We start from the raw sequence: 258,324 nt of genomic DNA on the forward strand, positions 1-258,324 counted from the left end.
AGAAAATGACGTGGGATCATAGGTCCCAGAAACTCACAGAGGCAAACAAGTTAAAAAACTAAAGGCCGAAACGAAACCCAGAACTATGATGACGATTAGGCAAAGAAATTGGAAAAACGAGGAAGAAAATGAATTATCAGATATAATGCAAAAAACATACAAAAATAAAACAGATTATTGGCAAAATGAAGAGGACAATCAGGAAACAGAAGAAGAAACGGACTCTCGGGTGCAGAGAGCTGATTACTCACTCACCTTAAACTCTAAAATCAATGAAACTGAAGCGAAGCAAAACAAACCCAATAATACCTTTTATCTCAAAAAACGTTACAGAATCGGAGCTTGGAACGTCAGGACCATGTATGAAGCGTCAAGACTAGCGCAAGTAGTAAAAGAAATGGAAGAATTAAGGATACACATTATGGGGCTATCTGAAATAAGATGGCCTGGGCAAGGTGAGACAACAATATCAAACGAAGGAGTGCTGTTACACTCAGGAAACGATATAAAAGAAGACAGGAGGAATGGAGTTGGGATCGTTCTAAGTAAAGAGGCAAAAAGAGGGCTAATAAAATGGCATCCTATATCAGACAGACTAATAGTAGCACAATTCAATTCTCAAAAAAGAAAGATAACCATTATTCAATGTTACGCACCGACAGAGGTAAGCGCAGAAGATGAGAAAGAAAATTTCTACCAACAATTAACAGATACTATCGGAAAGGTGAACAAAGGAGATATACTAGTAGTCATGGGACATCTGAACGCGAAAGTTGGCAAAGACAACAAGGGAGTGGAAACATGCATGGGAACACATGGACTAGGGAATAGAAACAACAATGGAGAGAAACTCATAGAACTTAGCCTAGAAAACAATCTTGTCATTGGAGGAACGATTTTTCCACACAAAGACTGCCACAAAATAACCTGGATATCACCAGATAATAAAACGCAAAATCAAATAGACCACATTTTGATTAATAAAAAATGGAGAAGTAGCCTTCTAGATGTACGAAATAAAAGATCAGCAGATGTAGGAAGTGATCACCACCTACTAATAGCAGAAATAAAAGTAAAAATTAAAGCAAAACGCGGGAGTAAACAATATAACAAACGAAGAAGATACAATATACAACGACTGAAAGACAGTGAAACCCAAAAAATGTGGAGTAACAAAATAAAGTTGAACACAGAAACTGTAAACAACACACAGACAAATATAGCAAACAAATAGGAGATGATCAAAGAGACTGTACACCAAACCGCACAAGAAGTGTTGGGCTACAACGAAGAAAAGAAATCAGAGTGGCTAAGTGATAACACATGGCAACTGATAAAAAAGAGGAAAGACTTAAAAGCCGAACTAAATAGAATACAAAAATTAGAAGATAGAATCAGAATAACCCAAGATTATGCAGATACAAATAAACAAGTAAAAAAGAGCGCTAGAAATGACAAAAGAAAATGGACAGAGAAGATGGCGCGCTTAGCAGAAGAGGCAGCCGAAACAAATAATCAGAGAGAGCTATATAGAACCACTAAACGTCTTGCAAACAAGAACTTCAACAGTGACAAACCACTAAAAGACAAACAAGGACAACTGCTTACAACAACTGAAGAGCAAACACGAAGATGGCATGAGTACTATAGCGAGCTTATGACAGAACAAGAAAATGAGCCGCCGTTCCAAGAGGGTAACGACGTAGAGCCAAATGAAAATTATCTAAGGATAAACGAGGAAATTCCAACGAAAAAAGAAATAGCTGAAGCAATCCGGCACCTGAGGAACAACAAAGCAGCGGGAATGGACGATATCCCAGCAGAACTGTGGAAAGCGGACACTGAGAGAACCATGGACCTAATAGCACCATTATTAGCAGATGTATGGACTGAAGAAATCCTACCTAAGGAATGGAATAATAGAATTATAGTCAAGCTTCCAAAAAAAGGGGACGTACAGCTATGCGAAAACTGGAGAGGAATAACGCTGTTATGTTCCATAAATAAAATATTAGCATTTATTGTTCATCAAAGAATCAACAATATAATAGACAAAACTCTCAGAAAAGAACAAGCGGGTTTCAGAAGGGGAAGATCCTGTATAGACCAAATCTCGACGGCAAGAATCATCATAGACGAAACTATAGAGAAGAACGCAGCCTTGATAATGGCCTTTATAGACTTTGCTAAAGCCTTCGACAGCATAAAACATACAGCCCTGTGGAAAATCTTAAGACTAAATAGATTACCTCCAAAGATCATTGGAATAATCAAAATGATGTATAGCAAACAACATGTCAGGTATTGCATAAAGGGCAAATGACAGATAAAATACCAATTGAAGTAGGTTTAAAACAAGGTTGCATACTGTCACCTTTGCTCTTCAATATATGTCTTAATCATATACTGGAAAAAACAATTGAAAGAAAAAATGGGATCCCTTGGAACTACCTTCAGAACAAGAAACTAGCAGATATGGAATACGCAGATGATATCTGTTTCGTAGCGAACACAATAGATGATATGAAGAACATGTTAAGGAAGCTAGAGGTGAAATCGGCAGAAGTGGGTCTTAAAATCAACACGAACAAGACAGTAGAGATGAGAATAGGAGTAACTAACTGTGACAAACTATACATCAACCAACAAGAAATAAAACAGGTTCAAGAATTTTGCTACCTAGGCAGTATAATCAGTGCAAAAGGTGGAGCTCAAGCAGATATTAAACAGAGAATACGAAAAGCACAACAAGCCTTTGGAACCCTCGCAAATATATGGAGATCAACACAGATCAGCCAAAATACTAAAATAAGGCTATTTAATAGTAACGTGAAAACTGTGCTACTTTATGGGAGTGAAACATGGGCAATAACTGACGGAAATGTAAATAAAATCCAAGTTTTTGTAAATAGATGTCTACGTAAAATTCTAAAGGTATACTGGCCCAATATCATAACAAATGTAGCACTATGGAAAAAAACCAAACAAGAACCCATCAGAACAACAATAAAGAGGAAAAGATGGAACTGGCTGGGACACACACTGAGGAAAGAAAATGCAGACATAACAAAACAGGCACTCAAATGGAATGCAGTAGGACGAAGAAGCAGAGGACGCCCGACCAAAACATGGAGGAGTACCGTTGAAGAAGACCACAAAAGTATGAAGAAAACCTGAGGAGAAATAGCAACCATGGCCAGAAATAGAGGAGAATGGAGAAGCTTCGTGGATGCCCTATGCTCCTTCACGGAGTAACAGGATTGGATATATATAACAAATTTTCCTTAAAATTTGTCCCTCCCTCGATTTGTGGGGTTATTTTTAATAAAGTAATTTTCACCTCCGAGAAGGGGTGACATATACCCCAGGCTAAAACCGCAAGTTGTTATTGTCAATTCGTGAAAATGAATGGAGATTTACCGAAATCGAAGGTCATAGTTGATTTTTACCTTCAGTGACTGCACTATAGAAAGAAAATGGCAATTCAATAATTGAGATGCGTATATTTTCCGAGCTCATAAATTACTAAACGATATGTAGTCGCCAAATAATTAATTTCAATTATTTTAAGTACAACTCTCTCTTAAGCCGGGAATATGGGATGGTTTTCTTGCGAAGAGGTTGTAGCTCTATAATCGAAAGGCGCGTGATTTAAGAGTTTATTTTTAGAATATAAGCTATACGGTTTAAACTACTATTAACTTTTTTGTAAAAACTTACAGTCTTTCAGTGATTTACGAAAAACCGCTTCAAAACGTGCATTTTTTTCACGAATAATTAAAATCTTTGATCTTTAATAACTTAAAAAGTATTGACTTATTTTAATAACTTTATATATTAAATTTTGCTTTTAATTTGTTCTTTTATTGATTTGTGCAGTTATTTTTTATAAAATAATTTTCACCCCCGAGAAGGGGCGGTATCCACCCTCAGGGTAAAGGCGCAAGGTGGTACCATGTCACCTTTGTTTCTTGAGGTATCCTCTAACCACTGACCAATTTTCGTGAAAATCGATGAAGGTTCACCGAAATTGAAGGTAATCGTTGATTTTTACCTTCAGTGACTGCACTATACAAAATAAATTGCAATTTACTGATCTAAATGCGCGTAATTTGGGAGCTTATAAATTATTAAATGATATGTAGTCGCCAAATAATTAATTTAATGCATTTTAAGTACAACTTTCTCTTAAGCCGGGAAGATAGGGTGGTTTTCTTGCAAAGGGGTTGTAGCTCAATAATATAAATGCACGTGATTTAATAGTTTATTCTTAGAGTATATATAAGCTATAGGAATTATATCCGCAATACCATATATTTTAAGTTTTCTCAGCATTTTTCTCTTAAGTTAAATCAATTAAAGGGTTGTTTGGGGGTGAAGGGGATGAGCTCAAAAATTGAAACTATATAATTTCAAGAGCTCATAAATAGCTCGTAATTCTGCCGCAAAAACCGATTCAATATTCCTATTTTTAAGTAGTGGGCCCTGACTCAGACCCCCCCCCCCCCACTAAAGTATTAAATTACTGCTCAGTGGAACGAGCTCAAAACTTTTAGTTTGCGGAATATGAAAGCTCATAAATCAGGGCTATTTGTTTTTTAATTTTTGCAAGTGGGGGGGGGGCAGCTCAACACAGGTCAATAATGATTCTTTTTTTATTTTTAAAACGGTACCTACATAAATTGAGGTAATTTAAATTGCCATTGATTGTAAGATTTAATTAATTATACAAAAAGTATTTGATCGTGAGCAAAATATACTTATATACTTCTTGTTATACAGGATGGTGCAAATGAATAAGGAACACATTCGTTATTTCGTAAGCCGGCGCCTTTAAGAAAAAATCTCGAGACTGGTCGATTTTTATTTGTAAATTATGGTTTCTTGGCATATAAATGTATCATACTAGTGATGTCATCCATCCAGGCTTGATGACGTAATCAATGATTTTTTTAAATGAGAATAGGGGTTGTGTGTTAGCTCATTTGAAGGGTTATTCAATTCTCTAGTCAGTAATAGATACATTAATATAATTATTTATGCAAGAGGGTGTCTAAATTTTTTTTAATTAAATTAATTGACATAAAAAAAAGAATGTATGTAATTTATTTAATTCAAAATACATTTTACCTCTGTATAAAGATAAAAACAATGTTTATTTTACAATAAACATTGCTTTTTGCTCAAATTCAATGTTCATAAGCTGCCACCCATCTGCATCCTGGTAGTTTAAACATTTAATTTAGGCGAAAAGTAATGTTCGTTAATCAAATATAAACATTTTTTCTTGTTTTCTCATAGATGCAAAACGTATTTGAAAATAAATAAATTACATACATTCTTCTTATTTTGTGTCAATTTATTTAATTAAAAAAAAATTGGACATCCTATATGAATAATTATGTAAATATTTATATTACTGAATAGAGAATTGAATCACTTCAATTGAGCTAGCACACGACCCCTATTCTTATATAATATTAAAAATTCATCTATTATGTCATCACGTCCAAACGGATGACGTCACTATAGTATGATATATTTGCCCACCATATTGTATAATTGTATACCTATTTTTATCTTGTATACTTATTTTTAGCTCATTATTTTTATAACGTATGAATTATTTTTTTTATTATGTAATGTTCTTTTCATATATGTATTCTTTTCTCTGAATAATTCCAAATCATTTTACTTTATATATTAAAATAAGAATGTGTTGTCATGGAATTTAACTAGCACCGTTGCTTGACTCTAGCCTAGCACATTAAATAGAATATGAGTGAACGTTCCTTAAATGCCATCTTTATTAAACTTGAAAGCTTTCTCTTCAAGCGCGAGCGCATTACCATCTATTATGAAGATGCGTCACTATAAACATAAAATTTTATGAGGCATGACTATGGAAGTTATCCATTTTTAGGGATATAAATTTATAGTTATTATCTATTTTTATTTTAGAAATTATATGCTGACTTCTAAATATAAATCTCAGTATGTTTTTATTTTATATTACAGAATTTGTAGCTTTTATTTTAAAATTTTCTGCATCACTCAATTGTCAATTGAGTCGGTAATGAGTAACTCTACATTACCGATTATGTAGTGAATGAAATATCTTGAGTTTGTCGTTTGCCTCCCCAATCAACTGTCTGTTTAGAAAGAAAGTCGCCATTCGTTTGCATTAATTAGAAGAATAAAATGATTGTTATAAACATGTGAAACAGATACAATGGGTTAATCACTAAACAGTTAATTAATACATTAATTTCTTATACGAAGTGCAACACAAATCTCAAGAGATATTTATAATCCTAGCAAACGCTTCCAAAACAAACTCGGCCACTTTAATAATGCAACCAAGTTTAGGACATATTTATAAGAAGAGTTGATTATTTATATATGGAATTAGCTGCCAAATACACCTAAAATGCAGAAAAAGTGCAATTTATTTGTTTTTTAAGTTCTTTATTGTCAATTGTCAGCTACAATGTTGTTGACAGTTATGTCACTTACAATTGTTTTCCTACAGAAAAGAGGGTTTATTTTGTTTATTTCTTCAGTTTAAAAGCTTAAAACATACATTATATTGGTGTACATTCATTTATGGTGTAAGAGTTGTGTTTTAGGTAGCCCAAGACCATTGAATTTCAGGTATTATGAACTCTACAAGAAGCAAATTTAGCTTTACTTGAGTGACATCAATTTCTATTTAATATGAATAATATCAATACTTAAATATGGTTTTTGGGTAAAGTCAATAAATTGTGGAGATGGATCCAGGAGTCCCAAGTGTACCCATCACCACATTGGCCGGTGTAGCAAGTCTCACGGACTGTAAGTATTCGCTTTTTTGTTGTATTGTTAAGTATCAGTGTAGTTTCGTAGTATATTAATGTAAGCAAATAGGGCACATAAAAGAAACAGGAAAGATACAAGAAACAAAACTAAATTAGGTTTTACATGTTATAGGTACATAAAATTTACAAAAACCAAATACCAAACAACCACTGGATACAAGTTATTTATTTGTCAACGAGCAGTTACTCTATTTAAATACAATAATATAATATGAAAATATAAAATTTTAAAATTGAAAACCCTAATTAAGTAATTACGTATCATAAAATTAAAACTAACAGACAAAAAAGAAACAAAATAAAAACCAGGTCACGATTTAAAATCGAATAAACTAAATTACACAGCTAGTAGCTTCAAAGAATCATCTACGAGATGTTAAGTACACTTTAAAAATACTTGGATTTTCAAAGCAAATTGATTTTCAAACCTAGTAAACTTATGGCCGATTTCACAAATGACGTATAGTAGTCTATTGTATGAATAAAGTTATTCAACCATTAAAACTGACACATCTACAGTTTACCAATGTTAAATAAGACTTATAACCTGGTCTATATAGACATTTCAAATAACAAAAATTGCCGGAGAGCCAAATTTTGGTGGAGAGCTAGGGTATACCATAACAAATAAAGTTTAAAAAGTCCCCAATAAAGTTTAAAAAATCCCCATCGATCCCATATGTGTGCGTCAAAAGTTATTCAGGGTCAAAGGTCAAAATTGGAGATTTTTTGGATTTTTTTCGAAAACAGTAAGTTTTATCAAAAAAAAAACCTTAAACCAAAGTTGTAGGTCTTAAAATTCTCTACAAAAATAGTCCTTACTATTTTTTTCCTAAGAGTTGCCATTCCTGAGATATTGAGATTCAAAGAGTCACATTATACATGATATGCACACTTTTCCACACCACCTGTGAGGTAGCGTACTCGGCACGTTTTTTTAACCGTGGTTTCCCCTGTAGGCCTACTCCACTAACTGTTTTGACAATTTTAGGATAATTTAAGGAAACAATACCGGTCAAGTTCTAGATATTACCTTATTATTGATATTGATTATTGATATTGCTATTTTATTAGGTTAACTATTGTTTTGATTTCTTTAGATATTTTAATCAGATTCATATTCTTGAAAGTCTACTTCAACAGTCAAGTCTTCTTCAATTTCATCTTCTTTCTCTTCCTCTTGCTGGATGTTCAAAAATTGTTCAAATGTGACTGAGTCATTGGTCTGTTCATTAAAATCACAGGAGTCTTCCTCTGTTGTACTAAACTGGACATTTGAGCAAGACTGACCTTGGCAGTTGGTACACACTAGAGAACACAGCAACCCGACTTTTTTACATCCACATTTGGCACTACAACCTTTTTTGCAATTGCAAAATATTTTCACTGCAGCGATTGAAGTTTTCCGAATGTATGATTTTCTGCAATTCACGTGTATTGTAACGGATTTTTGAGTTCTTAAATACTCAATAAACTCATCACCTCTCTCGACACTAGCCTCGATTAAATTTGGCATTCCACGATCATCCACAACTGTTTTAGTTTCACTTAAAAGTTTATTGCAAATAAATCAAAACTGAGACATTTTTAAAACTATAAAATTGTACAAATAACGGTAACGGTACTAAATGGTAGACACTTGTAATAAGTACTTATATTCACTTGAACTGAACCTTTAGCACTAAAAGAAGCAGATAATATTATGAACCAGACCTACGGACAATACTGTAGCCATTGCCTATAATAGACAATTTGTTCTTTTTTAAACAATGGTGTAGCCAAATGTTTTTCAAGGCCACGTGGATAGAGGAAATTCAGTTTGGGACTGATTACCTTCTGAAGAAATATTTTCAGAATAGTATAATATACTATATAAAAGAGACACAAATAGGCATTTAAACTTGTCTTAAGGGCTACATATGTATATACGTGGCTTATATGTGCATATAATGTATAAAGTAACTTTTAAAATCGTGATATCTCAGGAATGTTAACTCTTAGGAAAAAAATTGTAAGGACAATTTTTGTAGAGAATGTTAAGATCTACAACTTTGGTTTGAGGTTTTTTTTTTGATAAAACTTACTGTTTTCGAAAAAATCTAAAAAATCTCAAATTTTGACCTTTGACCCCGAATAACTTTTGATGCACACATGGGATCGATGGGGACTTTTTAAACTTTATTTGTTATGGTATACCCTAGCTCTCCACCAAAATTTGGCTCTTCGGCAATTTTTGTTATTTGCCAAGCATTTTGATGTCGTAAGTTGACCGGATTATTACTTTATTTATCAAATAAATATTTATTATTCAAATAAGCTGACAAGTTAACCTCACTTTAAGGCCCGATACTTTATGTTTCGATTAACAGCCGGTTAGTTAACCGGGGTTTAATCGGGACCTCTTAAGGCCGATGCCACATTATGCGTTTTGAACGGATGCGGTGAAAACGCATCCGTTTCCAACGCAACCGGACCGACCTGTCACACTATGCGTTTAGTCTGGTGCAGGTAGTAAGCGCGTACTGATGACTCAAAACGCATCCGCTTCCAACGCAACCGGACCGATCTGTCACACTATGCGTTTTCACCGGATGCGTCGGAAACGCATCCTGTCAAAACGCATAATGTGGCATCGGCCTTAGGGTCTCTTGCGTTGTAATAAATGCAATTATAATTATTATTATACTTATTTATAATTATAATAATACTTGTAATTGCATTTATTAAAAGACAAGAGACCGTAAAGAGGTCCCGATTAAACCTCGGTTAACTAACCGGCTGTTAATTGAGACATAAAGTACCTGGCCTAAATGTCAATAATAAAGAAAATTCGTCAGTTTAACTTCAAATTATCAAAATTGTATTGAAACAATAAAAGGTGCTACTATAGTATGTAGTCTACATAAACAAATAAATGAAAATAATTATTATTTTAATTTACAAATAATCCTTTGTTATATCTCGTATTTACTATTTTAGTTGGGAGTAAGCCAATTTTGGGACTTATTCCCAATTAAAATAATAAATGGATATGACAAAGTATTAGTTTGTAGAATTAAAATGGTAATTCTTCTGATTTATGCATTTTATTCACTTTGTAAAGATTTTCATTATAGTGTGCAAACCCTTCTGAGAATAGAATAAAAACATTATGGTATTGTTTAGCCACATAGGAAGGTATACAGTGCCAGCAAAAAAGAAATCTTTACAAAGTGAATAATGCGCATAAATCAGAAGAATTATTGTTTTAATATTGATACTTTGTCATATCAATTTACTACACTTGAGAGCAAAATAATTGACTCACTTGCTGAATTGTACATGTTAGATGTCTAGAATTTCCTAAACCTGTTGTCCGATTTGAGTGATGTTTTTAGTATGTTATAGCCTTATTTGTTAAGAAAATCATTGTTGCTAGACAAGTAAATGTCATTTTATACCGGGTGTAACAATCATACTGTTTTTTTCTTAAAGTTCGGAACACCCTGTAGGTAGAATATTCTAGCATATATAAAATATTTAAATTAAAACTAAATTGTAGCCTTAGGCTTTCTCAACATTTTGTTTTTGTCCATTGTACATACATGTAGTCTTCTGCCAATTGGACGGAGTTATGCATAACTCGACCAAGCGCCATTTGTCTAAAATCGAGATAACAGCGGATTCTGGTGACACATAGCTAAAACTATCTTGGAAAAAATCCCTGTTATTGTCACATTAACAGTTACTAAGAAAAACAAAATTAAACCAAGCGACATTCTGTCTATTAAGGGTTTTTAGTTTTGCATAACAAGACTACATCCATAACGACCATTTTTAGTTTCGCAATAGTAGACTAAGCACCGAATAAGCGTCGTTGGTCTGGTTATGCTAAACTAAGCGTTTGGCCAGAATAACATTTTTGTACCCCTTACAGTACGGCTTCATGGGCGAGAAATTGACGCTAGCAGTAGCCGTAAAATGAACTTAAGGTTCTGTGGAACGGAATAGGAATAGCCGAACTGTACCGACTACAGGACTTGTGCGTAGTCGGTTCAGTTCGGCTATTCCTATTCTGTTCCGTGGAACCTTAAGTTCGTTTTACGGCTACTGCTAGCGTCAATTTCTCGCCCGTGGAGCCGTTTGCTTAATGTACACATTAATTTTGAAGTTTTAGTCCAAAAATGATCTAATTTTTTTAAAGTGAAAATGTATTTTTTTATAATTAAATTGAAAAATACAAATAATCTATATAAAATCTCTATATTTAAGGCTTAAAATAGTTCTAAGAATAAAAAAACACAATTCACTTCAGACTGTTTCAAATACCCTAACGCTTTGTATAAAAACCAAATACTGAAAATTCTACAAAATTCAATTCGTATCGATTGTCAATGGTTCTGACTGCAAGTTGTTAAAAAATAAATCTCATTTTACAATGTCTTAACACTGGCTGAGCAATAAAAAAGGTATCTATGTACCGCTGTTTAGTACACTAACACTTCGAATAACAACAGATTTTTAACAATTCAACAAAATTCAATTTATGAATTGTCAATGGTCCCTACTGCAAGTTAATAGATAAATAAATATCGTTTTACAATGACAACACAGTCTTGGCAATAAAAAAAGGTATAGATGTAAAATTAGAAGAAGAAAAAATGTACAAAACATTTTACTGCTATTTAGATATTTATACGCTTTTATACAAATACCAACCTTAGGAGTGCTTGAAAAATTTTGAAAGATTAAAATTTAATGGTCGCTCGTGTCAGAGACAACATGTACATTAAGGGGTTAATGTGCAAGCAAGTATTGCATTGTATATGCAAATAAAGGTAACTGTATTGGTATTCGTTATTGTGTATTATTTGTTATTAAACTTCTAAGTTGAGGAATTATCTTCAAATATGAGCAGGTTTCAGTCAAGAACAGAAAAAACTCTGTATACTCCAATTTTTTATTGATATTATTTTAACTGCATTGGAATTAACGCTATTGAATGGTAAAATAAATTTAGAGCAATAAAATTCAAATAATATATTTAATGATAATTGAATTGATTATGTCGTAGCAATACACGTTTAACATATAAATTAAAAAAATACTAGTTTATTTATTTAGTGATTACAAGAGACATATCGCAATATTTTGTTTTGCATTAATAGACCAAATGACATAAATGGTAGTTGGTCTAGTAATGTATAACAGCTAAACTTCCTAAAATATATTTAAAGCATAAGTAGACCAAGCGACATTTTATTTATTTTCTAGAATATGGCAGGTGCGATTATATTAAAACTTTGCAACCAAAAAGAGTTATAGGAGATCATTCCTCTGTTAAAATTTAGTGCAAATATGTTAATAAAAATGCATTTTTAAGAAACGAAAAACTTTGAAGCCATTTATCCCAAAACTATGTTTTGGCGCTTGGTTGAGTTATGCATAACGCCGTCCAATTATGTTCTCAAATGTTCGATCCAGTTAAGATCTGGACTATGCGATGGCCAATTGAAAGTTCGAAGATTTACCTGTTGTAAATATTCAGTTACAGTTCATGAACTTGAGGTCTTGCATCATCGTGCATTAGCAAAAAAATTTGTTACCAATATAAGGAGCCGATAGCATGGTAGATAAGTCCTTCGCTATGTAAAATCACTCCTTGAACACACTCATCGCGGGTCAAATTCCCGCCAGCGTGTTCCATTTCCACCAAACAACAAAAAAAATATGGACTGAATATTTATTAAGCTCAACATGCCTTGTAGGCCTAGGGCTAAAATGTTTACATTTTCGATTACATGTTATTTTAGTCTTATAAATTTTATTTAATTACACCACAGTCTTTTTATACACTCCTTCACCACCTCCCTCCATCTCTCAAATTTACTTTTCTTTAGGTCTTCATACACACTGTCCTTCTATCTTTTCCTTGGCCGGCATTTCCTTCTCTTTTGTATTGGTGTTCGTGAGAGTAACATTTTTGGCATTCTTTTACTTTCCATTCTCTCGATGTGTCCCAAATATCGTATTCTCTGTGCTCTGATCGTCATCGTGATCGTTTTTTTTTTATATATATAATTGGCTTTGGCATGAACCAATTAGCCAGACTTATTTTTTATTTATGAAATATAAAGGGAGCATTTTTTTTGATCCAATATAAATAAATTGATTTTTCAAATTCTCACACCCTAGGATAAATGTTATTATGTTAGTAAAATGTGTGTGTTTCTGTTTAGTGCATTTTTTTATATGTATATTTTTTTTTAATTATATTTTTTGTTTTTTTTTAATGCTTTATTTATGTAGTCTTCTGTTTAGTTTTATTTCCTTTTTTTCATTGTTTTTTTTTTATTTATCATTATTTTACTTTTTTTTAACTTTTTTTTTATTTTTTTTAATTATTTTTTTTTGTTAATTTTTTCGTGAACACACAATAATATTTTGTATCGCAGAATTGCTTACAATGGTGTTAGTTTTTACAATTTCATTTTGCAACGAATTAAATGATTATACAAACATTGATATAAGTTAATATTATTACTAAAAATTATACAATTTAGACTGGTTGGCAAACAGAATTTGAGATTTACCATTTCTTCGAAAAATGATTCAATGCTCTTCTTATTTCTTGAACATTCTAGGATTACATGGTTCATATCACCAACTTCTCCACATGGACAATATGGGTTTTCATCCAGTCCTATTTTATATTTGTACAAAGGAGTCATAGCATGATTAGATCTTATTCTGTTTATTGTAACAATGAAGTTTCGTTTTGTTAATTCATGAAACCAGCTTTTCAATGGTATGTTATTTTGGTGGCCGACATAGTTAAGCCCTGTGACTGATGAATTATATTCTTGCTGCCACAATTGTTTTAAATGTGAAGTAAACTTGGAGGTAAGATCTGTATATGGAACAATATTGGTGGTTAGATGGTAGCCTGTGTCAGTGGCTGATTTGGCTAGTGTATCTGCTACATCATTACCTTTTATTCCTGAGTGCCCTTTAATCCACACTACAGTTATTGTTTTCCTTTGTTTTGTTGCTTCAAAGTTCAGTTTTAACATTTCTGCCTCTATGTTATTAAGGTTTTTCGATGATTTCAAGTTTGTTATTCAGTCAACTGCACTTTTACTGTCAGTGAATATAACATGATTCTGTGTGTTTCTCGACTGGACGTATCTAAATGCATTTGCTATGGCAATTGTTTCAGCGGTATATATGGAACACTCATCTGGTAGCTTGAACTTGTAATATTGGGAAGAGTTTGCATCATAAAAAGCACAGCCTACTTTTCCACTCAACTTGGATCCGTCAGTATATATGTATTGGTGTTCAGGCCATCTTCCATTAGTGGTTTCTAGAAAGTTTTCTTTTGGGTCCAGGTAGTATGTTTTTATATGTTTTGAAAAGAAAACATGGGGAGGTTCGGTGTAGATAGGTATAGTTTTGTTGATAGACAGGGAGTTAGAGATTTGTGCCATTGTGGTATAGCTGTTTACTAGGAGTGGAGTAGCTTTTGAGTGCCAATATGGATGGGTGAGTACTAGGACAGTGAGGTCGTGAATGTTCCGAAGATAGCTGACTTCTTTGGATATGGCTTTAGCCATAAATTTATGACTAATTAGCTGCCTTCTGAAAGATAGTGGAGGTTCTACAGATTCGACTTCTATAATATTTATTGGGGTAGATTTAAGATAACCAAGACATATTCTCAAACTTGTGTTTTTCTGGGTCTCTATTTTGTTTAGGTGAGTATGTGCTGCTGTTCCATATAGGTTCCTAACCATTGTTTTATAGAACAGTAAAGCGGTATTTGGATCTGCTCCCCATTTGGTATGGCAGAATGCTCTCAAAATATTCATAGCTTTCTCGGTTTTTTTTATTGCATGGTGGATGGTATCTTTCCACAGTAATTTTCTGTCTAAATAGAGTCCAAGGTATTTAACACAATTTTTTATTGGAAGAAGATATGGTCCCAGTTGTAACTGTACTTGAGTTATGTCCCTTTTTTTAGTAAAAATACACACTTCAGATTTTTTTTCAGAAAGAATTAAGTTGTTTGAATCTAACCAGTGCTTAACTGACCATAGGTTTGTGTTTAAAATGTTCTGACAATTTGAAATAGTAGTACCGTTGGTGTAGATAACTATATCATCAGCAAACTGTATCATATTCACGTTATTCAAATTTACTTCGAAGTCCATTGTATATAGTATAAAAAGTAGCGGGCTGAGTATGCTGCCTTGAGGGAGTCCTAAATTCGATGTTCGGGATCCTTGAAGATTTTGGTTTAATTTTAGTGAAAGTCGTCTATCGGAGTATAGTGAAATTAAAAATGAACATATTTCATGAGGTATTCCTATTGATGTCAGCTTATGGTACAAAATGTTTAAATTTACGTTATCAAAAGCCGAGGAAAGGTCAATAAAAACTGCAGCTGTATGTTTCTTTATTGTATATCCTGTCAGTATATCTGTAACGAGAACAGTAATAGCTTCGAGAGTGGACCTACATTTCCGGAAACCATATTGTGAGTTTGGTAGGATGTGTTCAAATTCTAGCCATTGTTCTAATCGATTCTTTATTATTCTTTCCAGAGTTTTAAGAATACAAGATGCCAGGGATATAGGTCTGTACGAACTTGAGAGGTCTAGCGGTTTGTCTTTCTTTTTAATAGGTAATATTATATAGTTCTTCCAGCTATCCGGAATAGGACTTGCACCAGTCCAGATACTATTATAGATTTCTAACAGCGACTTTTTATGTTTAAATGGGAGGTGAAACAGCATGGAGTAAGTTATATTGTCCTCGCCTGGTGAAGTATTATTAGATAGTTTCAACGATCTTTCTAATTCCCACATCTCAAAACGTTCAATTACAAGTTGTTTCAGGGAACAGTTTTTAAAGATAACTGATTGTATTCTATGCATTCTTTTGCCCAGTCTGATGAGATTGTGGCATGGAATTCTTCTATCCAATTCGCTTCCAGATCAATAGGTAACTTATTCTGCTGCTTACGATTCTTAAAACTATTTACCTTTTTCCATACTTCAGTGATGGGAGTTGTCTGATTTAGGCTCTCAACATATTTCCTCCACTGAATTCTTTTTGTTTCTTTGAATGTTTTTTTTTGCGATGGCATCAACTCGTTTGAATTCAAGTAAATTTTGTATGTTTGGATTTTCTTTCCATAATCTGAAAGCTTCTTTTCTCCTATAAGCAATGTTGTTGCAGGTCTCATTCCACCATTGTTTTGGTTTGTGCTTCCAGTACTTATTTCTATTTATTGTTCTTTTCGGGATACAAATGTTTGCAGCTGAGTTTATCGTGTATATGAAATTGTTGTAGTTGCATACGGTGCTCATTTCCTCTAGTGTTGTCGTGTACAGATTCCAGTTGGCTTTTTTAAGAACCCATATGTTGTGAACTGGACCAGAGGTTTGTAAGCCTGAGTCAGAGTTATTAAACTTCATATATATAGGAAGGTGATTGGATCCATGAGGATCCTGTATGACTGACCAAGATATTAAATGTACTATGTCTTGCGTACAAATAGACAGATCAATGGCACTTTTCCTACCTGACGTAACAAGTGTGGGTGCACCATCATTGAGATACACAAGATTGCAGTGATTAATAGCATTGAGCAAAGAAACACCATAGACATCATTAAACTCACAACCCCAAGAAAGATGATGAGCGTTGAAATCTCCAGCAATTATAAAAGGTTGTGGTAAGTTTTCGAAAAATTGTATTCATTCTCTTACTTCTATCCGAGTCTTTGGTTTAATGTATATTGACAATATGTACACTGCTTTGTTATTAGGTAGAAGTTTCACTTCGATGCATGTACACATCATTCTTGCTGGTTTCTGTACTACGACTTTTGAAAATAATCTATTGGATTTTACTAGTATGGCTACCCCACCGTAACCATCCATACGATCTGACCAAACAATATTATAACCTTGGAAGTTATAAAACCTTTCCTGTTTGAACCAGGTCTCTGACAAAGCTGCTATGGTAGTTTCTGTTGTATTTAAGAGATATTCTAAGTTTTCTTTATTGCCAACTGCAGATCTGCAGTTCCACTGTAAAATGTTGAGTTTGTTTATAGCTGAGAAGACGACGAAGTAGTTGGTATATTGTGCACGTTTAATAATTGTTTACTAATTAATATTTGTTGCAAGTCTTGTTTAGTAACATTGGGATTATTAGTTTCCCTAAAATTTTTAAAAGTTCGGTAACAATAGTAAAAATTATATCTAAAATATCAGAGTTTGACTCTGTAGCGTGTGAGAATTTGAATTTAAATTATTTTTATATGAAGGACTATTTATAATTGGAATATTAGTTCCTGATTGTCTAAAGTTAAATGTGTATTCTGGATCTGATTGTGTTAAGACAGTACTATTTGGTCTCTGCCTTTTGCTACCTTTAGAAGATTTGACGACTGTATATTTATTATGATTACTATTGGCCGAAAATGTGAATGGACGAGTAACAGAAGAGCTATTTAAACTTTGGTTAACAAGAGGGTAATTAGAAGAAGGGAAATTTTGTTGATGAGAATCTTTAATAATGTTATTTGATGTTACGTCTGCATAAGATTTGCGGGGAATTTGTTTGTTGGCATCATGGTAATTAATATTACTATTAGTCATGCATTCTTTAATTAATTTCTGTCTTTAATTATTTTCTGTATTTCGATAAGGTAATTAGCGTTTTTAGAATCCGTAAATTTAATTCTTAATTTATTTCTGCCAATTGTATCGATACTAATTATTTTATTATCTAATTCTGGGAATTTTGTAAGAATAATGTCACCAATTTTTAATGCATTAAGTTTACCTTTAAAATCGCTATCTTTATTTTCAACATATATTATATGGAACGGTCCACGGTCATTTATGGTATACTTAAAAATTTCTTTTTGTTTATCATCGTTAGATTTAATAGGATCGGAAGTACTTACAGTTTGGTTGAGTTCAGCCTTACTAAAACCTTTAAAATTGCTAGGGGATTCCATTTCAACATCTGGACTACTAAGGATGGTATTGGGAGGTCCATCAGGTTCAGGGGGCGGTTTACCGCCCGTGTCCGCACTCATTTAATTAAAAATAGAAACTAAAACGCGAGTTATTAGTCTATATATTATTTGAATAATTATCGATACTTATTATTCGTATTAGTAAAGCGTTTAGATTACTCGTCAGCACCGGCTATTGACACGTCCGACTCACACGAGAACTAAAACTAGAATGCATCGTGATCGTTGGCTCTTTATATAGTTCTTCCAATTCTTTATTGGTTCTTCTTCTCCACTGACCTTCTATTTTCACACCTCCATATATTGCTCTTTGCATTTTTCTCTCCCATCTTTCTAAAAGGTCTGTTTCTGACTTTTCAGCACCCATGTTTTGCGTGCGTATGTTACTATAGGTCTGATAAGTCTTATAAATTCTGATTTTTATTTTTCTTGACACATATTTGGATTTCATTAATGTGCGTAATACTCCATACTTTTTATTTCGTTTAGTTATTCTTGCCTTTATCTCCCCTTCCTCATGACCATTTTCATCTGTTTTGGCTCCCAGGTAATTAATTTCTTTGGCTCTTTTGAACGAGCCTGTTTTTTCTTGATCTATTTGTACACTGAGTTTTAATTTCAATATGTTATATTTGCTAGAATATTCCACAGGCTGTTCCGAACTTTAAGAAAAAAGTATGATTATTACACCCAGTATAAAATGACATTTACCTGTCTAGCAACATTATTATTACATCGATATTCTTAAATAATAAGGCTATAACATACTAAAAAATTCACTCAAATCTGACAGGTTTAGGAAGTTTGAGACATCTAAAGTGTACAATTCAGAGAGTGAGTAAATTATTTTACTCTCAAATGTAATTTAGTTGGGAATAATCCACAACATTGGCTTATTTTGCACACTATAATAGATAGGTACAGGTAGACTGCATACTATAGTAACATCCAATAACAATATAATTGACTAATAAATTTTATTCGACCATTAACTATTCACCCATTTATTTGTTGTTGGTGAAACCGGCCCTTAGAGAGATAATAATTATATCCATGGTTTGTTTGATGATGGGTAATTTGGAAAGGTTTGATAAGCCTGGTTTGTCTAGAAAGTTGAAATATTTTTTGATTAAAAGTTATTATAATCTTTGTAGTAGCAAACAAACAAGTGTAGATTAGTAATCAGCTAGTAATAGAACTCGGTGAGCGAATCACATCAGTGATTGTAATTTTTAAATACCAGTGTTTTTAACCCCTTTAGGATGGTACCTATCTCCCCTTACAGTGCCACACAGGCGGAAGTTTTTATCCTGCTTTACAAAAGGACAGAACATTTATCAGTTAGATTAAAAAAATTATGGACTTGTTTTAGGTCTGTGATCTGTGTGGAAGATTAGCAAGTCGTGATATACCTGCCAGTTTCATTTTTAAACTTTGGTTGATTAATCATCCTCTGGTCTGTAGAGACTGATAAACATAGTGGCAGATACATTGGTCTATAGTCTGTGTGGCAATTTTTCTTGTATCAGATATATTTTAGATGGCATCCTGAAAGGGTTAAAGGTTATCGGAATCACCCTTCTTTTCACCCTCTAGTAACCATAGTCTAAATCTAAAGACACAATTGTGTTTGCTGTGAGAAACAGTAGATAGTACTATAAAAATGTACTTGCTTCCTGTATTCTATTTATTTGTTTGTTTTATTTAAATATTAACAGGATAACCCCAATATAAGTAAAATACAATAAAGAAGATTTTAGGCCCCATGAATCATTAATCTAGTCATAAATAATAAACCTGTGAATGTACCACCAAATGTATAATAGTAAATACAAAACAATTAACAGTCATTTCAACAACATGAATCATAAATCTAGTCAGAAATATTAAAATTATGAATGTACCACTAAACATAGAATTGCAAACTTAAAACATTACCAGACATTTAAGTAAAATACATACAAACAATTATTAACCAATACGAATATCAAAAAGAGGCATATTTAAGAGGTTGCTCATCAATGAGATAACTTTTACCAGCCCTGTTCTCCTTTTGGGTAAGACTGATATAACAATACTTATTAACATTTAAATGAAGACCATTCCTACTACTCTAAATGTATTAATGATCAAGATCAGCTTGTAAAGATAATTGATCTCTAAAATCATCAATAACCATCTAGAACTTCAAGACATCAGCAAACATTAAAATACTCACTCAAATATTCAAAAAGCCGCTCACAATATCATTAACGAATATGTTGAAAAAATAGGTGATGTGTGTCCTCCCTGGGGAACATCTGACTATGGAAACCTTATTTAACTAAAAAAAATCAAATTTTTGAGTTATGTCACTTTTCTTTTAAAATATTGGTAACTTTTTTAAAAAGTAACCAAAAATACCTACGACACTTCTCGAAATACAACGGTTTTCGTGATCAATAACGATATCTTCACTTTGAATGCCAGATCATAATTCAAAAGTGTCATTGTTCTGGATTAAAAATATTCATTTTACTGCCGCACTAATATGAATAGTGATACAACTGCCATCTTACAAAGTTGGTAGTGAACATCTATGTGATACTTTTCTTGGTAAAAGTATAGGATTTTTGGAGGCAATGTAACAAGATAACTGGAATTATGTATTTTTTGAGTTGTGTCACTTTTATTCCAGACGAGCGACATGATAATGATTAGAATCTTTTATAATATGCATAATAACATAAAACTAAATACCCTATTCTATTGTAGTGCTTCCCGAAATGCCCCTGCCAACACCGTCACCACAGACACTAAGTAATAAGTCATTACTGTTTCATCCTCGAGTTGCAGAGGAAGCTCAGAATTTACTTGGTGTCCGGGATGAAGTATTGGTACCCCAATTGGTTCAGTCTTTAGAAAAGACCTCAGCTGAACATATGTAAGTGTATTGTTGATTAGTAAGTAAATGTTTTTGATAGTTTTTGATTTTATAATTTATTTTCTAGTGAAGTAAAAGACATGTATGCTGGAGCTGATTCTAGACTGGAACAACAAAAATCAATGCCAGAGTTGCTAAGAGCTCTTCTAGATGCAAATCCCAACATTTTCAGTGGAAAATGTGAGTATTATACAGGGTGTTTCATTGGGAAACGGAAATATTTTAACGGTGAATAGAGGTCACCGAGCCGGTTCTAGATATACTACATTTTTTTGCCCTACCGACTTTTATAACCGAGTTACAGGGTGTTTTATCGATTTTGCCCATTTCTTTTCTAAGCCATAACTTTAGAACCACCCTGTATATTTTTTTGATATTTGGTACACATATGTCTCATTTAAAACCCAAACGACCGACATACTAACCATAAGAAAAATCCAGGTCCGGATTAACAAAAAATTATAAAGTAATTGTGACCTTAAAACAACACCCTGTATATTCAAATTTTGAAAATATGTTTGCATATTTGAAAAGAGCATATAAAAGTAAGTTTAATGGACTGCTTCAATTTTTCGGCCAGACAATTTTATGACTTTAATTTTGAAATTATATTGAATTTTTTAGGAACTCTGACATTAAAAAGCAGATATTATTAACTTTTAGTTATAAATTATTAAAGTTAATGAATAAATTCTCACTTTAAAAATAATTAAAACTTATTTACCACATTGGAACGGCCCAATTACTAATGACAAGAAAAATCCAGGTCCGGATTAACAAAAAAATATATAAAGTCATTGTGACCTTGAAGCAACACCCTGTATATTGAAATTTTGAAAATTCGTTTGCGTATTTTAAGAGAGTATAAAAACTGCGTTAAAAGGCAGGTAACTGCGCAGATAATTTAAGGGGGGGGGGTGTTTAGTATTTTTGATTGTTTATTTCGATTTTTTTATTGGCTTATTCGATTGTAAATATTTTCAAGAGTATACCATTAAATTTTCAAGTTAATCCGAGCGAAATTGACGAAGATATGGATATATACAAAAATTTTCTTAGTATTATTGACAAAACTACATTTTTTTTAAACGCGTTTTCTGAAAAACATGTTTTTTTGAAGCGGTGTACATCTTAACTCAAAAAGTAATGCACCGATCTTTCTGAAATTGTGCACACTTCTTTTCTAGATATTTTACTAGGTAGTGACGTCGAGTTTTTGCTTATTTTAACAATTTTTTTGTTTTTTTTTTTCGATTTTTTCACTTTAAATATCATGAATTTAAAAATCAATATAATCATAAAAACTCGACGTCACTACCTCAAGAAACTCTTAAACTAAAATAATCTTTTTGGTGTATATGTTTCAAATGATTCTGTCCGAAGATATAGTGTACACCGCAAATCATCTTCTTTTTTGGATCGTCTACTTAAAAATGACGCCACTGCTTCATTTTTTAATAATTTTCAATAAAAATTTAACTGAATAATCTTCAAGTGTTGTTCTTTAAGATATCCTTTTACCCATTTAATTTAACCCCACCACTTTCAAGGGAAAACGTTTTAAAATTATCCAAAAAAAACACGCAGAATTAACTATACCCCCCTCCCCTTAATTACGGCAATTTTGAAATCATATTGATTAATGTCGCAAGAAACTGCCAGAAAAATGAAGAACAATCCCAATGTAATTAGAAAATCGATTCGAAAAACGAACTCTTTTAAAACGAACAAGGAAATGCATCGAACAAAATGGCGAACATTTTGAGCAACTGTTATATTTCAAATATTTTTAATTTATGTTAAATTGTTGAATAAACGATTTTTTTTATTAGATATAGCTTTAGTTTAGTTTATTAGATAAAGTTTTTTTAATTCTTTACTAAATCATTAAAATATCCCAATTCTCGCAATTCTAATTTGTAATTATGTGCATACAGCTACAAATCGAGAGAACCATGAAGCCAACGTAGTAAATACGTATTGTGAAGTATTTTTAAAATAAGTATTGATTCATTAACATTAAAGTATTAAAATTTAATAATATCTACCTGGTTTTTAACCTCAGAGTTCTTTAAAATTTCAATATAATTTCAAAATTGATGTAATTAAATCTACGGCGAAAAAAATAAAATGAACCTTTAATTACAGTTTTTTATGCTCTTTTAAAATGCGCAGAAAATTTTTCAAAATTTCAGTATACAGGGTGTTGGTTCAAGGTCACAATTACTTTATATTATTTTGTTAATCCGGACCTGGATTTTTCTTGTCATTAGTAATTGGGTCGTTTCAATGTGGTAAATAAGTATTGATTATTTTTAAAACGAATATTTATTCATTAACTTTAATAATTTATAACTAAAAGTTAATAATACCTGCTTTTGAGTTCTTGAAAAATTCAATATAATTTCAAAATTAAAGTCATAAAATTATCTGGCCGAAAAATTAAAGCGAACCATTAGACTTACTTTTTTGTGCTCTTTTCAAATATGCAAACATTTTCAAAATTTGAATATACAGGGTGTTGTTTTAAGGTCACAATTATTTTATAATTTTTTGTTACTCCGGACCTGGATTTTTCTTATGGTTGGTATGTCGGTCGTTTGGGTTTTAAATGAGACATATGTGTACCAAATATCAAAAAAGTATACAGGGTGGTTTTAAAGTTATGGCTTAGAAAAGAAATTGGCAAAATCGATAAAACACCCTGTAACTCAGTTATAAAAGTCGGTAGGGCAAAAAATTTAGTATGTCTAGAACCGGCTCGGTGACCTCTATTCACCGTTAAAATATTTCCGTTTCCCAATGAAACACCCTGCATATGGGCGATTCCATTTCAAACCACTCAATTTTGGATCCAAAAAATTCTTGGGTCTCTGATTTGTCTGAAACTTGGTGTATAGCTTGTGCGTAACATAAAAATAATACATTTAAGCCCGAACAGTCGTTTTTCCCTTGAGTGTTAAACATTATATCCGCTATACCATATCCGCTATATCCAATATCCGCTAACTCCACACGCAACATATTTTGAGTAAAAGCAAAAAACTGTATTTATTATTTCAGAGCACCTGTCTAAATGAATTGAAATTATTCCATTAGGGAATTTAATTCTAATTTGTTGATAGCCCTGATTTACGTAACTTGGTTAATAAAACAAAAGATAAAAATTGATTTAAATATAAAAAAGTGGATTTAGTCGGTTTTGAAACTAACCAGTGGAGATAACTCACTTTTTTTTCTTCAATTTGTTCTTTTTCCTTAAATCATACTGACTTTCTTTTTCTACCTTTATTAGGACATGCTTTTTCAACTTGTACAGTTATTTCTTCCATTATTTTAATTAATAATGCAAATTACAGGCAACAATATTCACACAGTTTTGCACTGTAACGCCATATTGAAATCTTCAGAATAGAGTGTTGTGATTGGTCGAAACGGATTTAACACGATTTGAAAGTGAGTATGAAAGAGGCTGACAGATTTTGGAAAAAATTCGTAACATTACTGTGAAACTTAGTCGGGAGCTGGCGGCTTTAGATACAAAACGAACATAATGACATCTAAAATATTGCACAGACTATCTAAAAGCAAAGATAGTTCAAAATATGCAAAAAGTGGAGTTGGCGGATATTGTAATTATACGACTCATTTTACAGTGACTTGGTATTTGGTATCAATGGAAAAAATAATGTCTCAACAGAGGGGACTGAAAAATGTCATTATAATAGTCAAAAATATATAGTCCAGCCGGGATAGCATTTGATCTTGCATGGCGAGCTGCCCAAAATTTTATTTTTCTAATCTAGGGGAGTCAATAGTAGTGTAAAGGGCCTAGCCGGGTAAGATGATGAAAACTGCCGCCAACTCGATTCGAATTCTATATAGGTCACCGTTTAGCATATATAGTGAAACTCACTTTCTAAAATTTTTAGCCCCCTAGGTGGTTATGTGACCCACCTAGAGCCTAATTAGGGTTTTTATGTTTTTATTTTTTTATCTCAGCCGCATGGAGAACTAGCGAAAACTTTAAATAAAAAAAATTGTATCTTTAAAAAGTTCTGTCCGAATTTTTTTTTTAATTTTTGGCAGAAAATTGAAATTGTAGAACGATTTTAAAATTTTAAATGAGTATAAAAACATAACTAAGACCTTCGTTTTCACGAAAAAAATATATAACGTGTATTTTTACATGTTTCACCATGAATTTTTTCAAATTTTTAAAATTGGTAAAACGCACCTTTAAAAATATGTAATAAAAAAAAATATGAAAAAAAAATTTTTATGAAACGTTTTTTTTTTTTTTAGTTATGAGTGACAAATTAAAAATATAAAAAAAAAATCAACTAAAAAGCAAAACAAAAAAAATTTAAAAAATCTAACACATTCGTCAAAGAAAAGCGTGGCGCGTCTTCATCGAATAAACGGTTTTCGCCCCACGCTTTTCTTTAGCGAATGTGTTAGATTTTTTCAATTTTTTTTTATATTTTGCTTTTTAGTTGATTTTTTTTATATTTTTAATTTTAGTCACTCGTAACTAAAGAAAAGCGTTTCTTAAAATTTTTTTTTTTTTCATATTTTTTTATTTTTTACTTTTTAGTCTTACACTTTTCAAACATTAAAATATATCGTCATGTTTCTTAAAATATGTATAAAACATATGATGTACTAACATGAAAAGTAGTCGGAATCGGCAAAAAATTTGAAACTTTATCGTTTATTTATGAAGCATAACATAAACAATTAACGTAAAAAGTGAAATTATGTATACTTCATATCATTAGCTACAATCCGTAAAGTTTCAAGTTTTTACATTGTAAAAAACAAGAGAATTTAAGCATTTTCCATTAAAATCGTTTTTTTTTATTTAAACAATTAATAAACATAAAATTTTTTTTTATTGATTATTCGTGTATTGTTCTCGCGAATGCATATGTCTGCAAATTTTCATTCATTTGCATTGGAGAAAAGGCACTCAAATTAACGTCTAAAGATTTGACGCAAACTATCGAACTAAATAAAAGCGTTTAAAAAACCGCGTTTTTTTTTCGTTTTTTGATACAATTTTATACATTATTTTCGAAAAAGGTAACACCGTCACTAGAATAGGTAAAAAACTGAAAAATAATTGGGGTTTGCTCAATAAAAATTTTTTGTAACACCATCCATTTTCAAGATACAGGGCGTTGAAGAAAACAAAATTTTACACATTTTTTACGATTTTGCCGAAACTACTGGCAATATTGTAATAAAACTTGGCGGGTTTTAAGAGGTAGTTATTGTGCATGTTTTGACATACAATTAAGGATTTGATATTCATCATTGGCGCATAGGGGTAATGGTCTGAACTTTTCAAAGAAAAAGAGATAGTACGCCACTGACATATTTCAAATTAACAATCATTTTTGAATTCCTCGTTCAATTTGCGATAAAAAAACTATCTTCTCATTTTTTCATACGACGCGCCGTTTTGCTGCAAAAAATAAAATATCTTAACGCTTCCAAAGTATTGGAATTAGTTTTTATAATGGATGTACGAGTTTATGTAGATGTAGAAACTACTAGAAGTTCGAATACTTTGTAAGGGTTAAGATGTTTTATTTTTTGAATAAAAATGGCGCGTCGTATGAAAAAATAGGAAGACAGATTTTTTGTCACAAATAGAACGAGGAATTCAAAAACGATTGTTAATTTGAAATATGTCAGTGGCGTACTATCTTTTTTCTTTAAAAAGTTCAGACCATTACCCCTATGTGCGCCAATGATAAATATAAAATTCTTAATTGTAAGTCAAAAAATGTACAAAAACTACCTCTTAAAACTCGCCAAATTTTATTACAATGTTGCCAGTAGTTTCGGCAAAATCGTAAAAAATGTGTAAAATTTTGTTTTCTTCAACGCCCTGTATCTTGAAAATAGATGGCATTACAAAAATTTTTATTAAGCAAACCCCAATTATTTTTCAGTTTTTTACATATTCTAGTGACGGTGTTACCTTTTTTGAAAAATACGTATAAAATTGTATCAAAAAACGAAAAAAAAACCGAAAAAATGCGGTTTTTTACTTGTAAAGGTGCGTTTCACCAATTTAAAAATTTGAAAAAATTCAGGGTATAATAGTATGCAAAAATATACGTTATATATTTTTTTCGTGAAAACGAATGTCTTAGTTATTTTTTTGTACTCATTTAAAATTTTAAAATCGTTATAAAATTTAAATTTCCCGCCAAAAATTAAAAAAATAATTTCGGACAGAACTATTTAAAGCTTACAACTTTTGTATTTAAAGTTTTTCGCTAGTTCTCGATGCGGCTGAGATAAAAAATAAAAACACAAAAAGCCTAATTAGGCTCTAGGTGGGTCACGTGACCACCTAGGGGGCTAAAAATTTCAGAAAGTTAGTTTCACTATATATGCTAAACGGTGACATATGGAATTCGAATCGAGTTGTGGGCAGTTTTCATCATCTTACCCGGCTAGGCCCTTTAAAATCGCGAATGAATTCCGCCGTTGCGTTAGCCGCCATTTGATTTTAAAGCTGAACCGTTTTTGCTCAATATCTCTGCATTTTCAAATTTTCGACAAAAAGTCTGTGGACTGAAATTGTTGAAAATGCGATTTCCTATAATTTCTATTTGTGCAGTCAATATTTTCCGATCTACGCAGGAAAATAGTAACAGTTAGAGCATAATAATTGCATTATCTCGTTTATTATTAGTTTTATGACAAAAATGAAGTCACTTAAATTTTATACAATTTAGATCTGTTTCAATTTTTTTGCCAAAATCAATATTTAAGGTAGTATGTATGCAGTAAAAGCACGAGCGTAAGACCTGGTTGGTATTATAGCAGTTGTTTTTGTTGAATATCTCCACCATTTTCAACTTTTCGACAAAAATGGTAGAAACTGAAATGAATCAAACTGAAATCCAAATAAATCGCATTTACAATTATTACAATTTATTTATAACAATTTCTTTCATATGGTCGATATTTTCAGAGTTAATTGTACTTACAGTAGACGCCTATATTTTTGACTCTGATATTATTGCATGTAATTTTTTTTATCATAAAGATATAAAAAAAATTTTAACCACTTCTGCATTTTGGCTATCTGTGGACAAATTTTTAGCCAAATCGAAAGATATACAGAGTGTCCCCGAAAATAGTGCGTTCCTTAAAGGTATAGGTAGAAGGCACCATGTAGATCAAAAAAGTCTTACATATAACATTTTTTTCTAAATTCACCCGTTTGTCCAAAAAACGAAAATACATTTTGGCATGCAAATTGAAATATGGCAACTCTGCAATATAAAACGTTAAAGGTACATGGTCACAATTAGAGAAAATAGTGGGTTCCTGTTTATTACTGTTATATCTGTAAAGTAATAAAATGTAAATATCAATGAAACCCTTGTCCATATCGGAATACCCCTAAGTGTTAAAGAAGAATTTGTTTCGTGACATCTGGATATTTTGGTTAATTTATTAGTTTTATTCTGTAGCAAAAGTAGGAGTCTTCTCGAGGAACAAGTGATTATCAAAACAACGAGGAATCGGTAGGTAATTCAAATAGTATATCAGTTACTTTGTAAAGGGTAGGTACTGTTTTCATCGTTACAAGATAGATTGGAACATTTTTTGTGTTTAGTGTAAACGCGATTGTGTTTAGTGTCACCGTGAAAATGTTTTCCACTCGAGAATATCATGATATGTTGATTGTTTATGGAGAAGCGCAATGCAACGGTAATTTAGCTGTCCAAATTTATGTGCATCGGTATCCCGAAAAGCGAGCTCCTAATCCTCGAACTTTTGTGAATGTTTCTCAGATTATTAGAAACGGGTTCTGTTGTACCGAAAAAAAATAACGGAAGAACAAGAAGTATCCATCGATTGAATGTAGAAGACGATATTTTAGATGCTGTGGAGAATAATCAAAATGTAAGCACACGAGATGTGGTTAATTGGTTGGCATATCGAAAAATGTTGTTCATAGAACATTTCGGGAACAACTTCTACATCCATATCACTATCAGAGAGTACAAGATTTGCACCAACGTGATCTTCCTCGACGATTAACATTTTGCAGGTGGTTTCAAGATAAACTCGTCAGAGAACCTGAATTTCCATCTAAAGTGTTATGCGCGGATGACGCATGTTTCAGGAGAAATGGTGTGTATAATTTTCATAATTGCCACGTATGGAGTGACGAAAACCCTAATTTAATACGTAGGACAAATTTTCAACGAAAATTTAGCATAAATTTATGGGCAGGAATAATCAACAATCGTTTGATAGAACCATATGAATTACCCAGAACTCTAAATGGAGAGGCCTATCATAATTTCTTGCAAAATGTTTTGCCGGTTCAGCTTGAAGACCTGCCATTGCAAACACGCCGTGAAATGTGGTTTCTTCATGACGGAGCTCCAGCACATTTTACCAGAGTTGTGAAAAATCTTTTGGATACCACGTATCCTCGTCGTTGGATTGGTAGGAATGGGCCCATTCTTTGGCCTCCCCGAATTCAATGTAATGGATTTTTATTTTTGGGGACATCTGAAATCGTTAGTTTATGATAACCGAGATGAAATCCAATCAGAAGCTGAATTACGGGAACGAATTTTTGATGCTGCAGAAAACATTCGACATAATTTAGATAACTATGGCATTACCAACAACTGAATTCGTCGTATCGATGCATGTGTTCGCGCAGCTGGAGCTCACTTTGAACATCTATTATAAAAAATATTGTCAAGTAAATATAAACATCTAATTTAATATTAGTTCACAAGTAAACAAATCACTGATAGTCCGAGAATTAATTTAGAATTATTAAAGGTTGTCTGTTGTATTTAATTTCCACTGTAAACGATGTAATTCAGTTAAAGCCCTTAAACACCTTAATAGAGCTTTATAAATAAATAATACAATGTAGCTTAGTTAAAAGATAAAGTGTTTCTTATTGTTAATAATTAACATTTTATCAATTCGTTTAAAATTATTCCATATTCCACTACATTTCAGAAAAACATTACAAATAATTTTTCTTAGTTGCAATAATAATTGCATTTTGGGAATTAAACCATAGTTACTTACGGAGGTTGGCGCAAAATTTTGGTCCAATGCTATTTAAATCCATTCACTTTTTTAGAATCTTGAGAAAACTAATAAGTATTTTTGAAAACTTTAGACGCAGAATAAAATATTGCATTATTGCCGAGGGCTGAAAGTCCCTTAGAATAAACAAAAAGTTTTTTTAATGAGATTTGAAATTAAAAATCACACTAAATTTTTTTTTACCCCTGTAACTTATTAAAATAAACATTATAAAAGTTTTCAGGGACCTTCGGCCCCGGCAATAACGTCATTCTGCGTTTAAATTTTTCCAAAATATTTGTTAGTTTTTTTCAGGATTCGAAAAAATGAATGAATTTAAAATGCATTAGAGGCGATATTTTGCGCTTATGCCCTTAAGTAAAAGTAATAATTTTCGAAAAATAGAATTTCGAGCCTCCAAATTCAAAACCTCAATTAATTCCGATAATAGCAAATGAACCATTATTAAAGCAACAATTATGTTGAAAGTAGATAACAAGGTAACCCATATTTCAGATGTCAACACCTCCCAAACAGAGTAAATAAACATGGGGTTGTGCATGGGGTTCCATTATGTTAAATTTCGTAAGTCACAATTGTAGGTGTTGCCAGATTATTCAATTGTCTGAAAATGAAAATTTGGCTATATGGAGAACAATGTAATTTTTTTTTGAAACGGTTAACTGTAGAGAAAAATGTTATAGGACTTTTTTGTTCTAAATTGTGTAATATATCCATACTTTAAAGGAACGCACTATTTTCGGGGACACCCTGTATATTTTGGGAATTAAGGAAAATGTTCAAACATTATTTTTTTTCTATCGATACTTTATGATAAGATATACCAATTTAGTTAACTAAATACCAAATTACTGTAAAATCGCTAAAAATGATTTTTAAAACGCTCGAGGAAAAAATCGACTTTTCGGGCTTAAATGTCTTATTTTTATGTTACTCAGAAGCTATACTCCAAGTTTCAGAGAAATCAGAGATCCTCAAGTTTTTGTCTGAGTGATTGGACATGGGATGTACCATATAATAAGTTTGAAAAATGTCATTAAAACCTATTACCTTTTAGCACAACCTTCCCAAGTGCTGCATCAAATGCAACTGACCATGATTCAGAATCAGCATCATTTACAACAACCACAACATCATCAACAACAGGTTCAGCCTCAAAATCAACCTCAGCAGCAGCAACAACAAAAAGTAGAACAAACAATAAACCAAACCCAAGTGCAACCGCAATGGAATCATACAGGCCAACCTACTATCCAGGTTAGTATTACAAGTATTTTACAGTCATATTAGACGGAGAGGCAGCGCTGAAAAATATCTTTGAATTTACTAAAGCTAAATTTTTCACAGTTGATTACTGTGATTGTGTAGAGAAATATACTGCGGTCGGTCAAGTGAAACATAGAACAGGGGTTACTGAGAGGGTATTAAAGTTGCTTTCCTACTAAGGTAATTAAATCCATTTACTAAGGCTGAAAATCAGTACACACATTCTAAATTGAATATAAATAAAAGTTATTATAGTCGGTCAGCTGTATGACAGGACAGAGCCGGTCGGTCGGCCCCAATGACTGTACAGGGTTATTCACTATACAGTGAGCACGTAAAGGTTGGAATAAGTTCATTTTCTCGAGACTGGACGATTTTGGAAAAAAATCCCGAAACAGGTCAATTTTTATTTTTAAATTACGACTTTTTCTCATATACATCATACGAGTGACGTCATCCATCTGGGCGTGATGACGTCATCGATGATTTTTTTTTAAATGAGAATAGGGGTCGTGTGATAGCTCATTTGAAAGGTAATACAATTCTCTGTTCAGTAGTATAAACATTAACATAATTATTTATACAGGGCGTCCAAGAAAAATTTTTTTTGAATTAAATTTATTGACATAAAAAGAAGAATGTATGTAATTTATGTAATTTAAAATACATTTTACCGCTCTCAGAAAACAGAAAAAATGTTTAATTAACAAATAATTATTGTTTTTTGCTTAAATTCAATATTAATGCAGCCACCCACCTGTCTCTTGACAGTTTGAACATTTAATTTAAGCGAAAAGCGATGATTATTTTTCAAAGAAACATTTTTTTCTGTTTTCTGAGAGCAGTAAAATGTATTTTGAATTAAATAAATTACATACATTCTTCTTTTTATGTCAATAAATTGAATTTTTTTTTGGACACCCTGTATAAATATTTATGTTAATGTTTATACCACTGAATAGATAATTAAATTACCTTTCAAATGAGCTATCACACGACCCCTATTCTCATTTAAAAAAATCATCGATGACGTCATCACGCCCAGATGGGTGAAGTCACTAGTATAATATATATGCCAAAAAGTCTTAATTTAAAAATAAAAATTGAGCTGTTTCGGTATTTTTTTCCAAAGTCGTCCATTCTCGAGAAAATGAATTAATTCCAACCTTTACGTGCTCACTGTATTTTGACACCCCTGTAAACTGCTTTATTTACAGAATTAGAAAAAAATGTAAAATGCAAAAGTTATTCGATTTTTTAATTATGATTTTTTGACATGTATATCGTACTAGTGACGTCATCCATCTGGGCGTGATGACGTAATCGACTATGCTTTTAAATGAGAATAGGGGTCGTGTGCTAGCTCATTTGAGAAAGGTTATTCAATTCTCTATACAGTACTATAAACATTAAGATCATTATTTGTACAGGGTGTCCAAAAAAATTTTTGAATTATTAATTAACTAATTAATTTAATTAAAAAAATTTTTTTGGGCACCCTTTATAATTAATCATATTAATGTTTATACTACTGAATAAGGAATTCAATAACCTTTCAAATGAGCTAGCAGTCGACCCCTATTCCCATTTAAAAAATAGTCGATTACATCATCACGCCCAAATGGATGACGTCACTAGTACGATATATATGTCAAAAAATCATAATTTAAAAATCGAATAACTTTTGTATTTTACATTTTTTTCTAATTCTGTAAATAAAGCAGTTTACAAGGGGGTCAAAATATTGTGAATAACCCTGTACATTCACTGGGGCCGACCGACCGGCTCTGTCCCGTCATACAGCTGACCAACTATAATAACTTTTATTTATATTTAATTTAGAATGTGTGTACTGATTTTCAGCCTTAGTAAATGGATTTAATTACCTTCGTAGGAAAGCAACTTTGATACCCTCTCAGTAACCCCTGTTCTACGTTTCGCTTGACCTACCGCAGTATGTTTCTCTACACAATCACAGTAATCAACTGTGAAAAATCTAGCTTTAGTAAATTCAAAGAGATTTTTCAGCGCTGCCTCTTGGACTATATTATATTATCGTGAGCAATTACAACACCTGACTGATCTCGTTTACTTAATATTCTCTTTTAGGTTCGAGGAAAAGAGCCTGACAAGAAAAGTACATCTCAGATGACCAAGGTATTAGACCAAGAACATCCAGTAATAAATTCAGCAATAACTACTCAGGGCGTTAATCCACAAACTACAAATGTATTAAATTCTACGAGTTCATCAAGTTCTACAAATGTGGTGAACTCGAATAATGCATTGACAACTATACTGAGCTCAAATTCACAAAGTTCTAATCAAAGTACAACTTCTTTGGGCAGTTCAGATTCTAGTAATAGTTCTAGTTTGACTGCATTATCAGCATCAAGTACATCTCAACAAAGTAAGCAAAGTATATAATATTATTGATATTTATTAACCATTTGTGGACACAAAACTGCGTATGTAGACACTTCAAAGAGAAATTATTATCTGCATATGAAGATGTGTCCACGAATGTGTTAAGTTTTGATATGATAAAAACTAGAAGGATTTATTTCATATGTCTTGTAGATATACTACCATGTAATGCTTAGTGCCAAATCTGCACAATAACCATGCCGACATTAGAGTAAATACAGAACTGACAGTTTCAGGGTCATTAAGGGTGTGAGACAAGGCTATATACTGAGTTCCATTTTGTTTAAAATATATAGTGAATGGATAATGGCGAATTGAGATATGCAGATTGTATATTATGCTACTGAAATGAATTAGGAAAAGATAGGATTGAAAGAATCAGTACAATAACAGGTTTTAAAATAAATAGAGAAAAAACAAGGATCATAATAATATATAGATTTAGATCAAGTTTGTCTATCAGAAATCAAGAATATCACCATGACCAACCAATTTATCTACTTAAAATACTCAATAACTAATTTCATATAGTGTACTGAATAAACTGGAGATCATCAATTGCAAAAATACTATGGCTACAAAATAAGCCATGAAATAACCATTGACACCAAAAACATCATTAGTCTGACGAATACTTAGCTTTCAAGGGAAAAGTTGAAAGCCTCATAGATACATTAAAAATGTTCTGTTCAAGATGGTATGGGTGATCTGAAGAAAAGTGAGTTAATGTTTTTCCCAAGGGTGGTCTCAAGGACCTTATTATACAGAGGAAATAGATTCCTCCAACTCCACATCACACTGTCGCAACCATAGATTCTACTGTCCGCTGTTGAAATGTGCAAAAAGGATACAAGATAGAGAATAGAGTTCAGGAAAATAGGAAGGATCAACTCCTGAAGTCAGGATATCATGATACCTGCAATAAGTTAATTGTACATATACATTGTACATAATCCATTGTGAAGTGAACAGATTTAACATTTGATTGAATGCTGTACTGCCAAATGTGACAGAATGCTTGTTAAATCAGCAACAGTGTTACTTTTACTTAACGTCTTTAGAAAACAGGTATGCCTGGTCATTGACTTTGTTCTAAGGTGTTCTATTTGTTCTATCAGTGGCGCTATGCAATCATATTTTTTTACATTTACATTTTTACAGGATTTATTTATTTAGCCTATAAGCTGCAAAGAAAAAACTTGTTTAGCTTGCTATCTTTGCCATATTTTAAGCACTACCCTCAGATCATGTTGAATCTCTGAAATAAAACTATATCAATTTTTTTGGCTGAAATAAACTCTACCAATGGATTGGCAAAAAGTGGTAATTGAGAGTTTATTTCATCCAAAAAATATTTGAAATTGATGTAGTTTTATTTTGGAAATTCAAAATGATCTGAGGGTAGTAGTTTATATATGTGTGTGTGTGTGTGTTTTTCGTGGTATTGTAGTTTTTGGTGCCATTTTATTAATTTTACCTGCTTCTATATTGTCAAATTTCTTAATATATTTTGATAAAATTTATTTTTAATTTTCGACCACTTGTGTGGAGGGTGGTCCGTGGATTTTTACCAAATTTAAGTACATTATTTCACCTTAAAAAAGTAGCCTATTATAGCTATTTTTTAGCTCTCTCGGTGACCTTGGGTCTGAAATATGCCCATCGAAATGGTCAAAAATAGCACTTTTCACGCTATATTTGAAAAGCTATATCTCTGAACCTAGTGGACCTATTTTATCAGACAAGGTCTCATTTTTCTTGTTATAATGTCAACTTTTTGATGAAATAATTTGCAAATCCGTAAAAGATACGTTGTATTTTATAGGTTAAGAAGAACAAGAAGAAAACTTACAATCCATAAGGAAAAAATTCCTGTAACTGGCTGTATACCATTAATTACAAAAATTGAAGAAAATCTTCTGTGTAAAAGGATGTGATAAAAACCTTTTACACAGAAGATTTTCTTCAATTTTTGTAAAACTTACATTTCATGATTTTCAAGTAATTGTCAAAATTTAACTAAACGAGGAACAAAATGTAGCAACCGGCAAATGAAAGGGTTTTGAAATACCTTTTAAATAAGCATTTATAAATTAAAACTTTCTAATTATTCAAAGATACAGATGTTTAAAAAAAGCCAATTTTTCATCCAAAAAATATTTGAAGTTGATGTAGTTTTATTTTAGAGATTCAAAATTATCTGTGGGTGGTAGTATATATTATGTGTGTGTGTTTTTCGTGGTATTACTTGTAGTTTTTGGTGCCATTTTATTAATTTTACCTGCTTCTATATTGTCAATTTTTATAAAATTTATTTTTAATTTTCGACCACTTGTGTGGAGGGTGGTCCGCGGATTTTTACCAAATTTTAGTATGTACCATTATTTTACCTTAAAAAAGTAGCCTATAGCTATTTTTTTTAACCCTCTAGGTGACCTTGGGCCTGAAATATGCCCATCGAAATGGTCAATAATAGCCCTTTTTACGCTATATTTGAAGAGCTGTATCCCTGAACCTTGTGGACCGATTTTATCGCACAAGGTCTCATTTTTCTTGTTATAAAGTCAACTTTTTGATGAAATCCGTAAAAGATACTTTGTATTTTATAGGTTACGAAGAACAAGAAGAAAACATTTTATGATTTTCAAGTAATTGTCAAAATTTAACTAAACGAGTAAAAAATGTAGAAACCGGCAAATGAAAGGGTTTTGAAATGCCTTTTAAAAAAGCATTTGTAAATTAAAACTTTCTAATATATTCAAAGATACTGCTGTTTATTGTACTGGTACACTTTAGAATTTAGAAGACCAAAAATAATGATTTTTTTCTCAGAACCTTTATTAAAAATGAACATAAAACTTTTTTTTTGTATCCCGAATAAAGTATGTGCCTCCTAGTGGCGGGATACGGGCAACAATACATTGGCTTATAGGGCAGTCCTTACAGTAGGGATCCTGGCCTATACAGAAAAATGCAGGCGGGTGTGGGGTAATACTGCACTTTGGTTGCATTGGTGGTGTATTGGCTAAACGTGCAGGGTAGGGTATGATGCTGATAGAAAAGGCATTCAGGCATCGAATATCCAAACAAAATCTTTTCAGGCCATAATAATGAAAAGACCTTCTCCAATGATATAAAAACTTATACTGAAATGATGGCATCTCCTGAGGTAAAATATGCCGGAAGTAAAATGAGCCTCCGTTCGGATCTCCGGGTGAGGACTATGTCAGGGGGAACACCATTGCAGGTTAGAAAAATCAGCATAGGGTCGTGGAATCTTGGTAGTCTTACAGGTAAGAGTCTGGAGTTAGTGGATGCGCTCAAGTGAAGGAGTGTTCAAATTGCTTGTATTCAAGAAACTAGGTGGAAAGGACAAAGGGCGAAAGAACTAACTGAAGGTTACAAATTGTGGTATGCAGGGAGTAGTAACACTAGAAATGGAGTTGGTGTAATGGCTGATAGTGAAATGAAAGATAACGTAGTGGAAGTTGTAAGAATGAGTGATAGAATGTTGTCAGTGAAATTTGTAATTGATAAAGAGGTATTGAATGTTGTGTGTGTATGCTCCTCAAACAGGTCTGGGTGAGAATGAAAGAAAAGCTTTCTATGAACAATTAGGAGACGTCCTGAGTGATATTCCGTCAGAGGAGAAAGTTATAATAGGCGGTGATTTCAATGCACATGTGGGCCAAGGCAGGATACGAAGCAATACATGGGGGATTAGGCTTTGGAACTAGAAATGAAGCTGGAGATGACATGCTTGAATTAGCAACAGCATTGGATATGGCGATTGTTAACACATTCTTTAAAAAGAGAGAAACTCAACGTATTACCTACAAAAGTGGACAACATCAATCCCAAATAGACTACTTCATGATAAGGAAAGAAGACATACGTGAATGCAAGAACTGCAAGGTAATAGTTAGTGAGACAGTAAGCCAACAACATAAGCTGCTTGTTCTGGACATCGAAGTAAAAAGCGAAACTAAAAAAAATATCGGAGAGGACCACAAAAAATCAAGTGGTGGATGCTAAAAGATGAGAAAGAAGGTCTATTCAGGAGAAGAATAGTAGAAAAAATATGTTGGAACATAAAAGGAAGCCCTAATACAATTTGGAGAAAAATGGCCAGTAGTATTAGACAGATTGCTACTGAAATACTTGGGAAAACGTCAGGAAAAAAGTTTGAGGATAAAGAGACTTGGTGGTGGTCAAACGAAGTACAAGGAAAAATAAAAGAGAAGGGAAAATTATACAAAAAGTGGCAAGAAACCAGATCGGACACAGATCTTCAAAACTATATGGTGGCGAAAGAGGAAGCGAAAGTAGCAGTAGCAAAAGCCAAAGCAGAAGCGTATTCAAACCTATACGATCAACTTGATACCAGGGAAAGCGAAACGAAGTAATATAAAATAGCCAAACAGAGCAAAGAAAGCAAAAGATTTTAATCAGATTAGATGTATCCGAGATGAAAATAATAAAATACTAGTTCACAAAAGGGATGTCAAAAAGAGATGGATAAAGTACTTTGACAGCTTATTAAATGAAGAATTTGACAGACAGCCTGTAGAGTCAACGGAGACAGTAGCAGCAATGGTCACCAAAATAACAAACGGGGAAGTGGCTCAAGCGCTTCAAAAAATAAAGAAAGGAAAAGCGGTAGGACCAGATGATATTCCTGGGGAAGTATGCCAGACGAATGGAGAAGCAGTATACTAGTACCTGTTTACAAAAACAAGGGAGATATACAACAATGTACAAACTACAGGGCTATAAAACTGCTTAGCCACACCATAAAAATATGGGAAAGAGTAATTGATAGACGGATACGTGAAGAGACCGAAATATCCGAGAATCAATTTGGCTTCATGCAGGGTAGACCAACAACAGATGCAATTTTCATTATAAGGCAGTTGATGGAAAAATACAGGAGTAAAGAAACAAACGCTCATATGGTATTCATTGATCTTGAGAAAGCATATGATAGAGTTTCTCGAGAGATTCTGTGGTGGGCACTCAATAAGAAAGGAGTCCCTGGTGCATATGTAAAGATTATGAGGGAGTAACGACTAGTGTTAGGACAGGTGTGGGAGAGACTGATAAATTTAATGTGAAAGTAGGATTGCACCAAGGCTCGGTACTTAGTCCGTATTTATTCTCATTAGTTTTGGACCAGATAACAGCGAAACTACAGGGTAACATTCCATGGTGCTTAATGTATGCTGATGATGTCGTGTTAGTAGGAAATAATGAAAGAGACAGAACAAAAACTGGAACAGTGGAGGCAAGCTCTGGAGGAAAAAGGTTTAAAACTTAGTAGGACAAAAACAGAGTATTTGGAGTGTTCATTTAAAGATGGAGTTACTACAAATAGAATGGTATCTTTGGATGGTGAACTGATTGTAAAAAGCAATAGTTTTAAGTACCTGGGATCGGTAGTACAAAGTAATGGAGAAATAGATGGAGATGCATGCAGTAGAATTATGGCTGGATGGATGAAGTGGAAAGAAGCGAGTGGTGTGTTGTGTGACAGAAAAATTCCAATGAAGCTGAAGGGAAAATTCTATAAAACAGCCATAAGACCGGCTATGATGTACGGAACTGAATGTTGGGCAGTGAAAAAGAAAGAGGAACAACGAATGCATGTGGCGGAAATGAGAATGCTTATATGGATGAGTGGAGTGACAAAGAAGGATCAAATTAGAAATGAGTATATTAGGGGAAGTCTAGGTGTGAGACCAATTGATGCCAAAATGAGAGAGCATAGGTTAAGATGGTTTGGTCATGTTCAACGTCGAGACGTTAATCACCGAATACGAAGAATAGCTGAAGTGCAGATTCTAGGAAGGAGTAGGAGAGGAAGACCAAAGAAGACCTGGGGGGAGACGATAAGGCAGGACATGTTGGTAAAGGGGATTAACATTGATATGACCCAAGATAGAATTGTGTGGAGAAATGCAATTAGGGAAGCCGACCCCGCATAGGGATAAGGCAAAGAGAATGATGATGAACATAAAACTTTTTACATAATAATACTAAATAACTCTTAATGAATACAAAAAATATATCTTTTTTCATTTATGCACGTACACTAATATTGTAGAGGCCGCAAAAGTCGAGCCCTCGTTGATGGTGGACAGTTAATCTCAGGATTCGGATGAAACAAAAAATCGTACTGCATTTGAAAAAGAAAGGTTTCTTACGTGACAATTTACCACAATTTGACGAAAAAATAAATATTTTTAACCATGAAAAACTGAAGAAAAACGGGCGATTTTTTCACAATTTTTTTTCAAATTTCCGTAAAATCTTTTTTTTGTGGAATTTTTCACTAACGGTGGTAAATTGTCACGTAAGAAACCTTCCTTTTTCAAATGCCGTACGAATTTTTTGTTTCAGAGATCCCAATCCTGAGATTAACTGTCCGCCATCGGAACTACTTTTTTTCGAGGCCTCGACTTTGGCGCCCTCTACAATATTAGTGTACGTGCATAAATGAAAGAAGATATATTTTTTATATTCTGTAAGAGTTAGATATTAATATGTAAAAAGTTTTATGTTCATTTTTAATAAAGGTTCTGAGAAATTTTTTTTTTGAAAAAATGCTTATTTTTGGTCTTCTAAAGTGTGCTAGTACCTTAAAAAAGCCAATTTTTCAAAAATCACACTATCATCTGTAAACTGATGAGTACTTTTGCCTGACCAAATTAAATTGCCTAAAAATTTAGGTGAATGTAGTTTTATATGCATATAACAATTCTGAATCTTCTTAATCAGTAGGTCGTTTTTACTTCTCTCTACAGGGTGATTGATTAGTAGGGTAAAGCTCAATAGCTCCGCTATAGTAATAGATAGCAATAAAAGTTAATAACAAAAATTTTAGCCACCTTTGAGCTTCACATTACAAAATTAGTTAGAATGTTACAGGGTGTTCGATAACACAGTGGCAGACCTAACTTATGTTTTTTTAACATTAGAAAGCCGGAGGGGCCAATTTGGCCCCTGTTGCGATTTAAAGTTATTGTAGTTTTTTATTTGAGGCAATAATATTTTCATATTTTATGACTTTTAATATTTTGATACAAAGCCTTATTTAAAACAAAAAAATATTGTTTACTAAATTTATTTAATGGTTTTTTTAACAAATCTACCATAGAAGTCTAAACGGGCCAAATTGGCCCTGTGTAAGTTATTATCGTTTTCTGGTAAATTCGACGATCCTTTCTTTCAAATTCCTGTCGAATGGGTAAAATTATATTTATGTATGTTTATTGTAAATGGTTACCCTTATACTGGTACTGATCATCTACGTAATAAAGATACAATTGTTGGCGAACACAAGTGAACACAAAGATGCAATTGTTGGTGTAGAGGACCAAATGACGCGTCTTTATACTACAAAAGCAACTTCAAGACGATGGCCTATGTACGTGTTTTATCATACTCTTGACTTGGAAGCAATAAATGCATGGATTATTTATAAAGAAATAACTGGAAGTAGAATCAGTTTCCGTAAGTTTATTCTTCGGCTGTGTGAAGAATTATGGGCCCCATACCTTGTCTTCCGAAATCTGGAACTACGTCTAGCAACACCAGGTCTACCAACAACTATCACTGTTACTATCCAAAGACGAAAAAAATATCAGTTGAAAATATTTTGAAAAGGAAATCATACTTCAAATCATTGCCACGGTTGTAACAAGGCAATGTGTGGCAAATATCAAAAACTGCAAATTGTGTGGTGTTCCGAATGTTTTTGATGAGCAGCGAATGTGTTAAACAATAAAAGTAAAAAATAAAATTAGATTCTACCGTCTAGAGTTGATTTAATTTCTTTTAACTGAGTTTTAATTGATTAAAGAACGTGGGGCCAAAATGATCCCTTCCGGCTTTCTAGGTAGGTATGCTAAGCCAGACATTCTAGTGTTAAATGGAACACCCTATATTTTATTTTATATTCGAAATCCTGTTAACTTCTGCATCACAAAAATATAAAGGTTTGTAATGTTATACAGGGTATTTACAAAGTTATAACCAATTTTGTATGAAAATCGTAACAAGTTCAACTCCCTGTATAAATAAATATAAGCACAACAGCAATGGTTTATTAATGCCATATTTTTTATTTATTGTCAAAATTTTTGAGAATTATTGATATTGCTAATTTTCTTTATATCAAATACAGGGTGAGTCAAAACGCAAGTACATTATTTTCTCAGTAATGTTAAATGGAACACCCTTTATTTTGTATCATTATTGAAAAGTAACATTAACGTACTTTAATTTTTATATAAAATTCCCTATGCCCAAATTTATTAGTTTTCGAGATATTTTCATTTTTCAGAGCAAATTATTTTAGGTGTTTAAATTTATCTAAATTTTAAGTAAGCCATGACTGAATTGAAGATTACCGATTATCAATCCGGTAATCATTGTAACACTAGCAAATAAAGAAATAAAAATAATTTATTAGTAATACATTTTACAAACAAAAACACAACCACTACATGCAACATTTTTGAAACAATTAAAAACTATCTTTTTATGTAAATTCAACAAATAAACAAAGAAAATTAGTAATAAATTTTACAAAAAAACACAAACACAAAATACAATATTTTGTGAAGACAATTAAACAGTACTTTTGTATGTAAATGTAACAATGTAACAAATAAAGAACGAAACATAATTTATCAGTAATACATTTTGAAAAAAAACATGTTTGAAAAAATTAGAAGCTACTTTTAATAAAATATTTTTAATATTTAATTACATAAGGTGTTCAAAATTATCTCCTAACACATTTATGTACGCCTTAAAACGATCATTGAATGAGCTACTTACTCTACTGAGCATTTGTAAATTAACACGTCGAAATACACTTTGTATTCTATTTTTCATCTCATACCTTGTTGTTGGAGGTATTTTATAAACTTCATTATTAACGTAACCCCAAAAAAATCAGTCCAGTTTATTAAATTCTGGTGATTTGGGTGGCCACGCTACTGGTCCATTGAAAAATGAAAATATCTCGAAAACTAATAAATTTAGACATAGGGAATGTTATCTAAAAATTAAAGTACGGTAATGGTACTTTTCAATAGTGATATAAAATACAGGGTGTTCCATTTAAAATTACTGAGAAAATATTAACTCATTTGTATTTTGACTTTGCGTTTGTATTTTAACAGTACTTGCGTTTTGACTCACCCTGTATTTGATATAAAGAAAATTAGCAATATCGACCATTCTTGAAAATTTTGACAATACGTTAAAAAATATGGCATTAATAAACCATTTTGTTTTGCTTATTTTTATTTATACAGGGAGTTAAACTTGTTACGATTTTCATATAAAATTGGTTATAACTTTGTAAATACCCTGTATAACATAACAAACCTTTATATTTTTGTGATGGAGAAGTTAACAGGATTTCGAATTTAAAATAAAATATAGGGTGTTCCATTTAAAAAAACAAAAGTTTGGTCTGCCACTGTGTTATCGAACACCCTGTAATATTCTAACTAATTTTGTAATGTGAAGCTCAAAGGTGGCTAAAATTTTTGTTATTAACTTTTATTGCTATATATTACTATAGCGGAGCTATTGAGCTTTACCCTACTAATCAATCACCCTGTATGTGTCCTAGCCATCTCAGTGTGCGGTTTAATAAATCTAACTATATCTTCTCCCTTCATTATGTTTCTTAGTTCATGGTTCATTATTCTTCTCATTTCTCCGTGTTTCATTCTTATAGGATCCATAATTCTTCTTAGGATTTTCCTTTCGAATATTATTAATTTTCCTTTATCTTTATCTGTGAGGAACATTGTCTCAGCTGCGTATGTGACTACTGGTCTGATTGCAACTCTGTATACTTTCAGTTTTGTATTTCTGGATAAGTTCTTGTCCTTTATTAGCCTGTGATATCTCCAGTATGTTTTGTTGCCTGCTAGTCTTCACTGTAAGGGATGGTGACGCGCAACATACAGCCTCTCCTATCCAAATGTCAACCTCACCTGCCCGTGTGATGATTTTGATCTTGATCATCCGGTGCACCCTGCTAGATAACTGACGAGGCTCTGGCGACCGAGTGACTGCCGGAATAAGCAGTTCCCACTTGTTGACCAACTTCAGTTGGTATGCAAGTGAAAGGGCACTCTTTTGTCCAGGGGTCAAGAAATTAGCACTAAAGGCGGAGGAACTATTTACTAGTCAACGGCATAAGGATGTAGAAGGCAAGGAGAAACCACTACATTAAAGATCCATCATGGATATCTCTAGTACGATCATCATGACTGTACAACAAAAAGCCAACTCAACCACTGATCATGGGAATCGGAGACCAGGATCCGGCATGGCAGGTATCTCACAAGAAGACCACAGGGCCTCCCGGGTCGTCAACCAGCAAAATCCCTGTGAAGTAATAAATACCACTCTTAAAGAAAATAGAAAAACACCCAAGAGAATATTAAAAATTGGTACGTGGAATGTTAGGAGTATGTATGATCCAGGCAAAATGCATAATATAATACAAGAAATGCAGAGATTAAATGTTGACATTCTAGACATTAGTGAGGCAAGGTAGCCAAATTCTGGCAGTTTTTCGACAACAAATGGCATAGCATATTACTCCGGAAACAGTAGTACTCAACACAGACATGTCGTAGCAGTTTTCGTATCTAAGTCTATGATGCAGTCGGTCATTAATTTTACTCCAGTATCAGATCGGCTCTTATTTTTCCAACTACAAACAAACACAAGTAAACTAAATATCATACAGATCTATGCACCTTCTTCTTCTTTATGTGCCGTCTTCTACCGAAGGTTGGCGACCATCAAACGATAGGTTTCTCTGTTTTGTGCCGCATGTATTATGTTCACAGCTTCTGGTATTTGAAACCATTCTCTCAAGTTTCTCAGCCAGGATTTCTTCTTTCTGCCCAAACCTCTTCTACCTTCAATCTTGCCTTCCACGATAAGCTGTAGCAGACTGTACTTATCATTACGGAACACATGGCCCAGGTATGACGCTTTCCTCCTTTTAACAGTTGTTAACAATTCCACCTCTTTACCCATTCGTCTCAATACCTCTGTGTTGGTCACTCTGTCATGTCCAAGGTATTCTCAGTATGCGTCGATACAGCCACATTTCTAGAGCCGCTAACTTCTTTATAGTTGCTGCTGTTAACGTCCACCCTTCTACTCCGTAAAGTAGCGTAGAGAGTACGTAGCATTTCGTGGCGCGCCATCGAAGGTTAACGCTTAGGTTGCGGTTGCTTAAGAGCTTTCTCATTTTTATGAATTTGGATCTTGCTATTTCAATTCGGATCCTAATCTCTACGTCTGGGTCCCACTTATCATTTACTGTGTATCCCAGATATTTAAATCGGTGTACTCTTTCAATACGTTCGGCTTCAATATTCAGGTCGATATGTTGAATGTTCTTTTTACTGATCACCATAAATTTAGTTTTCTTTCTATTGATCTTCAGTCCAAATCGGTTGCCAGTTGTATTTACTCTATTTAGCATCATCTGTAAATCTTCGATGTTATCGGCCAGTATAACAGTATCATCTGCATATCGAAAATTACTTATTGGTACGCCATTAATCTTGATGCCCTCATTGTACTCTTCCAGTGCCTCTAGAAATATTTGTTCCGTGTACAGGTTGAAAAGCAGTGGCGAAAGAATACAGCCCTGTCTAACCCCTCTAGAAATGGTTATGTTTTCACTCACCATATGTCCATTCTTTATGTGGGCTGTTTGATTCCAATATAGATTTTTTATAATCTGGATGTCCTTAGTGTCAAGTCCTGAAAGATGTAATAGTTCTATGAGTTTGTCATGTTTGATAGTATCGAATGCTTTCTCATAGTCTATGCACCTATTGCAGATAAATCCGAGGACGAAATTGAACAATTCTACGAAGAAATCAATCAAGTATTAAAATCGACGAAACCACGAGACATCACCATAATTCTAGGTGATTTTAACTCAAAAATTGGTAAAGGAAAAAGTGGCAAACATGTAGGAGAATACGGACTCGCTAAAAGAAATGAACGAGGTGACAGACTGCTTCAATTCTGTCAGGAGAATAACATGATTGTATCTAATACATTCTTCAACTTACCAAAGAGAAGACTTTATACGTGGAAATCACCCCAGGACAATGGCCAAATAATAATTCGAAACCAGATTGATTTTTTACTGATAAACGAACGATACAGAAACTCCTTAAAATCCGTTAAGGCTTACCCAGGCGCAGATGTCTATTCAGACCATAACCCTCTAATAGCGCAAATGAGTATTAAACTAAAAAGATTGGAACAGAAAAGAAGAGCAAACCAGATATACGTCAGTCATTTATGTAACCTGGAGGTAAAGGAGGAACTGCAAAGATGTATTAATAATAATTTGAAAATACTTCATGAAAAAGAAACATCTTAGCCAACGAACAACATAGACAAAAAATGGCAAAACGTAAAAATGGCGATAACAAGTCCTGCGAAGAAAATTCTGACTAAAGAAAAACCAAATATAAAGCAAAGATGGATGACTAATAAAATCCTTCTTCTCATGGACAATAGGAGAATAATGAAAGGAAAAAACGAACAAAGGTATAAACAAATACAGAAAGAAATCAAAAAGGAAATCAGAATAGCAAAGGAAGATTTTTATAAAAGAAAATGTGAAGAAATAGAGCAATTGCAGGCAAAACATGATATTTTTAATGTACATAAAAAAGTGAAAGAACTTGCAGGTACACAAAAACGTAAGCAGCCAAATACCCTGTATAATGTCAACGGAAACATAATAACAGAACTAGAAGAACAGTTGAAGACATGGAAAAACTATGTTGAAGAACTCTTTGCAGATGATAGACAACAATCTGAACTAAGTAACATACAAGGAGACGAAGGTCCAGAAATAACGGAAGAGGAAGTAATGTACGCACTAAAAAGAATGAAAAACGGTAAAGCCCCAGGTCCAGATGAAATACCAACGGAAATCCTTAAACTGATAGAAGAAGACTCGATCCACATTTTAGTTGAACTTTTCAATAGCATTTATACATCAGGAAAAATACCACAAGAATGGCTTTTATCCACCTTTGTTATTATACCAAAAAAGATGAATGCCAAACAATGTAGTGATTACCGTACAATCAGTTTGATGAGCCACGTACTGAAAATATTCCTGAGAATTATACACACTAGAGTACACAGAAAACTGGAAATGGACATCAATGATACCCAGTTTGGATTCCGAAATGGACTCGGAACAAGACAGACGTTGTTTGCACTGAACGTTATGTCTCAAAGATGTCTTGACATAAATCAAGATGTATTCATGTGTTTCATAGATTATAACAAGGCCTTTGATAAAGTGCGGCATGATCATCTAATCAGACTCCTGACAGAAAAGAATTTAGATAAACGAGACATCCGACTAATAGCAAATATGTACTACAATCAGAAAGCAGTAGTGAGAGTAGAGAATAATACCACTGAAGAAATTGAAATAAAGCGAGGTGTGAGACAAGGGTGTATACTGTCACCAACCCTGTTTAATCTCTATTCCGAAGACGTAATGAATAGAACACTCTCTGAGCAATCCATAGGTATTAAAATAAATGGTGTTAGATTACACAATCTGAGATTTGCCGACTACACCGTTCTAATCGCAGAAACACTTGAAGAGCTACAGACATTGGTGAATAAGATTGCAGACTGCAGCGAAGAATATGGACTATCTTTGAACATAAAGAAAACTAAATTTATGGTAATATCGAAATCAACACGAAATGTCCAAAATCTATATTTACACAATGAAATTATCGATCGAGTTAGCAAATACAAATATTTAGGCACTTTTGTAAATGAAGACAACGATAGCTCAGCAGAAATCAAAATAAGAATAGAAAAAGCCAGATCCATATTCACTAAAATGAAGAGAGTGTTCTGTGGAAGAGATTTGAGCCTTGAAATGAAACTTCGCCTGATGAGATGTTACGTACTTTCTGTGCTGTTCTACGGAATGGAGTCATGGACGCTGAAAAAGATTGATATCAAAAACTTTGGGAGGCATTTGAACTGTGGATGTATCGCAGAATCTTGAGAATATCATGGACGGAGAGAGTCACAAACGTCGAGGTCTTGAGAAGAATGAATAAAGAAAAGGAAGTCATATTTACGATCAAAAAACGAAAACTGCAATATTTGGGACACATTACAAGAGGCGAAAGATATGAACTGCTTCGAATAATTATGCAGGGGAAGATAGCAGGAAAAAGGTCCATAGGAAGAAGACGAGACTCCTGGCTAAAGAATCTACGGGAATGGTATAGCTGCAGCAACAACGAATTGTTTCGGTCAGCAGTTTCGAAAATACGTATAGCCCTGATGATCGCCAACCTTCGGAATGAAGATGGCACTTGAAGAAGAAGTCTTCACTCCTTTATTTCTTGGCTTCTCTTATTTTTGCCATTTACAATTACTCCTAAATATTTAAATTGTTGAACTCTTTCAATAGTGTAGTTTCCTTTCGTGATTTCTCTCGTCTTGTTATCTTCTCTTCTAGAGCAGAGTAGATATTTTATTTTTCATTCGTTAATTTGTAGACCTCTTTTCCGTGCTTCATTTTCCAGGAATGTTACTGCATCTTTCAATCTTTCCTTGTCTCTTCCCATAAGAACTGTGTCATCTGCATATATGCTACTATTTGTGTTAAGGAGTGGAATATAGTTCCTTTAATTCCGCTAGCCTTGACTGTTCCTTCTACTGCTGCGTTGAATAGTGTATTGGACAGGGAACCACCTTGTCACACCCCTGCCTCTATTGCAATTGATTTTGTGCTACATTCTTCTGTTGTTACTTTAGCTCGAGATCCACTCATAGTCGTTTTTGTTAATCTGATTATTTTTGCCGGTATATCTTGATTTTTCATTTCAATAAATAAGTTATTTCTTCCAATACAGTAAAAGGCTTGTCTAAAGTCTGTTAAGAGGGTGTGGAGTTCTACAGGGTGTAACAAAAATGTAGGTCATAAATTAAACCACATATTCTGGGACCAAAAATAGTTCGTTTGGACCTAACTTACAGTCCATACAATATAGATACCGTTTCACGTCTTAGCACGTGACGTCACATGATACCGACACGAAATAAAGTCGTAGGTTTGTTCCTTTTTAGAATCATTTAGCCGAGTACACTGGAATTACAGTCACTACAGTTTATTCGCATGAGACATGCATTGGATGTAAACAGTTGACAGCGATGTCGTCATCGGCAACATAAGAGATGGCTATGTCCGTTCAGGTTTTGAATATTTTTGGATAACAGTTACTTGTATAATCGCGTAAATTATTCAATTATTTAATTAATATCATTATTTTTTTCACTAACTATTAACTATGTATTCGGTAACTCCAGTAATTTATATACTATACAAGACAATCTAATAATCGAGAAAAGAGACAAAGTGATAATGTGATGTTAATAATATACTGTTATTATGGAACGAGTAGATACGTTTTGAATAGCTTTAACAACTGTAATCTTTGTTTACATGCACTGCATGTCTTATTTGAATTTAGTGTAGACATATTTTATTATATACGCGTAGAAACAATATTTGAAGATTTCTATTAATGTAAATTTAAAGAAACATACCCTACTTGTTTCATTTAATTTGTATAAGTGGAATATAAAGCATTTTTATAAAGCACACTTGTTCACACACTCTAACTGCAATCAGAGGCGGCTCTAGCCCATGTAGTGCCCGTGTGCAGTCGATGCCCTGGCGCCCTTTGGTAGACGCGCAGTCAAAATGGAATAGTAGAATAAGAACCTACCTAGTACATACTAGTACCTATATAGGGTATTACGGGATATTAGGTAAGCGCATAACATAAACAAAAATCCATATGCAAATAGTACAATATTAAATAATATCGGGAGCCAATAGATATTCACGGCGTCAGAACAACCTACCCAAATCTGTTAAAAATATTTAATTAAAATTGAACTTTTTTATCTATGAGGTAAAGGTTGAAAATTGGTTGAGGAAATTTGACAGGTTTGAGTACACGAGTAAATAGTACTTTTAGGCTACGGCTCCACGGGCGACAAATTTACGCTAGCAGTAGACGTAAAACGAACTTAAGGTTCCGCGGAACGGAATAGGAATAGCCGAACTGAACCGACTACAGGACTTGTGCGTAGTCGGTTCAGTTCGGCTATTCCTATTCCGTTCCGCGGAACCTAAAGTTCGTTTTACGGCTACTGCTAGCGTAAATTTGTCGCCCGTGGAGCCGTAGCCTTAGGAAGGAACATTGTTAATATGGAAAATTTTTAGGAGCTCTGACTCCGCTGAAAGGCGCAATAATTGTGGTAGTAATAATAGAAAATATTCCTTTTAAATAATTTTAATTAAAAGAAAAGCTGCTTTACTTTATATTTACATGTTAACTTAAATATAATATGTACTTAATCCATTCCGTCAAAGCTTATTTCGGAAAATTACCCCGCGACACGAGTACAAACGCTTTTGAAAATGCCCGGCAAGTCCCAAACAATTTGACCTTTATAGGTTCCACAACCGATTTCGTAATCACTGCCTGTATGTCTTCAAACGAATCAAAATATTCCCGCCCGTCCGTTGGACGGACAGCCGGGCGGGCGGCAATCTATAAATCGTGCTTAAGTGCCAATGTAATTTTTCATTAATCATGTTAAAGCATATTTTATGTTAAAACAAAGTAAAGGACCCGCTCTTTGGCGCCCCCAAAATCCCGGCGCCCGTGTGCACCGCACACCCTGCACAATAGGCAATGCCGCCTTTGACTGCAATGGAACAAACGTGACATTTTGGCATAAGGTAACATTTATTTGACAGTTGCGGTATTGACACTTCAGATTTGTTTTTATTCTTTACTTTAACGTAAGATTATGACTTAATTCTAGTTTACTATTTCTAATGTTTTTATTTATATTGAATATTAATTTGTTTTGTTGTATAATCCACTTCGCAATAATTATGTGATACATTTGATTTAAAATGAATTCAAGAATTTTTTGTAATTGGGCACAATGTCAACTTAGATCTCTGACATAGATAATGACGTGCAACAGTATCTATATTGCACGAACTATACCTTAGTACAAATGTACACATAAAAAAAGTTATAGCCCTTTGAAGTTACAAAATAAAAATCGATTTTTTTTAATATATCGAATACTATTAGAGATTTTTTTATTGAAAATGGACATGTCGCATTCTTATGGTTTAAAAAAAATAACAGTGAAATTTGTACACCCCATAAAAATTTTATGGAATTTTATGGGGTTTTGTTCCCTTAAGCTTTTGTGTACCTTCCAATTAAATTATTATTGTGGTACCATTAATTAAACACAGTATTCTTAAAAGTTTTTTGCCTCTTCGTATTTTTTCGATAAGCAAGTTTTTATCGAGATGCGATTTCTTTTTTAATATTTGCACATAAAAATTTTATGGGGGTTTTGTTCCTTCAAACCCCCCAAATATTTGTGTATGTTGCAATTAAACTATAATTGTCGTACCATTAGTTAAACACAGTGTTTTTAAAACTTTTTTGCCTCCTAGTATTTTTCGATAATCAACCTTTTATCGAGATTTGGCTTCTTTTTTAATATGTTTCAAAATATACCTAAAAATGTAAATTATAAATAAATTTTCAGATTATTAACAGGTCTCTATAATCGTACTTAACCATATACAAATATGTGGTGGATTCGATAAATATTCAAAATATCTTGATCAACACTGGCTTATCGAAAAACTACTAAGAGGCAAAAAGTTTTAAAAACATTTTGTTTAGCTAATGGTACCACAATCATAATTTAATTGAAACGTACCCAAAAGTTTGGGAGGTTTAAGGGAACAAAACCCCCATAAAATTTTTATGGGGCGCACAAATTTCACTATATATTTTTTTAATATGTTCCTGCCTTAAGAAGAATGCCACATATCCATTTTCGATATATATATTGGAAAAAATTGATTTTCATTTTGTAAGTTCAAAGGGCTGTAACTTTTTTATGTGCACACTTGTACTAAGGTAAGTTAGGTTCAATCAAACTATTTTTGGTCCCAGAATATGTGTCTTATACTTGCCTTTTTGTTACACCCTGTATATTGTGTTCGCGGCAGTTCTCGATTGTTTGTGTGGATCGCATCTGTAGTGAATCTGCCTTCTCTGAATTCTTGCTGGTAGTCCCCAATTTTTTTTACTCTTTATGAATTGACCTTCTTTATATGCAGGGTTTTTATTTTATAGCAATATCGTAATAAAATTGTCATAACTTATTAAATACCCTTCAGGTAGTGTGAAACTTCATATTGTTAGAAACGGAAATATAAGAGGAATCTAACTATAAGAAAATATACAGGGTGTCCTATTTAAAAAATTGTATGTTTGCTTTACTATGTAGTTATTAATCACCTTGTAGAATTCGGTAAATTTTCCAAGCCTTGAGAATATCAATTACATTTTTTCTAAATAACTTTATTTTGTTACGTTTTTTCAGCCTCTCAATTATCTTATGAAAATAAAGGACCAAAAGTATATAATTTCTCAAAAGTCTGTAAAATTTTCTTCAATTTTTTATATCTTTTTTTTAAGTTATTATTTTCTTGTTTTGCTCATTATGTTTTCGTAATTATTCCTTAATTGAAAATTGATTGTCAGCAGAGCTTTGTCTACAGATTGTCTTAATTGTTTCCCATATAATCTAATGTACTACTATTTGCAGGTGTACCCAATGTTCAACCGCTCGCGTCTGCAGCGCCAAGTGACACGAACACAGGTACAGTTACTGTGAAAACCAAACCCATGCCAGACCAAAAAGATGTTAGTATCCCGTCCCTTCCAGAACAAACTGCAGATTCTGTATCACTCCAAACAACACCCTCTGTTAACAATTGTAATAACAGTCGATTGACAGAAAGCAAACCTTCAACCCAAACATCAACTAGTGAGCTTAGACAATTAAGGAGAAATCCTGCAAGGGGTGAGTTTGTAAATTGTACTCATTTAAATACATTCCCATAATAGCAATAAGATATTTAGTATATACACACATCGGAAAAGTCTAGGGCTATTTCTAAAGTGAGACGTAATTTCTTCTTTAACTATTTTTAATAAATAATAATCGACCTGTAGTGATTAGTAGTATTTAATATACAACAAAATTTGTTGAAATGTCAAAAATATCGAGAAGTACAATTTAAAAAAAAACACAAAATATGGTCATCATAAGAAAAACCAGAATGAATACAAAGTATCGCGTCCACCCTAGTTTATTAAGGCTCTACATCTGTCGTTTATAGACAAAATGAGATTGTTGATACTCTGTTGAGGTACGTTTGCCCATTCTTCTATCAAACGTTCTCGGAAACGAAACGGCGTGTATATGTTACCCATATGTGGAGTAATTCTTCGTTGGAGCATGTCCCACACATGCCCGATGGGATTCAGGTCAGAGGATTGTACTGGCAATCAATACTTTCGTCGGTCAGCGAGTATGTCACGGGGCGCGTGACATGTGAACGAGAATTATCATGCACGAGGTGGAAGTTTTGACCAACCGCATCAGCAAACGGATGAACGATAGGTTGTAGAATGGTGTCGAGATACTGCTGAGCTGTAAGGAAGCGGTTTGGAAGAACGAGGTCCTTTCTGCTACCGACTATTATCCCACTCCATACCATTACTGCACCAACTTTGTGTGTGTAAACGTCCTGAACATGTTTTAAGCGTTCTACATTTCCAGATCGTTTCCACACTCTAAGGCAGGCCGCACATCAAAGAAACATGAAACGTAAATTACGTTTCATGGAAATAAACCACTGCTAAACAAATATACCTCCGGCCATTTATGAGACTCTCCGAAAATAAAAATGTGTCATGAGCATGAATCACACTCGTTTCATTGATAGGCGGACTTTGAGATTTGTTTAGCAGTGTTTTCTTTTCATGAAACATGTTTTTCGTTTCATGTTTCTTTGGTGTGCGGCTTGCTTAAGGCACATCAAAGAAACATGAAACGTAAATCACGTTTCATGGAAATAAAACACTGCTAAACAAATAGACGTCCGGCTATTTATGAAACTTTCCGAAAATAAAAATGTGTTATGAGCATGAATCACACTCGTTTCATTGGTAGGCGGACTTCAAGATTTGTTTAGCCTGTTTTTGTTTAGATGATTTGTTTAGATGTTTCGATGGTGTGCGGCTTGCCTTAGGCAGGCCGCACATCAAAGAAACATGAAACTGAAACATTAAACAAGAAACAAATAAATTGTAAAAAAAGTAACTGTTTCATGTGATATGCTAATCGATGAAACAAAAATAAAATTTGTATAGTCGGCAATGGATAGTGACGTGTCGTTGCTGTCGGCGCCGCTCTTTATTTGCTTTTTAATATCGAAGAAACGTGAAACATGAAACAACTAAATTGTGAAGAACGAAACCGTTTCATGTTATATAGTGTAGGAAACAGAGGTTGAATTTCGCAAACTCGACACAAGTCCGGTTTTATTTTTTTTTCTAGTACATCAAGGGGTGCTTTTGATGAGACTAACTTTTTCTTAAAAGATTTCGCCCCGGAACACCCATTTTCGTCCCTTTAAAGGGGGTAGTTTGTGGTTTTTGCGAAACGTAGCCCTTCCTGTACGTTATTGCAAAAAATTCCTTAATAGAAATATGAAGAGGACTATATTTCCTCCAATTTATTCCGCGACAGCATATATCTATCACACACCGTTTAGCGGAGGTGGCGCCCCAAAGTTGACAAGTTTTTAAAATAGATGTTTTTTAAAAAAATTATTATTCCCTAACCGTAATGGGAATCAAGAAGCAACCCAGCGGCAATTAATCACAAATAAATGTCTAATTTTTTGGTATATGTTTAATTTAAGGGCAATTGTCCATTTTTTAATTACAGGGTGTTAAATTTTAAAAAGCCCCTTTTTATACCATCTGAACCGCTTATGCTAGCGTAAAAACAACTTTCAGCAATTACCCATGTACAAGTGTTATTTAAAAATTTGTATAATTCACCCCCATATTTTCCCCGAAACCACCCAAAAAAAAAGGAAAATGAATAAAGAAAATATGCAAAAATTGACTCTGGGCCACGTGGCTTTAGGGTGCAAAGAAAGTAAAATATGTATAGCTCATAATATGTAGCAGACAGTGAATTCTTTTATTTGTCATAAGTATGTTATTAATAAAATGAATAGGTGACGAAAAAAAAAAACAAAAACTGGAGCCCGCGAAAGCATTTCTGAGGTTTGCGGCGCCACTGTGCCGTAACGGTTGCTTATACGAAAAAAATGCATAGGACCTTATTTGTAGAGCAAATAGTGGTCTTTAATTCTGTATAGAATTAAAATATGTAGGCCTTATAGAATTAAAATAAATATATAGAATTAAAATATATTGTAGGTCTTTCAAAAAAATACATAGACAATGAGAAAATCGTAAAAACATGCTCGTAAAACTTTTTTTCCCTATCCCCCCTTTAAAGGAATGAAAATGGGTGTTCCGGGGCAAATCGTTTAAGAAAAAGTTATTCTCATAATAAGCACCCCTTGATGTACCAGAAAAAAAAATAAATCCAAACTTGTCTCGAGTTTGCCAAGTTTAACCTCTGTTTCCTACACTAATATACTAATCAAAGAAACAAAAATAAAATTTGTATAGTAAGTAATGGAAAGTGATGATGACGAGGTCGTTGCTGTTGTGGCAACTCTTTTATTACTGTCCAAAAATCGTAACCATAGCATGTACATAATATTTGGTTGCAAACGAATTAAATCTTGCTAAATTTCAATCATTTTATAGAATGAGTATTCAAACATTTACACGGTTTTATTGTGGGTCCTGGTTTAAAAAAAACGATATTTTCTTGTTATTGTCTATTCGAGTACCACTCCAGGTTATATTTGTACAACTCTTCGTTCTGCTCCACCACAGAAATCAATGCAATATTAAATTCTTCGTCGGAATTCATTTTACGCACGTAATTAATTATTCAAAACAATGAAACTGATATCGAAAAATAGAACACGTCCTATTTGATGAAACACGTTTCAAGAAGATAAAAATGTTTCATGGGCATGAATCACACTCGTTTCATAGATATGCGGACGTCTATTTGTTTAGCAGTGTTTTATTTCCATGAAACGTGTTCCACGTTTCATGTTTCTTTGGTGTGCGCCTTCCGAAGATAAAAATGTTTCACACGCGTGAATCACACTCGTTTCATTGGTATGCGGACTTCTATTTGTTTAGCATTGTTTTATATTCATGAAACGTGTTTCTATGTTTCATGTTTCACGTTTCATGTTTCTTTGATGTGGGCCTGCAGGCCCTATGAAACGTGAAACATTAAACATGAAACAAATAAATTGTAAAAAAAGTAACCGTTTCATGTGATATGCTAATCGATGAAACAAAAATAAAATTTGTATACATTAAACATGAAACAAATAAATTGTAAAGAAAGTAACCGTTTCATGTGATATGCTAATCGATGAAACAAAAATAAAATTTGTATAGTCGGCAATGGATAGTGACGTGTCGTTGCTGTCGGCGCCGCTCTTTAAGGCGAGCCGCTCACCAAAGAAACATGAAACGAAAAACATGAAACGTGAAACATGTTTCATGAAAATAAAACATTGCTAAATAAATCTTAAAGTCCGCCTACCAATGAAACGAATGTGATTCATGCTCATGACACATTTCTATTTTCGGAGAGTTTCATAAATGGCCGGACGTATATTTGTTTAGCAGTGTTTTATTTCCATGAAACGTAAAACATGAAACATAAAACGTGAAACACATTTTATGAAAATAACACAATGCTAAACAAATAGAAGTCCGCATACCAATGAAACGAGTCACATTCGTTTCATTGGTAGGCGGACTTTAAGATTTATTTAGCAGTGTTTTATTTTCATGAAACATGTTTCACGTTTCATGTTTCATGTTTTTCGTTTCATGTTTCTTTGGTGAGCGGCTCGCCTTAAGAGCGGCGCCGACAGCAACGACACGTCACTATCCATTGCCGACTATACAAATTTTATTTTTGTTTCATCGATTAGCATATCACATGAAACGGTTACTTTCTTTACAGTTTATTTGTTTCATGTTTAATGTATACAAATTTTATTTTTGTTTCATCGATTAGCATATCACATGAAACGGTTACTTTTTTTACAATTTATTTGTTTCATGTTTAATGTTTCACGTTTCATAGGGCCTGCAGGCCCACATCAATGAAACATGAAACGTGAAACATGAAACATAGAAACACGTTTCATGAATATAAAACAATGCTAAACAAATAGAAGTCCGCATACCAATGAAACGAGTGTGATTCATGCGTGTGAAACATTTTTATCTTCCGGAGGCGCACACCAAAGAAACATGAAACGTGAAACACGGAAATAAAACACTGCTAAACAAATAGACGTCCGCGTATCTAAGAAACGAGTGTGATTCATGCACATGAAACATTTTTATCTTCTTGAAACGTGTTTCATGAATTAGGACGTGTTCTATTTTTCGATATCAGTTTCATTGTTTTAACTAATTTTACATGCGTAAAATGAACGCCGACCAAGAATTTAATATTGTATTCGATTCTGTGGTGGAGCAGAACGAAGAGTTGTACAATAATTATAACCTGAAGTGGTATTCGAATAGATAATAACAAGAAAATATCTTTTTTTTAAACCAGGACCCACAATAAAACAATGTAAATGTTTGAATACTCATTCTATAAAATTATTGAAATTTAGCAAGATGATTATTTAATTCGTTTGCAACCAAATATTATGTACTATGGTTATGATTTTTGAACGGTAATAAAAGAGTTGCCACAACAGCAACGACCTCGCCATCATCACTTTCCATTATTTACTATACAAATTTTATTTTTGTTCCTTTGATTAGTATATTAGTGTAGGAAAGAGAGATTAAACTTCGCAAACTCGACACAAGTCAAAATTATTTTTTTTTCTGGTATATCAAGGTGTGCTTATTATGAGACTAACTTTTTTTAAAAGATTTGCCCCGGAACACCCATTTTCATTCCTTTAACTGGGGTATGGAAAAATCCTACTCCATCAGTAGAGTTTTTTATAAATACATTTATATATTATGGTTATTGCAATATCCCTACGGAAACTACCCCTATCCCTGAAAATAAGTTTGGCGAGCATGTTTTTATGATTTTCTCATTACCTATATATTTTTTTAAACAACGCTTATACAGAATTAAAGACCACTATTTGCTCTACAAATAAGGTCCTATGCATTTTTTTCGTATAAGCAACCGTTACGGCACATTGGCGCCGCAAATCTCAGAAATGCTATGGCAGGCTCCAGTTTTTGTTTTTTTTTTTTTTTTCGTCACCTATTCATTTTATTAATAATATACTCATGACAAATAAAAGAACACACTGTCTGCTACATATTATGACCTATATATATTTAACTTTCTTTGCGCCTTAAAGCCACAGTGGTGGCCCAGAGTCAATTTTTGCATATTTTCTTTATTCATTTTCCTTTTTTTTTGGTGGTTTCGGGGAAAATATGGGGGTGAATTATACAAATTTGTAAATAATACTTGTACATGAATAATCGCTGAAAGTTTTTTTACGCTAGCATAAGCGGTTTAGATGGTATATATAAAAAGGGGCTTTTTAAAATGTAACACCCTGTAATTAAAAAATGGACAATTGCCCTTACATGAAACCTACACCAAAAAATCAGACATTTATTTGTGATTAATTGCCGCTGGGTTGCGTCTTGATTCCCATTACGGTTAGGGAATAATAATTTTTTTAAAAAACATCTATTTTAAAAACTTGTCAACTTTGGGGCGCCACCTCCGCTAAACGGTGTGTGATAGATATATGCTGTCGCGGAATAAATTGGAGGAAATATAGTCCTCTTCATATTTCTATTAAGGAATTTTTTGCAATAACGTACAAGAAGGGCTACGTTTCGCAAAAACCACAAACTACCCCCTTTAAAGGGATGAAAATGGGTGTTCCGGGGCGAAATCTTTTAAGAAAAAGTTAGTATTATTAAAAGCACCCCTTGATATACTGAAAAAAAATATAACCTTACTTATTTGCGAAGTTCAGCCTTTGTTTCCTACACTATATAACATGAAACGGTTTCTTCTTCACAATTTATTTGTTTCATGTTTCACGTTTCTTTGATATTAAAAAGCAATTAAAGAGCGGCACCAACAGCAACGACCACGTCACTATCCATTGCCGACTATACAAATTTTATTTTTGTTTTATCGATTAGCTTATCACATGAAACGGTTACTTTTTTTACAATTTATTTGTTTCATGTTTCACGTTTCATGTTTCTTTGATCTGCGGCCTGCCTAATTGCTTTTTAATATCGAAGAAACGTGAAACATGAAACAACTAAATTGTGAAGAACAAAACCGTTTCATGTTATATAGTGTAGGAAACAGAGGTTGAACTTCGCAAACTAGACACAAGTTCTTTTTTATTTATTTTTTCTAGTACATCAAGGGGTGCTTTTAATGAAACTAACATTTTCTTAAAATATTTCGCCCCTGAACACCCATTTTCATCCATTTAAAGGGGGTAGTTTGTGGTTTTTGCGAAACGTAGCCCTTCTTGTACGTTATTGCAAAAAATTCCTTAATAGAAATATGAAGAGGACTATATTTCCTCCAATTTATTCCGCGACAGCGTATGTCTATCACACACCGTTTAGCGGGTCTTTAGCTCCCCAAAGTTGACAAGTTTTTAAAAAAGATGTTTAAAAAAAATTATTTTTCCCTAACCTTAATGGGAATCAAGAAGCAACCCAGCGGCAATTAATCACAAATAAATGTCTAATTTTTTGGTATAGGTTTCATTTAAGGGCAATTGTCCATTTTTTAATTACAGGGTGTTAAATTTTAAAAAGCCCCTTTTTATGCCATCTGAACCGCTTATGCTAGCGTAAAAAACTTTCAGCGATTATCCATGTACAAGTGTTATTTAAAAATTTGTATAATTCACCCCCATATTTTCCCCGAAACCACCCCAAAAAAAAGGAAAATGAATAAAGAAAATATGCAAAAATTGACTCTGGACCACCACTGTGGATTTAGGGTGCAAAGAAAGTAAAATATGTATAGGTCATAATTTGTAGCAAACAGTGTGCTCTTTTATTTGTCATAAGTATGTTATTAATAAAATGAATAGGTGACAAAAAAAAACAAAAACTGGAGCCCGCCGAAGCATTTCTGAGGTTTGCGGCGCCACTGTGCTGTAACGGTTGCTTATACGAAAAAAATGCATAGGACCTTATTTGTAGAGCAAATAGTGGTCTTTAATTCTGTATAGGCGTTGTTTCAAAAACATGTATAGGCAATGCTTTACTAAATCGTTTAAGAAAAAGTTATTCTCATAATAAGCACCCCTTAATATACCAGAAAAAAAAATAAAACCGAACTTGTGTCGAGTTTGCCAAGTTTAACCTCTGTTTCCTACACTAATATACTAATCAAAGAAACAAAAATAAAATTTGTATAGTAAGTAATGGAAAGTGATGATGATAAGGTCGTTGCTGTTGTGGCAACTCTTTTGTTACTGTCCAAAAATCATAACCATAGTATGTACATAATATTTAGTTGCAAACGAATTAAATAATCATCTTGCTAAATTTCAATGATTTTATAGAATGAGTATTCAAACATTTACACTGTTTTATTGTGGGTCCTGGTTTAAAAAAACGATATTTTCTTGTTATTGGCTGTTCGAGTACCACTCCAGGTTATATTTGTACAACAATGCAACAGAAACCAATGCAATATTAAATTCGTGGTCGGAATTCATTTTATACACGTAATTAATTATTCAAAACAATGAAATTGATATTGAAAAATAGAACACGTCCTATTTCATGAAACAGGTTTCAAGAAGATAAAAATGTTTCATGGGCATGAATCACACTCGTTTCATAGATATGCAGACGTCTATTTGTTTAGCAGTGTTTTATTTCTATGAAACGTATTTCACGTTTTATGTTTCTTTGGTGTGCGCCTTCCGAAGATAAAAATGTTTCACACGCGTGAATCACACGCGTTTCATTGGTCTGCGGACTTCTATTTCTTTGGCATTGTTTTATTTTCATGAAACGTGTTTCACGTTTTATGTTTCATGTTTTACGTTTCATGTTTCTTTGGTGTGCGGCTCCCCTTACAGAATCTAGATGAAATCCAAATCTAGATTCGTCGGAGAATAAAACTGTAGTCCAATCATTTGCATCCCAGTTTTGATATTCTTAACACCACTCTAATCTTGCAGCGCGATTGCCTCTAGAGGTAGGTGGACATCTCAATGGCCTTAGATTGTGGAGATTGGCTTCATGGAGACGATTTCCTACAGTATCACAGCCTATGGTTACCTGGTCTGCCTTCTATAAGTCGCTAACCAATTCAGGTGCTGTAATTGTTGGTTGTCTTCTAGCGGTTAACACTAAAAATCGGTCTTCAGCTGCAGTTGTAGCGCGCTCACGTCGTAAATGACGTTAGGCTGGACTTCCAGTGTCACAAAAATTCCGCCACAATTGACTTGTAACTTGTAACACTTTGGAAGACTACTATGCGCTCAAATATATTAGTTTGCCGCATGCCACATTGAAGAAAACCTACAGCCCTATTTATGTCATCCAAAGTAAAATGACGTCATTCCATGATAAAAAAACTATATTTTCAATGCACTAAGTAAACAAGAACTTTATAGCATGAACAACATCGAAACTTGCAGAATATTTACTGCAGTGTAAAAACCTATAGTTTGTTCCTCTCCTGTAAACAGCTTTGTCAAATATTCGTTATCACTTTGCCGTTATGTTTTCCTCACAAAAATCTACAGGATGAGCCACTGTATAAATTCAATTGATGATCACGTCAATTTATTTTTATTAATTTTATTATGTTATAAAAATATTCCTAGACTTTTCCGATGTTTGTATTTTGTTAATGTGTATATTAAGTCTGCTGGAACATATTAAACATATTGGGGGGAAATGTAAATAATATTTACATTTCAGACCAAAACTAACATTGAACTATAGTAGCTAATTTTATTATGTTATAAAAATATTCCTAGACTTTTCCGATGTTTGTATTTTGTTAATGTGTATATTAAGTCTGCTGGAACATATTAAACATATTGGGGGGAAATGTAAATAATATTTACATTTCAGACCAAAACTAACATTGAACTATAGTGGCTAATTTTATTATGTTATAAAAATATTCCTAGACTTTTCCTATGTTTGTATTTTGTTAATGTGTATATTAAGTCTGCTGGAACATATTAAACATATTGGGGGGAAATGTAAATAATATTTACATTTCAGACCAAAACTAACATTGAACTATAGTAGCTAATTTACTCACAACTAACCTTAGACAAGAATACAATTAATAACGAATTAGAAATGAAATTATGACATAGGCATTTCATGGATTAAATTTGTGGCCAAGTTTCACAAAGGATTCAAATTATGATGAAATTTGTGTCCAATTCAGTCAAGAGACAGATATGGTTGTAAGAAATACATTTGTTAAATTACATCCAAGAAGGCTTTGTACATGGAAAGCACCTGGTGATATCCCAGGGAATATAAGAAACCAAATTGAATTTATCAATATAAACAAAAGGTCTCGAAATTCTATCACCTCAACAAAAACATATTCAGGTGCAGGTGTCTTCTAGGATCATAGTCTATTAGTTGCAAATATTAACATACGACTCAAAGTAATTCATAGGAAAATGAGGCCCAAAATGGATATAAAACTACTGAAAGAAACACACAACAACTTCAACTCAACAAATATTTCAACAGCATCCAAGGCATTGAACATAACCTACCCTCTACCGTATAACTGAATATTTGGTTGCGCGTAAGTGTTGCCATATTTTTTTGTATAATGTATACTTTTATGTTTTAAAATGTAGACTTTTACGAAATTATATTTTTAATACACTAAGCATCAAAATTAACGCACCACCTTAAAAATGGGACATTTTTGATATCTTGTATTTCCTAAACCTGTTGTCCGATTTTAGTGATTTTAATATGTTATAGCTTTATTCTTCAAGAATATCGACGTAATAATCTTGCTGCTAAACAGATAAGTGTCATTGTATACCGGGTGTAACAATGATAGTATGTTTTTTCCTCAAAGTTTAGAACACCCTGTGGAATATTCTGGAGTATATAAAATATTAAAATTAAAACTCAACTATAGCCTTAGGCTTTCTTAAAATTATTCTTTTTGATTCATTCGCTTATGTTGGATAATAAAAAAGTTAGGTACTTTAACAACTAGCAACGTTCTTCATCAACACAGGGTGTTTCTAAATAAGTGCGACAAACTTTAAGGAATAATTCTGCATGAAAAAATAATTACCGTTTGCTTTATAAACATATGTCCGCAAATGCTTCGTTTCCGAGATACGGGATGTTGAATTTTTTCTTACAAACTGACGATTTATTTATTGATCTAAAACCAGTTGAGATACGCAAATGAAATTTGGTAGGTTTTAAGAGGTAGTTATTGCGCATTTTTTGGCATACAATTAAGAATTTTATATTCACCATTGGCGTGCATACGGGTTATATGACCCGTATGCACGCCAATGGTGAATATAAAATTCTTAATTGTATATCAAAAAATGCGCAATAGCTACCTCTTAAAACCTACTAAATTTTATTGGCATATCTTCAACCGGTTTTAGAGCAATAAATAAATCGTCAGTTTGTAAGAAAAAATTCAACATCCCGTATCTCGGAAACGAAGCATTTGCGGACATATGTTTATAAAACAAATGATCATTATTTTTCATGCAGAATTACCCCTTAAAGTATGTTGCACTTATTTAGAAACACCCTGTATTGATGAATAACATGGCTAGTTGTTAAAGTACCTAACTTTTTTATTATCCCACATAAGCGAATAAATCGAAAAGCAAAATGTTAAGAAAGCCTAAGGCTACAGTTGAATTTTAATTTCATAATTTTATAAACGCTAGAATATTCCACAGTGTGTTCCAAACTTTGAGGAAAAACACACTATCATTGCTACACCCGGTATACAATGACACTTACCTGTTTAGCAATAACATTATTACATCGATATTTTTGAAGAATAAAGCTATAATATACTAAAAAAATCACTCAAATCGGACAACAGGTTTAGGAAATACGAGACATAAAAAATGTTCCATTTTTAAGGTGGTGCGTTAATTTTGATGCTTAGTGTATTTTCTGTTATGAGAAGCTACAATTTTTGAAATCGTATAAATTAATAAATTATTTTTTTTACATCAAATGCTGCTAAATATTGTATTATCTCTATCTTAATTAGCCACAATTCTCTATATTCTTTTTGACGATTCAACGTCCAAATCGGCAGTCATTATTAAGAAAATTCCAAATTTCTAAAATTTACAATATTACATCTAAATCTAATGACAGCTTTGGTCTTTGGTGACAGCTGCCGATTAGGGATGGCGGTTTTTGACAAAACACCGGTTTTCGGTTATGCCGGTTCAACCTGGCGGTTATAACCGGTCAAAAAAAAACCGGTTTTTGCAAAAATCGGTTTTTGGTTTTTTTAATCCAATAGGTTACAATGTTACATTTACAATGCCTTTAGTTTGCGACACTCCACTCGACTCGATACTCGATATGATCAAAATTAGTACTGTCGAAAGAACATCAATATCAATATAAATACAACACAATTTTTAATAAAACCATTCTATTCTATTAATTATTATATTTATTTATTATTTTATTATTATTATATATTTATTGATTATTATTAAATATAATATATAGGGTGAGACAGATAAAGGGCCTATTAGAAATATCTCGAGAACTAAAGGTAAGAGAATCATGAAAATTGGAATACAGGGGTTTTGAGGTATGAACTATTTAATGAAAATATTTTGGTCTCTTTGCTACTTCCGGTTATACCGGAAGTTGATTGTAACTTCGTTTTTTCAAATGTGACACCCTGTATATTTTTACATTTTTGGATTCTGCTCGATGTCTTCTTTCTTAAAATATGAGCTTTTGTAATATTATACAGGGTAGTTTAAAAGATAATTACGGTTTTTTATAAATTTTGTAGCAAACTTCACACCCTGTAGAATTGTCCTGATTTGATATCAAAAACTCCATTTATGTTCAAGTGATTTTTAATATAGTCTATTATTATTAAAAATTATTAATATAGCGAAATGTTTAATTTTAGTATACAGGGTTGGTCGAAACTCGGAATGAGTATTATTTGAGTTTTCTTAAATGGAACACCCTGTATTTTATTATTGTAATGAAATGATATTTTATAGTACTTTTTTATTTCTTAAGCATTCCCTATACCTAACTGCGTTAATTTGTATGGTATTCGTAGTTCTTTAAGCCAAACATTAATTATTGCAACAAAAATTACGTGAAATTTTATTAAGTTTGTCGTGAAAATAAATCAATCATAAATAATTTTTTGAAAATAAGTACATGTTAATCTAGAATGATCCTTAATTTATTAATATTGGATATGATACCAAAAAGCCTACGTTGTTAAGATGTTGGTGCATAAAATATTAAATAAACCATACCATTAAACCATTTAAATAAAAACAAACCATATTCTACCCAGTTTGGCTATGGCTTTGACACTAAACTTGATTAAATAGACATTATATTATTTTTATAGTTCCAGTTGCTTTGTTACCATTACTAATATAAATTGTTGTAATGGGGAACTGATTAGTAAAGTTTTTGTTTTAGGAGAGTATAACAAAAATGTACTACTAGCAATAAGAATTTATCATCTGCATCTCCCTGATAGATGACAGCCAAGAAGAGAAACTTTTCAAAGTTTAGAAGAGAAACTTTTCAGTTTACTAGAATAGTTTCGACGTACTAGACACTTAGGTTACGAGAACGTTCATACTAATATGCAGATTCTCAGTGACACTAACATTTAATTCATTTTAATCATTTAAAATAGTTTTTGTTCGATCAGATTGCTCGTAATCTAAACTTCCAGTTCGTCGAAACGGCTCTAGTAAATTTTGAAAAAGTTTCTCTTTTTGGTTGTCATCTATCATGGAATTGCTGATCATAAATTCTTATTGCTAGTAGCACATTTTTATTTGTTATGCTCTCCTAGAACAAAAAACATCTGAATCAGTTCCTCATTAGAAAAATTCATATTAGCAATGGTAGCAAAGCAACCGTAACTTCAAAAATAGTAGAATGTTTAAGCAAAGCAAATGTTTAAGCATATTTAGTGTCAAAGTCATAGCCAACTAGATAGAATATTGTATGTTTTTATTAATATTAAACACACCAACAATCTTAACTGCGTAGTTATTTTGATATATCAACGAGGAATAAAAAATTAAGGGTAAGTCGAGATTAATATGTATTTATTTTCGAAAAATTATTTATGATTGAATATTTTCACGGCAAACCTAATAAAATTTCACGTAATTTTTGTTGCAATTAATGTTTGGCTTAAAGAACTACGAATAACTTACAAATTAACGCATTAAGGTATAGGGAATGCTTAAGAAATAAAAAAGTACTATAAAATATCATTTCATTACAATACTAAAATACAGGGTGTTCCATTTAAGAAAACTCAGATAATACTCATTCCGAGTTTCGACCAACCCTGTATACTAAAATTAAACATTTCGTTATATTAATAAATTTTAATAATAATAGACTATATCAAAAATCACTTGAACATAAATGGAGTTTTTGATATCAAACCAGTACAATTCTACAGGGTGTGAAGTTTGCTACAAAATTTATAAAAAACCGTAATTATCTTTTAAACTACCCTGTATAATATTACAAAATCTCATATTTTAAGAAAGAAGACATCGACCAGAATCCAAAAATGTAAAAATATACAGGGCGTCCCATTTGAAAAAACGAAGTTACAAACAACTTCCGGTATAACCGGAAGTAGCAAAGAGACCAAAATATTTTCATTAAATAGTTCATACCTCAAAACCCCTGTATTCCAATTTTCATGATTCTCTTACCTTTAGTTCTCAAGATATTTCTAATAGGCCCTTTATCTGCCTCACCCTGTATAGCATAAGATTAATATATACATATTGCAATAATATACAATTTAACCAAACCATTTCAACTTATAAAAAATTTCCCAGACTCTTTCAAATTGGATTTAAAAAAATAATATCAACATAAATATTTTACTTAAAAATAAATTGGATAATGCAATTTATCTTCTGTATTTATCATGTATTTCTTTTAACACGTTTGTATATTTGTATAATAGGTACCTACATTTTAACTCATTTAATACTTCCTGTATGGGTGTATCGTTTTGAAAACGTAGGGAAATCCTTGGAGATTCGTATTCGTAATCGATAATTCGATATTCATAGTCAGAACATTATTTTTGGTAATCAGAAAAAGTCATTCACCCACTTTCAATGTCAAGAGTCAAGTGTGAAAAATAGATGATGTTTGCGTCTACTTCAACCAGATCACTTCTTATGTAAATATTATGATTACAAATACCTTTTCAACGAAATATTATAATAAAATAATAAATATTATAATAAAATAATTGTTTCTGGCTGATGTGAGTTTACACTTTCAGTTTGCTTCTGTATTTATAAAATAAAATTTGAATTATGATTTTGTTTGGAATAATTACTTGAGAATAATAATTATGATTGGGATCCAAAATAATACCTAACCTAATCCTAATCACCGTAAAAACCTAATCACCGGTTTTTACTTTAAAACGAAAAAACCTGTTATAACCGGGACAAAAAAACAATCGGTAAAACCGGTTATTGCGAAGTAAAAAAACCGGTTTTAGGTTAAAACCAGTAGGTTTTTCCCATCCCTACTGCCGATGTGCTGGTTGAACGGTTAAACTAAATAATATTGTTAAGATTTGTGGCTTATTCGAATATAGATAATAACAAAAATCGTTTATTTTGATTTTTTAACAATTTTATGAAACTTTGATTTAAAAACCATTAGGATTTATCTTCTTTTGCGCTTTTTGTATCCATTATTTATACTTATATTTTATTACTCTTTTCTTTTTCTTCTTCTCCCGGTTCACTCGCGAATGTTTTTCAGCCAGGATATTTGTCATCTACCAGGACTCCCTTTTCTTTTGATTTTACCCTTCATAATCTGTTGTTACAACTCATACTTATCATTTCTAGAAATGGTCCCCAAGTATGCTGTTTTTCTCCTTTTAATGGTGGTCAAAAGTTCTCATGTCTCTTCCAATTCTGTGCAATATCATTTCGTTCCTAATATAATCGGTCCATGGTATTTTCAAAACTCTCCTAAAAAGCCACATCTCAAAAGCTTCCAGCTTTCTCATTAAATATTAAGAGTCCAAGCTTTGACACTATAAAGAAGAATATAGTGGATATAACATTTTATCATCCGATATCGGATTTGCAGATTGAGTCTTTGGTTACTCAGAAATTTCCTCATCTTTAAAAAAGCTGCTCTTGATTGCTCTATTCTTTATCAAATTTCTAATTTCGGATTTAGATTTTCCGTAATTCAGACTCATAAGTGTTTAATTTTGTCCACTTGTTCAATATCTTCATCTTTTATTCCTTTTATGTTTTTTGGTTTATGGTTTTTGTTTTCTTTATGTTTATTGTTAAACCAAACTATTTCCCAGTATCACAAATTGTGTTTAGTAGCATTTGCAGGTCTTTCTCACTTTCAAAGATAATGACTGTATCGTTAACTGTTTACTTTTTTGGTGAGTTTAGACTATTAATTTTCATACAATTTTAATGCTTCTTTATTATATATGTATCTTTTTTAAATGCAAATCCATGCATTTTTTACGGTACTGATATGTTTTAGTTTGTTTTCGATTTTTAATTGATATATTATGTGCTCTTGTCCAATTTTTACTTTTAGATGGGAAAGTAAGGAAATAATTGACGATATGGCAACACTGTCAAACGTTAAACTTACATCGAGTGTACATTATAGGTTATGTTCAGTGCGTTTAAATAATCGTTGCCTGACTTACTGTACGTGTAACAACAAATAAAACATGTATCTCTCATTTCAAAAAATATAACTCCGTTATAGTAATAATAAGTTAGCTTAAAACCGTGACCATTGGAAATTGGGATGTTCAAAACTTCATGAACCTTCGACATACGCATGCCCGAAAACAAAATTAATCTTTAAAACAATAACTTTAAATTTCATACTCATTCAATATAAAGTATTAAAAACGACTGTTTTAAGAAAAAACAATAAAAATTTCAACTATTTTATTAATGCAAAAACTAATTTGACTCTGTCTTGCTATGAAAATAAACTGCAGACAATTAAATGTTTTCAATAACGTCTGATTTCATAGTTTTGTTTGTAGATTGATGTTACCAAATGAGGGAGTAAGGTTCATGAAATTTTGTAAGATCAATAATGGGTCAATACAAGCCAAGTGGTCCAAAGGTGGTTGCTTGACTATTTTTATGTCTTTTTTATTTTTCTACCTTTTAAACTTCAGTCCATAGAGAGTACAAAATTGCATTCCTTTTATTTTTAAAAAATTTCTAAAAGCGTATCGATAATTTTCAACATGGCTTCGTTCTTTAGCCAATATTTTCACTGAGGTTTGTCCTAGAACAATAAGTCAAAAACCAAACTTTTTAGAAAAGTGTGCTCTAAAAAAAGGTCCATAGCATTATTTAATTACAAACTACCCTTAAGGCCTTAAATGAACCTGAAAATTTGAAAAGATAATCTGATAAAATTCCATTTTCAGCATTTTTTTAATAGCATAAGGCAAGCAGCCTAATGGTTTGTAATTTTTTTTTCTGGAAAAGACATCCATACATACTTTAAATGAAAAAAGTTTGAGCTTTGAGACTAAAGTAAATTTTTTCAAAAAAAATCTCAAAAATGTAATTTTTTGAAAAATCTCAAAGTTTGACCCCTTATATCTCTGATGGCCACGGATGAAAAAATTTGGAAATTTGGCTGAATGTTAGCCCCTGACAAGTAGAATAAGGCGTAAAAAGTTGGGAGTTGTAGACTTACGGCATATAGGAGTTACAGGCCTGAGGAAATGGGCAAACATTATTAATTTGAGAGCGTTTGCGGGAAGGGTAAATAAAATTTAAATTAACTGTCTAATGAAATAAAAATAATGTATTTTCACCAGATTTCACAATGAATACAAATTTATACAGGGTGGGTCAAATAAAAGCTATATTTGGCAGTAGTTATTACTGACGTCAAAAACACCTTAAACAGGGTAAGGAAGAGAGCTTGTCTCCTGGGAGCACTTTCTGGAAGGTTTGGAGGTACGTCCAGCAAAACACTTATACACACATATAAAACTTCTATAAGACCAATAATCGACTACAGATCGTGCCTCTATACACTGCTAAAACCACGCGTCAGCAACAGAATTGCCTGTACGGAACGCAGGGTTCTGAGGAGGTGCCTGAAGAAGGGAATGTGGTATCCGTCTGTACTAGTACATCCACTCGCTAACGTCCCCAAAATAGTCGACAGAATCCGTTCTCTCGGCAGCAAATACACAATGCGCACTATCAACGGCTCTAACATCAGAGCCAAAAGTATACTCAAAATACCTTGCAATAGGCTCGGTTTTAGACTCACCGGGATTCCCAAAAATAAAGTTCCGTTCCCTCCGGCTAAACTTCTACAATTAGCTAGAAACGAACTTCCCGATGAGTTCCACGAAATACTAGAAAATACTGCCCTACTATATCGCAGATAACCAAGCTGCATCCTAAAAGCTGAATCCAAGAGCCGTTCCTACTAGTAACAGCTGCCTTCGCTGTTTGGCGGGTTGTCTAACGCAGAGATTAGCAAAGTATAGTGCATAGCATTTCTCACTTCTCATTCCCATTTCTCCTCGCTCCGTCCAGTCCAGCACTTTAGCAAAAACCACCGTCCTAACCCACACTTCATCGTCCAACCCACAATACTCTACTCCACTTGGATACAACCAATGTTCCACACACTCCCGCAAAAAAAAAGGGAGTTCCAGTACCCTGAAGAGGCCAAGGCCTAAACGGGGGTAAAATGACATGTCTTCATTCAGTAGTTATTAGATTGTAAAGAAATGCCGGAACAGGTCGATTTTTATTTTTACGTTGCACTTTTTTGGCATATATTTCATTCTAGTGAAGTCATCCATCAGAGCTTGATGACGTAATAGATGATTTTTTAAATAAAAATAGGGGTCGTGTGGTAGCTCATTTGAAAAATTATTTTTTGACCACCCTGTATAAATAATATTACTGTTTATATTACTGAATAGAGAGTTGAACACCCTTTCAAATGAGCTACCAGACGACCCCTATTACCATTTAAAAAATCATCGGTTACGTCATCAAGCCCAGATGGATGACGTCACTAGTATGAAATATATATCAAAAAATTAAAAATAAATATCGACCTGTTTCAGCATTTCCTTACAATCTAATAACTACTGCCAAATAGCGATGAGGACTCTTTTATTTGGCCCACCCTGTATAAATTGTTATTCATTGTGAAATATGGCGAAATTACATTAATTTTTATTTCATTAGACATTCAATTTGAATTTAAATTACCCTTCCCACAAATGCTCAACGCTCTCAAATGAATGATTTTTGACCATTTTCTCAGGCCTGTAACTCCTATATGCCGTAAGTCTACAACTCCAAATTTTTACGCCTTATTCTACTTGGAAGTAGCCAAATTTCAATTTTTTTCATCCGTGCCCATCAGAGATATAAGGGGTCAAACTTTTAGATTTTTCAAAAAAATTACATTTTTGAGATTTTTTTTTTGAAAAAATTTACAAAGTCTTCGTTGAGACGAAGTCTCAAAGCTCAAACTTTTTTCATTTAAAGTATGTACGGATGTCTTTTACAGAAAAAAATTACAAACCATTAGCTGCTTGCTTTATGCTATTAAAAAATGCTGAAAATTGAATTTTATCAGATTACCTTTTCAAAATTTCAGGTTCATTTAAGGCCTTAAGGGTAGTTTGTAATTAAATAATGCTATGGACCTTTTTTAGAGCACACTTTTCTAAAAAGTTTGGTTTTTGATTTATTGTTCTAGGACAAACCTCAGTGAAAATATTGGCTAAAGAGCGACCATGTTGAAAATTATCGATACGCTTTATTAAAAATGGCCATCATCGGCAAAATAATTTTTTTAAAAATAAAAGGAATGCAATTTTGTACTCTGTATAGACTGAAGTTTAAAAGGTAGAAAAATAAAAAATATTAAAAATAGTCAAGCAACCAACTTAATTTATATTGGACCACTTGGCATGGATTGACCCTAATCTGTTATTATTAATAATAATTTTTGCATATTGTGCTTCTTTTTGAGTAGTTGTATTTTTGTTTGACACTGATCATCCATTTTAACAATATAGTTAGACTGTTAGTGAAGGCAGTTCTGTCTTCAAATTGTAGGCCAACAAACAGATGCAAAAAATTCAACAAAGACTGATATACCTCAAAAAATTCCAGTAACGCTGCTAAAGCAAAATTCCACTATAGCTACCGAAACAAAAGTGCAAACAGATCCAATAGACAGTGTAAAAGACGTACCACAGGAGGTAACTGACGATAAAGTAATAAAGGAGGAAAATAAACCTAAAATTGAAACTAAAGTGGAAGTAGAAGAGCCACCAAAAAGCTTACCCAGTGATATAACCATTAAACAACCAGTTATAAAATTGAGTAGGCTATCCGAAGAAGATCAAATGCTTTTACAGAAAAGTCTTAGGGAATTTATAGAAGTTAAACCCAAATTAGCCAAAGATCTGGGTATTGAACTCAGTGACATCAAAGATAACTCCGAATCTGACGAGGATTTGGATAGTAGGTAAGTAAGAATTCGATATATTCTGTTCTTTCTAGGTTGATAGCACAGCATCTCATTATAAATTCAAAAATGTGTCCGGAACACTATAGGTTCGTTAAAAAAAAAAGCTACTCGTAAGCATTTCTTCATTAAATGTGTCTTTACTTGTTATCTTTCGTTGTATCCTCCCTGTATTGTGAAATGTAGGTAGTTGATACAATATATTCTAAAGTTACCATTAAAAGGAAAACGAAGGATCTGCCTACTCAGTGTCGGGAAATTGGGTATAAATATTTGGAAAATGAAATTTTATTATAATCTAAATTTATTATACTTAGTATAAATATGTACAATATTTAAAATATATACTTATTAAATGCCTGTTAAGGGGGAGGGGTATGGTTTGAAATATTTAATTTTTTTTATTATTTCAAATAAAAGTGCATACTTTCAAGAATACTCTCTGAAAATTTCAAAATAATCGGAGTAAAATTACCAGAGATACAGGGTGTTGAATATCCCTACCTTCGACTCGCTTTGCCGCGGCTTCGCGCCAGCACGCTTGAGCGTAGTGAGAAACGTTAAAAAACTGTTCGCCTTCTCTTTTGTAGATTACTCCGCAATTCAAAAAACATATTCCAATGTTCATCACTTTACGATTTGGCAGAGAAATAAGAAGATGAAGATGCAGTTGTCAAAACTTAAAACGCATTTTTCTCAAAACTGCTTTTTCAAATGCGGTGGACATTGTAACTGAAAAACTACTTGACCGATCTACCTGAAATTTTGCATAGATTTTCTTTAGACATTTCGTGAGGTAACAACGTCGAGATATTTTTCGTTTTGTGCTTATTTTTTGTTCAACAATATTAAATCTGTTGGTTTTCACAAAATGTTTATCAAAAATTTCGTATTTTTGACTTCTGAGTGATACCAAAAATTCAAAAATCATTAAAAATAAAAAAACTCGACGTTGTTACCTCGTGAAACTCATAAGCTAATTAAATCTTTTTGAATTTTTTGTTTCGTATGATCCAGTGATGAGTTCTGATGTCCACCGCAAAATCAATTTTTTTTGAGCTGCCGGCCAAAATTTGTCGCCAATGGCTTATTTTTCAATATTTTGGATTGAATTTTTTCCTAAATATTCTTTGAATTGTACTTAATATGTTTATTTAATTTAAAAATAAAATAATTCTACCATAGCGTCGAAAAAAATTCACAAAAATGTGCTTGATATGTTGATTTCAAACCTTACCCCCCCTTAAAGCAATTTCTCGCTATACAATAACTAAAGAACATAATAGATAAGCACAAATAAATAAATGTCACAGTTCAGTTATTATATCATATCGTGTTTATGATCATCATCTGAATCTGAAGTTGTGTTGTTTGGTGCAATGATAATTGGTTATAATAAACATTTGTAAACCAAGAGTTATATCTAAGTTCCATAACTTTTTGAAGTTATACTTCTTTAGGCGCGCTTGGGAATAAATGTATATGTGCGCGAATTCATCAAAATTTTTGGTGCTACGCGCAGATGAAACGTTAAACGTTTACTCTGATTGGGTATTACCATGACCTGTCAAAAATTGTTCAATATGGCGGCTAAGGGTAAACAAATGTTGTGTATTAGTTTTTATTGTTGTGAGGAAAGAGACAAAAGTAAGTTTATAATTGTAGTGACTTTTTAAATAGTTTTTAAAAGCAACAGGTACTTAATTGTAAATGTCTTAGTATTGCAATAAAAAATTACATACCTATTGGGAAAATCTAAAATGTACCTAGTAGGTAATGCTTCGATTTATATAATTTGATTACCAACAAAATTTCTATCAATCTTCATCTAATATATTGTTTTCTTAAGCCGGATTTATGTTACGACGGGGACGTGGACGGCACGGGTCACGTTGAAGAATCGTCTGATATGAAAAACATTGGGTAGTTTATTCTATAACGGAACGGGGCGACACCGGGAACTGCCGAGGACGTGCGCTTTCTATTATTCCACGCGCCGTGCTGTCCACGTCCCGGTGTAAGATAAATCAGCCTTTACTCTATGTTTTGTTGTATTTTAATATTTTAATTCCACAAAAATCAAACTAATTTGATTAACTTCAGACAATAAGCAACTGTCAAAAAGTTTAAAACGTTCAGTTGGTGTGTCTTCCCACATCACTGGTGTGTCTAAATGGCTGAATTTTAACTTGTCAAATTTTTATTTTTTATTTTTTTATACATTTTATGATTGTAAGTATATTTATCATACAGTATGTCCCTGTAAGTTGTATCCATATGGAAAACTTTTTTATTATTAATTTTACGAAAAAAAGTTATTCTTCATAAAAAGCTCTGCATGATCCAAAACCTAAGATTCAACCATCAGATATAAAATTTTATGAATGCTATACGAGGTATGTCAAAAAATTTGAATTTCACTCAAGAGTAAAGTAGCTTTATTTTTCACAATATTGAAAATTGCGATTATGAAAAGTTGCTTGGAATTAAAAACTATATTCTAATATGCAATTACATCCTTCTAATTGAAAAAAAAACAATTTTTTTTTGAAAAATTACATTATTTTCAGTTATTTCAATTCTGATAACTCTGTTATTATTAATTTTACGAAAAAAAGTGATTCTGAATAAAAAGTTCTGGATAGTCTAAAACCTAAAATACAACCATCTTATATCAAATTTTATCAATTTCATACGAGGTATGTCAAAAAAGATAAATTTAGATCAAAAGTAAAGTACCTTTATAGTTCAGAATATTTCAATTAGAAGGATGTAATTACATACTGAAACATAGTTTTTAATTCTAAATAACTTTTCATAATAACAATTTTCGATATTGTGAAAAATAAACGTATTTTACTCTTGAGCGAAATTCATATTTTTTGACATACCTCGTATAAAATTGATAAAATTTGACATATGATGGTTGTATTTTAGGGTTTAGACCATAACTTTTTATTAAGAATCACTTTTTTTCGTAAAATTAATAATAAAAGAGTTATCTGAATTAAAATAACTGAAAATAATGTTAGTTATCCATAATTTTTCAAAAAAAAATTTTTTTCAATTAGAAGGATGTAATTGCATACTAGAACATAGTTTTTAATTCCAAACAACTTTTCATAATAGCAAATTTCCATATTGTGAGAAATAAAGCTACTTTACTCTTGAGTGAAATTCAAACTTTTTGACATATCTCGTATAATATTCAAAAAATTTGATATTTGATAGTTAAATCGTAGGTTTTGGACCATGCAGAGCTTTTTATGAAGAATAACTTTTTTTCGTAAAATTAATAATAAAAAAGTTTTCCATATGGATACAACTTAGGGACATACTGTATAAATATTTTTTCAGAAAATACTTATTTAGTTAAATTTTTGCCAACAATTGTTCAGAAATAATTTCTTTGTGGCATTTTTCAATGTGTTTGTGTGTGTTTTATTCTTTTATTTTTTAATTTTTGGTATTGTTTTAATAACAATTTTTGGAAAGTAGTAGTAAGTATTAAAATTAGTTTAATATTTAAATAAAATATAAATAAGCTATTTAAAGTATATTGATTTCGTTGAAATCATATTATAGAAGTATAACTTCTTACCTGCGTACAAAGTACACACACATTCGTTTTTCCTCCTTTTTTGCATGCTGTATATGTACATTGTTTCCAATTTTCTGCAGCGACTTTCGATAAAGCTTCCTATAAATACGCCAGGGAAATAAGACAAAAATATACCATGTTCGGGACACTTGACCAGCCAGGTTGCAAATGGGTTTTTTGGGTACTATATACCTAAAATACATTATAAATACAAAAATGCCCGTCACAGTTTGGAAGAGAAATTTAGTTATTAACAAATAAGGGTCAAAAATGGCAGTTTTTTCGTTTAAATCGCTGCAGGTAAAAATATGATAATTAAATATCTTATTTATAATATTTTTCTTTTGGTAGATGAGCCAAAGTTTAAAATAGCACTTTTTGAATTTTGGTCCGATCATTTGTTGCTTCGGATATTGCAAAATAAAACTAAAGGTAGAATTCCGCACCAAGCGACCGAGACAGGAGACCGCGACAGGCGACAGATAGGCGAGGTCTTCCCACGACTGCTCTCAATTCAATTATATCAGGGTAGTTCTGCAGCCCGCGACCGAGACCAGCGACCAACTATAGCCTATCGCGACCTATCTGTCGCCTGTCGCGGTCTCCTGTCTCGGTCGCTTGGTGCGGAATTCTACCTTAAAATTTCGAAAATAAAAAATTTGCTTTAACTTTTGCGAAAATGAATTTAAGACTTTCATATTTCATGAAAAGTTGAGTCAAACAGTCCACACAATGCACAAAAATTTTTAAGACGATGCGTCAATTAGTTTAAATTTTATTCAATTTGTTTATCCCAAAGAGCTTTTTTTCGCAATGTTATTGTTCAGAAAATAATAATGATACAGCAATTCTGTGAAAACAACATGAAAGAAGAATAGTCATATTTTCAACGCATTTAAAAAAATTATTAAAAAGTCATTTTTATCACTCCGAAAACATTTTACTGAAATAGAGTCATTTTTGGCTTATAAACAATTTGAATAACTTTGTTAATAATGACTGTAGGCTAAAACTACAATGGGATTTGAAAAACTGGTATTTTTGTACGAATTTTTAAAGAAAAACTTTTCGTCTAGGTTAAAATTACGGTCAAAGTTAGCCACTTTTTTTATTTAATTAACGGCTACCTTGTTTATAACAAGCAACCTAACTAGAGCCATTTTGAAGTTGAAGGTATATAGTTTATGTGTAAAAGTTTGAGTAAACTTTGAAACTCAACAGAGTGGTTAATAAAGTTTTAAAAATGGCGTCCTAACGGAATGGATTCGTGGTCGGTGGAGGGGAATTATTAAAATCCGTGCACTCAAAAAATTAAACTGATTCTTTAAACATATGCTGCGATTAATATCGCCGGAGCTTGTTGATGGATTTTGATCATAATTTTTTTAATTTGTATGTACTCTTAGCCTTATAGAGTAGGTACGTTATGTACACACATCCCCACCTAACATTACAAAATGTTAGGGGGAACTCCGCTTCTCACTCAGGGATATGAAAAATAGATTACGACCGATTCTAAGACTTACCAAATATACATATATTATAATTTCATAAAAATCGGTCAAGTGGTCTCGGAGGAGTATGGAAACTAACACTGTGACAGGAGAATTTTATAGATGTAAATATATAGATGGCTATTAACAAATAGGGGTTGGTGATAGAAGGGTGAAAATTAAGGGTTGTATGTATTTTTTAATTCTACATCATATAAAATTAAGGTAGATAATTTTGTTTAAAAAAATAAAAAAAAATGTCAGGAGGGCAACCCCCTTATAACTTATGGGTATAAAAAATAGATTAAAACCTATTCTCCGTCCTATAGGATATACGTATAAAATTTCATAAATATCGGCCAAGTCGTTTCGGAGTAGTATGGTGACGAACACTGTTACAGGAGAATTTGATGTATATAGAAGTAACTGTGAATTAAATAATAAAAGTGGCTAACTTTGGCCCCAATTAACCTAGGCAAAAAGTTTTTTCTGAAAATTCGTGTAAAAATACCAGCTTTTAAAATCCTAAAGTAGATTTACTCTATAGTCAATATTAACAGAGCTACTCAAATTGTTTATAAGCCAAAAATGACTCTATTTTACTAAACTGTTTTCGGAGTGATAAAAACGACTTAATGATTTTTTTCAATACCTTGAAAATATAACTATTCTTCTTGCGTGCGGTTTCCACAGAATTGCTATATCATTATAATTTTCTGAACAATTACATTGGGAATAAAAGCTCTTTGCGATAAACAAATTGAATAAAATTTAAACTAATTGACGAATCGTCTTAAAATTTTTTGTGCATTATATGGAATGTTTGACTTAACTTTTCATGCAATATGAAAGTCTTAAGGCCATTTACGCAAAAGTTATAGCACATTTTTTATTTTTAAATTTTTAGTTTTATTTTGGAATTTCCGAAGCAAAAAATAATAATCAGACCAAAATTCAAAAAGTGCATTTTAAACCTAGGCTCATCTACTAAAAGAAGAATATTATAAATAAGATATTTAATTACCCTATTTTTACCTGTAGCGATTTAAACGAAAAAACTGCCATTTTCGAGCCTTTTTTGTTAATAACTAAGTTTCTCGTCCGAACTGTGACGGGCATTTTTGTATTTATAATGTATTAGGTATATAGTACCCAAAAATCCATTTGAAACCTGGCTGCTCAAGTGTCCCGGCAAAAACCTTATTTCTCTGGACTAAAAAGTCTTTTCACATCAACTACTTTGAATGTATTGTTGTTTTCGCTACGTCACTCTTTAGTCGTGCCCATATTAGCTATATAGGGTTAAGTTGACAGTTATATGGGGGTAAACGAAGTACTACAACTACAAGTAGGTAATGCTCCAATCGAGCAAATGAAAACATTAAAATACTTGGGAATGAAGGTGAATGACCAATGGGATCCTCAACAATAAATAAAATGCCGTGCCGAACAAACAAGACAAGCCTTTATTAAAGTTAAACCGCTACTTTGTAACCGCAATCTTTCATTCAATCTTCGCTACAGAATGGTTAATTGCTATGTATGGTCCATATTGTTATACGGCATGGAGACATGGACGTTAAAAATATCTTCCATTAATAAGTTATAGGCCTTCAAAATGTGGAGACTGTTAAGAATGGTCCGCATACCATGGACAGATAGGGTGAGAAACGTGGAAGTCTTAGAAGAGCAAATACTGAGAGAGAATTGCTCAACTTGATCAAGGCACGAAAAATTGGATACCTGGGCCATATCTCGGGAGGGGAAAAATACGCAATCCCCCAACTAATCATCTAAGGAAATATTGAGGGCAAGAGAGGAGTAGGTCTCAAACAAATATAAAGAACTGGACAGGCATAAGCAACACTGGCGAACTTTTGTATGCTGCAAAAACAGACGTCTGACTTTAAGATAATTCGCCAACGCACTATTGGGACCGTGCAAGTTGGGACGAGCGACACCTGGTTTCACAGCTCAGCAACATTTTTAGCACTTTTAATTATATTGGCCAATTATATTAATCCTGGTTACTAGATAATTGTCAAGGCCATAGTCCAAAAAAATAATAAAGAAAAAGTAAGATTCAGGTTATGTTATTAAAACGTAAACATTGTAGGTATGTAGTAAATAAAATTAATTATTAAAATGCAGTACTACAAGCAAAATACAATTAATGAAATTCGCTTTAATAATTGCATATCATATCAATATTGTCGAGCAACATATAATTTTTACAATTTATATCTTTCTCTCTCTCTCTCTCTCTCTCTCTCTCTCTCTCTCTCTCTCTCTCTCTCTCTCTTGTCGTTTCCCCATTACTGAGGACCGTGATTTCTTCCAATATTCCTAACAATGTTTCTCCATTGGTCTCTATCTTCAGCTGCTCTAAGAGCTTCGCAGAATGAGTTTCCAGCTGAATGCTTTATTTGGTCAGACCATCTAGTTGGTGATCGTCCTCTTGATCTTCTCCCCGGAACGTTTCCAGAAACAATTAATCTCTCCGAACTCTCGTCACCTCTGCGAACCACGTGACCAAAGAATTGCAGAATTCGTTGCAGACATATTGTGGACAGCCTTTTTTTAATATTGAGTTGGTTTAGAATGGAAACGTTTGTCCTATGAGCTGTCCAAGGTATGCGCAGCATTCTTCTCCAGCACCACATCTCAAAGGCATAAATTTTTTGGCGCTCGCATGCGCGAAGAGTCCAAGTCTCTGCTTCGTATAGAAATATTGAGAATACAAGGGCATTCACCAGTCTCATCTTGATATTTTGAGATATAGATATGTCTTTCCAAACTTTAGTTAGGCGACTCATCGCATTTTTTGTCATGCCAATACGTCTCCGAACTTCTGCTTCACAGTTACCATCGTTAGTTGTACTAGACCCGAGGTAGACAAAGGTGTTTACTATCTGGTATTCATGTAACATGTTAGTCAGTTGAATAGTGTCGAATCTGTCAACCACCATTATTTTTGTCTTAGCTTTATTGATTTTCAGACCAACTTTATTGCTTTCGTACTCAACTCTTCGCAGAAGATCAAAACATTTCTTGCTCATTTGCTGCTATAAGTGTAGTGTCATCAGCAAATCTTAAATTGGAGATTTTCCTACTAGCTACTGTTACTCCACCGGCCCATTCTTCTAAAACCATCCTCATGACATGTTCACCATAAATGTTAAATAAGTCAGGTGACAACACGCATCCTTGTCTAACACCTGTGATGTTGGGGGTTGCTGGACGAAGACACTCCCGAACAAACAAACTTAAACTTTCTACATATCTTTATTCTTACAAGGTTAAAGGTACAGTTACAACTACGTCGACCGACATTATAGTTAGGATAGGTCAAGGTGACCCATATCTCGGTAACTATATCCCCTGACCACGCGCCAGCAGAGTTCAGCGAACACACTGATACAACAATGAATGTCTCAGGTACTCGACCTTCCCACTTATATCTTATTATATTAAAAACAATGCCCATATGTATTACCATATATGGTTATGCTATACGTATTTCAATAATGACGTGTGCTGTGTTTGCAGTCTTGCGAATGAGTTGAATACTTTGAACTTTGCTACTATCGTAATAAATTATACAAATTGCAACTATAATATTGACCTTATTCTTATAACAAATAAATTAGGAAAATTCCGTGAGGGTTGTCGTGTACCATCACATCTCTCTGGGCGGGGAAAAGATGAAAGGGAATTTCAGTAACAATTTCCTTTCATCTCTATTTTATATTATTTATGCTGACTGACGTCTCTCCTTTATAAGAAAATTAAACAAACATATTAAAGAAAATGAGAAAAGAAAAAAAATGAGATATATAAATATTTACACTGAACCTTAAGTACTAGTAAAAGTCTTATGGTGGACTATTATTACACTTTTACACTATAACACTTTTCAGTACTTATTCTTTTTATATATTATACAGCTTAACGTTATTCTTATGTATGACTACTTGTTTACCCTTTTTCTCAATAATTACGTTAGGCGTTTCATCTTTAATTACGGTATATGGACCCGAAAACAAACAGTTAAGTTTTGTGTTTGGCTCCTTTTTTATTAATACCTTATCTCCTGGTTTATAAGTTATTTTACTCGTTTTGGCATCATATATTTTTTTTTTGCTGTGTTTTGTATGTGTTAGTGTTTCTCTGGCCTCCTTTGCGGCTACTTGTAGTCTGTATTTCAGTTCCATGGGATAGTCGTCAAAATTATACAGGGGTTCTATTTCGTTTTGAACATTTGTCGGCAGTCTACATATTTTTCCGAACACTAATTCGAACGGAGTATAACCCGTTGCTGAGTGTACTGAAATGTTATACGAAAAACAGAAATATTGCACCCATGTACTCCAATTTGTAGGGAATTTTGATAGTTGTATCCTAAGGTACGCATTTAAATGTTTGTGAGTATTTTCTAAAGCTCCTATTGTTTCGTGGTGATATGCTGTTGAGTTTAGTTTCTCTATTTGCAATAATGAGCATGTTTCCTTAAATGTTCTTGCCATAAACTCTGAGCCTTGGTCTGTGACTATTTTTCTGGGTACTCCATACCTCAGAATAAAATTTTCTACCAATGCCTTGGCTACTGTTTCGGCTTCTTTGTTCTTTATTACATATCCTTCTATGTATTTACTTAGCTCACATTGCAGTGTCAATATATATCTATTCCCACTGTCATCCATCTCAAATGGTCCTACTAGATCTATAAATATTGTGTCGAATGCGCAGGTGGCAGTCGATGTGATAGTTAGAGGTTGTTTGGTTATGATAGAATGCTTATGTCTTTGACAATCGTCGCATCTCTTCACAAATTCCTCGATATCTTTTCGTAAACTATTCCAAAAATAATATTTCCTTATATTTTTGTACATTCTATTTATTCCGGCATGCCCTCCTGTTGGTAACATGTGAAAATCATTAATTATAATTCTTCTTAATTTTTCATCTGCTATATTCTGTTTGTCTTGTACTATACATATTTTGATATCTCTTTCTTTAAATATTTTAGGATCCTTTCTTATCTCTTCAATAATTGGCTGATTCTTATTATTCTTTACTAGTACTAGTTCCTTTATATTCTTTTGTGCGCACATTTGAATCAAGGCTCTCAACGATGCTCGTAGCGCAGACGTTGATCGAGGTTCTTGATATGTCGAGTTTCTCAACGACGCTCGTAGTGCAGACGTTGATCGAAAATCTCGAATCAGATAAATAATATCGTCTTCTTCATTGTACAATATACTACTATTTGTATTTTCTTCAGCCGAATCTAGCTTCATTGTTTTGCAATCGTCCTTGTCTATCAGTTTTACCTCTACCGCACTTTTCGGGAATTTCAACAATTCGACTACGTCTGGTTGATCAGTCCATTCGTTCTTCGAATCGGTGATTTCCTCCTGCTTTTTCGTTTGTGCTCTCGTCATCACTAATATACTTTTCTCTGAGTCCTTATTTAGTTGCTTTAGTTCTTCTGATGTAACTTCTATTCGTGATAAGGCGTCAGCTGTTACATTTTCAGCTCCTTTCACGTATTTAATTGTAAAGTCGTATTCTTCTAACTTCAATCTAAATTTGGTTAATCTGCTGGAAGGGTTTGTCATACCAAATAGGTACACCAATGGTCGGTGGTCTGTCAAAATAATAAATTCTTTCTGTAGAAGGTAATGTCTCCATTTAGCAATGCTCCATACTATTGCCAGTAATTCTTTTTCTATCGTAGGATAATTCATTTCCGCTTTATTAAGTGTTCTACTGGCATATGCTACCGGTTTGTCATTCCCGTTTGACAAAGTTGCTCCTAGTGCGATGCCAGATGCATCTGTCCGTAGAATAAACGTGTTCTCCTCCGATAAATCTGGGAATTCCATTACGGGGGGGTTTGATAATGACGTCTTGAGGCTTTCAAAAGCTTTTTGGCATTCTGTTGTCCACTCAAATTTTACATTTTTCCTTGATAGTCTATTTAGAGGTGCGGCTATTTCTGCAAAATGATTGATATGTTTTCTGTAATAATTTGCAAAGGCTACGAATCTTTTTGCTTCTTTTGCATTTTGTGGTATTGGATATTGTTCCAATGCGGTGATCTTTTCCGGATCTGGTGCTACACCTTTATTCGAAATCTTGTGTCCTAAATATAATAGTTCTTTTTTCATAAACTCGCATTTAATTGGATTTAATTTCAGATTTACTTTCCTTAGTCTCTCTAATACCTTCACTAAATTCTGATTATGCTGTTGTAGACTGTTGCCAAAGACTATCAAATCATCAAGATATATAAACATGTTTTCATAATTTAAACCTGACATTGCCATAGTCATGGCTCGTGAGAAACATCCTGGGCTTGTCTTTAACCCCATCGGAAGTCGTGTCATTTGATATTGACCTCTATCGGTTGCGAATGCTGTGTACGGTCTGGACTTAGAATCGAGTTCTATTTGGTAATATCCTTGGTATAAATCTAAATGTGAAAAATATGTTGCTCCTGATAAAGCGTCTAGGATTTCTTCTATGCATGGTAATGGAAATCTGTCATTCTCAATTTTGTTGTTTAGTTGTCTGTAATCTATCACAACTCTCCATTTCTTGTTTCCATTTTCATCGTTTTTCTTTGGCACTATAAGTAGTGGAGATGAGAATTCTGATATTGCATTTTCAATAATCCCGTCTTTTAACATTTTGTCTACTTGTCTATTTATTTCCGTTTTTTGTCCGTGTGGTAATCTATACGGTTTTGTATAAGCAGGTGATACTCCTTTTTGCAATTTTATTTTTGCTTTGTATACGTCCGTCGTTGTGCATGGATCGTTTTCTAAGAAAAACACATCGGAATATTTTACACATATTTTTTCTATTGCTCTTTTTTCCTCTAGCGATAAATTTTTTGTGTTTATTATATTCAAAAGTCTTTCGGCACGACTCACCGATTGTTTTGATTCTCCCATGTGGAAAACGTCGAACTTGTCTAATCTTTCGACCTTCGGTCTAAAATTCTTAACAATTATTTCTCTATCATTGATATTTAATATCCTTATTGGTATTTTTCCGTCGACTGGTTTTGAGACTGTTCCTGCCGAGAAAATTCCTTCCGCTATCTCCTGTGGTATAGTTACAAAATCTCCGTAGTGTGTCCCGATCTCGAAAAAAAATAATTTTTCACATCTCCTAGGTATTATTATCGTATAAATTTCTCCCATAGATAGCATTTTAAAATCTCTTCTCATTCCTTCTACATGTAACGATAATTTTAAGGATTCGTAATCTATTGTAGCAAAATATTGGTATAAAAAATCGCTACCAATAACCCCATCGACTTTATTTGTGAAACTCTTCATAACTGCAAATTCCTGTGTCAACGTTATCTTCTCTGAGTTATCTAATATTTCAAGGTCACACAATAAGGTTCCCCTTGTATATATAGTTTTTCCGGTAACACCTCGCAAGCTAATACGTCGGGTTTTGTTTATGTCGGTGTAGTTTTTATCTAAACATTCTTCAAATAAAACGCTGACTGTTGCGCCAGTGTCAATTAATAGTTTTTTGCGTTTTCCTCTGTAATAAACATTAATATAATTTAATCCACTTGCTGTGGAATTATCTGCCTCCATTTGATGGGCCACGAAAAAAATCTACTTCTTGTATTGTGCTTGTGTGTGGTTGCTCTTGGCGGGGCTGCTCCTCTGTTGCGAAATATGCTCCTGGTGAATTTCTGTTGCTGGGGTTTCTACCTTGCGACCAATTATTATTTCTCCCTCGATGACCATGTCCTGCTCCTCTGTTTCTTTGAGACCTACCTCTGTTATGATATTGTCTTACTTCGTTTCCATTTGTATTTCTATTATTATATGTCTTGTTACCTTCTTTTCTCCTGTCAAAACTATTTTTGTATCCGTTTGTTGTATTTCTTCTTCCGCCTCTATATGTTTTATTCATGTGGTACATTCCTGCAGTTTCCGTTCGAGTTAGCGATTCTTCGTTCTTTGCGCTTGTTATCGCTTCCGCTAAAGTGCTAAAGTTCTTGGCTTTCAAAATTGTCTTTATCTTGTCATTTTTTAAACCGTTAGTAAACACGCTTATTGCAATTTTTTCGTTTACTTTGGCCAGCACTTCTTCTGCATCTCTGTTTCCCTCTGCTTGTGCTATTGTTAATTTAGCCATGAGCTCCTCTAAACTTCTTCCAAATTTTTCTATTGACCTATTCTCTTGTTTCGCTGAGTTGATCTCCGCTGACAGAACAGGGATAGATTGTTTTACTAGAAACTTTTCTTTAATATCGGTTATTAGTGCCGCGTTTGAGTTGTAAGTGGTCTTCAGTCGTAATTTTGCTGCTTGCGTTAGTTTCACCTTCAACAGGTACTTTGTTAGTTGCGGTTTTCCTTCATCATCTAAAAATTCATCGTACAGTTCAATTGCGTCTATGAATGCTCTAATTGATTCTTCGGTGTTTCCTATGTGAGGGATCAGGTTCCCTGCTGTTTTCAGTTCGAATTTCTCTCCCATCTTGTCGTTGTTATGTTCAACTTGTCTTTTCCGTAGTTCTGTTTGGACTTTTCCGATCTTTTCTCCAATTTTTGCAATAATATCTGCAATGAATTTGTCTTCTGCTGCCTTACAGCTGTCACCTTTGTATATTTTATGCACCGTCCTAAACTGTTCCGTGATAGTCCTGAGTTTTTCCACCCATTTATCTGTGATTAGCTTATTTTTCCTTCGTTCTATAGTGTCTTTTGTGAGATTCCTATTTAATATAGTTATATCTTCCAGAATACGTTGAAATCTTTCCTCGAACATAAATTCGGCTTGGCCTGACTACGTTACTCAATAGTATATGGCCTAGTGTCTCGAAGTCTCAATTACTTCGTAAAGCTTATCATTGCCGTTAAGTTTATCAAATATAACAAAATGTAACATATAAAATAATATAATAAAACATAAATGTAAGTAAAATAAAAGGATCAATAATATTGGATAACCGTCAATATTTAAAGTGTCAGTAAATAAGTAAGTGAGTAATTATATAATAAAAAAAAAATCAAAATTTCAATATGAAAATAAAAAAAATAGTCATCAAACTTACTTCATAAGCAGTTAAACTGTATTGTATTAAAAAGAAAAATTACTCACGAATATGGGTTCATGTGTCTATGCATTTGGTCCTGGATTCTGGGCGTCTAACCTCAGCATCTCCATTGATTTAGATACTTCCTGTCGGATGTGGCGTCGAAGCTGCTTCTTCCATCGTCGATACAGTAGTCATCCGACGATGATTATGGCCAGGCTGAACGATACAATTCCCAAAACTCCCGGGATTGATAGCTTCTCGTTTTCGCCGGTTTCAGCTGTCACACCTCCGCTGTTGCCTGCTTGGTTTATGAAGATCTGTTCCTCTTTTTCTTTATTCTGGTTGTTTCCCATCTTACGTGTAGAGCTGCATACCTCAATCTATATGCGAACCAGAAAACTCCATTCTTTAACTTAAGGCACGGGTCGCCATGTGATGTTGGGGGTTGCTGGACGAAGACACTCCCGAACAAACAAACTTAAACTTTCTACATATCTTTATTCTTACAAGGTTAAAGGTACAGTTACAACTACGTCGACCGACATTATAGTTAGGATAGGTCAAGGTGACCCATATCTCGGTAACTATATCCCCTGACCACGCGCCAGCAGAGTTCAGCGAACACACTGATACAACAATGAATGTCTCAGGTACTCGACCTTCCCACTTATATCTTATTATATTAAAAACAATGCCCATATGTATTACCATATATGGTTATGCTATACGTATTTCAATAATGACGTGTGCTGTGTTTGCAGTCTTGCGAATGAGTTGAATACTTTGAACTTTGCTACTATCGTAATAAATTATACAAATTGCAACTATAATATTGACCTTATTCTTATAACAAATAAATTAGGAAAATTCCGTGAGGGTTGTCGTGTACCATCACACACCTCTCTCGGTCTTGAATTGGTTTGAGAACTTCTGATCTAGTCGTACTGTCGCTATTTCTATTAAAATTGACCACAGATTTATCCAGATTATACAATCAAATGCCTTTTGGCGAATTTATAACACAGCATTTGCGAAATCCCATTTTCTTCAATGACAGAAATATACGTCAATTTGACAATATTAAATATTTAAGAAATATGTTAGAAAGTTGCAAGGTTTCTCCTCGACTCGCGCACGATTGTTTCTCGTATCCCCTCTAAGTACTTGCACACAGCGAATAGGTGCACGGCACCATAAGAAGAGAGAAACGAAGTACAGTTATTCTGCGATCTTTAGCTTTTTCATCGATTACATATTCTTTATATTTCTGTTTGTGTTGTTGAATGAATATTCATGAGTTTTTTTATCAAATGTGATCTCTTTTCCTTTTAACCAATTAAGTATCTAATGCTTTTTCCAAGCCAAAGTTGATAATTTTTCAATTAAACGAGAATTGTAACTAGCATTATCCATTACCCTGACAGAATTTTGTGGTATATTACTAACCATCTGAAAGAAATGTTCTTTAAATACCCAGTGGCGTAGCTGAAGATTGGGGGCCCCCTATTATAAACATAACGACAACTAATAACAGTATAATTACTAAAATATGTGTAAATCACAATATTTGGCGTTTCTTCTACATCAGTTGGTGTAAATAGATTTTTTGGGAATAGACATGAAAACCTATTGTATTGAAAACCTACATGTCTCTTAATCTGACAAACCTATTAGTAATTTGTTGCAATATTATATATAATTTTACATTAAAAACATTAACTTAAAAACTTTTTTTGTTATAAGTTATTTTTTCGTAATAAAATTTTATACGTTTTATCCGTTTATTTTTAAATTCCGGTATAATATCCCACTATTCTGCTATTCCTGCTGCTTCTGCTAAAGTTTCGGAAAACAAATTTCTCATTTCTCGAATATTATCACGAGTTTTTTTCAAAAAGTTGAAGGGCGACCGTTAACTCTGCTGTTTCAGATTGAAAAAAAAATAGTAATGTTAACGACAAATTCAAAATTCATATGCTCTAATAATGCATTAGCTTCTAATTTTTCATCTTTTTTTTAGATAGCAATGAAATTTTCATTACTTGTCGGAAAGCTCGATGCAAAGCCATAACAGCATCATGTCTGGATGACCACCGGGTTTCACATAACCTTTTAAATGTTGGCAAACGCGATGAATCAAAAGTCATAATAGTACATAGTACATCCCATCGTTTAGGTAATACTTGCACTAAAAAAACATATAATCTTTTAATTATATCCTAAAAAACCAACTCCTGTACACCAGCAACGACATCATCCAATACTAGGTTCAGAATATGGGATACACAATAGGTCACAATTAGGGCACATAGAAAGCTGTTTTTTCAATGTCAGTTATGCGCTTTTCTACGCCTGAATATACACCAGTCATAACGCTTGCCCCATCATACCCCTTTCCTCTGCAGTTGTGTACGGAAAGTTGCTTTGATTGTATAAATTTAAAAATTTCATTAAGCGAAAGAAATGCTTCGAGAATATTTGCAAAACATGTTCCATTAATTAAGAATTTTAAAGACGATTGAAATGTACTATACAATCTCCAGAATAACCTAATCGCTTTGTTTTGAAAAACCCTCGTGAGTAATAGTACTTATGCGTTTTAAACCCTTTAGAAAGTAGCAATTTCTAAAGATTTATAAATTTCACTTTGCAACTAAATAAACTGATTGTAGAACTATACAAGAATACAAATACTACCTGGTAATTTCCAATTATATACGATTAAAATGTAATATACAATTCCCGTAATACTCTAATCGCGTTTTTGTCGACTCGTAGCCCACTTACTCGTGGTTCGTGATGTCAGACCAATAGAAGAACGTTCAAGCGCCTCCTAAGAAATTTGAATTTCATAGCATTTTCAAAGCCTCGTAATAAACGTATGGGTTAAAAATATTTGTTTTTTTTTGCATGCAAGCGTTGTAAGATTATGTTACCTTATGTTTTTTAATATTTAAAAATTTATGCAAGTTCCCTATTTACGACCTATGACAGTTTTCACGAAGTCATCAGTTTCCATTAGTGTCTTTCCAATAGGCTTTTTTGACTACATACTTCCTCCAGCTTTCTTTTCTTTTAAAAATCGATAAATTGTTGCTTCCCTAACTCCTGTCATAACTGAACAACAACCAACGATTTCCTGAACAATGTTTGGACTTTTGTGAACTAACGCATCATGCACATTGAATATAATAGTTTTTTCTTAAATCAATGAGTTTCTCAGAATTTTTGCTTTCAAATAAAAAAAAAACATCAGTTCCAATTATCGCATTCGTGAGATTGCTGAGAGTGTGATAGCTCATGGAGGATAATGATATACGTTACAGAATTCGTGCTATCAGTCTAACGAGGATAGGGTATAGTTAAAATTGTGCGTGTGTATATTCTTGTTAATTTTAGACGGAAACGGCATAATAGAAAACGTCCAGCATCAGGGAATCTCAGTGATGATGATTATCAACCGGATACATTTACTGCTTTAGTAGGAAAACGACGAAAAGTAGTAAAAGAAGAAGCACCGGAACCTGTTCTTGTTAAACCAAAACTTCGAAGAGTCGAGAAGAAATTTGTTCCAGTTTTAGAAAAGTTATCTCAGGAAGAATTGATGGAAACCAACACATACCATAAATTTAATAAATCGATAGAACATGTTTTGAGATCAGGGGAAGATATTGATGTTGCTGATATAGGTAATTGAAATCTTATTATAACTTATTTTCTAAGAATTTCTATTAATACATATTTCAGTTTTTTACTTCTGGATCTTTTCTTTGGTCCTCCAATTGTATCAAACGAGGATATTATAAACACAAGAAAATTTAGAATTGAATCGGTCATTTCGAAAACAACATATAAACTTACGTGCATAGAAATCGGCCCACCTAAAAATTTGGTCATTTTTGAAGTCTCGTATTTCCTAAACTTGTTGGCCGATTTAAGTGATTTTTTAATATGTTATAGACTTATTCTTCAACAATATCGCTGTAATAATATTATTGCTAAACAGGTAAGTGTTATTTTATACCGGGTGTAACAATGATAGTGTGTTTTTTCCTCAAAGTTCGGAACACCCTGTGGAATATTCTAGCGTATATAAAATATTGAAATTAAAACTAAACTGTAGCCTTAGGCTTTCTTAACATTTTTCTTTTTGATTCATTCGCTTATGTTGGATAATAAAAAAGTTAGGTATTTTAACAACTAGCAACGTTCTTCATCAATACAGGGTGTTTCTAAATAAGTGCGACAAACTTTAAGCGGTAATTCTGCATGAAAAAATAATGACCGTTAGGTTTATAATCATATGTTCGCAAATGCTTCGTTTCAGAAATACGGGATGTTGAATTTGTTCGTACAATCTGACGATTTATTTATTGCTCTAAAACCGCACGAGATATACAAATGAAATTGGGTAGGTTTTAATAGGTAATTATTGCGCATTTTTTGGCATACAGTTAAGAATTGTATATTCACCATTGGCGTGCATACGGGTAATATGACCAAATTTTTAGGTGGGCCGATTTCTATGCACGTAAGTTTATTTGGGGTAAAATGACTTTTCCATGTCAGGATGATTTCAACATTGAAATCAACCATTTCGCGTTAAAACAACGCAAGTTACGCTTGTTTCTCACACTAAGAATTTTGAACGTGCGAAGGTTGAAATGTACGATGACATTCCTATAGTGGCTCGAGAACCTGTCTCCCTTCACCAAAGGTTTCAAGCTATCGCACGTTCAAAATTCTTAGTGTGTGAAACGAGCGTCACTGTTTAAAATACTGTATGGCAGGTCGGTATGCTTTTCGGTCAGTTCGAAAACGACATATATAAGGTGTTTGGTAAAGAATGGGCCATAGCTTAACCTTAGATTCCTGAGGTTAAAATAGGTCGATTTAAGCTAACTTACCTTAGTACGAAAGTTGATAATAACCGAAATACAGGGTGTCAAAGTTAAACTTTTATAGAAGTTATACGTCTTTAGGCACGAGGGTGAATTTTTACATTCCCTGGCGCATGCGCACACCGACAGTATGTTGTTAGTTGCTAAATCATCCAAGTTATGTATGTGTCAGCGCAACTAAGTTTTGAAAATAATATATTAGTGTTTTTAGTAAATATACTTATAATTTTTGTGTCTTTGGATTTGTCTTCCTTGGGAGTAAGATAATAAGTATTTTAAACATTTTTATATATTTAATACTTCACTTGATCTATTTGTCACCGTCGTTTGTAATTTTCGTCTGTACGTCCCAGAAGCCGTAAAAACAAAACCCTGATGGGTTATTGGTAGAGCATTCGACTACATAACGCGAAGGTCCCGGGTTTAAATCCTGACACAGACGATTGTTATCCTTTTTTTTTATTTTTGGTGTTTTTTAATAAAAAATTTTTGAAAGTGGTAATATCAAAATTAATTTATTAATTAAATACAAATAAACTTTTAAGTATATTTATTTCGTTGAAATCATATAATAGAAGTATAACTTCTTACGTGCGTACAAAGTACACACACATTCTTTTGTTTTATTTATTTTTGAATCTTTCCTGACAGGCATGGGACAACAACACGAAATTTGGTAAGTGGTGCTGGTATTGTACAATCTACTAAATTATGTTAAACAAACGTTTCTGGCTACTACCAGAGGCGTACGACGAGGGAACATGAATGGTTGACCCTTCCCAAATTCTACGCCACTGGCGGAATTGCTATTTTAGTGCAATTTTTTGATTCTCCAATACTTTTTATGTAAAAAATATTGTCTTCATTCGTAACGATAAAGCCATTAGTTTTCGAGATATTTGAAGCTAAAAACGAAGAAGCATAATACATTAATCAAAATAAGTGTGCCTTTTCATTTTTAACTTCAAATATCTCGAAAACTAATGACTTTATCTTTACGAATGAAGAGTATATTATTTGCATAAAAAGTATTGGAGAACCTAAAATTATGCTAAAATAGCAGTTTCATCAGTGACGTAGAATTTGGGAAGGGTCAACCATTCACTTTCCCCTGTCGTACGCCTCTGATATTAACCAGAAACGATTGTTTAACATAATTTAGTAGGGTGTACAGTACCTACACTTTCTGTCAAGTATCATAAGGATATGTCAAATAGTTTTATAGTACCGGGCATACATATTTCTTAAAGTTTTAAATAAAGAATAAATTATTAAAAAAAGAATACTTTAAAATAATTTGACATATCCATGTCATACTTGGCAGAAAGTGTAGGCACTGTACACCCTACTAAATTATGTTAAATAATCGTTTCAGGCTACTACCAGAGTCGTACGACAGGGGAAGTGAATGGTTGACCCTTCGAAAATTCTAAGCCACTGATGAAACTGCTATTTTAGCATAATTTTTTGGTTCTCCAATACTTTCTATGCAAATAATATACTCTTCATTCGTAAAGATAAAGTCATTAGTTTTCGAGATATTTGAAATTAAAAATGAAAAGGCACACTTATTTTGATTAATGTATTATGCTCCTTCGTTTTTAGCTTCAAATATCTCGAAAAATAATGGCTTTATCGTTACGAATGAAGAGTATGTTATTTACATAGAAAGTATTGGAGAATCAAAAAATTGCACTAAAATAGCAATTCCGCCAGAGGCGTAGAATTTGGGAAGGGTCAACCATTCACGTTCCCCGTCGTACGCCTCTGGTAGTAACCAGAAATGTTTGTTTAACATAATTTAGTAGAGTGTACAGTATCAGCACCACTTACCAAATTTCGTGTTGTTATCCCATGCCTGTCAGGAAATAATCAAGAATAAATAAAATAAAAGTTTAACTTTGACACCCTGTATTTCGGTTATTAGCAACTTTCGTACTAAGGTAAGTTAGCTTAAATCGACCTATTTTAACCTCAGAAATCTACGGTTAAACTATGGCCCATTCTTTACCAAACACCCTGTACAGGGTGTTCAGAAACTCTACCGACAAACGAAGACAGGAGATTCTTCAGATAATTTTAAGACAATTTAGCTCAATAGGGATGTTCACTAATTTTTAAATATAGTTAAATTCAATAGATTACAAGGTATATAAAAACGTAACAATCATAAAACTGTTTAAAAATGTATATTTTTAAGATAAATGAGTTCATAATGTTGATTTTCTTGGAGGCTAGAAAAACGGTACCCTGCAGCGAGGCTACGGTCTGTGACGTCAGCAGTCGTAACGTCTTTGATCGACGACTAGTTTTGTATACTTATTTACTCAGTGTATTTGAATGTGCGCAGTTTTTTACTTATTTAATTATTAAAAATAAAGCCAAATAAGTGGTGTTTTGTTCCTGGGTGTGTAAATACATCAAAAAACAGTTCTGACAAGATTTTTATTACCGTTCCAGCCAATTTAAAACACAAAAAGAAATAGTTTGTTGCAGCTAGAACTTAAAATAACTAACTTAAAGAACTAACTTAATAAAATAAACATTATAGAAGTTTTCCAGAGACTTTCGGCCCTTGGTAATAATGTAATTGTTCTTTCTGCATTTACATTTTTCAAAAATACTTATTAGTTTTCTCAGGATTCGAAAAAAATGAATGAATTTAAATAGCATTGGACCAAGATTTTGCACCTACCCCCTTAAAGAGTAAATGAAAAAGTTTCGGGACCTCAAATTTGTATTCCTTAAACTGGGATATTCCTAAAAACGGGATTCTAATAATACATACAGTAAAAGTAAACCTTGAAATAACTACATGTGGATGTAGGTATGACTTTATATTATATTAAAATCATTAATAATTTAGTGAAAAGATTGGTTGAAATGAAAATGTATAATAACCAAGTTCAAAAATATTTTTTACATTGGAACAGTTGTCAACTCGAAATACGAAACAACCGAAATAAGATCTAGGGTTGAAAAGGACATAGCAACATTTAACAACATGCATGAGAAATATTTTCACCCATTGCGACATAATATCTCTCCCACTAAAAATGCGGCTGCTAAAATGTTATTATTTCCGGTCTTGCTATATGGCGCAGAGGCCTGGACAATAATGGAAACATTAATGAAAAAGCTAGAGGCATTCGAGATGTGGGTGTACCCACGTATCCTCAAAATATCCTGGGCGACCCACACCAACGTACAGGTATTGCGTCGAATGGGAAAACAAAAAGAAATCTCTTTTACAATTAAGAAACGAAATCTTAAATATTTCGGTCATATCATGAGGCATGATAAATATCGTATACTCCAACTGATAACCCAAGGTAAAATAGAGAGCAAACGCGGACCCGGAAGAAAAGACACTCATGACTTAAAAACTTACGACAATGATTTGGACAAAAATCGATCGAGTTATTCAGAAACGCCTCAAATGAAATTAAAATTGCCATGATGATAGCCAACGTCCACAACGGACAAGGCACATGAAGAAGAATAAAAATATTTTTAATACACCTAACTAAGGTAAAGTAATAACCAGCCAATGTATGTATACAATATGCATGCGTACAATGCATGCATACAACTTTCTCTATTTTTTTTTGTGGAGTATTAAGCATTTATTTTTTTAGCTTAAAGAAGACATGGAAAATTATATGGAATATACACTCAATAAAGCTGTGGTAGATTTATTTTTTTACAAGATGCCAATAAATCATACACCATTGTTACATCTACACTACAGTCGGTAGTTTATACGAATCGGCTTTCTGAAAACCTTCTTCCATTTTATTTGTTTATTTTTGTAAAACCCAAAATATGTCCTTACAAACAGTCTATCCACTTTAAACTAAACAAATTCACTATAAAACTCCACTTTAACCCTGATAAAACAAGAAGAGAACAAAATAAAATGACTTGAAACGTCAAACAGGTAAACAGTAACACTATGAGAATGGCGCGCGCTTGGGGTATGCAACTAGTGACGTCAGGCCAATAGAGAAGCGTTCTTAAAATTTAAAATAATGCTAGATTTCTAATAAAGATTTTTTATAGAAAGGCTTTTTCAATTTTGTTGACATTTTGGACAATTATTCCTAGGGTGTTTCTTAATCGTTTTACATGTTTGAAATGACTTTTTAATTTTTTGTGAACATCCCTATTCAGCTAGTCCGAAAATGCTTCCTAAGGGAGCTAGAGCTCTTTGAAAATGGCGTTTTGTAATTGGTTTTTGTTAAATACCTCCAGAACGCTTCAATTTAGAAAAACGAAAATCAGTACGTATCTTTCAGAGATAAATCGATTCCATCCATTGCGAATTTCTAGTACCAGTCATAGGCGTCCGTTTTGGGTAGGGCAACGGTTATTTTATCACATAACGTTTTTGTCTTTAACTTGTAAGCATTTTTTACACTGGATTATTAAATTGTGGGGTATTCTAGTACTAAAAGCTACTTTTGCTTTAAGTCGGTACGACACACTGTTTTCTAGAAAAATCGATTCGAAAATTTTTCGTTTTTTCAATTTAAAAAAAAATAAAAATATTTTCAAAAAAAATGGTGTATTTTACCAACTTAAAGCAAGAGTAACTTTTAGTAATAGAATACCTCATAACTTAATAATCTAGAGTCAAAAATGCTTAAAAATTTAACACAAAAATGTTATGCGATAATATAACCGTTGACCTACCCAAAACGGACGCATATGACCCGTACTATAAATTCGAAATTAATGAAATCGATTCATCTCTGAAATATAAATAAACGTACCAGTTTTCGGATTTCTAAATAGTTTTTTTTTTGAATTTTTTTTTTGGAAATTAAAAAAGAAAATTTTCAAATCGATTTTTTTAGAGAGCGGTGTATCCTATCGACTTAAAACAAGAGTACCTTTTAGTTGTAGAATATCTCACAATTTAATAATCAAGAGTTAAAAATGCTCAAGAATTAAAGATAAGTTATGCGATAAAATAACTGTTGCCCTACTCAAAACGGACGCCTATGACCGGTACTAGAAATTCGCAATGCATGAAATCGATTTATCTCTGGAAGATAAATATGTATACCAATTTTCGTTTTTCTCAATAGAAGCATTCTGGAGGTATTTAAGAAAAACTAATTACAAGACGCCATCTTCAAAGAGCTCTAGCTCCATCAGGAAGCATTTTCGGACTAGGTGAATTGGGTTAAAATATCTTAAAATTATCTGAGGAATCTCCTGTCTTCGTTTGTCGGTTTATTTATTTAGCGTATGGCTCCATCACAGTTTTTATACATAAATAAAAAGAACAATACATATTAAATAATAATTTTTACATACAAAAATTTAGTTGACATATTCAATCAATTCAATTCAATTTAGTTGACATATTCATATACCGAACCGAAAACCCACAAATTTTAATAGATAAACTGGACCAAATACTCTGTGACCTAGTTGACAAGGACTCCATCATTTTTCTGGCTGGCGATTTTAATTTGCTGCTTGATGGTGTAGGTTGGCCAGGTACATTAAAAACGTTTTTGAGCTCCTTTGATATTAAACCCTCCATCAAAGACTATACACGCATACAAGGTAACAAAAAATCCTGTATAGACAATATTTTTACAAATCTAGACATTTTGATTCTGTTATATTCAATCCCCATACATCTGATCATACTGCTCAAAAGGTAAAATTTGAATTAAATAATATTGACTCAAATATAACAAAAAAAAACGAATATTTAACAATGAGAATAAAGATTATTTTAAACTTATGTTGAGTAATGTTGACTGGGTATCTGTTATCGAGACATTAGAAGTAGATGATCAGTGGGATACTTTCATGAATATAGTTCAAAAAATTTTTGTAAACTGTTTTCCACTTAAAGAGATAAATACAACAAATAAAAAAAATCTCAACAGTGCTTGCAAAATGATGATATAAAAAACTGTAAATCTAGGCTTGATGTTTTGTTTACACTATCTAGTAATAATGATGAATATAAAGATATTTACAGGGCAGAAAAACGTAAGTATAATGCTTTACTCACTCAATATCAAAAAAATTGTTATAAGGAACGAATTGAAAATAGTGAAAATAAAACTAAAATGGCTTGGCAGTTGGTAAAAGAGATTAAGGGCAATTCAAAAAATCAAGGTAATTTTTGTTTAGAGGGTGATCCTTAGGTGCTTTCTGATGAAATAAATCAATTTATGGCAAATGCTGCGGCTGAAGCTGTAAAGAAAATAAAGCCTGTAAAAATTTTTTAAATTAATATCGAACAAAATAATCATTGCATGTTTTTAACTCCTGTTTCAGAAAAAGAAATAAGCCATATAATAAATAACTTAAAAAACAAGCATAGCTCTGGTTATGATGAAATATCAACCAGTTTAATTAAATTTGTTTCATCAGAGATTTGTCTTCATCTATCTTTTATAGTCAACGCTTCTTTCAGGCAAGGTAAATTTCCTCAAAGTCTAAAACTAGCAATTGTCAAGTCACTGCATAAAAAAGGTGATGCTACTAAGATGGAGAACTATAGACCAATAAGCCTTCTTCCATCATTCTCAAAAATATTCGAAAAAGCAATATATTACAGACTACAAAACTTTTTTACTACAAACAACTTATTTAGTAATTCGCAGCACGGTTTTCTTGTAGGGAGGTCAGTTGAGACAGCTACCTATGATTTTATATCAAAAATTTTAGAAAAACTAGAGTCAAAAATGAAAACACTAGGTGCTTTTTTAGACCTATCTAAGGCTTTTGATAGCCTAGATCATGCTCTCCTATTGCAAAAATTATATTGTTATGGAATACAGGGACCAGCATTGAAATGGATAAAATCATTTCTTACAGATAGGTCACAAAAAGTATGCTTGGAGAAACAGGGATGTAAGGTTTACTCTGAACCGATAAACTTAAAATTAGGTATACCACAGGGGAGCGTTTTAGGGCCTTTTCTCTTTTTGGTCTATATAAATGACCTGCCAAATGCAGTGATTAGTGGTTCCTCAAACCTGGTAAACTTTGCTGATGACTCAAACATACTATTTTGGGAAGAAACATTAGAAACACTCCTCACAGTGGCAGAACAAATTCTGGACAAGGCTGAACAGTGGTTCTGTGGAAATAGGCTGGTGCTTAATACTGATAAGACAGTATTTGTTTACTTTAGAACCAGCCAATCACGAGAAGAGTTCCCAGATACAGTCAATCTTTTATCCCAAAACACAGAACCTTCTAGATCAGTTAAGTTTCTTGGTCTTCATATTGACCAGAACTTGAATTAAGGAGAACAAATAAAAAATGCGACAAAAAAACTAAATAGAGCCTGCTACTCATTAAGAGTTTTGAAAAACTATCTAGACCAGGGAATCTTACTATCGGTATATTATGCAAACTTTTATTCTCTTATGCGATATGGAATAGTCTTCTGGGGTGCTTCGGTGGATAGCTCAACTGTCTTCATAGTCCAAAAAAAGGCAGTCAGGTTGATCCTAGGACTAAAGGCGAGAGAATCCTGTAGAGGCCGATTCAAATCACTCAATATACTCACTTTCTCAGCTATCTATATATATGAATGTATTATGTTTCTCTTTAAAAATTTTACTTTATTTTATCACCTACAACCAAATCATGAATATAACACAAGAAGCCTTAATTTGAATATTCCACTTCACAGATTGTCCCTAACAGAGAGAAGTCCTTTGTATGCGTGCGTTAAATTTTACAATAGTCTACGATCTGACATTCAACGGGAAACAAGCTATAAAGCTTTAAAAAAACGGTTTTTCAACATCTGGTTAACATTGAGCCGTATACTGTGGTGGAGTACCTGGCCTATCAGCCTTGATCAGCATATATGTAATTTGTATTGTTTGTATATTTTAGTGTATTGTTAATATATCTTTTTAATATGTGATTATTAGTAACATTTTTTAATATGTGATTGTTAATGTGACGTTATTTGCTCAATTATGTTAAAAATTTATGCAAATAAAATTTACTCTACTCAATCGACTGCCATCGTTGGATATGATCGGACAGTTTCTCCACTAAATGTTTGCTCTTCTCATACCTTCAATATTAAATTGGCACGCTCGTACAGTCCATTTATTAGTAGTTGTCTCATCTTTAATTACTTAAAAAACTGTGATATCTTTCTGCCAGGAGATCTTGGGTTTGTCGTTTGTCGGTAGAGTTTCTGGACACCCTGTATGTCCTTATCCATAGCAACGTTTATGAGTTTAAAACATATAAAATATTGTTTAGTTTTTTGATAATGTAAAATACATACATAATAATATATCTAAGGCTCGATGCACAGTTGCGTGTTTTCAAGCTGCGTGCCCGCTGCGAGCAAGCTGCGGGCGATCGCTGGCGGGTCAGCAGTACATGAGTTGATGTTATTCACTACACACTTGCGTACACGCCGCGGGACAGCTCCAGTGTGCAGGGAATAAATTCAACTCATGTACTGCTGAACCGCCGCTGCTTGACAACACGCAAATGTGCATCAAGCCTTAGTTTCTATGTATTTTGGCTGTTTCTTGCTGAGAATAAAGTTTTAGCAACATTAAAAATTATGGTTCATTTCGAAAACAACGTAAGTCCACGAAATTAAAAACTGCTATCAGAGACATTAAGTAACATTTAACTTTTTTTGTGTTTCAGAAAGATTCATTGATAACCCATAATACTTATATAAAATATAGTTAGTACCTCAAAATACCCAACTACACTCTGGGCCATAATTAACCGGCCACCTTAAAAATGGGTAATTTTTGATGTCTTGTATCTCCTAAACCTGTTGTCCGATTTAAGTGATTTTTTAATATGTTATAGCCTTATTCCTTGACAATATCGGTATAATAATATTGTTGCTAAACAGGTAAATTTTCATTGTATACCGGGTGTACGAATCAAACTGTGTTTTTTCCTTGAAAGTTTGCACCACCCTGTGGAATGTTCTAGCATCGTAGAATACTGAATTTTAAACCTAACTATAGCCTCATGCTTTCTCAATATTTTGTTGTTTTATTGATTATGTTGGATAATAAAAAAGTTAGGTGCTTTAACAGCTAGACATGTTTTTTATCAATACAGGGTGTTTTTAAAAAATTTTGGCAAAGTTTAAGGGGTAATTCTGCATGAAAAAATAATGACAGTTTGCTTTAGAAACTTATGTCCGCAAATGCTTCGTTTCCGAGATGGGTCTGTTGAAATTTTTGTGACAAACTGACGATTTGTTTATTACTTTAAAATCGGTTAAGACATTCACATGAAATTTGGTGGGTTTTAATACGTAGTTATTGCACATTTTTTGGCATACAATTAAGCATTTAATATTCACCATTGGCGCGCATACGTATGCGCGCTAATGGTGAATATTAAATGGCAGCTATGTAAGCCGTTGCTCCCACTTGGCGGCGCTAGTGTAGTTGGGGGGTCAACGTTTTGGCAATTCGTGAAGTTTGTGTTTGTGTTTACGATTTAATAAATAATAAATGATGGCAGAAAAATACGGATCTTTGACTGTTTGTTCGTTGAAAAACGAATTGAAGAGAAGGAATGTGAGAGTTACTGGAAAAAAGAAGAACTTATCGAATGATAAACACAGCGAAAATTTTTTATTTGGTATTGACTCACTCCTCCCACGAGTCTGACAACTGTGTATATGATATCTGCCTTACTTTTTTATCAATTTAAAATTCACAAATGAGTGCGCTCAGCATTAATTTTTGTGTTTATCTCATTTAAAAATGTGATATTTTCACATATTTTTAAAATATGGCCGCCATGACAGTTGCGCATTTGGTGTAAATTTGGTTTAAGTATGGGTTGAGTGCAGTTGATTCTGCAATGTTGACTTATTTAAAAAAAATTATAATTCTTTATGGAAATATAGAATGTGTTAATCTAATTAAGTATAATTATTTGGGTGTTTGTCTAGGTGAAAGGCGACCTTAAATTTAAGTTAAAATTAGAAAAATTTAGGGTTAGGTTTAATCAGGTTATGTTTTAGTCACTAAAGAATATTTGAATGGTACTAGGTCACTTTAATTTTCAGTTATTAACTTGTTTATATTATTTTCGATTACGCTAGGTTAGGTTTGGTCAGGTATGTTTTAATCACTAAAGTCCACTTTACATCAACAATAAATTGAACAAGAAATTGACAAAGTTATTCAAGGCCAAATTTGACGTGTACAAAATGTATGGCTTGTAAAAGAAAATGAAGGAATTTGATGAAATAGAACAATTGGATATGTTTTATTTTGTCAAATTTCTTTATTTTCTTTTTATTCACGGCAAAATTGGATGTAGAATTGTGTTTTGTATATAAGTCAAATGTGACCTTGAAGAAGTTGGTCAATTTCTTGTTCAATTTATTGTTGATGTAAAGCGGGTATAAAAAATATTGTGAACTTGAGAATTATTTCAAATTATTATTTCACATTTTTCTATAATATTATTTCAAATATAATTTTTTTTTATATTTTCGCTACATAAAAAGCGATTGTAGATGTGGCAACAGTGTGAATGTATATAAAATTGCATCTTAATTCGTGCGTCTATAATAAATTTTGATCTGAGTTTTATAGTGAAGTATTCTATTTTTTACAGTCGTATCTAGGGGCAATACGTAATCTGCTTCAACAAAATGTTTATTGCAGATACGTGCATTTATTGTCGGCACATTTTTATCCCTTCTTATTGTTACAATCCACTTTTTTTTCATCAGAATATCTTTGGAAAACCTGTGTCCTGATGTTCTCGATAAGCACAAATGCACAGCACAACATTGAGGCATTTTATTTTCTCAAATTTGATTTGAATCTAGAAATAGATTGATTTGAATGTTGACGTAAGTTGACGTGACCTCCAACTACACGAGCGCCACCTACGTTGAGCTTTCCAGATTGGCTGCCATTCTTAATTGTATGTCAAAAAATATGCAATAACTATGTCATAAAACCCACCAAATTGCATTTGTATATCTCAAGTGGTTTTAAAGCAATGAATAAATCGTCAGTTTGTCAGAAAAATTTTAACACCCCCTATCTCGGAAACGAAGCATTTGCGGACATAAGTTTATAAAGCAAACTGTCATTATTTTTTCATGTAGAATTACCCCATAAACTTTGCCAAATTTTTTTAAAAACATCCTGCATTGATAAAAAACATGTCTAGTTGTTAAGGCACCTAACTTTTTTATTATCCAACATAAGCGAATCAATCAAACAAAATATTGAGAAAGCATGAGGCTATAGTTAGGTTTTAATTTCAGTATTCTACAAATGCTAGAATATTCCACAGGGTGATCAAATTTTAAGAAAAAACACAGTTTGATTCGTACACCCGGTATACAATGAAAATTTACCTAAGATGAAGTTTTTCAATCCTAATGGCAACATTAATAATATTGAAAATATTAAGAATATTACTAAAAGATTTTTAAATTGAAAAACTTATTGGTACACTTTTCTGGTGACACCGCCAAGGCTTCTACAATTTGCAAGCCAAATGGATGCTGCAGTGAAGACAAAGGAAGGAATTCTACACTATGCAATTCACATCCCCCGTCTGCAGCTTGGTAAAATTCCAACGGAAAATGCACCTAGTTACTCTACGGAGTAATACGACTATAAAATAAAAATGTATACCATTTTTATTCAGTTGCAATGCGAAGGCAAAACAATCTTACTTTTCAATTAGAATACGGAGTGCAATCCAGCTCTCTGAATCGCGATTTTCGATTCTTATTGGAATCTCATCGGAGAGAACGCAGGCTTGTTTTCCGTATCCTAACTTACCAGCACCGAGAGCTTTTCCCACACATTGCAACTGAAACAAATAGGGTAGGTGAAAATTTACCTGTTTCGTAACAATATTATTATAACGATATTCAGCCCTATTCTGTAACTTTTAACAAATCGAATAGAAATAACCAAGTCGAATCGTAATTACCCGAAATCGGAATGTTTGATATATATCGCGTCATTTTCGTGTTTGGTTTGGCATTCTGTAACTCACATCGAAATCAAAGTAAATCGAAAACGACAATTTCTATTTCACGTAGTCAAGAGGGGGTGCCACCCCGCATTGTCAAACGAAATTAGTGTTCTGTGGCCTGCTTGTTACTGGTTCTAAATTTGAAATACGACACCGTTGCCATATCTTCAATTTTTCATACTATCACATTACGTACAGTTGCATTTAAAAAAATAGTTTTCAAATAACAAAAAAGGAAAGTTTTGAAAAGTAAACAACAAAATATTAGTGTAAATATTCTACACAAAAAGCTCAAAATATGATAAATGGTTTTAAATCAAAGTTAATTAAAATCGTTATAAAAAAGTAGATCAGCTGATAAATAAAAAAGATAAATGATGATAAGATGTATGATGTAAAATATTACTAATAATATACAATCTTAAGATTTGATTCCAGCTAACGAAATGAGTTACAGAATAGGCATGAATGTCAAGGAATAAGGCTATAACATATTAAAAAAATCACTTAAATCGGACAACAAGCTTAGGAGATATGAGACATCAAAAATGACCCATTTTTTAGGTGGCCGGTTAATTTTGGCCCAGAGTGTATTAATGGAAAGATTTTTACGTTTCCTGAAAAATGTATAGTAACATGTGTTGTTTTCGAAATGACCGATTCAATTTTAGTCCGGGGAAATAAGATTTTTGTCGGGACACTTGAGCAGCCAGGTTGAAAATATGGTTTTTGGATAGTATATACCTAATACATTATAAATACAAAAATGCCCGTCACAGTTCAGAGGCATACAAAAGTTATTAACAAATAAGGGTCAAAAATAGCAGAAATAGTCAAAAATTCTCCTTTAACCCGTAGTCTCCCATCACTTTTAGATTTTTGAAGTTATAATGCTTTAGGCACGAGGGTGAATTTTTACATTCCCTGGCGCATGCGCACACCGACAGTATAGTATTAGTCGCTACATCTTTTAAGTTATGTAGCGCAAATAAGGTGTGCGTGAAAAGAATATATTATTAGTGTTTTTAGTAAATATATTTATTATAATTTTTATGTCTGTGGATTTGTCTTCCTCCTAATAAGTATTATTGAAAATGTTTATTTTCAATTAATGTATCTGTCACCGTGATTGTAATTATGTCCGCGAAATGATCGACTGAATACAAAAGCGGTGGTAGCTGATCGGTAGAGCATTCGCCTAGGGATCGAGAGGTCCCCTGTTCAAATCCGGACAAAAGCATATCCCTTTTTTATTTTTGGTATTCTTTTTGTTCTTTCTAAAATTTATTAAAATACAATACAAAAAAAACTGTTTAAAGTAGATAGGTATATTGATTTCGTTGAAATCATAATATGAAGTTAGATTATATTATAGAAGTATAACTTCTTACGTGCGTACAAAGTACACACACATTCTTTTTTTTTTGACAATTACTTTCCTACGGTACTTTTAAGTCTGTCTTATTTTTTCGGTCATAACTTTTTAAAATAAGCCAAAAGCATAGTTTTTTTCTACGATCCTTTAGAGTACCTATAAATCTTATTGTGCGTACACGAAATCGTTTGAATTACATTTGAAATATTAAACATCAGCTGATAATTAATAAATGATATTTAACAGAATATTCTTAAAAAATCTGCTTCAACACTTGGGATATAAGGGTACCCGAATTTGGTGGTACTTAAAAGTACCGTCGCGTCGGGAGACTAACGGCCGGTTTCACAAAGTAAAGTTAACTTGTGGTTAAGAGATAACCAGAAGTTACGTCAAAATGTTTTAGTTTCAGGTCAACGGCGAAGTATGGTTAACTCACAGAATTTTTAACCAGAGGTTGGAGTGGGTAACAATTATGAAACTGAAACGCATATTTCGGGGTAATTTTGAGGTTATCTCTTAACCACAAGTTAACTTTACTTTGTGAAACCGGCCGTAAGGGTTAAGTCACTACAGGTAAAAAATATAATTAAATATATTGTTTAAAATATTCATCTTTTAATAGATGGACAAAGGTTTAAATGGCAGTTTTTGAATTTTGGTCAGATTATTTGTTGCTTTGTAAATTTCAAAATAAAGCTAAAATTTTGAAAATCAAAAATTGGCTATAACTTTTTTTAAAGATAAACTTACGACTTTGATATTGCATTAAAAGTTGAGTCAAGTAGTCCTTATAATGTACAAAACATTTCAAGACGATTCTTTAATTAGTTTAAATTTTATTCAATTTGTTTATACCACAGAGCTTTTATTTGCAAAGTTATTGCTCAGAAAATAATGATACAGCGATTTTGCCGGAACCACATGAAAAAGAAGACTTAAATTTTCACCATATTTAAACAAAAATCAATAAAAGTAATTTTTATCATTGCAAAAATATTTTACTAGTCATTTTTTGGCCTATAAATAATTTGAATAAGTTTGTTAATATTGATTGTAGACTAAAGCCACTTTAGTATTTGAAAAGCTGGCTTTTTACACGAATTTACAAAAATGTTTTTCGCCTAGATCAGTTGGGGTCAAAATTAGCCACTTTTTTATTTAGTTCACAGCTTACTTATTCCTTTTCACTCCATGCGGAGCATATGGCGTCAACTGTCTGCCTCCATTCTGTCCTATCCTTTGTACTGATCTTTATTTCTGTCCAGGATTTCCCAATAGCATTAATTTCTTTCTCAACACTTCTTTTCCACGTTTCTACGGGTCTTCCTGGTCTTCTCTTTCCATGTAGTGTGTATTCTAGGGCTTGCCTCGCTATGTCTGTGTCAGGTCTCCTTAGTGTGTGCCCCATCCAACTCAATTTCCTTTTGCATATTGTCTTGATATAGGTTCCTGGTTAGTTCTTGTCCATAACTCTTGGTTTGATATGCGGTTTGGCCAGTAAATGTTAAGAATCTTCGTTAGTTCACAGCTACTTCTCTCTATAAATGAAATTCTCCTGTCACAATGTTAGTTACCATACTCCTCCGAAACGGCTTGACCGATTTTTATCAAATTTTACACGTATATTCTGTAGGACTGAGAATAGCTTGTAATCTATTTTTTATGACCATAAGTGATAAGGGGGTTGCCCTCCTACGTTATTTTTTATTTTTTTGGACAAAATTGTCTACCTTAATTTTATTTGATGCAGCATTAAAAACACATACAACCCTTAATTTTCATACTCTATTTTTTAATAGCCATCTACACTCCGTTTCAAATGTTAGAATTAGTGTGGTTGTACTTGTATGTATATTGCAAGCGAGTTTGCAATTCTGTAAATTATCATAAATAAATCCTCCTTTAGTATTCCACAGCAGTTAAGAGCGATAATCCTCACAAGTACCTGCCTAATACTAAATTTCACGGCCGCTGCCGTGAAGAGCGGCAACGTTGTCAAGAAAATTCTCATTTAGTTTGCATGGGGCTATCCTTACTGCATCGCGTGTTTGAAATAAGCTGTATATATTATGTATTTATGTACATCTATAAAATTGTCCTGTCATAATGTTAGTTGCCATACTTTTCCGAGACGGCGTAACCGATTTTCATGAAATTATATATGTATATTCGGTAGGTCTGAGAATCGGACCTAATGTATTTTCCATATCCCTGAGTGATAAGGAGGTTCCCCTGAACATTTTGTAATATTACATAGGTGGGGATATATGTACCGGGTGTCCCAATAAGAATGGCTCTCGGCCATATCTCAGGAACCGTTTATAGTAGAGCTTTGAAATAAAAAATTTTATAACAAAAGTTGCCTCAGGAAAAGCCTGGAAATTATTTTCATAATTGTGGGACCACCGCTAGAGGGCGTAATTGAATATCAAAAATTAAAAAATCTAAATTTTACAAAATTTTCCTAATGAAGGGGCACTGGAAATCCGATCGTCGTATTCTCCATAAAATTCTACGCATATTTGATTTCACAAGTTTAGGTCTACCTTTGGAAACAAGAGGTGGGGGTGAGTGGGAACCTTGTTATAAAAAACTGGCTGTGAGTCCGGTTCTGCTTAATCAAATTTTGCAAACTAGGTCTTGTTGAAGACAGATCTTTTTCGTCAATGTAAAAGTTATGATTTCGAACCAACTTACTGAGTAATATGCCAGCTAGAAGGCGTTATTTAATTTTTTTCAGAAATCTAGTTTTCTTTAGAAAATATTAAATACAAACATGCATTTTTAATACCATATTACAAAATTAGACAAAATTAGCAACAGAATAGCGAAAACCGCATGTTAATACCTTTTTTCTATCTCGAGATATCTTACAAGACGTGTAAATTTAAAAACATAACTATTACTGTTGTTCTGAAACTATTTTCTTGTGGCATTTTTATAATCAAGTATATTCAAATTATTTAATTATTTATCCTCGTGATTTACTATGGAATCTCTAACGCGAGAATTTCAGTGCCACCGTTGCATTTGGTTGTCTTTTTAAAGACAGATCACATGCTATGATTTTTTGTGGCGGATATTCTTGAGTTGGGATTGATTTCATGTAATCGAATGAACTATCTTTTAGTAAAGTCGTCCCAGGAACGCAACTCATCAATATTGGCAATATCATTTTAAAGTCGTCTACTTTAAAATGTATAATACGTGTCTGAATTGCCGATATAAATGAGTCAGATTAAATAAATTATTAGAAGAATTTTTTACTAAGCAACAACATTTTTATTTATTTAGTATTATTTTGTATTTTGACAACGACACCCGACTTGGGCGTCGAAACGTTAATAAAATCATTTTTAGGTAAAATTGTGGCTTATTTCCCATTTGAATATACTTGATTATAACTATTACTGTCACTGGTAAACGAAGTTTAGGAAAAGTAGTGTGCTATGGAAACAACAAAGAAGCATTTTCCAGCTGTCAACGTATATTAGGTCTTTTCAACGCTTTTCATTTGTTTCGAGCCTCGTTCATATCTCGTATATTAATATTATACACGGATTATACGGCATATGACAGAGGCTCGAAACAAATGAGAAGCGTTGAAAAGGCCTATTACAAAGAAATAAAAACAACTATTTAGTAATGACATAAATGTTCAAATTTTTGCCCATCATTTTCGTTGCAAACATTTACTCTTTCAAGAGTAGATTGAACAGCAGTCTCAATTTCTGCTCTCGATATGCTTTGAATGGCGTTTAGTATTCTCTGTTTAATGTATTCTAGAGTAGTGTATGATGGGCAACAATTTGAATATTTAGGTCGTCACTAAGTAGTTCTTTTTGTTCTTTGTTATATTTAATTTTAATAGTATCGTTTCTCTTTATATTGTTGTTTTAATTAATTATATTTTTATTCGCTGACATCTGGAAAATGTTATTTTGTTTTTTTTTTCACAGCACACTACTTTTCATTAACTTAGTTTACCGGTGATAGTAACAGTTATGTATAAAATTTACACGTTTCTCGAGATATCTTGAGATATAAAAAAGGTATCGACATGCGGTTTTCGCTATTCTATTGCTAATTTAGTCTAATTTTATAAATTATGATTAAAAATGCATACTTGTATTTAATATTTTCCAAAGAAAACTAGATTTCTGAAAAACATTAAATAACGCCTCCCAGCTGGCTTATTACTTATTAGGATGGTTCAAAATTATCACGCTTACATTGAAGAAAAAGATCTGTCTTCAACAAGACCCAGTTTTCAAAATTTGATTTAGCAGAACCGGACTTACAGCCATTTTTTCATAACAAGGTTCCCACTCACCCCCACCTCTTATTTGCAAAAGTAGAGTTAAACTTGTTAAATTAAATATGCGCAGAATTTTATGAAGAATACAATATTCGGATTTCCAGTGCCCCTTCATTAGGAAAATTTTGTAAAATTTAGATTTTTTAATTTTTGATATTCAATTACGCCCTCTAGCGGTGGACCCACAATTATGAAAATAATTTCCAGGCTTTTCCTGAGGCAACTTTTGTTATAAATTTTTTTACTTCAAAGCTCTACTATAAACGGTTCCTGAGATATGGCCGAGAGCCATTCTTATTGGGACACCCGGTACGTAATGTACTCTACGAGACTACGAGTACATACATATTCAAAAAATAACGATCAATATCTCATCAAAATTTTATTTTTTGAATTCAAGGATTTTATAATTCCCCTTCACCGGCCCCGGGTCGATTTCGTTAGGACTTCATTTTAAAGCTTTATTAACCGCTCAGTTGAAGTTCAAAGTTCACTCAAACTTTTGCACATATATACCTTAAACTTCAAAATGGTGCTCGTTAGGTTGCTTAATTGTTTAAACAAAGCTGTGAATTAAATAAAAAAGTGGCTAACTTTGACCCTAATTGATCTAGGCGATTTTTTTTTGTGAAAATTTATGTAAAAATATCGACTTACAAAAATATCAAAGTGTATTTAGTCTACAGTCAATATTAACACAGTTAAATTAAATTTAAATTCATATTATTTATAAGCCAAAAATTACTCTACTTTAGTAAAATGTTTTTGCAATGGTAAAAATGACTTATTAATTGTTTTTTTTTTAATTATATTGAAAATATAAGTATTCTTCTGTCATGTGGTACCCGCAGAATCGCTGTATTGTTATTATTTTCTGAGCAAAAAAAGCTCTGTAGGATAAACATATTGAATAAAATTTAAACTAATTGACGAATTACCTTGAAATTTTTTGTGGATTATAAGGACTACTTGATGCAACTTTTCATGGAATATCAAAGTCCCAAATTCATTTTTGCAAAAGTTATAGCAGATTTTTTATTTTCAAAATTTTAGCGTTATTTTACAATTTCCGAAGCAACAAATGATTAGAAAAAATTCAAAAACTGCCATTTAAAACCTTTGTTCATCTTATAAAAGATGAATACTCTAAATAATATACAGTGCGCTGGAATAAGTGACCCCCTCCTTATTAACTTATTTATTTTTAGCACATAAGCAAAACGCTCGGACAGGTCGATTTTTAAAATAATCTTAGTGTATTATTGCATCAATGTTTTGAACTTTACGCGATCCCTCTCCAGGTTACACACAACATTGATTTTTTTAAATAGGATGTAAATTAATTTTAAATGTACATCATGTGACACCTCATTTAAAGGCATTTGAAATACTGATTGCAAAAATGTATAATACATTAATCCTGTTTGGGAGCGTATGCGCAAAATTTCGGCCGAATTCTTTTTAAACGCATTCATTTTTTTCGAATCTTGAGAAAACTAATAAGCATTTTTGAAAAATTTAAACGCGTAATGAAAGATTACATTATTACCGAGGGCTAAAAGTCCTTTAGAATAAACAAAAATGTTCTTTGAATGATATTTTCTCTTTTTTCACCCCTGTGACTTATTAAAATAATCATTATAGAAGTTCTCAGCGACCTTCAACCCTCGATAATACTGTAGTATTTCATTCTTCTTTTAAATTTTTCAAAAATAATTAGTTTTCTCATGATTCGAAAAAATGAACACTTTTAAAAAGAATTCGACCGAAATTTTGCTTCTACGCTCTCAAAAACGATTAAAGTATTATACATTTTTGTAACCAGTATTTCAAAAGCTTTTAAATGAGGCGTCACATGATGTACTTTCCCATTAAAAAAAAATCAAAGTTATGCCTGCCACCTGAAGAGGGATAGTGTAAAGTTCAAAACATTGATGCTATAATATACTATGATTATTTTAAACATCGACCTGTCCAAGTGTTCTGCTTATGTGCTAAGAATAAATAAGTTAGTAACGGGGGTGGGGGTAACGCTTTTTCCTGTGCACTGTATTTACCCTATTTTTACCTGTAGCGATTTAAACAAAAAAAACTGCCTTTTTTGATGCTTATTTATTAATAACTATTAATATGTCTCCGAACTGACACGGGCATTTTTGTATTTATAATGTATTAAATTATACAGGGTGAGTCATAACTATAGGGACATAGACTAAAGACAGGTTATTTGGACCAAAATATGGCTATTGGGCCAAATATGCCTTAATAAAATGTTGCTGAGAAAAAGATACAGGGTGTTAAAGTTAATTTTTGTTTTTCGTTTTTTGCTAATAGTTTCCCTGTATATTTATAAATTGCTATCAAAATTGGCACAGGGGCATAATCTTAGACAAGACATAGTATTTTATCTGCAATTTTACGTTTTGTCATAGAGGGCGCCACGTGGATCATTCCTGATGATCAAATTGAGTCTAAACTTTTTCTGATGAAACTTTTTAGTAATTTTTATTAGAAAATATGACGTAAACATCATTTTTACGTCAAATTGGTACTCTTGTTTAAACATGATAATTTCAACCGTTTTCGATAAAAACGCAGTCGAACTGCTTAGAGTCTTAAAAAAGGATTTCAAATATTATTTCATTTATGAAAAGTATGCTTTGGACTGTCAGATAATTGTTGTTGGTAAATGTCATTTGTTCAGAGTAAATTATTTTTGATGTGACAGTGTAGTGTAGTGTTGCATTTTTTTAAAGTAATCATTACTTTTTTGATTGAAATGCCTCGTCACCATCATTTCAGTTGCAACTTTGTTTATTAGTTTGGTATTTGATATCCCCTTCTGAGTTCCTGAAATTTTCAATTGCGTTTTTATCGAAAACGGTTGAAATTATCATGTTTAAACAAGAGTACCAATTTTACGTAAAAATGATGTTTACGTCATATTTTCTAATAAAAATTACTAAAAAGTTTCATCAGAAAAAGTTTAGACTCAGTTTGATCATCAGGAATGATCCACGTGGCGCCCTCTATGACAAAACGTAAAATTGTAGATAAAATACTATTTCTTGTCTAAGATTATGCCCCTGTGCCAATTTTAATAGCAATTTATAAATATACAGGGAAACTATTAGCAAAAAACGAAAAACAAAAATTAACTTTAACACCCTGTATCTTTTTTCTCAGCAACATTTTATTAAGGCATATTTGGCCCAATAGCCATATTTTGGTCCAAATAACCTGTCCTTAGTCTATGTCCCTATAGTTATGACTCACCCTGTATAGTACCCAAAAACACATTTGCAACCTGGCTGGATCAGTGACCCGAACATGGTATACAGGTTGTCCCGAAAAATAGTGCGTTCCTTAAATGTATGGGCTGAGTGCATCATTTTAAACATAAAAGTCTTTAATATTTTTTTGTAAAGTCAACCTTTTAAAAAAAAAATATTAATTTTAGCCCATTTGATTATTGTCCACGGCAAAACAAATACAACCGACAACGTTGCACTCCTCACGTTAAAAGTACTATGAATCAGCGATCGTAAGGCATATTGATAATGATAACAGCGCATTTGTTTTTATTAAATATCGATTGTAATAACTAAGGTATGCATACTGTCTTAGCTAACATGAAAAATTATTATTACAATGAATGTTCGTTTTACCGCCGTAAATGTCTTATTTATGAACAATGTTTTAGAAATGCCAGCCATTCTAGCTACATATCGGGTACTTACTGTTGTATTATCACTGATTATATCCAAAATAGCATCTTCTTCATTTAGCCTATCATTATTTCGTGTTCTACCACTAGTTTTTTAGGTACCACACACACAACCCGTCTCTAATAACCTTTGCGACACATTCACAAAACTTCGGGCATTAGGATGTCGTCGTTCCCGATAGCGTTTAACATAAAGTCTAACATCCCTATTCTATTAAAGTCACAGTGAGTTCCACCCTATGTAATTAAAATCCCGTGATATGTACTCGCAAATGTACCTTCTCTGTATCAAAATAACTTAAACTGCCTGGTTGCCAAATGTAAGTTTAACTAAAATGTTTAATTAATTTTTAATTTCTTGAGTCTTTAATTTTTTGAGGCAACAGATGACTTTACAAAAAAATTATAAGAAAGTTTTCTTTTAAATTGTGCATTCTACCCGTACCTTTAAGGAACGCACTATTTTCCGGGACACCCTGTATTTTTGCCTTATTTCCCTGGAGTATTACTAACTAACGCAGAATCAATATCCTCATATTTTATGTTGTCAAAACACAGTTGCTCAGCAGAAATACTTGTTAAACAATTGAGGGGGTCAGACATAAAAGATGAGATAATCAGCTTCAAAATTGTTTATACAAAGAGTTTTATAAATTCCAGGAGTCATTACACTAAAATATGTCTAGTGTACAATGTTCTATAAAATGATAAAAATATAAGGGTATATTATTACTTTTACTATATCCTTCCTTTTTTTCAATTATTAAAAAAATGTACTTGAATCGTTACATGGTGTTGATAAAAATGTTACTGGTAAAAAAGGTTCAAGTGCATATTTTAACTATTACTAATCATTTTTATCTCAGCTGTTGTCCACACTGTAACTACAACTGGCACGTTGCATAATCATAATACTTTTACATAATTATTAGTCTTCAAAATTCGGTACAAATCTAATATTTATTTACTTGAAAAGAATCCTGCATTAACATGAGGTTTTTACTGAACACTAAAAATAGTTTTGTGATAAAATTATTCAAGCGCACTTAAACCCGTTAAGTTTACAGAATACTAAAAATAGTTTTGTGGTAAAACGGTTCAAGCGCACTTAAACCCGTTTACTACCAATGCAAAATGCAATTGTTTTCATTAAAATAAATGTAATGGCGATAGATAACGACTGTAGGGCAAAATATGCTTGAATCCTTTTACCACAAAGTTGTAATACCATTTCATCATCATCATCATCCAGCCCTTTGCGTCCACTGCTGGACATAGGCCTCCCTCATTTTGTCCATTGTGCTCTATTTTGAGCACTTTGCATCCAATTTCTAGACATTTTCTTGAGATCGTCAGTCCAACGAGTAGGTGGTCTTCCTCTACTTCTTTTGTCTAATCTCGGCCTCCACTCAAGTAATCTCTTCGTCCATCTCCCATCACTGATTCGGGCGACGTGTCCGGCCCAGTTCAATTTCAGGGTGGCAATTCGGGAAATTACATCGGTAACTCCTGTTTTTCGTCTTAAGGCTTCATTTCTAACTCGGTTACGAAACGATATACTCAGCATTGACCTTTCCATTTTCCTCTGAGCTATTTGCAGCCTTTTAGAAGTTGTAGCTGTCAATGTCAAAGTTTCGGCACCATAAGTCATCACAGGCAACACACACTGGTCAAATGTTTTACGTTTTAAAGAAATTGGTATATCGCTTTTAAATATGTTTTCGAGTTTTCCATAGGCTGCCCATGCTAGGTAATAATACCATTATAATAAGCGAATATACCATTTAAGTAAGCGAATCTGTACTTCGAGCATATTTTTACAAAAGTGCACTTAAACCCTTTTACTTCTAACCCCCTCAATTATCAGTTTTAATATGATATTTGTTTTAGGTGAAGACGGTATGATCCAGGAGGAATATCTTTTAGGTAGAAGTATAATGCAAGAGTTGTGTACTGAAGCAGCTAAATTAAAAATACTTGGTGCAATGGAAATGATACCAACGGAAAAGCTGACTAGACTGCTAAATATATTGGAATTAAATATTAGAGGAGGGGACAGGGTATCACCAATATCTGATGTAAGTTCATAATATATCTGTTTTAGTCTGCGTTCTTAAGGGGAGGGTATGGTTTAAAATCAACATTTCAATCACATTTTTGTGAAACTATGGTACAATTATTTTATTTTTAAATTAAATAGGTATATTGTACAATTCAATGAATATTAAAAAAAATCAAGGAAAAATATTGAACAATAAGCCAGCAGTGGCAAATGTTTAGACACCTCAAAAAAATTGATTTTGCGGTGGACATCAGAACTCGTCACTGGATTATGTAAAACAAAAAATTAAAAAATATGTTATTAGCTTATGAGTTTCTCGAGGTAGCGCTGTCAAGTTTTTTTATTTTTAACGATTTTTTAGTTCTTGGTATCACTCGGAAGTCAAAGAACGAAATTTTTTGTAAGAAAAGGGTGAAAATCAACATATTTATTATTTCTAAACCAAAAATAAGCATAAAAATGTCTAAAGAAAATCTATGCAACATTTCAGGTGGATCGGTGAAGTAGTTTTTGAGTTAAAATGTCCACCGCCTTTGAAAAAGCAGTTTTGAGGAAGTTTTGAGAACTTCGTATTCTTATTTGTCTGCCTGTAAAGTAATGCACATCGGAATATGTTTTTGAATTGCGGAGTAATCTACAAAAGAGAAGGAGAACAGTTGTTGAACGTTTCTCACTACGCTCAAGTTGAACGTTAGTACTACGCTCAAGCGTGCTGGCGCGAAACCGCGGCGAAGCGAGTCGAAGGTAGGGATATTCAACATGTTGTATCTCTGGTAATCTTACTCCGATAAATCTGAAATTTTCAGAAAGTTTTATTGAAGTTATGCACTTTCATTTAAAATAATAAAAACTAAAAATTTCAAACCATACCTCCTTAAATACAATCAAATGTTATACTATATCAATTTACGTGATTAACTAATTTTCGTTTTGAAATTTTAGGAAGACAATGAAAGTATTCGGCAGTTATGGCTTGAGACAGCAATGGAACGGGTAATGGGTGCAGCAGACGCTTGCTTGGTGTGTATGTATATAATGACATCAAGAAATATGTCAAAACGTGTTTACCTCGAAGAAGTTATAGACAGGGTAGTACTTTACATTAAATACCAACTTCACAATACGATATTTCCTTCATTCGATTCAACATATAGATTAGACAACAAAAAGAAGGATGGCCGCCGAAAGAAAAACACCCAGGTTTCGGAAAAGGGCATCCTAGTGTTGTATACAAAGATTTCAGAACTGGTAAATCTATTAGCAGAACTATTAAATATACAAATTTTGACCGATACTTCTGTGCTTCATGCTTCCTCCATGGGTGTTTCACCATTTTTTGCTGAAAATGTTAGTGAGCTTCAATTAGCTTGTCTGAAACTTGTCACAACGGTAAGTACAAATGATCTCTCAGTAAAAAAATCGAAAAAACGTTGTTCTTAACATATTATAATATATTTATATTCTTAATACAGGGTGTTTCATTAATAATTGTCCATATAGTAACTGGAGAAACCTTAGCACAAAATACGAAGATTTAACCTTAAACACTTAAATAAAATGTGGTTCCTTACTGAATTACAGGGTGTTTAATCTAAAAATTTAAAAACTATTTTTGCTCAGCATTTTAAAACTATTCGACGTATCCTTTTCATACTTGGCAGGAAGTATAGGTACTGTACAAACTACTAAATTGTGTTAAACAAACGTTTCTGGCTATTACCAGAGGCGTACGACGGGGGAAAGTGAATGGTTGACCCTTTCCAAATTCTACGCCACTGGCGGAATTGCTATTTTAGTTCAATTTTTAGATTCTCCAATACTTTCTTTGAAAATAATATACTATTCATTCGTAACGATAAAGTCATTAGTTTTCGAGATCTTTGATAAAAATGAAACGATACGGTTATTTTGATTAATGTATTGTGTCGCTTTAATTTCAAATATCTCGAAAACTAATCATTTTATCGTTACGAATGAAGAGAACATTATTTACATAAAAAGTATTGGAAAATCAAAAAATTACACTAAAATAGCAATTTCGTCAGTGGCTTAGAATTTGGGAAGGGTCAGCCAGGCACTATCCCCTGTCGTACGCCTCTGGTAGTAGCTAGAAACGTATATTTATCTTAATTTAGTAGGGTGTACAGTACCTACACTTTCTGCCAAGTATGATAAGGATACGCCAAATAGTTTTAAAGTACTGGATACAAATAATTTTTAAATTTTAATCATATGAATCATATAAATTAATCAAAATAACTGTGCCGTTTTATATTTAACTTCAAATATCTCGAAAACTAATGACTTTATCGTTACCAGTGAAGAGTATATTACTTACGTAGAAAATATTGGAGAATATAAAAATGGCACTAAAATAGTAATTCCTCCAGTGGCGTAGAATTTGAGAAGGGTCAACCATTCACTATCCCCTGTCGTACGCCTCTGGTAGTAGCTAGAAACGTTTGTTTATAATAATTTAGTAGGATGTATAGTAGTCACACTTTCTGACAAGTATGAAAAGGATACGTAGAATAGTTTTAAAATGCTGAGCAAAAATAGTTTTTCAATTTTTAGATAAAACACCCTGTAACTCATTAAGGGACACATTTTATTTAAGTGTTTTAGGTTAAATCTTCGTATTTTGTGCTAAGGTTTCTCCAGTTACTATATGGACAATTATTAATGAAACACCCTGTATACACACAATCAAACTAATATGGAATCATCTGATATTTCTTATTATTTTAAACTAATTTAAAAAAACCAACATACGAAGTCAAACAATATAATATGTATTATAAAGCAATTTGATCACCAATACATAATAATTAAAGAAAACAATAAGGTCTTGAAATAACAAATTGAAACTATAAAATTAGTTGTTTTAAAATCAATATTATAAAAAATTTCAATGTAAAACGAATAATGTTTAAGTTGTTTTTTTAATTTATGTTTTTCTTAGTAGTCATTGTTACCACCTCTAGCCCTTAGGCAAGCTTTAGTTGGGCATGTTCCTAATCCAATTGTCAACACTTTGTTGTGGTAGGTTGTTACATTCTTCAAGAGCAGCTTGTACTAGCCGTGCGGTATTTTGTGGATTCATTCCAAAACAGTGATGTCTTCTACTTCAAGGAAGTCTGTAGTCACTCCGCTGGTATGTGGAGGTGTATTATAATGCAGGAAAATGAAATTTTCTTCCATTGCACCTATGCCGAGACTATCTACAGGTTTTAGAACCAAGTCAACACACCTGCGAGCTGTTCAAAGTTGATGGAAATTAAAAGAATTTTTTACCGATCATAATTCCTCCTCAAAACACTTCCTTTTTTATACCTCTGAACAGATCTGGTAGTTTCCGTTCTTGCTTGACTTCCTTGCCCTCTAAGTACACGAATTCGTGTACATTCGAGTATCTGATTTTACACAAATCCTGATTCCCTCTGAAAATGTAGGCGATCAATCTTGTGTTGCCTGGGTAAGGGTAAGAACAGAACAAGTGGGTCGCGGTGGAGGTGGAGGTCGCGGTCGATGTCGATATCCATGTGAAACAAACACATTGTAGTGAATGGAAGAGAACAGAGCAGGTAAGTCGAGGTGGAGGTTTAGCGCGATGCCATCTAGGAGGTTTACATCGATACTTTTGAAAATAAAAAGAGTTTGTTTTACATGGATGTCTACTGCGCGGCCTACAAGGATGCTTCCCTGTGATTGGTCCGTTCGAAGCCAAGTTGTCATTACCTGCGCTATCTGAGTTGATACTTTTTATATAATCCCTTTTTTGTATTCAGTTTATTTTTGAATTTCTAAAGTAATTAAATTCAGTAAAATTTTGAAATATGAAGGAGGATCTGATTATTTACAGCTGACATTTCATCACTATCATCACTTGACTGACACAACATCGCAAAAGCACAGTCTTTTTGTCATTCAAATTTCATTAAACTACTTCACTTGATAGTGGTTCTAGCTCGACTGACAGCGCAGGTGACCTCCTTGCTATGTGCTGTCGACATCGACCGCGACTTAACTAGTAGCATCCACCGCGACCTACACCTCCACCTCGACCCACTTGTTCTGTTCTTACCCTAACTCGAGAACCCGTAACTGTCTTCTGCTGTATTGCCCTTGGACAGGAACCCTTTTTCTTATCGTTCCAACTGAAACGCTCACATTTGTAGCTTCCAACAGCTGCCTTTGAAGCTGCAGGTGAGAAATTGTTGGGTCTCTTCTAGCTACTTGGACTATCGATTGGACTCATCCAATGATAGTAGTTACTTTTTGACGACTTTGTGTGAGTCTATTTTGAAGCTTTCCTAATTCCTGATACCTAACATAGGTTTTTGACACAACGCCCTGGCCATAAATTCAATCGACTGGCGCATGACGTCACTGCGAGAGTAAACCAGGGAACTTGTGTGTATCCTATTTTGACGATGAATCATATGGCAACGCTGTTTCATTACTATAAATGAATAACTTGAAACTTGAACTGTTAACGGTGAGTGGCCCTTGATGTAATATGTTGCACTAAGAATTTATAACTAGTTACTTTATGTGAATACGTGGTTTGAAAATGCATATTTAATTTGTAAAATTAATTATAGAAATATATGAATCTACGATTTGATTGTGTACATTACAAAGAAAATAAATAAAGCTGTAAGACATAAATTAAATATTATACAAAGCCGGTAAAACGTAAATAATTTGAAAAATAAACGAAAAGCGTGTCATACTTCAGACTTTATGAATATTATTTATTTATTTATGATATTATTTGACAATTTTTATGATTTTTCTCTTGCGGATATTATGATTATCTTTAATATTTTTATTTAGCATCCTTATTTTAAAATATATTTCACATCTAAAAAAAAAGTAATTTTACGTCGTTACTGAGATTTACTTGTTTTGCGGCTTCTAATAGGTTTTTCAGATAATGTTTACTAATTTTTAATGTACTGCGATTATAAGTGCGAAAAATATGTTCCAGTTCACTACATTTAGTTACAAATTCCAGGGTTGGTTTTACCCAAGTAAACTATTTATCGTTAGCATCCGGAATCCCATCGTCTTAACGTTCCTACAGCTGGAAGGGGTAGCCTCTTTTTCATAATAAGCGATAGGACCTTGCCCCTGCAGCGTGCAAAGAAATTGCTGAAGTTGACCACTTAATTTGTTTTTTAGTTTTTAATTTTTTTAACTGCCCTTTAGTAAAAATTCTTTCAACTGTACTTTTTTCCTCCTTCTTTCTACTAAGAAGTTCCTTCAATTTTTTATTTTCAGTTTGCAAATTCTTTATTTGTTCCATGTTCCATTTGTAGATTTTAGAAATAGGTTTTTTCTCTTACATTACAGTTTGAGTAGCGATATCCTTAAATTTTGTGTCGCAAGTTTCTTCTACTGCTTGTTTTGCAATCTGATCTAACACATTTGACATTTCAGGTTGTAGTTCATTTGTGTTTTCTCTGTAATAAAAGTTAAATATATAAAGAACACATTTCATTATCATATTCGTAGTAAAAAATACATCCAAAATGAGTTATATATGGAGCTATCAAAAATAAAGTGTTACTTCGAATTCAGAGTTCTATTAAAATGGCCATTAGTATATATAGAAACATTTTGTCTGTCGTTAAATTGTGTATAAAATCAAAATACTTACATGTTTTCATACATTTCTTATCTCTATTCTTCTTTTGCGTGTATTTTCAATGGATGTTTTAGCACTTGGGGGTCTTTATTAAATGAAGAGAAGGTTTTTATTGCATCATTTCTTAACTTCCACTTGTTGTCAGGTTTTTCTTTTAAACAATAGTCAGCTTCTGTAAAATGTTTTAAGCATATTATTCTCGCGGTACTACATTAGATTTGTCTCGCTGAAAACACTTGGAGACCCACACTTTACGTATGTGTTTGTCTCTAGGAAACACGAAAAAACGACACTTCGAAAAAGTTTTACTTTTTTTTATTGTTATTGTTTAAACAACCCACCACTGCACAATACACGGTAAACAAAAATTAGCCTTCTTTATAAAGTAGGTACAGATAGCCGAGAGCAACTTGCGTTCGATAAACAAATTAGGTGATATTAACACAGTAAACTGAACGTTTTCACCTCAAAATTTATATAACTATATAATATAAAAGTTTTTACTACATAAAAGAATAAACAAAAATCTCATTCAATACGTTTTGAAGCAACACGTGAGAGATAACTATTGTATTAACACGAATGAACATGAACACAAATAAATAATTCAACTTGGCGCAAAGAAATTTGTCTCTGGTTTACGTCACAGTGAGCGACAGAGATGCAAGACCATCATGCGCGTTGATTTATCTTCTTGTCATAGTATCGTGTTATAGCTACCACTGTAGCTACGTTCCTCTGAGACATTCTTTGCTCCACAGGACCAGTAGTATTTCTCCTTTGCACGGCCGTTAGCCTCACATAAGGCATATTTTCGTGTTAGAACGCAAAGGTTAGTTTATTTATTTTCGTTTAATTTCCAACTAACAAATAATCTACTACGTGCTGAGCTGCGTTATTTGATTGTTTTATCGGTTTATTTTCATTAAAATTTCCATTATACTTCGCAACAACAAGTTTTTTCAGAAGAAATAAATATTGTAACAGAAAAATCTAAAGCACCGACCGACATACTATATATCTCTATAGATCGCTACTTCGGTCTTTTAGATTTCCCTTTGTTTGAACTGATGTCTCCAATGCGTCCGCTAGCAAATAATTCTTTATTATTTTGCTTACTAGAGAGAAATTCACACCAGAGAGTGCACAGAGAGTGCAGTACGGCTAAGATAGGGCAATACATTTTTAATGAGGAATAAACGCACAGGGTTGTCGGTCTTCACCAGTTGTTGATTGCTCTCACAAGAGCGTCGCACAGGAACTGTGGCAACACTGAATGCGCATTCCTTTCTTAACCATACTGCACTTCCAGTGTGAATTTCACAATAGACAGCTGGATTTAAATTTACTCCAGGGTACACCACAGGTAGTTCTGATAACTCTAAAAGGAATAAACATAGTTAGCTGATGGTGGTGCCCCCTGATGCTAATTAAATCTTAAGCTGTCTCTCGTTACTTTATTGTTACCTACATTTTGAGCACTAGGAAGCAAAATTTTATTGGAATTTCACCTAGACAACTAGACATGTGTAGAATACATACAGGATGGGGCATTAGTGTGACAAAGTCCAATTACTCATTTGTCGTAAGAGATACGAAAAAAAGTTATTGAGGTAAAAGTTGGGGAACAGATAGGACCGTAATTTAAAAATACTCTCAAATATACAGGGCCACCCGTATTGACAGAGTGACACAAACTTATGTTTTTTTAAATGGAACATCCTGTATATTTTTACATTTTTGGATTCTCCTCGATGTCTTCTTTCTTAAAATAGAGGGTTTTGTAATGTTATACGAGGCCGTTTACAAGATAATTACGTTTTTTTGTTAATTTCGTAGCAATATTCACACCCTGTAGAATTGTAGTGCAGTGATTTGACATCAAATTTCTATTTATGTTCAAACGATTTTTGATATAGTATACTATTGTTTACCATTATTAATATAGCGATGGAACACCCTATTGTAATGAAATTATATTTTATGGTACTTTTTTATTTCTTGCATTCCCTATACCTAAGTGCTTTAATTTTTGAGTTATTCGTGATTTTTTAAGTCAAACATTAATTGCAACAAAAATTACGTGAAATTTTATTAGGTGGCGGTGAAAATATCAAATCAAAAATAGATTTAAAAAAATACATATTAATCGATCCTTAATTTATTAATATTGGATGAGATATCCAAATACATACGTAGTTAAGATTGTTGGTGCGTAATATATTAATACAAACATACAATATTCTACCTAGTTGGCTATGACACTAAATTTGCTTAAACGTTTGACATTATACTATTTTTATAGTTCCAGTTGCTTTGTTACCATTACTAATATGAATTCTTCTAATGAGAATCTGATTGAAATGGTTTTTGTGCTAGGAGAGTACTTATGACAAAAATGTGCTACTAGCAATAAGAATTTTTCATCAGCAATTCCCTGATAGACGACAACCAAGAAGAAAAACTTTTGAAAGTATACTAGAACGGTTTTCTATCAAATTTCTAGATTACTATGTATTTTTTTTCGAAATATTATTTTTGATTTAATATTTTTACGGCCACCTAATCAAATTTCAGGTAATTTTTGTTGCAATTAATGTTTGATTTAAAAAATCACGAATAACTCATAAATTAAAGTACTTAGATATAGGGAATGCTTAAGAAATAAAAAAGTACCATAAAATATCATTTCATTACAATACTAAAATACAGGGTGTTCCATTTAAGAATACTCAGAGAATTCTCATTCCGAGTTTCGACCAACCCTGTATCTTAAAATTAAACATTTCGCTATATTAATAATGTTTAACAACAGTAGACTATATTAAACATTGTTTGAACATCAATAGAAATTTTTAATGTCAAATCACTACAATTCTACAGGGTGTGAATGTTGCTACGAAATTAACAAAAAAACATAATTATTTTTTAAACTGCCTAGTATAATATTACAAGATTCTATATTTTAAGAACGAAGACGTCGAGGAAAATCCAAAAATGTAAAAATATACAGGGTGTTACATTTAAAAAAACAAGTTTGTGTCACCCTTTCAATACGGATGGCCCTGTATATTTTAAAATATTTTTAAATTATGGTCCTATCTATGCCCCAACTTTTACCTAAATAACTTTTTTTCGTATCTCTTAAGGCGGGTATACATATGCGCTCTGCTCGGTGTGCGAGCCGCTCGCGCGCAGCATATTTGTTAAATTAGTACGTGTTTTCAAGTGGCACACAAACGGCTCGCACACGGCGCACCACGATCTAACTTCTGTCGGCTTTTCAACAAATGCTTTGATGGTTCGCAATACGTATTTGGACGGGTTTGCGAGTGGTTTGTTTGTTTTGGGGCGCCTGAGTTGAATATTTGTTAGTAGTGGAGTGGTCGGAAGGAAATATCAAACTTATTGATGCTTACCGTGGAAAATCAAAATGAGATGATGACATTGAATATATTTAAACATGTTAGCTTGCAACCCCTAACTTGCAACCAACTTGCAACCAACTTACAACCAACGTGCAACCAACTTGCAACCAACATGCAACCAACTTGCAACTCAACTTGTAACCAATCGGAATGAAACCAAACACTTCTCGATGAGAATAGAAGAAGCTACTCCCGACGTTGACCGATATCGGATCTGATCTGATCGGAGAAAAACGGATCCAATGTAGGCACCCACATTTAATACTAATTATCTACAATTACTAAATGTTCGTAAGTTTCCTCTGGATCGCGGAAGGTTCATCAAAATGAAAAATTTTAACGAACATTAACCACGCCACAAACGCGCGGCGCTCACACGGCGCGGAGTTCGCGGCGCGGATATGTATCTCCGCCTTTACGATAAACGAGTAATCGGACTTTGTCACACTAATGCCCCACCATGTATCATAGATTCTCCGATGCCTACTATTTGTTGGTCTGTTTGCCTTGCAAATTGTAGAAGGCTCAAATTAAAGGTTTTTACAAAAAATTTGCTTTCCGATCTATAGAGATCTATAGTATGTACTTCAGTCATTTAGATTTCTGTGTACAGTTAGAACAGTTGTCACTAATGCGTCCGATAACAAAATAATTCTTTATTATTTTGCTTACTAGACAGCTGGATTTAAATTTGCTTCAGGGTATACCACAGGAAGTTCTGACGGCTATAAGGAAGAAACATATGTCAACTAATGGTGGTGGCCCCTTGAAGCAAATTAAATCTTAAGTTGTTTTGTGTTAAATAAATATTGGTTTGAAATACATGGTGATTCCATATTATAAGTTAAGTTGTGTATACAGGGTGTCCCGAAAAGATTGGTCATAAATTATACCACACATTTTGGGGTCAAAAATAGTTCGATTGAACCTACTTACCTTAGTACAAATGTGCTCATAAAAAAAGTTACAGCTCTTTGAAGTTACAAAATGAAAATCGATTTTTTTGAGTATATCGAAAACTATTAGAGATTTTTTATTGAAAATGAACATGTATCATTCTTATGGCAGGAACATCTTAAACAAAATTATTGTGAAGTTTGTCCAGACAATAAAAATTTTATGGGGGTTTTGTTCCCTTAAACCCCCCAAATTTTTGTGTACGTTCCAATTAATGCATAATTGTGGTACCATTAGTTAAACACAAGTTTTTAAAACTTTTTTGTCTCTTAGTATTTTTTCGATAAGCCAGTTTTTATCGAGCTGCGACTTCTTTTTTAATATATTTACATAAAAATTTTATGGGGGTTTTGCTCCTTTAAACCCCCAAATGTTTGTGTACGTTCCAATTAAATTATTATTGCGATACCATTAGTTAAACACAGTGTTTTGAAAACTTTTTTGACTCAGTCTTTTTTTGACAAGTTACCTTTTATCGAGATGTGGCTTCTTTTTCAAAATATACCTAAAAATGTAAATTGTAAAGAAATTTTCAGATTATGAACAGGTCTCTATAATCGTACTTAACCATAATATACAAATATGTGGTGGATTCGACAAATATTCAAAATATGTCGATAAACACTGGCTTATCGAAAAAGTACTAAGAGGCAAAAAAGTTTTAAAAACATTGTGTTTAACTAATGGTGCCACAATAATAATTTAAAAGACTAAAAGACTAAGTTTTTCAACCTAATAAAAATATTTGTAAATTAAATATTTTTAAAAGATTTTTAATTGAAAAACTTTATTTGGCCCATTTCCTGGTGACAACCTCCAAGGCTTCTACAATATGCAAGCCAAATGGATGCTGCAGTGAAGACTAAAGGGAAGGAATTCTACACTATGCAATTCACAACCCCCGTCTGCAGCGTGGTAAAGTTCCAACGGAAAATGGACCTAGTTACTCTATAGGAGTAATACTAATATAAAAATAAAAATGTATACCATTTTTATTCATTCAGTTGCGGTGCGAAACCAAAACTGTCTTAATTTTTACTCAGATCAGAGAGTGCAGCCAGCACTCTTATCGACGATTTCACCTCTTGTTAGAGGTTCATCAGAGACTGCATAGGCTGCTTTTCTCTGGCCCAGGTAAAAATTTTCGACATATCCATCTCCCACCGCAACTGACGAGATGGTAGTAGGTGCCTAGCGGCATCTGCTAAATAAAAGACTTAAGTTTTTCAACCTAATAAAAATATTTGTAAATTAAATATTTTTAAAAGATTTTTAATTGAAAAACTTTATTGGCCCATTTCCTGGTGACAACCTCCAAGGCTTCTACAATATGCAAGCCAAATGGATGCTGCAGTGAAGACTAAAGGGAAGGAATTCTACACTATGCAATTCACAACCCCCGTCTGCAGCGTGGTAAAGTTCCAACGGAAACTGTTCCAAAATGTGCGTGGTAAAGTTCCAACGGGCCAGAGAAAAGCAGCCTATGCAGTCTCTGATGAACCTCTAACAAGAGGTGAAATCGTCGATAAGAGTGCTGGCTGCACTCTCTGATCTGAGTAAAAATTAAGACAGTTTTGGTTTCGCACCGCAACTGAATGAATAAAAATGGTATACATTTTTATTTTTAATAATAATTTAATTGGAACGTACACAAAAGTTTGGGGGTTTAAAGGAACAAAACCCCCATAAAATTTTTATGGGGTGCACAAATTTCACTTTAATTTTTTTTTAAGATGTTGCTGCCATAAGAATAACACATGTCTATTTTCAATAAAAAATTTCTAAGAGTTTTCGATATATGAAAAAAAATCGATTTTCATTTTGTAACTTCAAAGGGCTGTAACTTTTTTGTGTGCAGTATTGTATATGTATAGGTAAGCGAGGTTCAATCAACCTATTTTTGACCCCAGAATCTGTGGTATAATTTATTACCAATATTTTCGGGACACCCTGTATAATATGTTCCTATTTTCAGATCTTTACAAAATATGAAACACATCGAAGGCTGTTATTAGATGACATATTAGCTTCTATTGCCCGTCTTCCTAGTACAAAACGTAGCTTAAGAACTTATAGGTTAAATAGTGAAGAACACATACAGATGTTAACTGCTCTAGTTCTACAACTTATACAATGCGTAGTGGCATTACCAGATAATTTTCTACAAAAGGAAGGTAGAGACAAAAGTAATGACAAAGTACCATCAAAAGTAAGTACACTACACTCCGACCGGTATAGGAATAGATGCGAGCTGCGCGCAAACAGAAAAGGGATGCAGAATTCATTTGGGGGGTAAATTACAGAGTTGCCACGGTTCCTAAAAATATTGACTGGTTTCTGTTTGTTTACATGAATCATTGTTTATAATGAGTTGCATGTAATTTTATATGATTATTTAACCATGTTCGGTTACTCTAAATTTTCTTTAAGCCATAGAAATAAACAAAACAATATGTGGTCATGAAACTGTTGTCACCCTGTTGTCAGTCGCTGATACGTCAACATTGTATCCCATAGGGTGAAATCTATTTCTATCCTGCTCGCGGACGTCAAAAATTTATAAATTATTATCATAGTTGATCACTCGTATTTTTTATTAATTGAAGGAAAATTAAAATTATTATAAGTACAGTTAACAAATTTATAACAATCTGGGATAAAGATTGATTAGTGGGATAAAGCTCCGTTGATCCATTATAGTAATAGATAGCAATAAAAGTTAATAACAAAAATTAAGTAAGTAAGTAAAAAAAGTAAGTAAGTAACAAAAATTAATAAAAATTGTAGCCAACTTTGAGCCTCACATTTAAAAATTAATTAGAATATTACAGGGTGTTCGATAACATAGTGGCAGACCAAACTTATGTTTTTTAAATGGAACACCCTGTATTTTATTTTACATTCGAAATTTTCTTAACTTCTCCATTACAAAAATATAAAGATTTAGTATGTTATACATGGTATGTACAAAGTTATAACCAATTTTGTATGAAAATCGTAACAAGTTCAACTCACTGTATAAATAAAAATAAACACAGAAGCAATGTATTATTGATGCAATATTTTTTTATTTATTGTCAAAATTTTCATAAATGATTGATATTGCTAATTTTCTTTATATTGAATACAGGGTGTCAAAACGCAATTACATTATTTTCTCAATAATTTTAAATGGAACACCCTGTATTTTATATCACTATCGAAAAGTACCATTACCGTACTTTAATTTTTATATAACATTCCCTATGTCTAAATTTATTAGTTTTCGAGATATTTTCATTCTTCAGAGCAAATTACTAATTATGGGCCTAAATATTTCCAAATTTTAAGTAAGCCATGACTGAATTGTCTAAAACTGACAATTTACGATTACTGATCATTACGATCAATCTGGTATTAAATGTAACTATGTAGCAAATAGAGAAATAAATATAATTTACTAGTAATAAATTTTACAAAAAAAAACACAACCACAACATACAACATTTTTGAAACAATTAAAAACTACTTTTGTATGTAAGTGTAACAAATAAAGAAAGAAAAATAATTTATAAGTTATAAATTTTACAAAAAAAAAAACACACACAAAATACAACATTTTGCGAAAACAATTAAAAACTACTTTTGTATGTAAATGTAACAATGTAAAAAATAAAGAACGAAATAATAAAAATGATTTATCAGTAAAAAAATTTACAAAAAAAAACATGAACACAAAATACATTTTTGAAAAAATTAAAAGCTACTTTTAATAAAATATTTTAAATATTATTTTAAATCTAAAAATGGCACTAAAATAGTAATTCCTCCAGTGGCGTAGAATTTGAGAAGGGTCAACCATTCAGTATCTCCTGTCGTACGCCTCTGGTAGTAGCTAGAAACGTCTGTTTATTATAGTTTAGTAGGGTGTATAGTAGTCACACTTTTTGCCAAGTATGAAAAGGATATGTCGAACAGTTTTAAAATGCTGAGCAAAAATAGTTTTTAAATTTTTAGATAAAACACCCTGTAACTCAGTAAGGAACCACATTTTATTTAAGTGTTTTAGGTTAAATCTTCGTATTTTGTGCTAAGGTTTCTCCAGTTACTATATCGACAATTATTAATTAAACACCCTGTATACAGCTACAGGCACCTAAAAGTTGAAAATGACACATGCCTCCCGGGTTCTGTGACGCATGGTAACAATAAATTTTTGTTCATGTGCGGCACGTGTCTCTGGGGGCATGTCTCATATTATGGATATTAGTAGCTAGAACTAAAAATTTGTTGTCGATGGCTATTTGTTACACTTATACAAATACCATTTTTATCGCTACCGCAAGATGCGACGTTTTCACCAATTTTGCTGCAGCACGACGTGCTATAATAGTACAATTATCCACACAAACAGCTAAACGGTTGTCGATCGACTGAGCGCGCTCTCTCTCTCTCTCTCTCTCTCTCTCTCTCTCTCTCTCTCTCTCTCTCTCTCTGGCGTAATTTGAAATTTGCCATCGCGCACAGTATGTTCACGTCTATTCCTATTCCAGGTCACCTGTACAATATTTCTTTTTGGAGATATCAAAGATATTAACTTTCTTCTTTGTAGGTCGATACAGATATCCTTATTTGCAATAAATATGAAAAAGCGACATCAACTGCAGGAACATTCCTTACAGTTTTTCTTAACAAATGTGGAAATAAACAAGAAGATATCGATTACCGGCCTCTCTTTGAGAATTTCGTGCAGGATTTGCTATCAACTGTGAATAAACCTGAATGGCCAGCTACTGAACTTTTACTTTGTCTATTGGGAAAGATGCTGGTCAAAAATTTCTCAAATAAAGGAACGGACATGTCTCTCAGGGTAGCCAGTTTAGATTATTTAGGGGTTGTTGCCGCGAAGCTGAGGAAAGATAGTGTTTTGTCCAGATGTAAACTCAATACAATTGATCAGATGATTAAAGATATTAAGCAAGAGGAACAAAAAGACAGTGACGAGAAATCTAGTAAGAATAAGGTAAGAATTTTTCCTGTTATAAAGATATACTTGGCAACGTCGCTCAAATCGCTTCCTGTATCACCAATATCTGGTTATCTAGCAGGCTGTAGATTGTAGAACTATTATTATTTCAGAGTTCTTCCCTATAGTTATTATATTACTTTCATTTTATTCTATTCCGTGCATCAATTTTCGAGGCATTTGTATTTATACTTTTTAAATTGCCTTTAAAATTTGGCAACAGCGCGTTGTGTGATAAATTTTCACCTGTGTTTATTCCGGTTTTATTAAGAAATATTGAGAATAAGTGTTTCGAACTATATGACGTATTTTATATTTCATGTTAAATTTAAAATTAAAACTGTCATAACTTTGGTTCTCGACCACCTAAAGGCTTGCTTAAACGCTTAAAATTTATCTATTTTAATAATTCGTGGAGTTCTAATATTGCGGAATAATCAAACAGATAAAAGAAATCATTAAGGACAACGTAAGACGGGCAGAAGCTCGGGCCAAGAAATCCAATAAGAAGAGATTGTTTTATACATACAGAGTTGGGATAAAGTATGGAACCAAGCAAATATCTTTGAAACGAAAAGAACAATATTTATGAAACTTGGCATGCGAGTATAGTGACGCAAAAGGCATCTGATGCCATATTTTTTGTTACTACTCCACTTCCGGTTTTACCGTAAATACCCTTAACTTATCTAATTTAAATGGGACACCCTATATATTTTTGCAAATTTTAAAAGAACTTGTTATTTTTAATTCATACGTACCAAGTTTGGAAGAAAAATCTATTAAAACAAGAAATAAATCTCTTTACAGTTAAAAAATAGGTTAATTTATTTACGTTAGACCAATGATATTAAAAATAAAAAAAATAATTTCAAATGTTGAAAATGCTTGCCGTTCACCTCCTGACAACGTGCAAGCCTATAAATAAATTCGTGTGTCACTCTTTGCAAGATTTCTCCGCGTATTAGTTCACATTCATCAATTATTCTTTGTCTCAAATCCTGCAAGCATGTTGGTCGCCTAACGTAAACACGGGATTTTAGATAACCCCAAAGAAAAAAATCTAACGAGTTGAGGTCCGGATAACGAGCGGGCCACTCTATGAATCCTCTACGTCCAATTAATCGATTTGGAAAATTCACCTCCAAAAAATGAAAATTCACCATAACCGATTTATTATTAATATTTCAATACGATCTTTTTCACTTAAATACACTATTTTTAATACAACTTATTTCTGTCAGTTAGTTCAGTAACGGCTTTACCTACTATAGTAAATTCAAATAAGCCATGCAGTGCATGTAAACAACAATTTTAGTCTACAGTTTAGATAGTACTCGTTTATTTCCTACTACGTTGTATTAATACAAAAAATTATCTACAGACATTTTTTAACAAATTTTCTCTTCCAAATTTGGTATGTATGAATTAAAAATAACAAGTTCTTTTAAAATCTGCAAAAATATACAGGGTGTCCCATTTAAATTAAATAAGTTAAGGGTGTTTCCGGTGAAACCGGAAGTGGAGTAGTAACAAAAAATATGGCATCAGATGCCTTTTGCGTCACTGTACTTGCATGCAAAGTTTCATAAATATTGTTCTTTTCGTTTCAAAGATATTTGCTTGGTTCCATACTTTATCCTAACCCAGTATATAACTATTTTCACCTAAATTTTTAGGCAATTTGATATTGTCAGGCAAACGTACTATCAGTTTGTTATTCCAGTTATTATCGTTTGATTTCATTAATTATTCTATAAACCTTTTTTAGTTCTCTATTCGACTTCGTATACATAAAAAACATTTATCTGTTTCAGAAAAAGAATAATGTTGTCACCAATGATCATGAGCGTGCGCAATTTCTCCAGCGGGTTTTACTGGATTTTCTCGCCGTAAATGCTCAAAATGATGAAGCTTACAAATATGCAAGGCACTTTTATATAGCTCAGTGGTACAAGGAGGCCGTCTCTGAGAAGGCTCAATTGGCTATGGGCGACAAGAAAAATAACAGTTCTAGAGAACATAACCACCGGTCGAAGAGGTACAGAGATGAAGAAAATGAGTCTGAAGAAGAAACGGAAAAGGAAAAGAAAAGTTCAGAGCAGGAAAATACAGAAAGATTTGCACAAATAGACGAGAAAAAGAAATTCCTTTTAAGTAAAATAAAGCCGTTCCAAGAGACGATATCGTCAGGGAACCGAGTCCAAGTTTTCCAAACCTACATTGACTATAGCAGTGCAGAACTGATTGCACAATTTCTTGCTTCCAAGAGATATTTTTCTCAGAGCTTCGACCAATATCTAAAAGCCGTAAGTATAACACAAAAATTAAATTACATACTTCATCATATCCATTACAAATTTCAAGAAATAAAAAGCATCTATAACATAACACTTGCGGGAAAAAAACGATTCAAAAGTAAAATAAGTTATATTTTTTGACTACGCTGTTATGCAAGTGTCTATCCGCACACAATGTAAGTTAACAAGTAAAATATGGTAAACAGAAGTAATTTTTATTGCAATGGCACCAATATACAGTGTGGAAGGCACTTTGGAATAAAATTATTTCTGCCCTTGTTTCAAAAAATCATAAAAACTGCTGAGACCCGTCGATTTTTAAATAAAAATGTGCACTTTCTAAACAAATTTAAATTCACAGGGTGATCCATGCAAGTCCAGCATAAACATGCGAGTCCATAAGTTTTATTTTTAATGGAGCACCCTGTATATTTTTATATTTTTAAAAGCTGCTTGACCACCTGATTTCAACGAACTATATCATGTAGGGTGTATTATGAATAATACAGGGTGAAATTTTGAAATTTTAAAGTATGGAACCACTTATGGAATAAAATTGCTTGTGTCCTTATTTTAGAAAATTATAAAAAATGCTGGGACACGTCTACTTTTAAATTCAAAAGGGCGATTTACAAACATATATTTAAATATACAGGGTGATTCACGCAAGTACAGCATAGTCCATGATATTTAGTTTTAATGGATCACCCTGTATATTTTTATTTTCTTAGAAGCTACTTTACAACCTCATCGCAAAAAAGTGTATTATGCAGGGTCCATTATGATTATGAATAATACAAGGTGAAAATTTGAAATTATTTATAAATTTCGTCAAGACCTTAAATACAAAATCCAATAGATTTATACTTTTAGTTTAGAAAGTATATGTCTTTATTTAGCTAATTTAAAAATAATACCATTGTTTAAACTATGATAAATCATTAATTTTAAAAATTTTATGTAGGTTTTAATATCTTGACGAAAATTATACATAATTTTAAAATTTCACCTTGTATTATTCATAACAGGCCCTACATAATACACTTTTTTGATGTGACATTGTTTAGCAGATTCTAAAAATATAAAAATATACAGGTCGTTTTATTAACCTTCGGAGTACGAAGACTGGGTCAAGCGTGACCCGAAATTCAGTTATTTCTTAATATTTTATAAAATAATTTTTTTACAAATCCGATTGATCGTAAGTTTTCCTTATTTGTTTCAATCTATTTTTTCGTATATAATTCGTGAACATGCAAATTACAGTTTTTCCTCTACGTAACATATATGATGCCGGGTCAGTCCTGACCCGGTCTTCGGATTTCGAAGAATATTTTCAATATGTTTGTAGGTACACGTAAATCGCAGCCGTCTCTGTTTACGTACAGTGGAACTCCGATAAGTCGGCCTCCGATAACCCGGAAGTCCGGCTAACCCGAACCGATTTTCATCAGACAAAACAAACATTTTTTCACTTTGACCAAGTTTTTTACCAAGAAATAAACAATACTGTATACAACTGTACGTAATTTAGATGTATTGTGCATATTTTATGTATTTCATGTTTTTGCAATTATAATGGAGTTTATCTATAAGTATACCGTGTTTTATTAATTTTTACCATATTCTCCGGCTAACTCGGATTTTCGATAACTCGGATCGGCCGCAGTCTCGATTAATCCGACTTATCGAGGTTCCACTGTATTCAAATATATGGCCAGAGCAAATTTACCCATGCCCGTTTTCTGTAAGGTATTAAAATCTGGCCGCCGCGCCGGAGCGAACTAGTATATGCCCATGGGCAACCATCTTAAAAAATTTAAATAGAATAATTTAGGATTTTGTTTGTTTTTTGTTGAATTAAAGATACTGTTTAATAATACTGACTATTTAAAACATCCTTATAAATAAAATGAGAATGGGTCACGCTTGACCCATCATCGTAATCTAAGTAAGTCAAATAATCACCGTACTCCGAAGGTTAAAATTAAAGATCATGGACTATGCTAGACTTGCGTGAGTCACCCTGTATATTTAAATTTATGTTTAAACAGTGCATATTTGAATTTAAAAGTTGGCATATCTTAGCGTTTTTTATAATTTTGTAAAATAAGGACACAAACCATTTTATTAAATAAGTGGTTTCCACACACTATAATTTCAAAATTTCACCCTGTATTATTCATAATATACCATACATGATGTAGTTCGATGAAATCAGGTTATTAAGCAGTTTTTAAAAATATATAGGGTGTTCCATTAAAAACAAAGCTTATGGACTATGCTAGACTTGCGTGAATCACCTTGTACAATCAAATTTAGGTTTAAAAAGCGTATATTTATATTTAAAAATGGACGGGTCTTAACGTTTTTTTAAATTCTTTAACACGTGGACAGAAATAATTTTATTTCATAAGTGCCTTCCACCCTATAGAACTAAGAACATAACAAAGATAACTTAATATTGTATGTGAAAAAACATGTTATGTATGAAAGTAATTAATTAATTATGTAATGAATATAAAAGTAAATTAACATAAAAAATCAAAATTAATATTCAGTATTTCCTCCGTTGTATTACACTTTCCATGTGAAATCTGAAGGGTCTTTTTAGGTTTCTGATTGACTCCTGAAAATTTTCTTCCCACTTTTCATCTAATGCAGTTTTTAGTTCCGCCACTGTCGCTGGTGCTGTATTACGGATTCGAACCCTGCGTTTGAGCTCGTCCCATAGGTGCTCGATGAGATTCATATCCGGACTCAATGGAGGCCAGTCCATTGTTGTTATATTGGTGTTATCGAGGTAATCTTTTGTAATTCGCGCCGTGTGACATCGAGCGTTATCATGCATTAGCATGAAGCCGGCGCAAGGAACAACATTGTCTTAGAGAATATCCGTAATGTAACGATCCGCTCTCAAATTCCCTCCGCGACCACCACCTGGCACGAACACAAGCTCTGTTTTCCTTCTAAAGATATACCACCCTATCACGAACCATCTCCATAGCTCACTCTATTTACTTTACAACACTGAGAAAATGGTTCTCCGGGTCTCCGATAGACACGTCGTCTTCTGTCATTGCTTTACAAGCACACTCGGCTCTCGTGAGAGAATAAAACTCCGCTCCATTGGCCAAGGTCCAAATTGACGTGTTCTGGGGCATCCTTTAAGTCTAGTTTTACACCAGTTAATAGGGAAAAAAATCATTGATTTCACGTAAAAATGTTAAGCAGGGTTTTGAAGGTTTTAAGCGATAGATGAGGTATAAATGATGATAATTCCGTGAAGACGTACGGCTAATGTTTCTTCTTCTTTTTTTAAAACAGTTACAAAGAATGAAAAACTAAGTTTTTTGATTATAAAACGTTTTATATCCATTTTAGAGAAAAATGTTTCAAATAAATATTGTAGACCTTAAAAAGTTCTTCCATTTGGTGTGACACGTATTGAAATATATGAACAATTGACCGAGATAATTGTAAAAAACTCTCATTTTTGCACTAATGTTTAAATATTAATAACTGTATTTTTTGCACAACATATTTAACACACATATTTAACATATTTAATTTAACTACTTTAAATTATGCCAATTAATGGGTTATTTCAGTGTGCTAAATTTCAACCAGATCGACCAAATAGTTTATAAGTTATTCAATTTGCTTATCCCAGACAGCAATTGTTTAAACAACTGTTCTTGCCCTAACAGTGACTAGAGATATTTTACAAATCGCAATCGATTATTTGAGACTTTAATTTTAAGATGTATTGAAAATGTTTTAAGATTTTATCAAAATTGTTGTTAAAAAAACCGTCTGAAAAGACCCTACTTTTTAAGTTATAAACAATTAGAATAACTTTGACAGTTTTTATGTTACACCCTCGTATGTAGGCTCACTGAAAAGCTGGTGAAAAAATACACATTAAAATAATAAAATGGATTTTATATGACTAATAGAAAACAAGTTAGAATTTTTTTTCAATAAATCATATTTCCATTGTTTATAAACATTGAGAGCTGAAAATTGAATAAGTTGTTTAAGAAAGTCTATATTTTATGACCCACTTCATAGATTGCATATGCAGTAAAAAAATAAAAAGTCATGACTCGTTAAACTGATGGTACTCGTGAAACACCGCCAACAAATGTGAAGGTGAGAGTAGCTTCGTTTTATTTTTTAGAATGGAATCCCAATTTGAAGCATGTTGAAAAAATTTGCAGTTTAATTGCTATTACTTGCTTTAATTTTACAATAATTTCTCGTAAGAATTACTTATATTTTACTAATTAAAGTATATTATTTATATAAATATATAATAATAATTAGCTCAGGCCCAGAAATTAAATTGGTTGAAAACACGATCTTATCCATAAAACAAAAAATATTTTTAGCAATTAGTAAAAATAAAAAGCAATTGATTCAACTTTTATGTGCAGAGCTCAACAAATCTGGGTACCGAACTAAAGTAGCAGATGAAGATGCAGACGTATTAATAGTGCAGACAGCTCTTCACGAACATACATATGAAACTAACAAGACCATTGTAATAATTGGTAATGATACTGATATACTCATAATATTGACGCAACTCTCTGCTCCGGACAATAACATATATTTTGAAAAAAAAAAGGCGAAAAAGGAAAATCTATCTACTATAGTTGTAATAGTTTTAAACATTCTCATCTAAGAAAATACGTTGGGTTCTTATATATTTTTACTGGGTGTGATACAACTTCCTCTTTTTTTTTTAATCAAGGAAAATTAAAATTATTAACTGCATCGTCAGAAATTGTAGATCTCATAAATATTTTTTATGACAAGAATGCTAATAAGGAGGACATCATGAAAAACGGATGTGATATTATTGTTGGTTTGTATTCTGCTGCAATTGATGTTACATATAAAAAAACATAATAACATATTGGCATTAAATGAGTTACGTTTTTTACAATTTATAAGAAATACAGGGAAAAAATCTTATAAATTGGAAAATTTTCCCCCAACAGAAGGTGCAGGTTATCAGCATGTACTTCGCGTTTAACACTGGTTAGGTAAAAAACTGCATGCTACCCAATATGGATGGAAAAAAACTGATACGGGTTTTGAACCTATTTACACCTTAGATTGTTTGATTCCTGAAGAGATATTAAAACAAATTACATGTAAATGTTCAACGGGTTGCAAAAGTACAAGATGTGGCTGTAAAAAATATGGTATAAACTGTACGGATCTTTGTACAAACTGTGCAGTGGAAGAAGAGGAGAAAAAATGTTGTAATCGCGCTACAGTGGTTCTTGACGATGTCGAGTCAGACTTTGTAGAGGATAAACTGTAACTTGCCGAGAAGCGATTTAGAAGTTATAGACGTTCACTAGAATAATCAAATTAAAATTCATAAACAATGTTTTACTTTTTTATTTTTATAATTAATTATATGAATTTATTAAAATATATATATATTACTGTCAAAACAAATATATGAATTTTATTCTAATTGTTGAACTTAAACATACATAATTAAATAATAGTGCAAACATATTACATATTTATACTTATTAGATGCCTACCTAAACAAATATTAATAGCTTCATTAAATTAAATAACATTTCATAACAATTCAAAAGCAAAATAAAACAAAAATTAGTTTTTTAAAAACTATTAAGGACTTTTAAATACTTTTTAATTATTTCAAATAAAAAAATAAATAATGTATTGTACTAATTTATAATTATATAAAAAATATACTTTACTTAATAATTTAAAGAATTTTTAAGGAATACTTGTAAAATTCAATAACTTTTATAGTAAAATTGAATCAATTGATTTTCACGGGATTTTCCAATTGTGCAAGGTGAAATTTGCACAATTTTTAGTATTTTCTTGGGCTACTCCAGTTAAAAAAGAAGGTTGTGCATGCTATGGAAGGTGATAATATATTGCAGTTTTTTTCCAAAAAAGGAAGCGAAGCTTGAACAATTCCCACCTTCACTTTCGTTGGTGGTGTTTCACGAGTACCATCAGTTTAACAGGTCATAAGTTTTTAATATTTCACTGCATATGCAATCTATAAACTGGATCGCAAAATATAGATTTCCATATATACAACATGAAAAATTTTCAGCTCTTAATGTTTATAAACAATGCAAAATTTGATTTATCAAAAAAATACTCACTTGATTCCTATTTGTCATTAAAAAATTATTTTTTCTTTTTTAATATGTATTTTTTCACCAGCTTTTCAGTGAGCCTACATGCAAGCGTGTGACATAAAAACTGTCAAAAGTTATTCAAATTGTTTATAACCTAGAAAGTAGGGTCTTTTTCAAACGAGTTTTTTAATAACAATTTTAATAAAATCTTAATTTTTTCTTAATGCATCTTAAAAGTAGACTCTCGAATAATTGATTGCGATTTGCTAAATATCTCTAGATTCACTGTTAGGGCAAGAACAGTTGTATAAACAATTGCTCTCTGGGATAAACAAATTGAATAACTTATAAACTATTTGGTCAATCTGGTTGAAATTTAGTGCACTTAAATAAACCATTAAATGGCATAATTTAAAGTAGTTAAATTATATATCATTATGTAAAAAGTAAAGTTATTAATATTTAAAAATTATTGCAAAAATGAGAGTTGGTTGCAATTATCTAGGTCAATTGTTTATGTATATTAATATGAGTACTATCAAATTAAATAACTTTTTAAGATCTACAACACTTATTTAACACATTTTTCTCTAAAATTAACAAGAAACGTTTTATAGTCAAAAAACTGAGTTTGTCATTCTTTGTACCTGTTTAAAAAAAAGAAGAAGAAAAATTAGCTGTACGTCTTCACGGTATTATCTCTCATCTACCGTTTAGCACCTTCAAAACCCTGCTTAACATTTTTTCATGTTTTTTCCCTATTAACTGGGGTATTTGTTTCTGATGCGTTCAATTTGGGCCCGGTGTTAGCTTGTCTGGGAGTCAAAGTGGAAGCCTTAATTTTTCTCCTAACACGCCAACGTTTGAAAAGCGACTTAGACGATCACCGGCAAATTCATGGAGGCCTAAATTGCATAGAACATATTATATATAATATCGGTTTACAACGTTCTTCGACGTCTTCCGATTTCCAATCTCCATCTTGTTCTGTCATTCCATAGATCGTCCTCGAGTTCTCTGTCCCTGATTTCTCTTATCATCTCCGTCTCTTCAACTTCTTCTAGGCCTTCCTGGTCTGCGCCTTCCTCTTGGTTTCCATTCGAGGATTTGTCTTGTGATTCTATTCTCCGGCATTCTCCTTACGTGTCCGTACCAGCTGAGTTGTTTCGTCCTGATGTCGTCAACAATAGTATGTGTAACCCCCATGATTTCTCGGACTATCTCGTTTGTTATTCTGTCGCGTCTAGATATTTCCGCCGAACGGCGCCAGAAATCCATTTCTGTTGCTCTAAGGATTTTCTCTGTTCTGTCTTTTAGGGGCCAAACTTCGCATCCATATGTTGTGATGCTTTTTATTATAGTGTTATATCTTCTTCTTTTATTTTCCTTAGAAATATTTTTATCCCACAGTGCGCTGTTCAGTAAGGATATGCCTTTTCTTCCCTGTATATATCGTTCCTTAATAGCTACATCTAATCTTCCGTCTTGAGTGATCTTTACTCCCAGGTATTTGTAGTCTTCACATCATTTTATTTCTTGATTTTCCTCTACTCGGAGGCTACGTTGGTCTTCTCCGTTCCGATACTCACGTATTCAGTTTTTTTTCATATCCACTTCTAGGCCCCTGCTCTTCTAATAGTTTTCGCGTCATGTAACTAAGATCTTCAGAGTCCTGTGCGATGATCACCTGGTCATCCGCAAAGCACAGCGTGTACAAAGTTGAGTCCGTTAGTGGTATGCCCATATTCGTACATTTTTTCTTCCATTTGTTGAGTGTTCCTTCGAGGTATATGTGAGATACAGCATCCTTGCCTTAGTCCTTTAGTTACTGTGAATCCAGGTGATATGAGAGTTCCCGTTTTAATTCTTGTTGTTTGTTGGTAGTACAACGTTTTTACGGCTTCAGCCAATTCTATATTTACATTTGTTTTCTCCAGAGCCTCCCATAATTTAACCAGCGGGTCACTATCATAAAATATGCTTTTCTAATGTCTACAATTGCATAGAACATGCCCGTTACAATGTTTGCTACATTCCATATGTCATACAGAAGTAGGTAAATTTTACAACGTTGCCAATTTGTATAAAACAATTATTTTTTGAAAGCTCTATAATAAACTATATTTTTTTTTCATTAGTTGTTTTAATACAAAGAAGACAACATAAAATTAGTAAGCATAAACTACAATTCATAGAGCTAGTCGATTTTTTTGCTCGCAAGTGTAGTTATATCTTGTTTACTATTACACATTTTTATGTAAGATATTTAATGTTTTTTGTTCAGTATTGGATTTTTATTTTTTTAAATTGAATTTGATTTATTTATACTTAATAAATTTTTTATGCAGATTTTGATAGTGTTGAAAGAAACTTCGATTGCCATTAGAACAAAGGCAATGAAATGTCTTACCATGATAGTTGAGGCAGATCCATCGGTTCTGGGAAGACATGATATGCAGATGGGTGTAAACCATTCATTTCTTGATCACTCTACGTCCGTAAGGGAGGCAGCTGTAGATTTAGTAGGCAAATTCGTGCTTAGTCGTCCAGAGTTAATAAGCACCTATTATGAAATGCTGTCAGCTCGAATATTAGATACAGGTGTTAGCGTAAGGAAGCGTGTAATCAAAATATTAAAAGATATATGCATAGAGTGCCCTGAATTTCCAAAAATTCCAGAAATTTGTGTAAAAATGATTCGGAGAGTAAATGATGAAGAAGGTATCAAGAAATTGGTTATGGAAGTGTTTCAGAACATGTGGTTTACTCCGACGAAAGATTCCTCATTACTAAGAAAGGTCATGAACATTACCGATGTTGTTGCTTCATCAAAAGAAATTGGTTTAGAGTGGTTTGAGCAACTTCTTGTTAGTGTAAGTAGTTTTTGTAATCAAAACTAATGTTCTTATTATAATCTAAAATTACGTTTCAGTTATTTAAACCAAAAGAAGATAAAGATGATTCAACAAAAGTTCAGACAGAGCCTCCTAAAGCTCTCTTGTTAGCTTGTAGGCAAATTGTCGATTGTTTAATAGAAAATGTACTTAGTCTAGAAGAAAATACAGATAACAGTGGTTCATCACAAAGACTTGTAGCCTGCTTAACAACTCTACATCTTTTTGCAAAAATTAGGCCTCAATTGCTAGTCAAACATGCTAGTACCCTTCAGCCCTATCTAGGTTTAAAATGCCAATCAACTGGTGATATTCAAATAATAAGCAGTGTCGCCAGAATGCTTGAATTAGTAGTTCCTCTTATGGAGCATCCTAGTGACTCATTTTTAGCCCAGCTAGAAGAAGATGCTATGAAGCTTGTGTTACAACATGATAGACCTATAGTAAGCAGTTGCTTGTCTTGTTTGGGTTCTATTATCAACAAAGTTACTCATAATTACAAGCTGATCAGGGACTGTTTTAACAAGTTTTATGAGTATTTAATCAGATATAAAAATTGGGTAGATATGGATTATAGTACTCACCAGGAGGTAAAATATAAAGCTGTTTTTAGGAGATCTTTGTTTATAGTGGGACTCTTGCTGAGGCACTTTGATTTCAAGGATCCTGAGGTGTTAGGTGATTTATCGGTAAGTTTGTAATACTATATTGTTTTTTTTTTAAGATATATTTTGTTGAATCTGTTATTGTTTAGTGGGGGTCAGCTTCCCTAATTGCATTCCTCCATAAGTTTCTATTTTTGCTCATATTAACATCAATCCCCTTTACCGGCATGTCCTGCCTAAGCGTCTCCTCCAGGTCTTCTTTGGTTTTCCTCTCCTACTTCTTCCAGAAACCCGCAGTTCAGCAATTCTTCATATTGGGTGATTAACGTCTCGATGTTGACTCCCCTTTTGGCATCAATCGGTGTCACCCCTAGGCTTCCCCTAATTTACTTATTCCTAATTTTATCCTTTTTTTGTTACTCCACTCATCCATCTAAGCATTCTTTTTTCTGCCACATGCAGAAATCGTTGTTCCTCTTTCTTTTTAACTGCCCACCATTCAGTTCCGTACATCATAGCTGGTCTTATGGTTATTTTATAAAATTTTCCCTTCAGCTTCATTGGAATTTTTCTATCACACAACACAACACTTATTTCCTTCCATTTCATAAATCCAATTCTAATTCTATTGCATGCATCTCACATCTATTTTCCCATTACTCTGTAATACCGATTCTAGGTACTTAAAACTCTCACTTTTCACAATCATTCCACCGTCCAAAGATATCATTTTATTTCTAGTAACTCCATCTTTAAACGAACATTAAAAATACTCTCTCTTTGTCCTACTAAGTTTTAAACCTTTTTCCTCAAGAGCTTGTCTTTACTGTTCCAGTTTTTGTTCTAAGTCTCTTCCACTATTTCCTACTAACACGACATCATCAGCATACATTAAGCACCATGGAATGTTACCCTGTAGTTTCGCTGTTATCTGGTCCAAAACTAATGAGATTAAAAAAGAACTAATCAGCGAGTCTTGGTGCAAACCTACTTTCACATGAAACTTATCAGTCTCTCACACCCCTGCCCTAACACTAACTATTACTCCCTCATACATATCTCTCACAATCTTTACACATATTCACAGAGGACTCCTTTCTTTTTGAGTGCCCACCACAGAATCTCTCTAGGACCTCTATTATATGCTTTTTCAAGATCAATGAATACCATATGAGCGTTTGTTTCTTTATGCCTGTATTTTTCCATCAACTGCCTCATAATGAAAATTGCATCTTATTGATCAAGTGGTACAAGTTGTTGATCTGCCCTGCATAAAGCCAAATTGATTATCGGATATTTCGGTTTCTTCACGTATCCGTCTATCAATTACTCTTTCCATATTTTCATGGTGTGACTGAGTCAAACCATAGTTTTATGGCCATGTAGTTTGTGCATTGTTGTATATCTCCCTTGTTTTTGTAAACAGGTACTAATATACTGCTTCTTCATTCGTGTGGCTTTTGTCCAACTTCCATTATTCGATTAAATAAACCTGTTAGTCAACTTGCTCCTGTCTCTCCTAATGCTCTCCACACTTCCCCAGGAATATCATCTGGTCCAACTGCTTTTTCTTTCTTTATTTTTTGGTGTGCTTGAACCACTTCCTCATTTGTTATTTTGTTGTTTATATGATCCATTTAAATTCATTTTGTTATTTTTTTCATTAACGACTTTATCGCAATGCATGGTGATATTTTTAATTGCAGCCCGACATCAAGGATGTAGTATATCAAACCATGACATTTTTTCTCCAAAGAGACGATATTGATATACAGGTGAATACCTTGAAAGCAATTGGAAGTGTCTGCATTAGGCATTACGAATTTATGTTGGAAAATGAACTCAAGATGTTTTATCATAAACAGCTTACGTCAGAGGATGCTCCATTGAAAATGAAAGTGGAAGTTTTGATTAACATTGAAAACTATCTAGTGGAAGAAGAAAATAGAATGATACAGCAGGATTTGGAATGTAAGTGTTACTTACTTTTTCACTCGTAGTAAGCCTGTTTTATTTCGTTGCCTATATCTATAGATTCCGTAAGTTTTCTCTTTATTCTGTTTTCTGTTTTGGTAGATGTTTTCAATAATTTTTATGATATCCAAAGTAACTTCTGTACATATACAAAAAAAGAAATGCATCTTTGAACCTTATTCTGTCGAATGCTTTCTTTACGTTGATTAAGCATAAACGTTCGTTTATTATACTCGTAATAATTTTTCGGTCATTTTATTTATGACGAATACTGTATCTCTGTACAATCTACACTTCTCCAAGAAATTAAGACACCATCTTAAAATTTGAACATTTTTGATATCTTAAATTTCCAAAACCTGTTGTCAAATTTGAGTGAGTTTTTTAATATGTTTTAGCCTTATTCTTTAAGGGGCTATCCTAGTCTAAAAGTACGAAATTCATATACTTTTTTTGGGAATTTCTAAAATAAAAAGTACTGTACCAATTGTTTTGAAAATTTGCATGAGCATTTAGTATAAAAAGATGTAGATGCAAAACAATTTTCATAAAAAAATATTGAAAATTAAACGATTTATGCGCCATCTACTGGCACCGTTAAAATAAAAACATTGTCCCACTGCTGCAGTGATTGGGACTAATAGAGATCCTGAAACATAAAATTTCAAAGTGATTATTGAAATAGTTATTTCCTATACCATCAACAAGGATTTTTGAAAAATATTAAAATTTGGAAAAATGACGAAGTGTTGAAATTTTTTTTTTTAATTAGCTAAAACATTTTCAGTTTCAAAAACCGAAAAATTGACATTTTTTGTACGATCAAAAAACCCCTAGTTGATGGTATAGAAAATAACTTATATTTCACTAATCACTTTGAAATTTTATGTTTCAGGATCTCTATTAGTCCCAATCACTGCAGCAGTGGGGCAATGTTTTTATTTTCACGTGCCAGTAGATAGCGCATGAATCGTTTAATTTTCAATATTTTTTTATGAAAATTGTTTTACATATACCAGTGGTTCCCAAAGTTTTTTAGTTCGCGGCGCACTTAATAAACTAGAATTTTTCCGCGGCGCCCTGAGTCAAAATATTGATTTAACGTCTAACTTTAACTGTACTTAATACGGTTTCTGTTGTAGTTGATATGGTTAGGTTAATTTAATAATAATGAAACATACTTTAAATTCACAAACAATTTATTGAAAAAATAATTACAGTAATTAATGGGATAAATGAGCTTGTTCTTGTTCATTACACAACTTTTCAAATCTCGGAATCAAACTGGACACAGCTACCCTCATTTCTTGTTCCACGTCAATTTTCGCACGGTATTTACTTTTTATTACAGCGACCGCCGAAAACCCAGCTTCGCACAAATAGGATGTTGCAAATGGAATTAAGATGCGCAGAGCTTTACCACTCGGCAGCGGATATTCATCTTTTACTGATATCCAAAAATCAGTTAGTTCCGTGCAGCCAAACTTTGTCTTCAACGTATTGTCGCAAGCCAAATCAATGAGATTTTCTTCTTCTAAAGAAGTAAATTCAGAAGGAGCTTCCGCTATAAATGGATCTTGAATCCATGCAAACTGGTCGATATTATCAGCTTGAAAGTATTTTTCGATCCATTTGATAAGCTCTGATAAGTGATCCGATATATTAACTTCATTGGAGATAATAAACTCCTGCAACAAGGGACAACAAACATTGATATTATTATCATTAATTTTTCTCTTCCATACTTCTAATTTTTTTCTGAAAGCTGAAATCTTCTCCGCCAATTTTAAAATGTGCGTGTTGCGGCCTTGCAGGGAGAGATTCAACGCATTTAACTTTTCAAAGATATCACATAAGTATGCTAGTTGAATCAAAAAATCCGTTTATACAAAGTACTTGGCATACTGGTGTTTTTCTTCTTCAAGAAAAATGTACATTTCTTGCCGTAATTGGAACGTACGAGACAAAACATTACCACGAGAGAGCCATCGTGAGTGGCAGTAGTATAAAGAGACGTGTGTTCTGCACCCATATCCTCACACATTTTTTTGAAAAACCTTGTTTTCACCGGCCTAGTTTTTATATAATTTACCGCAGTTACCACACGTTCTAAGACCAAATTTAGTGAAGGACTCAGATTCTTTGATGCAAGCGCTTCTCTATGAATGATGCAATGGGTCCATACTGAATCCGGAGCTTTGTTTCGAACAAGCGCCTGTAATCCTCCATAACGGCCAGACATTGAACGACCACCATCAGTGCAAACACCAACGCACTTTGTCCACTCCAAATTGTTTTCAACCACAAATGTATTCAGGATCTCGAACAAGTCTTGCGCCTTTGTACTTGCAGTGATTTGAACGACCACCATCAGTGCAAACACCAACGCACTTTGTCCACTCCAAATTGTTTTCAACCACAAATGTATTCAGGATCTCGAACAAGTCTTGCGCCTTTGTACTTGCAGTGATTCTTTTACAAAACAGAAGATCCTCCACAATGGTATTATCATCCAAGAACCTTATGTAACAAATCAAGTGTGCATCTTTACTAGAATCTGTTGCCTCATCCAACTGTAACGCAAATTCACTTTCTTTTATTTTTTCAATTATTTGATCATTAAGATCCTCCGCCATACGCTGAATTCTGCGACTGATGGTGTTGTTAGATAAAGGCACCGCTGAAATAAGTTTTCCCGCAGATTCTCCGATCATAATGTTTACCAAATCTACAGCAGCCGGTAGAATTAATTATTCTGCGATTGTGTGGGGCTTTTTACACTTTGCAATTTTATACGCAACCTTGTATGATGCCAGCAAAGCATTTTTAGGTATCGACAAATGCTTGGAAAAATTAACTTTTTGTTGCTTCAAATCATTTAACTTCCTGGTAAAAAAGCTACGAGGTTTGTCAGCAAAGTTTGGATGATTGGCTTCCAAGTGGCGTTTTAACTTACTTGGAAGCATGCATTCTGGAGCCAAAAGTTTCAGGCACAATACACATTGTGGTCTCTCTTCATCATTGGCGTTTGTTGATGTAAAGCCAAAATCCAAATAGCTGTCATCATATTTACGGTATTTTCGTTTCTTCACGACTCTACCACTAGTTTGTGGTGCATCCACTTTATTTTTAAAACCACCTTGTTTATTTCAATTCAAAAACTTTTTCATTTTTACAGCAACTTTTGTACACAAGTAGGTGAAACAACCCTGTTTATATTCACACTGATAAATGAAACGATGCGAACAGTATGAAACTACAAATTCAACTAACTGAAATTTAGATAAGTAAGAATTCATAGTTTTAAAATGTGCACGTGCAAAGAGACAATTGTATTTGCCGACCGGCAGTGATTTATGGCCTGTCGGTCCGAAGTCAATTTACAGTAGTAAGAGAATTGTTTCGTGGAATCTAAAATATCGAGGATATATTGTCGGCATCAAATAAAATTACTAATAACTGAACTCGTTTATCATGGGAAACATTTTTATATAGGTATATTTTAAAAGTTAAAAAGTTGTCATAACAAGTTTAGTTTAATGTTTAATACTTGAAGGTAATTATGTGATTATGTCTAATATTGGAAGAAAACTTTCGCGGCGCCCCTGTAGTCGAGCCACGGCGCCCCAGGGCGCCGCGGCGCACAGTTTGGGAAACACTGACATATACATTTTTTTATAATAAATGCTCATGCAAATTTTCAAAGCAATTTGTACAGTACTTTTTATTTTAGAAATTCCCAAAAAAGTATATGAATTTCTTTCTTTTACACTAGGATGGCCCCTTAAGAATATCGCTGTAATAATGTTGTTGCTAGACAGGTAAATGTCATTGTATACCGGGTGTAACAATCATACTGTGTTTTTTCTCAAAGTTAGGAACACTCTGTTGAATATTCGAGCATTTATAAAATATTGAAATTAAAACTTAAAATTGCAGCCTTAGGCCTTCTTAACATTTTGTTTTTTATTCATTCGCTTATGTTCCATAATAAAAGAGATAGGTATATACTTTTATATCACAAATGAGGTTTGCTATTTGGTCTTCCCGTACTTCCGGTTTTACCACAAATTGAGCAATAAACTTTATTCATAGACATAGATAGCTCGTTGTAAAGGCACATATCCACTATGTTCGCGAACCTCTTGCTCTCCGAGCTCCCTGCAACTGCTCCGATGGATACGGCATGCGCTCCTCTATATATAAAACGCCAGTGATTGGAGCGCTGAGGAGCGCGCACCGTTGCACGTTCCGTGAACGCGAACGTATCCACTTGTGGAGTAGTTGAAGGAGCGCGGAGCGCAAGAGGAACGCGAACATAGTGGATGCATGCCATAAGGTTTTATCCAAGTTGAAGCACTGTTTATTTTCGACAGTTTCAAATCACAATTTACAATGACAAAGACATGTGTTAGGTACCGGTTTCGATTTTACAACGAAAGTGATTTCTAAAATTGACCATCCTAACAAACATTTTTACCTAGAGCTATAAACTGACAGATTTTGTAACCTTTATATTCAAGGACAAAACTATAATATCTAGATTTTGAAACAACTGACGAAATATTGGAAACATGACGAAACCACTGTGGCGAGCTATATAAAAATAACGAGGTGCCGGCAGAAAGCCAGTGGCCCTCTGACTACCCTAGAGCTAGAGAACCTACTGTCTTATTCGCTGAAGTCAAAGATGCAATTAAATCGCTAAAGAGAAATAAATCCCCAAGCATTGACTCTATACCAGGTGAAATACTACAGTTATTAGGTGACAAATAATTACATATCCATTATATCTGTGTCGCTGTTTGGAATTCAGGAAAATGGCCATCTGGCCATCATTAGATGTGAAAACTACCGCACACTGTCATTAATAACACATGCTAGTAAAATATTGTTGCATACCATCAAAAACAGATTAAAAACGTATCTACATTACCAAATACCTCATGAACAAGCTGGGTTTGTAAAGGGTAAAGGTACACGAGAACAAATCCTGAACCTGAGACAACTACTTGAAAAGTCTAGAGAATTTCAAGCACCTATGATTATATGCTTCGTTCACTACCAAAAGGCATTTGATTGTGTAGGCTCGATAGATCTGTGGTCCATTTTAATAGAAATGGGCACACCAATGCACCCGGTGACACTTATTAAAAATCTGTACCAGTCAAATATAGCAACAGTACAACTAGATCAGAAGTTCTCAAACCAATTCAAGACCGAGAGAGGTTTTAGACAAGGATGCGTGTTATCACCTGACTTATTCAACATTTATGGTGAACATGTCATGAGGATGGCTTTAGAAGGATGGGCTGGTGGAGTGACAGTAGCTGGTAGGAAAATCTCCAATTTAAGATTTGCTGATGACACTACATTTATAGTAGCAAATGAGCAAGAAATGTTAGATCTCCTGCGAAGAGTTGAGTACGAAAGCAATAAAGTTGGTCTGAAAATCAATAAAGCTAAGACAAAAATAATGGTGGTCGATTTAGATAATAGATTCAATACTATTCAACTGGCTAACATGCTACAGGAATACCAGATAGTAAACAGCTTTGTATATCTCGGGTCTAGTATAACATAACGATGGTAACTGTGAAGCAGAAGTTTGGAGACGTATTGGTATGGCAAAAAATGCGATGAGTCGCCTAACTAAAGTTTGGAAAGATAGATCTCTCTCTCAAAATATCAAGATGAGACTGGTGAATGCCCCTGTATTCTCAATATTTTTATACGGGGCAGAGACTTCGACTCTCCGCGCACGCTAGCGCCAAAAAATTGATGCCTTTGAGATATGGTGCTGGAGAAGAATGCTGCGCATACCTTGGACAGCTCATAGGACAAACGTTTCCATTCTAAACCAACTCGAGATTAAAAAAGGCTGTCCACAATATGTCTGCAACGAATTCCGCAATGCTTCGGTCACGTGCTTTGCAGAGGTGACGATAGCTTGGAGAGATTAATTGTTTCTGGAAACGTTCCGGGGAGAAAATCAAGAGGACGGTCACCAACTAGATGGTTCGACCAAATAAAGAATTCAGCTGGAAACTCATTCTGCGAAGCTCTTAGAGCAGCTGAAGATAGAGACCAATGGAGAAACATTGTTAGGAATATTGGAAGAAATCACGATCTTCAGTAATGGGGAAACGACAAGAGAGAGATTGAAACAAAATTAAATATTGGGATTTCCAAGCTATTGTTGATTTATTTCATGAATATATCTAGGTATAGTTACAACTAAAATTAGTTATATGCACTTTACGCATGCTTTTATAAAAAATATGCAAAATTTGACATTTTTGCATTTTTATGCATAATATGCAAAATGATGCAATTATATAATAATGCAATTCGCATATTTGCCTCTACTAATAACTATTTTTAATTTTTAGGGAATAAAAGGTCTAAGGAAGAGAATTTGAAAGAGATGGGCGATGTGTCTTCCGGAATGGCTAGTACAGTGATTCAGCTCTACCTCAAAGAAATTATGCAATCGTATCTACATCACAGCCTGCAAGTTCGACAGCCAGCCCTTAGAGTGATTCAATTAGTTTTACAGCAGGGTTTAGTTCACCCTGTGCAAATAGTGCCCTATTTAATATGTATGAGTACAGATTGTGAAAAGGTTGTGTCGCATAGTGCAGATAAACAGTTACTGGACATCGAGAAGAAATATCCAGGTTTTATACATACCAAGTCATCATTGGGTATACGATTGTCTTATCAACTACAGAAGATCTTGCAAGGTGATAGCATTGTTCGAGGGTCGGGTGTGAAAGAACAAGGAGAATATCCATCGGCGTTGAATGGCTATCTGTACTCAATACTGCGTAGTTCAAGACAACAAAGACGTGCCTTAATACTTAATATTTTAAAACAGTTCGATGAGCAAGCTGTAAGTATTTTTATTGTCCTAAAACTATAAAGTGATTAGACGGAAATCAATTTATTTATTTACTCAGCTCAACAGACCTTGGAAGCCTAGGGCTAAAATAGTTAATTATGTACCAAGTCAGTAAAGTGACTCTTTATCGAACGAGTCTTGATATTACGAGAAGAGCGAGCGAGGCGAGTAACAGACGAGTTCGATAAAGAGTCTTTACTGACGTGGTGCATACAAAATTTTATCGCCAACATAATTTGATTGGAAATCAACTTAGAATTTGAATTCCGATGATTTGCACCTTAAAGTTGACTACGTAAGAGTTTGGGCTCTGTAATTATTTAAAAATAATATAAAATGTATCAAATAAATTGATAAAAATCTGTCGTTTATTTAACTTCTTTAAAATCTCATTGTAACACTACACAATTTTTTTAATTTGATTATCTTCATTATTTCATAAAATTAATCATCTTTAACTTTAATAATCCCTGAATGAAAAACTGGAAAATGAAATACTGAAAGCTGGACGGCTTGGATAATGCCAAAATATATTTTATCGACAATTTCACTTTCTACAATAATTTGATATTGGTTTTAACACTTGTAATTTACAATTAAAGAACTTATTAAATTTTAGACGTCATAATAATTTTATGACAGTGCTGAGAGATAACTTTTTCAAGATGGCCGCTTTCGGTGTTTAATCGGTAGTTATCAATATTGAATAATTACTAAATCGGTAAAGTTTTAATTTATTTTATATGAATATATTTACAAAATACTACAGAATTTCACTTTTTGACATAAATTGAATTGATATAACGCAAATTGTTTACAATATTTTTAATAATTAAAGTAAATAAATCTTATCGCCAACCGTCACTAAAGTCATTCATTATTGTACTCATTTGACGCCATTTGCGGTAGTAAAGTAACACTTTATTGTACTGAAAGAAGAATTTTACTTTACCTGCCGCGATTAATCAAAATAAACTGAGATTGAATGTAAGTGGTCGATGGCAGTAATCGATTATTTATTTGAGTGAACTTAAAATGTATTACTTTAATTATTAAAAATATTGCACAAAATTTACGTTATTATTAATTAAATTTATGTCAGAAAGTGAAATTCTATAGTATTTTGCAATTATATTCATAAAACATAAATCAAAACTTTACAGATTTAGTAATTAGGTACTTATTCAATATTGGTAACAACTATCGATTAAACATCGAAATCGGCCATCATGCAAAAAAGCTTTCTGTCATCGTCATTTCTGTCATACGAAATGTTTGTTTCGTCTAAAATTAATAAAATTCTTAAATCTTTTAAGTTTTGTATTAATGCAATTATAAATTGTATATTATGAAATGGTGTTTTTGTTAATTCGATTATATGTAAGGACGCTGACAGATATTAATGATAATTTGTTAGCAAATATATTTATTTAGATTTTCTACTATTCATCAAGGGAAAAGCAACTGCGCTACACGGGAGGCTACACTATAAACATAACGTAACTATTATGGGTATTTTTAATGTTTGGTATTTTATTTTAAGTGTTAAAATTGGTTTAATATTTAAATAAAAATACGATTAACTGTTTAAAATATATTTATTTCGTTGAAATCATAATAATAGAAGTATAACGTCTTACGTGCGTACCAAGTACACACACACACACACTCTTTTTTCATTAGGATGTAATTAAGTAAGTGTTAATGTTTTTTATGATTGGCGATCAAATTTTGTATGCACCACGTCAGTAAAAACTCTTTATCGAACTCGTCTGTTATTCGCCTCGCTTGCTAGGTTCGCTCGGCTCATAATATCAGACTCGTTCGATAAAGAGTCACTTTACTGACTTGGTACATAAATAACTATTAAGTTCACTCAAATTCTCGTCATTCGATTACTGCCATCGACCACTTACATTCAATCTGGGTTAATTTGATTAATCGCGGCAGGTAAAGTAAAATTCTTCTTTCAGTACAATAAAGTGTTACTTTACTGCCGCAAATGGCGTCAAATGAGTACAATAATGAATGACTTAGTGACGGTTGGCGATAAATAAAATTAATATAATACTTATACAGGGTGAGTGGGGAGGAATGCACCAAACTTTAAGACTGTGTAATATACGTAATAATAAGTAAAAATAACTCATATGTTGTTATTCGATTTTCATCTGTTTCCGAGATACGGTGCGTTAAAATTTTTCTTACAAACTGATGATTTATTTATTGCTCTAAAACCGGTAGATATATGCAAATGAAATTTGGTGGATTTTAAGACGTAGTTATTGCGCATTTCTTGACATACAATTACGAATTTTATATTCGCCATTGGCGCGCGTACGCGTAATGGTATAAATTTTTTAAAGAAAAAAATGGTACGCCACTGAGATATTTCAAATTAAAAATTATTTTTGAATTCCCCGTTCAATTTCTGACAAACAATCTATCTTCCCGTTTTTCCATACGACGCTTCGTTTTCATGCAAAAAATAAAATATCTTAACGCTTACAAAGTATTCGACGAAGTTTCTATATGAATGTGTAGAAAGTTATTTCGAATACCTTGTAAACGTTGGGATATTTTATTTTTTGCATGAAAACGAAGCGTCGTATGGAAAAACGCGAAGATAAATTGTCAAAAATTGAACAAGCAATTCAAAAAAAATTTTTAGTTTGAAATATCTCATTGGCGTACTATTTTTTTTCTTTAAAACATTTCAGACCATTACCCGTACGCGCGCCAATGGTGAATATAAAATTCTTAATTGTATGTCAAAAATGCGCAATAACTACCTCTTAAAACCCACCAAATTTCATTTGCATATCTCAACCGGATTTAGAGCAATAATTAAATCATCAGTTTGTAAGAAAAATTTGAATCTCGGTAACGAATGAAAATCGAATAACAACATATGAGTTATTTTTAGTTATTATTACATATATTATACAGTCTTAATTGACGTCTTTGGCGCGTTCCTCCCCACTCACCCTGTATATTACAAAACTTTATCAAGTGGGCTGGCTTCTTGTCCATTCATGCTCATTGTCTATTAAATTGACTTAATATTCTCCTCCATTCATCCCTGTTTGTTGCTCTTCCTTCTCAACCAATACTTCCCTCATTTCTGAGTCTTTCTGTACGCTGTCAAACCATCTTTGTCTGGGTCTTCCTTTCCTTCTTTTTATGATTGGACCCTGTTTTAAGATCATCTTTGGCATCCTCTTCCTTCCCATTCTTATCACGTGTCTCATCCATCTCACTCTGTGTCTTTATGAAGCGGCTGATGCTTGGTTCATTATACAGTTCCTCAAGCTCCCTGTTTGTTCGTCGCACCCAACCTTCCACCGTGTTTTTGCCTCCATATAATATAGCTCCGAGTATTTCCCTTTCCCATCTTACCAATTTCTCCTTATTTGCTTTTTTCATTATCCATACTTCGCTACCATACGTCACTGTGGGCCTTATTACTGTTTTATATATCCTTAGCTTTGTTTTTCTCGATACATATTTGGATTTCATCAGGGGTCTTAGGCTTCCCATCTTTTTTTTATTTCCCTTTGCCAATCTGGGATTCAATTCCCATTCTTCATAACCTTTCTCGTCAATAATAACCCCCAGATACGTAAAATGGACCACTCTCTCGAAATTATATTCCCTTACTTCATTAGATATGAAAATAAACTGTCCCTCTTCTTTTTGCTCTGTATTTTCAAGTATCTTGTACTTCGACTTTTCCTGGTTTATTTGGTCCCTTTCTAATCTTTTCATCTTTCACTAACAGTAAGGCCATCAGTGAAGGCTAGACATTGACGCTCATTTTTAAAGATGGATTTGGTCGTTTTAACTCGGCTATTTCGGATTATTATTTCCAATACTAAGTTAAAAAGCACCGTGGATAACGTATCTCCTCGTAAGAAGGGTAACATCCATGGTTCAATTTAATTCTTGTTATTTATAATATTTAAAGAGTATGATTTATTAGACAGAGAGAAGGTCAGATGAGGAATATTCTTAAAGCCGAGTTCGATGAAGGGAATAGTACTGACTTTTGCAAACTTTGGTAATATTTGATATGACCACTCTTATTTGCCCCTGGCCTCTTTGCTTGGCAATGCACGAGGGAATGACAAGATTACTGTCAACAGTTATTGTTTGTACTATATAAATTATATAAGATCTGTAAGAAACAACCTATTTTACTGTATATTCCCCTTCTTATACACAATGTTATTACTTTATAAATCACTTGTGTGGTATTTTCAGCGCACCACATTATCCTACATGTTGTACCTGGCCGATAATATGGCGTATTTCCCGTATCAAGTTCAGGATGAGCCCTTGTTTATCGTGCATCATATTGATATTATGATCTCAGTCTCTGGAACAAATTTGTTGCAGAATTTTAGAGATGTAAGTATCATTTACATGATATAGAGAGTTGTTCAAATGAAAAGGTACGAAACGTCGTAACAACGTAACCGCAAACATATTTGCCTATGCCACTATGGGATACCTTAGTGACACATCTAGGAATGGAAATGTATCCTTCGGCTTCGATCCTGGCATGCTTGTTCGCCCGCATGCGCAGGAGAGAGTAGAGACTCTTATAAGAGCGCCGTCCGATTGACGCGGCAGTCGATTGATTCGACGATTGAGGAGTAGCGAGGTGTTAACAGGTTTCTGACGGCGGAAGGTGTTAAACCTCGTACTGTAAGACACTCCGAACCCTACGAAGGTCCATCAAAAGCAAAAGACCGGGCTGCTCACGAAGGGTGTGAAGACGATAACGCGTATCCAGGGTCACACAAGCAAAAATGACCAATTTCATGTCTAGATCATATCTATACAATATAACAGACAATAGAGAGAAAAGAGTTAAGAACAGGGATGTACACAGGGCGTTTGTAGACCTTAGGAAGGCATACGACACCGTGCCAAGGAAAGAACTGTACAAAGCAATGACTAAAATAGGGATACCACCTAACCTGACACAAGCAATCAAGAATATATACAGTGGAAATCAAGTAAATATAAAAATCGGCAATAAGGTAGTTGCTAACTTCAAAACAACAAAAGGGTTACTACAGGGATGTCCAACTTCACCAACTCTATTTAAAATATTTTTAGAACACGCACTAACAACTTGGAAGACAAAATGTAGGGGTATGGTATTGCCGATAAGGGACGATTATCTCTACACATTGTGTTTCGCAGACGATCAGGTGGTGATGGCTCAAGATGAAGAGGGAATCAGTTACATGGTAAGGAAACTAAAAGAGGAATACAAAAAGTGGGCCTGGAAATAAATTATAAAAAAACGGAATACTTAGCAATATCGGAAGAAGACGTCAAAAATTTGGAAATAGAAGAACAAGTAGAAATAAATGAAACGAAGAATTTTAAATATTTGGGTTTTATAATGTCGAAAAACGGAACAACAGAAGCAGAAATAAAAAATACATTGGGACAAACAAGATCTTGCATCAGACAATTCCATAATGTAATCTGGAATACGAACATCAAGGGAAAAACAAACAAAAAATGATATACCAAATAATAGTTCAAAGCATCATGACATATGCCGCAGAAATTTGGGTCATAAACAAAAAAACCCAAAAGAGCATTCTGGCAACCGAAATGGAATACTGGAGAAGATGCTGTAGTCTCACCAGAAGAGACAGAATAACAAATGAGGAGATAGGAGAAGAATGCAAGTGGAAAAAGATGTCCTGCAATATATAGACGAGAGAAGACTGAAATGGTACGGCCACGTACGCAGAGCAGAAAACACATGGATGAACAAGGTTGCAGAATGGAGCCCAAGAGAAACAAGAAGAAGAGGACGACCGAGAAGTTCTTGGAAAAATGAAGTCGACGAAGCTATGTCTAAGAAAGGATTGGAAGATGGAGACTGGGAAGATCGAAAAAAGTGGAAGTCCTGGCTGACGGAAGGGAAACGGCATTAGCTGTAGACAACCCTTTAATATAATATCGTTTCGTACCTTTTCATTTGAATAACCTCGTATGATTTAAAGAATCATAATTCTTATCACAATATTTCAGGATTTAATTGCTGTTGAGGGTCAAAGTAAAATTATTGATAGTGAAAATGGTGAGCCAGTAAATATGGTGTCTGCTCTTGACGAGGATGATGATGATGAAGAGAATCTGTTAAGTCGTGTACCTGAAGATACAAGCCAACTGCAGGCATGTATTACAGCCGCTCAAGGATGTTTACTTCTTCTTATGTTAAAACAACATATTAAAGATATATATGGACTTAGTGATGGGTAAGTCGTGGTGTTGATGCAAAATGTTGAGTTGAGTTGTTATTTTACAGGTATTAAGTTCACGTTTGGATCAAATCTTTAGACGTTAATTTGACTGTCTTTTCTTCAATGCAAATGAATGAAAATTTGCAGACATACGCATTCGCAGGAACAATACACGAATAGCGAATAAAAAAAATTTTATGTTTATTAATCGTTTAAATAAAAAAACGATTTTAATGGAAAATGCTTAAATTCTCTTACTTTTTACAATGTAGAAACTTAAAACTTTTACAGATTGTAGCTAATTATATGAATTATACATAATTTTACTTTTTACGTTAATTGTTTACGTTATGCTTCATAAATAAACAATAAAGTTTCAAATTTTTTGCCGATTCCGACCACTTTTCATGTTTGTACATCATGTTTATAAACATCCTAGCAGCGACAATTTTGAACGCTCATATCTTTGTTAATATAAACATCGGCGCTTTTTCTTGTCAAATTTCAATACGATACGAAACAAAACTTCAACTAAAACTCGAATTCAAAAAATTCGTGTTTTTAATGTAGTCTTAGAAAAACCACCGGTAGAGACGTTTCGTTACTACAATTATCATTAGAATTCGTAATTCGCGAGAAATTATCAGGGTCTACACCGTGCAATGGTAAAGCATTAAAAGAGATGGAAAGACTGCGAAAACTGTAATAGGTGTAATAAATGATTTTGATTTAAAAAATGTATGAAGAAATTGCAGAAAATGTACAATGTATGTATCAAATGTTGAAATAAATGCAAAAAATGTGTCTGTCATGTACATCTTTTTTTAAATATGACGATATATTTTAATGTTTGAAAAGTGTAAGACTAAAAATTAAAAAATAAATAAAATATGAAAAAAAATTTTTAAGAAACTCTTTTCTTTAGTTACGAGTGGCTAAAATTAAAAATATAAAAACATCAACTAAAAAGCAAAAAATAAAAACAATTCAAACTCGAGGGATTATTCGAAAAAACTGTTAGATTAAATATACAAAAATCTCACATTCGTTAAAAAATTAAAAAAAACACATTCGTTAAAGAAAAGCGTGGGGCGCGAAAAGTAAAGAAGTATCTATCCTCAAACCGTTTATTCGATGAAGACGCGCCCCACGCTTTTCTTTAACGAATGTGTTAGATTTTTTAATTTTTTAACGAATGTGTTAGATTTTTTAACGAATGTGTGGAGTTTGTGTATATTTAATCTGTCTTAACAGTTTTTTCGAGTAATTCTTTTTTTATTTTTTGCTTTTGAGTTGATTTTTTTTATAATATTTTTAATTTTAGTTACTCGTAACTAAAGAAGAGCGTTTCTTAAAATTTTGTTTCATATTTTTTATTATTATGGTAAGCTGATATGTTTAGTTTTAAATTAGATATATACCCTATACATGGCAACGCTGCGTGCCTTCGATTACGAGACGGTCCCCTCTTCCCACGTTAATGCACCTGATTGTCACCGATTCTAACTCCGTCATCCGCCGTCATTCGTCACAACTATAGGTGAATAAGCATTGTTGCCGATTTTAGCGCTCCCTTTAGTGGCCTATATCTAATCCAAAACTAAACGTATTGTATAAATGATGTAAACCATTTTCTTTACGGCTGGCAACATTTTTAGGAAAATTCAACAGTATTCTCCATCAGAAGCTGCGAAGGTTTATGAAAAAGCTATTCAACGCAGATCGAATGCACTCTTCAACCCAAAAGCGACGGTACATAAATTGAAACAGGGCAAACCTTCGGAGTATTTGGATGTGGATGGCAGAAGAGATCTCATACGACAGTACATAGACGTAAGTTTTTTGTTTTGTTTGTTCGGTATTCAGTGATTGGAAAATATACAAACTTCTTATATCGTTTCAGTTCAAACAGTTGATGCTACAACTAGATCCTGACGATCCCGATGATGACGAGAATGCTCCAAAATTACTTACTGCACTAGCTAATGCACAAACAACTCCTCAAGCCAATTCGGGGGCTCCATCATCGATACTGACGGAGGCAGACCAAGTAGTACTCGATAATTATAAGGTAACTTAAATATTATGTGCCAATTATCATATAATTTTATTTATATTATATCATTAAATTATTCTGAGCTAAACCACGCCTCCATATACAGTGTGTTTTTATAAGTATTGTCATGATGTGGTCCATAGTTTGGCAGTTGATTTGACAATAAAATACAACCGTTTCACAAAGTATTTTAACTCGTTAAATGTATAAATATAAATAATTGAACTGGCTAGGTCAAGATTATTACGTGAACAATTCTACCCTAATAAAATGCATGTCAACTCATAATAAAAATACAATACTTCTTATTTATATACTCACGAATAAAAATATTGCTATTGCATGTGGAATGGACTTTTTTGTGCTGTTATCCTTATCCCCCCTATATCATAGGAATAGGATTTCTTTTCCGAATGCGATGTTTTAAAGTATCATATATATGCTATTATCGCATTTAAATATGATCTGGGCTTGCTTCCATATGATGAACGTTATGCCAGATGTAACCTCATACAGAGTGTTAATTTTCGTGGTGGCGGCATAGTGTTATGGAGTGGTATTTCTTGGAAAGAAGATACCGAACTTATGGAAGTGATTGGTAAATGACAGCTGATATGTATGATAATGTATGTACATTAAAAACCTTTTAGAAGATCATGTTTTGCCATTTGCCAGCCATATTGGATATCAAATTCGTATTAATGCACCATGACGCAGGTCTTCATCTCGGCAGAATAGTGAATACTTAACTTGATGAGATTCATCATTATCTAAATTATCTAAAATTTATATTGGCCACCATATAGCCCATATCAAATTTAAATCCGATTATACCATTTACAGTATGTCCCTGTAAGTTGTATCCATATGGAAAACTTTTTTATTATTAATTTTACGAAAAAAGTTATTCTTCATAAAAAGCTCTGCTTGGTCCAAAACCTAAAATTTAACCATCAAATATCAAATTTTTTGAATATTATACGAGGTATGTCAAAAAGTTTGAATTTCACTCAAGAGTAGCTTTATTTTTCACAATATTGAAAATTGCTATTATGAAAAGTTGTTTGGAATTAAAAACTATATTCTATTATTATTATGCAATTACATCCTTCTAATTGAAAAAAAAATTTTTTTGAAAAATTTTGGATAACTAACATTATTTTCAGTTATTTCAATTCAGATAACTCTTTTATTATTAATTTTACGAAAAAAAGTGATTCTTAATAAAAAGTTCTGCCTGGTCTAAAACCTAAAATACAACCATCTTATGTCAAATTTTATCAATTTTATACGAGGTATGTCAAAAAATATGAATTTAGCTCAAGAGTAAAATACGTTTATTTTTCACAATATCGAAAATTGTTATTATGAAAAGTTATTTAGAATTAAAAACAGTATGTAATTACATCCATTTAATTGAAAGATTCTGAACTATAAAGGTACTTTACTTTTGATCTAAATTTATCTTTATTGACATACCTCGTATAAAATTGATAAAATTTAACCTCATCAGTCCATAGGTCCAGCCAGCTGGACAATGTTTACTAATTTATTACACGGTGACTATTCGGGTTGGGCATCGCTGCGTCCTATATTGCAGCATATTGTACTTCCTATTTATCAGTCAAATTTACTCATTTGAAAAATTCGACAACAGCGCCTACCTCGGTAGTTTGTTGTTACATGTGGTGAAACTTTTTAAATTATGATGGTGGCTCTACAAAAATACAGTAAGTTGTAGTGTTTTTCTGTACTTTAAAGTATTGATTGTTTTTAATGTATGTTACTTGATGATTGGACGTATTTGTGGTAAATATATATTTGAAAATAATTACAACTGGACACGTTAGCGGTCCTCTAAACTTTATGTCCAGCATTTTGGACATTGGGACTTAGTTAGCCAAATATGTTACCATACTCACATTTTTTAAGTTTAGTTACAGATAGTAAAAGGATATTGATGGAAAGTGCATTGGAGGCTATTTTGACAGATTACGATTTTTTCGTCAGTGAAGATAGCGATAATGATCAAAGGAAATGGATTTACAGGAATTTAAGCTGTATGTTGGAAGGTCACTAGCTCTAGGTGGAAAGCCTGCAAGCGGGAGACAAGCTAGTGCGTCTATTTCAAGAAAAACGGAGACATCTGAAGATGAAGTGCCCATAATTCCTGTAAAAAGATCTACAGTTTTTCAGTTACCGCCTATAGATGTAAGAAAAACCAGTAATGACCATTTGCCAATATGCTCTGTCAGCAATAGAAATTCTTATTGCGTTGCCTAAACCTCTTTAATGCACTAAGAAGACGATATTCTTTTGTACAAAATGCAAAATGTATATGTGTATTTCTCCTGAACCAGAATGTTTTTTCAGTTTCATACTTAAATTATATAAAAGCTAAGTCCTGATGTCCATTATGCTGGACTTGTCATATTATGTCTGTCAAATAATTGTTTTAGAGTTTTTATAGATTTTCGTTTATTAATTTCACAAATGAGGAGAGAAAATAGAAAATATTGTTAAAATAATAAAAACTTTTTTCTTGGGGCTGAAGAGGCTATTATAAGATATTTGTATTTTAGGTTTTAGACCATCCAGAACTTTTTATTAACAATCACTTTTTTTCGTAAAATTAATAATACAAGAGATATCAGAATTGAAATAACTGAAAATAATGTTGGTTATCCATAATTTTTCAAAAAAAAAATTTTCAATTAGAAGGATGTAATTGCATATTAGAATATAGTTTTTAATTCCAAACAACTTTTCATAATAGCAATTTTCAATATTGTGAAAATAAAGCTATCTTGAGTGAAATTAAAACTTTTTGACATACCTCGTATAATATTCAAAAAAATTGATATTTGGTGGTTAAATCTTAGGTTTTGGACCATGCAGAGCTTTTTATGAAGAATAACTTTTTTCCCTAAAATTAATAATAAAAAAGTTTTCCATATGGATACAACTTACAGGGACATACTGTATATGATGATACTTCTAAAAATCACATTCGGAAAAGAAATCCTATTCCTATGACACTGGGGGCAGCACAAGAAGTTTTATTTCACACGTTAATTTCAAAATACATAATATGTAATATGCAATATTTTTGTCCGTGAATGTATATGTATAACTATTTATCAACAACCGTGTCTTGTGCAATATCAGGTTGATAAGCGCGTGTGTTTATTTATTTGTGAAGGTATAGATGAACCAGAATAGGAATAGACGTGAACATGCTGTGCGCGCTAGCAAATTTCAAAGTATGGTACAGAACGCTTAGTTGATCGACAACCGCTTAACTGTTTATGTGGATAGTTTCAATGGGTGCGTTCGGACGACCACAGCGGCTGACTGTCAGCACAAATCGGCTGAGGTGTTGTACTGATCATGGATCTCGGAAACCAAGATCCGGCAGGGAAGGGTGCGCACCAGACTGTAGGGCCTTCCCGGTCGTCACCACACGAAACCCCTACAATTTAAAAAGTACGACAACTTTAAAAATGTCTAGCAGTACAATCAGATTAGGCACATGGAATGTTAAAAGCCTCTATGCAGCAGGCAAGCTCAGAACCTTAGTTTAAGAGGTTAAACGGTTAAAAATTGATATAATGGGCATCAGTGAGCTCCGCTGGCCTGGAGCGGGAACATGTGAACAAGATGAAGGCACACTATACTATTCTGGAAGTGTAGAAGATGACGTACATCATAGGAATGGAGTTGGCATATTTATAACATCTAAATTTAAGAAATATGTAAAAAATTTTGTACCTGTGAACGACAGACTAGCGATACTAAAATTAAATAGTAAACCATTTAATGTCAATGTTATCCAGATATATGCCCCTACTTCAGAAAAGAAATATGACAATGATGTTGAATCATTCTATAGTCAATTAAAACAGACACTTAACAATCTAAAAAGGAACAAAATCGAAGATCTGACCTGATAGGTGAATATGGACTAGGGGAGAGCAATGAAAGAGGCGATAGATTATACCAGTTCTGTTAAGAACATGACATGATAATCGCAAATACATGGTTCAAATTACACAAAAGAAGATTATATACATGGAAGGGACCAGGAGATAACTCACTTCATATAATTAGAAATCAGATAGATTATATTCTAGTAAACAAGAGATTTAAGAATGGTGTCAAGAGATCAACGACATATCCTGGTGCAGATATCGGTTCAGACCATAACCCTCTAATAGCTGACATCCAAGTGAAGCTCAAAAAAGTTGAAGAAAGCCCCAAAACACCAAAATTACATATATCAGCATCCAACAAAACGCTAATAGAAAATGACCTGAATAATCAGCTAAAGAACTCAACAAATGAAAACAATACAGAAATATGGAACACGTTTAAAGATCTTACCTGGAAAGTAATGGAAAAATATACAACAACGATGCAGAGGCACAAAAAACAACAATGGATGACTGATGAAATCCTGGAATTGATGGAGCAGAGAAGAAAACTGAAAGATAACAAAACAGAATACAAAGAAAAACAGAAACTAATTAAACAAAAAATAAAGGTAGCTAAAGAAAAATGGATGGAGGATAAATGCAAGGAATTAGAAAAGTTGAATGAAAAACATGATACTGTAACCCTTATAGTAGGGTTATATTTTTTTTTGGTACTAAAATTTGATTGATGAAGAGAAAGGAGTAGTGAGAAACGGCTTAACAAGTTAAAATTAGAATGAAGGTAACAAATTAATTATGAGGATGAGGATGAGACGTAAAAGCTCAGGAAGTGGAGATCGGCTTATTTTCGTGCTGTTGTTTAGGGGAGAAAGAGATAGTGATAAAGGAAGAAACCAGAAAAATTAAAAAGTAATGAAATACTTAAAAGAAAAAACTGACCTATGATCAATAAACCAAAGATGGGCGCCAGAAGTAAATGCCTTTTAGAGCCTTTACTTCGTTGATAGAACAGTGTGGGAGACTAGAAAAGAGAGAGAGAGAGAGATATAGAGAGAGAGATATATAGAGAGAGAGATATAGAGAGAGATATATATACATATATATATACATATATATATACACATATATACACATATATATATAGAGAGAGAGAGAGATATATAGAGAGAGAGAGAGAGAGGGAAAGAGAGAGAGAGAAAGAGAGAGAGAGAAATAAGGAGAAAGATATAAACAATCCAAATAACTTAATCCTGAAATAAAATATTATATGAACACATATAGTTGAGAGATATCAGGTGCAGGTGAAATGATACAAACCCAATAGGTATACCTTATTTTTATTGTGTAAAAAAAATACCTAGATATATGTAAAGTAAGATTTTGGTAACTAATGTATATATATATAATGTAAAATTTCTAGCTAAAAATATAAATAATGTATAATAATGTAAAACATTGGCTTGCAAGATGAATATATAATAGTAAAATTTAATTAATAATATAAATAATGAATATGAGTAATGTTAAAATTTTGGTTGCCAAGATATAAGCAGATAACGTAAAAGTTTCCGACTATTAAATGATTTCTATGAGTTTACGTTTCTTTCAGATACAAACAATAAAGAGACAGAAAAACAATAGTGAGTGCTAGTCAACAGAACCAGATGATATTCTTCATAATACCGTATTAATATACTTGTATATTATCTACCACAATACCTAAGTTATTATGTAATGAACCCTATAGAGACCAATGCTCTAGGTCTATAAGTACTTATGTTCCCTTACATGCATTGAGATTTAGATGAAAAATTGACAAGATATTATTTGTTGTGTAGACACAACCGATAGTAAAAGATATGATAAGGGAAGTTAAAAAATAATCTAATGCTTAACAACAAATGTAGAATAAATATATAATATATTGCGGAACACAATTCGGTCTATAAATGAGAACATTAATTAAGTACACTTATCTTTGTTCCAATCTAGATGAAATTCCTTCAGCTCTAATTCCAAGTGTTGGCTTATGGACGTGCCGGTTTATCAGACGGTAAGCGGCTCTATGAGTATACACATCTTAGGGAAGATTTACGTTCCAGATAATTAATAGGAATGTTATTCTTCGTGCATTTTCCATATAAGTTGTCTTTGTGGGATATTAAAAGCTTGGTTCTATTTTATAATTCTCTAGGTACGGCTAAAAAGAGAGGTTCTCATTAGGTATCTAGAAATTTTTTCCTGGATACAAGGTGAGACAGACCGGTTACAAAAGATAACCGAACATATTCTTCCACATAAATGGGAAGGTCATTTATCCAAAATGAAATTACATTATTACTTAAGTAATATATTTCTAAAAGTAACTTTGCTAGATTCGACTTTTTAAGGTATAAAATTATTCATTTTGATATATGTGTTTCCTAAATTTCCAAAAGAAATTTTAAAATAAAATCACTTACCAGACGTTCATTTTAGGTATATTATATTTTTACAGATATATTTAGCTTGCTTTGTAATTGCAATTCCAAAATAGATTTATTGAATATCTCCTATTCTTTTATGTATGACATCTGCCGTTTTTTCTCCAACACATATTTGTCTGTATTTGACCTTCTTAAGTCGTTGGTTAGCTAGCACTAATTCTGTTTTCATTTTCCTACCTCGATCGTAAGGTAACTTTTTGTTATTCGATGTTAATTATTACGGTTGTCGGGAGTGGCTACTCGTAAACGTAGCGGAACGCTACATTCCCCCTCCACTCGATATAATTTTCCTTCAGAAAATTATTCTGGCAAAAACCAAAACGAAGTTTATTCTTGGCAGGGTTAGTACTTTAATATGGGTCAGGAGTAGTAGCTCCTAGCAGTTGTAGTTGTAGTTACAGTCACAACCACTCCACAAAGTTAAAGATAGGATTAGTACATCAACTAACTAATCTAATCTAACCTAAAACATTAATTTTGAATTTGGCTCAAAGTGGGTAAACATCCACATTATACCACATATTTACACAAGGGAAATAAAAGGCAACACTTCTCATGCTTCCGAGCATGGAAGAGTGCGGGCACAAAAGTATGACACACTTGTGTGGATCCAACACAAGAGTGCATCAAGGTAAGTTCCCAAGATTCCGGAACCGGTATGGTTTACGGAGATCGCGAGAAAGGAACTTTTCCTTCCTTAACGTAGACAAGGACTAGTCTGATGATCTGCATCCAGACTTTATTTACGAATGAACCGTATACTAGGTATCTTAAAGTTTACTAATAGTTATTCCTGTTGTACCATTACTTACATCAATTAAACTTATTAAATCGTTCACATTAAAGGCTTAGATTACACGTAACCCCAAATTGTGATCAACGTGAACTAAAGGTACTAGAAAAAAAAAATATTCCTGACTAAAACAAAGTATCCACCCAACTACATAAAGAACCATTAAATTTGGCCTTACTCACTATCGGACTCACTATCGATTTGGATATTAGCACCTAAGTTAATCCAAAGATGAACACAAAATTTATTGTTGACATATTCAACCGAGAGTAACCAGGATATTCTCCAACCGATTCAAAACATGGTATCAAAGATAACTTAAGGTAAGGAAATAGAGATGTAACATAACTCTCTTAGGTAAGATAAGATAAGATAAGATAAGATAAAGTGAAGTACGATACGCTAAGTTAAATATATTATATATCCAATGCAGATATAAACCAGGTAGTTAGAATGCACAGCAAAACAAAAAATGGACAAACAAAACAGTTCCACAAATGGATAGCCATTATCGTATCCATCCAAATATGGTTCCGTCAGTATAATTCATAATCCATTCCCGAAATGACTTAATATAATCACAGGTAATAATCATTGAAAGGTAACCTAAAGATAACCTAACTTAATATCTGTATCCGATAAATCTATAGCCTAAGGCTACAGCTGATTTCAGAGTACGATATACCAAAACGTTTGATAATCAGTGTATTTTTATACTAACACATGTATAAGCATCAACACAAGTAAGTTCTTAACTACAATTTCTCAAAGGTAAAACTAAAATTTAAGAACCAAAATCAAACAATTTCATCTGAAACCGTATATTTATAGATCAGTTCCTAAAATCAATGACAGAAGAGGTCCGAACTGGACTACTATAGTGGACCAATGCGTAAGAAAACGAAAATCAAATATTAGAGTAGTCACTAAACAACAGCTAATGAATGTATTTTCCAAAATTATTGATATAACAACCATCCACGAAATTAATATTAAAGGTGTATTGGGTTATCGCCTTGTACAAGAAAAAAATCCATTGTATAACTTGATGAAGACTTAATCTATGCTACAGAACCGAAGATGGTCAACGACCATATTCGCCACATAGCGACTCCAGGTAAAAGTACATCCATCACAAAATATAGCATGGATTACGAAATCCGCTAACGATCTAGTCCGGAATTTGATCAACGAATTCGAACCCACGTATTATGCTTAGATACACCTATATACCCATATACAACAAAATTTACTAATAAAAGTGAAAAGACAATATTTAAAAGCAATTTACCTATAACAGTCTAATATTTTGAGAAGTGATAATAATGGAATACCCTGTATAATGCATTTATTACACCAGACAAATGTTATGACATTCCCTGTGCAAACGCTGAGTCCATAATATATGTGAACACTTAACTATCAAGGTAAAATCAAGAGCAGAGGTAAAAATAATAATTACCAAATAGCAAAAATAAGAGTTTTTTTAGGAAACTAGCAAGTTGCAGACTGCGATAAAAGGTTCCAAAATTAATGCAGAACGCAAGTTAATACCTAATCATCCTCTGAGGTCGAGGACTCAGAATCCATGACTGTTTTATCAGGTAGGAGATCTTTGACATGAAAACGACCAATTCGTTTATTGGACGAATTGTCTTTTAGTTCATAGACAAGAGGCGATATGACTTTTAAAACCGTACATTGAATATACTTCTGACAAAATTTCGCCGCTATGGCATCATTTTTACTTGATTTCACAAAATTTCGTTTTAGGACTCGGTCTCCAGGATAAAAACGTAACGGTCTTTTCCTTAAATTATAATATTTCTGGGAACGTAAATAAGAAGATTTCAATCTCTTCCGAATATTGGCAAATATAGGGGGTAGGTTTTGGAGATCCTCTAGTCGATGAAGATTCTCAGAAACTTGTGGTAAAGTAGTTGCATTATCGGAGATTAAACCAAAATAATCGCCTGAGAGAGGAACATTTCGACCAAAGTTAAGATACGCGGGAGAACATTTAGTGACCTCGTGAGTGGAAGTCCTTATGGCTTGGGCAACAGAATGAATGTATTGATCCCACGACCTATGGTCCTCAAATGTATAAGACCTTAAAGCGGTAACAATACTACGATTTACACGTTCTGAGTGGTTCGCTTGAGGGTGATATGCAGCATTATAGAAAATCTTCTGCACCCTATATTTGGACATAAGAGTCTTGAAAGCGTTCGAGATAAATTGGGGCCCATTGTCACAGGAGACAATTTGAGGAACACCAAATACTAAAAATACTTGTTCTTCCAAATACTTAATAATTGCTGGGACTGTGGCTTTCCGAAGAGGGCAAACCAAAGGAAATTTGGTGAAATAGTCCACTACTACGAGACAATAAGTATTTCCTGTATAGCTACGAGGGTATGGACCAATTAAATCGAGAGAAATCATCTGCCAAGGGAAATTAATATTTCTAAAAGAACCCATAAGACCAGCTTGTGGTAAGTTACTTGGTTTACAAGTAGCACAAACTATGCATTTAGAGATGTACCTTTTAATGGATTTGCGCATGCCAGGCCAATAATATAACTCAGCAATACGGTGGTAAGTTTTATAGAAACCAAAATGGCCAGCAGTAACTTCGTCATGACACATACGCAAAATATTTTCCCTGTTTGGCGTAGGTACAACTATTTTCCATTCGGTCATATTCGATAATACCTCAACAGGACTTAAAATGTGTTTGTACAGCACATTGTTCTCCACCTTAAAATCGGGATATCTTTGTGGGTCTTGAGTAACCTTATCGACCATATTTTGATACCACGCATCAGGAGTTAATGAAGATAGATCTAAAACATTAATATCAAAAACACGGGAAAGAGCATCAGCAACCACTACTCCGGCTGCCTTTCGATGGACAATCTTATACGAATAGGCAGTCAGTTTACATATCCATCGGGAAAGTCTCTGAGAAGGGTTTTTCATGCTGTGAAGCCATACCAAAGAACTATGGTCCGTAATTATCGTGAAATTACGACCCTCTAAATAATAACGAAAAGCTTCTAAACCCTGAATAATAGCTAATAGTTCTTTCTCCGTAGTCGAATAGTTTTTCTGCGCCTTATTCAGTTTCTTACTTGTATAAGCTATTGGGTGTTCAGAGCCATCTTTCACCTGAAATAGCACGCCACCAGAAGCGGTGTTAGAACAATCGGTCATCAGATAAAATGTTCGTTAAAATTAGGTGAGATCATGACTGGAGCGCTCGTTAGTGCATCTTTAACGCGCCTAAACGCTTCATCGGCCTCAGGAGTCCAAATAATCGTTTGGCCTTTTTTCCTATCCTTCAGAAGATCAGTAAGGGGTGATAGTAAGGTAGAATAAGACGGAACAAACCGACGATAATATCCACACATGCCTAAAATTCTGCGAACTTGGGTGGTAGTTTTTGGGATGGGAAAATCTCTTATAGCGGCGACCTTTTCAGGGTCTGTCCTAAGACCCTGGTTATCAACCATATAGCCTAAAAACTTCAAACTTGGTCGACAAAATTGACATTTATCAAGATTAACCGTTAAATTGGCCTCTTTTAACCGGACAAATAATTTATTCAAAATTTCGATATGAGTAGAAAAATCCGGGGTGACTACCAAGATATCATCAAGATAATAAAACACGTAGGGCTCTAACTGAGGACCTATTACTATATCCATGAGACGACACATAGTTTGGGGAGCAGATACTAACCCAAAAGGCATTGTTACAAATTGAAACAATCCTTTACCATTGACGGCAAAAGCGGTATATTTCCTACTTTCAGTACTAAGAGGTATTTGTAAAAAAGCTTTTGAAAGATCTATAGACGATATGAACTTCGAGTTTTGAAGTTTGCTCAAGATAATATCAATTCGAGGGATCGGGTAAGCATCCCGATTTACTGTGATGCTGTTTAACTTACGTCCATCAAAACAGACCCTAAATGATCCATTCTTTTTTTTCGTGAGCCATAATGGACTACTATAGGAAGAGGTAGACGGTTCGATGATATTAAGTTTAAGCATTTCATCAATCTCTTGGTCTAAATCTTTTTGCCACGCTTGGGGTATCGGATATTGGTATTGCCTAAATGGTGTGGGATTATTCACTTCAATAGAATGGGAAAGCAAGGTAGTACGGCCTAACTTATCCGTAGAGGAGATAGAATTAAACTTGGAGATAGTTTCTTGTAACTGATTTTGTTCCTCATTTGATAAACTAGAAAAATCTTGTACGGCATTCAAGCTCGAAATATTAAATGAAGATATAGACATAGAAAAATCAGAGCAGTTAAGTGTGCTATTAAAAACATTAAGAAAGTCCATTCCAAGGATAACTGAATTTTGCACTGAGGGGATAACATAAAAAGTAACATTTCTGCGTATATTCGCTACAGAGACTTCTGTTACGAATTTTCCCGTGATGGGTTGTACAGTGCCATCAGCAGTTGATACTTGAAGAGAAGAAATCGGGTTAACTTTGACTTTATCGTTGTCTATTAAACGAAGAGATAAAGAACCTAGTAAAGATATGTTTGAACCACTGTCTAGAAGTGCTAAACAAGATTGACCTAATACTTCGATAGGGAGATACGGACGATTATCGTTATGTTTCCTAACTAATAGAGAATTTAAATCTAAGGTTGTTTTATCAATCACTATGGTGTTGCCAGAAAATTGAGATAAAGGTAGACAGGTATCTCCTTCCTTAATTTTTCTGGAAGAAGAAGGTAAAGGTAACGGAATTAACGCAGAGTTAAGTTCTTGCTCGAGACAAGGAGATGGGAGATTTAATGAAGATACTGAGAAAGAAACACTATCATTATCTGATTCGACATTAAAGGGTGTCTGCTTCAGAAAACTTAATCTTGAGATAGGTTGTTGTTTGAAGTTGTTGTCTTTTTGGACGAAATACCTTTTCCCTTTTCGACTGGTAGAAGGTACGGGAGGGCTTGACGTGTTGAGTCCTGTATTGTTTATGGAAGTTACGGAATTCCCTGATGGAGAGACTGTCAGAGGAGGGCTCAGGGTACAATCCTCTAAACGACCGTTTCCCTGACAATTCCTACACCTGGGTTTAGTGGTATTTTCAAGGCCACACCCAAAACAAAAGGGACGCAATCTGGGGTTTGGGCATGCAGAGAAGGCATGTCCCTGAGTATAACAATTCCAACATACGATCGTGGAGGTAACGGTAGATACATTGTGTTTCGGTACTTTATTTTGCCATGATCGATTTCGTGAAAAGGAATTCTGACTAGAAGACGGGAAAGGACGAGACGAAACTACAGTTGAGGGTTGATTAGACCAAGAAAATGTTTCTTCTAACCGCTTACATTTTTCCGTAAGTTCGTCGATACTACGGATTTCTACAAGAGCTAGTTGAGAGTGATATGAGGGTAACAAAGATTTCATGATGATTCTTACCTTTTCGGATTCCGTGAGAGGAATGTCAAGACGACTACACAACCCAAGGATGTTGTTGATAAACATAGTAACGGGTTCATTCTGGAGTTGTTTCCGCTTTTTAATGTCATCCAAAAGATCATCTTGGTAGGAATATGGTAGGAAATCAGCTTTAAGTTTTTGCACCAGATCTTTCCAGCAAGAAAGGTTAGAGCGATTATTCATAAACCAAGTGAACGCAGGACCGGTAAACAACTCAGCGGAGGCTGCAAATAAGTCATCCTCTGGAATACATCTAGAGATTCGCAAACATTCAACTTTCTCTAAGAAAGCGACAACAGTATCACGATCACCTGTACCAGAAAAAGAAATACCCCATTTATGAACTTGGGCAGATTTAGAAAATGGGAAGGGTGACGCATTGTGTATGGGTGCATTTGGAGTGGAGGTAGCAGCTGGGTTTCCCCGAGCATCGAGGTCACCTTCAATATCCAAGATTTTGACTGCGACGGTTTTCTGGTATAATTCCTCTTCATCGGTATCACACTCTAAGCGACTTACTCGTTCAGATAAATGAGCTACTCTAGACGACAATCTAGCAAAGGTAGGATCCAGTATTGTACCCCTGAATATCCCGATTTTCTGGGTAAGGTCTTTCAGTGTGTCCTCAATCTCCTCCTTATGTTTATCAAAGGGAATACAGGAGGAAGAAATTTGCCGAAAACTCCTATTTTCCTTCTCCTGTCGCAGAGCTCCACGCAATATTTTGCGTTTAGCCTCGACGGTAGGATATTCAGTAACATCAATACTTCGGATTTTAAGCTCGTAATCTAACTCTTTTACCAGTAAATGATCAACTTTAAAAGTGGACATTTTAAAAAAGAAACTTTCAGTATCAAGACAAAACACCCCAATGAAGGTTAGATAGATAAACTCAATAAAAAAAAATTTTACAACTGGCACAAAGCCCGCAAATTTAATCGCATACAGTAATCTAAAATTGAGATAGAAATCAGAACCTAATAAACATATACCTATAACCCAAAATATATAATTGTGTGGATACAAGTGCCAGTACAGGATATCATAATAATTATAAGATACCAAAAAATATGTAACGTATAAAAATGTAAAAATTCAGTTTATTAAATATTAACGTCACCTTCAATAAACATTTATATATTACCTTTTAACTTATGTTCGTATACCACCCAACAATTAATGCTATATCCTCAATTCTAAAATAATTTCCCTTACACCTGTATACTCTCTCAAAAAAAAACAAAATGATACACTGCTACTATCAACTTTTTCTTTTTTTTTTATTCCAAAACAACAAACAAACTGTAAGTGATAATTCGCAATAACCAAATTGAATAAGAGAATCTAATGTAACTAACACTAAATCACCACCTAAATGAAAAACAACAGCTCCACGATGGGCTCGCCACTTTGTAACCCTTATAGTAGGGTTATATTTTTTTTTGGTACTAAAATTTGATTGATGAAGAGAAAGGAGTAGTGAGAAACGGCTTAACAAGTTAAAATTAGAATGAAGGTAACAAATTAATTATGAGGATGAGGATGAGACGTAAAAGCTCAGGAAGTGGAGATCGGCTTATTTTCGTGCTGTTGTTTAGGGGAGAAAGAGATAGTGATAAAGGAAGAAACCAGAAAAATTAAAAAGTAATGAAATACTTAAAAGAAAAAACTGACCTATGATCAATAAACCAAAGATGGGCGCCAGAAGTAAATGCCTTTTAGAGCCTTTACTTCGTTGATAGAACAGTGTGGGAGACTAGAAAAGAGAGAGAGAGAGAGATATAGAGAGAGAGATATATAGAGAGAGAGATATAGAGAGAGATATATATACATATATATATACATATATATATACACATATATACACATATATATATAGAGAGAGAGAGAGATATATAGAGAGAGAGAGAGAGAGGGAAAGAGAGAGAGAGAAAGAGAGAGAGAGAAATAAGGAGAAAGATATAAACAATCCAAATAACTTAATCCTGAAATAAAATATTATATGAACACATATAGTTGAGAGATATCAGGTGCAGGTGAAATGATACAAACCCAATAGGTATACCTTATTTTTATTGTGTAAAAAAAATACCTAGATATATGTAAAGTAAGATTTTGGTAACTAATGTATATATATATAATGTAAAATTTCTAGCTAAAAATATAAATAATGTATAATAATGTAAAACATTGGCTTGCAAGATGAATATATAATAGTAAAATTTAATTAATAATATAAATAATGAATATGAGTAATGTTAAAATTTTGGTTGCCAAGATATAAGCAGATAACGTAAAAGTTTCCGACTATTAAATGATTTCTATGAGTTTACGTTTCTTTCAGATACAAACAATAAAGAGACAGAAAAACAATAGTGAGTGCTAGTCAACAGAACCAGATGATATTCTTCATAATACCGTATTAATATACTTGTATATTATCTACCACAATACCTAAGTTATTATGTAATGAACCCTATAGAGACCAATGCTCTAGGTCTATAAGTACTTATGTTCCCTTACATGCATTGAGATTTAGATGAAAAATTGACAAGATATTATTTGTTGTGTAGACACAACCGATAGTAAAAGATATGATAAGGGAAGTTAAAAAATAATCTAATGCTTAACAACAAATGTAGAATAAATATATAATATATTGCGGAACACAATTCGGTCTATAAATGAGAACATTAATTAAGTACACTTATCTTTGTTCCAATCTAGATGAAATTCCTTCAGCTCTAATTCCAAGTGTTGGCTTATGGACGTGCCGGTTTATCAGACGGTAAGCGGCTCTATGAGTATACACATCTTAGGGAAGATTTACGTTCCAGATAATTAATAGGAATGTTATTCTTAGTGCATTTTCCATATAAGTTGTCTTTGTGGGATATTAAAAGCTTGGTTCTATTTTATAATTCTCTAGGTACGGCTAAAAAGAGAGGTTCTCATTAGGTATCTAGAAATTTTTTCCTGGATACAAGGTGAGACAGACCGGTTACAAAAGATAACCGAACATATTCTTCCACATAAATGGGAAGGTCATTTATCCAAAATGAAATTACATTATTACTTAAGTAATATATTTCTAAAAGTAACTTTGCTAGATTCGACTTTTTAAGGTATAAAATTATTCATTTTGATATATGTGTTTCCTAAATTTCCAAAAGAAATTTTAAAATAAAATCACTTACCAGACGTTCATTTTAGGTATATTATATTTTTACAGATATATTTAGCTTGCTTTGTAATTGCAATTCCAAAATAGATTTATTGAATATCTCCTATTCTTTTATGTATGACATCTGCCGTTTTTTCTCCAACACATATTTGTCTGTATTTGACCTTCTTAAGTCGTTGGTTAGCTAGCACTAATTCTGTTTTCATTTTCCTACCTCGATCGTAAGGTAACTTTTTGTTATTCGATGTTAATTATTACGGTTGTCGGGAGTGGCTACTCGTAAACGTAGCGGAACGCTACAATACGTTTAATATGTTTAAAAAAGTTAGAGAAGTAGCTGGTCTTTATCATTAGAAAACTCCACATACTATAACCGATTCGTCGGGAAAAATGATAATAGACGAACACGAGATTCGAACTACCTGGTATAATTATATAAATGAACTGTATAATGATGATAGACCCGAAGAACTGGAGACTTTAGATGAAGGTGAAGGACCAGAAATACTAAAATCAGAAATACAACATGCTATAAAATTGGCAAAAAACAAGAAAGCCGTTGGTCCCGACAACATACCTACAGAAATGTTAAAGCTCATAAATGAGGAAAACATTGGAATACTAGTCAAACTTTTCAATGATGTTTATTCGACTGGTGATATCCCTGAAGATTGGTTAAAGTCCGAATTCATAACCCTACCAAAAAAACAACGTCCGAATAACTGTAGCGATTATAGAATGATAAGCCGTATGATCCACACCTTGAAAATCTTTCTACGTATCATCCACAGTAGAATCATAGATAAATGTGAAGAAGACCAGGATGAAACACAATTTGGCTTCAGAAATGGACTGGGAACCCGGGACGCACTCTTTGCACTAAATGTGTGATTGCAGAAATGCCGAGATCAAAGGAAAGACGTCTTTGCTGTATTTATTGACTATGAGAAGGCCTTTGATCGAGTACAACATCACAAATTAATTAAAATATTAAAGGATAAATGAGTTGATAGTCAAGATGTACAAATCATAGAAAAATTATACTGGCGTCAAACAGCGACAGCTTGCATAATGGAAAATCAATAGAAATATGCAAAATACAAAGAGGTGTCAGACAGGGTTGTATACTGTCCCCACTGTTATTCAATTTATATTCAGATAGAATATTTAAGGAAGCGCTGCATAATTTGGAATGGGGTGTGAAAGTTAATGGAATTCTGATAAATACAATCAGATATGCAGACGATACAGTTATTTTAAGTGATGATATTAATGGATTACAACACCTTTTAAATGCCATTGACACAGTGGGAAGAGAGTTTGGCCTAAATATAAACTGTTCAAAAACAAAATACATGGTATTTAGCCGTTTGGCCCATCAAGATTCACGGTTATATGTTGATGGTCATATAATTCAAAGAGTACCCAGTTTTAAATATCTTGGTTGCCATATTACTGAACAACTAGATCCAGATAAAGAGATAAAATGTAGAATCGAGATAGCCCGCACGACATTTTTAAAAATGAGGTCATTCTTCTGTAATGATACCTTGCAACTTGAGGCAAATAAAAATGAGTCGATAAAACTTTTCAAAAGAAGTTATCTAAAAACAACACTTAAAAACGAGTGGATGAGTGGTGTCTTTTAAATTCTGTACATGAAAAACATAGATTATGATCATCTAATGCAAGATCCCACAAATAACTTAATAAAACAACGATAAATATGCAGATTATAAAAATAAATTACGACTTTTAGTTAAAGCTGCAAAAAGAAATTACACAAAACAACAAATTGAAAAAAAAAATAAAACGCAATCAAATTATTATGCACCTACGTCAAACAGCTACAAAGTGTAAAGAAAAATAATATACCAAACCACACTGCAGACAGCCTTCGTGCGACTGAATGACAGTATCATGAAAGGGTGCATTAAGTCTCCTATACTACTGGGTTCGTAAAGACGACACGGCTGCCGTCTGTTGTAGTGGCAAGGGACGGCATGCACACGGCGACTTCACCGAACTTTCCAACCGCGCCGTGTAATGAGAAAGGTTCCATATGATTTTGACGAGCCACCAATGGAATGGCATCGTGCGTTCTAACCCTCGCACGTTTAAATTCTTAGTGCTGTTTCACATTATAAGAATTTAAACGTGCGAGGGTTAGAACGCACGACGACATTCCAATGGTGGCGCATGTAATCATATGGAGCCTTTCTCACTAGACGGTGGTTGGAACGTTCGGTGAAGTCACCGTGTTTATGCCGTCCCTCGCTTACAACAACAGACGGCAGCCGTGCCGTCTTTACGCACCCAGTAGCATAGGGGACTTAATGCATCCTTTCATATGATACTGTCGTTCAGTCGCACGAAGGTAGTTTCTTTGGTTGTTTGGTACATTATTTTCATTTACACTTTGTGGCTGTTTAAAGTAGGTGCATATATTTTATATTATGATGTCTCAGATTGATAGTGAAATATTAATAACATTAATTGAAGCGAGACCTGTTCATTGGGACAAAACAATAGAAATATATAAAGATAGAAACTAGACGAGAAATGCTTGGGATTGTATATGCCGTGCAATTAATAGTGCACGAATTAATTTGAATTAATGAATTTGACGAATTAGGTGATAAAGAAAAAACACATTTTATAAGTACAGCAAAATTAATTATATTTTACTGATAACAACAGCAATTAAAACTGCTAAGTATTGTTATGATCTGCTTCTTATTAATTTTATATTAATTATTATTTATTTAATTAATTATTTAATTGTCGCAAATCATACATAAAAAATGAATAAAAAATCTCAGGGTGCCTTTTTATAATATCAAGAAAATGTCTAAATTATCTTACGTTATACTTATCTTCTCTCGTGGGTTCAGTATCTCTTAGTTGATCCTAATCGGGATAAAATAGGGAAAAGAAATAAAGCAAAATATAAAATAAACATACAGAATTGTCTTTTATTTATCAAAATCGATACTCTAAAAATCTATCAAATCTAAAACCTGTGGACACAGATGTCCAAATGAAGTTTCTACCATTTAAATTTATTCTAGTTAAAAAAAATTTATCGGTTTGTTCCCGATGACTTTGGTACAACAAAATAAACAAAACCAAATTATGTATTCGCAAGATTAGCTATACTCCCTATTTACTTTCTGAAATATTGGAATTTTAATTCCTACGCTTTTTACTCAAAATTTTAGTTTCCGAACATAAATATATCTTTCACATAAGTTGACTGACCTTTTGCTTCACTCTCTCTGATGTTTTCTCGTGACCCAAAACAGCTCTCCCTCGTTGACTATGTTAAAGGCTACTCATCAAAGCCCTCTCCGTTCTCCAGCTTCAAAACTATCAGCATACCAGCACCAATTCTCCAACAAGCCAGGCCTCTTTTGACCAGTACTCGATTCAAACAAAACTCCAAAAATTCTCTGCTCGCCTTCTCACAATAATACAGAATAAAAGAGGTATTTCGTCTCAATTTGATCTGTCTCTCGTTCCACTTTTCAGCACTATTCTCCACTATCAAACAACCACTGGTACTTGCTAACTATCTATCCACGAAAACGTCGAACTGCTCCTCAGCGATGCCAATAACATAATGACTTCTTTTTCAAACTCACTCAAACATTCCAACCACTTTTCCCCTTCTTCCAAATTGCCAAGAATCAGAAACATTTCTCTTTTCCATTCGATAAACAAACAGTCATTCTTTCAAAATTATTCCGACCATCCTAATTACTTTCGGGGAACTCTACAACATTTACTCGGGGTGAAACAAAGATATTAAAATTCCAAACTTTCTTTTAAACCATTTTTCTAGAAAATGATAATTACCTCTACCTGTAGATTCTATAGTTCCCGTAATAAACAATCTTTTTCCATTTTAAACCTAAATACATCGTTCTTTTCACTTTAATTATTCACAAAAGTCTTTAATGGTTCATCGGAAAGCTCATAAAAAAAGAAATCCACTTACATCCAAACTAAATTCTAATAAATATTTACAGATCAATATACAGGGTATATCAAATTTATGTGCCCGCGTTATTTAAAAAAAATTTAATTTAATTTTCATTTTGCCTTTGATTGATAAATTGAAAACACAATAGTATATTATAATAAACTTTATTTTACATAGTTGCAATTAACGTTGAGTATAGAGGGTGTTCCATCAATATGTGTGAATATAAAAATATATAAATCGTATCTTTTTGTATTAATAGAATGGACCCAATGAATTCGGTTCCTCTTATTTCTATTTCTTCGACGATAAAGTAAACACAACGCTATAATTTGATTTCGCTCCATATAAAATATACCTTTTATTCTACGAAATTATATTTAGTTTTATAGGGTAAACAACTCGGTGAAAACTGGAGTAGGGCGGCGGTCACGTCTTGTGTGAAATTATCTAAAAACACCATTTAAAACGAAGGGAACAACATTTAAAAATTAATGGATGACAGAGATTCTTTTAAATTCTGTACATGAAAAACATAGATTTTAATGTTGTTCTGAAGCTGTTTCCTTGTGGAATTTTTATAATAAAGTAGTCTAAATGGGAAATAATCCACAATTTAACTAAAAAAATAAATTTTATTAACGTTTCGACGCCCAAATCGGATGTCGAAACGTTAATAAAATCATTTTTTTAGTTCAATTGTGGCTTATTTCCCATTTAGAATAGTTTATTACATAGATTTTATGAGCTAATTAGATGAGCTAATCCAAGATCCCACAAATAACTTAGTAGAACAACGATTATAAAAACAAATTAAGGCTTTTAATTAAAAACATAAGAAATAATAACTGACAAAATAGAAATTACAAATGAATTAAATACGCATTACAGTACATTAGGACAAACGTATGGACAAAAAATACCCATTTGTAATGATACATCGTAATGATATATATCCGACATCGTATCATGTACCTACCTCAGCCACAAAGTGTAAATAAAAATAATATACCAAACAACACAGCAAAATATCTTCGTGCGACTCAATTCTTATTGTGTGAAAAGGATAGGTGCGTCAAGACTATCACACGAGAAAACCCTCGCACGTTCAAAATTCTTATAATGTGAAACGGCACTTAGCGTGCGGTTACACTTTTGAGTGGAGGGCGGCAACAGCGCGAGGGCTCAACAGGGTGTTGCGTGTTGACCATCTGAAAACCTGGAGGGATGAGGGCGGTACTTGGAGAATCTTTTCGAAACACATGTCTTTTTAGATACACATTAAACCTAAACACTGGTTGTCTTTCATATATTTACAATGTTGACAGTGTTGCAGTCAAAGGAGTTAAATAATGTATTGCAGAATTTACATGTTCGAAAAATTTTTCGAACAGACACAGTTTATTATAATACTAAAAAAAGTTTTTGTTTCAGGACCCGCCAAAAGTGCCCAAATTGGTGATATCTAACCGACGGTTCGATAGTGATACGAAACGCACTCCGCGGACTCCAAAAGCGGAAAAAGTGAAAAAACACAGACATAAAAAGAAGCGAAGAAAGTTCGCGAGTTCATCGGGAGACGAGAGTGAAAACGACTATAGTGATCCAGACTTTATGGCCTAGCTATGCGCCCAAATGAGCAGGTTGCACTGCTCAGACTGTATAGTGACTAATAGTTGATCGTTTTCGATGAACTTTTAATATACTAATTGGCAAACGAATTACAAGCCAGAAAGTCAAAAAGTACTTGTACCGTTTTTTGATAGTTTTTCTATTATTATTGGAAAAATCGATAATTTACATTCCTGTAATAAAAGTAAGCGAATAGAAAAATCGTTAGGAGTATTTTTCCGTAGTCTAAATGTGGCCGATTGGTGTATTAACGTTTGTCATTTAATATTAAAGATTGATTTTATAAACTCAAAATGACGTGGGAGGAAATTTTTGTATGATGTAGTATGAAGCACATGTAAATGTAAATGAACTGTAAACATTCGATAAAAAGGTGATTTGTTTAAACTTTTCGTTTTCAGTTCGCTTTACAAATATCCTCGCATCTTTTTATTATAAATATGATAGAGAACTATATTGTATGCGTGGATCTCTGTGATCTTTTTGTATAGATTTCAAAATATTTTTTTTAGAATAAAATCAGGGGATTATATGCGATATCAGTTCTTGAAAACATTAAATGGTACTCTTAATTTTCACCTTACTAAAACAGCAGAAAGGAAATATTAAACATTATAAATAGAAAAATTTTATAAATAATATTAATTAACTAATAAATCGAACTGGAGGCTAGCAGTTATATTAGTGTCCTATAATTTATTTTCAAATTAAGTACATATAGTTGCTTATACAGATTCACAAGTATCAGCATACATATTATTTATACTTTTACTTCGAATTTTTTTACTTGAAAGTCTCTCATTTCTCAAGTACAGAATAGAGAGGTGTGTACAGTCTGACCAAATTCACTTTGTATTTGAAATTTGGATGCGCACTGGTGTTGACGTTCGGTTTTTCCAAATTTTCTGAATTTTATAAATATGAATGGATTGCATGTATGAGTCCATACTAAATAAGTAGTGAAATAAAAGATGTTCTCACAATCAATTTATTTACATAGAATGACCAGTTTCGCGATCTATACTTTGCACAGCATCTTCATGTCCGGTTAAAAGCCACAAATGGCTAAACCCGGTTACCTGCTACAAATAACAAAAATCAGAATTATTTAAGCTGTCTGGTGTTTATCAAAGAATAATCATCAAGCCAATATTAAAAGTATATACATATCAGTGTTGCCAACCGCATTTCTAGATTATCCGATGATCGCTCGAAAAAGATCCGATTTGTCACGAAAAGATACGCTCATAGGCGTAACCAGGTGGGTTGGGGATTATAACCCCACCCCCCTCCCATTTGGATGTACTTTGAGCTCTCTACGTTAACACCATTACTATTCCATACCTCTCAGAGGGGCGTGACCGAAAATAGTGACAACTCTACCTTATCGATAATAGTCTACGAGAAGTGCAGGGTAAATTGAAGATGGAATTAAAAAAAAAATTATGTCTTTATACTCACTTTATATTGCTCAAAAAGATACAGGATCTGGAGTTCAATGCATATTTTTTTATAATTCTCGTATCAAAGTTGCGCGTGAAGTTAGGCGTGTTAATGACAGTAGCGATATTGGGGTCCAGTAGTTGTAACCCCCCCTTAGGATCATCTCGCAGAGACCATCCAGTAGTTGTAACCCCTCTTAGGATCATCCTGGTTTCTTTTATCTTTTTTTTTATATTGAATACATTACTGAAAACCCTTTGTACAATCTACATTAGCGTTTGAAATTGGTAGAACGAATAGCAATGAAAATACTTTTTTTAAATTAGGAAAAATATATGTTGGCTTCATTTTTTAATTTGACCATTTATCCATTATAAGAAAGTATTTTCACAAACCAAAACTTATTTCAACAGACGTTTACTTAAGCATTGCACTACATAAAAGAAAAATAAAACTAAATCGTGCAATAGCTACCACAGACTAAAAACCCATAAATAAAATCGGACGGCAGAATCCCTGTTTTTGAAATTTGAATTTGATCAATATGCCTTAGTGGAAACATTTGTGCATTCAAATTCTAAACAAGACAATTCGCACAGGTCCCTTTTGTCCCTTCTTATCTATCCCTACTTAGATAATTACCATGAAAAGTATCGGATGTCGCTAACATTCATCCAATTATAGGCTATTTATATAAATTTGGGTGGAACCAAAAAAAATAATTAATATGTTGTTAGGAATATATGGATGAGAAACGGATTTTTTAAGTTTATTTTTGTTATTAGTCGGTCGTAGTAGATTAGTAAATATACTGAAAAATATACGCAAATATCCGATTTATTTAAAGATACGAAGAAGATACGACAACGCTCAAAAAGATACGCAAATCGGATAATTATACGCCGATTGGCAACACTGATACATATATAAACACACAAATGCATGCACACATACGAGTATAACCCTCATATGGACACACATATCCATAAGCAGTGGTAACAATGTATAAGTTAAATACTTACATTCCGGTATAAGGGATGATTTTAGTAGTAAACACTGTCATACTTTTGCTCAGTTATTGCTAAAAGGAGGGTGGGTGGCTAGGATGGATTTATCTGCATTTAACTAATAAGTTGGCTGGATCTTGAGGGGACGTGGTAATAAGGACCAACACGACATTAAACCAAAGTGATTGTTAGTTTGTGTGATTGTGTAACAAGTAAAGTGACAGTAAACAGTGTCAGTGTTTACTACTAAAATCATCCCTTATACCGAAATGTAAGTATTTAACTTATGTGTTTTGTTATCACTGCATATGGATATGTATATGTGTGTGCATATGAGGGTTATACTCGTATATGTGCATGCAGTTGTGTGTTGATACATATACTTTTAATATTGGCTTGATCATTATTCTTTAATACACACCAGACAGCTTAACTAATTCTGGTTTTTGTTATTGTAGCATGTAATTTACTTTTAACCGGGACCTGAAGATGCTGTGCAAAGTATAGATAGCGAAACCGGTCATCCTATGTAAATAAATTGATTGTGAGAACGTCTTTTATTTTATTACTTATTTCTGAATTTTATTTTGGTAACATCTCGCCAAGTAAATACCTGCACGGCAACCAGATCAAATTCAGAAAATGCGGAAAACCCGAACGTCAACAACTGCGCATCCAAATCTCAAATACAAAGTGAATTTGGTCAGACTGTACTTGTACCATAAAATGTATCCCGATTGCCGGTACTTAGGTGCTTTAATGTTGAAAGCCAACGTTTCAGTAAAAAAGGCTGGGAAAGGTGTCAGATAGGCAATCTCTAAACAAATGAAGTTAATTTTGTTCGGTTCTAAAGACTTGAACAATAAAAGATTTAGTTTTATTCCATTCAGTATTCTGTAGATATAATTGGTATACATAATTATTTTATGCTTTAGGCTGTGTTTTCCCAACAACTGTCTTACCTTTATTTTATTAACGTACGTACAAAACGAATTTTTAGATTAATTTATAGTAATAATTTGTGATTTCTCTTAATGACGTGTTGGTACTGAGAACTGTATAATTAGCTGTCATGTAGAATTTAACGAAAAGAGCTCAAAAGACAAAATAAAGCGAATGATTATTTATGAAACTTAATAATAAGTAGCACAGATGCCATGAATGACTTTGGAATAATTATATACGGACGAAATATGGTCGAGATCTTCTCGTTTTGGTTTATACATATTTTTTCTGTTTTTTTCATTTACTTTTGACTTGCCTGTTTCAAATGCATCATTAAATAAAAGTTCATCTATTGCCCTACTTGCTGTTCCAGTTACGTTTTGATTCTTCATCGTATAATATATCTTTTGAGGATCTCAATTGGATTACCTAGACCTAGATAATTGTAATTATAGAATTTTTCAATATTACAATTTTCTAACGAATTGTAACTAATAGATTTTTAAAAAGCAAAGACATTTTTTAAATTTAATAACATATCGTTACATTTTGAAAATAGGCCTGAAAAAAGATTCTGTAAAAATTTAAATCAAGTTGTGAGTCTGTCAGACACTCATTTTATTTCGCATGTATTGTATATTTGACATTCTTACCATAGGCTGCCACATGCTGATTAATTATTTATATTCTTAGTCAATTTCAGTTAACTTAAGTTGTATATTTATTACTTTGTATAATATATTAGTGAAAATTTTAAGATCTTGTATTTTTTAAAGGATTCTTTTAAATTTTCTCTGTGCAGGTCTTTATGAAATAAATATTTGCGTAGTGGTCCTTACAAATTAATAAACAGTTTTAAGCTTCCTTTAATTTACTGGTCATTTTACACATTTTATCTATTTTGTAAAACTCGATCTTAAGAAGTCAACTTTTAAGTTGAGTACTCAAGATTCCAAATTATTGTTAAATTTATCGGGTCAAATATACACATAGCTTCAAAAGTTATGCATCACCTAAAAAGTATGGTCATTTTCATAGTCGATTTTTTCGTGAACAGATTAAGGCATTCGGCTCATTTTTTTATTTTAGATTTTTCTTTGGTATTTACAAAGTTGGGCACAGATTTACTCAAACTTCTTTTTTGAATTGATACCGCGTGGAAGAAAAAAAAATGTTTTTCTTATGTTGTTTGAGAAATCCTGTAGGGAGGACGAGGTATAAGTATGGGTATACATCGACATGGTATTGTAGACTTATGTTTTGTGAACATTTTGTTTTTTGAATGTCCCTGATATCTTTAGAAACAAAGAAAATATACGCTTTTAATCTTTAACATGACGTGTTTTAACTCGGACAAAAATAAATTAACAATAAAAAAAAACAGTGAATCATTCATCATCATTCTCTTTGTCTTATCCCTATGCGGGGTCGGCTTCCCTAATTGCATTTCTCCATATAATTCTATCTTGGGTCATATCAATATTAATCCCCTTTACCAACATGTCCTGCCTAATGGTCTCCCCCCACATCTTCTTTGGTCCTCCTCTCCTACTCCTTCCAGGATCTGCACTTCAGCAATTCTTCGTATTGGGTGATTAGCGTCTCGACGTTGAACATGACCAAACCATCTCAACATATGCTCTCTTATTTTGGCATCAATTGGTGCCACACCTAGATTTCCCCTAATATACATACTCATTTTAAATTTTATCCTTTTTGTCACTCCACTCATCCATCTAAGCATTCTCATTTCCGCCACATGCATTCGTTGTTCCTCTTTCTTTTTCACTGCACAACATTCAGTTTCGTACATATGGCTATTTCCGGTCTTATGGCTGTTTTATAGAATTTTCCCTTCAACTTCATTGGAATTTTCCTGTCACACAGCACACCCACTCGCTTCCTTCCACTTCATCCATCCAGCCCTAATTCTACTGCATGCATTTCCATCTATTTCTCCTTTACTCTGTAATACCGATCCCAGGTACTTAAAACTATTGCTTTTTACAATCAGCTCACCATCCAAAGACATCATTTTATTTGTAGTAACTCCATCTTTAAATGAACATTGCAAATACTCTGTCTTTGTCCTACTAAGTTTTAAACCTTTTTCCTCCAGAGCTTGTCGCCACTGTTCCAGTTTTTGTTCCAAGTCTCTTTCACTATTTCCTACTAACACTACATCATCAGCATACATTAAGCACCATGGAATGTTACCCTGTAGTTTCGCTGTTATCTGGTCCAAAACTAATGAGAATAAATACGGACTAAGCACCGAGCCTAGGTGCAATCCTACTTTTACATGAAATTTATCAGTCTCTCCCAGACCTGTCCTAACACTAGTAGTTACTAGTTACTCCCTCATACGGATCCCTCACAATCTTTTCATATTGACCAGGGACTCCTTTCTTATTGAGTGCCCACCACAAATCTCTCGAGGAACTCTATCATATGCTTTCTCAAGATCAATGAATACCATATGAGCGTTTGTTTCTTTACTCCTGTATTTTTCAATCAACTGCCTTATAATGAAAATTGCATCTGTTGTTGATCTACCCTGCATAAAGCCAAATTGATTCTCGGATATTTCGGTCTCTTCACGTATCCGTCTATCAATTACTCTTTCCCATATTTTCTTGGTGTGGCTAAGCAGCTTTATAGCCCTGTAGTTTGTACATTGTTGTATATCTCCCTTGTTTTTGTAGACATGTACTAGTATCCTGCTTCTCCATTCGTCTGCTTTTGTCCAACTTCCATAATTCTATTAAATAAACCTGCTAGCCACCTTGTTCCTGTCTCTCCCAATGCTCTCCATGCTTCCCCAGGAATATCATCTGGTCCTACCGCTTTTCCTTTCTTTATTTTTTTGAAGCGCTTGAGCCACTTCCTCGTTTGTTATTTTGGTGACCATTGCTGCTACTGTCTCCGTTGACTCTACAGGCTGTCTGTCAAATTCTTAATTTAATAAGCTGTCAAAGTACTTTCTCCATCTCTTTTTGACATCCTTTTCGTGAAAAAAAAACAGTTAACAATTCTTTAAAAACGGAAAGGCGTATAACGTTAACAATTCTGGTCGACACCTTAAGAGTTATTTGTCGACTAAGTGAGCGGTATGCACAGCGCAACATAATAGAGATTAGATTGTTTAATGGAGGCTCTGTGATGTTTTGAGGTGGAATTTCCTTAGGGTAAGTACGACTTGGGGGCTACGTGGAGGCTCTTTAAATAGCGAGACGTACATTGCGCAGCTTCTCACGTATCGCAGTCGTCAATTAAAACACATGTTATAGAATAAAACCGTCTAGTTTCTTTGTTATTAAAGATATCAGAGAAACTAAAAAAATAAAATGTTCACAAAATATGAGACTATAACATTATTTCGATGTATACCCCTTTGTACCATTTCCTCCCTACAGGGTGTCTCAAACTTTTGTTTTAGTTAAAACACATGTTAAAGAATGAAACCGTATATTTTCTTTGTTTCTAAAGATGTCAGGGACATTCAAAAAACATAAGACTACAATACGATTTAGATGTATACTCACACTTGTACTTTGTCCTCCCTACAGATTGTCTCAAACTTAACATAAAAAAAACATTTCTATTCTTCCACCCGGTATAAATTCAAAAAAGAAGTTTGAGTAAACATTTTCCCAAGTGTATAAAAACCAAAGAAAAATCTATAATAATAAAAAAATAGAAGAATCCGTTCATCTGTGCATGAAAGAATCAACTATGAAAATCATAATTTTAGGTGATGCATAACTTATGAAACTATGTTTATTTACTATTTATATTTTTTTAACTATTTTATATTTTTAGGAAGTTTATTTTGATCCTTTTCGTTACGCCATTCATTAAACTATGTGGGCCATTCGTAAAAAAAGGTTCCCTATGTCTTGAGAGAGAGAGTGCGACTAGCTGGGAGAAATCTGGCAACCCTGCCTTATACATCACCCCTCTCTCTCACTCCACACCACTTTCGCCTCACTGCATTGCTCAGTGTCAGCCTAACAGCCTTCGAAGATGGAAGTCACTTCCGCTGTTACCGCCAATGTGAAATTCATGCTGTGATACGTTTTTTAAATGCAAAATGGATTTCACCTATTGACATTCATCGTCAGTTAATCGAAGTTTATGAGTAAAAGTGCATATCCGTTCAACATGTTCGCAAATGATGTAGAGAATCCAGTGAGGCCGAATGGAAATTCACTATGAAGATTCGAGCGGAAAACCTTCAGATTCATCGAGAATTTCCGTTCGGCCTTCACCGAATTCTCGACACCATTTGGAAAACATGTTGAACAGATATGCACTTTCACCATTAAACTTCGATTAAATGACGATGAATGTCATCTGCATCTTCGAAGGCTGCTAGGCTGACACTGAGCAATGCAGCGCGAGATGAAAGTGGTGGGGCGGGAGAGGGGGAGAGTTGATATGTAAGGCAGTGTTGTCAGATTTCTCCCAGCCCGCCGCACTCTTTCTCAGCGGCATAGGAAACCTTTTTACGAATGACATTCATGCCTATTCTGTAACTCATTTCGATGATAGAAGTAAGTAAAATCGAATAGAAGTGGCAATAGTCCAAATCGGTATTCCATAACTACATCGGAATCTCTACAATCGTAATAGTGAATAAAAATAACTTCGACAGAATTTACCCTGTCGATATGAGATTTCGATATCGGGATTGTGCTTGACGCAAGCGCATTTTGTTTTGTTTTGACGTTTAGATTTTATATCTACTGAAAATAATTGATTACTACTTATTTTTAGTGTGTATACCTTTTTGTAGCTGCTTAATTTTTTAGTCTGTGGTGTTATTTATTTAGAGAATTATATATTTAATTTAGACATGTTGTACGAGTATGCATTGGACCTAACCTTAATTTATTTGCTATTTGGCATCTGAATGTTTGCCTGTCACAGTGTTGCCATATATTTTTTGTACAATTTCAATCAATGGTATAATGTACAAGAATATAGCATAATATAGACTTATGCGTTGATTGATAAATATATTATACCACTATACTTGTATATTTATCAATCAACGCTCATCTTCTTCGTCTAGCCATTCACTTCCACATCTGAACATAAGCCTCGTCAAGTCTTCCTTTCCATTGTTTTTTGTTGTACGCTACTTGTAGCCAATTTTCCCCGGCAGTTCGTTTCAGATCATCTGTCCATCTTATAGGAGGTCTGGCTCTGGGTCTTCTGTGTGGATATGGTCTCCAGGTTAGAATTGTTCTGTGTCATTTGTTTAGATCGCTCCTAGCTACATGTCCAGCGTATTCCCATTTCAATTTTAATGATTTTTGTACCACATCGCTGACTTTGGTTTTCTGTCTCATAGTCTGAACAAATTATAGAAAAGAGTCCATTTTTGGGAAAAGTTGTTTAGCAATTATTTCAGCTGGAATCAAATCTTAAAGATTACATATTAATAGTAATGTCGATTTTAAATAATTTATTAATAATATTAATTAATAACATCAATTTAAATATCTTTGATTTAAAAGCATTTATATCTTAGGTATCTTCATTTATCTTTTTTATTTGTCAGTTTATCTTCTTTTTTATAACAATTTTAATCAACTTTAATTTTTTAAAACCATTTATCCTCTTTTGAGCTTTTTGCATCCAGTATTTACACTAATATTTTATTTATTTTTCAAAACTTGAGGATATTATGAAAACATTGAAGATGTGGCAACGGTGTCATATTTCAAGTTTAGATCCAGTAACAAACAGGTCACAGAACACTAATTTCGCTGGTTAATGTGGGGTTGCCACCGCCTCCTGAGCGCGTGAAATAGAAGTTAGAGATTTTGATTTACTCTGATTACGATGTGAGAGAATGCCAATCCAAACACAAAAATGACGCGATAGATATCAAACATTCCGATTTCAGGTAATTACGATTTGACGTGGTCATTTCTATTCGATTTGTTAAAAGTTACAGAATAGGGCTGAATGGCGGTAACAGCGACAGTGACCTCCACCTTCGAAGTCTGCTAGGCTGACACTTAGCAATGCAGTGAGGCGAAAGTGGTGTGGAGAGAGGGAGAGTTGATGTGTAAGGCAGTGTTGCCAGATTTCTCACAGCACGTCGCAGTCTTTTTCAGCGGCATAGGTAATTTTTTTACGAATGGCCCTCGTAATAGCCCTAACGAATTAATAATTCTGGAACTTCTTGTGTGTCAGCGCGACAAAATACCAAAATTCAGGGATTACACTTTTATCAAACAAACCTTACGAGAGGAAGAGCCTTAAGAGATAATATATATTCAAAACCGGTTAATTAAATGTTTTGTACTCCAATGTATATCATGGTTTATCTGTGATTTATTGATTATTTTTACAAAATTTGAGGTAACCTTTTCAAATATATTTTTAATAAATATTTAATAAATCTCTATAATAAGCAGTTTGCAGTTAGCAGCATTATTATTTATTACTGATAACATATTTTTAGTACCTAAATCTTTACCATACCACCAAGCTAAGATTTTATAATCTATAAATTATTTCTATTGTTTTATGTATATTTTGCTATTTGTTATAATTTATTATCGTGATCGTAAGGATTTTATGAAAGTAGACAATTTTTTAGGAAAATTTACAAACAATTACGTACTAAATAATGAAACTACGTCAAAACTCACAAGTATATCATTCAGTCCTAATGGACTGGAAGTACATATCTCCAACACTGATGATCTTCCTCTAGTATTTGTAGCCGTGGTGTAAGCCCAGGGTTCTCTTGGTTCAAATAGGGAGTTCTGGATCCTTTCCTGCGTTAGGAAAGAGTTTTTAAATAGCGTATTATTGTTGAAAGCTACATCTTGTTTAAATGCAGGCCCTCTTCTTGACTATTAAAATTATTCATCATCATCATCACGGTGGTACAGCGTTAGTATTCTCAGTTCCACCGGTTGCGCTGTTAGAATATTTTTTATTATGTTCTATTCTGGGGCCTGGGCTACATGCCCTGCCCACCGCAAATCCATATGTGAGAATGGGACTCAGTGTTCTATACAGTCTTATACGAGTTTTTTGAGACAGACATTTGTTAGTTTTATTAGCTAATTATTATTAGGTTTAAAATTATTAGGTTTTCGAATTTCAATACCCTCTCTGAGAATATCATTGGGGTCAGCCAATTCTTTTTTTTTTTTGTCGTCCTGCAGACAATCTTGTAGTAGTGGATTTTGAGAAATTGCCTTATTACTAAATAAAGTTTCATTGTCTTAACAAAGAATCGAATATTAAATCCGAAAAACAACCGAACATCGTGTGAGTCTGAACAGGCGTGGATAATAGTAATGTGATGTTCTACTAAGTACCTATACTTCTGACTGTATTAAGTACCTGTACTGTGAAGAATCGTATATTAAAACCAAACAACATCCGAAAATCGTGTGAGTCTGAACATGCGTGGATAGTAATGTGTTGCTCTACTAAGTATCTGTACTTCTGATTGTAACAAGTACCTGTACTGTATAGAATCGCATATTAAATCCAAACAACAACAGAACATCGTGTGAGTCTGAACATGCGTGGATAGTAATGTGTTGTTCTACTAAGTACCTGTACTACTTATGATACTAAGTACCTGTACTGTGAAGGATCACATATTAAATCCAAACAACAACAGAACATCGTGTGAGTCTGAATATGCGTGGATAGTAATGTGATGTTCTACTAAGTACCTGTACTGCTTTTGAAAAAAAAAAATTGTGATTGTCTTGTGTGATGGTATGTTTGTGTAACCAAAACGGTGCCTCTTGAGTTTGGTCAACAGTATTTGCAAATAAAAACAATAAGTTTGACAACAATGTTGAACTTCTCTTTAGTTACTTACACTATTAAATTTTCGATAAGATGTTTCGGGGCCTTAACATCGCTATGCTGTTTTAAATATGTTTTTCTCACTTCCTACCGTTTAAAGTGAATACCTACGATAAATTCTTTTCGATAGTGTATAAGTTCTCCACAAACACCCGATAGATCTTTTATTTGGACCTGGTAGGTATACAAAGATATTTTCTTATAGGTAGTTCTGTAGATTTTAATTAACACTAATGCCATTATCTCGCATACACAACTTTTTATGGTGAAACTATGTATTGAGAAAAGTAGTAGTTTAAGTAGCTAGGATCGATTTTACAAAGTAATGGGGAAATAGATGGAGGTGGATGTAGTAGAATTAGGGTCGGATGGATGAAGTGGAAATATATTGTGTGAGAAAAAAATATCCACGGAAGTAAATGTTCTTCTTCTTTTTGTGTAGACATGACTGTCTGTTTTTTCAATGTGCCTTCAGTAAGTTGTCATTTAATCATTATCGTGGTCTTAGCACTGATCGTCTTCCTATTGGGAACAGTCTCTCGCCGTCCTTACTGCTCTATTTGTAGTCATTCGGCTTATGTGGTCGTTCCATTCTACTCTTCTGTTTTTTACCCAGTTGTTAATAGTGTTTTAGCTCGATTTTTCGAAGGGTTTGATCTCTGCTGTTTCTAGTTAGATTTGTTCAGGTTTACTTAATTTTGAAACCTTTCCTTGCCGCATTTTTAGACGCACTACTTGCTCAATCGTGCTCCGAAAGCGAAAGTGATAGGACACGCACTATTAACCTTTAACTACACGCGCTGGCGTATTTTGTACGCCAGATATAAGAATTCTACTGCAAATATATTTAAAAATTTAATTTTTGACCTTGTTTATCTCTCTAACCTATCACTGGAATGTGCTTTACAATTTGGTTTTAGTTTCGTTATAATCGGCGTTCTGGGAAGATCGTAATTTACAGTTTATTATTTGTTGTTTCCGGTGGTGGACAATATACGCCACGATTATATTAATATAAGTAGTAATTAATATAAGTACATATTTCAACTGTTTTTAAGTCATTACGGTACAAAATATATTTTTCTTTATAAACAATACTTTTTCTCCTGTAAAAAATCACATTTCAAAAAATTTTTTATTAGTAATTTTATTTATCATGGAATCCAGTTATTCCATGATTCCAGTTATAAATCCCAATTGGCTTACTGAGAAGGAACTCCAAGTATTCACTGATGCCGAATAAGGTTTATACAAACCACTAAGTATGTTTCTTAAAAAAAAAAAATAAACAAATTCGCTGTTTTTAAGTCTATTTTCTTGTGGCGTATAAAGTACGCCACGCGTGTAGTTATGTTATAACTTGATGCGCGGGTAGTTAAAGGTTAATGCTTGCATACTCAGCTGCGATACTGAGCTTTATATTGAATTTATTCACTACTTGCATAAAAAATTATGCTCTGATGAAAATAGTGCTAGTGTTCGAACATCTGTATCTGTAGAGTAGGGAGCGCGAGTCATGTCCCACAACACTTAGGCCACAATCGATCCATTGTGCATCCTCCTAGGGGGTTGTCGTCCTTAGCTCATTGTCCATCCTGCCATTTCAGGGAAGGTGGAAAAATTACCAGGGCTATGTCGACAGCTGACGGCAAGGCTCGCCGAACGCATACTCTCGTATTGACGATAACTCCGGACATTCACATAGGACATGCTCGACAGTTTCATGTCGTCTCGTTCACATTTCCTGCATAGAGGTGTGTCTACTAGCCCCAGTGTGTGGGGGTGTTTGCTTAGTTGACAATGGCCAGTTAAAAAACCAACTGTCAGCGTAGGTTTTTCCTGGTCATTCTCAAGTACAATCTTTAAAGGTAGTATGAAACACTTCGTTTCGCCGCACTTCATAGTTATTATTTTTAGACTCATTAAACGCCATATTTTTAAGCATGAAACGCACTGAGATCAATAAGCTTCCTTTTCTTTGATGTTCTTTGATGTTTTTTAGTTTCTATCACTCTTTTAGCCGTTTCCCATGTTACTCTTTTAATCTTATTCCATTCTCCGTGTATTGTTTCTTCTCTCTGTTCTAGGAGTTCTCTATTTAGTTCTTCTCGAAATCGCTTTTCTATTTTCTGGATTTTTCAGGTTGTCCAGGTTTAATTTTTGTTTGTGTTTTTGTTCTTCTGCTGTCTATTTATACTGTATCTAAATTTTATTTGTAGAAGAAAGTGATCCGAGCCGCATACCGCTCCACTCCTGGCTCTCGTATCTATTACAGTGTAACAGCTTTAACTGAAACCCTCAAGGTCACTTGCACCGTATAAACGGACGTCTGTCGTCTTTTCTCCTCGCGGTTGAAGATAAATCGGTTTTACTTTACATTTGTTGCCGCTCTTCTGTCTATTAAAATGTGGTTTAGTTGGTTGTTTGACCATTCGGTGATATACATGTAGCCTTGTAGATGTCTCGTTTAGGAAAAAGGGTTAAGCTTATGGTCATTCCCTCGTTAGCAGCGAAGTCTATGAGTAGGCTTCCATTTTCATTAGTTCTCTCGTGGAGGCCATGTCTACGTATTATTCCCATGTATTCCGTGTCTTTTTCAATGTTAGCATTCATGTCTCCGATTATTATCTTATGTCATTTTTTTTGGTGGCTGATTGTATGCGGTGTCTAGATGTTAGTAACGTATTTCTTTTTTTTTTAAGTCCTTTTCTTCAGTAGGACAGTTAATGTTGATAATTGTGATATTAAAGAACTTTGATTTAATTCGTAATTTACATATTCTTTAACTTAACGGTTGGAAGTCTAGTAAATTGCATTTTATTTTCTTGTCCACTATGAACGCTACTCCCAGCTCTTTACTGCCAATTGGCTTGCCACTTTGTAGAATAGTGTGTGTTCTTGTATCTCCGATATCATTACCTAGCCATTTTGTTTCTTGAATTGCAGCAATTGCAATTTTGTATCTAGAATCTAGATAATTCATTTAGGTTTCTATGCGCACCATGTTTATTCAAGGTTCTGACATTCCACGATCCTATCTCGAATGCCATATTTCGTTCCCTAAGTGGTCGCCGGTCAAACTGTCCTATACTCCGAGGCTCATCTGTTGGTTCCATAACTGTAGTATTTTCCAGGGATGAGTAGTTGGTCCATCGCCCAACCCCCTTTTCGGAGGATTATTTCTAGCATCCTCGTCAGCTCTGACCCTACTTTTCACTGGGGTCGGTTACCCAATCTCTGGTAAGATTGCTCAGGTTTGCCGGGGTCCACCTGTGTGATTAAGCCACACTTCTTGGAGGTGAGGATAGAAATTGAGTAGGAGTGGTTACATGTGTTATCAGGAAGCAACACCTTATATTGCGCATCACTACTCCTTTGCCCCTGCTGGCCCCAGGCAGTATTCACCTGATTTTAACACGAGAAATTATCACCCGAATAGATTGCTCAATTGAAAGAATTGTCATTGAAATTGATTAAACAATACGTAAGTTAAACTGCTGAATGAAAGGTTTGTTACATATTTATTTAGTGCATTAAGAGAGTTATATTTTGTATATTTTCTTAATAAATATTTGTATAATTTGCATGCTATAGTGTTTTGGGGTTGGAGCTTACGATGTTAAGTAATTTGTAGTCCAGGGAAATAAGGTTTTTCTCAGGAAACTGAATTATCCAGGTAGCTGATAACATTTTTAGTTATTGTAGACCTACAGAAACAAAACCTACCTGTTTTCTGTCTAGAATTAGGAGCCGCTTTTTAATTATTAACAATTTAGTGCAAAAACGCGTTTTCTTTTTATTTTTTGGTCCCAAATAAACATCTAAATAGTTAAAAAAATTACAAAATTTGATTTTTTAGAACATTAAAAATCTTCAAAATGCAGATTTTTTAAAATTAAAAGTCAATTTGTTGCTTTGCAAACTGCAAAATAAGTGAAAATCGTTATTGGTTAATAATTTTTATTGAAACTAACGTAAAACTTTGGTGTTTCACTCAAAGTTTTATATTGGGGTATTTAACAAACCCTCAAAGTTTGAGACCGATCCATTTATTAGTTTAAAAGTTATTTTATTATATTTGTTTATTCCAGTGACCTCTTTTTTGCAATAACATAAGACAGAAAATAATGAAGATAGGCCAATTCTGCGGATGCCAAGTGAAAGTAGAAGACTTACACTATCAATATGTATTAAAAAATATATAAAAATTAATTTTTAAAATTTTGTACTTTATAAACATTTAGAACTTTTATACTTTTAAAATATTGTCCATAGAAAAACATATTTTTACATATTCGCAAAGCTGGCCTTTTAACACGAATTTTTATTTAAAAATTTGGGTCAAAGTTAGCCATGCTTTTTAATTCACAGCTAATTTGTTTATAATAATTAAGGAATTTCATTGATGTCATTTTAAAGAATGTGATTTGTATTTTTTGTTAAAAAATTTGTACAAACATTGTACCTTCACAGGACCCTCTACAAATTTTCAAAAATCTAGTTCATATGATTACTACGGGGACCCACAAATCCACCGAGTTCAAATACTGAACAAGCAATTTCAAACTACTAAAATTTTCCTTATCTCTGGATCTACTCAATGTATTTTGTTCTTTCTTTTTTTAATTTGTATGTAATTTCTACATACATTACAAATATGCAATTTGTTTATAAATTTATTAATTAATAAACAGTCTAATTTGTTTAAACAATTTTTGAAAAAATAATTTTCTTTCAAAAATCTATTTTTTAATCATAGTATCATTAATAATAATCATAGAGAGAGTTAAATTAAATAACGTAAAAAATAAATTATTTTTATTAAATAATTATTTATTGAAGATAATTTATTTATTAAAGTATACTTTAACTTTTTCTATGATTAATAATGATAGTAAGATTAATAAAATAGATTTTTGGGAAAAATAATTTTTTCCAAAAATTGTTTAAACAAATAAGACTGTTTATTAATTAATAAAGGTCTAGACAAATTGCATATTTGATCCCATTAGAATCAAAACCTGCTAAATCCTCAATTTTTTGTTTTCCCTTTTTTTTACAGTTTCAAAGTTCAAGTATCTTTGATACTTTCGGCTCAAAACCTTCTAAATCCTTTTCAAAATACCACTCAAAGCCTACATACAAGAAGGAAGAAGAAGAAGAAGAAGAATTCGTGGATTTGTAGGCTCCCGGCTTTCCCTTCACTTACCACGACTAGTCACCATTTGAACTACATTTTTGAAAATTCGTGTAAAATTCCAGCTTTTCGAATTTGTAAAAAGATTTTTTTTCTGCGGACATTATTTTTAAAGTTATTTTAAATGTTTATGATTACAAAATTTCAAAAATTTTATATTAGGATTTTTGACTATAATAAATAATTTGTTTAACTTTTTTTAATACATGTTGATAGTATAACTCTTCTACTTTCATTTGGCATACGCAGAATTGCCCTATCTTCATTATTTTTTGTCTTATGTTATTGCAAAACAAAGTCTCTGGGATAAACAAATAGAATAACTTTTAAACTAATTAATGGATGGGTCTCAAATTTTTGAGGATTTGTTAAGTACCCTAATACCCAACTTTGGGTGAAACACCAAATTTCTACGTTAGTTTATTAACAAATAACGATTTTCGCTTATTTTGCAGTTTGCGAAGCTACAAATTTACTTTTTTTATTTAAAAAATCAGCATTTGAAGCTTTTTCAATGTTCTGAAAAATCAAATTTTGTAATTTTATGTCAACTATTTAGCTTTTTAATGGGGTGGTAAAAATCGAAAAAATCGTGTTTTTTGCACTAAATTGTTAATAATTAAAAAACGGCTCCGAACTCTAGGCAGCAAACAGGTAGGTTTCCTTCCTATAGGTCTATAATAACTAAAAAGGTTATCAGATACCTGGATAATCCAGTGTCCCAAACATGGTCTCTTATTTTTTGCTTATTTCCCTGGAGTATTATAGTTTTGACAGCTTCTATATCTAGCGTTCAGATTCTGTAGAGTAAACACTGACTGGTTTAGTTTTAATGTTAAGTAAATTTTTAAATTATTTAATAATTGACCGTCTTTTTTAGTTAATTTTTTGAATGACTCTTTGAGCGTAAAGAATTTGAACACTGGAAATACTAGATTAAAAACTGAATTCTATTTTTTTTATAATCTTTATTTAATTTATTGATAAAGACATAATTCCATTCTGATACGATGTAAAAATTTGAAATTTTATCCATAATGAATAAACTGTTGAATTTTCTCCACTTTATGGAGAAGTATCTTGATATTCGTGAAAAGACATCAATGTTTATTTTTAAAATTTTAAAGTATTTTACGAAAATGTACAACTTCTTTCATCAATTTTTAAATCTAGTGTTAATTAAATATACCCTATTTTTTTAAAATCTGTTAAAAATAACTTTTGGTTATTGCGGGAATTATTCACTTGGATTTGATGGAAACGGCTGTTTAATCTCTATAATAATAACTTCTTAAAAAGTCTGTAATTGTAATAACAAATTCTACTGTAGATCAGTTAAAAAGTTTTAGGACTTTCGATTTCAAAGACTGTTGTTGACATGATCCAAGTGTACTTGGATTCTAACTTGGACCAAGCACATTTGTACAAGTGTACTTGGACTAAGTTGGTTGCCACGGTTAAATGGCTTGGATGTCAAATAACCATTGCCAAGATGGCGGAAGTAGTTATTTGTGAAAGGTATTCGAGTGGTTGCTGATATGTTGACATTATTTGCCGCTAAATGGCATAGTATTTTATTTAAAATGTGTAGATATTGCTAAAAAATTGTAGTTTTATTTAAAACAAAATATTTATACCACTCTAAAGTATATAGTAAACAGATTTAAAATGTTCTGGTCTATATAGAAATATAAAAATATTTTCAATAAAAAAGCAGTTACCGGATTTTTAAAAGACTTATTCACAACTTATCTAAGCAATTATTCTAACAAATTTACTCTTAAATCTAAATAGTTGGAGATTCGTCGAATGTATTTCATAATTAATTATTAAACATATCTTTACAGGGTGTTCAAAATTTACAGTTTCAGTATTTCATTATTCAATGTGTAGGTAGAGTGTATATTTTATAAGAGGCTTATTTTAAATGGAACAACATGTACATTAATCAATGTTAATATTAAACAAAGTTTCCTCATTTGAATGGTAATAGGATGTCCTATACCTAGGTGTCATAGCTTTTGAGTAATTTACAATTATTTTAAATTCTTAATCAGCATATCGATTTTAAAACAAAAATTGTAGTTAGTAAATGTCATTGTATGTCATTACGGTCTAGTAATTGTCAAAAATAAAAACATTCGTGTATTATCGTTAAATTTAATAAAATTAAATAATACTGTAGAAGTAAAAAAGACTTCCTTTTGTAGCTGGTATATATAAATTTTATTAAAAAATTTTCTTAAAAGATCCAAGTTGGACAAAAACTCATACACAAGGAAGTCTTTTTTACTTCTACAGTATTTTTGCTACGGTATACAGCCAATTAGAGGGATTTCCCTTTTTATGAAAATTAAATAAATTTAATTAAATTGTTCCTGAAAATGAAGTTCCATATTTTTATATTCCTTTATCCGGAAATTACATAATGCTTCCTCAGCTTCATATAGTTCCAATGAATCTAACGCTCTCCCTTTCAGACCATTTTCTTTTTGTATTTACACCTCATCAGGGGCGGTTTCTCCATTGGTTCACTTGTGCAGTGAACACCCAATAAAAGTTCGTTAAAATACAGTTTTTTTAAATCTCATAAATATTATATTACTAAAATATTTTTTTTAATCTCATAGAATCATTAAAATATAACTTCATTTATTAATCACATTTACTTGCTTTACGCCACTGGATGCACGTGGCAGATACTATGCCACAGCATGACTATGCGCTCTGGTGCATAATTCAAATTGAACCAGCCAGTTCTAACCTACCGATGTAGTAAGAAAGAGAAATCTTAAAATCGGTGAAAAAGTATTTCGCCTATCTAAAACAGTGAGGATTTGTGCAGTGCACACAGAGACCAGTGCAGCGTTTCGGTTCACAGTTTGGAATTTTCTGTTGAGGGATTTAGTTAAATCTTAAATACAATATTAATAAAATAAAAAGGGAAAGATTCCTCTCATTGGCTGTATACCATAATAAAAAATTTACTAAGGAAGTAAAACTTCGCTTGTAGGTAAATGGTATATAAATTTTTATTAAAATTTTATCTAAAATGATCCAAATTGGATAAAAGTGGGTACATCTATAGTACAAAATCACACAAACGTTTTCGGACCATCAGTCCATCATCAGGTGGTAGAAACCTAAAATAAGCAAACCACTGCATTAAAAAAGGCCAAGATGAAATTTTAACTGTTTGAAAGTTAGGAAAATTAGAACATGTGGTTACTTACTTTAGATCCAAAGTAGTTGGAACTAGCTACATAGATAGGTCAAAAGACCTTCATTTTACAATAATTATGCCATTTCGGCTACAACAATGTCGACAATAAGTCGATGTTAAAAGGATTTAAAAATGCAGCGTTATTATAATGTGGTCTTCATCTTGGCTTCAAACTGACAGACTGAAATATGGCATTAAACGAAAATTGACAAGACCTTCTAGGTAGGGAATTTTATGTGTATGCAGTTATTTTGCATTTCTAGTGGAAATATGGAACTATAACTTCATTTTTAGGAACAATTTAATTAAATTTTAAGATAATACACGAATGTTTATATTTTGGACAATTACCAGTCCGTAATATTCATACATTTACTAACAATGACATTATTTACTAACTACATTTTTTGTTTCAAAATAGATGTGCTGTAAAATCCTTATACACCATTAAAATGAGGAATCTTTGTTTAATATTAACATTAATTAATATAAATGTTAAATGTTCCATTTAATGTAAGCCTCATACTACCTACACATTGAATAATCCAATACTGAAACTATAAATTTTGAACATCCTGTAAAGTAATGTAAAATTATGGAATACATTCAACGAATATCCAACTGTTTTGATGTAAGAGTAAATGTGTTAAAATTGTTTAGATAACAGATTGTTTTAGATAAGTCTTTTGAAAAGCCGGTAACTGCTTTTTTATCGAAAATGAGATTTTTATATTTCTATATAGACCAGAGCATTTTAAATCTGTTTACTATATACTCTAGAGTGGTGTATAAACAGTATTTTTTAAATAAAACTAATTTTTTAACGGTATCTACACATTTTAATTAAAATACTATGTCATTTAGCTAGCCGCAACTACTCACTTCCGCCATCTTTGCAGTGGTTATTTGACATCCAAGTTATTTTACCGTGGCAACCAAGTTGGAATCTAAGTACACTTGGATCGTGTTAACCCGCTGTAACTTGGATAGAACCTGTTCATGCAAGTGTACTTGGACGAATAAGTGACACGATCGAAGTAGCTTCCAAGCGTTGCGCGCGCAGCTTCTAAGTAGTCTTTGACCAAGTACACTTAAATCGGGTCAACCCGAATTTAGCCAGTGAATAGTTTCTAACAGGTTGTACTTTTTGAAGTGTATATAAACTCATGGATAAAAATATGGAGTATTTATGTTATGACACATAACTTAAAATAATTATGAAATATCTTGCTAAAATTATTATTTACCCAGCTGAGACTAGAATTCAGTTATGAAGGCCAAGTTACGGTTGATTTATGTTGGGACGGGACGTGCACGATACGTGCCGTAGAACAATAGAAAGCGCACGCCCCGGTGTCGCCCGTTCCGTTGTATGATAAACTAGCCTATGCTTTTCATATCAGACGATTCTTCAACGTGCTCCGTAAGACAGCCGTGTCGTCCACGTTCCGGTCCCAACATAATCAGCCTTTATTCAGTTGACGAACGGTATGCCAGTTGTAACCTCATACATAGCGTTAGTTTTGGTGTTGGCGGTATAATGCTATGGGGCGATTTATCGGACATACTAAACTTGTAGAGGTGATTGGGCGATCACCATTAATTTTATTGTTTTTTTAACAAAACATTAAAATATGACGTCTAAGTAATACTTAGTTTCAAGCTATTTTTGTTTTCATTCCAAAAAATTCAATGTTTACTTTTTTTAATTAATCACTTAAAATACTTTTAATTTTTTTAATAATTATTCCCTTAAAATGTGTTAAGTGAGGGCAAGTTCATAGGATAGCCGTTTACAACTACTTACAATTTATTCAAACCGTACACATGTTTTAATGAAGTTACCATATGTACGGCCTGAATAAAATATATGTGCATTGTTGTAAACGCGCTTTAAGGGCTTGTCATGTGAACTTACCCATTTATTCAAACCGTACACATGTTTTAATGAAGTTACCATATGTACGGCCTGAATAAAATATATGTGCATTGTTGTAAACGCGCTTTAAGGGCTTGTCATGTGAACTTACCCTTACGGTTTCTTTTTAGTAAAAACTGTTTTGGTAACATGAACTCGTCAATTTGAATATAACTACCTATTTGCGATAATTTCTAAATATTCTATATTTTTGTCCATGAGTGCATATGTATGGCCAAAATAATGTTTTGGAAAAGTAGAAAGAAGATCATGCTGATTAATTCACATCATTCGGATTTCTGAATTATGACTATACACATTACACCAGTATGATGAAATACAGTTTTTGGATATCGCCCAAAATTTGGATATTGTCCGACAGGGATGTATACTATCACCTCTACTGTTTAACATATACTCTGAGGAAATCTTTCAAGCAGCAGTAGAGGATGTTGAAGCCGGAATTCGAATTAACTGAGAATGTATCAATAACATCAGATACGCGGACGACAGCGGGTACTCGTATGCATGCCAATGAAGAATATTAAATTCTTAATTGCATGTCAAAAAATGTGCAATAACTATCTCTTAAAACCTACCAAATTTCATTTGCATATCTCAACCGGTTTTAGAGCAATAAATAAATCGTAGTTTGTAAGAAAAAATTCAACATCCCGTATCTCGGAAACGAAGCGTTTGCTGACATGTTTATAAAGCAAACGGTCATTATTTTTTCATGCAGAATTACTCCTTAAAGTTTGTCGCACTTATTTAGAAACACCCTTTATTGATGAAGAACATAGCCAGTTGTTAAAGTACCTAACCTTTTTATTATCCAACATAAGCGAATGAATCAAAAACAGAATGTTAAAAAAACCTGAGGCTATAGTTGGATTTTAATTTCAGTATTTTATAAATTATAGAATATTCCACAAGGTGTGGTAAAATTTTGAGAAAAAAAGCAGTTTGATTATTACACCAGGTATACAATGACAATTTACCTGTCTAGCAAAAATATTATTACAGCGATATTGTTAAAGAATAAGGCTTTAATATGTTAAAAAAGACAACAGGTTTAAGAAATTCGAGACATCTAAAATGACCCATTTTGTGGGTGGCCCGTTTTCTCTGACACGCAGTGTATAAAGCTTACATACTTTGAGTGACATCCAAAAATTGTATATGTATACATTGCAATATCTTTGGAATTATGGTGATATAATTATAAATATCTTGAATCAAAAGTCATGGTGATGATGATATGATCCTCTAGTTGTACGTACATTGTTCATTTGTTCAACCTATATCTAACATTTAATAATACAATAGTTGTATTGTTCATATGGTCAACAATGGAAGATAAACTCTGTGAAATATGAGTAGTAGCGAGGAATCAAGAAAAACATAATTGAACTACGCTGTGAAATTTCAATTTTTTTGGCTGTTACCTTAGCCACTTCTCCCACTGCCATGAATCAATCTGAGGTATTTCCACGAGTTTTTTCAACTGTATATGCAATATACAATCTAATATCCTATATATAAAAGAGAAATAGGCGAAATCGTATCAGTAGAAGAAGGAATGGTGAAAATAACCGTAGATGAGATTAAAGTGATGCTAAGAGGAATAAAATCTTAGCCGGAAATATTGAATATGTTCAGAGACTGGTGACCAGAGTAGCGGAGTATGGACAAGAATACGGTCTAACAATGAATGGCAAGAAGACAAAATTTATGAGAATATCGAAAACTCAAAGAAATAACGAGAATCTTCTCATAAACGGAACCAATGTCGAACGAGTAGACCAATATGCATATCATGAAACAATGATCAACTCCACACATGGTGACTTCCAAGAAATCAAAATCAAAATAGAAAATGCTAGAGCTAGATTTGAAGTTGGAGCTAACAGTTAGGTTGGCTAGGTGCTACTTTTTCTCAACTTTGTTTTATGAAATGGAAGCTTGAACTTTGAATGCGACATCAATGAAAAGACTGAAATCATTAGAGTTGTAGGTGCATAGAAGAATCATGAAAATAATTCTGCTTCGAAAGCGAAAGTGTTAGGACACGCACTATTAAGGCTTGCAGTAAATTTGAGGCGCTCAGAGCCACAGTGACCTAACCCCAAAAACGAAGTTTTGAGATAAAAGCTTATTTCCCATTTAGAATAGTTGATTACAAAAATGCCACAAGGAAATAGCTTCAGAACAACATTGAGATAAATGCAATATTTGCATTCGTATTTCCATTATGCTTATGGCTACAAATTATGTAGCGCCATTTAGCCAAATATAGAGGTAGGTTGTGTAGACCCTTGTTAATCCGAAGATTTAATGTTGCTGCTTTGATTGATATATTAATCTAAAAATGCTCAATTTGTGGCTTACGCCACTGTTGCTTTGAGCGCCTCATTTGTACTCAGCTGCGATACTGAACTTTATATCGAACTTATTCGTAAGTTTGAGAACACACTGTGTGAGAGATTATAAGTTGCTCTCAGACTAATAGAAACCTGGTGTAAGGAACACTCACTGTCTATAAATCCAAAAAAGACAGAGATGGTCCTCTTCACCAGAAAAAAAAGGATCACGGGCTTAATACCTCCTAGGATTCTAAACTGCAGTCTGAACTTTTCTGAAGAGGTGAAATACCTTGGTATTACCCTTCACAGGAAGTTAACATGGAACTCTCACTTAGATAGTAGAGCTAAAAGAGCATATATTGCCTATGAACAGTGTCGTCGAACGGTCGGACGTACTTGGGGCCTTTCGCCCAGGGTGGTCGCCTGGATCTACACTATTGTCATTAGGCTAATGCTAACTTACGGAGCTATTGCTTGGGTACCAAAAGTGCTACAGGCAACAGCGATCAACAAACTAAATCATATTCAACTTCTGCAATGGAGTTGCTCATTGACTCAATTAAACCTACGTTTGTCTTCGACAAACCCTACAAAATCGAAACAATACAACATAGGGAGTCAAACGTGGCAAATGCATATTGCATCTACACCGATGGCTCCAAAACGGAACAAGGCTCAGGATGCGGGATATACTCCAGATCACTGAGTATAAAATGGGGTATGGGCAAAAATGCCAGCGTAGTTCAGAATGAACTGGCTGGTATCTCCATAGCCGCAAAAGATATAACCCGGAAAGGTATAGCCGCTAAAACCATAATAATAGCGCTACGAAAAGACCACGTGTCATATCAGGGCTAGTAATGGAGTGTCATAAGTTACTAGCCCAAGCTTCGGATGGTAACAACATCATCCTGAGGTGGGTTAAACGACACAACGGAAATAAAGGCAACCGCATTGCTGACCCGCTAGTTAGGAAGGCAGCAGGCCTAAGACTCTTAGGACCTGGTGATCTTTTTGGCTGGTCAACTGCAACAATCGCGGACATTGTCAAATGTCACTCCCACACGCAAACCGTGAAAACATGGGAAGAAGGGCCAGGATGTAGACTTGCCAAGGTAACACTAAGGAACCTTGGCAAGTCAGCATCAGGAAAGTACTGGAGAATAACCAGGAAAAACCTACGCTTGACGGTTGGTTTTTTAACTGGCCTTTGTCAACTAAGAAACCACCTCCACACACCGGGGCTAGTAGACACACCTCTATGCAGGAAATGTGAACGAGACGACATGAAACTGTCGAGCATGTTTCATTGTTTTTCATTTTTCAAAAATGTCCGGACATTCACATAACATGTGAATGTCCGGAGTTATCGTCAATACGAGAGTATGCGTTCGGCGAGCCTTGGCCTACACCTGCCGACATAGGGGAGATGTCCCCTGGTGATTTGTCCGCCTTCCCGGAAATGGCAGGATGGATAATGAACTAGGGACGACAACCCCCTGGGAGGATGCACAAGGGCCAATTGTGGTCTAAGTGCTGTGGGACTTGACTCACCCTCCCTACTCTACAGATACAGATCGAACTTCACTACTTGCATCAAAAATTATGTTCTGAGGAAAATAGTGCTAACGAACATATATTTAGTGCATTACTGCTGTGTGGTCAGTAACTTTGATCAATTTTAGTCATCTTAACGAGATTCACATAAGAATTGGTCAAATAATAATCTAAGCAACTAAATGGTGAAAATAACCGTAGATCTTAAATCAACACACTGGGTCAAAATGGATGCAAATTGCCCAAGATAGAGAGGCATGGAAGAAGGAAGAGGAGGCCTATATCCAAGGATGGATGTTTAGGGCTGATTAGATAGATAGAACCGTAGATGAGATTAAAGTGATGCTAAGAGGAATGAAATCTTAGCCGGAAATATTGAAGATCGTCAGAGACTGGTGATCAGAATAGCGGAATATGGTCAAGAATACGGTCTAAAAATGAATGGCAAGAAGAAGAATATGCATATCATGGAACAATGATCAACTCCACAAATGATTATTTCCAAGAAATCAAAATCAGAATAGAAAAGGCTAGAGCTAGATTTGAAGTTGGAGCTAACAGTTAGGTTGGTTAGGTGCTACGTTTTCTCGACTTCGTTTTATGGAATGGAAGCTTGGACTTTGAATGCGGAATTAATGAAAAAACTGGAATCATTCGAGTTGTAGGTGCATAGAAGAATTCTGAAAATATCGTGGACATAACACTTAACAAACAAAGAGGAGAGGTTCTGAGGAAGATGAATAAAGAAATATAAATCTTAAATACAATCAAAACAAGAAAATTGGAATATCTCGAACATATTACACGTGGAGAGAAATACAACTTACTCTAACTTATTATGCAGGGAATATTCAAGGAAAAAGAAACTTAGGGTTAAAATGTGGCTGCGCAATCTGAGAGAATAGCTATGACGACTGCCGACCTCCGTTGCGGAGATATCACCTGAAGAAGAAGATACATATTTACACCATACTCAATCACAATCACCTTGATACAACATTGCAGAGTAGAAAACGAACTAACTGACCCAATTGAAGTTGGAAATGGGATAAGACAGACGGATTCCCCGAGTCCTCTATTGTTCAACCTGGTCATGGCTGAAATAATAAAAAAGTAAGAACTAAACTACTTAAAATAATCTGCTATGCAGACGATGCAATACTAATCTCTCAAAGTGAAGATGATTTATAATGTAGGCTGCACCATTTTGATATAACCGCTAAAAAATGTAACATGGTAATTTCCCCAAAAAAGACAAAGTGCATGGTTAAAACAGCAAATCTACTAAGATGTAAATTATAGCTGGAGGGTCAGATAATGAAACAAGTGATGGAGTTTAAATGTCTAGGCATCACACTATGCAGCTACGGAAAGTTCGAAACAGAAGTGAAAGATACATACGCAAGTGAATGGAGCAAACACAGCCGCAGGTTGCTTGAATGAAACATTATGGGGAAAGAAATATAAGGCAGAATTTACAAAAAAGTCATCAGACTAATAATGACATACGCGGCAGAAACACTACTTGACACAGAGAGAGAACAAAAACAAAGCTAGAAACAGCAGAGATGAAAACCCTTATAAAAATCGACAGTAAGACACTATGGAACAGAGATAGAAATACATATATAGCACGGAGAGCAAGGTGGAGAACATATAAGAACTGAGTAAGAAAAAAGAGTAGAATAGAACGACCAGATAAACCGAATGACAACAAATAGAGTTGTAAAGATGGCGAAAAACGGTTTCCCAATAGCTACGAACTCTATGATCTTCAATTCACTCATGGATGAAATCATCAAAAGTGTCGACAAAGGAAGAGGATACAAAATCGGAAACAAAGAAGTAAAAATACTCCGTTAAGCAGACAATATTGATAGCCCAAGATGAAGATAGTCTGCAAAGACTAGTCCACAGATTTAACATAAGAGCAAAAGAATTTAATATGATAATCTAAACTAAATGAAAACTAAAACAATAGTAATCAGCTCAGCAAAGAACCAATCAGGCATAAAATAGAAAAATTCATGGCATCAATATTGAACAAGGAATGCATAAATACTTTAGAATTACATTGTCCAGTAATGGACATGTTAATTTCCCCAAAAAAGACTAAATGCATGGTTATAACAGCAAATCTAATAAGGTGTAAATTAAAGCTGGAGGGTCAAATAATAGAACAAGTTATGGAGTTTAAATATCTAGGCATCACACTCTCTAGCTACGGAAAACTCGAAACAGAAGTGGAAGATCAGGTAGATAAAGCAAACAGAGCCGCAGGTTGCCTGAAAGAAACAATATGGAGAAATAAAGACATCAGAAAAGAAGTGAAAGGCAGAATTTATAAACAGTCATCAGACCAATAATGACCTTACGCGGCAGAAACACTACCTGATACAGAAAGGACAAAAAGAATGCTAGAAACAGCAGGGATGAAAACACTTCGAAAAATCGATACACATGGGATAGAGCTAGAAGCGCAGATATACGACGGAGATGCAAGGTGGACAACATTAATAACTGGGTGAAAAACAGAAGAGTAGAATGGAACGACCACATAAGCCGAATGACAACAAATAGAGTAGTAAGGACGGCGAGAGACTGTTCCCCAATAGGAAGACGATCAGTGGGAAGACCACAAAAAAGATGGAATGACAAATTACTGGAGGCACATTGAAAAACAGACAGAGTCATACTTACACAAAAAGAAGAAGAAGTAATGGAGACCTAGATAACGAACTGAGAGATCAAGTACAAAATGGATATAGGCTGTCAGGATGCCTTAATAACACTATATGGCGACATATTAACACTGAAATGAAGTCAAGAATTTATATAGCCATTGTAAGATCATCATCAGAAATAAGACCCGACACAGCAACAACACAGATACTACTGGAAACGGCATATATGAGAATACTGAGAAGAATTACAGGAAATACGCTGAGAGATCGAAAGAGGAATAAAGACGTTAGAAGAAAGTGTAATGTACAGCGTGTAAACGAATGGACAATAAATAATAAAAAAGAATGGAATGACCACATACGCAGAATGGGGAGGCCCGTGCGGTCATAGAAGCAAGATATAAATCACCAATCGTTAAAAGAAGTATCAGCGTACCGCGCAAAAGATGTAGTGACAACCTTCCATAGATGTATCAATCCGCCAATGAACAATCTTATAAAAAGGAAGAAGAAGAAGATGAAAACGGTAGAAAATGGGGAATACGCAAAAAATATTAAGTTGTGCAGACGATGTTGTCCCGGTTGGGTAAAATGAAGACGATATTCAAAGGCATCGTTTTAATACAAAAGGGAAAAGTCTTAACTCTATGGCCGTGTTCTCACCAAAGCAAACGGCGACGGCAATGTAATTTCAATTAAACATCAACTTCAGTTGATTTGCTCTTGTGTACTTACTTGAGTTACGAACTTATATTTTTACGAATTGTACAAAACCGAGTATTCCTTCTGTGTGAAAGTAGAATGGGTAATAAGCAATTTGGATTTAGAGATGGTCTAGGAACTAGAGAGGCACTATTTTGTATGCGCGTTCTTTTACAAAAAAGCTGTGAATTCCGAAAGAACGTTTATGTTTGTTTCATCCACTTCGAGAAGGCATTCGACCGAGTACAACACGATATACTTTTCAATTGTCTACAGACAGCAGACTTTACCACTACGATATAAGACTGCTAAAATACTTATCATTACAATCAAGTAGCATCTATCCAATATATACTATACTATACAGGGTGTTTGGTAAAGAATGGGCCATAGCTTAAGCTCAGGTTCCTGAGGTTAAAATATGCCGATTTAAGCTAACTTACCTTAGTACAAAGTTTATAATAACCGAGATACAGGGTGTCAAAATTAAACTTTTTTTTATTATTGAATGTTTCCTGACAGGTATGAGATAATAACATGAAATTTAGTATGCGGGGGTTTTTTGGGTCGAGAAAACTAAATTGCCTACCAAAAATTATGTATTTCCCAGAGGGCGCCACATACGCCTTTCAGCACTCATTTATTACGTTCAATTTTTTTTATCCCTCTGTAGAATTTTGACATTAAAATTTTTATTCTCCTATTAGTTTTACTTAAAAAAGGTATACTTTTTTCATCTCCCTAAACTCAACCGTTTTCGAGATAAACGCATTTTAAATCTGCGATACACACATCATTTTTAGCATATAATTGTAGTTCCACCCGAAAAATAACTTAAAACCATAATAATTGTGCCAGTTCTCAAATTTATGTCATTGCATCGCAAAATCCATTTGAAGAAATTTGCGATACATTTTTGGATAATTTTATGGTTTTAAGTTATTTTTCGGGTGGAACTACAATGATATTATGCTAAAAATGATGGTGTATCGCAGATTTAAAATGCGTTTATCTTGAAAACGGTTGAGTTTAGGGAGATGAAAGAAATATACTTTTTTTAAGTAAAACTAATAGGAGAATAAAAATTTTAATGTCAAAATTATACAGAGTGAGGGATAAAAAAATTAAACGTAATAAATGAGTGCTGAAAGGCGTATGTGGCGCCCTCTGGGAAATACATAATTTTTGGTAGAGAATTTAGTTTTCTCGACCCAAAAAATCCCCACGTACCAAGTTTCATGTTGTTATCTCATACCTGTCAGGAAATATTCAATAATAAATAAAAAAAAGTTTAACTTTGACACCCTGTATCTCGGTTATTATAAACGTTGTACTAAAGTAAGTTAGCTTAAATCGGCCTATTTTAACCTCAGGAATCTTACGTTAAGCTATGGCCCATTCTTTACCAAACACCCTGTATATTGGCTGAATTGGCAATACCACACAAGCTAATAAGACTCATTAAAGCCACAATGGATGAAACTCAGGCATGTGTACGAATACAAAACCACGGGACAGACTCTTTCAACATTTCGCAGGGATTAAAGCAGGGAGATGGGCTGGCCCCAACATTGTTTAACCTGGCACTGGAGTATGCGGTTAGGCAAATGCAAACTGACCAACCGAACGGTTCAACTGGCCGCTTATGCTGATGATATTAATATTATGAGTAGAACATCAACAGGAGCACAGAAAACATATGCAGAGTTAAAAACACAAACAAAAATGCGAGGTCTGGAAATTAACACAGAAAAAACAAAAATAATGACTCGGACGAGAAGAAATATAGTTCCAGAAAACATTATACATGAAGATGACATTGAAACGGTTGAAAAGTTTACATACCTGGGAGTAGAAATATATGCCGACGGATCAGAAGATGGAGAAATACGGAAGAGAATAACGCAGGCAAACAGAGCTTATTTTGTCCTCTCCCATATATTTCGGTCTAAAAGTGTCCACAGAAATACAAAGATGAGAATCTATAAAACCTTAATTCGAACAATAACATGCTATGGCAGTGATGCCTGGGTCCTGAAAGAAACATCCAAAAGCAAACTCGACACATTCGAAAGGAAAGTACTTAGGAGAATACTAGGATCTGTGAGGGAAAACTGAATCTTCAGAAGTCGATACAACAACGAGCTTTATCAACTTTATAAGGAAACGCCGCTGTCAGACTTCATTAGAATACAAAGATTGCAATGGGCCGGACATGTGATAAGAATGGGAGAGGATAGGCTACCAAAACGAGCACTGAATGCTAGAATGCAAGGAAAGAAACCGGTTGGGAAGCCACGAAAGCGCTGGGAAGACACAGTAAACAGCGACGCACACGCCCTTTTATAAGTCCGTGTATGGAGAAGAGCAGCCACAGACAGGCAAGGGTGGAGGCAAAAAATAAAGGAGGCCAAGGCTCAATTTGGGCTGTAATGCCGTAGAAGAAGAAGAAGCATCTATCCAAGTTGGAGATAATCGTACTGAAAAACTACCCATCAAACGTGGAGTGAGACAGGATTGTGTTTTGTCACCCAGTCTCTTTAATCTGTACTCTGAAGAAATCTTTAGGGAGGCTTTGGACGACAGACAAGAGGGAGTAAGACTGGGCGGAGAAGTAATCAACAATATCAGAAGATATGCTGACGACACAACCATTCTTGCAGAAAATTTAGAAGATCTCCAGACATTAGTAAATCTAGTCAGTGAAGCAAGTTATCGGAGAGGCCTAAAAATCAATATTTCAAAGACAAAGTGGATGGCAGTTGCGATTGTGATGAAGAGATAATAACCAGGATTGAAATATCACGCAAGGCTTTTATGACCTGGAAACCAGTTTTATATAACCGAAGCCTGTCGATGAAGATTCGCAAGAAGGTCCTAAAATGTTACATGTTGTCTATATTATTGTATGGTTGTGAGACACAGGGCCGCGCCGTCCACGTGTGCAATGTGTGCTGCGCACACAGGCGCCACTAGAGTTATTTTAGAGAATTTTTAATTAGTTTTTAAAAAATTGCGTATTTTTTGGGCGCCATTAAATGTTTTGCACACCGGCGCTTTCGCAGCACTGATGAGATATGGACGTTAAAACCACAATGCTAAATAAATTAGAAGCATTCTAATTGTGGTGCTATCGACGAATCCTAAAGATATCGTGGGTTTCGCACACTTCCAATGAAAATGTTCTCCAAATGATGAATTCAGAACGTCTGCTCATAAACATCATAAAGAGGAGAAAAACGGAATACTTCGGCCATATAATTAGAGGGCCTAAATACCATCTACTTGGCCAAGGGAAAGTGGACGGAAAGAGATGGATTGGTCGAAAGAAACTTTCATGGTTGCATAATATTAGACAATGGTGTGGTTCCACGGTAGAAGAATTATTTCGCGCAGCAACCGATAGAAAGAGGTTTCAGGAACTTGTAAACATGATGACGGCCAACGTCTGAATACGGACACGGCACCTGAAGAAGAAGAAGAAGTACTCGACGAGGGCCACAAAATTAAAAGTTCTTGCGCTCTCGTCCGCGATGACTATGGGGCTGTTCTCACCAAAAGCAACTGCATCTCCACCTGTTGCTCATTGGTTCCTGGCAGCGATGCATACCGCCTAAGAATAGCGTAGTCATCGCGGACGAGGCAGCAAGAACTTTGAAGTTTGTGCCGATCTCGAGCACAAGAGACTTCAAAACAGTTGATTGCAGTAAGTACACAAAAGCAACTCGACTGAAGTTGCTGTCTAATTGAAATTGCGTTGCCTTCGCCGGTTGATTTGGCGAGAACACGGCCTAAGCTATTCTTGGGCGGTATGCAGCGCTTCCAGCAACCAATGGGCAACTGGTGGAGATGCAGTTGAGTTACAGTTGCCAGTTGCTTTTGGTGAGAACAGCCCCTAGGGCGTGTGAGAACAAGGCCTTAGAGGCTGTTCTCACCGAAATGAACCGGCGACGCTAACGCTTTTTCAATGAGACCGAGAACTTTAGTTATGTTGCTCTTGTGTACCTACTGAAATCATCTGCTTTGAAGTCTCTGAAGAGAGGTTTTGAAGAGGGCTACAAAATTAAAAGTCTTTGCGGTCTCGTCCGCGATTACTAAGCTATTATAAGCAACTGTAGAGGCAACTGGCGACTGCGACGCGGTATGCAGCGCTGCCAAAAACTGAGTCGCGTTGAATTTGCATTGTGGTCGCCAGTTGCTTTTGGTGAGAACAGCCCCAAAGGTAACAATACGCCTCATTATGATGTACCCTGCAGAAACAAGTCCCACACAAATAGAGAATAAACATTTCTGTATTTATATATTTGTTTTTTTTGTAGCAGTATGACTTCAAGATTATAAATGTTGTTTAAAACAAACTATCAATGAATAACTGTTGTTATATAAAGTTGGGCTGTGGACCATCACATGGACCATAAATATTTCTAATCAAGAGGTGTTTACAAGAATGAACAGATATAATTTATTGCTGGGACTGATAAAAGCATCAAAAATAGAATACCTGGGACATTATGAGGAATATTTATATATATTTTCTCGAGCGTTGAAGATATCGGTCTAAAAGTAAATGAAGAAAAACAAAATACATGGTCGTTTCAAAACAACAACGACGGCGAATGAGGCAAAATATTACTATAAACGATCATAACTTCGAAGTTGTTACAGAATTTAAATATCTAAGAGCCACAACCACCAATGACAATAAAAGAGAACGAAAAGTTGAAACGCTCTTAATGGCGGGAATCTTTCTTTGCAATGCAAGATCTAATGAAGAAAACTTCACTCACGAGGAGCAAAAATCTAGATATATATGACCATAATACGACGAACAGTCGCGTATGGAAGAGAAACATGGAAGCTAACAAAAAGAGAAGTAAATAAATTGCTGGTGTGGGAACGTAAAATCCTTCGAGTGATATGGCCCTTGCAGAGATAGCGTGACAAACGAATGGAGGCTTAGACAACAACATGTTAGCCTCTCTTACCTAGGGAGATATATAAAGTCCAATAGACTAAGATGGAGAGGACGACCAAGAAAAAGGTGGAAATATATAGTCAGAGAGGATCTGGGGAAAATGGAAATAGTGGCACAGGACACAGGACCGACAAGCACGGAAGGCAATAGTAAACGCGGCAAAGACCCACAAAGAGTTTTAACTCCATTCATGGTGATTGTGAGGAATAGCCAGTGATCTGGATTCTTAAAATTTATTCTACAGGACCTCCGTAATTAGTTTAGCACATCTTTAATATTATTCAGGGCAGCCGTGAACAAAGTAGAAAAAATTACCATGATGGTTGCCAATATCCGAAACAGATTAAAAGAAGAAGAACTAGTCAATGCTCTATCACAAAATGGAAAGAATATTGACTCGTTTCTAAAATAACGTTATCATTTTAAGATCTCCCTAGCTTATAGTCCTCTTTCCAAGCGGCATATTGATTATTTACGCCAGGGCAGATAAATAAAAATGAGCGATTTCAGGGTAAAAATCAATACAGGTATTTGAAGGTGCTAAATCGTAGGGGGGACATAGTTAATTAAAAATACATACAGAGGTACTCGCAAATCAACCTCAGTTTTTTATAAACAAAGGCTAAAATCAGAAAATATGGTTTTTTGCCCGTAGCATTTTTTGTATCATGTCTACAGCAAAAGTTGTATTATGAAAGTTGTGTATCATAAAAAAACAATTAATTTTAATTTTGATTAGTTAAAATCGATAAATAATTAACCGAGATAATTGCAAAAAACCACATTTTTTGCACTATTTTGTAAATGTTAATAACTTTTACTAAATATGACCTAAGGAACATATTGTACCTTAATTATGAGGATATTATGTGCCCTTACTAGAGTGCAAAGTATCAAGAAGATCGTTTTGTTAGTTTACGAGTTACGTTAATTGTTTATCCAAAACATTGAATGTTTAAACATCTATTGTTGCCCAAGGGGTATTTTCAGAGCTTTTTAGCCAAGTGGAATGAGTTTTTAAAGACTCAAACTACTAATAAATTAAAAAAAAATGATACATTTATTATTTAAATGCTCTTAAACAAGTCGTTTAATAAATAGCGAGTTTTTTCCTTATAAACATTTAGAATAACTTTGTTATTTTTCACGACAAATAATTATAATTAGTTGTATCAGAAAAGTGGTAAAAAAACACACATTAAAAACAAAAAATAAACTTTCTATGACTAATAATACCCAACTTATACTTTTTTTTTTTGAAAAATCATATCAGTATTGTTTATAAATATTAAGAGTCGAAATTTGCAAAAAATCATAATAGACATCTATATTTTACATTGCAATTAATAACTACAGTATATCTTGTATTTAAAATGAGTAATAACCCTTTAAAATGAAGGTACTCGAGCTGACTTAACTGGGACCGTGTGATGGGGGAAGGATCTCTGAGTCCGCTTTCGCGCTTCGAGATTTTGGTATTGAAAGTTCAAATTGGAGCACTTGAAAATTTTTACAATAACTCCGCTTCCAGAGAACGTAGAGCTTTCATTTTTTTTTAAATTGGGGTAACTGGACGAAATAATAACGACTAGCTAATTTCCATTCACCGGTAAAATCGGGAAATTCTGGAAAATGGACTTTTTTATTCAACATTCATTTACAACGTTAACACTAATATATTTCAATAAATATTTTCATAACATATTATAAATTTGTAAATAAATAATAAATGTATAGTATATATATCTTTATATATATATACAGGGTGGTTCATCCTATTTGCCTCGGTCTCTGTACGGAAAACGACTTGATATTTAAAAAAATATTCTTGACAGCAATTTACAGGGCAATTAACACTACAATCTAAAACTAATGAAAATTATACAGGGTGCTTCAAAAAAGAGGGGTATATTAAAGTTATATTTTCTCTTATGGAACACCCTACTCGTGAGCCATTTTTGAATTTTCCTTAAAAAATAAGCTATATTTTTATAAGGGTTTCCTACACGTAAATACATGGTGTTTTGATTTATTTCAATTTTTATAAGAATGTAAGGTTTGAGAAAAAAAAATTAATATCTACGAATCTAAGAATCCGTGACAAATTTTTTCTTGGATCTTTATAATAGACTATTCAGCATATTGGAACAGATATTTATTGTAATAATATTTATAATTATTTAATCGTACATTTTTAGATTTAAAAATTAATTAAAAACAAAAACATTCAACAAAACTGAAAACATAAACAAAAACATACCTCATTATAGGGCCAAAACTAGTTTTAATGTGTATCTACAAAAACACATATTAAGTATGTGTTTTTGTGTTTTGTGTTTCTCCACAATACACCAGGGTAGAAAAATAAATATGAGCGATTTCAGGGTAAAAATCAATACAGGTATTTGAAGGTGCTAAATCGTAGGGGGATATAGTTTATTAATAATACATACAGAGGTACTCGTAAATCGACCTCATTTTTTTATAAACAAAGACCAAAGTCAGAAAATATTAGTTTAGCATAGTTTACAAAATCTCAAGAAGATCTGTTTGTTAGTTTACAAGTTATATTAAATGTTTATCCCAGACATCGAATATTTAAACAATCATTGTTGCCCAAGGAGTGTTTTCAGAGCTTTTTGGCAAAGTGCAATGACTACTTAAAAACTCAAAGTACTAAGTAAGTTAAAAAAAATAATATATTTATTTTTTAAATGTTGTTAAACAAGTCGATAAAAAAATGGTAAGTTTTTTCCTTATAAACAATTAGAATATCTTTGTCATTTTTTCTGAAAATAATTATAATTGGATGTGTCAAAAAGCTGGTAAAAAAATGTACATTAAAATGAAAAAAAAAACTTTCTAGGACCTATAATAGCCAAGTTATACTTTTTTTTTGAAAAATCACATCTCTATTGTTTATAAATATTAACAGTTGAAATTTTTAGAGCATGGTAATAAATATCTATATTTTATGACAATTGATAAGTACGAACTATCTTCTATATAAAACGAGTAATAACCCTTTAAAGTTAAGTTACTCACGCTGACTGAGCTGGGACCGTGTGATATGGAAGAATGTCGGAGTCCAGTTTCTCGCGTTGAGATTTTGCTATAAAAAGTTCAATTTGGAGCGCTTGAAAAATTTTACAATATTTCACCTTCCAGACAACGTAGAGCCTTTAATTTTTTTTGGGGTAACTCGACGAAAGTATACCAACTAGCTAATTTTCATTGGCCGAAAAAATCGGAAAATTCTGGAAAATGTATTTTTTATTCAACATTCATTTACAACGTTAACACTAATACATTTTGATAAATATTTTCATAAAAAATTATAAATTTGTGAATAAATATTAAAATATAATTATAGTATGTATACAGGGTTGTTCATTTTATTCGCCTCGGTGTCTGTACGGAAAATGAATTGATTTAAAAAAAAATCTTCATAGAAATATACAGGGCCATTAACACTACAATTTAAAAATAATATGAATTATACAGGGTGCTTTAAAAAAGAGTGGTATATCAAAGACATATTTTCTATGGAACACCCTACACCTGATGAAATTTTTGAATTTGCCCTTAAACAATAAGCTAGACTATACCTAAGTGCAGGGTGTTTTGATTTATTTCAATTTAAAAAAAATGTAATGTTTTAGAAAAAAAAATAAACAGGTATTTACGAATCTAAGAATCGGTGACAAATTTTTTTTGGATCTTCATAATAGACTATTTAGCATATTTAACCAGATTTTTATTGTAACAAAATTTATAATTACATGATCATACAATTTCAGGTTTAAAAATTAATTGAAAACAAAAACGTTCTCAAATTGAAAAAAAATGTATAGATTATAATTATTGATCTTCGTTAATTCTACACAGTTTTTGTACAGGTTCATCAATTTCTTCCACATTATCCATAATTTCTTAAAATAAATCAATTGTACCGAGCTTTGCATAAATTGCAAATATGATACTGATGAAAAAAGATGCTACAACCTTTTGACAGTTATTATAGATGACAAAAGTGAAGTTGAAGAAGATTTGTTTAAAAAAATTAGGGATAATGTTTAAGAAATTAATAAATCTGTACATAAACTGTGTATAATTAACGAAGATCAATAATTATAATATATACATATACATTTTTTCTTAATTTGAGAATGTTTTTGTTTCCAATTAGTTTTTAAATCTTAAAATGTACGATCAATGGCCGGTTTCACCAACGACGAATAGTAGTTTATTCTATGATTAAAGTTATTCGACCAATAAACTGACATATCTCCATTTTACTAACGTCAAATAAGACTTATTTTATTTATTTATCAAAAAAATACTTACTCTTTGACTAAATTGGCAAGTTAATCTGACTGTAAATATTTAGAAGAAAGTAAATTCGCCAGTTTCACTTTAAATTATTAAAATTATATTTAGTCCTGTCGCCAGGGGGGGTACAACGGCCTCTTTAATTCAGATGGACTTACCCAAGTTTTTTTTATATACAGTCGAACCCGCTTATTAGAATATCGGTTTTATACCAGAACGATTTTACTATGCACATATGATCGGTTATTAGAATATCCCTGTTATAGGAATACTTTTGCTTGGCACGAAGGCTATTCCAATAAGCGGGTTCGACTGTATTTTGACCCGTAGAATACGAATTTTTTGGGTAACAGTTGATCCGGATGTCGATAAGATTGTTATAGACAAAGAACTTGAGGAATTACATAACAGCGATTTCTCGCAAAAAAAAACATCTTTTTGTATTTTTTGGGTCATTTTAAGCAAAAAATATTCCTACAAGTTTTTTCGTAGAATGCATAGTTTTCGAGATAACCGCGGTTGAACTTTAAAAAAATCGAAAAATTGCAATCTTTGAACCCGAATAACTTTTGATTAAAAAATAAAGTAGCAATTCTGCTTACCGCATTTGAAAGTTTAAGTCAACTTATATCGGTTTTGATTATTTGAATTGCTAAAAATGAATTTTTTTATTGTTAAACAAATCTATAAATACATAGTGTTTTCCGTACCTAATACATGCGTTTTAACGCATGCTACGTAGAAATTGCCTCGCTTGCACTTATAGCTACTCTAGAACTACTCGTTCGATTTTAAATGAGAAATCATTGAAAACATCACTCACATACTAGGTGTTTATATCTTTGTTTAACAATAAAATAATAAATTTGTAGCAATGCAAATAATCGAAACCGATATAATTTGACTTAAACTTTCAAATGCGGTAAGCAGAATTGCTACTTTATTTTTTAATCAAAAGTTATTCGGGTTCAAAAATTACAATTTTTCGATTTTTTGAAAGTTCAACCGCGGTTATCTCGAAAACTATGCATTCTACGAAAAAACTTGTAGGAATATTTTTTGCTTAAAATGACCCAAAAAAATACAAAAAGATATTTCGTTTTGCGAGAAATCGCTGTTATGTAATTCCTCAAGTTCTTTGTCTATAACAATATTATCGACATCCGGATCAACTGTTACCCAATAAATTCGTATTCTGCGGGTCAAAATATATAAAAAAAAACTTGGGTAAGTCCATCTGAATTAAGGAGGCCGTTCTACCCCCCCTGGCGACAGGACTAATTGAAACAAAATATAAACTTAAACATCTAATACATTTTATTGGACGAATAGCATTCATTGATTTATTTGTTGTTGGTGAAATTGGACCTAAGTAATTATAAATTTTGTTACAATAAACATCTGTTTAAATATGCGAAATAGTCTATTATGAAGATCCAAGAAAAAATTGTCAACGATTCTTAGATTCGTAAATATTTATTTTTTTCTAAAATTTTACATTTTTCTAAAAATTTAAATGAATTAAAACACCCTGTACTTAGGTATAGTCTAGCTAGCAGCTAGCATATTGTTTCAATTTGAGCAATTCAAAAATTTCATCAGGTGTAGGGTGTTCCATAAAAAATATATCTTTGACATACCACTCTTTTTTGAAGCACCCTGTATAATTCATATTATTTTTATATTGTAGTGTTAATGGCTTTGTATATTTCTATGAAGAATTTTTTTTAAATCAAGTCGTTTTCCGTACAAACACTGAGGCGAATAAAATGAACAACCCTGTATATAAATAAATATATAGGTACATACCATAATTATATTTTAATATTTATTCACAAATTTATAATATTTTATGAAAATGTTTATCAAAATATATTACTGTTAACGTTGTAAATAGAATGTTGAATAAAAAAATCCATTTTCCAGAATTTTCCGATTTTTCCGGTCAATGAAAATTAGCTAGTTGTTATTCTTTCGTCGAGTTACCCCAATTTAAAAAAAAATTGAAGGCTCTACGTTCTCTGGAAGCTGAGATATTATAAAATTTTTCAAGCGCTCCAAATTGAACTTTCTATAGCAAAATCTCGACTAGAGAAACTGAACTCCGACATTCTTCCATATCACACGGTCCCAGCTCAGTCAGCGTGAGTAACTTGATTTTACAGGGTTATTACTCGTTTTAAATAGAAGATATTTGGTACTTATCAATTGTCATATAAAATATAGATATTTATTACCATACTGTAAAAATTTCAACTCTTAATATTTATAAACAATAGAGATGTGATTTTAAAAAAAAAAAAGTATAACTTGGCTATTATTGGTCCTAGAAAGTTATTTTTTTCATTTTAATGTGCATTTTTTTACCAGATTTTTGACACAACCAATTATAATTATTTATCAGAAAAAATGGCAAAGATATTCTAATTGTTTATTAAGAAAAAACTTACCATTTTTTTATCGACTTGTTTAACAACATTTAAAAAACAAATATATTATTTTTTTTAATTTTCTTATTACTTTGAGTCTTTAAGTAGTCATTGCACTTTGCCAAAAAGCTCTGAAAACACTCCTTGGGCAACAATGATTGTTTAAACATTCGATGTCTGGGATAAACATTTAACATAACTTGTAAACTAACAAACAGATCTTCTTGAGATTTTGTAAACTAATAAAGGCACTTAATTACCTTATGATCAAGGTACAATAAGGTCCTTAAAACCTATTTAGTAAAAGTTATTAACATTTCCAAAATAGTGCAAAAAACGTGGTTTTTTGCAATTATCTCGGTTAATTCTTGATGGATTTTAACTTGTAAAAATTTAAATTAATCGTTTTTTTGTGATACACAACTTTCATAATACAACTTTTGCTGTAAATATGATACTAAAAATGCTATAGGCAAAAAACTATATTTTCTGACTTTGGCATTTTTTTATAAAAAAATGAGGTCGATTTACGAGTACCTCTGTATGTATTTTTAATTAACTATATACTCCCTACGATTTAGCACCTTCAAATACCTGTATTGATTTTTTTCCCGTTTTTATTTTTCTACCCTGGTCTAATTGTTAAATAGTGTATTTTACAATAATACCGCGACTAATTAATCGTTACCATGATACTTCTCCATTTCAAAATTCAAAAAACCTTTGTCGTCTATAACAATTTTATTGTCATATGTGTATGTTTTAGTAATTTATTAAAAAGCATATACATTTGTAGTATGTTCTCTATTAAAATAATGTTTTCTCATAAATTGTATAAACTTGTGACCTTTCTGCTTGTTTATAGTAGACACTAAAATACCTGCCTGTTTCAAACGGGAACATTGGTATAATTTATGTTATTTAATGATTTGTATTGAAATAAACTTAAAAACATCTCTTCGTTTTAGGAGATACAGTGTTTTTCTATATCAAATTATTTTCACATTTTTAGTTTTAACCTGTGTATAATCTTCGGGCTCAGCTGCAGGACCTATCGCTTTTTAGTGAAAGACCAAATTCAAGTTGATAATTTATTTCTGTAAACTGACACTAGTTTCCCGGGAGACCCTACTTTACTGACCGCTTCGTATGAAGTTTAAACTGAGAATCATTAATAGAGACTACATTTTGTCTCGTTGAATTGACTCGAAAGAATGTATTTAAAAGCACATCTTGACTGGTTGACTTGACTCGAATGAATGAATCTAATGTATGCTCTTTCTTTAGCTGCAGGATAAATTGGGTCATAGCCCACACGACTTTCAAACAAAGGTTTTTATTTAGTCAGCAAAATTAATGTCCATTGCCAAAATATTGTTTATGATTTGCAACAATTAAACAAAATTAGTAACCCGCACATGTGTAAATATAATAACAAATTGGTTCGTGTGATATACGGGGTGATAAATATATATTGTTTAATATCGGATATGAATGATGAATATTTGAGATTAAACAACCTGGGAATGCATGAGAAAATCTTTTTGACAACGAATTAACACATCAAAATAATCTAGGGAAACCTATATTAACGCCCGGTTTCATAATCAGTTAAAGTGGACTTTAAGTTTTAAGTTGGTACCCTTGTCAATGCAATTCATATGGGTAAATGTCAACGTTAAAGTGAACTTTAGTTAATGTTCACTTGTTGATTATGAAACCGGGCGTAATAGCTTTAAGTCAATATTAGCTGCAAATACAAAAATAAGTTTACAGCGTGTCTACTTAAGTTGGAAACATATGGAAAACTTTTTTGTTATTCATTTTACGAAAAAAAGTTATTCTTTATAAAAAGTTCTGCATGTTCTAAAACCTAAGATTCAATCATCAGATATCAAATTTTGTCAATATTATACGAGGTATGTCAAAAAATATGAACTTCGTTCAAGAGTAAAGTACCTTTATTTTTCTCAATATCGAAAATTCTTATTATGAAAAGTTGTTTGGAAATAAAAACTAAGATCAAATATGCAATTACATGCTTCTAATTGGAAAAAAATATTTTATAAATGTTTCTCAAATTTATTGATACTAACTTCGTTTTTATTTATTACACATACGATAACTCTTTTATTATTACTTTTACGAAAAAATGGTATTCTTTATAAAAAGCTCTGTATGTCCTAAGACCGAAGATGCAACCATCAGATATCACATTTTGTTAATTTTATACGAGGTATGTCAAAAAATATGAATTTCACTCAAGAGTAAAGTACCTTTATTTTTCACAATATTGAAAACGGTTATTAAAAAAGTTGTTTAGAATTAAAAACTATGTTTCAATATGCAATTACATCCTTCTAATTAAAATATTGTGAAAAATAAAGGTACTATAATCTTGAGCGAATTTCATATTTTTTAATGTTGTTCTGAAGCTATTTCCTTGTGGCATTTTTATGATTAATTATTTATATGGGAAATAAGCCACAATTAAAATGAAAAAAATAATTTTATTAACGTTTCGACGCCCAAATCGGGTGCCGTTGTCAAAATACAAAATATTACTAAAATAAACTAAAGTGTTGTTGCTAAGCAAAAAAATTCTTCTAATAATTTATTTAATCTCACTCATTTATATTGGCAATTCAGACATATATTATACATTTTAAAGTAGAAGACTTTAAAATGATATTGCCAATATTTATGAGTTGCGTTCCTGGGACGACTTACTGAAAGATAGTTCATTCGATTACATGAAATTAACCCCAACTTTAGTTTATTTTAGTAATATTTTGTATTTTGACAACGGCACCCGATTTGGGCGTCGAAACGTTAATAAAATTATTTTTTTCATTTTAATTGTGGCTTATTTCCCATATAAATAATTATTCATATTTTTTGACACACCTCGTATAAGATTAATAAAAGTTGATATATCATGGTTGTGTCTTAGATTTTAGACCATCCAAAGATTTTTATGAAGAATAACTTTTTTTCGTAAAATGAATAATAAACGAGTTATCATATTTGTAATATTTAAAAACGATGTTGGGTATCCATAAATTTGAGAAATTTTTTTTTTCAATTAGAAGCATGTAATTGCATATTTGATCTTAGTTTTTAATTCCAAACAACTTTTTATCATAAGAATTTTCGATATTGAGAGAAATAAAGGTACTTTACCCTTGACCGAAATTCATATTTTTTGACATACCTCGTATTATATGGAGAAAATTTGATATCTGATGATTAAATCTTAGGTTTTGGGGCATGCAGAACTTTTTATAAAGAATAACTTTTTTTCGTAAAATTAATAATAAAAAAGTTTCCCATATGTTTCCAACTTAAGTAGACACGCTGTATGTTTTTAATCTTTTTTTTTTGTTTTGTTGATTATTATACCAACTTGGACGGAATGCTAATAAGAATGGCTATAAAAAATTTAACAAAACTTCAATGTTCGTTTTTGTCTAGACAAAAAGTAATATTTCTTTATTGGTACTTGATTTTCGATGTCCATGTGGATTTTTATTTAGTTTTGCAACTGCCAATAATGGAGAGACATCATTTAAATCGCGAAACGCAGTGGCGTGCTGTTGGGATGCTTCAAGCTGGCAGAAGTGAAAGAGACGTTGCTGAGGTCCTCCACACGAACAGAAGTATCATTAATCGTTTGAGGTTAAAGTTTCAAGAAACTGGTGATGTTGCTGAACGTTATACACTCCGTACAAGGATAACCAACCAGATTGAAGACCGTTTTATTAGGTTGCAGGCTTTGTGAGACCGCACTGTAACTGCATCGCTATTACAAATGAGGCTGCAAGGGACCCATCAGGTATTTTTAAAGTGGCCAAACCATTAGAAATAGACTGTATAAAGTAGGGTTAAATGCTCGAAGACCTGTGAGAATGCCTGTGTCATCCAGAGGAAATCGCAAATCACAAACAAGAACACGCAAATTGGGTTAAACGTGAGTGGACCTCTACTTTGTTCACAGATGAGTCCCGATTTGGATTTGCACCAGATACAAGTCAAGCAAGAATTTGGAGACGATCTGGCAATGCTGAACGATTGGCCACTGTGTAGGAGCTTCATAGACAGCAAGGCGACAGTATAATGGTATGGGGTGTCATCACTATTTGTGGAAGAACCAATCTCGTTTGTCTGGAACGGTTTGTAAATGCAAGATACTACCGCGATATTATTCTCGAACCTATTGTTGTAGTATCCTTTGCACAACAAGCTGGTCTCCAATTTCAATTAATGCACGACAGTGCGCGTCCGCATACTGCCAGGGTCGTGCGAACATTCCTCGACGATAATGAAATTGAGGTTTTACCATGGCCTGCACAATCGCCAGATTTAAACTCAATTGAGCATGTATGTGATATATTGGGCAGACGCATTTTACAACAAAATATTGCGTTCAATACAAGACAGCGACAGCCTTTCAATGGAATGGAACAGAATACCGCAGCAAGACATTTACCATTTGATCATGAGGTTTGCCTAACAGATATAGGACAGTAATCAGTAATCAACAATTGTCGAGGTCATACACTATACTAAATTAACCTAAAGAGCACTCTTTTGGGAAATGATCGAGGGGCAACAAATTAGTTTTTTTTTATTTTTTTGTTGTTACCATTTTTTGTCTTTTGGAGTTCTCTTTTAATTTTCTTAAGAGTTATTGCGATAATTCTAAGAAAAAAATGTTACTTTTATATTCGGGACACTTGTTTATAACTTTTTTTTTTAGAAATATTTGAAATCCTTCTGTAATCTCACATTTTCTTTTTGTCCCCTAGATTATTTTGATGTGTGTATGTTGAAAATACATAGTAGGGATATAGTCAATCAGTACGTTCCGTCAACTGCTAATATATAGTGGCATAATGCATGATCAAGTAGGTAAATTATCTAGTCTAGTCCATTTAATATTTACTCATGGTTTTTGCTCCGAATTTTTAAGAACCGCTTGGGATGACATGAAATTGGACAAACACGTAGCTAACATGTCAAAGAAAAAAAAATGATATTGTGTCGTTGTGTGCTTTTGAAAAGCATACGTTCAAAATAAGTCCATCATCATTCTCTTTGCCTTATCCCTATGCGGGGTTGGCTTCCCTAATTGCATTTCTCCATACAATTCTATCTTGGGTCATATCAATATTAATCCCCTTTACCGACATGTCCTGCCTAATCGTCTCCCCCACGTCTTCTTTGGTCTTCCTCTCCTCTACTCCTTCCAGAGATCTGCACTTCAACCATTCTTCGTATTGGGTAATTAGCGTCTCGACGTTGAACATGACCAAACCATCTCAACCTATGCTCTCTCATTTTGGCATCAATTGGTGCCACACCTAGACTTCCCCTAATATACTCATTTTTTAATTTTCATCCTTTTTTGTCACTCCACTCATCCATCTAAGCATTCTCATTTCCGCCACATGCATTCGTTGTCCCTCTTTCTTTTTCACTGCCCAACATTCATTTCCGTACATCAGTCGGTCTTATGGCTGTTTTATAGAATTTTCTGAAATAGTTTTATAGAATGTGGAAATAATATGTGAATGTTCAAAATAAGTCCGAAAGTGGATAAAATGACTAATTCCAAGCATCTTTTGTTTTATGGCGTTTTTTCACTAAGTCAATACTTTTCGAGTTATTTGCGAGTGAACATGTTCATTTTTCAACGAAAAATATGTTTTTAGACGGTTTTCCGCAAATAATTCAAAAAGTAAGTATTTTATCAAAAAAAAAAAATATTCTTAGCAAAAATATAGCTTATAAAAAAGTGAAAAAAATTGTGTAAGTATGAAGACTGTAGACCCAGTAAAAGCAGAGCTGTAGTTAATGAAAAGCAATTCCAAATCGAATATTTCAACGTGAAATGACCAAAAAATGAAGTACTTTTCAGGGAAAACTCATCACAAACAAGTGTTTAAAAGAAGCTTTGCTTCTGTTTTTTAAAAAGTTTCTAATATCAAAAGTAAGAAAGCTACGCTCAAATAAAGGTGGTCCCTTTTTTGTAACAAAATCGTCATATCACCCCGTAATTAGCATTCCAAATGAAATTAATCGTTATACCGCTTCACAAGTTACCTTACTTATGCATTGTTTATATAATCTGTAAGTTTAATCAGTTCAAAGTGCTTATTTTTGAAAAAATTTGGTTTTGAAGTACCTAATTTTCTTTTTAATTTTGAAAAATGCATTTTTTGAAAACTGCATGCATTTTGAAATTTATTAGTGATACCAAAAATCTGAAACAGTAAAATATGTAGGTTTTGCTTTTCTGAATATTTTTCATTTTTTGTTTTTTTGTAAGACAAACATAGTTCTGTTCAAAATTTGCATACACTCGTGATTAGTGACTCGTTCAAGCCCTTTCTAAAATAAACACTTGAAACCGTTGAAACTTACTGAATATATAAAATTAAATTAACTATATTAGTACATATACATACCGTATAAAAATTCATCTGGGAGTGTTTCGACCAAAAAGCAGTTACCTACTTTGGGCTTAGCACGGCACTATATTATTTTAGTGTATTGTCAAGATGGTATTGATTTTGGGCTGTCGACCGATTACTATATCATTGGTTTAAAGTTGGTGCTATATTTGCCCTATCCTCTAATTGGAATTTCGTTAATTTTAATTCTTCTACTTTTTCGCTCCAGAACCATTTGGAATATTTTTTCTACGTATATAAGCTCAGCGGCACAATTAACCGTTCACCTTGTATTTCTTTCAATTTGCAGAAATTGTCAATCTTTGACCACATTTTAAGAAAGATATAGTGAAAACTACCTTTGAAGAGAAGAAAACAATAACATTATTGGAAAAAAGTCGTTTATCAAGGGATGCTTAGCAAAAATCCAATTCAAAGAAACATATTTTTGAAAAACATATTCTAATTAAAAAAAATATGAGTATTAACAATGGGTGTTGCTGCCTCTGGCCCTTATGGTGTCGTAGATATCCGACTGGGTATATTGTGCTACTCCTCTACCGCTGCTGTTTTGAGCTCTACGAATGATGTAAGGGCAGGTACTCTTGCTCTTACCTAATTTTTGAGGTTGTGCCAAATATGTTCAATTGGGTTAAGATCGTGACTGCGTACCGGCAATGATAAATCTTGAATGCCGACCACATTACCACATCTTGCGGTATGGCAATGTCCATTGTCATGAACTAATCTAAAGTTTTCACCAATGAACGGTGCCACAGGCCTGGCATGGTCTTGGAGCACTTCTTTCACGTATCTTTGAGCATTCACAGTGCATCTATCGAACACAACGATACCTCCCTAAATCATTATTGACCCTCCTTGGGAAGTCGCTGTTTCGGTTATAGTGCATGGAGCCAGGGCCGCGTTTAGGTCAATTGACGCCCTAGGCAATTCTCTAGTAGCCGCCCTTCAAACATGTACCATTTTTGCGAAAAAAATTGCAGAAATTTTTATTTAAATAAGCATACACTAAAAATGGATTTAAACTACGATGTTTATATACCTATAATAGAAAAAATTGTCATTCTTCATTGAAAAAACTTCTTTTCAAAAAAAAAATTTTGTTCTTGACAAAATCGACAAATTGTTAACACGTTCTTGCGTCATACTTAATGGGAAAATATTTTTAATTCTTGACATTTTCGAAAATGACCTTTCAGCGGACACGTTGGCAACTGGGAAGCACAAATAAACGTGCAAAGCAATGTCAAAATTGGGTAAAAATTTTTTCAATCCACTTAGTGCAGTCACTGAAAGTTTTCACCTCCGATTTCGTTGAATTTCCATCGATTTTCATGAAAATTGGTAAGTAGTAAGAGGATACCTCAAGGAGCAAAGGTGACATGATGCCAACTTGCGCTTTTAACGTGCACCAAAACTACCACTTTAAGTGGGGGTGAAAGAAATAATACCATAAATCGATAGAGAGACAAATTCTTAGCCAAATTTGTTATATAAAGTTATTAATATAAATCAAAACTTTTTGAGTTATTAAAGATCAAAGATTTTATTTTTTCGTAAAAAAATGCATGTCTTAAAGCTTAAGCTTTTACAAAAAAGTTATTATTACCAAAATTGAAGATAATAAAAAGCTGAATACACTCCTCACTTAAAGAACTAAACTAATGTTAATTTAAAGTGAGTTATGGGTAATTGAATGTATATTATTTCGACGAGTACTCAAATCGAGTATCAAGTATTTAAGCTTAAATAACGGGAAAACGATGCATTTTATAAAATATGCGTGCTAAGCAATTGTCAAAGTACTTCGGAGTACCTATCAAATGAGCTCCAGTAGAAGTTAATAGCATCACAATTAAGCAAGTTATGATGAAAATAAGAGAACCCTTTAGAACTTTTTAGGAAAAAGTGAAAAATAAAACATACGCCATTTCCACAAAAATCAAAATTTATAGTAATCCTTAGAAGAATTTCTTTATATTAGGATAAGTAATAATTTCGACACTTTTGACCTGTTTATAATGCATATTTTTGAAAAAAAAAAAGATGTAATTTATAGAAGTTTATTATTATTAGATATTATTTATCAGAATTTTTAAAATTATCGTAATTTTCATTTTCTTTTGATAATACTTAACTCCAAAAATACTCAATATACGTAAAAAGTGATATATGTATAACCAAATTTTAGTTTTTTCTGAATTAAATATTTTACCTTTTTACTATTTCTGTAGGGTAAAAAATAACCATAGAAACGTTTAAAGCTTAAATTTTGCTGCGACAACCATGTAACCGGGCCATTCAACCATTTATTTTTAAAAAAGTAAGGGGTTTAAAGATTAAATTCAACGTGGTTTAATAGCCATTAAAATTAACTTTCAAACGGTTTTTAGGCAAACCTAATATCATAAAAATTAACGGAGTTATTAAAAAAAAAAACAATAACTTTTTTGGAAAAATTTTTAAATAGATAAATTTTGAAAAATATTTTGTGCATAAATTTTAATGCTATCAACTTGTTAGGGGGCTCATTTGATAGATATTTCTAAGTACTTTGACAAATGTTTAATAAGGTTATGTTATAAAATGCATAATTTTCCCGTTATTTAAGCTTGAATACTTAGATTTGGGTACCTACTCGCCGAAAAAATTTACATTCAATTACTCACTTTTAGTTAACATTAAAAGGTTTTCCCAGTACGGAATTTATTTCGTTTTCTATTAGCTTTAATGTATGTAATAATAACTTTTTTGTAAAATCTTATAGTTTTTGAGTTATTTATGAAAAATCGGTAAAAAAACATGCATTTTTCTCACGAAAAATTAAAATCTTTGGTTTTTAATAACTTAAAAAGTATTGATTTATTTTAATAACTTTATGTAACAAATTTTGCTCAGAATTTGTCCCTCTACCGAATTTCTAATAAAATTTCTAATGTTCAGGGGATATTTCTAATAAAATAGATTTCAGTCCCGAGAAGGGGTGGAATCCACCCCCAGGGTAAAAGCGCAAGTTGACACCATGTCACCTTTGATCCTTGAGATATCCTCTAACGACTCACCAATTTTCATGCAAATCGATGGAGGTTCAACGAAATCGGAGGTAATAGCTCGTATCCACCTTCAGTAACTGCACTAACTCTTCTTTAAATATTAAGATATGTCAATTGGTGATTTTGTTGTGGTATCCAAATGACCCTTTAAGTGAATGCACTCATGTATGAATGATGTATCTTGGTCGCCTTTATTTTGTATCAGATTTTCAGCTTCTTTAATAATTTCTTCATTGCTTAATTTTGGCAAATCTGTTACAAGAAAACGTTGATAAATAAGTCGATAAGATTCCAGACGTCTATTCAGGTCTCTTATCAGAGTGTCGATTATAACATAGAATGTGTGGATTTTCATCTCATCACTATAGCTGAAAAGTTTAGTTCATCATCGGCCCCTTCGTCAAATTGAATTTCTCTTTCTTATTTCTTTATGTTTTATTTGGGCACATTTTTTTGGCTTCCTTGCGGTAAAGTAATTTGAAAGAGATACTCTTTAATGACAGAACCTAGATTTATAATTTTTATATACAAATATTTTTGTACAGTATTTTTGCCGCCCTCTCATAATGTGCCGCCCTAGGCGACTGCCTATATTGCCTCATGGATAAAGCAGCCCTGCATGGAGCAAACCTTTCATTTGACACCTGTAGACACGCTGACGTACATCTAGACATCTTAGAACTATTCTGCTCTCATCTAAGAACAGTATATTCTTCCATTCCGCCACAGTCTAGTGAGCATATTCTCGCTTACAACAAAGTCTAGCTCTGCGTTGTTGTGGGGCGCGAGTTGGACGGAAAGTCCTTGTAACGAGGTCGTTGCGTTGTTGCTCCAGGTAACTAAATCAGTCGAAGAAAAGAGTTCGCTTTTAAGACATTTTTATTTGGAATCAAAACATACAAAAGATAAGATAATTAGCCTTAATTACTCGTTAATTTCGTTAATAAAATATATTTATAATCTACGCATCGAGCTTTCTGTTCGGGCCTATGTGACGATATTTTGTACATGAATGAATGATTTTGACGATCGCGTGAAATAGGAATTGCTTTTATTAATACGACATGAATGTATAAGGAAAGGGAATCTCGCTCAGCTCGCCAGATGAAAAGACATATTAGGGATATGCGATCACCGCTCGTATAAGGATAGGTAACAGGAAAACTGTCGGATTCGCTCAGCTCGCCAAAACGACAGCGGAAAATGGTCGGGAACTACTACCTACATAAACGCACCTCTTATACCTCGCTGGTGTTTATTATTCTTCGATCAACGCTCCAAGAATAATAATCAACTAGGCTCTAGACGATAAAATTATATTATCGTCACATCCTCAAATTTCTTTCTGTCAGTCTTCTTCGAACTGTACCTACGTTCACTTTAACATTTCTCACCTCAAAAAGGTGCGTACTAGCATCAGGAGCAGTACAAAAGCTATTTCTCAACACGTTGCTGACGATGAAACGATCATCTCGAATTACAGGCCGACACGTTTTCCCAATATTAAGGGGATAGGCGCAAAATTTCGGCTCCAATGCTTTTTAAATGTATTTGTTTTTTTTTTTCGAATCCTAAGAAAACTAATAATTTTTGGAAAATTTAAACGCAGAATGAAAGATTACGTTATTACCGAGGGCCGAAAGTCCCTGAAAACTTATATAATGTTTATTTTAATAAGTTACAGGGGTGAAAAAAGACAAAAATTTAGTGTGATTTGTAATTTCAAATATCATCATCATCATTCTCTTTGCCTTATCCCTATGCGGGGTTGGCTTCCCTAATTGCATTTCTCCATACAATTCTATCTTGGGTCATATCAATATTAATCCCCTTTACCAACATGTCCTGCCTAATCGTCTCCCCCCCCCCCACGTCTTCTTTGGTATTCCTTTCCTACTCCTTCCAGGGATCTGCACTTCAGCAATTCTTCGTATTGGGTGATTAGCGTCTCGACGTTGAACATGACCAAACCATCTTAACCTATGCTCTCTCATTTTGACATCAATTGGTGCTACAGCTAGACTTCCCCTAATATACTCATTTTTAATTTTATCCTTTTTTGTCACTCCACTCATCCATCTAAGCATTCTTATTTCCGCCACATGCATTCGTTGCTCCTCTTTCTTTTTCACTGCCCAACATTCAGTTCCGTACATCATAGCCGGTCTTATGGCTGTTTTATAGAATTTTCCCTTCAGCTTCATTGGAATTTTTCTGTTACACAACACACCACTCGCTTCTTTCCACTTCATCCATTCAGCCCTAATTCTACTGCATGCATCTTCATCTATTTCTCCATTACTCTGTAATACCGATCCTAGGTACTTAAAACTATTGCTTTTCACAATCATTTCACCATCCAAAGATACCATTTGATTTGTAGTAACTCCATCTTTAATCCAAATACTCTGTTTTTGTACTACTAAGTTTTAAACCTTTTTCCTCCAGAGCTTGTCTCCACTGTTCCAGTTTTTGTTCTAAGTCTCTTTCACTATTTCCTATTAACACTACGTCGTCAGCATACATTAGGCACCATGCATCTGGTTCAAAACTAATGAGAATAAATAAGGACTAAGCACCGAGCCTTGGTGCAATCCTACTTTCACCTGAAATTTATCAGTCTCTCCCACACCTGTCCTAACACTAGTCGTTACTCCCTCATACATATCCCTCACAATCTTTACATATTCACCAGGGACTCCTTTCTTATTGAGTGCCCACCACAGAATCTCTCGAGGAACTCTATCATATGCTTTCTCAAGATCAATGAATACCATATGAGCGTTTGTTTCTTTACTCCTGTATTTTTCCATCAACTGCCTTATAATGAAAATTGCATCTGTTGTTGATCTACCCCGCATGAAGCCAAATTGAGCAATGAATACCAAATGAGCGGCCGTGGGTGACGGCCGTGGGTCGTGCCGTGGGTCGTGCCGTGGGCCGTGTCGTGAGCGGCCGTGGGTAACGGCATAAACGCTGGCCTCATACGCCAGTAGACGTGGGTTCGATCCCTGCCAAAGACAAACCATTTTCATTTCCAATAATGACACGAGCCGTCTCACCGTGCCTCGGAGAGTACGTTAAGCCGTCGGTCCCCCTGGGCTAGTGTACATCGACACTAGTTACTTGAAACAGGGTTAAAGATGTAATTGGCGCTGGAACTATCCGAAAGGATCTCCCCGGCAAAAATGCCATACGATATTATTATTATTACCAAATGAGCGTTGGTTCTTTATTCCTGTATTTTTCCATCAGTTGCCTTACAATGAAAATTGCATCTGCTGTTGATCTGCCCTGCATAAAGCCAAATTGATTATCGGATATTTCGGTTTCTCCACGTATCCGTCTATCAATTACTCTCTCCCATATTTTCATGGTGTGGCTAAGTAGTTGTATAGCCCTGTAGTTTGTACATTGTTGTATGTCTCCCTTGTTTTTGTAGACAGGTACTAATATACTGCTTCTCCATTCGTCTGGCATTTGTCCAACTTCCATAATTCTATTGAATAGACCTGCTAGCTAACTTATTCCTGTCTCTCCCAATGCTCTCCATACTTCCCCAGGAATATCATCTGGTCCGACTGCTTTTCCTTTCTTTAATTTTTGAAGCGCTTGAGCTACTTCCTCGTTTGTTATTCTGGTAACCATTGCTGTCTGTCAAATTCTTCATTTAATAAACTGTCAAAATACTTTCTTCATCTCTTTTTGACATCCTTTTCGTGAATTAGTATTTTATTATTTTCATCTCGGATACATCTAATCTGATTAAAATCTCTTGCTTTCTTTGCTCTCTGTTTGACTATTTTATATATCTTTGCTTCGCCTTCCCTGGTATCAATTTGATCGTATAGGTTTTAATACGCTTCTGCTTTAGCTTTTGCTACTGCTACTTTCGCTTCCTTTTTGGTGGCCATATAGTTTTGAAGATCTATGTCCGATCTGGTTTCTTGCCACTTTTTATATAATTTTCCCTTCTCTTTTATTTTTCCTTGTACTTCAGTTGACCACCACCAAGTCTCTTTATCCTCAAACTTCTTTCCTGACGTTTTCCCAAGTATTTCAATAGCCGTCTCTCTAATAATGTTGGCCATTTTTCTCCAAATTGTGTTAGGGCTTCCTTTCATGTTCCAACATATTTTTTCTACTATTCTTTCCCTGAATAGACCTTCTTTCTCATCTTTTAGCATCCACCACTTGATTTTTTGTGGTCCTCTCCGATATTTTTGTTTAGTTTCGCTTTTTACTTCGATGTCCAGAACAAGCAGCTTATGTTGTTGGTTTACTGTCTCACTAACTATTACCTTGCAGTCCTTCATTCACGTATGTCTTCTTTCCTTATCATGAAGTAGTCTATTTGGGATTGATGTTGTCCACTTTTGTAGGTAATAAGTTGAGTTTCTCTCTTTCTAAAGAATGTGTTAACAGTCGCCATATCCAATGCTGTTGCTAATTCAAGCATGTCGTCTCCAGCTTCATTTCTAGTTCCAAAGCCTAATCCCCCCTGTATTGCTTCGTATCCTGTCTTTGGTTGGCCCACATGTGCATTGAAATCACCTCCTATTATAACTTTCTCCTCTGCTGGAATATCACTCAGTACATCTCCTAATTGGTCATAGGAAGCTCTTCTTTCATTCTCACCCAGACCTGTTTGAGGAGCATACACACACAACATTCAATACAGTCAGAAAAATGAAAGAATACCCATGAACGATAACATCAATCACATATTATTCAGATTATTAATAATCTATCTCGTTTGTTATTTATGGAAAAAAAAAACAGCAAATCAAAATAGGTGATTAATGTGATCGTTCATGGGTATTCTTTTATTTTTCCGACTGTACCTCTTTATCAATTACAAATTTCACTGACATCATTCTATCACTCGTTCTTCCAACTTTTACTACGTTATTTTTCATTTCACTATCAGCAATTATACCAACTCCATTTCTAGTGTTACTTACTCCCTACATACCACAATTTGTATCCTTCACGTAATTCTTTCGCCCTTTGTCCTTTCCACCTAGTTTCTTGAATACAAGCAATTTGAACTCTTCTTCGTTTGAGCGCATCCACTAACTCCAGACTCTTACCTGTAAGACTACCAAGATTCCAAGACCCTATCCTGATTTTTCTAAACTATAATGGTGTTCCTCCTGAGATAATCCTCGCCCGGAGATCCGAACGGAGGCTCATTTTACTTTCGGAATATTTTACCTTAACGGAGATGCCATAATTTCAGTATAAGTTTTTATTGCGTTGGAGAAGGTCTTTTCATTATTATGGCCTGAAAAGATTTTTTTGGATATTTGATGCCTGAATGCCTTTTCTATCAGCACCATACCCTGCCCTGCACGTTTAGCCAATACACCACCAATGCAACCAAAGTGCAGTATTACCCCACACACGCCTGCATTTTTCTGTATAGGCCAGGATCCCTACTGTAAGGACTGCCATATAAGCCAATGTATTGTTGCCCGTATCCCGCCACTAGGAGGCACACGTACTTTATTCGGAATACTAATTTCAAATATCTTATTAAAAAGAAACTTTTTGTTTTCCGATATTAACCCAATTGAACACATTTGGGACAGCCTCAAAGACGGGTAAGAGCAAGAGCTACATCCTTCGGAGAGCTCAAGATGGCTGTTATAGAGAAGTGGCACAATACCTCGCAATCGGATATCATGAATGAATTGCCGAACCGGCTCCAATAAGTCCTAAGGGCCAGAGGCGGCAACACCTATTATTAATAGGTACTCATAATTTTTACTATGATTTTCAAAATTATGTTTCCCTGAATTTTTTCTCTGATTTTTGCTAAGCATCCCTTGATAAACGACTTTTTTTTCAATCACTTTATTGTTTTCTTTTCCTCGAAGGTAGTTTTTACTATATCTTTTATAAAATGTGGTCCAAGATTGGCAATTTCTGCAAATTGAAAGAAATATAAGGTTAATTGTGCCGGTGAGTATATTAAAAACTAGTGGTGACAATATGCAGCCTTTACGTACTCTTTTACATAGTTTAAAGGTATCTTGATGATATACTTATATAATAAACATTTAGTCCAGAGAAATAAGGATTTTCTCAGGACTCTCGAAGATCCAGGTAGCTGACTACTTTTTTAGTTATTGTAGACCTATAGGAAGAAAACCTACATGTTTCCTGCCTAGAGTTCGCGTCCGTTTTTTAATTATTAACAATTTAGTGCAAAAATCGCGATTTTTTGCACCCCATTCAAAAGCTAAACAGTTAACATAAAACTACAAAATTAAATTTTTTAGAACATTGAAAACCTTCAAAATGATGATTTTTGAAAGTTAAAAAGTTAATTTGTTGCTTCTCAAATTGCAAAATAAATGAATATCGATATTTGTTAATAGCTTTTACTAAATTTAACTTAGAATTTTAGGGTTTCACCCAAAGTTGGGTATTTTGGTACTTAACAAACCCTCAAAATTTGAGACCGATCCATTAATTAGTTTAAAAGTTTATTCTATTTGTTTATCCCAGAGACCTCTATTTTGCAATAACATAAGACAGAAAATAATGAACATTGGGCAATTCTGAGTATGCCAAATGAAAGTAGAAGACTGGTAGTATCAAAATATATTAAAAAAGGATAAAAAACTTAATTAATATAATCAAAAATTATAATGCAAAATTTTTTAAATTGTCTAGTTTATAAACATTTAGAATAACTTTAAAAATATTGTTCGTAGGAACAATCTTTTTATATATTCGAAAAGCTAGTATTTTAACACGAATTTTCAAATAAAAAAAATTTAGCCTGGATTCATTTGGGACAAAGTTAGCCATGTGTTTTTTTTAATTCAGCGCTAATTTGTTTATAATAATTAAGGAATTTCATTGATGCCATTTTAAAGAATGGGATTTGTATTTTTTGTTAAAAAATTTGCACAAATATTGTATTTTCACAGCACCCTCTACGATTTTTCAAAATTGTAGTTCAAACGGTTACTAGGGGTTACCTACGAATCCACCTAATATACCGAAAATACCGAAAAAGCAATTTCAAACTAATACAATTTTCAATATCTCCGGATCAACTCAATGGATTTTGATCTTTATTTTTTTAATTTGTATGTAATTTCTACGTACATTACAAATATGTAATTTTTTTATAAATTTATTAATTAATAATCAGTCTAATTTGTTTAAACAATTCTTGAAAAAATATTTTTTTACAAAAATCTATTTTTTTAATCATAGTATCATTAATGCTCATAGAAAAAGTTAAAGTACACTTTAATACATAAATTATTTTTATTAGATAATTATCTATTGAAGATAATTTATTTATTAAAGTATACCGCTTAACTTTTTCTATGATTAATAATGATAGTATGATTATAAACATGGATTTTTAGGAAAAAATTGTTTAAACAAATTAGACTGTTTATTAATTAATAAATGTCAAATTGCAAATAGACAAATTGCATATTTGTAATGTACAGAAGAATTACATACAAATTAAAAAAAGAAAGATCAAAATATATTCAGTAGTTTTTTTTGCATACACATTAGTGACTCAGCCAGTCACAAGTTACATATTATAGCCCTAACTAACCTAAATAATCCTGATTATTTAGGTTACTAATCCTGATTAGTTAGGTTAAATAATCCTAACTACCCTAAGCGAATATCCGAAATAAAAATCAATAATTATGACAAAGGGGACATTAACTGGGACATACACTTCTCGTCCAGGGACCCACTAAGACTATTCAGTATAGAAAATGATAGTTTTAAGTTGCCTTTTTTAGTTTTTGAACTCGTGCATTTGTCGGCTCCCAGCTCCCTCTTCACTTACCACGACTAGTCACCAATTAGAACTACATTTTTAAAAATTCGTGTAAAATACCAACTTTTCGAATATGTAAAATGATTTTTTTTACGGACAATATTTTTAAAGTTATTCTAAATGTTTTTAAACTACAAAATTTCAAAAATTTGGCATTAGGATTTTTGACTATACTTATTAGATAATTTTTTATCTTTTTTTAGTACATTTTGATAGTATCACTTTTCTACTTTCATTTGACATACGCAGAATTTCCCTCTCTTCATTATTTTCTGTATTATGTTATTGCAAAATAAAGGTCTCTGGGATAAACAAATAGAATAACTTTTAAACTAATTAAGGGATCGGTCCCAAATTTTGGAGGTTTGTTAAGTACCTCAATACCCAACTTTGGGTGAAATACTAAAGTTCTAAAGTAGTTTTCGTAAAAGTTATTAACAAATAACGATTTTCACTTATTTTGCAGTGTGCGTAGCAACAAATTAACTTTTTAACTTTCAAAAATCGGCGTTTTGAAGGTTTTTCAATGTTCTAAAAAACTAAATTTTGTAGTTTTATGTCAACTGTTTAGCATTTGAATGGGGTGCAAAAAATCGAAAGAATCGCGAGTTTTGCACTAAATTGTCAATAATTAAAAAACGGACGCGAGCTCTAGGCAGGAAACAGGTAGGTTTTCTTCCTATAGGTCTACAATAACTAAAAAAGTAATCAGCTACCTGGATATTTGAGTGTTCCGAAGATGATCTATTTCTAGCTTATTTTCCTAGAGTAATTAGGAGCCTGTATTTAAAGGAGTCAAGAGGTAAGCAGATTACGAAGACATACTTAATATCCTTGGCGGGCAATGTCTTCGTATGGGACCGTGAAAAATTAGAATGCAAGCTTCAAAAAAGGTAAGATAAAACCAGCCATAAACGCCAGGTTTTGTAAATATCCACCACTGCACAGTGGCGGCGTGACGGATCTAGACATTTGCCTTGGGAGGGGAAACTTGCCTTAGGGGGGAACTTCAATGAAGCACCAACCAAAAGACAAAAAAGATAAACTCAAACAAAGAACATAAATAATAACTTATATGCATTAAGTTCCCTTAATGTTCCTAACTAGTGTGTTTATTGGGTTGAATTTGTCTGTCTATACAGGGTGATTGATTAGTGTGATAAAGCTCAGTAGATCCGCTACAGTAATAGATAGCAATAACAGTTAATAACAAAAATTGTAGTTAACTTTGAGCTTCTCATTACAAAATTAGTTAGAATGTGACAGGGTGTTCGATAACATAGTGGCAGACCAAACTTATGTTTTTTTTTAAATGGAACACCCTCTATTTTATTTTACATTCAAAATCTTCTTAACTTTTCCATCACAAAAATATAAAGGTTTGTTATGCTATATAGGGTATTTACAAAAGTTTAAACCAATTTTCTATGAACATCGTAATTCAGCTCTCTGTACAAATAAAAATAAGCAAAACAGCAATGGTTTATTGATGCCATATTTTTTTGTTGATTGTCAAAATTTTTAAGAATGGTTGGTATTGCTAATTTTCTTTATATCGAATACATGGTGAGTTAAACGCAAGTACATTATTTTCTCAGAAATTTTAAATGGAACACCCTGTATTTTATATCACTATCGAAAAGTACCATTACCATACTTAAATTTTTATATAATATTTCCTATGTCCAAATTTGTTAGTTTTCGATATATGTAGTTTCATTATTCAGAGCAAATTATTAATTAGTTATCTAACCTAATAATAAAGTTATGCCTATTAACTGAACCGTTTTTATGAAACGTAGCTTCATCTCCAAATAATACATTATGCGAAAAAATCTCTGTGTCAATTGATTTTATCTAAGGCCCATTCACAAAATAATATTCTCTTTTCATAATTTTCCTGAATTAATTCTTGGTACAATTAAATGCGGTAAGGGTGCATTCTGTTTTTTGCAAAAATTCTTTACACATAATAGTAAATTTTGCTTTGGAAATGTTTCGTATACTTGTATGTTGATTTTCATAGTAACTGCCAGCAATACAGTTATTTCGTTTTCCTCTGTTACAGTAGATACTTTTTGTTCGTCCGCATATAAATATAAACAAATATACATAACTGAACCAGTGCGGCTAAAAAACAATCCTTAATTTTTCAAAGCTTGCTGTTGTAGGTTGTCGTCTTTCAGGGAACCGTTCATGATAAATTCTTACTGATAATAACGTATTTGTATTGCAGTCCTCCAATTCCAGATCATATCTACCATTTCATCAACAGTAAAATTCATCTTAAGTATTTAATAACACAATACACAAACAATTATGGTGAACCATCAGTTTGAGACAATTCAGTCATGGGTTATTACAGTTTGGAAAAATTTAGACACCTTATTAATAATTTGCTCTGAAAAATGAAAATATCTCGAAAACTAACAAACTTTAGACATAGAGAATATTATACAAAAATTAAAGTAAGGTAATGGTACTTTTCGATAGTGACATAAAATACAGGGTGTCAGGGGCGGCTCGTGATAGTAGAAGATGGTGAGGCACACTACACTTGAGGAATATTATTGTGGTTAGCTTCTCTTTAATGAGCGAAAGGTCAATTTTGTGACGTCATAACGTGAGGCCGTCTACAGAACATTGCTGTATTTATTTTAACCCTTGCAAATTATATTAAATAAATATTTTATTGGCAAAAATAGTAACGAAAGTTCGGATACCATTTTACGTGGTAGGCTGGTATTTAGAGAGAGACAAATTATGTTCTGGCCAAGTCTGTGATAGGTTCATACTCATAGTAGCAGTTTTTTAGCAAATAATAATTACTAAGGGGCCGTCCATTAATCACGTGAGGCTCGAAAGGGGGGAGGGGGTCTATAAAAAATCACGAAATGTCTCAATCCACGTGATATACGGGGTCTTAAACCTCAAAATGTATCACCAAGGGGGAGGGGGGGTTAAAAAAATGCTAAAATAACTTCACGTGATTAATGGACGGCCCCTAATACCACATATCAAAACAGTATCCATCAGATATTTCGTCCTTCCTGGGTCTCATCAGCGTTGTACAACCATATTAAGCAAAATTTATATTAGAAACTACATGAGAACAGCGGACAACAACTGATTTTGTTTAATCAGTTGCCAAAATGAAATTATTGTACGCAAACAATATACCTACAAACACGTGATAATTTAATTTTAGAACCAATCTTATATTGTAAATCCTATTGAATATAGGGCAATACAAACAATCAAGAAACAAATTACTCTTATATTATAAGATTGATTTTTATGTTAAATAAACTAAGGGTTAAATTTTGTTTTTTATATAAAAAGCGTAAAAGAAAATTAATTAAGTATTATGAAATTATAATAATAAAATGAAAATAAATAAAATAAAGTTATTTTTTACGAAATAAAAGATAGATATCGAACACTCAGTTTTATTCAATCTTGTCCAAGTATACTTTCGCTCCTAGAGCATCTACAGGGGCATTTCGTAAAAAAAGGAAGAAGGTATCCTCGAATATCATTAATTGTCTGAAGTGGTGGCAACTTAAATTAACATATATCTAACAAATATTTAACGTATACTACACGAAGGACGAACAGATAAATTTGAGTGCAGGTAATTTTGGTACTTATACATTTTGATACTTTATGTACGTCGGAGGTACAAACAGATAAATGTATCTGTTTGTACGTTACAGTGTTGTGTAAGTTAAGTACTTGTTAGATATGTTAATTTAAGTTGCCACAACTTCAGACAATTAATGACATTCGAGGATACCTTCCCTTTTTTTGACGAAATGCCCTTGAAGATGCTCTAGGAGGGAGAGGATACTTGAGCAAGATTAAATAAAACTCACTGCTCGATATCTGCCTTTTATTTCGTAAAATTTATATATTCGAACCACTTCCTATTTTGAAGTTATTTTACTAAAAAAACTTCATAAAATATAAATGGTAAATAGAAAACTGAGTTCTAAATTCTTTTTTATTATTATTTAAAGAAACTTTGCGAGACTTCTGTTCTGAAAAATGATCTATTACCTCGTCTATAAAAGCGTTCTCATCCTGTGATTTTATAAATGATTTTTCAATTGATATTTTTAGCATATTACTCGATCGTGTCTATGCAGTTGTATTTCTGATATAATTTTTAACAACACAAATGTATAAAATTTAAAAACTGGCATACAAAGTTTTAAATCATTATCGCGAAAAAAGTCTCTCTATCGTGAAAAAGCGCTATAGTAAAGGATCTGATATAAGATCAAACGGTTTTAAATTATTAACTCGAAAACGATCAACTTAAGAGAAAAATTACAAAAGACGACGTTTTTTGTTTAGAATGATCCAAAAAATCTAGAATAATATCTGCCTGGGCCGAAATGTTTTTTAATTTATAGAAAAAGTAATTTTTTAATAATTAAATAATAATTATTAATTATAGTCAGAAAAAAATTGGATCGGACACCTCTTGATTTTTTGCTTTTTATAATTGTTAACACACTAAATTACATATCCAATAATTTTTATCCATTAAACAGATCGGTGACGTTCGACCCTATACGCTTATATATTATTACTAGATGACCCGGTGAACTTCGTTGCACCTTAGATAGTGTGTCAGAATTAGATAATGTGTCATATTTTGATTCTAGATCAATTGCTTGAACGCAATTGCTAGAGATCAATTACTCAAAATCAACCACTCGAAAATGAATTGTTCGACATAAAAATTAATTGAAATACAAATTGCTCGAATAAAAAAGAAAATTATATGTCCAAATATTCATTCATAATAATGCAAAGTTTGTAGGTACATAATAAAGATACATTTAATATGACAAATTATATGATATGCCACGTATACAGTACGTAAATCGTTCAGCTGGACATAGGGAACATACAATATAATATATATTTAGATACGTAAATACATACATTGTATTATTTTGAGATAATTGTGGTAACTGAGCTGTCTCGATGACAATATTTTCGGCCTCATATGAAAAGTGCCTAAGTCCCAGAATAAGCAAAAATGAGATTTTTTGCGCCATCTGATTAATATTTATGGTACGTATGCATAGCAAGGTAAAAAAAGAAAGAGTGTACTTTTTACGCACGTAAGAAGTTATACTTTTATTATATGATTGTAACGAAATCAATATACTTTAAATAGTTTATTTATATTTAATTTAAATATTAAACTAATTTTAATACTTACTACTTTCCAAAAATTAAAAAAATAAAAGAATAAAACACACACAAACACATTGAAAAATGCCACAAAGAAATGATTTCTGAACAATAATTGTTGCCAAAAATTTTAATTAAATACGTATTTCCTGGAAAAAATTATATAATAATATACTTACAATCGTAAAATGTATAAAACAATAAAAAAATAATAACTTGCATTGGGGCTCGAACCCGCTTCCCGTCGATCCCGCCACTCGAAAGTCAAAGCGACAAAGTATATGTCATGTGGAAATGTACACCAACTGAACGTTTACACCATAAACTTTTTGACATTGTGTTTATTTATATGAATTTAATCAAATTATTAGTTTGATTTTTGTCGAATTAAAATATTAAAATACAACAAAATATAGAGTGAGAAAACGATATATTAGATGAAGATTTGTAGAAAGTTTGTTCGTAATCAGATTATGTAAATTAAAGCATTGCCTACTAATAGGTAAGTACATTATTTTTTTTAGATTTTCCAAATAGGTATGAAGATAAGTTTTTATTGCAATACAACTGAAACATTTAGAATTACGTATCTGTGGCTTTTCAAAACTATTTAGAAAGTCACTAGGTACAATTGTAAATTTGATTTTATTTCTGTCCTCACGACAATAAAAACTATTATAATATACAACATTTTTGTTTACCGATAACCTCCATATTGAACAATTATTGACAGATCATTTTAACACCCAATCAGAGCCTGTATAACGACTAATACCATACTGTCGGTGTGCGCATGCGCCCAGTAAAATAAAAATTCACTCCAAATCGCGCCTAAAGAGGTATAATTTCAAAAAGTTCAAAAAAGCCAATAGATGTCGCTAGAACCACAAAAAAGAATTCTATCCAACTCCATGGCGTTGATGACATTTGGAAACATGATTTAAATGTTCGAATTGTCTTCAGGAACAGATTAGAATCCGGATCTGTACCAGTTAGTATACCGTTTAATGGTTCAGGCGGTGTTTCAATTTCAGGAAGTTTCACCTTTCCTGATGCGCAACACATTCCGGCTGGCTCATTTTCAAATTTGAGGGCAATGCGGGCATTCTTTATCCATAGCACCAATTGTTACTTTTGAATGAGTATAATATTCAATATTTGGCTCATACTTGAATGCTAAACGCAGGAATGAATCAGACGTAAATACTCTATTTATCTGGTGGTGTTGTTGGTCATTGACCAGATATGCCAGATATGCGCCTCCGCCAAAACTTTGATTATTATACCAGAGATATGGTCCTTCGGCAAAATTTTGAAATATTTTTTGGTACATTAAAAATAGTAATCGTAAAGTTAAAACTTCACATTTTCACTGATTTTAGTACAATTTTCGCTTGTTCTTCTCGTGTGCTTAGTGTCGTCTCTCGTGCTCTCGTATTGTCCTAGGGCCTCGTTTTGCTATCTCGGAAACTAATTGAGCTAGAGACGATTTATACGCCGTTTTTTTCGCAATTATGCAAGGAGTCCACCTGCCAAATTTCATGAAAATCGGTCAAGCGGTTTCGGAGGAGTACGGTAACAAAGCCTGCGAATTAGAATTTTATATATATAGATGTTAAACCACGAAATTTTTTTAAAAAAATAACGGTTAAAGATAGAAAAGTGAAAATTTAGGATTATATGTATCTTTTGCTTGTGAATCATATACAATTAAGAAAAATCGGTTTGTCGAAAAATAAAAAAAAATTTTAGTGGGGGCAAAGCCCCCTTATAACGTACGGCTATGAAATATAGATAACAACCTACTCCCTGTCCGGTCGAGTCCACCTGCCAAATTTCATGAAAATCGGTCAAGCGGTTTCGGAGGAGTACGGTAACAAAGCCTGCGAATTAGAATTTTATATATATAGATATCGTATTTTACACTACTGAGGCATGCTTCAGGAAGGATATTTGAATCAGCGTTCGAAATTGTTCTCAGAAGTTTAATTTTGTTGCTGCTCGGTCTAGTCCCTTTTGTAGATATAGAACCCATGAGAGGCTGGCCCAAGCATGCCTCTCCTGTAACCATTATTTGAGAAAGTGAAAATGAGATGCTAACTCGCACGTGCACTAGAGAGATCCGGGCCATACCTATTTTTATTCTTTATCATAAAAATAAAGTTATTTAACAAATTTCAAAAAGTTAAATTGTATTTAATGAATTGATGATGGGATAAAGAAATAACGTAAATAGTTGATTGATATACTGGTGAGGCACTGCCTCACCTGCCTCGTAGGACCAGCCGCCACTGCAGGGTGTTCAATTTAAAATTACTGAGAAAATAATGTATTTGCGTTTTGACTCGCCATGTATATGATATAAAGAAAATTAGCAATATCAACCATTCTTAAAAATTTTGACAATCAACAAAAACATATGACACCAATCATCCATTGCTCTTGTGCTTATTTTTATTTATACAGGGAGTTTAACTTGTTATGTTTTTCATATAAAATTGGTTATAACTTTGTAAGTACCCTGTATAACATAACAAACCTTTATATTTTTGTGATGGAGAAGTTAAGAAGATTTCGAATATAATTGACTACTATTTTTGTTATTGTTATTAAGTTTTATTGCTATCTATTACTATAGCCGATCTACAATCACACTAATCAATCACCCTGTAGTTTAAGTTTAATGTCAGCTAATATATATTTTTATATTTCAACAATTTTTTTCGTTAATTGGACCGTGTGGGGGGGGGGGGTGAATTTTCCATCCCCGTAGATCCGCCACTGCCACTGCCACTGTAAGTAATATTGGTTTCTGCAAAATTAGACGAGGGCATTTAGCACAAAATAAATAAATTTTTAAATACAGCACATTGAAACTTGCAGTTTTTTGCATTATGTTCAGGATGACGTTAGGAAAAAAGTCTACTATTCAAAAATGGGTGGAAATGCATAATTGCACTGTAAAGTGCATAAAATGCATCCAAAATTGCATAAATATAAAAATAAAGTCAAAACCAGTTTACTAAGGAACAAAATTTATTACTTGGGGGCAGTGCCGGATTAACCATTAGGCAAAGTAGGCAGTTGCCTAGTGGCCTCGGCCCCAAAGGGAGCCTCGCAGGGCCCAAAACGAAAAAATAATAATTAGAATATATATTATAAAATAATAAAAACTATAAATCATATTATGTTAAGAAATTCAAATATCACGCAATATCATAAAACTGATGGTGGACGTATAAAACTACATTACAATGCACACTTTTGTTCACATAGAAAGCCTATTGTTAGAAAAAGTCGATAATGTAGAAGACGTTTGGTAGAAGGAACAGTACTGCCTGTCAATCTGCACGGTTTCCCTCCCTACCCTCTCCACCACTGCCCATGCCTTTCGCTCTAGTTTCCCGCGGAATTTATCGTTTAGCGGGTAAATAAGAGGCTAAAATTTAGCCTCTTATTTCTTCTTAGTTTGGTTTTATTCTTTGGAAGAGAATGACTGTTGTCGTGTAGTTGGGTGCAGTAGTTGATCAAATAGTAAGTAAAGTGCCCACCGTTGGGAAGTTATGATCAAATGCTTAAATGAAACTCCCCTAAGCGATCCCATTCTCCACGATCTAGTCCTCAAACGAACAAGCACCACTAGATGGAGTACAAAGGCTGATGCAAAAAGAGCTTTGTCTAAAGGTTACAATGCCTTCAAATCTGCTCTTCATACTATTACTGAAGACACTAATAAGAAAGCTAAAACAGGTTATGAGGCTAAGTGTTTGTTAAAATAAATATCAAAAAAGAATCATTCGTATTGAATGAGTTTTGGGCAACAAATCTTAGAAAGCATCAACGCTGTCATCAACTCTGTCATTACAGAGAGAAGAGATTGAACTTCAAATTGCAGTTCAGCTTCTAAATTCACTTTTGGAGTTCTTAAAATCCCAAAAAGATAATTTTTGTTTACTAAGAGAGAAGGCCTGCGATCTATAATACTGTTAATAACCCGAAAAGAATAAACGTAAGCCAGCAAGAAATTTTGATGATGCTAATTCCAATGAAGTTTTTCTACAGGATGGAAAAAAGTTAAAGGTTGAGACGTATCTACTAAATAATTTTGGATAAGCTAATTACTGAGTCATCGGTTGACTTCGTACGATTCAGTGAACTCAGTGTTTTGGTGTTTTGTGTGTTTTTCCAAAACTGAGTGATACTCAAATAAAGGAGTGTGCTTCAAATCTACATGAAAACTATCCTGATGATACCCATCCTGAGATTGAAGATGAACTAGTGCAGTTCATATATTTTAGAGACTAGCTTAAAGATGAGGGAAAACAATTTATTCCTGCTTCACAGTAATTTTTGGGTTATTTATGAGAACAAACTCGAATCGACGCCGACGTTTCCAAATGTGTCAGTAGCTTTTAAGACTTATCTTACGCTAATGATTACAAATGTAACAGGCGCACGGTCATTTTCAAAAATGAAAATTATTAAAAATTGTCACCGTTATATCATCTATGGAATTACCACTTAAAGATGGGGAGGTTATCAGTAGTTTTGGAGGGAGAAGGCGGAGGTTTCTTAAGGGGCCTCATATTGGGTTTCCTAGGGGCCCCATGATTCTTAATCCGGGACTGCTTGGGGGGTTTTTGGGGTCACTGAATACGATTACGCAATCAGAACTGACCCCCCGGATCACCTGGTGCCCAAGGTCAGTGCAAGAGGCGTCATCTTCTGGAGTTTCGAGGGTTTTCGGCATTAAATCGAAGCAAACGGATTACTTACGGGTTTTAGGGGTCCTTAATTATTAATATGCCATCAGAATTGACCTACGGATTACCTGGTGCTCAAGGTCGCTACTTAAAGCAGTCATCTTCTGGAGTTTCGAGGGATTACGGCACTAAATTGATGCAACTGGACTATTCGGGGGGTTTTTGAGGTGGTTAAACACGAATATGCCATCAGAACAGACCTCTGGATCACCTGGTGCCCAACTGCACGGGATCACTGCAAGGGACGTCATCTTCTGGACTTTCGATGGCTTTCGGTATTAAATTGGTGCAAACGGATTACTCGGGGGGTTTTTGAGGTCGCCAAATACGAATATGCCATCAGAATAGACCACCGGATGACCTGGTGCCCAAGGTCACTGCAAGGGACGTCATCTTCTGGAGTTTCGAGGCATTTCGGTATTAAATTATTATCAAACGGATTACTTACGGGTTTTTGGGGGGTCGCTAAACACGAATATGCCATCATAGTTGAACTTCGGAATACCTGGTGCCCAGAATCGCTAATAGGACACGTCATCTTCTGGGGTTTCGGGGGCTTTCGGCATTTAATTGATGCAAATGGATTACTGGAGGGTTTTTGAGGTCACTAAATACGAATATGCCATCACAAACAACCCCTGTGCACCTGGTGCCCAAGGTGACTACAAGGGACGTCATCTTCTGAAGTTTTAAGGAATTTCGGCATTAAATTGATGAAAATAAATTACTCGGGGGTTTTTGAGGTCGGTAAACACTAACATGACATCAAAACAGACCATCGTAGAACCTGGTGCCCAGGGTCACTGGAAGGGGCGTCATCGGCTAGGCGAGGTTTTCGGTACAATATTGATGCAAACAGATTACTTATAGATTTTTGGGGATGCTGAATAGGAATACTCCATCAGAACAAACACCGAAGGACGTGGTGCCTAAGGCACATCATCTTCTGGAGTTTCGAAAGTTTCAGATACTCAATTGATGCAAACAGATTGCTCACGGGTTTTTGGGGTTGCCAAACACAAATACGTCATCAAAAGAGACACCGAAGCATCTTTGCCTAAGGCACGTTATCCTCTGTAGTTGCGAGGGTTTTCGGCATTAAATAGATTCAAACGGATTACTCATGGGTTTTTAGGGTTGCTGAAGACAAATACGCCGTCAGAACAAACACCGGCGCACCTGGTACCTAAAGTATATCATCTTATGGAGTTAGAAAAATTTTGGTACTAAATTGATGTAAATGAATTGCGCCTGGGTTTTTGAGTTTACGGAATAACGAACTCTACTATGTTGATCTATTTAATTTTTATACATGAGTTTTATTATGTGTTGACATTATTAGTGATTACCGTAATCACTAGATACTCCAGAATTCCTCATGTAAGCCATATTCGTGTTCAACAACCCCAAAACCAAAAAGTAATCCATTTTTCATCAATTTAGTACCGAAAACTTTCGAAACTCCAAACGATAACGTGCTTTAGGCACCAGGTGCTTCGGTGTCTGTTCTGATGGCGTTTTCGTATTCAGGTACCTGAGACCTGCCTTAAGCACCAGATGCTGCGTGGGTTGGGTCTGATGGCATATTCATATTCAGCAACCCCAAAAACTCAAAGAGTAATCCGTTTGCACTAATTTAGTACCGAAAACTATCGAAACTACAGAAGATAACGTGCCTTGGGCACCAGGTGCTCCGGTGTCTGTTCTGATGGCGTATTTATGTTCCGAAACCCAAAAAACCCATAAGTAATCCATTTGCATCAATTAAGTACCTATTAAAACCCTCGTAACTCCAGAAGATGACGTGCCCTAGCTACCAGATGCTCTGGTGTCTGTTCTGATGACAAAATCGTGTTCAACAACGCCCAAATCGGATTAGTAAATAATCCGTTTGCATCAATTGAATGCCGAAAACCCTCGAAACTACAGAAGATGACCTGCATTAGGCACCAGGTGCTCCGAGGCTGAGATCTGATGGCGTATTCGCGTTCAGCAACCCCAAAACCTATGAGTAATCCGTTTGAATCAATTTAGTACCGAAGACTCTCGAAGGTTCGAAGGTAGTACCGAAGGTTCTCCGGGATTCGGTTCTGATGGCATTTTCGTATTTAGCGACCTCAAGAACCCCTCGGTAATCCATTTGCATTAATTTAATTCCGAACTTTCTCGAAACTCCAGAAGATGACGTCCCTTGCAGTGACCCTGGGCACCAGATGCTCCGTGGGTCTGTTCTAATGGCATATTCGTGTTTAGCGACCTCAAAAACTCCCCGAGTAATCCATGTGCATCCATTTTTTGCGCCGAAAACCCTGAAACTCCAGAAGAGGACGTGCCCTAGTAGCGATCCTGGTCACCAGATACTCCGGAGTTTAATTCTGATATCATATTCGTGTTTAGCTACCCCAAAAACACGTAAGTAATCCGTTAGCATCAATTTAATACCGAAAGCACTCGAAACTCCAGAAGATGACGTTCCTTGCAGTGACCTTGGGCACCAGGTGATCGAGAGGTCTGTTCTGATGGCATATTCATATTTAACGACTCAAAAACCCCCGAGTAATCCATTTTTATCAAGTTAATGCCGAAATCTCTCAAACTCCAGAAGAGGACGCCCCTTACGGTGAGCTTGGGCTCCAGGTGCACAGGGAGTCGGTGTTGATGGCATATTCGTGTTTAGCGACCTCAAAAACCCGTAAGTAATCCGTTTGCATCAATTTGATACCGAAAGCCCTCGAAACTCCAGAAGATGACGTCCGTTACAGTGGCCTTGGGCACCAGGTGATCCTAAGGTCTATTCTGATGGCATCTTCGTGTTAAACCACCTCAAAAACCCCCGAGTAGTCCAGTTACATCAATTTAGTGCCGAGATCACTCGAAACTATTGAAGATGACGTACCTTAGTAGCGACCCTTAGCACCAGGTACTCTGGAGGTCAATTCTGATATCATATTCGTATTTAGCTACCCCTAAAACGCATGAGTAATCCGTTTGCATCGATTTAATGCCGAAAACCATCAAAACTCCAGAAGATGACGTCTCTTGCCGTGACCTTGGGCACCAGGTGATCCAGGGATCCGTTCTGATGGCGTAATCGTATTCAGTGACCCCAAAAACCCCCCAAATAATAATTTTTTTTCCTTAGTATACTGATTTTGACTTTATTTTTATATTTATGCAATTTTGGATTCATTTTATGCACTTTACAGTGCAATTATGCATTTTCACCCATTTTTGAATAGTAGACTTTTTTCCTGACGTCATCCTGAACATAATGCAAAAAACTGCAAGTCTCTAGGTGCTGTATTTAAAAATTTATTTATTCGGGTGTTTTTAGTGCTAAATGCCCTGGTATAAATGGATTCTCAAAAGTCTAAAAATGTTCTAAATGTGAACTAAATTGATCTCGGGCAAACATTTTTGAAATGAGTTCAGTTTTTATACTTGGAAGTTTTGGAGGTAACTGAATACGAATTTCATGACGGGGATGGTCTCCGAGGTACCTGGTGCCCAGGGTGTGGAACTCGTCGCCTGGGACGATCGAATAATTCGCAAAATGAAGATTGTATTAAAAAACTGAAAATAACGTGTTCAATATTTTTCAAAAATCTATCGAATGACACTAAACATGACCCCCACTCCACCCCTTGGAGGTGGGGGGGGGGGTAACTTTAAAATCTTAAATGGAAACTCCCATTTGTTATTGCAGATTTGGATTTCTTACGTCAACATAATTAACTTTTATTAGAGACATTTTTTCGAATTGTGGATAGATGGCGCTATAATCGGAAAAAACGATTTATCGTGATACGATAGGTAAATTATAGGAACGGTCTAATATCTCAAGAAATACACTTCCAAATAAAAACCAAAAAATATGTTTCAATATTTTTCAATAATCTATCAAATGACACTAAACACGACGCTCCACTCCACCCCCTGGAGGTGGAGTGGGGGTAACTTTAAAATCAATAGGAACCCCCATTTTTCATTGCAGATTTGGATTCCTTACGTCAAAATAAGTAATTTTTATTCGAGACATTTTTTCGAATTATGGATGGATGGAGCTCTAATCGGAAAAAGACTATTTATTAGCGCCATCTATGAACAATTCTAAAAAATGTTTCGAATAAATTTTACTTATTTTTTCATGAGGAATCCAAATCTGCAATAAAACATGGGGAGTAGTAATTGATTTTAAAGTTACCTCCACCTCCAGGGGGTAGAGTGGAGGGTGGTGCTTGATGTTATTCCATAGGATCTTGAAAAATATTAAACACGTATTTTTTGGTTTTTTATTTGGAAGTGTATTTCTCGAGATATTGAACCGTTTCTATAATTTACCTATGATATCACGATAAATCGTTTTTTCCGATTATAGCGCCATCTATCCACTAATCCAAAAAATGTCTCGAATAAAAGTTGCTTATTTTTACGTAAGCAATCCAAATCTATAATAAAAAGTGGGGGTTTCCATTTAATATTTTAAAGTTACCCCACCCCACCCCAGGGGGTGGAGTTGGAGGGTCGTGTTAGTGTCATTCGATAAATTTTTGAAAAATATTGAACACATATTTTTCAGTTTTCGATCCAATCTTCATTTCGCGAATTATTCGATCGACCCAGGCGACGAGTACCAGGTACACCTGGCCACCAGGTACCTCGGAGACCATCACCGTCATGAAATTCGTGTTCAGTGACCTTCAAAACCCAAAAGTATAAAAATTGAACTCATTTCCGTCAATATTTCCTGAGCTCAGGGCCGCCGAGAGGGATGAGCGGGCGCCGGTAAAAAGTGAAGAGCGGGCCCCCGGCAAAAAGTGAAGAGCGAAAAAAATTGTTAAATTTTTTAAATAAAAAATAAGAAATATTTCAAATACAAATTTTGATTATATTAATTATAATAGTGAGAATATTAATAATACAGCTTTTCGAGTTTTCTGATAGACAGAGATGTCTATAATTTTCGAAAAATCGAATGATTTTTCCAAATTATTCTCGATGCACAAAGTTGTTAGGCCAGTTTAACCAATCCTGTTTCTTTGTTGTAGATTTTATGCCAGAAAGACAACTATTTATAAAGGGTTTTTCCGCTTCTGCGACTGTCATCAGTAATGTGTAAAATATCGTTATACATTCTTTTAATGCAATAACGACATTATGACATAATGATTCTAATTTGAAATATTTTAATTTTATTAAGTAAATCTATTTAAGAAAGCCGAGATTCACCAATATTATCCTTGTACATATATCGCTCACAAATGAAAAATTTCATCTGTCGGTTTTCACTGTCGTCTTCTTTATATTGTCTCACGTAATATATTAATTTTTCTCTTCAATATTGTCGTCATCTTCATCTCGAAATGTCCATAAAATGTTAAATAGCGAATGAATTTCATTTGCTGCATTATATCTTCTTGTTAAAATGCTTCTTATACAATATTTGACAATATTGACCATTTCACAGTGAAATATCGCGTCGAGTTCAAATTATCAGTCGCGTCACTTCTAGGACTCAATCTAGGACTTCAATCATTAAAAGATCTCGCAGGCTTCTTGCGCCGAAGACCATGAATTTTGATTTTTCTGATGAGCAAATAAAAACGGAAAAAATTACGTCTTTGGCCTGGTCGATGCCGGGCTCCTTATATCGCCGGGCCCCGGTAAAATGTACCGGTTGTACCGCCATCTCGGCGGGCCTGCTGAGCTCTAAAATTTATAAATTGAACTCATTTCCGTCAATATTTCCTGAGCTCCAAATTTTTCATATTCCATCTCTTCGAGATCCACCTTAAAAATGCATTATTCTCATGCACAAAAATTTTTGCCGGAGATCAATTTAGTTCACAAAAGTGCCTGACACTCTCTCGAATCGAATGCAAAAAGTTGCATGACGATTGATCTTACTGCACAAAATTCCTAGGTTTAATGCTTCGTTGCCTCGCCTATAATACTCCAGTCTAATCTGTGAAAAATCGTCGATTGCACGTAAAAATCTATTAGACCAGGGCATTTAGCACTAAAAACACCCGAATAAATAATTTTTTAAATACAGCACCTAGAGACTTGCAGTTCTTTGCATTATGTTCAGGATGACGTCAGGAAAAAAGTCTACTATTAAAAATGGGTGGAAATGCATAATTGCACTGTAAACTGCATAAAATGCTTCCAAAATTGCATAAATATAAAAATAAAGTCAAAATCAGTATACTAAGGAACAAAATTTATTATTTGGGGGGTTTTTGGGATCACTGATTACGATTACGCCATCAGAACTGATGTCTGGATCACCTGGTGCCCAAGGTCAGGGCAAGAGACGTCATCTTCTAGAGTTTCGATGGTTTTCGGCATTAAATTAATGCAAACGGATTACTCAAGGTTTTTAGGGGTCGATACATACGAATATGATATCAGAATTAACCTCCGGAGTACCTGGTGCCCAGGGTCGCTACTAAGGCACGTCGCCTTCTGGAGTTTCGAGGGATTTCGGCACGAAATTGATGTAACTGGACTACTCGGGGGGGTTTTTGAGGTGGTTAAACACGAAGATGCCATCAGGTTAGACCTTAGGATCACCTGGTGCCCAAGGCCACTGTAAGGGATGTCATCTTCTGGAGTTTCGAGGGCTTTCGGTATCAAATTGATGCAAACGGATTACTTACGGGTTTTTGAGGTCGCTAAACACGAATATGCTATCAACACCGACTCGCTGTGCACCTGGAACCCAAGCTCACTGCAGGGGGCGTCCTCTTCTGGAGTTTGACAGATTTCGGCATTAAATTGATAAAAATGAATTACTCGTGGGTTTTTGAGTCGTTAAACAGGAATATGCCATCAGATCAGACCTCTCGATCACCTGGTGCACAAGGTCACTGCAAGGGACGTCATCTTCTGGAGTTTCGAGGGCTTTCGGTATTAAATTGATGCAAACGAATTACTTACGTGATTTTGGGGTTGCTAAACACTGATATGATATCTGAATAGAACTCCGGAGTATCTGGTGACCAGGATCGCTATTAGGGCACGTCATCTGGAATTTCGAGAGTTTTCGGCATAAAATGGATGCAAATGGATTACTCGGGGAGTTTTTGAGGTCGCTAAACACGAATATGCTATTAGAACAGACTTACCGAGCACCTGGTGCCCAGGGTCATTGCAAGGGACGTCATCTTCTGGCGTTTCGAGAAATTTCGGCAATAAATTTATGCAAATGGATTACTGAGGGGTTCTTGAGGTCGCTAAAATACGAATATGCCATCAGAACCGAATCCCAGAGAACCTGGTGCCCAAGGTTATTGCTAGGGCGTCATCTTCTGGAACTTCGAGAGTCTTCAGTGCTAAATTGATGCAAACGGATTACTCATAGGTTTTTGGGTTTGCTGAACGCGAATACGCCATCAGATCTCACCCTCGGGGCACCTGGTGCCTAATGCAGGTCATTTTCTGCAGTTCCGAAAATTATCGGCATTCAATTGATGCAAACAGATTACTTACTAATCGGATTTTGACGTTGTTGAACACGATTGCGTCATCAGACAAGACACCAGAGCACCTGGTGCCTAGTGCACGTCATCTTCTGAAGTTTCGAGGGTTTTCGGTACTTAATTAATGCAAATGGATTACTCATGGGTTTTTGGGGTTTCTGAACATAAATACGCCATCAGAACAAACACCGGAGCACCTGGTGCCTAAGGCACGTTATCTCCTGTAGTTTCGATAGTTTTCGGTACTAAATTAGTGCAAACGGATTACTCTTGAGTTTTTGGGGTTGCTGAATATGAAAATATGCTATCAGACCCAACCCACGCAGCACCTGGTGCTTAAGGCAGGTCATCTTCTGGAGTTTCGAGTGTTTTCTTTACTAAATTGATGAAAACGGATTACTCATGGGTTTCTCAGGTACTTGAACACAAAAACGCCATCAGAACAGACACCGAAGCACCTGGTGCCTAAAGCACGTTATATTTTGGAGTTTCGAGAGTTTTCGGTACTAAATTGATGAAAAATGTATTACTTTTTGGTTTTGGGGCTGTTGAACACGAATATGGCTTACATGAGGAATTCTGGAGTATTCAGTGATTACGGTAATCACTAATAATGTCACCGCATAATAAAACTCATATAAAAAAATTAAATAGATCAACATAGTAGAGTTCGTATTCCGTAAACCCAAAAACCGATGAGAAATTCGTTTACATCAATTTAGTACCAAAATGTTTCTAAACTCCATAAGATGATATACCTTAGGCACCAGGTGCTCCGGTGTTTGTTCTGACGGCGTATTTGTCTTCAGCAACCCCAAAAACCCATGAGTAATCCGTTTGAATCTATTAAATGGCGAAAACCCTCGAAACTCCAGAGGATAACGAGCCCAGATGCACCGGTGTCTCTTCTCGCTTCTGATGGCGTATTTGTGTTTAGCAACCCCAAAAGCCCGTGATTAATCTGTTTGCATCAATTGAGTACCTAAAACTTTCGAAGCTCCAGAAGATGACGTGCCTTAGGCAGCAAGTCCTCCAATGTTTGTTCTGATGGGGTATTCGTGTTCAGCATCCCCAAAAAACTATAAGTAATATGTTTGCATCAATATAGTACTGAAAACCTCGCCTAGCTGATGACGCCCCTTGCAGTGACCCTGGGCGCCAGGTTCTACGATGGTCTGTTTTGATGGCTTATTCGTGTTTACCGACCTCAAAAACCCTCAAGTAATCCATTTGCATCAATTAAATGCCGAAAGCCATCGAAACCCCAGAAGATGACGTGTCGCAGTAGCGACCCTGGGCACCAGGTATTTCAAAGTTAAATTATGATGGCATATTCGTGTTAAGCGACCCCAAAAACCCGTAAGTAATCCGTTTGCACCAATGTAATACCGAAATCCCTCGAAACTCCAGAAGATGACGTCCCTTGCAGTGACCTTGGGCACCAAGTGATCCGGTGGTCTGTTCTGATGACATATTCGTGTCTAACACCACAAAACCCCCCGAGTAATCCATTTTTATCAATTTAATGCCAAAATCCCTCAAAACTCCAGAAGAGGACGTCCCTTGCAGTGACCTTGGGCTCCAGGTGCACAGGGGGTCGGTTCTGATGGCATATTCGTGTTTAGCGACCTCAAAAACCTTCCATTAATCCATTTGCATCAATTAAATACCGAAAACCCTCGATACCCCAGAAGATGACGTGCCCTAGTAGCGACCCTGGACACCAGGTACTCCGGAGTTCAGTTCTGATATCATATTCGTGTTTACCGACACCTAAAAACCCGTGAGTAATCCGTTTACATCAATTTTATGCGGAAAACACTCGAAACTCCAGAAGATTACGTGCCGCAGTAGCGATCCTGGGCACCAGGTACTCCGGAATTAAATTCTGATGGCATATTCGTGTTTAGCGACCCCAGAAAGCCGTAAATAATCCGTTTGCATC

At 33.4% G+C, this 258,324-nt stretch overlaps 1 protein-coding gene across 1 annotated transcript; it reads left to right on the plus strand.

Annotated features, from left to right (window-relative positions):
- Positions 1-6,103: 6,103 nt before the first annotated feature.
- Positions 6,104-185,081, plus strand: LOC114333445 (nipped-B-like protein B). Its single transcript, XM_050663623.1, has 22 exons — positions 6,104-6,837; positions 20,653-20,821; positions 20,889-21,001; positions 30,996-31,195; positions 33,314-33,614; positions 52,427-52,684; positions 72,246-72,660; positions 90,233-90,522; positions 115,060-115,247; positions 116,174-116,620; positions 127,245-127,478; positions 129,861-130,271; positions 132,092-132,583; positions 141,075-141,599; positions 141,659-142,309; positions 143,932-144,196; positions 150,592-151,094; positions 155,367-155,513; positions 157,167-157,393; positions 159,037-159,211; positions 159,282-159,449; positions 180,732-185,081. Exons 1-22 carry the CDS (start codon positions 6,774-6,776, stop codon positions 180,918-180,920), a joined length of 6,432 nt encoding a protein of 2,143 aa, XP_050519580.1. The 5' UTR covers positions 6,104-6,773; the 3' UTR covers positions 180,921-185,081.
- Positions 185,082-258,324: the final 73,243 nt, after the last annotated feature.

This window comes from Diabrotica virgifera, chromosome 10 (assembly GCF_917563875.1).
Source record: "Diabrotica virgifera virgifera chromosome 10, PGI_DIABVI_V3a".
NCBI classification, from domain to species: domain Eukaryota; kingdom Metazoa; phylum Arthropoda; class Insecta; order Coleoptera; family Chrysomelidae; genus Diabrotica; species Diabrotica virgifera.

Coding starts and splice junctions, on each gene's coding strand:
- LOC114333445 (XM_050663623.1), top strand. CDS start 6,774: ATGGATCCAGGAGTCCCAAGTGTACCCATCACCACATTGGCCGGTGTA. Junction 20,822..20,888: donor AAGACCTCAGCTGAACATAT/GTAAGTGTATTG, acceptor TTTATTTTCTAG/TGAAGTAAAAGACATGTATG. Junction 155,514..157,166: donor TGTTGCAGAATTTTAGAGAT/GTAAGTATCATT, acceptor ACAATATTTCAG/GATTTAATTGCTGTTGAGGG.